Raw genomic sequence first — 288358 nt, forward strand, 5'->3', positions numbered from 1 at the left:
CATGTAGAATGGACACACCTGAAAGCTATATCCAGGAATACACTGTGATATTTGTAACTCATTTTTCTGTTAAAACACGCAGCCAAAATTCTGGCAGCTCACAGAAGGACATCGGTTCCCCTAGTTGAACTCCATGAGATTCCTCTTGGCCCTTCTCCAGTCTGTCTAGGTCCCTCTGAACAGCAGCACAACCATCCAGTGTTTTAGCCACTCCTCCCAGTTTTGTAATGACTGCAGATTTCTGTAGACTGCACTCTGTCTCATCATACAGGTTGTTAATGAAGATGTTAAACAGTACTGGCCCCAGCAGGAAACCCTATGGAGCTCTAGTGTTTTGCCTTCAACTGGGCTGTATGCCGCTGATCACAACCCTCTGGGACTGGCCATTCAGCCAGTTTTCAACCCGCCTCACCATGCACTTAACTAACACATACTTGGCCAGCTTCCCCGTGGGATGTTATCAAACATAATGCAAAAAGCCTCACCAAAGTTGAGATAAACAACATCCACTGCTCTCCCCTCACCCACCAAGCTAAACGTCTCATTGTAGATGGCTATCAGTTAGTAAAGCATGATTTCCCCTTTCTAAATCAACGCTAACTACTTCCAATCGCTGTTTTGACTTCAACATGTGTGGAAACAGTTTCCAGGACTATTTTCTCCATCAACTTCCCAAGTTACAATGGAAACTACAATGAAGTACAAAGAGTACAGCTTTGTATTTTTTAGAATACATTATAAATTGAAAAAGTATCAGTTACACTTGTTAAAAAACATGTAAGATATCAGACCAAAGGTCTGGCTAACCAAAGAACTGGTCTCAGAACATTTCAGCAGTGAATGCCCTTGGAAAATGTATTTAAAAAATTAACAAAAGGCGTAGTAAGGCTTCTCCAGAACACCCTTCCACCCTTCAACAATTTGCAGTTTCGGGACATCCTGTGCCAGAAATGGTGTTTCTGGTAATTCCTCATAATTTTTTTCCCATTAATTTGTCCAATTTTTAAGCCCATGCAAACTCATAACATCTACTCTTGTAGTAAGGAATTCCTCAGCATAACTGCACACTGTGTGGAGGACCACCTTCTATAACCGAAAGAAGTCATCTTATTTGTATCTCATTAAAAATGAGCTATGGCTATATTGGTTGCAAAATGAACCTAAACCTTATCCAATATAACCTAAAGTTATGTTGACTGTGAGCTATAGCCTGCAGCTAGCAGCAGCTATGATTCAGAAAATGCCAGAAAACTGTCAGCTGACAGCGCATTATGGAATGCAGAAGTGATTCATGTGAATCCAGAGGGGAAGCAGTACAAAAACCCGATAGCCAAATGGTACGATGTGGTTGTATTAGCTACCACACTAGCACTCTCTAAACTGGAATCTCAAGGTGGTGCTTTGTATGGATCCTATCTGCTATTGAATTTCTATTGCAGTGCTATTTTCTTTCTGGTTGCCTCTAGCACATGCTCTGGACACTAGACTTCTCTCTACTGTTCCTCAAATTTTAGTACGATTCTGTAAAATCCAAAAGTCAACTATCAAAGAAAAAAAAAAAAAGAAAATAAAAGAAAAAGAGACTGTATCTATTTCAGTAGAGTTATCAAAATTTGGGATGCTTGTGTCTGTTCCAAGCAGCACAGAGAAATGGTTCTACTCATGGTAATTATGAAAAACTCACAATAAAATTCCCAAAGGTGATTTATTTTTAATTCTTATTAAACTGTACAATTTTCTAACAAATTAAAAAGTGCTGCAAACCCTTTTAACATTTATAAATTACTGACCAGAAATGCAAACCACAAGAATAGAGCCTAACCTGTATCTGCCTTCCTCAGTAAAGGTTTCTGTGTCCCTTATGTAGGGGCTCCTTTCCAGGAAATTCCACTTTGGAAGGCCTTTACTAATCAAAGAACAGTAACTACTCTATACTGCTAAACACATATATATAAAAATATATTTAAGATTGTACCCATTTTAGAAGTATTGTTTGTACAGACAATAGCCTTGTCTTCTTCAAATAAATTTGTGTTTACTTTTAAAACTTATTTTATTTTTTACTTTATAGACTGGTGAATCCAGAAATTGTGTATCTGTAAATGGATCCCCACGCCTTAATTTGCTGTAAACAAAAGAAATAAAAGACATCATGTGTGAAAATCACCAAGCACCTATGTAACTATAATTGTAATAATGATGTAATTATAATAATTCCAAATGGTAAATACACTCAATGGAAGTTTGATACACTAAAGGAATTAAAGTTACAGAAAATAAATGTCTGAAATAGCAAGACATAGATAACTACCGTTTTCCAAAATAATGTTAAAAGTAGTCTTTTTATGTGGCCTGTATCATATTAATATCTGAGTAATCGTAACTGATTCCTGTAAGACAAAACTCAAAAATTATTTAAACCAAAAGCTTAACAGCATTAATTTAGGACAGTATACTTGAAAATAAAATATCAATAGGAGACAATAATCTAAAATTTTGAGTGACAGCCACCTTTTTTTCTGTTATTAGTTACTGTCTCTCTCCAGAAATGCACAATCATTGTGGGGTAAGAGGAGAATGTGTCTATATCATAGTAATACAGCATTTTGGCATCCAATACAATTTGTATAAGAAAAATGTAATTCTGATCTCTTTGCATTTCTTTTACAAGCTATCTAGCATAAATAGTTCTGAAAAAACAGTGGTAATGTGAAAATCCACTTCCTACATTACTTTTAGCTCCTATTTATTTTCAGTTGCATTGCTTCAATTAATTGTTTGCTTACTTACAGAGGTACACAAAAATGTTTTGAGGGTATATGAGAACACTGCTAAATTTTTCAGTCTGTGGATTTATTTTCTTTTCCTCTCACAGTTTTATCAGAAAAGGAAGACACTCCTTTTACACTTTTGTCATAAATTAAGTTGCTATAATCCTTTCACTCTCAACACTATTAGGGGGAAATCTTTATACCATCTTTAACTCATTAATATGCATTCTACTAATACACACAACACAGCATAAATTTTCTTTAGATTAATATTATACTTAACAAAAACCCAACACCCAAACAAAAAAAACCCAAACAACTTTGTGGCAAAAACCTCTCAGAATATTTTCAGAAGTTACCAACTTAAAGGTCCATTGGGATTTAGAACTATTCACCTAAATGCAAATGTATTAGTTTTCTTAATAGTAGCTTGGCTTTAAAATTGTATTTTAAATTTTAATAATTATTACACAAATTTATGTCTTGTCTTTTAACAATCTTGGAAATCCCGTGCCACTAAATTAGCAAGAAACACTGAGAGGTAAATAACTAATTATTAAATTAATATATCTTAAACTGAAATTATTTCCTTTATTAGATACAGCTAGTTAAAGCAAAACAACTGAATTCTATAATATTAGTGCACAAATTATCTTGCCACTCGACAATATTACAAGGAAATTAATGTGGTAGAAGTTTACATTTAAATGTAACATGTACAATTATCCACCTCTAAAGGGGTTTATATCATGTTAAACATTAAGAATTCACTATTATTCACTACTAGTATGAAATGTTATATTATATGCTATATTTGAATTTTGAGACTTGAGTACTGTTTGTGTTTTTGGCACTTGGAAAGCCTGCCACGCTAACAGGAAATGTTTTATATCAACACTGAAGTATCTTTGCAAAAGAGATAGTTGAACTGTTTATTTGGGTGGGTGTTTTAATAGCAAATCTTTACTGAGGATAGATAGTTATGTACTCCAACAAACAAACAAAAGCCCTGATTTATGTATACCTACCGGTTTAGATTGGGTTCTTTGTAGCAAACAGTGGCTTTTCCTCGTCTAGTTGGTGCTGCCAAGTTTTCTTCTAAAGCTTTGGGGTATTTAGGTAGGGAAGTGTGAGATCCTGTACTAGTATTTCTCAGATCTTGCAAAGCCTTTCTCCCTGTGAACACCGTAGTTTATATGCCTTATTTAAAATATCTTCTGAATCATTAAGTGAACTTTCAATTCATAATCAGTATTTCTTTATTCAGGTACTTTCTTTCTGCTCCTACTCTAAAGATGCTCAATAAAAAATGGGATGCAGGGGAAGGGCATACATATATAATCTGAATATTCAATCTGTATAACAGTTCTCAAGTACTGCATTTTCCAACTTTATGCCTCCTCTTTGGGCATATGTGCATAAACTGAGCATAGCAAGGTGATTCAGTGAGCTTCCCTCTCTTCAAAACTGCATACCACCAAAGTATTTACAGTGCCTTGTGTTTTGAACCACTGACTGTGTCCAAGCAGAATACTCCATAAAAAAAAGTAACCAGCCTTGGCAGAAGTACTGTTTATGTCAGCTTTCTATAATCCTTTAAAACAAATTCTGAATGCCAGACCAAACAATCAATATTTAATTTGTAGACAAATATTTTGATAACTTGGGAGAAATACTGAAATTATTATTTAACACACATTTCAAAAAGTTCTAAACCGTTAATAGATCATAGTCTTTCTGAAAAGCACTATAATTTAATGCAGACAGCAATCCAAGATGAAATACATAATCTTAATCTGTATTCCTTGTATATTCTTCCAAGAATGTACATTCCTCACTGATACAGGTCAAGTTTTAGAACTACTGCATCCAGATGAGAACATAAGAACATGTAAAATGTAATTTTACAAAGGAACTGAATTTAAAACTCTTACCTTTACTTTTTGAGTTTGAATGCTTTACCTTAGGTCCTCTGTGGCAGCAAAAGGAAGCTATTGATCTCATGAAGGAAATTCACAGGCATATGGGATAAATGATGAATTTTTTGTTGTGTCTGTCTTGAGACTAATAAATTATATCACTTTACATACCTGTCAATTTGCACAGTCTAGCATACACACTCTTAAATCATAGTCAAGCTGATAGTGCTGAGTTACTATTGCCCTGCAGTAGAATTCTGTGCTGAGATCAAGTGAAATGTCTCAGTCGGTAGGACTCAGTTTCATCGTCTTCTGAAATGTGTTGGCAGAGACATAAAGTCAGAGGTTCTTCATTGGATTTCTGCTAACTTTACTTACAAGAGACATATTAAGGTGACTTTGGGCTGCTTGCAACAAGTCCCTTGGAAGACCTAATTTGCTTTAAACGAGAGGGCTCTCCAATCACAAAAAACCTCCTAAGTCTGGCTGCCTCACAAATCAATCTTGATTTGTACTAATTTTAAAGTGAAAGTAAACTGTTATTCTGAGCTTTTCCTAAAGCTTAAGGTTAGAGATCAGGTCAGCTTCCCTTTAAGCAGTAAGAGTTTTGAGACATCTATGACACCGCATTATTTAGGAAAGTTGGATGCCTTTGAGTGTGAATATTTATGTTCACATAGATCTAACTATATAGAGACTTTAATTACAGTAGACTTTCAGGTGTATTTCTTAGTACAGCTCAAGGTAGTGATCAGAGGAGCTGGTATTATCAGAAAAGATGTCATTTCCTTGCTTTCTTTTAATTCAAGGTACAGATTTGGATGTAGGATACAAAACTGAACAGCTTTTTGAACTAAATGGATGAAGATCAAATGATTAGCTTGCTTTTTATGTCAGTAATCTTCGATACTGATCATAAGGGTTTACTGATTTATCATTAAAGCCAATAAAACTATGGGATCCTTTTACTATCTTCCAAAGAAGAAACTGAAAATTAAAAGATGCAAATGCAAATTACCAGGAGTGATACCTCACACAATGGTCTAATTCTGCCAGCATGTCTATTCTGTTGTCATGTAAAAGAGGAGATTTTTTTGGCCATTGTGTCCTAGATTCAAATTAAGCCAAGGCAGTATTTGCTTGATAGTTTGTGATTCAAAGTATTAACTTGAACTAGAAAACTAGTCTAGGTGTTGGGACAGAGACAATGAAGTAAATAGGAACTTGTTGAGAATAAACGTGTTTACAAAATAGATTTCTCATGCTACAAAACTTCAAAGTTACATTCTAAAGCATATTTAAACTGTTGCATAGATGTGTTAGTCATATATTCCTTTAGCTCCTTTACAGTAATTTCATTGTATGATAGAAGACTCTAAACTTATCTTCCAGACTACACTAAAGTTTGATTATTTTCTTAATTTAATGTATCTTCCTCCAAAAAAGAGGTTGTCACATGAAAGTTTGCTCATGGACAGATTCTAGAGAAAACCTGCTCAAAGTACTTTTTTTAGATCTCAGAATTCCTGTTGAATTGCAGTGTTTCTAAAGAAATACAAATGAAATCTTTAAGTCCAGCTATGTTCTCCATTTATGAAAGATCAGTGTAGTTTGCTCTTTTTTTTCTGCTGTAAAAGCTCAAGCTATTGTATCTTTTCTATCCCCAGCTTCATGAATTCCATCACATTCTTTGAAAAACAAATAAACGCTACAACTATAATTGCTCCTCAGAATGTAGACTATTTACATCTGTCCAAATAAATGTCAACTTGAAATGTACTGGAAAGTAACAACGACATTAGTTACAATTAAAAATGATACAGTGACTGATATATGATATAGAAAATGAATAATCTTAGTCATTTTCAGTCTTACCTTTTTCCACTCCTGTTTCATCACTCTAAGCAAGCAATAATAGTAGGATAGTATTAAAAGAAGATACCTTACCACTGTTTCAGGCACACCCGTACACTTACCATGACAAGGTGTCAGAGTCTTTTTGTTAGTCTCTTTAGAAATATGATCCAGTTTTTGTTCTGCTTTTCCAGAATCCAGTGCTTTACGATGATCATTTCCCTCACATATTTCAGAGTTTTTCAGTATAGAGAAGTTCATGGAAGCATCATGGTTATCAAGATCTGGGAGCTTCACATTGGAAAGACCTTCTTGGGAAAAGCTATCTACATTTAGTGGCATACGCTTGGAACACTGGACTGGTAAGAATTTTAAATTTTCTGATTTTTGAACTGTAGACTTTAACTTGCTCATAAGGGAATCTGTTTCATGAGGGACTTCCTCGTTATCCAAAATAGTCTGCCCACCCTGATCAATATGCCTGAAATGATTTTTTTCTGGTGTGGTCTCAGTAATATCAGAACCAAATTTCTGTTTGTGCTTTACCTGATTATCAGGAGAATTACTGAAGTTAAGGGGTTTATGTGCCACTGATGAGGAATCTATTTTCTTTAACATACTACCATTATCACTGACTTGTTCTTTAGCTTGTGGTGTATTCATAGCTATAACATTCTGAGTCACTAAAGCTACCTGCATTTGCCAAGTTTCAGTTATTTTATTTCCATGAATAGTCTCTGCATGAAATGTATCCTTATTTTTTAATTCTTCACTTTTACAAGGTGAGAACTGTGTAAAATTTTCTTTTGGTATTACATATGTTTTCTGGCTAGCCTTTGCCAATGTATGTTTTAATCTGCCTGGTGAAAGATGGCTACTCTTTTTGTCTGCTTTGCAAGTAATTTTATGAATGCTGTCATGTTCAGTTTCTCCACTTTGTTTGTAACTACCTTTTTTGTTGTATTTTATCTTTGTAATATTCTTCTGGTCTTGTTTTCTCTTGTTGTTATGTTGGTGTATCTCTGTTTGAGACCTTTTGGAAATATATTTTCCACACTGCCCATTTTCCTTTCTACAGTACTTTGCTGTGTTCATTTTAGAAGGGTTTTTTAAGGTTTTCCTGTTTATTTTTCGTCTATGTTTCTCATTTGTATGCAGAAAGTCCCACTGTGAAGGCAATATATTAGGAGTATTATGTTGGAATGGTACATTTTCACCATAATAAACTTCTGGTGGGATCTTGTGGATAGATGAGTTTGAGTCTGCTTTTTGTGCTTTGCTTTCCGTGTCTTCAAATGTTTCTGAGAAGGTTTCTTTATTTGTCTTCTGTTTTCCTGTACTTATGAAGGTAACCTTGTATGTCCTCCTAGTATCTTTAGCTTTATGTGGACAGTGTTGTGGTTGATAATATTTGCTGGTATTTAGCAAAATCTGCTTCCCTACAGAATTTCTGGTAGGCAGCTGTTCTGTCTGACTATGGAAAAGTTCAGTTTGTGAGTCAGTAGTTTTTGAAACTTCACTATTGTCAGCCCTACTTTGCCTTTCTTCTGCATAGAAAATTGAACTGACTTCAGTCTTACCTTTAGTTTTCTCTTTATCCTTCTTTGAACATTTTACTTTTCTAAAATTTGCTAATATTTTATCTGAATTGGCATTACTCTTTTTATTTTGGTGTAATTTACCTGTGTGTTTTGCTGTAACTGTGAGTAGTTCGCCTGCATCACTGGCAGTCAGCTCCATATCAGCATCATAAACAGTTTCTTCAGGCTTCATCTTGTCAGTAAAAAGCAGCTTCTTAAAATCTATGATACTTTCATTGCTGAATTTAACAGGTGAAGGAATAACGTGAGCGAAGTCACTTGAACTTTTCTGCAAAACCATGTCGTTGGTGTTGACACTGTTGACACCATGATGAGGCAAATTATTTGAGCTACATTTTTCATCAAAATCTTTTATATTAGGTTGAGTTTTTGACTTAGGAAGTACTGCATGTTTCTTTCTTTCAGTCACTTTTCCACAGAATGGCAATGAACTATTATTACATTGTTTTGTAAGCTCCCCAGACTGTCTTAGAGATTGTGTATTTTTGACAGGAGTCAGGAAGGCATTATTGCAAGTTAGTTCTGTGCATAATTGATTTTCTGTAAAGAGAAAAATTTCAGCAGCTCAGGGAAAGAAACAATGGAGCACAGTTATCAGAATAACATTACTGAAGGCTGGACCAGAAACACGGAAAATTTCAAGCTGCTTTTCTTTTTGTGAATACACACATTCTGTGGTTGGTCCTTAAAAATATAGTTAACTAGAATTAATATCGTATTTTACCAAAGCTGGACTTTTGAAATTGGGTATAACTAAAAAATGTATTTTTCTATAACGACTTCAGTTATTATTTGGTTATCTTATCAAAGCTTTATTCTGTTCAAATTAATTTTGTTACATTTCAGCTGTGTTATTTCAATGACTATTATTCTACAAGTGATTGTCATGACACCTATACTTATGCATGAGCATTCTATTCCTTATTAGTTTATTAGTTTAGAAGTATTGATATACTTTCTGTATCACACATCAAATAATGAAATATTAAATACTAATAATTAGAAAAATTACTATTTTTCATTAGCTCTGAAAAATACATCACCTGTACAGAAATACATCCTACCTTTTAAAAATAGATTTTTGTCAATGGTTGCTTCCACCGGGTCTATTTCAATTAACTTTTGATTATTTGCACCAGAAGGCAATGATAATGCAAACTTGACTTGATCTGAATACATTTCCTTGGACAAAATAGTGGTACACTTATAAGAATTTGGTATTTCACACACAGAAGAGCTATCTTGCTGCTTTGCGTTAGCTGTTGCAATTAAAGGAAGCTTTACTGGCAATTCTGTAGATCTGAGAAGAGGAAATTTTATTGTGAAATTTATTACATTTTATGCCATAACATTCAATTGTTGAAAACATTCCCTTAATAATGTATAAAAGCAGAAAATGAGAACTCAGGTATGAAATCTGGTTCTGTCTTAGGGGCAAATGTATTTTTTACAATAGAGAATCCTGCTTTGTGCTGGTGAGATCCCATGGAGAAGGAAGCAAGCTACGCAAACACAAGTTTTGTCTACCACTCTCTATGTATATAAATTCCAAGTTGCAAATAGATAATTTCTGATTTAGGCAGGAAATTGTTTCTCATTCCCTCAAAATATACTTAGGACAATATATCAAGATTAGTTGTAAAAAAATTCACAGACACTTACCAACTTCCACATTTCATATAACCACCTACCTAGCAGACTGATATGTACTCTTGAACTGGTCAGCAGTAGAGCTACTTGAACCAGCTGACAGAGGAAAAGGACTCTGAAGATTCTTTCAAAAGAAGAACAGTGGGGAAGTAGAAACAGCTGAATATTCTCTTATGTTTTAAGTAGTGTAAATATCCACAGGAAAAAAATCATAAATGGGCAAAAACCAGAAGTACTGATGAAAGGTGCACGATATTCAAACACATACAAAATATTCTGTAGCAAAACTTATCAAAATCTGTAACATAATGCATCGAAGTGTAACATACAGACTTTTAAAATGTAGCTATAACTAATGTAAACTGCATTATACACATAGAAGCACAGAGCAACACTAAGCAACTGTTTAGAACGGACAATAAAAATAATACTGTTTTAAAAAATTAACTGTAATTTTGCCATGACACAAGGACTAACATGGACTACGTTTTCTGGTATAGTTTCCACATGCAAGATATTTATTGTAGCACTAAGTAAGGAAGGCAAGCAGCTTGCTCATTGGCGAAGAATACCACATACTGACATATTGTACTTTTTTTTTTTTAACCACATGAAGTCATCAGGGCTATCAGATATTTAACTTTTAGATACTTCCTAAACAAGATTAAATCATAAATTTTTAGTGCAAGCAACAGCAAAATTTAATTGATTTCACTAGGGTTTCATCCCAAGTTTAAAAGACTTGGGGTAAATGTTTTAAAATGCATAAATGATTGCAACATTGTACTCATTTAGATGCCTTGAAAATATAACCCTGGAAAATGAGTTCAATATGTTAATAGTTCAAAAAAAGTCTTACCTCAGAAAGACTGCTTATTTCTATTGCAGTTAAGAGGTTAGCATTCAAAAACGTTTCTATTTCTATAAGAATTGTATTCTGCATGCAAAAGAAAAAGTAATTAACAAAATATATTTTATGTGGCTTCTGCCTGAAGAAAAGACAAAATATAAAGGTGAATCCATGCTTTAAATTTATTTTTTTTTTACACTCTACTGAGCACAAACTGATTTTTAATACCATCTCACTATAATAGAGATGCTGACACTAAAATAGCTGTGGATAGACATATACACTGATGGACAAAATGGTAAGCACAGAAAAACCCTATGAAAGAAAAATCAAACATAAATAATATGCTATCAGACGATATAACTCACAATCTGAGTTGTATATTTTGAATCACCATTTTAAGATGCAATATTAAGTTTCCAAAATACATAAAAGCTTGGTTGAGTTGATCTAAGTTTGAATGTTATTTGCAGCATACCAAACAGTTCAGTTTTCGACGAAGCAAGATATTATGAAGCTGCAGCTCTTCTACTTCCCTCTGAAGAAAAATCTTCTCATTCTTCAGCTTCTGAGATTTTTCTTTCTCCACACTCAAAGCCACAGCTAATGCTTTATTATTTTGTTTTAAAGATACTTTAAACATAGATGAGTTATCTAAAGGAGACAAAATTATATTATTTTCAATAGCTTTAAATCCAGGCCCTCTCTGCATGAACTATCACTATATAACATTTTTATCTGTAGGTTTTGGTGGAACAATATCGAAGCCTAACACTTTCTGATATAATACTGTTTCTGTTGGCTATCATTCTGATGACTACTTGGTTGGTTTCATGTTCAAGTTAATTTTATGCACAGATTCTGCTCTAGTCTGGATTTTTTAAAATAAGGTTATTTTAAGAAGAAAGCATTTAAAAACTGATAGTATCACAGGCATAAAAATGCTATCAAATTTATAACATACAAATACAGGTTTTACAAATTTAAAAGTTCAAAAATGTTGAGAATAAATGTGAGATTTGACAACAGAAAGAAAACAGTTTTAAATTAGAAATATACCCTCCACCGTCCTAATGTAAACCTGCCTACTCGTATCTGTTACAGAATGTTTTAGGAACTTTTTTCTTCCCCCCTCCCCGCCCTGCCAGTGACACTGCATATTACCAGGATGATTTTTTATGCCTCACATTCATAGTATCCACAGAGTTAACTTGAACTCCAGGTAGAGACAAGTCTGACTATATTCTTTTATAGTACAAAAAGAAGCAAGGTTAGCTCCAATTACATCTCTTCATTGTCTTATGTTATTACTTTCATGTCCTGTAATCCAAAATTTGCAAGGCCTTATTTCTTTGGTTTAGGAAACAGGCAACAACAGCGGAACTTTGTTAATCCAAACGTGATTTAAAATTAAAGTGAATTATTTGTATTATTGCAGTGCAGAGGTTTCTAAAGGGCACCATTATTCACCTGTACTGTTTATTTTTCACTGAAAATTAGTATTTTTGACATAAAGCCACAGTAAGTTCAAGTATATATATACACACACACACACAAAATACATATATACAAACAACAAAAAATTCTTGCCTCACTGATGAGAGAAAGAGAAGCAGAAGTCAACATTCCCTTAACCATGCTGCCTGAATTGGAAAAGTCTGAAATAGCGGTGATTTGCTGCATTTATAGTACCTTTTGCAGAAGAGGATCTGAGATGTTCCATAGTGTTGTTTCTGTCAGAGGCAGAAACAAACCCCAACCATCTACCATGACAAATTATGTTTGAAATTAATCCTGACTTACCGAGAAAACAAAGTACCTTCTGGCAAATGATTAAATCAGCAGAATAATATCTGCAGTTTTCCTTGTTTCAGTGAATAAGTCCATGAAGAATCTTATATAAATCCTATTTTGCAAATGAGACTACTAGATATTTTACTATGGCAACTGTACTTTTCAAAGGTAATTGATTTTACTCATTTTGATACCTCAGTTTTTCGATGCCCCAAATGGGCATGGACATGGATGTTAGAAATGCACCTGAGTACACTCTTTTAAAAAACACTGGCATGCCAAAAAGCAAGCACTGAAAATATTCAGAGAATTAGATAAATAACTTACTTTTATGTGTTTTAACTTACTGACTCTCCTAAAAATGTCAACGTTTCACATTAATATTTTTAACAGGCAACAATGTAGCAAACCACATTACGTACAATTACTATTCCTTTTGCTAAGTGCAGTAGATGGCTTCACTTTTAACAGGACTTACTCAGTAATTTAGTTTTTATTTTAGTTGCTAAAGAAGCATTCCATTTTGCAGCTTGTGATGTTCCATCCCTCCTCTTCATATGCCCTTTAACAGCATTTGAGGCAAAAATGGTCAATGATTTACCAGTTGCTTCTTTATCCATCATCAAAATGAACCTGCACCTTGTCGAGGGGGAATGAGGAAATAATACATAATCTTTCTCACACTTGGTAAAATTACATTTCATTATTGCTTTTCAGGATTTGTAGTTGAGAAAATTGCTTAAGTCTTTACCTTTTTTCAACTGACTCAAACAGGTTAACAAGTCATATTATCACAGAGTGTCAAAACGTTTAACTAATTATCACGAAGACTGAAAGGATCAGATATTTGCTCTTGTCCCCTCCCTCAAGTTATCTATCCAAGTTTACAGTTAAAAGGGAGGAAGAACCCCAAGGCGTTATCGCTTCACAACATGACCAGGCCAGCTTTTGCCTTCTCAGGGCACACTGTAAATCGAAGCATTTAAATAAACCGCGAGACTGGCCCACAGGCACAAAAGGGAGCTGCGTCCCCGCAAGCCGCTTCGGGCCGCCGCGCCTCTCCCGCTCTCCTCACGCCGGCAAGGGGCGGTGCCCGCCCGCGCCCCGCCTCAGGGCGCCCCCGCGCGCCGGCGGCAGGCAGCTTGCGCGCCCCGCGTGGGCGGGGAGAGGGAGGGGGTGTGGCGGGCTGGCCCGGCGGCGGGCGGGAAGCGCGGCGCCGGCTGGCCGTGCCCACTCGCATGCCCTGCGTGTAGAATTGCCGTTTAGAATTAAGCGGCGGGATGACACCTTAACCCAAGGGTTCACGCAAGCAAGAGGAGACAGCCATCTCGGCGGGGACTCGGCGACGGGCCGCGCGTCGTCACTCAGAGGTAACTGCGCAGCCGGGCTGCGGCAGCGGGGCCACCCGCCCCGCCCTGCAGCGGGCGCCTGGCCGCTCGGGGCCCGGCCGGTAGGAAGGCGCGCGGGGCCCGGCCGTTCTCAGGGCCGTGCGGAGCCCCCCGCGTTACAGTGGTTCTCGTGCGCTCCCACAGCCCGTGGCGGGCATTTCCTTCAAAAGCGGGATACGCGTCATTGTTCACCTTCAGTCCACGGCTCCGGTTCTTCAGTGGCGTTCCCGGGTGTTCTACGAAGAGTGGGATGCACATAGCATCTCAACTACGTGTCTTTGCAAAACCATTTCAAATGCCACCCGTTAATAATGCTAAAATTAAAAAAAAAAACAACCCCAAACCAAAAAAAACAAAACCGAATTATATAACCACTTAGCATCAGTCTCAGTACACTGTGAGGGAGGGAGTAAGGAACTACAAGATACTCTGCTTGGCTGCCAGGGAAGGGTTTGAGGTATTCGGCTTTCAGTTTGAAGAGCTCCTTCAGGTTAAAAGCAGAAATCCATGTAATTCCTTCTCAGTGGAAAGCTACATGCCTTTCTGGCTGATCTTTAGCTGTTAGTAATGGATGAAATGATAAACAACGAATAGGCAGTCATCGGGACAGTTATGAAAACTGTATAAATTTAAAACCCAATAGATTATAGCAGGTATGTATGCTGCCCACATACTTAGGACTTGTAAGGGTAGAAGTCTCTGACATCAGAATTTGAGCAAGCCCACTTCTAGTTTGGTTCAGTTAACATTAGGACTGGGAATTGCAAGGAAGTGTTTTAGTCTAATAAAATGCTTTTCCCCAAAATCTGTTCTGATCCCAAAAGCCCTTGCTCTTTAACACTCCCTTCACAGACATTCTTTTTCACTGGCTGTGTGTGCTCCGTCCTACCATTAGTTCAGGTGGACATTGATTCCTAAACTTGATGCAGGAATCAGTATGTTTATGGCAAAGAGCTTTGTGAAAATCTTAAGAGAGTTAATGTTTTAATTTATTTGAAGACTTACAGAGATGTGGAAGGTTGAAATAAAAACCAGCATTAGGGTCCATAATGCAGTAATCATCATGCAAATCTTACCTTTCTGTGTGCTGACATTACAATATGCTACAGAGTAAATCAAAGGAATCACACAGTATCAGTGGCATTCTTTGAAAATGTACCTTTATGAACTTACTATTTTAATCATCTGCTGCAAAAAGCACCTGGAGGGTCTCTCTTTCCTACCTTTTCTTAATTTGTGTGTGATGTGTATACTGACGGTTGGACTTTATGATCTCAAAGGTCTTTTCCAACTTAAATGATTCCATGATACATAGCAGAGTTTCTCAGCATGGCCCTGAAGCTGCAAAACCCTATGATTCTATGCAATCCCCTTAAAATACAGACTTGATCCAGCACAACCTTTGGTAAATTCCCTCTTACAAGGCAACTTGGAAGTGACTGTACCCACTGGAAAACTGCCCAAATAAAGGAGAAAATAACCTTATATAACTTTAAAAAAATAGAATACCAATCCAATAAAACTTACCTCCTTATCCTTTCCAGAAAGCACTGTTTTCCTCCAGATCCAATCATGAGTTTTCATTTCCTCCAGTTTTACAATAGTCCCGAGTCCTGAAAGGGCAGTCACCAATGTGTTTCCATTTAATGTTTGTTGCTACTGTGGGCAATAAGTTTAAAACAAAACACTAAGTATATTGTCTTCCCATCTGTGGTCCTGCTTTCCTTTACACTCCACTGAGGAGCTCCCACTCTGTAACGTTTCACATGCAAAAATCTCCAGTTAATTGCCAGCCAGTGAAAGTGGGGAAGAGCTCAAAGCACTGCCAAGTTTCACAGCCTGTATATCTTAAATATATATTAAGAGCAGAATTCTGGTTTTCAGTTACTGGAATCCTATGACTGGTCTTTAAACTGAATAGAAGTGACAGTGAGGGAGGGAAAGACAGACAGACCTGCTGTAAAAGCCCTCACCATACGGCAAGAGTTGTATTGAATTTGTATCTTACTAGATACCTGCAAATCCATCTCTGGGAAGATCTTGGTTGAGGAATTAATCCCACAGGATCTAGTAAGCCACGAGCTGTGACTAAAGCACTTCTGGTGGGTAGGTCATGTAGACCAGCTTCTGCCACTGTGGATTCTGTGATGTCCAACAAGACTGGAGCTCATAGTATAGTTTTTCCTGAAATTATAGTATAAAGAACACATCTTCCTCTAATCACACCCTTTCTTGCACAAGCTTAAAAAAATTAATTTCTTGATGCCTAGACCCCCTTTGTCAAATCTAACTGAGATTAGTAAATTTAAACACAAAAATAGAGAGGATGAGTGTGTAAGCCTGGCTTCGTTTGGAAACTAGTGAAAAACAAAAAAAATGTCTTTGTTCATTGAGCTTGGAAACATGCAGCTTGAAAGATATAACTGAGTTAATTTGTTAGGTAAATACAGATAAACTCTTTAAATACAATCTAGGCACATTTCTTAGTGTGCAGCGTGCAATTAAGTAACTGGATCTTTACTAGGCTTCAGATAGCAATCAAAACATATGGTTAATATTTGTGTTTTAGTTACCTCTTACTTTATTTTCTAACCATATAATCGGTTTATGCCTTCCAGAAAGTTTGCAGATATCCTGAGTTCTGCCCTACTAATTTTTGCATGCAGCTACTGGTTATTTGTTGTATCACAGCGATAGGTTCTTATGTATGTTACGGCAAAAAATACTACTTTATTAGCTTACAAAGTGGGAACTAGACATGATGTTACAACCTTTTTTAGAGAATACAGCTGGATCTTAGAACCATTTGTCACGAGTACAGAAACTTTGTAATGAGGCTGAGTCAAAAGCATAATGAGAAGCTAATTTATTTCCATTGATTATGCACGCATTTTAGTAAGCAAGGTACTATCTGTCAGACATAAACAATTTAACAGAATACTGTGTCTGCAAGTCTTTGCAAAATGGCTGCATAAGGGTGAAGCCCCTTGCCCACGTTCATCCATGCTATTTTAATGCATTAATAATTTGCTCTGAGTAAGGGAGAGCACATCTGAAGCTTAAAAAAAGCTGTATTTCACTGACAAGCAACAGGAAAGCAAATTAAAACCTAAGATGCCTGCATTCATATGTATTGGCTGGAACTGCAGGCTGCTGCTGACACGCAAGCTGGTCTGCTCGAAGGGACAAGCAGGCACCACCAAGCCGGCCAGAGAACACCAGATGACCCCAGGCTACTTTTTCCTGCCTTTGCCCCCCATTTTAACCAAAGCAGACCTTTGCGTCTTCAGGCCCGGAGCGTGTACCAGCACCACATGTCCCGTGTCAGGGGGCCTGTCGCTGTCGCTTGGTTCCCCCCCTGCCGGGCCCGCGCTGAGCAGGAGGCCCGACACCGCCACCAGGTAACGCGGGGCCGCGGCGGGTTGCAGTGGCTCCAGCTGCGGCATTGCTGAGCCTACAGAAAAAGCTGCTAAATCAAACCCACTCTGAGCAAACCTTTATAGTAAAATAATCATTCAAAAAAACTAGTATCGGGAAATGTTTCTGCCTTACAGCGTTGCCGCGTTTACGCGGGTCAGCCTTACTTCAGAGGCCGCGGACATCGAAGCCATGCCTGAAGGACCCGCTCCGGGGGAGGCTGCGGCAGAGCCGCCGGGGTCCCTGCACCCGGCTGACCGCCGGACCCGCGGGGGTGAAGCCCGGGCGGCCGGCAGTGCCTCCGGAGGCGGCGATGGCGCGGCGCCGCACGGCCACGAGGGGCTGTCCCTGTCCGCGCCTCCCGCCGCCCGGCCGCCATTTTGTGGAGCCGCGGCGGCGCCCCAAGAAGCCCTGTCCGGTCCAGGCGCGGCGAGGCGGCCCCGGCGGCGCAGGTAACGCGGGATGGCGGCCGCCCGCGCTCCCAGCGGGACCCCCGGGCGGGGAGCTGAGCCCCCTTCCCCGGCCGGCTCCTGGAGGGGCGGCGGGGCAGCGCCCCACGGGGGGGGGGGGGGGGGCGCGGCGAGGGTTGTTGCCCGGCCCGGCCCGGCCCTCCCCTCCCCTCCCCTCCCTCAGCAGGCGGCCAGTTCCTCGGCTCGGTGCAGCGAACGGCAGCAGCTGCCCGGGCGAAGGGCGCGCAGTAGGAGTTAATAACCCTCACAGGGCGTGCTCAAAATAAAACAACCCAAACCCCAACCCAACCCAACCTAAAAAAAAAAAAGTTTTGAAGTTTTTCTATAGCTTCTCGTGCCATTTTTTCCTGCCCAGACACTGCCCCCGCCCCCGTCGGGCACTGGAGGCAGGCCCAAGTATGAGTATGTATTGGCAAGGTGAGGGTATTGACGTGACAGCTTCAACGACTCCTTAAAGCAGCCCTAGTTAGGACTGGATATTAAAGAAGCCAAGTTACCGGTACAAAATCTGTGCATTTTTAGTGCTGGGAACTATACTCCAACCAAGATTTCCCAGAACGTCCTTCAGTGCTCTGCTCGCATGTACTGACAGTGTAATTCTGCTCGCCCATTTGTCTTGAAAGAGGAACCTCTGTATTTCCTAGCAAAGTAAAATGCTGTAGATTTTTGTAGTAGAGGTGTAGAATATTTGGCTGTTTGCACTAGTACAACTCCAGAACTATTTTCAAAGCTGATTTACAGCGTCCTGTGACAAACATGTAAGAACTGAGCCAACGCTTAGGTCTTGTATACAGTGTGTTCAGTCTTAACTGGTGTCAGATTTACTATTGTGTCTGTTTCAGGTTTGAATAGCTCGTAATTAACATCATCATTTGCAAATGCAATGGAAGAGGGCAAAATTGAAGACGTGCAGGGTATTCTACGACTTAATGTGCGAGGATGTTTATACACAGCCAGGCGTGAGTCTTTATGCCGCTTTAAGGATTCAATGCTAGCGTCTATGTTTAGTGGACGCTTTCCTCTAAAAGTGGATGAATCAGGTAAATACATTCAAGCTGTAAATACAACACTGCTCAGGGAGCTCTGTGGCAAATACATGCTTTTATATATAGTTATGCATTTTATAGTATATCTCTTTTCCCAGTCTGCTGAGCATCAGTTGGCTGCTTTAATTCCGGGATGTAAACCAATTACGCATGCATGACTTTATATTTACGAGTAATTCATTTGAATTCCACAGACTACTCATGTTTGCAAACATACATGTTTTTACAGTGCTTACCACCTGCCTTGTCCCAGTCCAAACTGTGGCTTTGGAATGTACTGCTTCAGTATGAATATGAAAATAGGTAAAAATGAAGTTGGCAGAATATTTGATATTTTAACTGGGATCCTGTTTATGAACCCCTGTGTTCTCCAAAGGCACCTCGCTCTCTATGGCTCATCACATAAGGAGATGAGAGTCTAATCTTTGTTTCAGAATACTCATTACCCGGTAAAGACTGCATTTTTCACCACCATGGCTAGATGTGAAAGCTTGAATAAAACTATTCATGTGTCAAATTTCACATTTGTTTGTGACTTGGAAATCCTGTCAAAGTGTGGCCAGTTTAAAGACACGATGGATGGAGAATAGTAATTCCTTGTTGTACATTTTGACTGTTTAAAATATCTGAAATGTTTAAAATTCCTGAAATGAAACTTGCTACTGTCTTATCAGTAGTAGTGAACAGCCTATTGTATACAGCTGTGTATCATTTGGTCAGTTTCTACAGCGGTCCTTAAGCCCAGCAGGCAAAGGAGAGACAAAGAAACAAAAAAATACTGCCAAACTTGAGCAATATTCAGGGAGGGTTAGGCTAGGTATGTATTGGAGCTGATGCTACTTCCAACTCCTTTTAAATTGCCTAGATTTAAAATTTAAAAAAATGTCTGCAATAGCAAGAAAAGATGTATCTGCAGGTAGAATTAGAAATGCATCTAGAATTAGACTTTAGCATTTTAAGTGAGTGCAGTACAGCTGAGGTTGTATGCTGGCACAGTCCTATGCAGATTAGGGATTTCACTGAAATTACGAAGAAATGTTTACTGCACTAGTAATTTATCTTGAAATAAAAAGAAAGTTATCTTCAAATAACAAGTATTCCAGGGAAATAAAATACTAGTTTTAAAAGAAGACATAGATCTTAAATAGAGACAGTATACTTACTCCTCCTAAGTAGGTAAAACTAGTACAGAAGTTTTATAAAGGCTTTACTTGATGATTTGGTAGAACGTAAGAAGTCTGTCTTCACTTGCTGGAAGTAGTATTTTAAGTAATTTTATTTATGTTTTCAGGAGCATGTCTAATTGATAGAGATGGAAGCCTGTTTAAATATCTTTTGGATTATCTTCATGGAGAAGTTCGGATTCCTGGAGATGAAAAAATTCGAATTGCGCTGCAGGAGGAAGCCGATTATTTTGGCATCCCTTATCCATACAGTCTGTCTGAACATTTGGCCAATGAAATGGAGACATATTCTTTAAGGTCAAATATAGAGCTTAAAAAGGTCTTGACATTTTTTAAATTTTTAAAGATGTGCTTTCTAATCCACACCATTCATTAGCATCATATACTAAAACTACAGCATATGCAAGCTAGGACTTTCTAATCACCACGCTAAATTATCACTAAATTCAGAATTTTAGGTTAAGAAATCCTAGAGTTGATAATACAGTCATAGTAGTTAAGGTCATCAGCTTCTCCCATAATTGTAATACAGCAGCAGTTTAAATTTGAGTCTGTTTCACATGCAGATTTGCTGTAAAGCTTTCATAGTTGGAACTACATTGTGTTTGGTTTCAGCTTTTACTTGAGATTAGATTTGATCCCTTCAGGATGTTTGGGTTTTTTGTTCAGTTTTATACATTCATCCTAAAACTTTAAAGACAAAATGTACTTTGCCATTTTTTTAGAACAAGAAAGGAGAAAAAAATTAATATTTAAAATCCTAAGGTTTGTCTGTTGTATTGTAACTTAAAAAGCTGATTCTAATTAACTGATTGGAAACTAACTTTTATTAACAGTTTTGGCTGTGTTAGTGCTGACAGTCATCTATATTCTCTTAGTAAGCTATTGTTCCATACATTTCACATTCTCCCTTACTAATTTCCTTTTGGAAAGCATAAAACATTTCCAGGTCTTTCAGTTTCTCTTCATATTAAGGATTTGCCATGCTTTTGAGTATTTGTTGCCTTTCTTTGAACTTCTCTTAGTTTTACAGTATTCTCTGTTAACATCAGATAAGAAATACTACACATATTATTTTTTGTATTTATATCCTATAAACTGTATCCTTGATTTACTTAAAAGAGCTCACCAGTAAACTTAAATATGAAAGCTTATTCAACTAAAAATATTGTATTCTTATTAATGTTCTCTATTTTTTTGTTTATGTTTTTTCTAGGCTTTGTTGGATTTCTGTGATTCTTATGATTTAGTTTGCACCAAGCCTACAGTTTGGGTCCTGCACTATCTCAACACTTCTGGAGCAAGCTGTGAAAGTAAAATTATTGGTGTGTATGCCACGAGAGCTGATGGGACTGATGCAATTTATAAGGAGCTAGGAATGAAAATTCATAGTAGAAGTGTTTACAAAAGGTAAGATGACTGTCAAACACATGAAAGCACTATGAAGTGAGAATGAACACTCACATATTATAGTATTACCTAAATATTATTATACGTAGTGTAACATAGTAGTATTGTATTATACATCGTTGGAAGGAATCAGATTCTTTCCAGCTTTGAAAACAGCTGGCTAATACAGTGGTCACATTAAACAAATGATAAAAACTAAGCATGAAGAACAAGAACTTGAGAGTCCATAAAAAGTGGCCTAGCATGCAGTTGCTGTAAGTTCTCATTAGGTTTTACTTGCTATTTTAAAAATATCTCAATCATTTAGAATTACTTTCTAATGTAAGATGATATTTACACTAAATACAGAAAAAGTTCCAGAAATATTCATGTTGGTTGTGATTCATGCAGTTGTTTTTGCAGTTTCCTAAAACAGCTGAAAGAAATATTTAACACTGAAAAGAACTGAAGATGAACATAAATGGTTTTAATTCTTTAAAGAACATGTAGATCTCTACTACACTATTGATGTATTTTTATGACAGTAATTACAAGTAACTGGTAGACCTGTACTTATGAATGTCTGGAAGCAATTTGCCTTTCTCTTGGTCCCACAGTACAGTGTCAGAAGTGCGGTTCACAGTGTACCTTCTGAAACATGATCAGGATACAGCTTTCAGTGTTTCATTATCTTTATAATTAAGAGGCTTATTTTACTGAAGTTAAGCTGGTAACATTACCGTTTATTCCAAGAGTATTTGGACACATAGTATCAGTTATCTATCCTCCCACTGCATTTTCCCCTTGAATAAATGATTGAGATTTAGAAGAGTAAATATTACACCATTAAACCTGTAATTACTCTTTCAGGAACATTTGTTCTTTCATGGATACCCATTTTTAGCAATAGGTGTTCACATGCATGCAGATCATAGGAGAATGAATATTTAGAACCTCTTACACAAACAAAAATGAAAACTAAGTAACATTTTCCTCTTTAATTTTTGAAACATATACTGTGAAGTCCTTGTAGTTAGGATTTGGTAAAAAGAATGGTAACATATCACCAGTGTTACATTTTTAAGGACTTAGCTGGATTTACCACGTAACTGTTACCTTTAAAACCACATTTCTAGAGAAGCTGGAAATAACCTCCAATACATCTGGAGCTATTACTCAGTAGCTGAGTTGAAAAAGATGATGGATGCTTTCGATGCCTGGGAAGGGAGAGGTAGAGTATTTTTTTCTTTTATTTCAGTAAGGCTACTTTTTTACAGAAAAATGAGAAAAATATTTGCCAATTACTTGTAATAAAAACTGCGTACATTCTCACTCATTCAGTAAGTAACATGTAAAATACCCTATAGTAGTGGCTGTTTGGGAGGGAAAAAAAATCTTAACGGATTCAACAAGGTGACATGAGTTGGTATGAATGAATATATGTAGAGAGAGCCACCACTTGCAGGGGGTGACACCCTGCTAGCACTGGGCAGTCTGGTGGAAGCCCTAGAAACAAGCTGGCTGTAACCAGTGTTCATGTCAGTGTAGTTTCAAAGCTGAAATTCTACATAATAAAATAGATGTGTGTATAAACATAATATTGACTATGTTCTCTTAGCTCATCAATACAATTTCCCTTTGAAATGCAGGTGTCAGCTACTGGAGAGTGCCTCAGGAGCTGATTGAATGTTGGACTCTTGAGGAACGCCCTTTGAAAGGCAGTTTGCGTCATATGCCTCCAGTTCATAAAAGGTATGCTGATTTGCATATGTGGCTTAAAATAAAGCTGAAATACAGTACAATCATTCTTTTCCCTATGATTTCACGTTATTTGAATAGCTATGAATGTTTTTTCTTTTTGCTATTTACAATTTTATAATATGTGTTATAAGCAGAGAACTTATTAGCAGAACTGAACTTGATAGAAACAAATTACCTTTTTTAGGCTGCTGAAGCTATTCTGTTTTACTTCTTCAGCCTTTAAAACATCATTTTAGACTGTGAAGGAGTAATTTCAAGAAGTAGAGAGCAGTATTAGATAAATGGATTGCTAATAAATAAATATAAATGAAAACTTTAAAAGGTTAACTAATTTTCACGTGAGATGCCTTCTTTGTAGAAGGAATTTCTAGAATTTCTTCTTTGCAGTTCTACAGTGGTACTTTTGGCTATACCTCCATTACCTAAAAGAAGCCTTTGCAGGTGAAGAAACTACACCGCTGATCTGAGCCACCCTACAGCCACTTTGCTGCTATTCAGGAGAGGTTCCTGCTGACCTTCAGTGTCCCTGGCCATACTTGTCATTTCAGCAGCAGCCACAGAGTGATATCAGCACAATGATCCAACTGAAAACTCCTATCTCCCCATCCTCCCCCTGCCTTTTTTTTTTTTTTTTGATACTGCATTCTTTGCTTTTCATAGCTGAAGTAGGAAGGACTGTGATTGTTTGATCCCTGGAGTTGCCAGGGGACTCCATAGGCGCTCTTACATAGGTTCTTTTTTTTGGCTATTTTTTACAAGTTTTCTCTTGAAAGATTATCCATAATCATTTGTATTGAAAAGAACTAGAGGGAGAAAGCGGCGATATCTTTCTTCTCTTCTCAGATTACATAGTGTGGAACTTTTGTCTTTACGTGCAGTTTGGTCCTACATTTTTGTAGGCAAAACACATCAGACTAGTATTTGGTGGATTTTGTATCTGACGGAATTTTTAGCATTTTAATACTTTCTTTCTGTAACTCCTCAAGCCTCTTCTCATTGATTTTCCCTTAGCAGTTTGTGCACCATCTCTCTTACAATTTTCAATGTGTAATATTGCTTACACAGGTAGAAGAGACTGATGGTACTATTTCCATAAAGGCAAACCAGATTGCAGTGATGAACAGTTGACAACCACAAATGATAGTGTAACAAGCAAAAATTAAAAGAACTTTGGATTTGTGGATGGCTGTTGCAGATTGTCTATTTTTTAATGTTATAAAAAGAATCCTTTATGTACATAGTTTGTTTCTTCAATTGAAGTTCTTTGTTTTACAGACGATTAATCGACTTTACTGAAGACGACGACTACTTACCATGTAAAGCAGCTCCCAAGCCAATTACATACTCGGGTCCCTCAACAAGTACCCACATCAAAGTCAAGAATTCAGCTTCGTTAAAGGTAGCTGCTTGCAATGCTTCACGTTCTGCAGTGACTCTTAAACGACCCCATAGTGAAAGTCTGACACCGCACAAAGTAGCTTCTGAAACTCTATCTACGACATGCACAAGGGCGTCCAGCAATTTCCAGGTGCCCTGTGGAAGGCAGAGTGCTGGCAATGGGACACCATGTCAAATGATGTTCAAGATTGCAGTGTCTAGGAAGCCCGTAAGCCACCACATAGTAAAGCTGAAGCGAACTCCCCTTTTTCTTGCAACACCATCTCAGCCTCCATCTTCTGTATCTGGTAAAACAAGCGAAAAGGACAGTGCTGCTGTTGAAATTCCTACTCCTTCTATGGCACTAAACAAGAAAGAACCAGCTGTATTAGCAGAGAGTATTGAGCTTAAGAATGATAAAGTGGATGGATAACGTTGGACTCTGCCTCACAGACCGGATAGCTTTGTATCATCTGGTCAAAGAAGAGATCGTCATCTCGTGTGGCTGTTCACTCGAAGATTTGGTAGAAAATTATGATGAAAAAGTTCATAAAAAGCACAGGGAGAAGAGAGAGCACTTAAACCAAGTGTGTTTTCTGCTTTATTTCTAAATACTTTTTAGATGTTGGAGAGGAAGAAAAATGGGTTTAAAAAAACCCCAAACACAGAGCACGTGCAGTCTAATGTTCCAGTATCTCATGTTTGCGCTTCTGTTAGGATGTACTAGTACGCCTGACCCTTTTTAAAGGGAGTACTTGCACAGCATAAAAGACAACCACTTCATCAACTTTAATTAACTCTAGTTAATGTTAATTTCTTACTTTGTATCTTTGAAGTGGGAAAAAATAGGTAACAAGAAGTGTTTTTTGTTAGATACAAGTTTGCGGCAAGTGTCAACATAGCCAGTCCTGTGAAGATTCTGGAAGTTGAAAGCACTTTTTGGGGCTTCTGGTGAGGATAAACCACCATTTTGTTACGAATGGCAATGAAAGGGACCGCCTTTGCTTGCACACAGCAAGAAAATTCAGAAATACAGGAAGGGAAGAAGTATGTCTAGGGAGTAACACGGCATTTTTTTTTCATAGACCTGAGACACACATATACTGCTTTCCTAACATGGTGTGATCTGCCACAGGGGTGGGGCTGCTGCAGGCAGCTGGTGCAGCCTTGGCATTTTGTATCGCACCTCAGGGGTGTCTTCTCCAGCTGCAGGGAGCCCCGTGGGTCTGAGTTACACCTGGCCCTCCTGTGTCCTTCTGCAAGTCCTTTCAAATGAGGAGGGGACAACCTCAACTTCCTTGCAGGAAAGCAGTGCTAACAGAGGTGCCCTGGTTTGAGGAAAGATGAAAGAACCCTGCCTTCCCCCAGAGCAGGATAGAGGACACCTTCTTGTACCACAGTAAATTTTGCATGATGGTACTGAAGAGCTGCTGTGTTTCTACCAGCAGAGGAAAGCCGAATTTGGCTCCACTGATTTTAAAAAGCCCTTTTAGTTGTTCATATTAGTGAATGAAATCTGGCTTTGGTTTGTGCCCTTGGTTGCTTACAGTTGGGTGTTGTTTTTTTTTGTTGGTTTGGCTACTGCTTTTGCTTTTCCAGCACAGTAAATACACCTGTTCTTAAACACTGAGAGGTCCTATCACATTGCCAAAATGCAATGTTCTTAAAATTCCTGAGACTATTGGAATTACAGAAGGGTTCAGATGTTTTATTTTCTAGGTCATTTAGGGGCGATCACATTTTCAGGGTTTTCTCCTAACCACAAGGACTTTAAACATAATTTGCACAAGTAAAAAAATCCCAAGTGTACTAACTTATTTTTAAGGAGACACTTTGTTATGAACAGTAGTCACTGTAAAAGTGTGCAGTACTGTAATTTTCTGCTATTGGTGTGTACGTTGAAAAGCATCTTAACTTTAGAATCTCTAAGCCATTGTTTTTTCTTAAAAAAACCCCTAAAGAGCGACAATCCCAAGGCTCTTCCTATCCCCCCCCCCCCCCCCGCAATGTTTCACTGAGGAAAGGACAAGGCAAAAATTACAGGAAGATGCTAACATAATCTAATTTCCTATTTGAGCATGCAATTCATCATTGGCACTAAGTTTGTGAGATTTGTTTTTCATAATAATCTAACTGGAAAGCGGTTTTTAATACTTACCTTGTGTGCCTTCTACTTCACTATTTATTGAATAGCTGAGCACTCCACTGTGCACCTTGAAATCTTTTTACAATGCGTCTTAAAGCAGATTTCCTTCCTCTTCAACTTTTGATGATTTTAGAAGGCTTCTATAAATGCAGAATCATAGAATCATTTAAGTTGGACAAGACCCTTAAGATCAAGTCCAGCCGGCACTGAAGCTCACGAAGATCATAGAGTTGAGCATCACACTTTGTATGCACACAAGAAAAAAAGCTTTGAAAACAGTCCTACAGGACTTTCAGAGTTTGTACTAGCTCAGTGTTTAATTATTCTGGTAGTACAGAATTTTTCCAGTAACATCCACGTCATTTGCATTACAGTGGCTTTAGTGCGTCTTCTCTTTGTCCTAGATGTACATGCTTGGGGTTAAATGGGAAAAAAACTCCTTTGAATTTCAATGGATGAAACAGTAAAGTGTCTGTGGTGGAGAGGTAGAGCAAGATTATTTTTTGAGGGACTTGGTTTTATTTATTTATTTTTAATTGGATGAGGTGCAGAGATGTCCTTTGAACTTAACCAAGTAGGCATTTTTGCTTTTTTTTTCCTGCCTGTGAATCTTGCTGTGTTTCTCTTAACTGATGGACTCATACTAAGCAGTTTTACGATAGCTGAATAGCATTAACCTTCATGGTGACTTTCACTATAAAAATAGCTTTGCCCCTATCTACCCAAAGCTTTTTAAAATGTGGACGTAAAATAGAATTTCATCTTCTCTCTAGGAAGCCAAACAAATGAAACTTGCCAGTCCAAGGATGAGTCACCCCTTAACCTGGCTAACAGGCTGTTTGTTTTCTGATGCATGGAACAAGGAGCAGAAATTCTGCAAGTCTGAGCTTCCTGCAGATTGAAACTTCCTCAAAACTCTGTGTTCCCAAGTTTCTTGAAAGTCTGCAATTTTCTCAACATTTCCATTGTCTAACTCAATGAACGAAGTACCAGCTGGCACTGCTTTTGTACCGATGAACTGGATACACTGTATGTACACACTAGATAGTTTGTCTGGGGAAACTACTAAAGGTGAGCTACAGTTTTATAGCTGGGAGTAGACACGTGGTCAAGTGGTGTTGACAACGGTTTACTGTGAATCTTGGTAAAATTACCATTCATCATAGATCACGTTCAGAAAAGACCATGTTCAGAAGGTTACTCCAATTTAGAAATCTGATGGATTACGAGTAACTAGCAGCTGCACTCTAAAGGCTGACGTGTATCACCAGTGTAGTTTGATGCATTAAATTTTTTGTCACAAATGCTGTCAATTTTCCAGTTGTTTCTTCTCACTTTCTCACCGCTGCCTTTCCAAACCCTCAATGATACAGGTTAAGGAGACAAGAAAAATGTGATTCCAATTTCTAGAAAATTACTCCTCTGTGATCACACATGGGCTTGTGATACAGAGGGTCTGTTATCACCAAGGTGTGATTCAGAGAGATATAATTCTATCTGTATGATGTCAGCGAGCAGATGTTATTTCATGTGATGGGCACATACTACTGCTGATCCTCGGAGTTTTCATTGGGCTTGTTTTTAGCTGAAGAGCCATGGAAATATCAAAATTACCTCTTTTGTTCTGCTCTGGAAGAGCTGGTAGGGAAATAACTGGAACAGTTTGAAAGAAAAGTACCCTTGGCTAACTGGCTAACATTTAAACTGGCTAACATTAAATCACTTAGATAATAAACATTATGTAGTTCACATCTTACTATGGCTAAAAAGAAATACTATCATTACCCAGGAGCAAGCAGATTTCCTCTTCTTGATTCTTCCCAATCCATGAAGGATAAATTCCTCACATGGTAAGAACAGGAGGCCAGCTGCACCATCAAAAAGTGGAGTGAAGCTGCTGTCCCTTAGCTGTGGTTACAAATTGTCGTTTGAAATAAGTCTGTAAATGCGCTGTGGTAATGCCACCACCCCACCCCCTTAAAAAAAAATAAATAAAAAAATCTAAATTCATTTTGGGCAACAGCTTTTATTAAAAGATGTTAAGCAGCAGGAACAGGTAAGGATGATGTTACAGACCTTTGCTGCTTTCTGAGCTTTTTGGGTATCTCTTCTTAGAGAATTTTCTTCTTGCTAAATAAAAAAATCTGGCCGTTTATAACAGAATTGATCACTCTTGGCTGAAAATTACTTTGCAAATTCATGTCATCACGTGATCAGCCATGTAGCGTGCCCAGAGTTTGTATCAAGGATCTGACCCTTTTCAAATTTGCATGTGAACAGTTCAGTGCAGTTTGTTTTAGTAGTTTGCCACAATAAAACAGCTGTATTGTCACAAATTTCTATTATATCCTCACGTGAGTAGCTGGCAGCGGGACTGGAACTTGAGAGGAATGGATCCGCAGTGCCTCTGCTTCAGTCACAAGTACATTACCAGGACGCACACAGCTGGTTTATAACGCCGTGATGCAGCCCAGGCAGTGACTACGGTGGGGAACAGACTCGCACCAAGAACTGCCATTCCTACAGGCTCGGGCCAGGTGCTCCCCAACAACAACAGGGTCCAGGAAAGCGTTTCAAGATCAGTGTTTCCCTTCCAGAATTACTGGTTTTTCTTCTGGAGTTACATTTTCAAATACATCAAGTGATTTACTTTTAAATTTTTTTCCCCCAAACATGCCTAAATGATGTAGCTTTTGCAAATAGCTTGGCTGAGTTAAGTTACCTTCTCTTTCTAGTTTTCTGGCTCCGTATTTGGTCCTTTATTTTGCCGAGTTCTGCCCCTACCTTTGTTTCATTTTACACAGAAGATAAACTGCTCCAACCTGCTTTAAAATACTGCCCATTAAGGTGTGTTTCCACTTTTGAAAGAGCATACAAAGTGCAGTGGGAATTCCATGTTTGTGTTTGAGCGATGCCAAACAGATGTATTTGCTTTGCAAATCGAGGGTGCTTTTTTATAAAAGACAGCTGGCCTGAAAGTCAAGCCTTGGCCGGCCCTTAATTCCCTCACTGACCCCTGTACAAATCCCTTACATGAAAAGCAGTATCACACATAGCTAGCTCTGTAACTAGAAGATTTAAAAAAAAAAAAAAAAGTTCTGCTGAAGATGGGCCCAAGAGCATCCAATTACTTATAAGTTTTGCGAAGAGTAAAACTCTATTGCGAAGAGGCAAATACAGTTCCAAGCACACAGAGACACAAGAAATGCAAGGTGAAGAGGTACCGTTCCGACAGGCACACGCCAGAGCACAGCCACATAACGTAGTTAGCACTAACCCAGGCTGGGCGTGCCGAGACTGCAGTGGCCCCAGAGGCAGCCTGCTCCCCAGCCCAACCACATCCATGCTGGCATCTCTCGTCAAAAACGTGTTTGTAGCACAGTCTGAATTCAGAGACATGGTGCCTCTCACCTGCTGCTCTGAGGTCTGTCACGTACTGAGCCTCCAGCACATCGAAGGTGAGCTGGTACTGAAGGGCGCGAGGTGGTCCTGTGGTGCTGAGCGACAACTTACGTTGCAGATTTTATTTATTTGCAGAAGCCTCCTTGCGAGAAGCTGACTTACAGAATAACCTTCAATTATCCTGTCAAGTGGAGAAGCTATAAGGAAGGGGTAAACGTCATCACAGGTAAATTAGATTTTCTTCTTTTTAGGAGGGATTACAGGAGACAAATTTCACAAATTACGCAAGGAAAATATAGTAAGATTCCTGTGTAATATCTGCATGGAAATTATCATTATGTCTCTTACGGTGAGGTTACAGGTCAAACTGTAAAGCAGGAGATAAATGTTGAGAAGGTACCCAGCTGATGGGCGTGCAGAACACAAATTCTGGAATTTCGGTTCCATTTTCTCAAAATATTCAGCTTAAAAGTGTGATGGATAATTAACGATGATAGAAACAGTGCTTGTAATGCTAAGGAAGACGATGTTTACCTATGCATATTGACTTGTCTTGCACCACTCTTCCAGATGAAGATGAGTTACTTGTCTTTTAGAAGCAGGTTTTACCAATATTCACATGTGGAAAAATGTATACAGATATCAAGACGAATAAAAATAATCAAAATCACCCATAAGGAATGTGCCTCACTCTACACTTTGGGATTATTTTTCAAGGGCCACAGAAGAAAAGTAAACCAGTCAGTACTAAGGAAGCACACAGTCAGATGAGAGAAATTAGGCAGAGGAAAGTGGTAAAAAGCAACAGCAAACCAAACAATAACCTAGGAATAAACTTTTGAAGACACTTTTAAAGTGTCCTGCTCTTGCTGACCTCGGTCAGAGGTCAGCCTTACTGACCTTTCACACATTTCTGATGCCAACACTAAGGCCACTAGCTCACTTGATGCTAGGCCTGGATTCTTACACCTTCCTATGTTAAGTAATAACTTACATTAAAAGTACGCCCAGGACGGAGGCGGCCCTTGTGGGAAGGTTCTGTTCTGTGCACTTGTGGCGTAAGAATCTAGCTAAAAGCAAAAACCTAGTTCAATCCATACTCAGCTGAAAGCCTCCCACTGATACCAACTGAAACAAGCAAATACAATTTGAATAAGATCACAAAGGTTAGGCACTGCAAGGCCGCAAACACCAGAGTATTTGAGAAATAAATTTTTAATTATTTTGGAAGAAACGGGTTTTCTGAAATACAGAATCAGAACATTAAGACAAAGTAAGATTTTTAATAGAAAATTGAGAAGGATGTAGTATATCTGCTCAAATATGTACCTCCACATTTTGCTGCATGTCGCTGTAACAAATTTATTAGTCATAGCTCTCATTATGGACAGGTGGTTCCTACAGAAAAAATACAGAAAAAGAATTTGAATTCAAGTCTAGAAGACCTGCAACTTTTCGTATGAAAAAAATGAAATAGATCCATATAGTCATAGAAAAGTGACTGATAAGGACGGAGAATAGGGCTGTGTATCTGAATAGCCATGACTATATACATTCCAAATTAAAAAATGAGCATTTTTCCTCAGCCTCATAAAAATACTTTGTCAATGAAAAATACCAGTATGTAATACATTTAATACAATTTATACTTGAATGTAAAGATCTCAGATTATGGAATAATAAGCTAAAATCAAATGTACTACTTTTTCAAATGTTCTTGTATATAACAATACTTTCTGTGTATACAGTGTCCATGCATCTACGCATATACACGCACAGAAGTAAAGAGCTGTATAGAGATTGCTGAAGAATTCTACAAGATTATCTGATTTCATTGCAGACCAGAGCATACAGACTTCCTGGGATCCTTCTAACACAGGCTGCTCTAAAAAAACAATACTGTTGACAGGTGTAACCACGTATCTACAACAGGTTTTTGCTATTATGAATTTAATTGCCAATTTAATTTTCCAATCTAGATTTCATTTTTCTAAGTAGTAAATGCTGCCTTAGTAAGATTCTGTACTGTCATGGCAAAATAACTGTGAACATACTGGGGAAGAAGCCTTGAGAGTATGAATTAATTTTGATAATTAGCAAGTAATAAAGATACCAACAAGTTTTAAGCAGCAACAGATTTAAAATGACTATGTTCTGACTTATTTTCTTCACCAACAAGCATCTCGAGCAAGAAACTAAAATGAAGAGATTAAATTTCTCTGCCTGCCATCACCATGACACTTTAAGCCACCAAAGTCACAGCTGGCACTGAAAGAACAGTGGCATCAGCAGAGACCTCCATCCTTGCAGGACATAAATTGCATTGTGACACCCTGCCAACACTGCCTTGGAAAGGCCTGTGATCTGCAGTGTCTGGCGTATGATGCTTTCGTCGGGTCTTCTCTGAATGTATTGGATTCTCTGTGGTCCTTGTAGCTGTAGACTGCTCTTGATTTTTCATAGCTCCTTTGTTTTTAGATCTGAAGCTGCTATGCTGCTGTCTTCTGTGTTCAGACCTGGAACCACCCTTCACATTATTTTGATCTGCCTCATGACTGGCACCTTGTGACTTCAGGGATCCATTGAGCCGGATGTTTTGGTGCTGTGGGTTGAATCTTCGTCTCTGGCTAGAAGGCCCGTTCTACCCAGAAAGGAATTGGAAAACTGTTAGGTTATCTGAATCCTTCCAACAGGACAAGAAACACAGCTGTCCGAAGGAACAAAAATTGCAGAGTAAGTTTTTCAGTGTAACGAGGAGAGGGAAAACACAAAAACACTAGAGTTTTGACTGTTGCTGGAGCTCTCTGAACTATGAGTAACATGCTACAGCTAAGTAGCCTGGAAATATAGATGGCAGGTTCACCACTGGCACCAAATTAAAAGTCTACCATGATTCAAGAGAACACAGAAAAGGGGATGAAATACTAGACTATCTCAACAGCAGTAGTTAAGAAGCACTGAAGAACTTGATACTGACCAATTTTTTCGAAAATCAAGAAAGTATCTTTCCTAGTAAAGTATTGTGTAAATACTACAGTAAGACTAAGCAGGAAGAACAGAAATTCACATGTAAATTCAAGAATCCACGTTATCACGTTAAGAATCCACATGGTGGGAGAGATGTCTATTATGCTACCTTGCACAGAGGAAGCTTTGATCCTTAGTGGGAAGTGGCTGAATTGCTTTATTTGCATGACTGCCAAGGCAGCTGGTTCCATACACGCACTGACTATGTACTGCTCCTACGTTTCCCTTCGGGCACCTACTTCAGCCCAAAATCCCCGCCGGGACAAACTTCAGACCGACTTCGGTGGCAGCTTTACCTGAACACAACCGTGCAAGGCCATTCTAAGGAGGTCTCATAATGAGGCAGCTGCCAATATCGCACAGTACTGTAAGCTGTATTATACCGCTTCTGAAATATTATGCTTTTAGATCTGGCACAATTCCACTTTCAAAGTCTATCTAATAATCATGCTTCAACAGCACATCAACTGACATTTGTCAAGGAGCAGGAATACATGCTTCTCCGTTGCAGCATGCAGGGTAACTAGCTATTAGCTAATTAGCTATTAGGCAGCCTGTTAACTGCCGCTAGTCATTTCTGAACACCAGACAGCGGTCTTTGCTGGTATGGCATTTCTGCTATTTCCACCTTGTATGTTCACACTGCTTTGAAAATGAAGCTGCAAAACACATACTTGCATATTTTCAAGAGTTATTTATTAAATCTGTGGACTGCAAACTAGTATTTGATTTTGCATTAACAATTTCCAATGCTTCGTATTCTTCTGAAATTTCTGAAATAATTTAGTTTTGTTCAGAACTGATTTCTTACCTGCTTATTTGTTGGGATTCCTTGGGAAGAAGGTTCTGTAGGATTGGAAGAAAGATGACTTTGTACTTTAGCGCTGGCTGTTCTACTATCTGAGTTCTTGACGTGACTAGCGGACTTCTGCATGTGTGTATTTTGTCTGCCAGTTGTTGCATGTGAAGTCATTGAAGACAGCACCAAACTACATGGTGTTCTTGAGGAATAGTTGTTCTTTGGGTGAGAAACTATAAAAAGAGTATTCTGTGTTACCAGTGAAATGATCAGCATCTAAACATAAGGCTGTATTCTCAGCCTGCTTACAGTTAATTTTGGTAGCATCATTCCAGGCCTACTTGAAATAACGAAGTAAGCTAGGTAACTAGGGTTGGAATTAGGCCATCGCCTCTTACTTCTGTGGAACTGCCTCGTCGTGAAGCGCTTCTGGAGGCAGAAGAGCCAGTGTGGTGGAACTGCGCTGAAACTGGAAGAAGCCTGGCAGGTGGATGGGCTTTGGCTGTCCAAGAAAACTTTTCAAAATTTGTGGCACCTATTGGCTGGCTTGTGGGGTTTTAACGAGTCGAGCTGAACACATTTGCTGTCAGGACTGCCCTGCGCGCTGCTGTCCTATCAGTAATGCTCCTAAGCATTTATATTCCTAAGTCCTCAAACAATAAAGGAAGAAACATGGGAAGGAAATGAGTGGTAAGCCCCTAACTCTCTTGGCTGCTTGAGGTCAAAGGATGCCGTGCCTGCAGACACCATAGACTAAATTAAATTCAAATTATTCTTTGATCATGGTAGGCTGCAGAAGCTGATGCTTGCTGTCTATATATGTACTCGCTACAACACAGGTAAGAGCCATGAAAGCTTCCTTAGTATGTCTAAATATTTTTTAAGAAAAGGAAGAAAGGAAAAAAAACCCACTAGTCTAGTGCCTGTTGCTCATTCCTTTCTAAGGAACAAAGGTTCTTCTGTACCATGGATATCTACAAAAAATGGAACTGCGTGCAATGCACTAATCCACTTCATGTGGATCATGGTAGTCAGCACCATTAGGAACTGCTACTGCCCCCCTCAGTACATTCCTGCTCCCAACTTTGTATTTTGCAACCACCTGATTTCTTAACCACTTCCATGTCTGGATGTGAAGTGCACCAAACAAATCCTTGATTTCCTACCTCTCTGCATTTCCACAAATGCTTTGAGCTGCCTGCCTCTGTGCAACGGCCCCTAAGCAGCCTCAAAGACGACTCTGAGGCTACTGAAGTAATGTTCTTGATCTTAATTTGCTGTTCCGATTTTTCTGATTATGGAGTTTTCCCGTTTCTTTCTGGTACAGATGACAAACCAGAGGCTCACTTCAGTGAGACACCTGTTTTATCTAAGAGGTGTTTCTATTTTCCCACTTTTAGTACAGAGAAAGAAGATGCAGAATAATTTTAGCAACTGAACATCATCTGTTAGGTTTTTTGATGCTTTTATTTACTTACACCAATATCAGCTATTTCTCCCACTAGGTATCCTCTTCAGAAAAGCAATGGAGCGATCTGCACAATTAACTGAATTTTCGGTCCTAAGTTCAGTGAGGCCAGCTGCCACTGAATTCTACTGCTCTCTCTTGTCTAAAGTAGACTGCTGCACATGGAAGCCCATATAAAAATCCACGTGCTTGTCATAGAAAAACACATTTTTAACAAAGAAGATGTACAAGGAAGGGGTGTAGCCCATGCTAGACATATGGCATGCTAGACATATGTCAGTCCAATTATTTCTGTTTCTTCCTGTCCTTCACTGTAAGTGTATGCTGCCGACCCTCTCTCATGCTGGAACGTGCCTTCCTCGGCACAAGCTCTGGGGTTTTGGCTATTGCTTTTGTTAAAGGCCTCAAGGCCCGGCATAATCCAGCTGTGAGGGGTATTTGCAGCTCCTAGCAGGGTATGGGCCTCACTGGGGGAGGCTCCAAACAGAAATGTACTTTGCACTGAAGAGCTCTTATCCAAGCCATGCCCACAGCATGCGTTGCTCACCTAAGGTCACTGAGGGCTGACCAGAGCTGAATTCTTCAGCTGGCCAGTGCACTCAGTCATTTGTGAGATGGCACTGCTTCCCTGCCAGTAGCTGTTCCTTTGACTTCACTGACCCGATTTCAGCAGGTCTGCACGAAACTATGCTTACGTAAGATTTTACTGAAATGAGGCATCAATAATTAGAGTGCGGAATTAACTGCAGCGGGATGTAATTTAGGAAAGTAGTTCAATGAGTTTAGAAAGACAGTCTATGGCTGTATCAAGAGCAGCTGTGGTTATATTAGTCGGGACCATCTTTACAGAAATTTTTCTCTCTTAAGCGTCAGGGTCTGTGAGGTGACTGCAAACAATCAGATGCGTTACTGGCAAGCTTACACCTTCCTTCGAAATATCCTGGGTTGGTTTCAATAAGAGACAGGATAAAGTGTTCTACAAAAGCAAGTCTTATGGTCTAATGAATTAAACTGGTTACACCTCAAAGTAGTGTTTAAAAGCTCTTTAGCTGTGCAGTCAGAAGACTGCGCTGGCAGACTGTGTGGTATTTTTTCTCTTTCTAGGAACTCCTTGAAAACATTAATTATTTTTCTTCCCAAAATTGTTTTCTTTCCACCAAGATGCACTAGTTCAGAATTGTGTTAACAGTTCTTATCCTAAAGTGATGGTACTGATGGGATATCATGGGACAGATAATCTTTGGGGCAAAGCATTGTAACATTTACTTTTCTGGGGGGAAAAAAACGCATGACAAAGATGAGGAATAAGCTATCTTGTATTCTGCAACAGGGATGTGATACTTGGAGCAGAAAATGAACTTTAATTTCCAAGCAGAAGGGCAGATTATTTGGAAACAGGAATATTTGGGACTACCATTAGTTCCTGAAAAACCCAGTGAATACTGTTGTAAAGCTTGGGAGTTACTTCCTAGCAGGAGAGATGTGAATTGGTCTTGTATTCTGCTCATGCGGGGAAGCTTCTGATTTACTATTTATTCACAAATTACTGAATTTGAGTGTTCCCCAGAGCTACCTTCTACTTCCACTTGGAAATCCTGTTTAGACCAGAAAACTCCAACTGATCTGAGTAATACCTGGAAATCTCTGACAAAGAGGGCACTGTGCACACGCAGATGGACTGTACAGCATATGTACGGCAAGCCTAATGTGCTGCATGCTGTAAGGCTGACCTGCGTGTGTTCAGCCAGCCTGCTGCACCCGGCTCTACCGGTTGTGTCAGGCCTCCACACACACACTGGCAGCACAAATGCCATTATTTCTGCTGGTGTATCCTGGACAGGTATATGGAACAGTATGTTCCCAGAACTTCAGTGTGAGAAATCACCAGCACTTACTTTCTCCGCAGAGCTGAATTTGGGTCTTCAGCTGTTCTGTATCACAGGAAAATCGGGCAGACCTGCCCAGCTCTTCATCATACTTCCGTTCACTCACAAAGTGCTGCAAAATACAGACACGTTAACAGTGATTTGCATTCTAAGAAAAAGACTATATGGATGGTACAGCAACCAATCAATACTTACCTTAGATGTGCTTTAAGGCTTGCCAAACTTTTGACCCTGCCCTGCACACAGGATCTCTATGCAGAACCAAGTATTTGCCCATCCTGACCAAATTACAGGTCTCTCAGCCCAGTGACGGGTGAATCGTGCCCGCGCCTGGGAAGGGGGTCATTTCATCAGAGTATACACATTTGATCACCGAACCTGAAGCTATCGGCTTTACTTGTTAACCGAGTCTGATAAATGGCACACAAACCGCTAGAACTCTACACTTACGAAGGGATAACTTACACTTCTCTGCTAGCGTCTGTACACTGCTCAGAGGTGCTGTAATACTTTAAGGAGGTATGCTTTCCCCATGGAAAGCTAGTTACCCCTTGGCCCACAGGCAGGAGTGAACAGCCTGGGCATGTTAACCTGACAGCTCGCTCTTGGCATTTATGCAAACAGCTAAAATACCCAAGCAGCCATGAACGCCTGACCTTAATTTCAGCCCTGAGTTCAGACAGTTGTGCTTCAGCCATCTGACTGGCTAGGTCTGTCAGTCTCTTCAGCTCCTCTGCTTTCTTCTGCCGAGCAGTCAGGATTTCCACTGCCAAATACCAACAGTCAACAATTAACAGTAGGAAGGTAGATTGCTCTGTAATTTATTACTCTTTGGGCATTAACAGTGTACATCACATGAGAGACAGACACACACACCTCAGACCCCTGACCTCAACTGGACTTCCAATATGCTGCTTGAACAGCGTATTTAACTGAACTGCCTGATGTTGAAAAAGATCTGGAAATGGGATAGCTGTCAGAAACTCAAAGTTAAACCAGTTTTTCATCATTTAGACAAAGGGGGGCAGAGACATGTTGTTTTGAGTCTTCCAGCGCTTTATCTTCAAGCACAAAATCAGGGAGCCTTCCATGAAGACATGGAAAGAAGCATTACATTGAGTCAACAGCCTGTTTCTGAAGACGTGCTGTAGTTTATTTACACAGGGACATTTCAGTTGCTCTGAAAAAAAGTCTGTTCATATTTAGTTTACGTTAAAGTCACTGGCATTGCAGTTTTGCTTTCAAGGGATATATACACAGCTGCCACTTCTCTAGCAAAGCAGTATTACAAAGGCCAACAACCTTTATGAAAATACTACATATTCACCACTGCCTGTCCGGTGTATTTTATATAAGGAAGGGGTGAATAGTCATGTTCTTACAGGAAAAGATTAATCACGAACCACAAAGCAACGGTCCATTTGCATGCAGGATAATAAGACATTACAATTTTGGTGGAAAATTAAAAGTACGCAACCTACATGGTGACTCAGTGTAAAAGCAGCAACTGATTAACTGGCTGATGGGACTGGCACTTAGGGCAGAGAGGAAAGATAGCATCTAAATGTAAAATGGTAACAATTGTAGTCTTTTGTCTAGAGCTTATGCCTGCAGTCCGGTGGTGAGTGGTAGCTGTTGTAAACTACCCTAAGGCCACAGGCTCCATGACAGCCTCAAAGACTTTGGCTTCTCTGCCTTCTTTTGCCACAAATTCCCAGAGCAGGTTGGTAAGTCACCTAACCAGCTCATACTTTGTAAGGTCATGTTTTAGGTGAGAATTAACAGTATTTCAACAGAGAGTTTGTTTCTCAACCCATTACCATTTAACCAGATGGCACCTTCCTTTGAAAGTATCATAGGAGAGTTTGTGTTGGAAGGGGCCTCTAAAGGCCCCCTAGTCCAGCCCCCCTGCAATGAGCAGGGACACCTTCAACTAGACCATGCCGTGCAGAGCCCCGTCCAACCTGGCCGTCAATGTTTCCAGGGATGGCGCATCGATCACCTCTCTGGGCAACCCGTGCCAGCGTTTCACCAAGCACAAAGGCACAGGGAGAGAGAGCTGTGGCTGTACAGCTGTGTGGCAGCAACCAAGCCACATGGCAGAGAAGTATGTCACACACGGCAGGGAAGGCAGAGGGTGGCTACAGCTCCTTTAGCCCTGTTGGTAAATCTGTGCCTACATCATTACTTATGCTAAGAGCCAGCATTTATTTCTCTAGCTGATATTTTAATTTAATTTCTGTGGAATACGGTCTACAAGTCTGAGAAACTTATCAGATTAAATGAACAGTTTACTACCAGCTTTCCTCTGTCCAATAGTTCTGCCTTATTGCTTATTCTAGGCAATGCTAACATTGTTTCTCCCCAAAGTCAGTTAAGTGACTCCCCTTTGCTGAAGTGACTGCTCAAACCGTATGAGCTCATATCATACTGGCACTTATCTCTGCATGAGATTTTTTTAAACACTGAAATTATCATATTTGGAAGTTTTCCTAGTACTGACAGTAAGAGTATGATTAGTAAAATAGTAAATTAGTAAAATAGATAGAGTAAAATAGTCCTCCAGTGCAGCAAAAAGATGTGAAAATAAATAATAATGTAAATCTTGGTTAGCATGTTACAGTCCTGTAACAACTTCCTGCCTAAAGTTCTGAAAGCACTTTACAAGCCTGCAACAGCCTTGAGAGACAGCAGAAACCGCAGTTAGAGCGCGCTACGGGGGCATCCAGCATCACACGTGGAGCTGGCACGAAGGCAGGGAAGCAGGACCTGCCATGTGCAAATTAAGCACTTTGCAGGCCTGTAGATAAGAATCAGGTTTACTTTCCACAAAAGTTACCACTATACCTGGCCAAGATTAATGAAGGGGCCCTATGATACCATCAGCCCTGGATGGCAGATTTCCAAAATTCGTTTTTGTTTATGCAGTGAGGGCTTAGATCCAGGTCTGCTGATATCAATGGGAATTTAACCATTGGTTTTCATGGGAGCGAGCGCAGGCCCGGTAGCTGATTATGGCTACCTGGTGTCTGCAGGTAACCAAAAAGCTGCTGATATGCTCCCATGCACAGCCCCTCTGCAGAATAACACAGAACTCCAAATCCACGTTTCATGATAGTACTAGAAAAGTTCACATACAAAATGCCAAACACAAACTAACGCCAATCTTTGCTGTAACAACTCATACCTTTTTGTTTCCACACATACATAACTGCAAGTGACTTAGCTAGGAATGGATTTAGATAATGGAATTAGGTTGTGGGTTTTTTTAATACAAATTTAACTGGTATACATTTGTGAGCTAAGTGAGAGTTCTAAATGCAAATGAAGCGTTCAAGAACATTACAAGTATCTGTGACCCTCCTTGGAAGGGCCTTAAATTCACAAATCGATGAAAGGATTGTATGCATACATAGCAGTGGTATTTTCATCTGCCAGGCAAAGTACCACTCTAACAATACTTTGGTTACTCTTCAGTTTTTTGCTTAGCGCTCTCTATTGAAACACATCCCCCTTGATTACTGGGCCATGAATACCGTATCTCAGATGGGGTATAGGACAATGTTATGGTATCTTAATACATGGCTCATCTTGTTTTTTCCTCTCAAACCAGAACATGTACATATACACACCCCCACCCCTTACCTATGCAATAAACAGAGACACCATGAGAGCCTCAAATCAGATCAGCTCCCACAGATTGGTAGGAAACTAGATTCCAGTAAACACCTGGGTTTTTATGTTTTTATTGTTCCAATTCATATGCTTAATCACTATCCCTTAAAGCTATGCAAGGCCACCCAATAACCTATTCCTCTAATAACCTCCAGTATTCTAAGTTGTGTATGTAATAGAAGCAAGCAAACAGTGATTAAGAAATGGAAACGAAGTGATCAACAGTCCGGGGGGGGGGGGGTGGGGGTGGGGGGGTGGGGAGAAGAGTGGTCAAAAACCTCTGATAAGTAAGCAGAACAAATAAATAATTTAAATCTAACTTCATATGAACTTTTGGTTTACCTTAATTTCATAACACTTCAATTTTGAAGCACAATCTTTATAGACAGAAACTACATAGAAACTATCCCAGAACATCAAAGACTTATCTCATTGTATACACCTACAACAAAAGATGCTGGAATGCTGATAACCAAGTTGATGTACCATGTAATCTTCTGCCAAACAAAACAAATGTTTCCATGACTATTCCAAAAGTTCCCTGTGTGCTTGGTTTTTTTTTTTTACTTACTGGCTTCTTCTTTAACTTTATCAATTTCTGCCATTAATGACACTTCTTTGTCTACGATGCTAAAAAAGGAAAAAAAGAAAGAAAAAAACCATAGTTTAATCCATGCTAGAACTCCATCAAAATCAAAGGATATAACTACACAAAGACTTCAGACCTTAGTTACAAACAGTTTTGAAATTAATAAGACTTTAGAAACCTAGACTGAAGAAACAGCTAGGCAAACTGACCACAAAAACTTGGTGATAATCAGTGTATGCTGATCCATGCAAACACCTCTCACAGCCCTGCCCGTGTGCCCGCACAGACGTGGAAGTCACTCTGATTTGCCTCTTTAGCACTGCCTGGGCATGACTAAACAGCCCGTTTCCTAATTAAGCCATATCACCATTGCTGCTACCCAGGTTAATACAGCTTAGCTCTCAGTGCAATTTTAAGAATAACACCAAATTAAAGCCACGTAGAAAGAGATCCTTCTCTTCCTTAAATAGAGATATTCCTGCAAAATTTGTCAGGGTAAACAAGAAAATGGTTTGTGATGTAAATGAGCATTAATGTATCTCCATAATGGAGGTCAGCTTCCTTGCCCCCCTCCCTGTTCTCTCCAGGACTGGGAAGGTGTGGTTCCACTTTTATCTGCCTTCCTAAAGGTCTTGTATGCCTCTCCTTTCACAAATCTCTGGTGCGCAATCCCTGACGGTGCTTTTAAGCTGTCAAAGTGTAAACCGATCAGGTGGGTCTCCTGAGAGCGGGCAGCGGGTCTGCTACGTTGTTCACATCGACCCAGCGACACCGTTCAGTGAAATCACACCACGGCAGGATGCTCTCCAGGGGACAGTGCTCTGGCGTACCACTCCATTTTCCCCTCACTAGATTATTCTTAAGTCACGCTCACGTTTAATAAACACCACCGATGTTAAGCGGTAAGGAAGTGAACTCATAAGTGAGTAAACTCAAGCAGCTGGGGGAAGCAAATTGCAGGAAGTAGGTCAAACACCTGGAGTAAATCCAGGCATGCACTCAAGGGAAGAGTAGAGTTCTCAACCCTGTCAGTAAAATCACCCTTGAACATAAGCTTTTGTACCCAGTGAAGACACCAGGTTATATGTGAACCAGCTTCCACCAGAAGGAAGACGTTACAGAGAACTGAAAACCAACTCACTTGTCTAGAACACCCTCAGCAAGAATGGAAAGGTCCTGCAGCGTTCCGTGGGCAGCAGTCACACACAGCAGACTTACAGAGGAGAGGAGGGCCGACAGGCTGTCAGCTGAAACTGCAAGACGAGGCAGCGGGCAGCACAGGGGACACGTGGCAGGGACACAGCTGAGTCAGCCAGAGATGCACCAGCTAGAATGCGTTCAAGTGCCACACGGCCTTCCTTGACATCTTCCCATAAATTAACCAAGCTCACACAGAAGTTTACAACAGAAGCTCTGCAGAGTCCCACCCTTGGGTTTTACCCATCAACCATGCCACCTTTCAAGAAGAAGAGGCTACTACTACCTTTACGCTGCCAACAAGAGGGACAGAAGCAGGCTGGCTGATGGCAAAGGATGCAGCGAGACACTAAAATTGCAGTGTAACACATTTTTCTGTTTCATACATGTAAACAAGACTAAAAATGTTGGCCTGGCCTGCCAGATCAATTTAGTGTGACTTATGTGCAAGAGGAAATGAAATAGCAGGGCTGCTTATGCTGGAGCAAGTCACTTTAGAAGCACACACTCACAGTGACAGGACGCCCTTGTTCCAGTTGGCCCTCAATGTTCTCCAGGCATAAGCATTAAGTTCGGACTCCAAATAGGCAGGTGATGATTCCAGTTTGCTAATCTAAATAGCCACAGCTTCTCAGAATTAGTCTACTTTCAATTTGCTTTTGTAACTACATCGCACAATAAACTTCCTTGGCTTTCACAGCAGGTAGCTGAAATGAATCTTGTAAGTTCTCCCCTATATCTACCCTCCAGAAAAAAAAATGAGATTTTAATGGTCTTTAGTTTTTTCCCCTGAATTTAAAAGGCCTGCATGTTTTTGCTTTTGCTGTCTCTGCTGCCCTCCCTCGTGTACTAGACGGGTTATACAAACATAAACTTTCGGCCGAAAAAACCATTCAAGCAACAAGCTGCCACCGCCAAAGCTCATCAGAACCATGTTCTGGCCTGGTTCACTACACGACTGTCCTCACCCCATGCCAACAACTGATCCTTGCTAAAACTGCTCATCCCCTAACATTTCATTTTGATGCCAAAGAAAAACACTTTTAATACCAGAATGAGAACAAGGCCGTAACAGTCCTATCATATTTTAGTTATAGCTCATCTGTTACTGAACAGTTTTCCACTCCTAATGTTTTAGTGTGGTCTCTGATGAATTTTTCAGGAAAGTGTTTGCATATTGTAGTAGCAGAGGCCAGGACCTCTGCTGAATTTGATGCAGAACAATCACCTGAGTACCTCCCTTGTAGCTACAAACTAACATTGGGAAAACTAAAGAATAAAACAAGAGAAGTGGTGTTTGGTGCCTTTGTCAATATGAGACTAGTTAATGTGGTATGCTAAGGTTCTTTAACAGACAGATCTTCACAAGGTTGCCCTTCCCAGAAGACAATGTACTTACATCAGCTGAGGACACGGACTGGTTCTCGACAAAAGGCAAGGAACATACTAATTCTCACCTGGAAGTTACAGCCACATTTCTCAGCCTGGAATTCATGAGCTACCGTATGTCGTGGCACAACGGAGCAAGTTAATGTTTCTTTAGAAATGTCATAGGCCAAGCAGCACTAGGAAATACTGTATTTTTGATACTTAGTTTGCATTAAGGGTCAATTATTAAAGAAACGGTAGGGAACAATTTGACTCCTTTCTAGTCGCACGCAGCACTTCAGTGCAAAACTGACCCGTTCCTCCTCCATCAAGAACTTGGCAAAGTTATAAACATTCGAAAATAGCAGAGAAAGCTGGAAAACTGGATTGGAAAAGAAAAAAAATACAAAGAGAAAACTAAATGCTAACAGATACAGAAGGAGAAAGGACAAGACGACTATAGAAAAATCAATGGATCAAATCTCATCTCTTGTTCCTGCTAAGACCCCACTGTTTTTACGCAAAGCTCAGAGAGCCACTTAAGCCAAACAGCTTCTTAACTCATGAGAAGTTTAATTGGTTTTAACATATTTTCTGGAATAAAGCCCTACTCAGCCTCAATAGGACAATCACGATCAGACCACAGCACTAGCATTACTGAGAACCGCTCACAGCTCGGCTCAGCAGTACCTCCTGGGAATACATTTTCTTTCAATGCTTCTTAGCGTCCACTGGACACCAAAACGTTACACCGAGCTGGCACACTCCAGCGTGCAGCCTGCAGCCATTGGTGTGCCATGGGGAACTGGACACTGGGTGCTTTAGGTACTTTCCACACATGTATCACCAGATTTGGGCTCTAGCAGAGCAAGCAACAAAATGCATTTCACATCTAAAGACACCTCAGGGAAAAGTCTGCTAATTCCTCTCTAGTTATGCCCTTTCTCTTGGATCTTCTGTGGACGTTAGGACCCACGGTTAAAACCATAACCATGCTACTTTAGCTGAGGTTCTGGAGAGGTCATACCCTTGTCAATTTTTTCTGATTACTCCCAGCACTAACATTCTATCAGGCTTCAGCCATCCCTTCTCCTTCCCTCCAACATCAGCACTTGAGTACATTCCATATACCTTTTGAGACTCCTGTGACAAACACACAACCAGGCACCACCACTTCCCTCTCCGAATGTACCTGAAACCATGCCCCGATCACCAGCCTGTAGGATCCCCTGCTGTAGTAGTATTTGTCAGTTCTGCCACAGGTGTTCAGTTTTTTATGATACATTTATGATACTCACTGGAGCAAATACTGAGACTCAGAGCCCCTCTCCCATTGACCAGGCTCAAAGACCGATCTCAGTCAAGTGAGTCTCACACTCCATGACTGATGCTGAGGCCAAAAGAGTAACACTACGACCTCATTCTTTTCTGCATCCCTTTGCCACACCTCTCTTCTGAAAGGACTGATTTATTCTTCCCTTATCCCTCGCTTTTTCAGGATCAGGACTGGGGTACCAAACTCTAGCTATCGGCAACGTAACATTGTTCACCACAGGTGAGTGCCTACAGTTTGGAGCACAGGATTCGGCACCATTTGATTTTAATATCCAGATGACATTTTGAGGTGGGGTTCAGGAAGGAAACAATTTTGTTGAAGGAACACAGCAAGCCAGAGGCTCAATGCAGAGGACATGGAAATGGGGCCAGGACGCAGCCAGTGCTTGTGCTGTAAATATATGAGATCCAGCAAGGGCAAGAGGAGCTCTCTATGATTAATTTTGCTGAAGCGATTCTGAAGGCAAGAGCATAAGTGTCCTGCTCCTGGTCAAATGGACAGTACTGGTGCCTTGGACTTACGCAGGCTGCCAGAATTCACGCTGGCGTACAATGGCAAAAGCACTGCAGACGCCAGACTGCAACGAGCTGCTGGCACAGCAATGACGGGGTAAATTATGCTGACAGCTGCCTCATTTCACAGTTTCATACTCAGAACAAATTCTGAATTTGTTCTGTCATTAACAGAAACAAATTAATCTTCCTCTAGTTTACTGCACAAAATTTAGTGCTTGCACAGTGAAAAAGAAAAGATATTCTCAAGTCAGCTGCAATACCTTAAAATCCCACCAAAATGCTTAAAGTTATTAGTGCCTTTTTGGAAAAGCTGCTTCAGATCGCCAGGTGGGCTGATATATAGCTTTACTGGTGAGAATCAGAAGGGTTCCAGATGACCAGAACCTTCTCTTTCCTTCTGCCTCTCCTAGGCATTATGATAAACCTACTGTGCCTGAAGAGATAGGGGAATAAAGGAAATAAAAAGACCAGACCGACAGGGAGGCAAACCTGCTGATGCAACTCACAAAGGTAAGCTGCAGCTGCATGGCACAGAGATTACTGTTAAGAGTGTAATTCAAACTGAGTTCTTTCAAAAACCCTGTTAACCCCCCCAAAACGCCAGCTTTTTTCTTGGAGGTGTTTAATAAGCTTTACCCTCCCCTGAACCAGCTTTATGCATGGTTGGAGAATGAATGTCGTTTTGGAGACCAAGGAGGACAGTCAGCTGTGGCATTCTGAATGACGCAGCAGGGCTCTACATCTGGAAGGGGGAAGGAGCTATTTTTTCACGGGCATCCTCTGGGGTCTGGTTCAGCAGGTGAGATGGTGGAACACTGTGGTACGATTCAATTCCTCTCTTCATAAGGAAGTTAATTGTGGGACACTGCTGGCATTTGACAGCTTAGGCTCCAAAAATACACAGTGCACCATTCTCCAGTAACTTTGTTCTGTCAGCAGGCTTTGAATAGCCCCTTGAAGCTGTGCTGGTTAACAACCTGCTGACAAACTCAAGCAAGTTTTAGGGACTTTAGTACTGTCACTGTCTCTGCTATATCTGAGCTGAGATTACATGCAAATTCACGCGACAGTCCTGTTAAGGTCAGCCCTGGTCTTTTAAAAGTATTATGCCTTATTTCCTGTACACGTTTCCCTCCTCACACAAACACACTTGACCCACAGGTGGGGTGAAAAGACAACTGGTAAGAACCTCTAAGGCAACTGCATATTTCACAAGAGTCCCCTACCTCAGTCCCAAAACCAGAATTGTCCCTGTCAAACTTTCAGCACAAGGAACTAGAATAATGCGATGAGAATATAAATGTAAAGCCCAGTTACCTGATTACAAGTTTTATAGGATTACTGAATAGCCATGCTATATTTTAATTGGAGAAATGATAGTTCCAAGTTTTCTTTGTGCTAGTATACCTGTAGGAAAAGCTGTTGTTACATTACATATTCTGTAATGTCTCAGTAAACCATATCCTTCCAGTATTAGTTCAATAGTATTTAAATGTTCATGTTGCTTGAAGGTTGTTATTTCATCACTGTATTAGCACATGCACAATGTTTACATAGCAAACCAGATTACATGAACTGTCATTCTGACCAGGAATACAGTCTGACAATAAGGAGATAAACGAAAGACAGAACAAACCAATTTCACTGAAATCCTTCCCTCTGCAGTGCACCGTGTACCAGCTGGTAAAAGTAAAAATGCCCAAAGGCTTTTAGTTAGTCAAGTTTATTTTGAGTTATTCCTCATCTACCTCCACTAATACTGTTCTCTTTAGCAGTCAGCTAGCACATCGGGGTCTGGTAAAGCCATCATAATTAAAGGTCTATTTGCATTTTTCTCTTAAAATGCCTTTACAAATAATTAGAAATTTATTGCCTGATCATAAAAACTTGTTCAAACTGAAAACTGACATGGAAAGCTTTTTTCTGACAGAACACTTCTGAATTGTACTTATTTAGAGATGAAGGCATCACCTCAGGATTTAGCAGAGTTTTAACAATTGTGAGTATGAGTTGCACCATGTCTTGTTAGCATCTCTGCATTTTTACATAATTTTGTAAAGTTTTTCATTCCTCTTTGAGTCCCAGTTCTGATCCAACTACTGACGCACCTTAACATCTTACTGGTTATGTATTTTAGACTAAGCACACTCCGACAAGGCAGCAGACTGTGGTCTCTGTTGTTGGGCTCCTGGTACAAAAGAGAGGTAACTTTCCCGAAAGCACCCTGGAAAGTGGACACAAAGAAAGGAGAAGACTCTGGCTCTTAGGTCTAACATCTATTGACATTTTTTGAGATAATTATTCCCTGTATGTGTTTAATAAGTTAGATTTCTCCTTAGTCTGACAACAATGAGATCAGAAAGAATATATTCGCTTTGTGTCCACAGTGACATGTACAAAAGCAACGATCTACCCGCATGGCCCCAAAAAGCATGTGCTTGTGTTTTACTGAGGATGACAAACACACCTATGAATGGCTGGGAGGGAACAGGGGAGACAAGGCCATAAAGTACAAACAACAGGCTAAGAGACAGTGTAATCCACCTTTGCATTTCACCTCCGTAATCTGTCTTCGCAAACTTAGTTAATAAGATACCAGGATGAAGCAAGTATCTGTAGAAGACAAAGGGGTCAGAATTACGTATCTCACTGAAACCTAACCCGCACTCCCAATTTCATAGGCTCCATCAATTCCCTCCACTAATACACGGCGAGGTTAATCCCAGACTGCTGGAGGCTGCAAGAAGAGTGTACACACAAGCCCCTGTCCCAGTGCTGCAGCTCTGCAGGCAAGCAGCCAGCATGAGGCCACACTCCCCAGGCAGCAAGGGCACGGCCCAGGGGCCCCAGTAAAAGCACTGGTCTTTGAAGGTACCCGAAAACCCAGACAAGCCCAAAGAAACCTAAAAACTCAGGAGACCGTTTTTTCTTTCTCTGCCCTGGCAAGGTGATGGGACTGGATTGTGTGAACTGATGGGCAAACAAATACCAGAACAAACTGCAATAGGATGTGAAAATCTGTGCTTCAGAGGCATAAGGACTACTGAAGGTCAGCTGGCGGACAGACAGACAGAAAGCTAATGAGGACTGCCTGGAAATGCAATGAGAAATGGCACAGGAACTCCGTTCAGTGTAAAGCAATACCAGTCCTTTCCAGCCATCTGCCCACGCTCTAAACTACATCACTAACACAAACCAGCAGCTCTTCAGCCGGTGCCACTGATTCTAGGCTACAGGCAACAGAAACCATCATCTTTAAGGTTTGCCATGTAGGGGTCCCAGAAAGGGGATGACCGTGACTGCTCCGCAACTGTGAGCACTGGCAGCATTACTCATCACCCAGCGCTGCTAGTACGGACACAACTATGTTCTTTTAAACAACTTCTTCCCTCATCCAACCACGGCTCTGCTTTGATTCTAACTTCGAAAACAATAGAAAAACTGCTTTACTTCCCCAAACATACAGTACACGCTTTCTAGTTGCTGCCGGAGTGTATTTTAATATATTTTTGAACTGTTAGTATTGCCAAACTCTGTTTTTTCCAGCATTATGTCAGCGTAATTTTTTTTTATCCAGCCCATGGTGGAGCTTTCAAGTGCTTTTTGTTCACTCAAAAACTATTGCCTGTGCTGGTTTTTGTGGTCTCTATAAAGCATTGGACACACCAATGTGTTTGGGATGCAAAGAGCAGAGGAAGCTTGTCTTTCTTTGGTCCAGTCCTGCATGTGGTGTAATTAAACCTGACCCTTCCGATTTTCTACAGCCTATTTTCCATTTGTGGTTGGAAGCAGACCGTATGGGCAAGTAGCAGATGTTTCCTTTTAGTTCTCCGTATGACTGTGGATGCCCAATATGTGAAAATTATTTTTTGGCAAGAAGTGTTATGGGGCACTGTGACTCCTTTTGTGCTCTACACATTTCACTCAAGACTTCCTGGGGCTCTCTTTTTATCCCTAAAGATCATTATTCAGTCTCTTGGTGAAAAAGTGAGAACACAATTATAGCACAAAGGTTTTAAACTTGGCAACACACATTTGAAGCACATTCTAGTGAGACTGGAGTTCACCTAGCTTTTCTGACCTTAAACACTTAAACGCTATTTGGTATTCTTCTTTTCCTTGCCCTACACTACTGTGAGACCCAGCTATGCTCTGACATGTTTTACATCCAAGCAGTAAAGCAGTAAGTGGAGCAGGTTATATTCTCACTCAGACAAAGGTATTCCTAAAAACCATACACCAAAGCTGGATGCAATGAAGAGAAATACTGCCTCAAGGAGTACTGTTACAAGGATCTTCTTCATTAACTTTCAGGTGCACATGCGAGTCTGAGAAATGGTGCCCTTCAGCTAGCTCTGCCCAGTGCTCTCACAGCCTTGAGGAAAGCAATGTCACAGAAAGCCCTGCAAAAGCAGGGGTGACAAGAGCGCTAGGTCTCAGCAGAGCCACAGTCCACATGAGACTGCAAAAGACTTCCTGCAGAGTGGGGCCAAGTGTCCTGCCCGGTTCAGCCCCTGGCCTATAAAATGCTCTGGTGCCTTCTGGCTTGACAAGCACTGTATAAAAAAGCAAGTAGTTATCACTTGTTCTGAGCATGCTGAGAATTACTCTAGTTGGCAGGAACTCCTGGGAGGCTTTAAGAAAGAGACAGTGAGCCCACTGCAGTGCTTTTAAATAAGCATCTTTCTGGGATCGGTTTTTGACCCCATTTCATTAAAAAGCTGCAACCGGAAGCAAGCATTGAATTTTCTCTTCCAAGCATTTACAGGTGTTCACAGCACACCTGCTCCATGCCACCTTTTTTTATATTGTGGGAGGGTGGTATGCACTGTTCGGCCAGATAGATGACTCTGAACGGCAGCACAGTACTGACGGAGCGTGTTTAGCAGCGACTTCCCTTCATCGGTTAGGTGAAGCCATGAAATACTGAGCCAGAAACACTGGCAACTATCACTCAACAGTTTCTGCCGCTAAACAGAAAAGTTCTTGTGAATATTCCTGCTGAAGCTTTCAGGATATCTTAGGCCACATGTGCTACTCATTTACCTCCGCAATAATGGTTTCACATCCTATCTGGAGGTGGGAGAAAGATAGATTATGTTATCTTTGCACTTACTCATCCTTTCTGCGACTGGTAAAACCATTAAAAGAATACAAAAGTTAGAAAGTCCAAAAAATTACCGACTCTTGATATGCAGCTTCGATTCTGACCTTGGCAGTAAATGCAAAAGGACATAAAAAGGGTCTTTTATCCTATTGCCAAAGGAAGAAAAAGAACCCCAAGAGAGACAACAGAAAGTAGTATGTGTTTCAGCATTCAGCTGCAAGGCAAGATTAAAGCTTCTGACTTCATTCAGCTTCAGTAAAACCCCTCAGGTGCTGACAGCCCTGTGTAACAGGAACCGGTTAAGCTCCCATCTAGGTTACAGCACCAAGCCCATTCAAGCATTCCCTGCAGTTCTGACCACAAAGAGCACTTAGTTGGTGTTGCATGTTTCTCCCATGTACTTCTCAACCCATCCACACTCCAGCAGCAACTGGGAGAAGAACTTGCAAAAAGCTCTGGCATCACTATTACAAAGGAGAGCAGCAGATATCATTGTCACGCCCTTGCTTTTGGTTACCACACCGCCTTCTGGGGCAACAGTTTAGCTCAATTGCTTCGTTCTCCCTTGACAGGCAAGTTGACTGTGCCGCAGTGAAATTCCTATGCCCAAGGAGGGTGATAAATATGCAAAAGGCTGTGTGCTCACTTAATTACCTTATCCTCTTGCTACCAGTAGTAATGCTTTGTTCGACTCAAACAAGGAAACTGCCATGTAAACAACACAAAGTAAATCATTCAGCCCAGGAATAAGACGTGGTGACTGTATGAGGTCTGAAGCTGTATGTATCGCTGGTACTGGTGATTTCTACTCAAATCCAATGAAGCTACAGCAGTTGGTAGCAAGGTTTTTTTTTGTAAATGAGGCACTAAAGACAGCTCTTATCATCTTTTCCAGAGTTTAAGCCACAAGGTCATATGAAATATCCCAAAACTGTTTTTAAGTTCAGCAAAGAAGGTGTTAAGTCATGCATTTTACTGTTTAAACCAAATTTACCCTCCATTCATTTGAAGAAAAACTTAAGTATTAGGCATATGGGCTGCCAAAAGCAAAAGTAGCCCAAACTGAGATTTTCATAAACATGTCCTGATGTTATACTGTCCTTGTTGCAATGTTATGCTGCATGCGTTAAATTGCTTCTGTGAGGCCTGAATGTTCAGAGTACAGATCTGCTACATTCTAGAGCTTCTGGCAGACTCTACTCCAATAAATCAGCCACCGAAGCTGGTAGGAGATAAAATTAAATTAAGCCTATTCAAGAGTCTTACAGGCTATTTTTCATTATTTTAAGTCTACTTGGATTTACATAACCTTTTGGGGTCATTTTCACCTATTAAGTAACACATTTTAGCTTTAGGCAAAAATATTTTAGTGTTTTTCAAGCTAAATCATGAATACTTGAAAAATTAAGAATTTAATTTCTGAATTCCTTAATATAGCACCTCCCCCTGCATTCTAGATCACGATAGAGTCCTAAGGCTGTTCCACGACCAGAGGGGCTACCATTTAAAGACTGAATTGACTGTGACTGCCTGCAATCATTATGTATTGTTAACAGTGTTACAGAAAAAAAAAATAGAAAGAAAAAACCCGAGTGAGAACTACACAGCAAATGAGACCCAACTGTGAATTTACTCAGAGAAAAGGTCAGAGCCTTCTTAGCAGAAAGCATAAACATTAGAAAACTTATAAAAAGTCATATGAAAACACCTCCCACAATTACCAAAAAAAGGTGCAAGAGGTTGATGAACTTTACTTGATTTTTCTATGCCAACTGCATAGAATTACTGCATTTTAGTTCGTAACCAAACAGCACTGCACTGGCTCCAGAGCACTCCTGACAACAATGTGCAGTTTAGCACAACCGGTGATCGCAGCCCATGTTCACCGCGGTGCAGAGACAGAAGTTCTCCCAGCTAGACAGTAAGGTACTCCGGCAGCTCAGAGCAACAGAATCTACCACAAAATCAGCTCACTACTGCTTGGACCTTCCGCCTGTACACAAGCAGAGCCCCAGTGGCACTGAAGTCACTTTAGACACATCACAGAAGACAATGAAGTCCAGAGTTAACATAAACTTCTGCCAGTAGTACAGCACTTTCGCAAGATATGCTCATAAAAATACTACCAAATATTGTGGACAAATTAAGGGTGAAAGGTTTTTGTACTCTTCTGTGATTTGTAACCAAATCTTGTACATTTTAAAACAATTTCTTCTCTTTACTGCAACAGTGTATAATACACAGGTTTTATACAGCACCTGTGCTTAACAAAGGCCAAGTAAAACTCAAACCTAGAAAATATTTTTTAATGATAAGTATACACAAAATATGCAACTTACTACTACAGCAATTATTTCTGCTACAAATTTTCAGAGGGCATATTCTGAAGATCAGAAATAACCAAAATTAGAATGGAAAAAAAATTAGAAAAAAGGGAGAGATAAAAGAATGAACTAGAGATGAGAACCAGAAATGAAGTGATAGACTGAAAAGTTGGAAGAAACTATGAAGGCAAGAAAAAAATAAATGGTGGGCTAAGAAGCAAAGATGATGGAAAATGAAGAGACAGTAAAGGACTGGCTGCCAAAGAAGATAAGATCAAAGAAGAGATTTAAAGAAGGTAAGATTTAAAGAGACTTCAGAAAACCCCCTAGATGGGATATTTAGAAGAGCTTTCATTTGCTCAGATATGCCGCCACTGAACTGGATACAAAAGAATTAGGTCAAGATGGATCACTTTGGGCAGGGGGTGTGTGGGAAAACATAGTGAGATTTTTTTCAAAGAACTGTAGTCTTGCCCCCTTTATGTATGTAAACATACAGTTACACATATATTACTTCCTGGCTGGTGAGGAGTTACTTAATGGCACCACATTTTTTTTCTGATTAATCCAAATGATGCAAACAGAGTGTAAGTGACCCCTCCCCACCAATGTCAGTGGCCTAATTAGCCCCTCTGTTCTCAGGTGGTGCTAACAGATCTCTCAGGCTGCAATACCTACCAGCTGTGTAATTCTGCAAAAGCAGCTTTGATCTTCTTCACTGAATTATCCACTTCTTCTTTGATCATCATACGGTATCTGGTTAGAGAAACAGTGCAACGCTGCAAGTCTTTTACTGATTTTTCAATGTTCGGCCCTAAAATATAAAACAAAAATTGCATAGGAGTCAGAAAGCTGGTTTTGGCTTTTCTGAATGAGGGAGCAGGAATAACTCAACATGCTATTTGCCCAGATTAGCATGAAGTGGTTATTTCATGCTTTTCCATAGTCCTTCCATGGTACTCCTCAGTTTCTAGACATGTTTACTCAAATCCATTCCCCAAATCCAATAAATGTTAGACCAGCACTATTATTTCAAATTAGCTATTTAAAATTTCATTTAATATAATGTTAAATAGACCATAGATTGTTCTACTCATTTTGTTATGCTGAAGACAATTCTGCTCTCACTTTACAGCACTTTTTCATGTATGTGCTTTTTTTTTTTTTCCTAGAGGCCTTAGCTGTCTGATCACCCCGGCACACAGCAATCAGCAATCCAATTTACCTCTTTTTTTGACCAAATCTTCTGTCTTTGTTTCAAGCTGAGTTGTAGTACTGGATGATTTAACTGAGGAAGATTTTGACTTTGGCCTGCCTAGGTTACACTGGAGCTGAACCGATAACTGAAGAGACTCACGCTGTTCTACTCCATTCATATTCTTTGGGTTTAATTCCACAGATACTCTCTGGTGTTCTCGTTCTTTGTCTGCAAGAAAACATTAAGGTGGAAAACAGTGAGCTCTAAGATTAAGAAAGATATGAATCCTTAGATTACTGAGTCTGAATTACTTTTGTGTTTATACATGGGAAAAATCAAGTCTTTTTTTCCACCGACACACATTCTACAGAACCCCGGAAAGCAATGACAGAACAGAAACAAAATGGTTTTGGTTATTAAACGCTAATCTAAATACATCTATGTTTCAACAAAGGAAGTCTGCTAAGGAAAGCGTGAGACTTTAATGTCAATATATATATACATTTATAGTCTCACACACAAAAACCATTCATCATTTAATCAGCATTTTAAAAGCACTTATTAAACATTAAACCCGAAATACTTACCTTGCCTGACTACAGATTTCTATCAAAAGCAGCTGCTTCAACAGACCAAACAGGAAACGAAACAATGTCAAAATTAGGCTCCTGGGTTCAACAGCTTAGAAGGATAAGGTAACAACAATGCCTGAGCCTGTTTGGCTGCCACAAGATGACCTGGTTTTCTCTTTCCAAGACTCCAAAGGGATTCAAGATACCAGCATCAGGACAGAGGGACAAGCAGCTAAAGAATGGCTGTGAAAATTGACAGGTAAGGCCAGCTAGCCATTACTGCCACCGTGAATTTTAGTTAAGGAAACCTGCATAGAAAATAATGTATTGTGTTAAATCATTTGTCTAATCTTGGTACTTGCTTTAACCAATGAATGACAGTTTGTTCTGAAGGTTCTTTTTATGTATCACTTTATTCAGCTGATGTTGTGTGGCGCCTGGAGAAAAGGGGTTTACCAGATTAGCATCTGGATTATGCAGCCCACGGAGTGGGATTAACTCTGCTGGGACTGAAGGGTACCACAGCTGGACAGCTCTAGGATACCAGCTAGTGGTTTCTCTGTGCCCTGGCTGGGCACTAGGGTGGGTGTAAAGTACATCTTAGTTTCTATGGCAATCGCATAATGCCAGACGAACAAGGGGGACCATTAGTGCCCATGTTTCTAAAACAGCTTTTGTTTATGGTGAGCCTGCAAACAGAAAAATAACTTACCTAAAACAGTATGTAAGAAAATAGCTAAAAAAGTTAAAGAAACTTGTGTATCTGTGAAAGCAAGAAACACCAGGTACACAGCACTCTGACCAGATCAAAGGTTTAATGCAGATACAGTCACACATAGCCAGGAACTGTTCTGACATAACTGCCATTAACCCTGTGCAACCCTGGCTGCATCTCACGCTAATGCAGATAGCTTTGATTTATAAAGAATGTTCTTTCTACTGTCATTTGAGGCTGGCCTTGCTAAATAACTCCAACAGATAGTTAGAAAGAAGCGGTTTATCAGCTAAGATACAGAGAATGGCCATGCCTATTTGGTTCTGTCCCCAAGATTGGATCTTTTGAAATTTGTTGTTAAAGTGCAAATTTATTTACCGGATTTAATTAGCAGCTTTAGTATACTTGACAAGACAAAAAACCCTGACAGCTTCTTGCCTGAAGAAAGTTATCTAGAACAATGGTTATACTCTAAAAACTTTTAAGTCATCTTGTATCTGCTATATACTTTGACGCCGTTTCCTCCAAAACGACACATGAGCTATTTTGAAACCCAGCAGCAAGATGACCAGCGCAGCCTAGTGAGCAATACCTTAGCATGCTACAACTGAACTTTCAAATCTGATTGAAGACAATCAACACAATTAAAAATAGACTTCAGAAAGTCTGCATCAAATCTCTGAAGACCTGGGCCAGCTAAGAAACATGTATAACAAAATCTAGGGACAAAGTCTCTCTCAAGTACTTGAAAGAGAAGTCAAAGGTTTGGGTAGCTACAGGTAAACCGTTGCAGGGTGCAGTTGTGGTGGCTTGGAACTTAAGCACCAGTCTAATGTGTGACCTCCACTATATTTACTGTCAAGTAGCACCAGATCTGGCAGTAATAGCAGCAGCACCAAAAAAACTTGCTTTGAAATCTGCTGAGCTGCCATCTTTGAAATGAGCAGTTTATCTTTTTGAAACGGCTCATCATTCAAAACCTTTTAAACAAAGTGAACCTCATGGATTCTTTGGCTGAAAGAAGAAAAAAAAAAACCCACCTCCCTTGAGATCTAAACAGGAAGTTTGATGGATTCACTAAAAATCATCCTGCATGAAAAACAGTTCTGAAAAGTAGGAAAGAGATCAGTATCTGACTTGTATCTAGTTTTACCCAAGACCTTGCAGAAGTAATAGCATGGCAAGGCAACATGAGGTATCATTTCAGTGCATTCACGTCCCTTCTTTACAAGGGCACGCACAGAAAGGGTAGCTCTTAAGTCCTTCTGACCCTCTGTTGCCAAGGTCTCTGAGGAGGAGAGTTGGAGAGTTTGTTCTGGTTATCATTTTCAAGTAGTCTGGTTTATTGGTGGCCTTTCCCCTTCAAGATATCGAGAGGGAGAGCCCCTGAACTCATGCGTAGTTAAGTGAAACACTCCTCAAGGCCCCCCGGGATGAGGCAGTTTAGCTTTCCAGGGCCTTAAATTCTGCGCTCCATTTTCTCTAGCAGGTCCTGACTTCCTATAGGAAACCATCAGAGCAGCAAGCACAGACTTCCCACAAAAAGAAAGATGGAAATAGTGGCAAGAAATAAGCAGACCTGAACTAAAGGTAATAGCCACATATGTTCTCCCCTATCACCTTCTAGCATGGGACACGTCATGCAGAAACACCAGCTACACTGCATTGTCCCTTCTGGTCCCTGAAAGCCCGTCCAGGCAGCCAGGATTTTACTGCTCCAAAATCCCAGACTGCGAGCTGGCATAAGCAAAGCTTCAACCCCATGTTCCTCATGGGGAGGTAAGTGTAAAGGACTGTCTGCAGACACCTGACTAGGATGCTTCTAAGCGGTGAGCTGTCTGAAGGTGATGGTAAAATGACTACAGTAACATTAACTTGCTAGGAAAGGAACCAAAACAAACAAGCCAGAGAAGGACAACACAAAGGAGATTACAACACAAGAGGGAGGAAAATGGAACAGGTGCCTTTGGACCCACTTCAGCATTTCAGGCTGCTTTAGAACAGCCTGTGTGACTCGCTGAGGAACTCGAGGGACCCTGATCACCCTTCTCTTCTACTCAGCTCCATGCACTTCAGCACAAATTTAACAACATATACAGAGGTGGCTTTTGACCTTAAGAAAGTAGCTATTATACTGGCTGCAAATACAAGGATTCTAGTGCAACTGAAAAGTGAAGAAACTCCTTCCTTCTCTGTATTGAAGAAATTTCCAGGAACTTATTTTACTATGCAAGGGAAACTTTAATATGAAAGTTGCAGGTCTTCCTTTTGCTCCATTTCCTTTCCTTTTCTGCCTTGTTCTTTTATTTTCTCCCTTTCTCTCCCTGCTTTTGAAACAGGGAAAATATGTCAAAGCTCATTAAAAATTGTAAAGCTATGGTAGTATCTCCTTTGTCACTTATAAAACCAAAGAAAAATTATTTTTGCATAAACTTTTTGCCCTTGGTTATGTACAACTCTACACTGTATCATGTCAGAGAGGGGAAAAAAAAAAAAAAAAAAGGTCAATACCAATACCACAGAAAAAGATCACTAAGAGCATGGGTACTCTTCTTGCACTCAGGTCTGTAACCCCTAGAAAACACCCCGTGCATGGACAATTCAGTTTATGTATCATTATTCATGCACGTATTGTTTCAAAAAAAGCAACTTTAAGAAGTTTGACATGGGAGCTTGAAATATTTATACCACAAATGTTTACATCTTGCACAGTAAGTGGCAAGAATGCTTATAGTATAATGGAAAAACAGAATTTTCTGGCTTATGGCACATTCTATCCAACGTAAGTGGGAGTCTTTAGCAAGGGTGAGAAAAGTATCTCTGATTCTTTGTGAGGCACCGAATTCTCAAGACAGTATTTCTTGATAAATAGTTTGCTATTTGGCTGCTATAGATTTCAGTTTCCATTTATTTGACCAGAGGTTGGCATCACCAAAATCATCCGGAAGCAGCACAAAACTCATTTCAGGACAGTTATCCATTTGGCACATTGCTTTAAAAGGTGGTTTGAAAGCTGTATTTTCAACCATGGAAAAAGGGATTTCAAGGGAAGTTCTTTTAATGCAGTCTTACCTACTACTTAAGACACAGGAAGAATACACTAACAGCAGCAATGATCTAGGGCTGTCAGAAGCCTGACTTGTGAAGAGCTGAAAAAAGATTACCAGTACTGACAGCAATTAAATACGAGCTTTATGAGAGCATACTTTAAGACAAAAGCTTTCACAGAGCTTCTCCCCCAGAGGAGAAGGTTTGTTTTCATGGATGTTGCTACAACCATAACTATGTATGTACTACAACCCAGTGGGGAAGAGCTTTTTTGCATTATTGCCCCCCGGCCCCGAGTTTCAGAATCAGTATGTAGAACCCAGCAGAAACATGCGTATACTAAACAGCTACCAGACTGCCTTCCCTGTCAGGGAAAGCCAGTGGAGATCTACTGTGACTAGCCTAGTCTGGACTAGGCAATAAAGAAATTCCTGTAATATGCCACAAGCTCACAACTGCTCAGATGGCTGTGCTCCAGATGAGGGACTTCATCCCTTTGTCACCATTTTACACTCAAGCCATTCTCTAACCCTGCATTCTTCTCTACTTCCATCTGTAATGCTGTTTTATCAGCTGGGCCCCTAATTGTAGTTTGATCCTCTAGGGGAAAAAAAAAAAAATTTGCAAGGAAACCTACTGCAAGGCAAATTGTGCCCAGATACAGATCTACTTGCATGACTTTAATAGCTATGTGCACCATTTTGCACAAACACCTCTCTCCAGCTTCTCTTTATTATATTTTTATTGCCATGAAGTAGAATATCACAATCTTTATGTAACTGGGGGCTTGACTATCGCCAGTTAAAAAGGTGTCTTGTGTGAGATTAACTGACCTGTGATTTCTGGACAGACCAGCGTGGACTCTACAAATCCTGAGCCTTTGCTCTCAAGAGGAATGGCTTTCAGTTTCAGATTGGCAGAACCACTGCAAGAGTTGTCCTTTGAGCATCCATTCAGATGGCAGTCATATATTCCCTGGGGCTCTTGAGACGCCTTCTCTGGTCCACCATTCTTGTTTTTAGGATCTTTATTGCCCTGGTGCTGTTTAGATTTGCTTCTTGTTCTCCTATTGTTCTAAATGGAGAAATATTGCAAGAACAGAGACATCACTCAGTGCAACTCAGAAACTCAAAATATAATCAGTAAATCCTCCATGCTCTTAAAATGCCATACAAGTGGCATCAGCATAATGCCATTTACAGGCCATGCTGTGCTATACTGCACATTGCACCTGTTCAGCTGAATATATATAACTAGTTTCCAGCAAACCCCAAAGCCCCAAACTGGTTTTCCCCTTCCTTCCACACAAAACACTTGTGTTGGAAAATGGTAACAGAGCCTCTGCTAAGATACTGCTCAAAATGTTTCCAGTCACTTAGGATAATCAGTTCCTAACCACCCAGGGGACATCCACACAGCAACACGGACAAACCCGTAAGGCATCACACTAATCAGGCAGAAAGTGATCACAGAGGACACTGGCTGGTCACTGCCACTGTAGCTCTCCCAGCCATAAAGAGGAGCCTCCACGACAAGCGACTCACAGGGCAGCCTCCTGGTATAGCTCTGGCTTGGAGATACATAAGCATGGAGATCATATCCCAAACACATACTTGAAGTATCAGACTTGATAGTGTCACTAATGCATGACTCCTAGGCGGGCTTTTTTACACCTGGCAGCAAAAACTCTCAGCACTGTAAAGTGGCTATCAGTATCCAGGATGCAAACGGTTATTAAAAGTGTTTCTGCACATGAGCTGTTTCGGGATTTGTTCTGTACTTGTCCAGGGTCTGGCTCTCACACACGTGTATGCACATGTGCCGTCCCAGAAATTCTCTCACAACACTGGGCTAGAGAGATAGCAACAGATGAACAGGATTAAAAATAATACACATTTGCTTTCACGTATTCTGACTACAGGTGTGAATGAAACCACCTGTGTTAACAAAGGCAGACAAAGGACTGGCCAAAAGAGAAGTTCTACATTCAGCTACAGACGGCTAATAAATGGTCTGAATGCTTTGGTCCTCAAGACCATGTTCTTACCTTCTTTTTCCCTGTCATATTCCATTCCTTTAGAACCTGAGCTGCGCTGCCTAAAGAAAGGAAAGATAAAAACATTTCAGCAAAAGTTCAGCTATGAGAAAGAACAAGTGTGTTCAAGAACAGTTTCTAGTTTCCTAGCTGAGCAGCATTTCTGTCTCTTGTGAATTCTCTGGTGTGGAAGAACAAGATGGGTACTGTTGTCTTTCTCCTTTTTAGTTACCTGTTTTATTTGATTACACTGCTTGGCACTACTGCTTTTTATGGCCTTCATCCCACAGTGATGAAGTGGGTGCCTAACTTGTAGTACTAGTGTAAGTCCCAGAAAAAAACTCAGCACTCAAATCTCTTGTCCGAAAAGGGAAGCATCTCAGCACCCCAGTATAAACACTGGGTAAACTAGATAATCCCCCCTGACTCTAGGGCTTCTGAATGTTTTTTAATCTTTTGTTGGCATTTTTATCATATACTTCCTATGCATTGTCTGTCATACTCAGAAGATGTAAGAACATACAAATGAAGACTTAATTAGCACCCAAAAGAGTAATTTTGTGGACTCCTGAAGAAATTCTCTATCACACATACAGAGTAAACCAAGGCCTGGCAGGAAAAAAAAAAAAAAAAAAAAAGGTTCAAATTTATACTGAAAAATTACTACAGTTTTGTATACTTGAAATTCTGTCTGCCAGCCCTAACGAGTTGGTTAGATAAATTTATGGAACACAGCAAGCAGAGCATTGGTCAGACCAGTGCCAGCTGCCATGTGAGAAGAAAACTAACTCTCCTGCATCTAGTTAACATCATTATTTTGTTCTCCTGGACCCTAAAGCTGAAAATAGACGCTCGTGGTAAGCATGCAGTCTACATCATCATCCAAACTACTATGGCAGTACCCACCACAATAACCCTTTTAATTGCGACCACGTGAAAGGTCTTCCTGCTTGAATTAAAGAATCACATTACCATCACTGCATAATTCTAGTAAACGTTCACTTCTTATCCTTTCCAAATGGGTTTCATACTCAGCCATTCTTCCCACATATTTCAGTGAACTCTTGACAATATTAGTATTAAGAAGAAATGCTGTTTTCAGACCACCGTGAGTTGTTAAATTGCATTCAGCCAAAGATGTGTGAGGTTTTCAAATGTACCAGAATTATTTTTCTATCACAATAATCCAGACCCAAGATTATCTGGTGTCACACACATTAGAAGAGATTACATGACTTGCTAGCAGTCCTCAACCTAATTTGTTAAATTGTGAAAACACGTGTACGGAATCCCAAGCTGTATTATCTCCTAGATGGCATGACAATGCAGACAGAAGGCTAAGAAAACTTACGTGTATAACTGTACATGTATCTACATTTAGTTACACATATACACATTTAGGTACATATAAATACAATAGCCTCTCCTAAAGGTATGCCATCTTTTGACAGACACCATGTTTCGGTATGAAGAAATAAACCCAGACATCTTACTGCCCATTTTACTCCATGCTGCTGAAAATAAACGCTTTCATTTGACAGCTTCGTTAACGGCTTTCACAGTATCGTCCAACACTTTTTGTGTTGGCTGGTGTTGTCTTAGCTTCGCTTCCCTCAGCTTCCCTGTGAATACTATGCGTGGTTAAGGGTTGTTTTAGGGATTCACCCAACCAACCCCCACTTCCTCCTGCTGGAAATGTACTAACTGTGCAAGTCCCAAAGCCCTCTTTCAAATCCACCAGTATATTTTCTTGAACACATCTACAAAGCAGCTAAACAGACCTTCTGATTATGCTTAATTATGTAAACACTAACACAGCAAATAGAACATCTGAACCACTATTTTATTTAACTCAAATTTCACACATAGAAGTAAATTCACAATAGAGACATCGCCTATATGCCACTCCAGATATGAAGGAAGATAGGAGATGATTTCAGGAAACTAAATTTAGATGTTTCCTGCTTCAGTGTGCAGCACCTCTGAGAAAAGCACTGAGTGGAGGTGCTCAGCCTTTTCACTCAGTATGGCCCTCCCTGTGTTCTTCGTTGCATGCAGCAATGCATTCTCTGTGATTGTGGTATTGCCATCTTAGCAATTTTTGCCATTCACATGACAAGATACTCAAAGTGCTAGATTCATTCTATCCACAGTGGCAGCTGAACAGACTTGTCGTCTTAAGCTGTTTCCAGACAGCAACAAACGTTTGCTTTTTCAAATGCTCACTTGCAGAGACCTTCTGAGCTAAAGGCACAATGATCATAAATGGATGACATTCAAACAAAGATCATCTGAACTCAGGTCACAACAGCCTACTTTTCTTCAAGACTTTGTTGCACTCCTGCAAGGCTTGCTTTTGCCCTGTTTCTTCCTCACAGCAGATGATGGCCAGCACATGGCTATGGAGCACTTTCTCTTTTGAGGAGCCACTGGAAACAACTCATAGACCACAAACGAGCAATGGTAACTCAAGACAAAATAGACTGAATGAAAATAACTGACTGAATAATCACAGAGCAACCCTCCACTACTTTCCCCAGAACATATAACACAGAAAAACAGAATTTTTGTTAAATATATCATATTTTCCTTTCTCTGTGTGTGTGTGTGCAAACTTCGATTTCCACACGCCTATCAGAACTTGACTGTGCAGAGGCCTGAATCAAGAGGCACCTTACAGATCTGATGGAAGAATTCTGATGCACTTATAAACAGTCCAGTTTGCTTGCATCTGCTTTTTGCATATTGGTAATTCCTAGTACATCATGATATTTTTTGGCTGATACATTTTACTAAATTAATCCAAACAAAACCCGAAACTATTCTGAAGTAGAATAGATATGAAAAAAGCAACCTGGTGAGATGGCCAATCAACGCTACAAGGCATTTTTAAGATATCCAGGGCTTTTGAGACCACTGAACTTCTGGTATCTTTTAAGCAGCCCTGAGCTACAAAGGTTTTGAGAGGAGTTGATCAAGGTATGCTCTTGTTCTTGCAAAGGGTTTCTCACAGACTTTGGTAAAAGCTCAAAATACTTGCCATTATGTATTTATCAGAAAAGTGTTATTTAAATAAAAGTGACCTTTCATTAGAGGTAGTCTCATGATGCAAGATAAAAACTCAGGTCCAGATTTAGAATGGTTTGAACTTTCAATGGAGTCTTGGTTCAGCCATTCTAAATATCAAGGCTATTTGCAGAATTCAGATGGAGGTTTTAATGTCAATGTATGCATCAAGTTTGGGGTTTTAGGGGCCTGGTTATCTGCTGCTTTAGAATTATCTCAAATTCTTACTAGTATCTTCAATATTGAATCGTGTTCTGAATTATTTACTTTAAAGAGCATTAACTCTCATGCAGAATAAAGAAGGTCTGCAACAAGAATGACACCAAAAATTGGCAAAGTTGGGTAGAACAGATAAACAGCCACGTCAAACTCACACTGTGAAGAAGTAAAGATGCAGACAGAAGGATCAATTATAAAAAAACACCACAAAAACCAATGTACTTTCTAAGTGTCACAATCATCTCAAATTCAGCAGAACAACAGAATATATTTTGAGCCACTAGAGACAATGAATAATTTAGCATGCAATTGAATCCCTCGTGCCTTAGTGGAAAAGGTACACTGTACTCACCATCCATGAAAGCTTGAACAGCCTTGTCTACGTTGTTATCAAACTGCTGCAACACCAGAACTATCTCATTATTGCTTTTGTTTGGAACAATTGATCGGATTGCATTGATCTGGAAGGAAAAAAACAAACAACCCAGACAATAATGTATGGGTTTACCATACTCCTTTACACAACAAGGTACCCCTGTGCCAATGCATGTTTGCTATATAAATGCACGTTATACCTGACATGCTCACAAGTATATAACAATGTATCTGTATGAAGAAATACCCATCCACTCCTCACCCAGCCCATAGAAATAACAAAAAGAATTGCTTCAAGAGACTAAATCATGGAACTGGTAGTCAGCAAGCCTGGAACCAAATCCTACCCTCAGTCACAGAAGGAGAACTCGCTTAACTAAACTGACAGAAATTGGCCTTATGCTTCTTCCCCAAATGTTCTATTTGCTGCCAAGCAACTCAATAAGACACATCACCTATACAAACTTTGGGAGTACACTACTTCAACAAGGCTGTTGCATGACCTTGTTATATCAAAGTTATGAGTGGTGGGGTTTTTTTTGACATCTGGAAAACAGTCATACGCATGAAAGCAGTCGCAGGCTAAAAGAAAACAGTATCCTTTTTAAAAGCTTTAGTGGCTGCTCAGCATAATTTCAGCTTGCTCTTCCATATATATGTGACCAGGAAGCTCATGTAACAAAATCCTGAACAAAGGACTTGTGAAGCCAAATGCTTCCTTCAGGAAACTCTCCTGATGGATGAGGTGTTACACCCACAGATGCTCCTGGCATGCCATGCTTCAATGCAAAAATAGCATTTGCTACTGCCACATTGTCTTCAGCACCCATTCATACCAAACAGTAATTCAATCCACTATGTTTTCAGTAAAATATTCCTACTGGAATCATGTTGATGATTTACTTTCTCATGCCCACGTAATATAGCTGAAAGTAAATAGTTACATGAAACTTAATTACTGTATTGTTTTAATGCTGACAAGGTAGTAGGTAGTATCAAAATAAAAATATTTAAACATAATTAGCAAACCTAACAAAAACCTATCATAGTAGTCTGAAAAAACCAAAAGAATCTGTTCCCAGACTAGTTGTTCCAAATCAGCTTTTTGAGCTTCTGCGTCAAGCTATCCAGCATGAATCTGCTATTAAAAACTTGTTATGGCACTGCAAATGTTTATCCGGCATCCTTCTTTGCCCTCTTTCTGTAGGAATACATCCTTGCTTAGAGTGTACTTTATTTATTGCATCACAATGCCATCATGCTAATTTCTGACTGTGAAGCACTACTGGTCTTTTTATTGTACCGTGGAATAAAATTGTGAAAAAATAATAGGTGAGGATAGATCTATTTAAGGGAACCAGGCTGGCTTACATGGTGAGAGCATTTACTTGTCTTAGCTGTTCATTTAGATGCTGAAAACCAATCTTTCTAGGTTCCCTCTATGGAGTCCTCGTCAGTGGAGAAAACGGAAGTTGAATGAGAACACTTAAGTGCTCAGATTTATGATCAAACATCTTATTTTGCTGTAGTACGTTCACCCGACCCCTTGACCACTGCATTTCCCTGTCCCAGACACTAACATAAGCCATGGCTCGCTTCAGGGTCTGTCAGTGCACAGCGCCTGCGGGCTCCAACTCACCATGCCTGCCAGCCTCAGCTTCTGCACCACGGAAGGCTGACACTTGCTTCAGCTAAACGCGCATGGGATCGGACCTCCAGGAGGATGCTTTCCAGATGAGCTCATCTCTTCCACTGTGTAAGGAAGGCCACTTTCTGACTTCAGCACGCCACTTGAGGACACCCCCTTAGTACGATTTACTCTGCTCCTCTACATCACCCTATCACACATCTCTGCAGCATCACGTTTCCCCCAACACATCTCCAGTAGCAAGTCTACCCTTGGACAGCTTAGGCCACAACCGTTGTTTAGAGAGCACCGAGTCGAACTCCTCGTCTGCTTCCCACGGACCCTTTCCAAAGGCCTGCATAATCACGCATCTAACATGGCCGCCCTACGCCCGGGCAAGGCTCGCCCACCAGCACAGGTGCCCCTCTGTCAGAGGCCCGGGCAGGCCAGAGGCTGTCCAGAAAACCTCCGCCTGCCCAGCCGCTCGGCGCCCCCCCAGCCGGCGTGCACGTGTGGGAGGGGGCGGCCGGACAGCCCTCGGGCTCTGCAGGCGCTCCAGGAGAACCGGCCCACCGGCAGGGCGCAGAGAAAGCCCTGGGGAAAGGGGCTTTTTCATCTTCTGACTGCGGGCACTGGCATGCTATTTACTGATAAAGCTGCAGCAAGTGTGAACTGAACGGGGTCTGCAGTGATACCAGTTGGCAAAGAAACGAGGGCAGAGGAGGCCACAAGCTGCAGTCCGTTCCACATTCAGGCCGGAGCTGCGAAACATTTCCACCGTGTGGATTACAACTTCAAATTCTCACCAAAATCTCCCCTCTTCTTTCACAGTCACACGGATCATCTCTCTGCCTACTCAAGATTGTGTAATGTCCTTGTGGCAAGTGCTCACAGGAAAAACAGTAACAGGCAACACCTAGTGTATTCTAACCATCTTTAAATACAAGCACGGGAATTTCACATAGCTTCTAGGTCCTTCTTTGCTATGAAAGGTCTGGAAGCCTCAAGAAGCATCTGGAAACAACAAAGTGAGGCCAAGACCACAGGATGGATTCAGGCAACTTGCCACACACTGCAATTTGGAAACTTCTTAAAGACATTAAGAACGACATCTGTGCGGTGGAGAACACTGACACACAAGAACTCGACCAGACAGACAATATTTTAGACTACAGGATCTACTGAAGATTTTGTCTGCACTGTGTGGTCTTTGTTAAGAAATTTTTGATTAATAGAAAAACCAGAGTTAAAAGCCAAACTGTGCTTCATACAACCAGTACTATGATTAAATACAAAAAGGTTATGGAAACATTCTAGTTGTGGCGATAACCCAAAAAAAGCAAGATGATGATCTTAAGAAGAATGCTCGCCAATACAGAGAAAAGAAATTAAGCATATGACCAACACTATGGACACAGTCCCATTTTAGTTGGACTACATAAAAAAAGTACAATTTAGAGAACATCAACGTACTGCAGAGCTCAACAGTCCTGCCGCCAAACCCCAACAATATCCTTTGTTGCATGTTATACAAAACATACATTTTTTTTTTTATTTTTCCATTTAGAAAATAGAAAAATTAAGAAGTCTCATAAAAAAAAAAGTCCTTCAGGAAAAGAACATCAGATTGCTAAGTAAAACATCCAGGACTTAGGAAATTCCAAATCAGAAGTTGCTTACACTTTCTTAATCTGCCTCACTTGTATATGTATGTTATGACACCCAGGATACCCACAAGCTATTAGTGTTTCTCCTTTCCAGATTTCTGCAGTGACTTAGGTGGGATAAGACAGATGAAAACTAAAATTTGCAACCACTAGGATAAGTCACTACTAAGAAAAAAATTAATAATATAGGTACTGCTCTGTTCAGAAACAACAAAAGCAGATATAAACCCAGAATTCCATCAGAGCAGAAATCCCAGAAGGTTCTGTACTGAGGTAAAATATTTAGTCTTAAAAATGGAATATTCCATTTAGGAATACAATGGAATAACGTTACCATATTTCTTCTGGAATTTCAAAGACAGACTGATCTGTGTGCCAAACATTGTGTCTCCAACATATGTGCCGTTTGACTTTTTCATCCAGAATACACTGGAAATCTTGTACACAGGCAATGAGAAAAATCAGTCATTTCTGGACATCCAGAAATTATTGACAAAAGGCTACAGGTCTTAAATTGTGACCTGGCAATATATCTGGGAGGAGGACAAGGCGTTGTTGAGGGAGACTATGCCATGTGACAGCCTCAGCATAGAAATGCAGATTTCATAGTCCCCAATATCCCATCTCTTAGCCCTTTCACCCTGGTTTCAAAAATACGTGTATATTTCCATGTTCGAAGCTCAGGTCTGTCCCCACGTGCAAAATGCGTCCTATATATTTCTGGAAGGGGGCATAGCAATACAAAAAAAAAAAAAAAAGCCAAATGGAGGGGTAGATAACCTTCCTGACAGTCGAAGTCTAGCAAAAATGCACTTCTACAGATGAAGGTCATAAGAGACTTATCATAGACTGTGATGAACAGAGGCACAGCAAAGCTCCAGAAACGCCTGACAAATACAAGATGACAAGTGGGAGATATCTTAAAGGGGTGGATGAAAGCTGGATCTAGGCAGCCCAGGTATACTGGCACCTCTCTGGTTCACCTGCTAGTTCAGGTGATAAACCAGCCCTTTTGCTAGTACAACTATACATCTCAACTGCTTACAAGTCTCCAGTTGCTTGAGAGAAGTCAATCACTTCCCAGTCCAAAAAAATATACAGAGCACATTTTGATTAAAGGTGTGATAGGGTGATTCCAGGGCAAGAGGCAATTCCCAACTTCATCCCTAAACTTAGAAGTCCTCAAACTTACAAGAACATCCATCTTCTCAATATGTAAACATCAGATTACAAAACTAGAATAATCCAATATAGTAGGACTTCACATTAACAAATTCCTTCTAAAAAACATTTAAGACGCTAAAGGATGAAAAAAAAAAAAAGTCCAAGAGCCAAAGAATCTCCTAACATGCAGTGCTACTGCATTAATACCCAACAGTGTGCAAGAACAAACTCATGGCAGTCTACTGTATTAGATTTATTCCCATGTATGTGGGAGAAACCAGCTCTTTTCCTACTCACTGAAACCTGATCATGGGAATAACATTACCAGACAGACTGCAGGGAAGTCAACTATTTTAACGATTTTGTGATTCACCCTGTCTTCATCTTGTGTAGATTCCCAGTGAACTTCTGTCATCATCTGGATGCTAGACAAGCATTCTGGGACACTAAGAGAATTCAGTAACATACCTTCTAAACCATAGATAACTGGTGTTAATGTCAGCATTGGCTGAGAAGCTGTCACTGACAGCAGTGAAATTCCTGGTAGCCTCACCGGAAAGCACATTCCTTTGTTTACTACCAAGATGACTTGCTTAGACTTTCAGCTTACAAAAGCTACTTTAAAGCGGTCACGGATCTAAAATATAAAGCTGTGATCTTGAAAAAAAGCTGCGTATGCTCAAAAACATGGAAGGCAGAATCCACGTCCACCTCCATTTAAACCCACAATCCAGAGACCTGCCTTGCAAGCATGCATTTAATTCCTGTGGACCTAGCTACTCTTTTGGATAAGGCTACAGTTAGTTCAAAGTTTAAGACTTTTAATCACTTTTCTGAGCTGAAGTCTTAAGTACATACTCAACCTGAAACGCTTGCTCAAACCCTGTTAAAGTTGCTGCAATGTGAGCCAGGTTGTGTCTCGGGACGAGAATTCCACAGTTATGAGGTTGTTTTTATCAGTCTCTTACACAAATTGCTGAGGACTGACCAGAAGTGATATCAAAATTGAAAAAGGTTCTAAGCCCCCTCAGATAAGCTGTTTCTACCTCAAAATAAAATCCCCAAGGTCTGATCAGATCTACTATTTTTTTGAGGATTACTGTTAAACTACGGGCAAGCTCACTTGGGGCAAATTTACAGGAGAGGACACCGAGAGTCTAACCTCTCATGGTACCTTACTTAAGTCCTCACGGAACACCCATTTCATTAGACTTTCCTGATAAATCAAACTCAAAAAGAAATAGAACCTGCCTGGAAGTTGCGACAGAAGACTACCTACTCCACACCCAGAACCAAGCCAACGCTGCTCCGTGTTCCTTTGAGTCTTTTAGGTTCTCTGTCAAGCTTCAAATGGTTCCCAGGCAACTGTTAACAACATGGAATCAATTGCTGCCTGTTTGCTGCTCTACTCCATCTGCTACCCCTTGGCATCATCTCAAAGAGGATGTTTCTGGTGAGTAAGTAACATATCTGGGGCTCAGAAAATTTGTTTATGTATTTTGACACAGTGACAAATTAAACTTCTTTGCTGAAAGCTCACAGCTGTTCTGAAACCCCTGAACTCAGCTGCTCTAGTCTCCTATAAGTAAGTAAATTACTATTACGGTCACTTACTCAGAAATAGTCTTCCTTATGCTTGGATAGGAACACTAACGCAGAACCACCTTCACTTTGTACTAAAGACTAGGGTCAACAGATTTGCTTTAAGTTAGGAATTAAATTAATTCAGAAGAATGGTTATCAATGAATACATGGACATTTTCCTACTTCATTTGTACTCAGTAGCATATCTTTATGTACACATATAGACCATACATACCCCTGCAGCTGAGGCCAGGTGGCAGTGCAGGCCACATTCAGCTAGAGTACACCTCCAGCTGGGGCTGACCCAGATCCTGCAGGAGAAGCAAGGGAAGGAGGGCTGTCTGCAGAACTCTGCTGGTTTCTGTATCTAGGAATTTAGCATTAGCAGACATCCTGGCTACATTAACCAGGAAAAAGCATTTTAAAAACACTTCACGACAGAATTTTTTTAAGGGTTTGAAAACTCCTACGCAAACATATTTCATAAATACAGTTTGGCTTTGCTGCATTAAGAGCCAATTTCTTAAGTTGCAGACATTTTTCCAGAAGCTTTACTAACGGAGTTCATCACAACACACTGAACAAGTGCTGTTAACACCCTGTTTGAGCGTAACACCACCTTTTATCATGTCTTCACCTCTCTTTCCACTACATGACCTGTCTGTCACACCGATACCTTCAGATCATTTATCCCCAATAAACACAAAACAAATTCTACCTGCTGCAGTAAACTACTTTAGGCAATCATCATGGACTTACTACATCACCCCTGTCCCCCAAATCTGCAAACTAATTACATGGAAAAACCAGATATTTCAGAAATCCTGGAAGAACATATTAAAAGGTTTGGCTCAGTAAGAACTGTTCTGCTTGAGTAATGACAGTACTATTTACAGATCTGAACCTACAATATCTTCAGTACAAGTTAAATGGTTCATCAAGTGACACAAGTGCATTCTGATCAACTCTGCTGCTCTTCGGACTAAGTCCACCTATTTCAGCACACAGGCAAGGAACAGCTACAAAGGTCAACTTTAAGGAGACCTAGTGAAATCATCAATTGGAAATTATCTGCTTTTGTAACGTAAGATTTTAAATTTATATACTACTACCATTCCTTCCACTATGAATCCTACTCTTTTTCCTTGCATTCTGACTATCACTTAGGAAAACCACTGTTATGGTGAACTCCCCAAAACACATCTGAATAAAATTTCCTTCTTGCAGTTTATGGAACAAACCTGCCCATCTGCTCCTACAGCTCTGATGTCTGAAACAACAAATCAAAAAGCAAGCCTTTCAGGACAAGTTCAACAGAACTTCACTCCTAACAGAATCCCAAGAGAAGGATTTTAATCTGAATTAAGTACTTTGCTAATTCCACCTGATACCAGATCTTACTTGTTCAAACACGTTTAGACACACATCTTAAAAAAAAAAAAAAAAGAAAAAAGACAGGCAAGCAAGTCCTGAAGCCTGAACAATTCCCGGTATTTCTTTGGATCAAAATCAAAATCACATGCCAGCGCTGAATGGTTATCCTGGGGAGTGCCTGATATTCACCCTTCTCTTGTTAAACTAAGAGGGTCTAATCGTTGCAGGAGACAATATATCGCTTGTATTTCTCACTCCAATTGCTTTTTCTTTGGAGGCCTTGTCATTCAGAATCTCAGCGCTTCTTCTGGTGATGTACTAGGTTAATGCTTGAATACTTCCTTTAATTTTACAGAATTATTTTGGATTTAAGCCAAGGAATTTGGCACATTTTGTTCCTTAGTCCACTGTGTTTATGATCTGAACTATGTGTAACTCTCAAATCTCTGAAAATCCTGATACTAGAAAACAAGTTCTTGGCTATACTGTATTTCCAGGCACAGAGATGAGTATCAGCAGAGGCAAGAGGGTGAATGGCATTGTGGAGGACGACTATAGTAAGAGTCAGGGCAGAAAGCGTTATCGGGAGAGAGGTCCTGATGGTGATCTTCAGCTGTGCAGGTATGGAACGACCCTTGTGGCTGCTGAAATGGAGAACTTGTGTTATTCCAGAAAATCTGTGGGATATATGCATGAAAATATGGTAATCAGAACAGCCCTGGCTCCCCACAAGAGTATCACAGCTGCAGGAGCCTCTGCCAACTATGGAAACTTCCATTAGCCTTCCTGACATCACAGGCTAACATTTATATAAATCTCTTGGAGGGGTGGAGGGAGGCATAAAACAGAATGTTTAACCTATTGACTTTATGAACTATTTTAGCTGAAATGCCAAGAATGAATTACACAAGTATCAGTACCACAGTAGCATTCTCTCATGACTCAAATTAGGGGTAGGGTCTTACAGAGCCCGTGTGTGAGCATAATGCTCAAATTGTCTGCCTCAGCCTCACATCACCTTTAAAACAGTGGTAGAGGTCTTATTTCCGTGAACTAGAAGCCGATCATAGAGAGCACATGGGAAAAGGCCCCATTAAAAACAAACCAAGCAACCAACCAACCCACCCAACACAACATTATGCTAACACTTCACGGGCTCCGTAGCATATTTTTGGCACAGGGAAATAATGCTCAATTTAAGGAGAAACTTGTGTTCTACTTTTGCAGAAGCTTAGCAAAGTGTTTCTGTGCAGATGTACAGCTCGCTTTGGCTTTGTTCAAGTCCTAGCAGGATCAAAGTCTTAAATATATTATGATCTGCAAGCACTGAGGTAGAAGAAAGGGAGAGCTGGGAAGGAGCTGTATTCTGTTCTGTTCTTTTTAACAAGGTCTACTTATATTTGTGTTGATAGCAATGGATTTGTGGAGCTCAGCAAAAGTAATTAGATATATAAATCTTTGTTTTGTTTTCTAAGCAAGGAAGGGATTTGATTTTGACTCTCTTACCAGGGCACTGTAAATAAGTCTGATTTTTCAAACATGCAAATGAAGTCCTTACTTTTTAGCAGTCTATGTGCAAATATAATTAAAGCCAACTCAGCAGGACGTATCTGTTCCACCCTTTCCTCAGATTTCTAGTGCATGACCCAAAGGGTTCTAAAGCTACAGTTGCTTTGGAATTATTCAGTTTGCTGCTGACAGAAAGAGCCACCATACGGTAAACCAAATACAAGGTGTCAAATGGAAGTTCTTGCCACCACAATCTCCTCTTAAAACCAGACAGACTTGTCCAGGTGAAATGGCAAACTGAGCATGCTAGCTTCTCGGCTGATGTATGCAGAGTTCAATAAGCTTATGCTGTTCGGTCACTAAGTCTTTATTTAGTAGGTTATTAGTCTGTGTTTTCCAGAATAAAAGCCAGTAATTTTGCAATAAATTGTTAATTGCTGTTAACCTAATTTTTCTCTTTGGCATAGGGATTTAGTGGCACTGAGTACTGATGGAAGATACAGGAATAAAGAGAGGAACCATTTAAAATGGAGTGTATTGATCTAATTATTTTCCTGCCTTAAAATGCATATGATCATAAACGTCTGACTTTAGATACTCCCAGCAGATACCAGACTTGGAAAAGCAGATATCTACTGTGATTAAATGTCCTGTTGCCATTCTTCATTTCTGAAGCAGCGAAAGACAAACAGATGATTCATAAAGTCCTGCACTTCTAAAACTGATTAAATTAATAATAAAAAAAATCACACTACTCAGTAAATAAAACTTTAACTGGTTTACTGAGCTGCATTTTGAGAGTTACTGTAATTTACCTTCCAGCGCTCCGGCATGAGGGGTTACAATTTGATGACACTCCTTTCTATTGCAAAATCCTTCATGCTACTCAATAGTTAAACCCTGTGCTGTTATTACAGACTAAGGAAGACACTCATCACTGAAATACAGATTTGTGTTGACACACGCCAAGTCCTAAAGATCATCGAGTGATTCAGGAGTTAAAACAAATATGAGGAAAACATACTCAAAGAGCAGGTGGCCAGTGGATATAAAGCAAAAAATTCTACATGCTGTTGAAAGCGAAGACAGAGTAAGCAGCAAAAGACGGACACAACAGTCTGAACAGGAACTCGCTGCCACTTGAACTCCTAAGTATAACCATCACTTGCTATGGTGCTTCCTCAGCAGCTTCATTCATGTATTGGTGGACAGGTAATCTTTGTTCTTTCAGGAAACATCATTAGCAAACTGAAACTTGAGGAAGCCCAGTTTCAGGTTCAGTAGTTCATCAAGTCCTTTATAAACCAAAGGCGATGTCTAAGCCTTTAACAAGTAGTCATGATCAGTTCTAAAAAATATATTACCTGACTGAAAAGTTCATTATTTGTGAACTCAGAAGCAGAACAGCAAGTTAACTAAAAATCTGATGGACTTCTATTTCTTTTCTCTGTCACGCTGTGGTATGTTACATTACATCTTAATTCTCTATCATTTCTTGGGACTTTGCTGAATTGCGAAGTTGTATTTACAGTATCTTGCACATATTCCTCAGGCCAAAGGATTTTTTTTCCCTTGTTATCAGTCAATCTAATTGCAAAACTGAAATTAGGCAAATGTTTTTCCAATGAATATATTTTTCCGTCAGCTCAGGAAAAGAGTTAATCCACGGAATCATACACACATTTTTATTCTTTTCCTTTCTAGTGACTTAAGAGAGCTTAGAGAAGAGAGTATTTCACATGCCTGCTGCCCTGCAGGACGTGTCACATGCCACAGGTAGGTCTTATGATACAACGGCAGATGACTACATTTCTTGGTTTCACAATACCCTCGCTGTTCTGTATTACCCTTGATATTTAATCTTTCTCCTTGCATATCTTTCAAGAAGTGAATGGGCGTAATAAACTTTTCACCAATACCTGGACAAATCTGGGCTCACTGACAGAACTGGATTCTGGCCTGGAACATTTACACACAGTCTTAAAATCTGTATTAGAGAGACACATTGGGCTTAATAAAGCTGTAAATCAAGAAACCTATTAGCCTCTTCTGAACTTCCTAAATGCAAAGCTCCATCTTTCTTTCCAGACATGAAATAGAACAAAAGCTGATTTTATAAAAGACGACAATTCAGGTGAATTCTCAAAATCTTGGCTTCTTTTAAAATACAACCCTATAATGTTATACCCCTAGTCTTCCCACCTCCCTCTCCTTTTTTCCTATTCTTTGACAGATGTCCTGGTTTCCTACTTATGTTGGTGGGGACTATCTATGGGTTAGACTGTCTTCTCACAACCTGCCTGCTGGGAGTCACAAAACATCTCCTGGCCTACCTCGTATTTGTACACTAATTAGCTTTAGGTCCTTTACTGCTCCTGAAAGAGTGATGAGGCTCTAGCACTAGCCAGAATATGGAGAGGACATACTGAAGCACATAGAATACAGTTAAAACCAGAACTACTTACATAGGGTGGGGTGGGGTGTGTGGGCGGGGAAATCTACTCTTTTCAGGATCTGTAATTTTAGGAATTGCCTTTAAGTAGTAAAAGTATGACTTTTTGGTCAGAAAAACTATCTTCTAAAGGGTGTGTTCTTCAAAGGTTGTGTTTTGTACAGCAGCAAACATCACAAAGTGCTATTCCCCACAGCGTCAGTGCATACCAGAATCACAAAGGAGTAAGAGAAGCCTATCTGACAAAACATTGTCTCTTGGCAGAAAAGCAAAAACGTTTTCTCATAAACCAAGATTAATACACTAATCCTATCAATACCTGCCTGTGTACTTTATGCACAGAGTCAATGGATATTAAAGTTAAGTACGTAAACAGTGTTTGAAGGAGCAGGGATGAAATACGTATGCAAATATCATTTTGGTTTGCACTGTACTGTTACTCGGACCTACCTTTTCCTTGATATTTACAGGAGAATTGATTTCTGCCATCTCTCTTCAGGCAAGAATATTGTCTGTGAAAGGAGAAAAAAAACCACAAAAGAGATTCATTTGGAGGTTTTAATCCCAAGCTGGCACAGCTAGATCTATAAACACTAATTGCATGTGCTTACGTATAAGCATTAAAGAAATGTGAGAACACTTAATGCCTTGCACAGCAGTGCTCAATCTTGCCAAAAAGCAAAGCTCGTCCAAATTCCATACTGTCCCATGATTGGTTCTGCAAACACATTTAAAAAATGCCTGATAGTTACAAATCTGGATACAAGGGGTATCAATGCTTCTTCCAGCCATGCCTCTTGGACCCTATTCATTACTGCTTGGTAACTCTGAGGCTTTAAAGCAGAGAAATACCCGAGATGAACTCAGCAGGTCCTGTTTTCTCATTCCAGTGACATCAATTTTTTCCAGAAAATTTGGCTGGAGATTGTGTCTTAAAAAGTAGCTAGATGTGACAGGAAGTTAGGCTGACAAGTGCTGCATGGCTTGGTTTTTTGTTTGTTTTGGGCTTTTTTTTCAAAACTAATTCAGAGGATTTAGCACAAAGCTCCTACTGAAACTAGTGGGGTCCGTACGGCTAAATCTCCCAAGTCTGCTCTGAAAACTTGTGCACATGAATGGAATTTGCATGTGATTAAGAAACCTGCAATATGCTTTCTATTTCCAGTACATGGCTGGGTAAGTGAGAGACACTGTACCACATGATGAAGAGTTAACACAATGGAGGGAGTCTAGTTGCCTAATCCTACTGCCTTAAGATTTCAGTAAGGATCAGGGCTTAATTTTAAAATTAAGTCACACAAAGAATTACAGCAAAGACTAAGTGAAATGGAATAAAACCTTGGTTTGTCCCCAAATTTAACTCTATTAGTTAATTTTAACTGATGAGAAGGTATAGATGTACATAAATGAGAATGAGATCTTAATTCTGTCCAAGTCTCAAGTTGAAACACTTCCTCCTTTTCCCCATTAGAGCCTTTGTTATGTGGACTGATACAAGAGTTCTCATAATCCTTCTAAATCTCTTTTAATGCACTTAAACAATCCTCCCTTAACTCCTACTTTGAAACATAGCACTTCACTGGAGTCCAAACTCCAGAAACTAAGCGCTTTATTACAGTATCCACTGACAGCATTTAAATCTTGTTATTAATTTTCATATGCATCCATTTTCTAATTAAAGAGACAACATTCAAGGAAGCACGTTTTTAAAAATAATGTGACTTTGTTTATGGTAAACGGGGAAGAGACGGTAGGAGGAAGAAAAAGGAATGAATGAGTTTTGATCTGATGAAGACCTGACACTGAATGATGGAAACCCTCAACAATAAGGTGCCAGAAGAAAAAAGTAACCCATTCCATTATCAGTCATTACAAAAATAAAAAAACAAACCGCAACACTTGACATGAGTAAGGTTCCCCCGCCACCTCTATTTTACTATACATGAACAGATACTCGCTATTAAAACTCATACCTTGTATCTGTCATTAGTCAGTGGTTCGACCACTTTGCCAAGACACTGAGCTAGAGCCTCACCAGGTCCAGTAAAACTTCTTCCTGGCAATGGGGCCACTGTCACTCTGAATGCCTTACTGTCTGCTGGTATCTCAGAGCAGAAGGTTCCCTTCCCTGCCCCTCCTTAAATAAGGATGAAAGAGATCAATCAAATTAGTTTCTGTCAAACCCACCCAAGTGCTAAAAGCAGAGTAAAAAATGTCTGGACAGAGCAGGCAGCAAGATCATACAGAACATAAGCTCGGGGCAAATCCATTTCCAGTATTTAGTGTGTTCCAACAGCTAAAGGAAAACACTGAGAAATGACTGTAGTCCCTGTATAACATTTTTTTAATGTACTTCTTGTCTTTTGCTGTCAGCTATTTCTCATGCCGAACAGGCACAGAACATGAGATATAGGTCATCAAATTTCCCATGCAGACTGGAAAACTTGGCTCTAAAATTACTCTTTAAGTCTTCATCTCTCTTACTGCTTTTCAGAAAAGCATGCCTTCTACCCAGTGACATAAAAACCATTCTGGATTGATACTATTGTCTACTTAAAAATACATTAAGGAATAATTTCACTAGTTCACCCTTATATCTACTATCTAGCAGCTTTTGTTATGTTACAGACAACTGACGGAAGCCTGCCCTCTCACATGCCAATTTAAACATGCTTAATCTGATCCAACATCTTAAAACAACATTAACAAAAAAATAGGAAAAAATCTGTTCTAGAGGAACCAACACACAGCACAGAAACAAGTACAATAAGGATTATAGCTAACAAACCCTTCTAGCCTTAGAAGTCTATTAATCTATAAAACCAAGAAATAATGGGAAAATATCTGTAACCTGAAATCTTCAGGTTCTGCTTTTTCAGCATGTATTCTACTAATTTTGTGCCCAAAAAACTGCATCTTGTATGAAGCAAATTAATCCCAATAATTGTACTTTGTGAAAGCCCCACACCTCCCAATTTATGCTGCTTCATAGCTAAATAATTCTTCAAATTTAAATTAAATTTGCTGATTAAATCCTACTACAGCACTTCACAAAATTTACTCTTTGTAGCAACACCCTGACTCCATTAAAAACCAGACATAAAAACTTCATACAACACCTTGCCAGATTTGACTTGCCTCTTCTTTGCTGCACGCTCCAGGTATTGCTATGATTACAGCCTTCCACTGATGACTGTGGTGCTGATTCAGCTAACTTGCAACTGCAAGCCATTTCAAGAAGACTTGGCAAGCCACACAAAACATACCCTCAGTTTCTCTCTTTCATCTCCCCCCCCCCCCCCCCCCTTTTTAAGATCAAGATCTAAGAGGACACCAGCTTTTATAAATGGACTCATTCCTCTACACTTCAAAATCTTCATTAATATGAATATTACACCTGTCAAAATGAAGATGCTAGAAACAGAGCTGAAGCCTTTTTTATTCACTTTCTCCAAGGACAGATAATTGAAATAACCTGCATAAAACACATGCTCATTTATATAACTCCATCCAGCACTGCTTGTTACATAAAATACAAATGATATGTTAAAAGGAAAATGTCAGTGTAGCACTAATATTAAAAAATATCTTTTATGGCTATACTTAATAGCTAATCAATTCAATTTTCTCATTTTAGCACAGACTGATTTATTGAATTTGCTGGTATTTTTCCTCTGATGATCTTTTAATCTCTATATTGAACAATTACTTCATTTCTAATCCTGCGACAAAGGATTATAGCACACGAATAATTTTATGAACGAAATAGTCCCATGAAAGTTTAGAAGCTTTAGCTCCAGGCTTGAATCTCAATTAGCTACTGTGTTCTCATCCTGAACTCTTCAGGGAAGCTTCTTTCTGCCTGAGCTGTGGAATATCAGAGTACAGCCCACAACTGAGCCCTAAAGCCCCCTAAATCCAGGGGAGAACAGTGCTTTGCATGTCACTACCAGCTTGCCCACAAAAGAAAGTTTGGAGAAAGATCTTCTGCAGAAGATTTTCTGCAGTGGCTAAGGTTAAGTTAACATACACACTAAACTTACAATGAACAAAACATACTGCGTATCAGAGGTTCTCAGCTTGAATGTCAGCTTACATGCTTTGTCTTTCTCCACATCTCTTGCTTGTAATGTGTGCTCTTGAAATGTCACTGCATGTTATAATAACAAAAGTTCCACAAAAACGGAATGGAAGAAAAAACCCACCTCCTACAGAATCCCTTATATAAACAGGTCATCAATTTCTGATAGCAATTTCCAAATGCATTACCTGAATAGATCACTCTCCATTGCTTGTTACATCCTGACCTCAAATACTGACAGAAGGCTGTTACTTCTATACGTATTACACACGTCCAAATGAGACATTTTACTTGCCCTGTGAAACGAAGCATTCAAAGGAATACTGCAGAGAAGACTGGATTAAGTTTGGCAGAGCCTTACTTTTCCTCCCTACAAAACGAAGCAATTCCTATTGCCCTGCACAGGTTTAAGCCAACATGAAACTGAACACAGGCAGCTAAGGTGCTGGCGCATGCTGTCCTACTGACCTCACTTGCAAGCAGCCAGCTCCTGCAGGGCGGACAGTTAGGAACAGCCTTTAACCACCACAGCAAAATATGACAGAGCTCACCTGTCACAGCCTTAAGTAAGTGGCTGCTTGCCCAGCCTTTACAGAAGTTTCCTTTCTGCCTTCCAGCAGCTCTGAAAAACCACTGCTGCTGTATTCAGCTTCCAAGGACAACCTGCCGTCTTTCCACTAGTAGCACTTTGGGAAGTGTTCAGCTCACAGCTTCCAGCTACACATGCCTTCAAGTAAAGCTGACAAACACTCCATTTTATACAACACCTTGCATGGGTGGGACTGCCCTCATCTCAAGCATCAGAGCACAAGACCAAGCCTATGCCCTGCCCCTACTGCAAAACCTGGCAATTACCACCTGGCACACTCAAATTTCAGGCACAGAGACAATATCAGAAAAAGAAGAAACAAGCTCCCCTCCAACAAAACAAAAATCTCCTTGCAAATACACAGAGAGGGGAAGAGAACATAAATGTTGCCAGAAAGACACAATCTGTGAAAATGCGGTGGTGATAAGCTCTGTCAGAGCAAAGACGATGGTGTGTGACACCCGTTCCACCATTTCTGACACCTAAAGAAACAACTTACCTTTGGCAATGGGGAATAGAAAATTGCCCACAAAACAGCAGAGTAATCCAGTGTTGGAAGGGTTTCCTATCCATCTGTAGGTTTAAGGATGAGTAGTTTCCTACACTCCAAAAATCATTTATTTCCTCGTCTGCCCACTGCAGCTGCTTCCTTTTATAATGCTCCCCCCAGCCCCCACCTCAGCACAACAGCAATCCCAGGTCTAACTGACTTGACCCTTGCCAATGCCTCTCTTATCCCTGTCTGCTTCTGCAGTCATCTGCTGCTGCTCCTTGTGCTAACCACCCAGCCCTTCCTTTCACCATGCTAATTTCTTTCAAATATCCCATCGGTAACTTTGAAAAAGTTTCACACAGCAACCCCAAAAAGCCATCTACCAAGGTACTTTTGGGTTGTACATAATCAGTCACTGAGTAAGCTTTCACTGTTAACAGAGCAACTGGAGTTTATGATTTCATCCCTTTGAATATATTCATAAAGTAGATCAATGCTGAAATGCAGGTTATTTTATTTAAATGAAGGACCATTTACTCATTTCCAAGCAGTTCAGTCAAAATACCCCAGCTCCAAAAAGCAAGCATGCAAGCTAAGGGCTGAACAAAGCAATCACAATTTTAGAGCCAACTTCACAAAATATGATGTAAATGCTAAGCATCTATGCTGGTTTTGGCTGGGACACAGTTCTTTTTCTTTGTAGCAGCTAGCATGGGCTAAGTTTTGGATTTGGGTTAAAAACAGTATTGGTAACACAGGGATGTTTTAGTTACTGCCGCGTAGTGCTTGCAGAGAGCCAAGGGCTTTTCTGCTTCTCACCCCATCCCACCAGTGAGCATGCTGGGGGGCACAGGGAGTTAGTTGGGGGGGGTGGGGGGGCACAGGGAGTTAGTCGGGGGGTGGGCGGACACTGCCAGGACAGCTGGCCCCAACTGGCCAAAGGGATATTCCAGACCACAGAACGCCATGCTCAGCACAGGAGCTGGGGGAAGGAGGAGGAAGGGGGGACGCTCCGAGTGACGGCGTTTGTCTTCCCAAGCCACGGGCGTGACGGAGCCCTGCTGTGCTGGGGATGGCTGAGCACCTGCCTGCCCGTGGGGAGTGGGCAACGAATTCCGCGTTTTGCTTTGCTGGCGCGCGCGGCTTTCGCTTTACCTGTTAAACTGTCTTCATCTCAGCCCAGGAGTTCCCTCGCTCTGACCCCTCCGATCCTCTCCCCCGCCCCACCAAGGGGGGATGAGCGAGCGGCTGCGTGGGGCTTGGCTGTGGCCGGGGTTAGACCAGGACAGAATCTACTGAGATTGTAGCAGCCTGCACTATGCTTTCATCTTCTACACTTCTGCTTCCTCTACAGAATCACATCTCATTTTTAAATGGGACTCCTATCTATCCACTTGTATTATATTACACTGTCTTGCCTGCAGACTTCCACAGGCCCTAGGTAATGACAAAACCAGCAGAATCAGAGACACATGGCCTTTGTTTCGCATTTGACCTTAACTTTCATTATGAAGAGATGCTACCAGAGAACTGCAGATAAAGGCTAGGATGAACACACCTTTTGTGATGCAGTTTTAAGTTAACATTACTGTATCAGAAAGACTGACAGAACTGCAAGAATGCAATTCCAAAATTCAGGTATTTCAGAAAGGAATTCTTCTGGTCTTTACTCAGGTTTTATTTAAATAGCAGAAGAAAAAATTACCTCATTAGGTCAAAGGCCAAACATTAGTGTGTATTTCATTATTAGTTACAAAAATGAAGCACAAAGCCCTGCCAGTGTGGTTGCAAAACTACTAGAGATAGTGTAAGATTTAGACACTTGTCTTGACTACTTTGAAATTAGCAACAGGTATGATTTTCTATTTGCTGTAGCCTAGTGTCTAAAGATAATATAATACTTAAAAAATAAATGCATAAGCACAGTCATTATCAAGAGCATCTAAGCCATTAACCAGTGTTATCCCAGCTGTCCTTTTAGCCTTCTGTGTCATCTTAGTAAAAACAACGTAAAGTGTGATTAATATAGAACCACTATTTTTCCAGTACTGCTTTATGCCTTTCTAAAGATCGTATCCAGAAAGGGTACACACCATCATTTTGTATCCCCTGGTTTTCAGAAGTTTGAGATTAGTCCCTTCAGCTAGTCAAGTACCTCTGGGCAAGTTTGATGATCTGAGGCCTTTATTATCCTTTTCTTTAAATGCATGCAACAAACATACATTAAGTGAGTGCACACACATTCCCGAATATTCCTCATTTGCAGAGCCAAGTCCCACTGCCATCCCCTGGTCACGCCTGTCTCAACCACAGAACGTGGCTGTTGCCTCTGCGTTCCCCTTCTGCTCAGCTCATGCAGTCTGGTTCCCCGACAGTCACCACGCTCAGTCTGAAAAGCTACTGGCTGCAGCGCCTGACACAGGATGCAGGAAATAAAACGTCTCACTGATTCCACATGTGGGTCTGGATTCCTATAGAAAAGAGGCTTATGCTTCCCCATTGTTTATCACCTCCTCCCTGAGGATTTCTGAAATGACTGAAACAACAATCTGAGAAAGAAGCAGATGTCTTGGAGATCTACAGCCTTGCAGGCTGCTTGCTTGAAAACAGGCAGTAAGGCATAGAAGTTCAGAAAACACACAATGGCAGATCAGGAACTTAGTCATGTTATTTAACGCTATAAAGTCCATACCTGAGACACCATGGACCCATCCGCTACAAAGAGAAAAGGGACAGAGGTGAGAGTGGGACATGAGAGGAAGGACAGCCCCTAGCACCTGGGTCACCATACCTTGAAGCCTGTCTCCCGTCCTCAGATATCTGCCATGTGTAGGAGTGGTTCTGAGCAGGTATCACAGGAACACTGCTACGTCCAAGCATATCACAACAAGATGGTTAGGCACCAGTAAGTCCTGTTCCTCATTCTGATTTGCTCTTTGATCCAGTGCTCTCCTCTTCCTAAGCACAGATGGTGCTATTAATATAACCCAGAGACAGCCTGTGCTGCTCGCCTGTCAGCTAGCTCACTTCCCTCCCAGTCCCAGGGCATAAGCGAAGCCAGACCTGTAGGCTCCACAGGCATCTGTGCTTTCACGCTGGGAAGAGCACACTGTGGCGTGTAATAGATCCTCAGATCCTCCAGGCAGCTGGTGCTGCAGCCCCTGCTATAAGACAGTCCTGCAGAAGTACGTTCCAGCTTTATCAAGGTCAGTTTGAGAGCAGGTCAGAAGAAAGCTACTTGACCAGCACCTTTCCCAAACTCCATTAATATTTTATCCAGTTTACAAGCATTCAACAATATAACCATATCTTTTGATATGGACATCACAAAAGATTCTGGCTGTACCTCCTATCACTGGTCCACAGACAACACCACACCCTTGCTATTACAGCAAACGCTCCTTGCAAACCCTCTTGCTGTAGCCTTTAAACGCTGGGTCTGCCCTATCCAGGCTAAGCTCTTCTTTAACACATGGTTCAGTGTGGCTTCCCCAAGAGATCAGTGAGCGTCACTGTACTAGCTGATGTTCACTCATGCCAAGTGACTGACACCATGTGATAGTTCCTGCCAGAGTTCCCATCCCAGACGTGTGAGTTCAAGAATCTGCTAACTTTGTAGAATATACCTTGGGCTGAGAAGAATCCCAAACAGTTGCTTGTATTTAGGTCATTAACACCACCCTGCATGTGAGCAATGGAGACCAATTTTAAAAATGCCCTAAGAAAGTACAGAGAAAGGCCAGCTCTGCATTAATTACAGCAAATTACTGGAATGAAGAATCAGGCCATGGAAGGGGACACATGCGAGTCCTCTGTAGAGCAATGTATGCATGTTGCAACAGATGGGTACCAGTACAAAGTAGATATTCTGTAACTGCTGATTTATATATACATATACACACATATATAGGCAGGCACATACACATATCCAGAAACGCTACTTCCACTAAGTTGTTCTGCAACAACCTGCGAGCCAAGGTATAAATATGCACCCATTTTTTTACTGCCTGTTAAAGATTCATCACAGCATCATTAGGTTTCACTAGAAAACACATTAACTTCCCCTGTCCAGCAACGCTCTTATTGGAATAAAGTTGGTTTACTTCTAATGATATATACATGTATTCCACAGCAATACACATACATTCTTACACCAGCAGTCACCTTCTGTACTTAACACAGTTAGTAAACAATTATTTGCTTCCATGAAATATGATCACTACTCCTTCCTTTGATGGCTACTGGGCTTCCATCCATAAAAAGATCTTGGATTCACTACCTCACATTCTGCACCTGTGCATTAAAAATACACACAGTACAAATATCCAGACTAATTTCATATGGCCTATTATGACCCGTTTACTGAGTACAGGATGGTAGTTAACTACTCTAGGGTGGCAAGGAGCTTAGGATGAGTGATCAGTTAAGAATGATGAGAGATGAGAGAATCAGTTAAGAGCCAGCAAAGGCATTTCCCCACTCCAAAGGTCCAAAGGCAAGAATCCCAGCACCACTCCATGAATATTACAACTGCCAGTGGCTGCTCAGGATGAAGTAGCAGCTTGCTTGGCTCCCAGTGCTCTCCACTTTAGGGACTGCACCCAGGGGCTCCATAACCTTCCCATTCTGCCACAGAATCACTGCTCAGAACCTAGAGCCTATGTTCTGCTGGCTGGCATCCTAGAGGAACAGCTGAAGAGCATCACTGAGTCCGCATAAACTGAAGATCTCCGAAATTCCTGGGTTTACTACATATATCTCACTAGTAGATCTGAGCCCAATTCAGAATAGCTGGATTCAGCTACACGGCCAGTAATGCAGTCCTCTCTGATATGCAGGAGGAAGGGATGAGGGATCTGGAAATAAAAGTCTAGATGGAGAAAACTCGTTTTTCACAGCAATGCCTGCCAAAATAAACATTAGCATCTTGCTCCTCCTCAAGCACCTGAAGGAATCTTGCCAAAACATACTGATAGAGAACCGTGAAATATAAAATACAACCTACTCAAATTCTGCATTTGCATGACCTCCCTGCAAAACAAAAAAAAGGTTAACTTTCAGTTTTTACAAACTAGGTATTAATCCTCTAAGTCATTCTTGCCAAGGGCTTGAGTCTTTAAAAGTCATTTACATTGGCTCCTACTTCTGCTCAGAATGGCATGCCAAGAGTCAGTGTCAGTTGATTTGCTTTGAGGTTGCCCAGATGTGAACTGCCAGAAGAGCACAGCATGGGAATACAAAGAGCAACGTATGTAATGTAGCAGTGTACCCCAATCGCAGTAGTTTCTCTGAACTGTAAGAGCAGAGGCACAAAAGTGAATGTCAGAAGGTATTTAAGTTCACACTTGTTTCAGTTGTTAAGAAACAAGATTTTCACAAGGAATCAAGCTTCTACCAGAAGACTGGTACAGTGTAATTTGTTAATAGTAAATTCTCACAATCATGGAATAAATTTCAATTTCAAAGAAAGTCCCAGAGCTACTCACATTTCAGCCTTCTTTCTATTGAGTGTTCTAACTCCACACCGCCTTTCCTTCTTGCTCAAACATCTTGGAAGAACCAGTTTTCTTTTGCTAGATGTGCAGGGCTCATTCTCAGCAAATACAAGCTGGAGCAACTCCTTTGAATTCAAGGAGCTATGCAGACTTGAACCAGCTGCTTGCTGGTCCCACAGGCCATACAGCAGAGCCCCCCCGCCACTGGCTGCAGACCTAGAGAAGGAGCCTCTGGGCAGTGGCATTTGAAGTACTTGATTTAAATGTGCCACAGTAGTCTGAACCTTCCAAAACTGAACACTGAAATTAAATGCAGCCTTTCATTTTCTAAGACCAAGTCACCACACCTAGGTCTTTTGAAGGAGATACAAGCTTTTCCCTGAACAGTATTTTAAATTATTTTTACATATATTTGTACACACACAGAGAAAAAATGTTATGTACAAAACTCTAAAAAATGCTTACAAGTTCCTCTATTAAAATGACCTAATGTATACCCACTATAAACAGACACAGGCCCAGCGGTACTCCCATGCTAACAGTACCCACAGAGTCACACACTACACTAGAAGCAATACCACTGACATTTTGGTATTCCCAGATATACAACAAACGCTAGCCTTCCTCTCCTCCCCCATGGAAAATGTTGATTTTCTATGTCAACAAAAGGTATTCTTGGAAACAACAACAAAAGCATATGAATAACTTACCTGTAATTACTTATTGTTCATACAGTCCTTCAGCCCAATTGCTATTACACTTTAAAATAAGTGGCTGTTACAGTATTTACTGGACTTAGAAATGCACTTTTTTTAGAGGAAAAAAACCCCAAGAAACAGGTTATTCTTCTCAGCTGAAACCCACGCTACCCAGGTACATCAAAATTAATTGTAAAAGTACAGTCAATCAGTGCAGATTGAGTACTGCTAAAAATATGGAAAGGCACCTCAAGCAGCCTCCCCTCCCACGCCCACCCCAACAGTCAAGAGCAAATGCCAGAGAACTTTGCTGCTTCTGAAGATCAATAGCATATGAAGTTTTGGCTGACATGCACAAACTGAGGTCCTTGTTTAGCCAGGCATATAAGGGGCTTTTTAAAAAAACTACAGATTTCTTTACTTGACAAGGGGAACCCTGATAAAGCAAGCTGTCTGACTAGCCATGGAAATGAACACAACATGTGGACAGCACATAGAGTAATTTTATCAACAGAATAAAAATCAGGTATTTTGTTCAACTGTTGAGGAACATTTTGAAAAAAATACATGTATGCTTTATTTTGAAGGTACTTTTCTCAGAAACAGGTATAATCAGTTACACTGTGCAGCACATATATATACTCGAGCATTTCTCAGCTCATCTCTTTTTGCCTGTTCACTAGAGGCAACCTTTGGCATCCCAGAATCCATGAACTGATAAAAACTACAGCACACGACAGACCTTTACTTTGCACCTGTCTGGAATTTCTGCAAAGGGATATTTAACACAGCTTTGTAGGATAAAGTAACATACCATCCGCTCCATGGAACCTAGTGTTCAAGAGCGTCAAATTAAGATCTCATTTGCAGTTACCAGCAAGGCTCTACCTGTTGAAATTGTCAGTGTCCTAAAGGACGCCATACCCACTTTTCTTGAGCAAGCACGGATACCTATGTGTTTCAGATTAAGTGCTGTATTGGGTTTGCATGGCAAGGATTTGGCAGCTGGGCAGCTACAGGGGTGACTTCCATGAGAAGCTGCCAGAAGCTTCCCCCATGTCCAACAGAGCCAATGCCAGCTGGCTCCAAGATGGACCTGCCACTGGCCCAGGCCGAGCTCATCAGCAACGGTGGCAGCACCTTTGGGATAATTTAAGAAGGGGGAAAAAAGCTGAGCAACAGCAATTGCAGCTGGGAGAGAGGAGTGAGAATATGTGAGAGGAACAGCCCTGCAGACCCCCAGGCCAGTGCAGAAGGAGGGCAAGGAGGGGCTCCAGGCACTGGACCAGAGATTCCCTGGCAGCCCATGGTGAAGACCATGGCAAGGCATGCTGTGCCCCGCAGCCCATGGAGGTTACAAGTGGAGCAGATCCCCACCCGCAGCCGGTGGAGGACCCCACATCGGAGCAGGGGGATGCCCAAAGGAGGTCGCTGGAGCCGGCTCCTGGCAGGGCCTGTGGCCCCGTGGAAGGGACCCACGCTGGAGCAGTTAGTGAAGAACTGTAGCCCACGGGGAGGGCTCACATCGGAGCAGTTCATGGAGGACTGTGTCCCGTGGGAGGGATCCCACGCTGGAGCCGGGGGAGAGTGCGAGGAGTCCTCCCACTGAGGAGGAAGGAGCAACTGAGACACCGTGTGAGGAGCTGACCACAGCCCCCGTTCCCCATCCCCCTGTGCCACCCAGCGGGAGGAGGTAGAGAAGATCGGGAACAAAGTGAAGCCTGGGAAGAAGGGGGAGACGGGAGGAAGGTGTTTTAAAATCTAGTGTTTATTTGTCATTATCCTACTCCGATTTGATTGGTAATAAATTAAGCCAATTTCACCAAGCTGAGTCTGCTTTGCCTGTGATGCTAATTGCTGGGTGACCTCCTCATCCTCATCTTCACCCATGAGCCTTTCACTGTGTTTTGTCTCCCCCTGATGAGGGCAGTGACAGAGCGGGCACCTGGCATCCAGCCAGGGTCAGCCCACAAGTACACAGAAAAGCATGTTTTTATGGGAACTTTAAAATTGTCCCAACTGCTAAATCTCTCTTCCCACTGCTGTTAAGTAGCAACATTACAATAGCACTTACAAATCCCTATATATTGCATGCACGCACTATCGAAGGAACGGTGCCAGTTAACAGTTACCACAGTAAGCAAGCCAAATTCTCAGTATCTTAATTTGCTCTAACCATCCTGTATGCATTAAGAACTGGCAGAGAATAAACCGTGCTGGCTAGCAATTTTCCAATCAAACAAGGGTTTTGTTGGGGTAGGTGGAGTTACCTCATTGTAACTGAAACTTCTCACACATCTGCTGAACAAAGCTTCTCCAAAAAACCTAATTTAATTCCCTGTGAGCCAGTTATCCTTCCCCAGAGAGCCCAAATCACAGCAAAACTTGGGATGAGCAAAGTTCAACTTACCAAACAGGAAGTTGCTGTGGACTGTGCAGTGACAGAAGAGCTGACCACAGTATTTACTGTCCCTAAGGTCCTGCATCCGTCATGCCTTTCCTTCACTCCTCCAGAGCCACGCCAAGCAAAGGCAAAGGTGATCCCTGAGCAGCCAGTCTTTTTTTAAGCGTCTGACTATATTTTCATGAAACCACACACAAAATTGTTATCTTCACACACAAAGAGCAGTTCTGGCAACCACTCATACCAATTTCTTATTGCAGACAAAACCATGCAGTCAGAACTGCCACTAATTCACATCTCCAATTTCACCACATACCGCACACACAGGGCTGGGTCTGCAGGTAACGGATGTGAGCTGCAACGAGAATCTGTGGTTAACAAAAGCTCTATCACTGACATCCACAGAAGCAAGGATTTTGGCTGAAGAGAGCTAGCTCTACAGTTGTTCAATATTTGGACTGTCCTCTCCAACAAATGGGGGTGGGGGTAGGGAGGGTGGGTGCAGGGAGCAGGGAAGAGACCCATATATGAGAAGCAATTTACACAGGGTGAGATTGAGCTCAACTGGCTGTCTTCCTTCAATATGCAAAGTTCTCAACAATATTGACACTGATAAGTTGTTCCAAGAGCTGAACATTATCCATCATTATTTTTTCAGGGGTTCCACTCATTAACTGAAACCAGACAGTCTAGCCACCTTGCTCACAATCAGAGCACAGCACACAGGGAATGCTTTGGGTCTTTTTAAACTGCCCGAACTGTGTAGTTGGAAGACAAAATACAAGAGCACTTTCATTGTTTTTTCCCCAAATATACCCTGCTTTTGGACTGGGCGCAAATTACTGCCTTGGCCCTCCATTCTAGCAGAACATACACTCCATCCTACTGCCCTCGGAGAAGGTGTTTGTTCGTTTGCTGCTAAGGATAAAGATATCTGAATTGCTCCAACCTACTCCAAGTGCACACTCCACAAAGAACAAAAGCACAAGCTATCGCTGGTAAAGAAAAACTTGCTCGGACCATGAACCTTTACAGCACGAACCATTTCAGAACATACTGGAGGGAGGCAATTCCGTCCTGCCTTCACTTTAGGTTGCTTTTTTATTAATACATTCGCTCTTCCCCATCATTCAAAGTAGTGCTTCAGTATTGAAAAGCCATGAGAAATTGCATTCAGTGTCTTTTATGAAGACACTGAAGTTTCAGTTTTGCTGTGCTTACCATGTGAACAACCAGACCCCAAGTCCTCTCTCTTCATGGAACTGGATAGCATCAACTGACAAACACAGTAAAAGGTTTGAAGATGGCCATCTCAAACTCTTACATTCAGACCGATCCCACTGCTACACATTCACCAAAGCCTTTGTGATGCTTTTCACCACCAGGAACAAATACTCATCCATCTTCATGTTAACAGAAGTGGAATAAAGAAGGGCCAACAGTAACAGAGCAGTCAGAACATCCTAAACATTTTAAAGAATCTCTTCAAGAACTCAAGAGTCTCCTTTAACCTTGATTATCTCCGCAGGAAATTCTGTGAAAGCTCAACCTGCCTTCATTTCAGACTTCGATATTGATCAAAATGATCAGTGAAATCTAATCCAAATTATTTTTTGAGCTCTTTGTGTCACTCAGCTGCCAGTTATTTTTCATTGAAAGTATATATGATCAATGATAACGCACTGCAGGGAAGAGGAGGGAACAGGGACACTAAAGTAATGCACTAACTTTTTTTTTCCAGAAGTGAACTAAAATTTCATTCCTACTTCAGATATTTTCTTTTTATTTTTCAATTTCCTAGGGTAATCACATAATTTTAATTCTTCGTGTTTTAATTTTGAAAGCATTTTATCTGTCCAGTCTCATGATAAATCCAGGCAATTCTGTCTCAGAAGACTTGCAGAGCTGAGCATTTTAAGGACAAAACTACGTATTTATACAGGGAGTAACAAGATGTATCTACAGGTAATTACAGAACTACCCATTTTGAGATAATCTGCCCAGTGTGAACATCAGACCTTTCTTCAGAATTGGTCTTGTAGGACAGTCAGCTTGAACATGCAGCCCCTAGTCAGAAAAGCACTTAAGCGCTACTGAATTCCATGAAAGAAATGTTTTGAGACATTTATCAGAGAAAAATGAGCTACAGCACATACATAGGGTCTTTTGGAACTGCTTCAGATGTGCCCATGTTACTGAAGACATGAACTGATAATGAAGACATCACATCTGCACATAAAAGAAAACATTTTCAATCAAGACAATGCCATTCTTAAGACCTTACAAAGGGATTTTGTTGTCCTAAAAATTCTTTTTTTTAGTACAACATTAAGAAGTAAGCAAACGTACTGGGTCTGGCTGGGATGGCAGCACATACGGTGCTGTGTTTCAGATCTGTGGCAACTGCAGCGCTGATAACAGGCGGGTGTTTTGGCTGCTGCTGCACGGCACCTGCACAGTGCCAAGGCTGCCTGCTTCCCACTGCACCCGCAGCCCGGTGGCCGAGGGGGGGCGAGAGGCTGGGGGGGGCACAGCTGGGAGACCTGACCCAGGCGGGCCAAGGGATATTCCATGCCACGTACGCTCACGCTCAGCAATAAACACTGGGCTAGAGGAAGACAGAGACGACGTTTTTTGTTGCCAGGGTGGCGGTTTGGAGACTGGCTGAGCATCGGTTTGCCTGTGGGAGGTGGTGTGCCATCTCCTTTGCTTCGCTCTTTTTTTTCTCTCCTGGGCCCTGCCTTTTCTTCTCCCAGTAAACTGTTCTTCTGTCAAAACTCATGACTTCTCTTCATTCTGCCCTTCCTGTTTTCCCCCTGCTGCAGGGAGCTGGTGAGGGGAGCGAGCGAGCAGCTGTGTGGGTGCCTGGCTGCTGGGCCAGGTAAACCCACCACAGCAAGTCATACAGAAAACCCATTCCAGACTAGTGTACACAAGACATTCTGATGTGGAAGAGCAAGTATAGCTGAAAACCTACCACCTTTTCCCTGAAATCACTGAATGCCAGCACTGCTCTTCTGAGAAATCCCTGTCTGTGTAACATTGCTGACAAGGGTGGAGGTGCTTCCAAGGTATCTTGCTCTCCAGGCAGGCCATCTGCTTCTGACAGCTCAAGGTCTGGTCAGGAACTGACCCAATAATTCGCTTAGTTGTAGTAAATAAGAGCTTGTAGCCAGACAAGTCATATTTCATCATGTATTTGGCCACACTTGAGATCAGCAGATGTGCAAGAACCACTCTGGGCATCCATATTTTTTTTTCTTTTTTCCTTTAAGTCACACAGCTCATCACTACTGAGTTTAGCATGCTAAACTATCAAGTAACAGATTGATTTTGTTCAGCTGCTCCTTGTAAGCCCTCCCCACCACCAAAAGCTTTGGAATTTTGCCATACAGCAACTCTGTAAAACAAGTTACAAGCAAAAAGAAAATCCTTAAGAAAAAGCGTAACAGCCCTCCACTAAAGAAATGGGGCGTGGGCAGCAAAATAACACGCAAATGACCCTGAGCATTTCACAAGCCTCAATACATAATCTAGTTATTGTCCCGACACCCATGTTCAAGTGCAGAAGTATTATCTCATTTTAGAGATTTCCATTTGAGGCATTAAGTGATTCATTGAAGATTTCTCAGCAAGCTATTCATAGGGAACACAGTCCAGACCTCCTAAACTGCAAGTAAACTGGAGAACCTTAAGACATTTTTAAAAAACTGTCATCCCTGTTAGAATTACACACAATGACAGGGTTATTAGCGCACTTCTTATGCTTAGAACAGACTGAGTTTATGATTTCATAACATGCTGGACAGAAAGAAACAGCCTACTGTCAGACACAACAGCACAAGGAATTATTTGATATATTTAAACAAGTATTTTCTTCAAAACAAGTGACAAAAACCACCAGGTTCACACACCTCTGAACTGAGGCAACTGCAGAGACCCCATTTCCCAGTTCTGTAGTCTCTAGTTTTAGCTAATATTTTATTTATTTTTTTTCACTATGAAGCTGCCCTTTCCCACCATCCTCTGAACATCACCTTGGACTATATAGTGTGAGATGATTTCAGAACACCGGTTCAGCAGAACTTTCAGTTGCAAACCACAATATAGTGGTTCAAACTACTAAAAAAACAGATGAGAAGAAGCAGTAGGACAATGTAAGATGACATTACCAACTTGAATGACAAAGAAAGTAGATGAAGGGAAGAAATTAATCTGGAGTAGTGAAAGATAAGACTGTAGACAAAACAGGAACCAAACAGCTTCAGAGATGTTCAAACAGGCTGCACTGTCCTGGTGAAAGCAGCCCCTAAAGTTCCTGGCTTCTTGTTCCTGCACTGACAGACCTATAAATGAAGTACCTTCCTATTTGTTATCTGTCATATACACGTGCCATGTGAAAGTAGGCTTACTTACCCACCAACCTGTGTTTTTGTAAAAAGTCAAAGCTACATAGTAAGGAATTTATAAAGTACCATTTTGCCAATTGTTACATTTGTCTTTTTTTTTTTTTTCCCCCCTTCCTTCCCCTGTGATCATTGTGGTATGTGTCACTATGATCAGCTTTAGCAGGATAAGCTCAAGAAACCTGATGAACTCACTTGTAAAGTATAGGCTGAAAGCGTAACCTACAAGTTTCTGAACTTACCCAGTCACAATGGTTAGCAAGGAGAGACATAAAAGGTATCTTACCACCGTGAATGACTCCAGTTTCTGTTCTTGTTTTTCTATCTTCTCCAAAAGACTGTATCTCCCGCAAAAAACAGCTGTAAGTTAGAACATGATTAGTTAATTTACTCTTGATTTACTATACTGCTTTCTCCTTACAGGAGACTTTTGCGAAAAAACACCCCTCATTCCCTTACTTACCCTGCTCAACACATGGGGGGTGCTGACAGATGCTCTTACCAGTTTTTACAGGACTTACCTTCACTGCCATGCAAGCTTAGGCAATTACCTAAACCTTGTTGTTAGCACCATTCCTGACCACACATACAATTCTTCCAGCTATAACAAACCCATTTTTAAAACCAACATGTATTTTAAACTCAAACCAGCCAGCACATCGCAATGTGCAGAAAGATAAACCTAAGTGATGCAAACCGTTCTATCCATTAATGCAAGAGGGCCATAGGTGCAAGTTACAGTAAGTCACCAGTTACTAAACAAATCCCCCTGAGCCACACCAGCACAGTTTCAGTGTGGTCATTCTCCAACAAGCAACATTATTATCTCAAGAATACCAACTCAGCTGAAACAGAGGCAAGCCCAAAGAGTGACACCAGCACTCTGCCCACAATACAAGGCCTTTGCTGACGTGCCTATAAATTTCAGGGGAATTATCCCCAAAGTTGAAGACATACAACCACATGGATAGCTGAGTGCCTGTTTATGCCCATAGACAGATGAATGGAGACTGATTTCCCGATTTCATTAACAGGAGGGAACAAAACCAGAAATAGTTAAGTTTTGCACTCTCTTCTGTAGTTGCAAGGAGAAGGCAGTCATGAACTGGTCTACGATTTAACCACGCATGCCAGACAGGAATTAACCCTTTCTAGTTGCTACTTAAGTGAGTTACATGCTGGTCCCTGTTTGCCTTGGAGTAAGATCTGTTCAGCAGTCCCTCAGCTAACCCTAGAAGTACAATGTGACATTTCTGAACATCCTGACTGCTGAAACCAGCCTCCACCAAGCCACTATGACTTCACTGTCTTTGCAGACTTACTTTTCCTTCTGCATTACAAAATACTCACACTGTAATAGACTAGAAGTGCGTGACTGCTGCCCCATTTCATCCATCTTACCCTTGAAACTACAGATTTTGCCAAAGCCAAAGTGAAGTTCTGAAGTGCAAAAGCCCTGTCAGAGTCACAGGTTTTATTTTAAAGCAAAGCAGAAAGCTCTTAAACGCTTCTGCATCTGAACCTGCCAGATGTTCCCTGAAGCACTTCACCTAGCAAAGGCTCCCAAAACAAAGGCTCTCACAGATTAGGTCCCAAAGTCCATTGCAATCTGAACACGCTTCTGCATGGCTTGCTGAGTCACAGTTATGTTCAAAATCAAAAGACTGAAGCAATGTAAAATGTGATGCTTCAATGAAGAAATACAATTACTTATACATGTCACAGTGTTAAAGAGCATTTCTGGGTGTTGGAATCGACATAACAGGCACAGATCTGCAAGATGAATAGAGGGGCCAGAAACCCAGTGAGGGAAGCGCACCCACTTCCTTGCCTTTGGGCATAATGCTCTAACCAAGAGTTCAGGAACAGGCCTGCGCTACGGTCCTACCAGTATTCTGTTCTTCTGTGCAAGCAAGGGCACAACTTGGCTATTTGCTCCCTTCAAGGAGACACAAGCAAGGGATGAGAGTGAGGGAGCTACTGCACATCCCTTTTGTCTAGCGAGCACCTGAACTGAGACCAAGAAAGACAGCAACATTTGTGATAGTGCATTTTCTGTAGGTGGTGGTTTTAGGATTTAAACAGAACAAATCAGATCATGCACATTATTGTACTGAGGCATCCTAGTGATTCTGCTTTTCTCCTGTGTAACATGCCACCTGCTAAACCCCAGTTTTGATCACCTTCAACCCGAGTTGTGGGGGAGATTCCTCTTCAACTTCAGTGGAAAATTAAAATCTGAAGAATCAAATGGTAAGACTTTTACAACTTAATTTTTTCTTTCCCCTGCTCAGTGAGTTCTTTTGACAATCCTTGCCCTTTTGAACTTCATGAAATATTGAAGACCAAAGTGACAAGTAATCTCAGAATCCCATACCTCGATGTGGTCTCAGGTATGAAATGCAGTCACTGGTATGAAATTATTAAAGTTCAAATTGTAATTCTTGTACTTTAAGGGCTACTACTATTAAAGGCTATTTTAAAAGACAAAGGAACACAAGCAAAAAAGTAAAAAGTTTTTGGTTTGCATCACTGTAAAGTAAAAAAGCAGATAACCAAGACAGCTATGTACCATATGTAAAGGAAAGAAAAAAGTTTTATTGGATGTTGTAAAGGTTTCTTCTTTCCAAACGATACCACTTCTGTCAAGTCTGATCAAATGAGATGTAATACCTTGAAAAAAATATAAGTAGATTCTTATGGGACATCTCTCCATAATTTGATTACCTTCCTAACTCAACATTTTGTCCTTAGTCAATGGTCCATGGCATATCAAAGAAAACATTATGCAGGAAACAGTGACCCAAGGGAGGAGAAAGGAAATTAAGAGTGAAGGTACAACACTTAAAAGGAAGTGTTTTTCATTTCTGTATTATCAAAGAATACTGTTGCTTACTGTCCACAAATGTTTAAGGTAATTTCACATCATAATGAAAGGTCAATTCTTAAAAGTGATTTTTACTTTCAAACAAAAAAGACCCTGAAATAGGAAAGCACGCTGTGACTCTGCAGGTAGTATAGACTTTAAAAACAGTGGCCCGTAACCCTCTGTGGTAGATCTATGGCCAATGAAGGCCATGTGTGTGGAGATGACATGAAACACCCTCTCGGAACCTTCAACCCATTGTCCCCCACTGCAGGGTACAAAGAGAAAAGAAGCAGGGCTTCAGATAGCACATCATCAAACCTCACATCAAACAGAGCTCAGTGACAAACAACCACACCAAAACTAACGTAAGCCAAAAAAAGCAGCAGGAATCAGTGCTCATCACAGCTCTACAGCCTTGGAGAACATACAAATAAACCAAGCACTTAAATCCCTCCCCATCTTGAACTCTGATCTTTTTAACAGTTCCCTAATCCTAGTATTAATGACACACAATGCATACATGCACCAGAACCACATACTAAGATTAAATCCAGATCACAACAGCTATTCATAGAGATATGGGCCTGTTCTGGTTTTGGCTGGGATAGAGTTAATTTTCTTCTCAGCTGCTGCCCTGCTGCGTTTGGATTTGGTGTGAGAATGCTGGTAACACACTGCTGGTTTCAGTTGTTGCTGGGCAATGTTTACACTAAGCCAAGGGCTCCTCAGCTTCTCAGGCCCTGCCAGCGAGAGGGCTGGGGGGCACAGGGAGTTAGTTGGGGGGGTGCGGGGGCACAGGGAGTTAGTCAGGGGGTGGGCGGACACTGCCAGGACAGCTGGCCCCAACTGGCCAAAGGGATATTCCAGACCACAGAACGCCATGCTCAGCACAGGAGCTGGGGGAAGGAGGAGGAAGGGGGGACGCTCCGAGTGACGGCGTTTGTCTTCCCAAGCCACGGGCGTGACGGAGCCCTGCTGTGCTGGGGATGGCTGAGCACCTGCCTGCCCGTGGGGAGTGGGCAACGAATTCCGCGTTTTGCTTTGCTGGCGCGCGCGGCTTTCGCTTTACCTGTTAAACTGTCTTCATCTCAGCCCAGGAGTTCCCTCGCTCTGACCCCTCCGATCCTCTCCCCTGCCCCACCAAGGGGGGATGAGCGAGCGGCTGCGTGGGGCTTGGCTGTGACCGGGGTTAGACCAGGACAAGGCCTTAATGAAGAATCAAAGCATACCATGAGCTGTAGAACACTGGACAGGAGTCCTCATCCTATGTGAATCTTCTTTACTCTTTCAAAGAGTAAAGCAAACTCTTTGACCAATTCTCTTCTGATGCCTAGCCCCATCCCCAACCTTAAACCTGAGGTTCCACAATATATCTGTCATGCAGAAGGGCTCAAAAACCTAAACACTGCACTCTGCTAATTCCACTGTAGACCTATAAGCCTTCTGGATCCTGACGGTAAACATACCCTTCAATCCCTCTGTTCCCGAGTATGTATCCTAAAACTGTATTTTGGACTGTGTTTAAGTATAGCCCAGCAACAAAGATTAGCACTGAAATTAACTGAAAGTTATTTGACTGTGTCTAAATCGGCTCTTACCTTTGTGGGAGCCAGCAGTAAAATAAATCCCCCTAGTCCCAAATCAAAACCCCAATGTAAAACCCAGCTATCTCCAACACAACTCCAAATTTAAGCAGAACCCATGAGATCCTGCCTGCAGTAGCCTGTATACAAGCAGAGAAATATTGCAGGGCTGAGCATTAAACTGAACTCAACCCTATGTATTCACAAGCTCAACAAAAGACTTCTGAAGTCTTCCACTGCTGCCTACAGTTCTGCTAGCTTGCAGGGTCCAATGCTCACGTTTAACTCTTAATGACTCTACCTGTCACTTCTACATTTAATGTTAAGAATAGTTTTGTCTGGGGTTGTAGGGTTTTTGTTGTTGTTGTTTTGGGAGTTTTGGGGTTTTTTTTCTTCAAAAATTAAAAGCTAGGTTTATTGCTGGAACCAGAGGCACGTCAAGTTGGGATGAATGCTGGTAACACAAGGATACAATGGACTATGGTTTGTTTTCATGCACAGATATTTCTCCGATGAAGCCACTGAGAACATCTAGTGCAAGAAGCAAGCTGAGAGAAGGCAGGGAATCTTCTGTCAAACGCTGACATGACCAAGTGCAAAGGCTATTTGGAGTCTGCTGGTAAGCACACAAAAGCGAGACTCTATTGAGAGTTTTGGCACTTTTTTTTTGGACTTTATTATTATTATTATTATTTTGGCCTAGCTACTGAGTCAATCACATTTCCCTACCTGCCAATGAAGTTATTTAGCACATGGAAAGTAAACCTCCGTATCTTTAACATTTAGCCAAGCCTTAAGACATTTAGCCTCAACCTTACGCCTAACACAGACGTAAGCTCCAATGTAGTAAAAGTAAGGGGTGCTCCCTGTCTGTCACTGCTACACCAACAGTCGCAAGGTTCCTGTTTTGCATCTCAATATTCAGCCAATTAATAACAGCATCCTCCAAAGCTGATCTTTACCTGCCTTTACAACACCATGATGTTCCTTTCTGTGAACTGCAGTTTCTAACTTCAGCCAGGGAATGCAGTGTTAAGCATACTCAGCAGGAATCCAGCCTTCAGAGGACAATTCATATTGACATTTACAACACGCACTGCTTATTACAACAAAAGATGCATATGATTATAAAGCAGCATAAGCTCCCTGACTGAAACCATCCTCAATCTGATATTTGCCAAAGATTTTATAGCAAAAAGGATCTGTTAACTTTAGGATTGAGAAAAAACTAAATAAAAGCTTCAGGACTGGATCACCTCTCATCCTATGCCAGATTTCTGTCTGGTGACACAAGTGGGATAGTAATACTACAGTAGGGCAAAGGAGAGAATCCATGTTCAACACTGGTACAGGAGGGAATTACAGTAAATGAACAGCAGCAGCAATGAGGAAGAAAACATGTACATGCCGTGTGGTCTTGTCAAAGAGAAAAATTGTCCTTTAAGGCTTTCATAGCAGAGAGCCAGCATTGCAATCAGACATACAACTGGCACCACTTCAGTTTCAGCCAGCATGAAATAGCACGGTTTAAAAAAACCAACCAACTCTGGTGTTTACTATGATCTACGTGTCTTATAGGACTGGAATATCCAGTCCTTCTAGCCTACGAAGCTCTCCCTGGTTGTGGGAACTTTGGTGTGAGCTAGAGTACCAACATGGGCCTCAGACTCTTCATTGACACGTTTTTTTTTAAACAAGTCCACATGCAGAGTCTGCAAGCACCTTTATTCTAACAGTGATCTGCCATTATTTAAGCCTGTTATTCCCCCTAACTTAGTGACAGCTGACGTTCTTCTCTCAAAGCTTTAAGGGCCTAATCCAATTCCTACTGACAGAGCTGGAACAGACCTGTAACACAGACACACGTGAGCCATATGGTACCTCACTGGATGAGAAATCCCTCTTACAAGTCCACCATCAGAAGAACTGGACCTACTGGAAACCCAAAATGGTTAGAGGACTGAGTTGTGGGCCCCACTAATGCACTAGCTCTCAGACAATGAGCACAAGGCAATGCTTAGAAGTTCTACTTCCTACAAGAATTGCTGTCTGCTACCTACACTTTCCATGCTTTTGATAGATGGGGGATAGTTTTTTCCACAGCTGGGAATGTTTTACTTGGATACGTTTATTTTTCCTCAACCTCTGGCTGACTCACAGATACCTCCATTTATTTTAGCTTTCTGCACTCTCAGAAACAGCAAGCAGGTTTCTGTAACCAACTCTAGGTACACTGTTAGTGACCCTAGTGGATTTATGGAGAGCTCTCTGTTCACCAGTGTTCACTCATGTTCCCTGAGAAGCCTTCTTTTGGGAATTAACTTCATTAAAAGAAACTTATGCACCCATGCTACACTCAAGTTCTCAGAGGGTCTGTATATTTCGCCAAGATTAGCTAATTTGATTTAAGATGAGAATTTTCCCCGAAACACATAAGCCTGCATGCCAAAAGTATTCTCCCAAGGGCACGAAAGGACTTGTGAAGCTACATTCGGAAATATTCACAAAATTACATGAGATGCTCAGCCAAATGGTTATGAGAGTTCTCCATTATTTTCATTACTAAAGAAAATATTCCCTACCACATTCCAAGCTAAGCTTTGCGCACTTTGCCCTGCCCTGAACTGAGGATGCACATGAAGTATATCTGAAGCGGCAATATCCCAGCTCAAGTTAGCAAGACTGCCCGACAACACAAGCCATTATTTGTTTTTCCTTGTTCCAGTCAGGAATCCAGCTTCTGAACTTCCAGAGTCTGTGCAGAATCCTAGAAGTACCCCAATATACTGAACAAACATACCTAAAATAGAAAGCCTTTGTGAGTAGCCAAGTGGAATACTTGAGGGAAAAAATGATCATTAGAGAAGCTGTAGAGGATTTACAATTCTGTTTTGTTTGGATCTGTACAGTAGCCTAGCCCATAAATAGAAACCAGGGTTTTTTACATTTGCTTTGCTTTAGAGAGTTGTGGGAATGATGGTAACCAAGCAACACCACAAAGCTGGAAAGCCCTGCTTAAGGCAACTGCCCATACCCCGATGGGCCAGGATACATGCAGTGCCTAGAGGAGCTATGGGATCTCCAACTTTGTACACTTCAGGGGCTACAAGATTCTAAAAAGAACAAGAAAAAGATTCTGTATGATCTGTGGACTCTCCATGCCTTTTTGTGAAAACTGCCTCCTCACTGAACTGAATTCTCCTGCCAGCTGGAGTCCACTGTGAGCTTTACTCACCATTTTTGCACACTGAAAGGTCAATCTACCAGGAAAGCTTCCTCTTACTGAGGTTGGGAAATGCAAAAATACTGTGTCTCAGACAGCATGTTAACAAGTCAAAATAACCTCCACAGTTTTATTAGAAAATTCACTGCAGACCCATGCGAATTTGAGTATGTCAGTTTGCACAGAACATTACCTTATAATTATTCTAAAAGACAATCATAGAAAGTACAACTAAGTTCCAAAAAATATCCAGCGTCATTTTCTGGGCAAAACCTATCCTCCCATTCACCTATAGCAAATCAGAACAATGAAGCATCGTACAGCTGCTATAATTAATGACAGCCGAAATACCTTATTTTAAATTCAAGTGCAATCACCACTATTTTCAAACTGGCACATCCTCCATGTAATCTGTCTTCAGCCTCCCAACAGAAGGACAGAAGCTTCTGAAGGAAGCAGTACTTGGTATTTTGCAAACTTAAGCAAAATCAGTTTGTGCCCTCACTGTCAAATGGTTCTTCTTCAGCCTTGTACAGCAATTTTTTAAACTGCTCCAAAACCAAAACAGACATTTTCTTAGTAACAAAGCCAATATGTATATATGCATTTCAAGATATAATCATCTTCTGAGAAAGAAATATGTAAATGATGCTTTTAAAAAAAGTTTAAATTATTTGCTTATCCGAACAAGCAGTAGGCAGAGAAAATATGTCTGAACGCATATGGTTTTAACTGAGTGAGGGATTATTTTAGGAGACAAAGGGTATCTGCTGAACAATCAATGCGTGGCAGATAATGCATCAAGGCTGCAGATGCAGGTTTATGCTGCAGTTTAGCAGACAACCCTACAGTGGCTTAATATCACAGGTAAGACAGCGAGGTCAGTACCAAAAGCAACATACTATAGCTGTAGCAGACATGCAGTTAACACAGAACACAGACACTGAAACCTACGGGGTGCACTGAGCAGCTCAATCCAGGAACAGGTTTACAACTTTTCCTGATACCAATACCCAGCTGATACTGGGTTTTACTGTGCATTACCCAGTATCAGAGACAACAACAAATAAGAATTAAAATCTCCAAGAAGCACCAACTAGAGACCACCTCTAAAGATGTCCCCTCCTAGTTACACTGGGACACAGAGAAAAGGGGGCTTCAGGGGACTTAAGTCTACTGCCAGCCTCACTGTGCTTATGAAAAAACATCACACCCTAAATGTGAAAAGCAAAACTTTTCCTCAGCACTAGGTCACATCATAACAACCGGGTTGAGCCTGCCTTTATAACAACGTAAGTGGACATGAAGTCCAAAGAAGACACCAGCACCTCCTGGGGATCCTTACTGGAAAGTAGCCCAGCAGAGGAATGTACACTCTGCTCACCCATTGGAGCAGGGAGTACATCCTGCTCAGAGCGCAACCACTCTGCTCAGAATCTAGTACTGCAGCAGCAATGGGATCCTCAAGTCCGATTCCACCTCGCTCCATCTTAGCTGGCCTGATCTCTAGAAAGGAAGAGGACTGAGAACTCCCAGCTAGCTATCCTTTAAGCAGTTTCACACTCTTCTGTCCTTCCTGGCACTCTTACAAGAGCTGAACACAACTACGAAGCATGTTTTATAATATAGAGCTCCTGCAATTAAATATATTCCTTTATATATAAAACTCCAATCTTTATTTCTCTCCATTTAGAATGGGGAAATACCCTCTTTTCTTGTTGCATACAAATTCTAAGAATGGGATTGTCCTGGTTTCAGCTGGAACAGAGTCAGTTTTCTCCTTAGTAGCTAGCACAGTGCTGTGTTCTGGCTCCGATGTGGGAACGATGCTGGTAACACACTGCTGGTTTCAGTTCTTGCTGGGCGATGTTTTACTAAGTCAAGGACTTTCCAGCTTCTTGGGCCCTGCCAGCGAGAGGGCTGGGGGGGCACAGGAAATTGGGAGGGGGCACAGCCAGCACGGGTGACCCAAGCTAGCCAAAGGGGTATTCCATACCGTATGGTGGCACGCTGAGTATATAAACTGGGGGAAGAAGGAGGAAGGGGGGGACATTTGGCATTACGGCGTTTGTCTTCCCGAGTAACCGTTATGCGATGGAGCCCTGCTGTCCTGGGGGTGGCTGAACACCTGCCTGCCCATGGGGAGTAGCGAATGAATTCCTTGTTCTGCTTTGCTTGCATGCGCGGCTTTTGCTTTACCTATTAAACTGTTCTTATCTCAACCCTGGAGTTTTACATTTCTTTCCGATTCTCCTCCCCATCCCTCTGGGTGAGGGGGAGTGAGCGAGCGGCTGCGTGGGGCTTGGTTGACAGCCGTGGTATCATAATGAACAAAAATGAATAATGGAATCAATTTACAAATGTAAATATAACTCCATCCTCCTTTGAAGTTTTAATAGGAAGGAGGAGCAAAATTACTCAGGGGATCTTGGTCAGACTTAGTCATGAGTGTAAATGAGATCTCATTCCCATGTGGTATTTCACATCACAAAGGAAAGCATGCAGAGCTCTCACAGCCCTGAGACAGAAGGTTCCATGAAACACTAATTTGTATGTCAAAGCAGCCTCTTCATGGGAATAACATACAAGTAATAAAACAACTCCCAAAGTTTTGAAGTGAAGCAAACTTCTCACGCTGGAACTTACTGCTGCTCTGACCATTTAAAATATTTTGGTCCAGGCTTCAGCTGAAATGCTTGTGCCAGTCTCTGAGTTATGAAGCAATGTGGCAAAAATAAAGCCAAAATATGGTTTGGTTTTCTTTTATGCTAATGAGGTTGAATAAAAGCGTGTTCTGGTGCAAGTCTGGAATGCCTTCACTGAACCCAGATACACTCTATGCTAAAGGAAACCAGAGTTTGCCTCAGTTTGTTGGCACAGCACCCTCTGTATGGATCTTTTATTCAGAATTCCTGTCTGTATTTACTTTCATAGGAACAAACGTATTTACTGCTGCCACTGAGCCTCAGCAACTGACTTACGACTTGGCCTCTCTGCTCCAAGTCCTTTGATACACCAAAAGTAAAGTTTGTTCCAGTAATATCCGCTCACCCACAAGACATAGTCTGCATAGTTTATGGTACACTAAAAAAAGGAACATGTTACATTTCAGTGACAAAGTTGCATGGAAAACATTACTCACACACAAGGCAGCCAAGCTACCATCTCCAACCCAACCTTTGCTTTGAGACTTCTGTTTGGTTTAGTTTTGCAAACCTCACAGTACATTGATGTTATTTATTTTTCCATTTTATTTCCTAAGATTTTTGCTACTTACGTAGAAGGGACAAGGGACACAAAAATAAATATGGCTACAACCTACCCATCTCATTTGCAAGGTCTCATGACTTTCACAGATGGACCTTCATGGTATAGGCTTTGCTCACATCACCAATGAAATCAACATCATCCTTTTAACTCCAGTCCTCAGTATGAACTGCAGATTTCACATGTCAGCAAATACCTTAAAATCCACATCTGCAGATTTCAAACACACACACTGCCTGACCACCTTGTGTTCACCTTCATCATCAATATGTTAAAAATTAAAATTCATTTCAGCCACCTCAGTGCATCAGTACACCTCTTCTCCTAGTGAATTACTGAAGTCTGTGAACTTGGGAAGCCATACAAGCAACTCCTGGTGCACGTTCAGGATTACAGCACATTGTAAAAGCTGGCCATTAAAAGCAGAATTACGAAGTTACAAAATACAAGTGGAACTATTACATCTTTTCATGTCTTGTATATAATGAAATGCCCCACTTAACACAAATCATTCTAACTGAATTATCAGTATTCAAACCAGCCTGAAGCACGGCCAAAAATCCACTGCTGTCACTACTCATGAGCATTTCCTGCCAGCAGGATCCAATGAGGGAGCTGACAAACCCAAAGGGCTGAGACCCCCTAAATCAGAAATGGTGTGTTAGACGCATACCACTATGCATGCAGAATTGACTGGAGGCATGACATGATTTCCAGGAATAAGCTTAGAAGGAAAAAAAAAGTAAAAAGGAAATAAAAAATGAAGACTTTTAAAATTTTAATCTAAATTTCTATTTAGACTTTCAAAACATTATATGCTGTAATTACTCTGGCAGTCACATCTCCCCCAAAGAGAAAGTAAAAGGAGATGAATAGAAACATGTTGGGGGGTTTTTCTAAGATTTTTTTTTTAATGCATTACAAACACTTTTTATATGGTTAAAACATTTTGTATGTCGGGGTGTCAGGTGGGCAATAATTATTTTAATCTTTCTTATTTTAAAAATGGTAGCAGATAAAACCAAAACAGCCACTCCATATCAGAGGCCAATTTTTTACCCATTTCCCTACAATCACCATCAGAACTTATAGCATAAACAGTCTTCTGACACAACTGATCTGTCCATCCACACGCCCAAAAATAAACATGCTGCAAATGCAAAAAAGAGATGTGAACTACCATAGAACACAGTATGTAACATCAGCCTGCTAAGGAACAAACACAAACCCACTGAAACTGCCTCCCTTCAGCGTTAATTAAGTAAGATCACAGAAATTTAAGGAAAACCTTCAAACCTTAGGTATGTCTAAATATATCAATATATATTTTATTTTTTATTTTATATCAATATTTTATATTATTACATAAAATAAAAGTAACATTTAAAAAAAATACTTTAAAAGCCTGAAGACAGAACTAGATAATGAAGACTGGTACCAGAATACAAAGTCCAGTAGTTTACCAGAAATACCATTAGCTGGTCCTTCTCGGACGCCTGGCATTTAAGAAAGGGAAGAATTCTGGAAACAGCCTCTCCTGCAGATACTACTTTGACCTAAATTTGACTACTACTATCATGGGAGGGTAAGGGATAGAGCCGTTGGAGGAGGGAGAGCGGAAGAGGCAAACAGAACTCCAAACAATGAATCAAATAATAATTCAAAGCCCCAGCAAAGGAGCTGGGATGAGGGAGGTCATGGAGTCAGAGCTGGGCAGGACCTGCAATCAAAGATGCTTAAGAAGTATTATTTAAAGCAACAGAGAAGAGCACTGTTCAGTCATGCATTGTTTCATGTAAGAGACAAATTTAGAAACTGGCAAATCAATTCCTGCACAACTAGAACGGGAATCCCACAGAATTAATGCCACAAGAGAAATTATGAAACTAACATTTATCAGCAAGACAGACAAGTTCCCAGAGGTAGAGGTGTTGCTTTGGCCCTACTCTCTATGTACATATTGCATGTGAAATGGAATCGCAGAGCCATTTTTGTAACAGCTCTGATAGATGCACTCTCTGTATGAGCGTTTTTCTTTCAGTGGCCTGTCATTTCTGTGAAGAGAGGTTCAACACACCTCAGCTCGTTATATTTCTCACAGAGGAACACTCACACCTGTCAGCAATCACATGAATATCATCACATGGCTGTTAATACATAATGGTTAGGACCTTATTAGCAGATCTCTCTGCTTCTCCTTTCAAGGAATTATGAGAACTCAATTTACTCCACACGACTTCAAGCCAAATCTTTTATACAAATTATCGGCCTTGATTCATTAGCCACTTGGAGGCAAAAGTTAACAGCCTCTAATTTTTCTCATATTTTATTTTAAATAACAACAAAGTCCTACATTCCCATCAAAAGCAAATAAAACTCCTAGATGGCTCCAGGTTTCAGCTTATACTCTGAAAATGGAAATAGCATTCCAAACAATCTGGGCAGAGAGCTAGAAACAGGCAAAGGTTGGGCCCCACTCCTCCTATTCAGCTGATCCTCATGCAGGATCAAGCTGTAAGAAGGTAAGTCTGGTAGACTCCTTCCAGGAAGAAGCTACATGAAAACATTTAAATATTTAAAACAGTCACATAAAAAAAGTATATGGTCAGACCAGAGCAAAGTGTGCTATCTTTATCTCTTTATGTATGACAAGACAGATCACACACACAGACTTCCTTGTATCATACATGCTGAAAATCTTACGTAGTTCAGATTGCGCTGACTATGAGTGGCTGATACTATCCCATCCCATTACTGCCATCTGACTGCTCTTTGGACATTACTTTTAACTACATGCAGTTTATTTGTATATTCTGTGTGTTGTGGGGGGATTTTTTTGTTTTTGTGTTTTTTTGGGGGAGGGGGGAATGTTTTAGGGTGAGGGTTTTTTTGTGTTGTTTTTTTTAAAAAAAAACAAAACACAGGTACATTTCTATATTTGCATTAACACAGAGGGATACCAATTTATGGCCTGTCTCTTAAGGAGTCCATCTGCTGTTCAAAAGCCTGTGTATCCCTGTATTTTCCACTTCAATTAACACAGATTCCTTCCCAAAGCTCTTTTCTGCGGCTGGTACCGCAATCTGAACATGTCCAAAAATGTCACACAACAGCCCCTGAGTTTCCTCCCAGAAAAATTCTAACTTAGAAAAAGGCAAACCCTTTCACAGAGTCTGGTACCAAATTTGTTCAAAGACAAAATCCATCAAAACAAGCACTCCCAGCACCGCACCCCCCACAGCAGGGCAGCTGCCGCCAGCCCCAGCAGTGCCCAGTGCCTGCCGCAGCTTTACAGGAGCCTGGCTCCCACAGACATCTGGCAAAGGGCCTTCACCACACGCCCACCTTACAGCCCAGCATTTCAGAATGAATTGTCCTTGCCCAGGTCATTTGGCACTGCAGAAAAACAGCCCCTGCTATCACGCTGCTTGGCCATTTTGCTCTATTAAACCACTTCTAAAGAGCTGGGCTCTGACTCCACAGGCAGCTCAGCGAGGGTGCAGAGCCTGGTAGGCCGAGTTCAGCCCAGAACAAGCACTGTAGCATCACACAAAGTGTCATTTTTTGTCATAAGTAACAGCAATCTTGAGGTTTTTCTTTTTTTCCTTTTTTTTTTTCTTAATTTACAGAAAAGGAACCTTTAGTATCAGACTAAGCCACTCTCCGAAAGAAGAAGATATTCACTTAAAATAGTGAGTGACAGTTTAAAGTTGTGCTAGTCAGTTTAATTAATGATTACATTTACATTGCTTCATTCCTTTAATATGATGCAACAAGGGTAATGACTAACCTTTTTGCAGTTTAATAGACCTTCCAACTACAAGATAATCCCTTTTCCATTTAACAAGCCCCTTGTTACAGTTTAATAAATCTAGTTTTGCTCTTCAGCAATTCTTTTTAAAGTGCTTTGGAAGGTACCACCATTCACCTACAGCCTGATTTTCAGAGGACCTGACTGCACAAAATTCCAATCAAAACTTTCTGCACTCAATACCTCTGAGAATCCAACACCAGAAGGCAACTGGAAGTTTTCAACCTTTCTCATCTACAGGGTAAGGGGCAAAATAATCAGTCAGGTACAGTGTAACTTTAGAAAAGGGAACTGCATATTAAAATGCTACTAACATGGGAACCTCAACTCACCCCATTAGTGTAGAGAAAGGCAACCATCATTCTTTGTCAAGTGATGGCAGCACAGCGGATGAATTTACGCACATGACCATCTGTTGCCAGATTAGACAACTTTCCAGTCTGCCAAATGCCTGTTCTTTTTCAGAACTTCCCTGGGTTTGTAGGCTTACTCTCTCTACTACAAACCAGAACACATTATAGAGTCCCCTTCATCCTAAAACACTGTGGACTGTGAGCCCTCCCACAGAACTGCCAGAAGTTTTGAGACTGAGCACTGCTTAAACACAGGGCCATGGGAGCCAAAGGCAGCCCACTGCTGCAGCCTGCTCCACAGTTGCTTATCACGCCATGTTCTTGGCTAAGGACATGGAACCAAACTCCTATTCACATTGCAAGTGCTGCAAAACTTCCAATACACTTAGAGCTCCGACAAGACCTTGGCTTGAAATACCTCTTCCACAGAAAATAATCCGCAAAGGACCTAGACCGCACCTATTTCAGACATGCAAAGAGCTTGTGTCCCTCATGACAGGAAAAAATTGTGAGTTTACTGGCCATGCTGTGATCCAGACCCAATAGCACACCATTAGAACCATCTCATATCAAAAAGCCCAGTAAACAACGTAAACAATAACTAGACAAAAAAAAAAAAAAGGAGGCTATATAAAGATCATAAGGCAAGATACCGATTTTACATCGGCATCCAGAAGGACAGCTCCACTGATGTTGAGGATTTCCTGTCTTCAGCATGCACCAGAAACATTGTGACATTTTCCATAGTTCCCTTTCACTCACAGGTAAACACTAGAGAGCCAGAGATCTTCTGATGTAAAGCTGATTGCCTGCTCAGCTCGAGGTTTCCCCAATACATCACTGTCTGGATATTTGTCTTCTTTTGAGATAAAATGATAATAATCACATTTTAAAAAGTCAGTGCAGCTACTGCAATTGACTCTATGCCAACCACATTCTCTAGTCTTCCACAAAACTTTCCAATCTACCAGCAACTTGGTAAAGAATCAGCCTGTGTAGGTCAACAAGACACAAGAGCACAGATATTAAAGACAGGTGTGTGGTTTTAGCAACAGATAATAAAGGGAGAACTGTTTTTACTGAGTGAGAAGGAAACGATAAAGGGCCAAACTCTGTACTTGTGGATTTCAGTGAGCATAAGCCCCAAGAGAATCTGGCTCTAAATCAGTAATGCAGGAACTGCTGCAAGCCCACCGTTTCCATCAGATCCTTAACCAAATGGCCAAACTGGAGGAAAACCCATCAGGGCCAGGGAAGCCCTGGTCTCGTACTACCATCACACAGAAAAAATATTCCCTGTAGTTCCTCCCTTTTGCCCTCAGCTCACAAGCTTCCATTCCCATCTGAGTATCTAAACAGACATGGCCAAAAACTTTGTGCCTTCTGACTGCCAGAGCTCCTCCTGGCCCCGGGATCTTCCCCAGCCTTCCTCCCTCACCCCCTCACCAGGGCTTCCTCCAGCCACCTTCCCTGCTCTTGTCACCACTACAAGCCTCCAGGCACTCCTACACAGCAGCCGCTCTGGTTAATCCACATTTGCCTCGCTGCAGACCTCTCTGGGGCACCGCTGGCAGGTACACCTCTTGCCCTACTCGTGCTACAGCTGTGTGCGTTTGATAGTACACCTGATCTTCCAACTCCCTTCTGCTGGTCTTTCCTTGTGTTTCAGACCCGGCTGCCTCTGTTGGCCAGATCAATCATCCAATCCTTTCTGGCTCCCACTGTGTTTGTACACAACGTAATTTCGCTGTCTTGGGAGGAAGAAACCCTCAAGTTCTTCAAGATTTTTAATGAGAAGTAAGTTTCCTCCTTTCACTCTAGTAACAAAGTGGCTGCAGTACACGGGAAGCCTCAGGAGCTGCAGGAATGGATGGAGAAGCCTCTCTCCACCCAAGCACTGTGCAAGCAGCCCATCTCCGCACCACCCCTCTCTTCATCAGCTCCAGAGCGAGGAGCACAAGCTCCAATCCTAACACCAAAACACAACTTCATGCCAGCAGCTTAACAAACCAGCCAACTCAAAACAGTTTCTAGACAGCACTAAGTTATTATTGGAAAACAGACTTACAAAATTAGGCAACATTTCATTCAGACTGAGTCCTAAAGATCACTAAATCAAATGCTTCATAGGCTAGTATTACTGCACAAGACTGTTATTCCCTCTATCAACACAGCAAGAAGTCCCACAGCAATGACATCTTGGGACTTATAGGTTTTTCCACCACTAGTATAAACCACAGTCTCTGAATACATTCCCACTCAGAAGCACCACCACCCCCAGGCTGCACATGCAAGGCTTTTATTGCATTTAATTTTACACAGAGAACCAGACCCAGTACCGTAATTTTAATACTAAAAGCGGACAGTTTAAGCGTAGTGCAGCAGTGGAAACCTCAACCTGGATGCGTGTAGGACAGCACATACTCAATGCTGGTTTTAAACATTACTAAGAAAGCAATTCAGTCCGAAACGACCATTTAAGTACATGCTTGAGCTTGAAGTCGTCTGGAGCCCAAATATTCTTTCTTGGCAGTGGCACTTCAACCAGTAAGAGAGCCTGAAGTCCTGACCTGTCACCCCACTAGCTGTCAGCATGCATCAGCCTTCAGCAACAGTAAATGCCCCGCGCCATGGAGAGCACTCAGATGGACACTCCAGTGCTGAACCTTCAGGGCAAGCTCCGCACAGGTTTCTAACACCACCAATCAGGATCCTGAAGAGCTACCATCATTCTGAAACATGTCATAGCACAAACACCATCTTTCGGTGCTATTCCAATAAGATTCAGGCAAACACCATTAATCTTTGCATGGGTTTTGTGTAAGGCTGGGACAACAAACACCAGGCTACCTGCCCTGCATGTCAGGTGTTTGTTTTGAAATGCTGCCGGGCAGGTTGGCCTTAGCAGCATGAAGGGGTAACAACTCAGCAAGGCTCTACTGCCAACACAAGAATGGTAGCAGCTTCTTCAAAACTGACTCAAAACACACCCACAACTTTCGAGGATAGTCATCTCCCAGGAAGTCATACTCACAAGCCCACTCAGCCATGCACAGCACAAACAGGTAACATTGCTCAATGCCACTCAGAACGTAAAACAGCATCAACCCTCTTGGAAGCACAGTTCATGGAAACACCAGCCTTAAGTAACCACTTAAAAAAAAAAATAAAATAGAACAGACCTTCAGTCAGTGAACATCAAATACCACCGCAGCGGGGTTTACACAGGCCAAAATCTGTCCCCAACTCTGAGCAGCAGCACACTGGTATTTACAAACAGGTGAGGCTTCTTTGCCATTTGAACTCTTTACCTTTTCAAGGCTCAGGAGATCAGATTCATGAATACTTTAAACACTGAACACAGTACACAGCCATAGGCATTTTTTTCAGTCAGCAAACCCCTAGACAGAGTACTGAAAAGTCTATTATGAAGGCCAGTCACTATCCTCTTCTTGAATGACCACATGAAAATCTGGGACTGTTGCACAATGGATTGAAAGAGCCTTTTGTCTGAAGGAAAAGGACAAGGAGTCACAAAGTATTGCAGATTCATTTCTAACTCATGTTTTTTGAAGAAATTGTATAGCTTCAGCTAAGAGCAAACCAAGAAGACAGCAGGCTTTGAAAAATGTTATGCCACAACCCTTTCCCACTATGTACACACAGAGCATATTTTTAGATTAGTCTCTTTTGTATTACAAAAAGATGGGCAGGCATTCTGTATTATTGTTGTTTTACAAGAGAAGTTTAAAACACATGCAGAGTTTTGACTTTATTCCAAAACCTTAATTAGGGTCTGCAGCACTATTTGTCTTGTCCAAACAGAAAATCATCTGAAGCTTTTTTGGTACAAGATCTAGTAAAAGTATAATTGTACTGGGACAAGAAGTGAAAGCATTGTCACTGGTGCTTAATAATCACCGATTGAGCAAATTTGCCATCACCCATAAAGTATATGATGGCCTATTCCACAAAGACTTTTTTTTTTATATACTGAGAAACCAGCAACTGACTCTTTAAAGTTTGAGGTCTGTTTCTGAAGTATCTCAAAAAAAAAAAAAAAAGGGCCGATTACATCTGCTGATAACTTCTCAAAAGTAAGAAATGCTTTACTTCTCCATCCACCCCAATCGAATTTTCAGTTCTCAGATTTTACATACAGGCAGCGCGCACACCCCAAATGGGATTTGCACACATGATTTCATTACAGAGTTTCTAAGCAATCTTCACACGGACAAATTTTCAGCAGGAAAGACAGTGGGAGCTAATAAGCAAAACCAGATTTCTTCTAATCCATATCCAGAACTAAGGAATTACTGCACGTCCACTCAGAAACAAAAGTCATGGCCATCAGATTTCCCTTCTTCACCAGTCTGTTCTACCCAGGTACTGTGAAACTTAACAGTCAAAAAATGTCAGTTTTCACCTTCCAGATTCTTGCTGCATCCCAGAATTTATATTCCTTGTGTGCCCACAACCCCTCCTGAAATCAAGCAACATATTTTGCACACACCATTGGTCAAGGTGTCAGTTGGATTTAGCTCTTCCAACCACCCTATGAAATTGTACCAGGCAAGGAGCTGGCCTTCGGCATGTTACAAGACAGCTCTACCGGGTCCAAAATCTCTGCTGCTGGAATCATGCATGGCATCACCTGCAGACATATATTGGAAGTAAAAGTCCTGCCATGCCAAATATAACCCCAAGGTAACTACAGAGCCCATCATCTCACACTCTGTAAAACATGGGTTTATAGTCCTCAGGACTGCAAAGAGGAACTTCCAAATGCGAAGCAGAGGCAAAGCAACGCTGCACCATCTTCTTGACGCTCAAGATGCTTAGAAGCAAACGGGGCAACGAGATGTGAACCGCACAGCCCCCTGCTGATGCCAGGGAAGTTCAGGGCCAAATACTTTGGTATAATAATGCTACAGAGTGTTCCTTTCAAACAACTATTAGCAGAGGAACCTGCCCAGTCTAAAATAAAAGGCACTCCACTATCAAAGTTAACTATTTCACTACAGTTCATTTTTTTTTACACAAAGGCGAAAACGGCAAGAAAGCTAGTGAAGCATCTAAGGAGGGAAGAAAACATGGAGGACAGAGGAGACAGTAGCACCAGCCATATTTTCCCAGAATAACATGGACAATAAAATCCTTAATATTAAATAAGAGTCAACTACAATTAACAGTAAGTTATTTTTCTTCCCTTGATCTTTGAGCAAAGCCTCACTGCCCCTGGGTCTTCTGCTCCAAATTGTACACAGCTTTACTTTTATCCTCTGGTGCACAGTGAAAAGCGGAGTTCGACCTTTCCTTCAGATTTGTAAAGCACCACACCAGATTGTTTTGAGGGAAAAAAAAAAAATGAGGATTTTTTTTTTTTTGTCATCTGCATGACTAGCATTACTTAACAGTGTCCAAAGGCCTCCAAGACATGGGCCCTGAAAAAATACTAGGAAATACAGGCCCTAGAATGACAACATAGGCAATGTGTGTAGTCAAAAAGAAACTCATATATAACAGCTTGGGGTAATTAATACCAAATACAGGTCAACTACAACTGCAGATGGGCACAGCTTTAGCACTTCCACCATTGCTAGAAGTCAAAGAAAATACAAAAGAGACCGCAGGGCATTAGGATCTTGTTGTGCTTTCTATTAAAAATAGGCCCAAACTGATTTCAGTTCCAGACAGGTTATTTCCTTAAAACCTGGGAAACGGCACGAAGGTGACCTGACATTGCCTCATTTCCACTTCTTTGAGCAAGCACTGGATAAGAATAATTGATCTAGATTCAGAACCAAACCTCCCTCAAGACAGAAAGTACTCAGAAATGCCTGTGTTCAATTTTTAGGCTCGTTACTGTTATGTCAGACAAAAAAGCAACTCTCAAGCACATGTTGCTTCTCAGGCCTCTGCCTGGGCATAAGGACTGTGGAAACAGACCCTTCACTTAAGGATAACCCTCAGAACATTTTGAAGGGTACTCAATTTATTTAATCTTAATCATAATACTTTTTTCTTACACAGTACATTTCCCAGAGCTGTGACCTTACCTCCATAGGTATTTATACAGCACCTGACACAGTACAAGGCTTATCTTGATTGGTGTCTCATTACATTTAACAGATCCTGCTGTGTTCCTAAAGGGCCAAACTCCTTCAGCTCCCACAACACAGCTAGTTGGAGAACACTCGCAGTCTAGTGGCAGCATTCAGCTCCAGCAGGCTGTGATGGTGCCTCATAAAATTCATCAACTTGTTCTGACCTGGAAATCGTTCTGCATTTACAGGGTTTGACTGCATTCACAGAAACAACTGTGGCAAGGGCACAGTGTCCTGCTCCCAGCAGACTCTAGTTAGCGGCATTCAACACGTTACTGCCCTGCATTTCTTTCATGGCCAGTGCAAATACACTCCTAGTTAACCCTGACATTCTGCATGCAGCAGTCTTTTCTACTTTCTGAGTAGAAAGCTTTTACTTTACCTTTCTTGAATGATCACATTCTGGAAAATGTGTTAAGAACACATCAGGAACTCAAAGAAACAGAAGACAGACGCTTTAGACTGGTAATTCAAGTTTATAAGTTAACGGAAAAGAATTCCTGTGGAAAATCGTTAGTTGCCTTGTAGCACAATTTCAAGCTGGAAACAACCAAATCGGTCCAGGGGAATGTGACCTGGAATGAAGCAGATGGGTTTACCTGTGGTGCCTCTTGGCTCTCCTAAAGAAAATAAATCTGGTAGCGCAAGCGATTCACATCTCAGGATGATAAGGCTAAGGGTGGGGAAGAAGCTTGCACTATTCATTTACAGCCCAACAAAGGAAGCATTGCATTCTGACAGAGAATAAAAGAAAATTGCCAGCTGCCACTGCTTATCAACGAATTCCACACCTAATGATTAAGTTTTTCATCCACAGCAGAAAAAAGGACGACAAACGTTAAAAAAACCACCAAAGCAACCAAAAACCGCACCAAACCCAAACCAAGCCTACCTCCCGGGCGGTCTTTTACCTTGGTGCAGATAAAAGCCCAGCCTCAGCCGGCTGTGTTCGTGCGGAGAGGGCAGCCGGGGCACGGCGCCCCCGCCCCGCCGCGCAGCAGTACGCTCGCGCCGGTCACCGCGCTTCGCGGCACGGCAGGGGCCAGGGCCGCCGTCCCGCCACCGCCGCGCGCCCGGGGACGGGGGGGGGGGAGGGGGGAGCCCGCTCGCTCCCCGCCCGCCGGCCACTCCCCGCCTGCCCGCCCGCTCCCTACGCGCCGCTCGCTCCCCGCCCGCCGGCCGCTCCCCGTTGGCGGCCCGGGCTGTTACCGGCTAGCCCAGCGCAGCCCCGCTCCGGCTCCGGCGGCGCCCGCGCGCTGCCGGGGCGGCGGGAATAGGGCGAGCCGCGGCCAGCGGCTCCCGCTGCTGGCAGAGCCGGTCCCGGCGCACGCTGGGCCGCCCGCGCACCGCCGCGGGGCAGGGGGCCGCCTGCCTCCGCCCGCAGACGGGGGCCGGCGCCGGGACCCAAGCCGCGGGAGCAGCGGCGAGGCGAGGCGCCGCGCGCCACCACAGGAGCCTGCCCCGCTCCCCGCCGCCCGCGGGCGGGAAAGTCGCGGCGGGCCGCCCCCGGACCCGGGCACGGCGGCGCCTCACCTGGTGGCCGCAGCGAGCCGAGCCGCGCCACGGCAGAGGCCGGGAGGAGGCTCCGGGGCGCGGCGGCCGGCGCCGAGGGCGCGGCTTGTAGCGGCGCCGCCCGCGAGCGGGGACACGCCTCGCGCTCCTCCCCTGCACGCGCGCGCCGCCCCGGGCCCGCGTCGGCAGCGGCCGCCCGCGCCCCGCCCGCGGCAGGCGAGAGGGTGCCCCGCGCCGGGGGTGCCGCGGCGACGGGCGGCACGGGGCTCACCTGCGCGCGGGCCTACCCCCCGCGGCGGGGCCGGGGCCGGGCCGGGGCATCGCGGCCTGCGCGCTCCGGCGGCCGCCGCCTTTACCGGGCACCTGCCCGCCCCGGGGCGCCGCCCGGCCGGGCCCTCCCGAGCCGCGGAGCGAGCTGCGGCAGCTAGCGCACCGCCCGTCGCCCCACGCCTCGCCTCTCCGCCGGCCGCACCAGCCGCTGGCGCGGGGGCCTGGGACCCACCGCCGCCCCCCGGACGCCCGCGCCTCGGCTCCCAGAGCAGCCCCCCCCCACCCCGTCAGGCACGACGGGGAGGCGGCGCGCGGTCCTCTCCGCCGCCAGCCACGGCTGCCCGCGCCGCGGCGTGGCAACGCTCCCCGCTCCGACCTGCGGCGGGCCCGTACGCACGGCAGCGACCGGGCGGGCCGCGCCCCGGGCCGGCGGCGGGGCGGCCGCAGCCACCGCCGTGCCCGCCGCCACCAAAGCCGGGGGCGCCGGTGGGATACGCAGCCTTACGGCCGGGCCGCGGGCTCGGAACCGGCGCTGCAGCTGGCGGCGTGCCCGCAGAGCTGCCCGCGTCGGCAGTACGCTCGGCGTGCCCGGGCTTGTGCGCCGCCCTGCACCCCCGGCGGGCGGGCTGGAGCCCACGGCAGCGGCGCCATACGGTCACGGAACAAGGGTGCCGGTGTGAGCCGTGGGCCTGAGACCCATCGAAGGAACACGTGGAAACACGTGGGGTGAAAGGCTCTGACGGCCTTACAAATTGTATTCGGGTGGGGGAGGGCAGGGAGAACGAGAACGTGGGGAAAAGAAGAATGAAGAAGGATCCTGCTGGTTAGCTCACGCACGAACTGTATGTGCTCAGCCAAAGGTCACTCCTTATATTTTCTCTTTAATTTCAGTGGCGGTAGACGGTATATGAAGAACAATCTAAAAATAAGAATGGCCAGAAATAGATTAGGTTTTTGTGTGACAGTGTAGTGGGAAGAAAAGCCTGAGCTGCAACTTCATTTGGTGTCTTTTTAAAAAGTAGTGACTTGGAGAAAGTTAATTAAGATGCATGGTAAACTTACTTAGAAAAGTTAAACAAAAATTAAGTGGTCTACGCGTTACATACTTTCTAATATAGGTTTTGCACCCTGTGTACACTGAAGTTAATTCCTGGGGTTTTTTTCACCCACCACTGTTGGCAAGAAACGGTGTATTTGGACAGTCTTGAGGGTGAACTGGCTGGGTACTAAACACAAGTGAGGAATACACAGAGTACTGGGCTGAGCTGCGAACAGAGAAGGCCTAGCAGTTTTGGGAAGCCTGCAGGTGCACGCAAAAGCCAACACAAGGAAACTGCCATCCACAGCAACTGAAAGGCAGAGGCTGGAATGGGAGCGCAGGCGGGATCGCCCGCGTTCTGCAGCAGGGACCGTGAATGGCTGCCTCAGGCTAACCTTCGGGAAACAGGAGCCCCTCATACAGACACTAATGCAACATCTGCCAACTTTTTTCTGTGGAATAAAGGGCCAATACCCAGAAGCTGATCTCCAGTCAAGGTGCCACAGATTCTACATCAGTGTTGAAGGAGTTTTAGCATTACTTCACCAGCTTTTTAATTTTTGCAACAAATGTGCAAATCTGCATTGACTTGCAGTATATTTGGCTGTATGCTGAGTCTACATGTTCAAAAGAGGACAGTAGCTGCCCTGAGTTTAGTTCCCATCCCCTGTTTATGCCAAATAGCAGTATGAATCTTACGAACACACGTTGCACTGTTTTGTTCCTCTGTAGAGGTTATTCTTTGATAAAGGTAACAGGATAACCAACAGCAATTAAACATCCCAGCTGGAACCTTTGGATTATATTAGAAGTGAGATGGTCTGGTCAGAGCACTGACTTTGGATTTTGCATTAAATCCTCAGTTCGCAGTATTTCCTATACAACTGTGGTCATATTTCTGATGTGGCCCAGACAGCTCATTTAATTTCTCTGGGCCTCAGTTTCCCATTTGCAAAGGAAGAAAGGAATCTCCAAATCTCAGTGTATATGACAAAAATTATGAGACTGTACAGTTACACCTGGACTATGTAGTAACTTAGGCAGTAAAGGTGCCTTAATGATTTCCTGCTCTCTTGGAGCCTCCTTGTCTCCATCCTGGCACTCTTAATCTGTTACTCTACTCAGTTTGTGAAGCTTCCCTGCAGACCAGACCCCTGAAATGGTCTGGACTAAAAATACTGCCCTCCTTTTCTTTACAGATTTTTAAACTGAGATCCAGTTGATATATTGAAGCTCTGGCAGCTGGGTGACCCGTCACGAAAAGGACCTTGAAAAGTGACGTGTTATACTCTGACATCAGATAACGAGCTGCAGTAATCCAGAGCGATGTTGCAACACAACCTTTGTAAATTCATTGTTTCTGGAGGGGAAGAGCACGCTGTCACATGCAATAGGGGTTTGTATCTTGTGCCACTTGATTACTGTGAGGGCTGGGGATGGAACAAGAACCAACCGAACGCAAAGGTAATAAAATATATGCCCCTGTAACTGCTCTGTCTCCTTGCTTCTTCAAACACCTGCTGCTCCCATGAGACTGACAGGCTCTAGAGCTTCAGTTGCATCAGCAACACCATGTCCTGGGCTGCTTCTCAGCAGTCAGCTTCACAGACTACCCGAAGCAGATCACTGCCATTTTTCCTGGCTTACAGATGAGAGACGGCAGCACAGAAAGAAATAGTGCAGAGAACTTCCCAGCTGCAGAAATAAGACAGTTTTCTGAGTCCTGCCCAAGGCACTAGCTACAAAGTCTCACCTCCTCCTATTTGGTGAGGGCCATTGCCCCACCAGAGGGATTGGGTGCCATGTACAGCAACGGGACTGGAGACAACGGAGCAGGGAGGAGAGGGGTCTGGAGGGGAGCTGAGGTGTGTCTCTCTAAGCATGTTATTTGTTTGTTGGTTTCAATACCAGGATCAGTGATTGAAAGTTTGTCAATTGGCAACCCTGGCACAGAACTGTTTCTGGCTAGCAACAGGGAGAAATTGACTCAACACAGAAATCTGGAAATAAACTGGTACAGTCACAGTGGGCTGGCAACAGATCTGAGGATGAAGATACAGAAAAAGGCAAATTACATAGCTCACATTGTACAGCAGTTGCTAATCTGGGGCATAAACGGAACACAGCTCTTTTGAGCCAGGAGAAGGACTAATAATAACATTTTATCCTGGCTTTTGTTAAGGACAGTCAAAAACTGCAATGTTAATGGAAAGAAGTTCAAAGAGAGGCACCAGAAGTGATTAACAGGGATATGTCTTCAGGAGACAGATGTTTACATGCTCGGCTTAGGAGAATGCTGCCAAGCACGGAAAAGACAGAAGGTCCTTCCAAGGGACCTGTGTGGAGTCATAACGAGCATTATATAGAGTATCAACATGGAAAGATGGAAAAGAAGATTCATGATAACTATAAAAAATTCTGACAGTCAGTCACAATGGAGCAGACACCTAGAGAGGCTACATGTTACAACCTGCATATTATCAGCAGGAAGTTGTATTCAACATTCAGAAAACTTTTAGAAATAGAAAAGCTCCTGCATTTGCATGTGTGATCCCAAGCAAAAAAACCCAAGGAAGACAGCTTTTTTTGGCTCTCAAAGCTACAGGTCAAATTCAGAAAGGATAATTCACAACCCACACATAATTTAATGGCCATTATGTTTGCTCAGACAAGGTCTGAATTTGATTAAACGGTTACGAGCATGAGCCTATATACTCTCTCTATATATATAAAAAACTGTTTTGCAATGAAATTATTTATATCAAAGACAATTTCAACTGCTGCTCTGAGATCTCACATTTGGTTAAAAATACAATGTCCTCACATGACTGTGATAGTCAAAGTACAATATTCTAAGAAATATTTTTATTTTTACTTTTTTTAAGATTGGCAAACAGGACGGTTAAAACCTTCACAGAAACACACAGTTGAAAGAAGAGCATGAGCATTTTCTGATTCCAGAAGCAATGCAGCTGTATCTTGTGCTGTCTAACATTTCAAAGTGAGTGGACTTGCGCAGAGAGTGGTAAACACTTAAGAATGACTGAAGTTCAAAAACAAAAAGAAACCTTGAGCTCGCTCTTGTAGTAATGGGAAAGAAGTGAGGGAAAGCTTGGCAAAAATCAGCATAATAGTAGGCTTATTGTTGAATCTGAAAGCTTCATTTTCCAACAGTGTCCCTTTTCTGGGAAGCTGCACAACCACTCTGAAAGCACTTTCTATAGAGATGATAAATCTATGGTGGAGATTTATGCACATTCACATTAAGTCAGGAAATCACTAATGAAAAGGATAATTATATAGAGAGACAAAAACCTAGAAGAAAAATTACCAAAAGCCCCCAAAACAAACACAGCTAACAATACACCGCGATATATCAGGTCCTGGGATTCTGACGCTGACTTTGGCAACTATTCTTGCCCAAGCAACATACAGGGTGAGCAACCTCATCCTGTTCCTCACTGTGGTTCCCAGGGCTCCAGAGGGGCACTCTGTGCAGCAGCACATTCTGGGCTGTAGCACAGCGGGTGAACAAATGAGGCTTAATATCTTTGGTCCTCCCATCTTAGGTGTTTCTTTTTGCACAAGCCATTAATTCATCAATACGCAGAAAGGCATAGGAAGAAAAAATATTCTATACTTCTACATGGGATGGTTTGAGACCACAGCCTTCCTGCTCCTGTGGGGGCATCCAAAAAGGAGGAGAAAGATACAGAGACACCAGCCAACCCCCAAAAAAGGCTGTAGTTGGCTGGAAGAGTTTCTGACAATGACTTGCAGGTCCAGGCTGCTGAAGCTGTTTTAATTTAATGTCCAGGGCTGTTGAAGCTGTGTTAGTGCTCGTCTTTTGACGACTCTCACTATGCATTCAGGGTGCTGGTGTGTGCTCTGCGCTAAAGAAACAGCTGCAGAGGTACCTCCCGTAGTCAGCAGCAGTGGCAGACTTCTGCTCTGTAGCTGGACTAGACCTTGGGCTGAAGAGCGTAGTCTCACTGTTTAGCTTTAGGCATCCAGCCCGGGTGCCTAAGCCAGCAGCCTGGGTCCCTAGGTTGTCAGGGAAGCTGTTGGTGTCCCTCTGACTCTACGGGAGCCTTTAGCCCCATCATCACCGGAGTTATGCGCCTGAAATTAGACTGTGAAAAACCCCGTTGCAGGGGTGACAGTCACAGTGGTACTTGTTACTTTACTGCAGCACCTGCCCATAAGGAAAACTGCGCTCAGCAGCCCGGAGACACTCTGCCACTGTCCGCCTCCAGCAGCTTACTGCTTTGTGTCCACCCCCAAAATTCCAGCAACGAAAGAACAGGGAACATCCATTAGCTGCTAGCACTAGCAGATTGCTGTCCTCGGTCTGGACTCAATACTGTGAGCAGAAAATATGATGGTCCATAAGCTAGATAAGAGCTTTTGGACCGTAAGCTAGATAAGAACTTTTGGACATTAGTCTCCATTTTATAACCAACAGTCCAATCTTTCCAGGCACACACAAGTGAGGTGCTGTAAGAGCTGGCTCTTTTGACACAGAGGTCACTTCTCCCCTTTCGGCTTTACAAGATGTACAGCCAACTCAGAGTGTTGATGGTAAAGCAAAGGCGCTGACTGAACAAAGTATAGTGAAAAGGCCCTTCTCTTTCACATTACTGCAGCTCTAAAACATGCAAACACAGTACTGCATCATAGTCCAGTGAGCAAACTACTCCAGCTTTGCAGATATGGCATAAAAATGCTGCAAGTCTGTAAGAATCTAATTTGTGCACCATGATTTTTTAATTAATTAACTTACTAAATCTTGTCCCACTTCTCTCAAGTGGATTCAGTCCTAGTGCCTGATTAATCTCATGTGGGAGCTAAGGACAGATGCAGATGACAAAACTTGACATCTAAAAGATGCAGATCTGCTTCCAAGTTTTTCAGTGCAAGATGATCCATAGTAGAAACTATTTACAACCCTTTCTCCAACATCGCTGGACAAAAAAAAAAAAAAAGTTCCACAAAAAGTGTGGCAATTCCAGTTTCTACATAAGAGTTCTGTCCTAGGCAGTGACAAAACTCATACTTCAGCCCTTGCCCTCTTCTCCTTTCTACTAACAAGAATAATTTACAACAGTTTGAAGTTTTTTCCACAGGGGCTGGGTGAGTTTATAGATGGTAATCTAGTTTTATGTTACTAGTAAGCCAGGCTCAATTCAAACAATAGTCTTGAGGTAAAAAGCACCATACCCTTTACTAATCACACAAATCAAGGCAATTTCCCTTAAACACTGAATCTGATACCAAAGTATTCCACTGCCATTTGGAAATGTATCAGAGTTTAACTAACACACTGGTGTAAAGAACAAATGTGTGTAACTGGGAACAATGCAAAGTAAGGACTACGCTCAAGGGCTGGCTTTGCATATGGACATTTCTCTGGTCTCCTTCACATCAAAAAAAGTTGCCTGCATAAGAAGGTCACAGCCAGAAGGAAAAACAGAAGAGCACAAAGATTCAGTGCTCTGGAGTGTGCTTTCAAAATCTGGAATTCAGCATGAAACTTCTCTGGGAAGTAATGTAAATAGTGGAATTGGCACATTTAAGTTATGATTTAACTACCGGAGTCAGGAGTTTGGCAGTTGAGTTTAGTGTTCTTGATACAGTGACATATCTGACAGTATTTGAAGAAATGGCTGGCCAACAGGCAGAAACATGTAATCAAGTTGGAAAAAACAATAAACACAATGATTACAGCTTTAGTGTTGTTACCAGCACACAGGGAATTAAAGGAAAGTAGTCAAAAATAGGTAATAATGACAGGAAAAACTAAAAGGCATCAAAAAACCAAGGGGTAACAAGGTTTGATCAATCAGCAGTGTGCTTTAGAAGTACAATGATGGTAACAGAAAATATGCCAGCAGTGTGATTCAGAAATCACCAAGGTAACTTAAGGTTTAATTCGGAATGATGCCAAGCACAGATTTGGTTTGTCTATGAAAAGACTCAAGTAAAGCTTAGTGTGGTAGAATCCAAATTCCTCAAAAGCAAAAGGAGAGTGTCCCCATGCCACCTCTTTTTAACAGGCAGAGAAAGTGCTTCACCCATGGCTGCACAGGAGGGCTGTGTGAGAACTGACAACTGAACAGAGCCCTCCAGCAGGACCCTACCTTATGGTAGCTGCTGAAAGTTACCCTAAAATTAAACCTGCTTCCAATAGCACTCTGGTTAAAACAAGAACAAAATCTGTCTAGGTGCAATTACTTAATTTAATGAACAAACAGAGCTTGCTACTTTCAAAGACCAGTGAGGACAGATAAGAGAAAACAGAGCTGACATTAAAAGAACAGAAGACAAAAGTGAAAAGGGGAAATACATACATATATATGTATATATATACACACATATACTACTAAAAAAAAAAACCCAGCTTTGGGGTCATCCTTTATACAAGTGCCCTACTCCATGTAACAGGATTCAGACAACAGTTCTGTAGTCACAGTCCCCAAATCTTCCAGGATGTAATGAACATGGCCCATTTGTGACCTATTTTATTATATAAGAATATCATTAGTAATTAAAATGCTTAGACTGGCTTCAAAATTTTCTGTGAAAGATATCATTATTCTACGCCAGAGCACTTCTCCCTGAAGGATATGTAAGGAGTTAACTCACATAGATGCATATTGTTACTTACCAGCACTTCACTGCCATTACCATGACAGCAAGGCAAAGACCATTTTGTTCTGCCCCATTCCTCCCTCAGTAGAACTGCCAGTTGACTTCCAAATTCAGAATCTTAACAGAAGATAATGTTTGAGGCCAGATTTTGCATTGGTCCTAAAGGCTCAATCTGATACGAAATCTGATGAAAAGGAAAGGCGGAACAAAAGGCTGTCCTTCTCATAAGGCTAATGGAATGCTAAGTGGCTGATTACACTGTTCCCAGCACAACATGTATAAAAAGATAAACAAAACTCAGAGCAAACATTTGCTGGGGTGAAATATGCCAAAAAACTACCTGTAACTTCTCCTGTTGCTCACAGACAAGCGCAGGGATCAGCGTGTTTTGCTGCTGCCCACAGGACGTGTCTGTCTGTCTGACAAGAAAGAGCATGGTACTGTGAAATGACAGTAGGTTCAGCAGGGAAGTGTGTAAAACAGTAAGTGGAGTGCACCGAAGGAGTAGTGAGGAACACGTAACATGCCAGCCGTCATTATACTTCTGATCCGCATATCCAATAGATTATAAATATTAATATGACAACTGGTGCAGGAGGCGGCTGCTAGGGCATCAGGATTGCATTTTCTGATTATACTCTGACACTCTGCACAGGGTTCATGTCTAACAAATAAAGAGCAGAGAGAGAGAACGCTACAGACAAATAATGTAAGGAGTACAACCACCTCCTAGCTCGTTCAGGCTCTACCTGGCTCTACCAAAGCTGCATGAGTAAAACTACTGACACAAGTTCTCCCACCATTCCTGGATAGAAAAAGATAGGAGGGGGAAGAGAAGTCAGGAGAGCAAGGCTCATGAAACAGAACTCCAGCACAAACAGGCTGGAAAAAACTGGAAGGGAAGGATGAGAAGACAGAGAGGATGCAGGGGAAGCAGAATGCAGCAGGCCTGTCCTGGAAAAGAGGTTCACTCTGGGGGTGTGAGTATCATGAAAGATCCAGATGGTGTCTACTCAACAGTGTAGTTTGCTTCTATAGCTTGGAGGACACAGTCACCTGGACAACCTGTTCCCTCTTGTAAAACTTGTTATGTCATGCGAGTCTATCCTGCTGAGCTGACCACAAAACAACAATGTACCTAACTGTTCCCCCCATTATGTCATGACCACTATATAAGCTGTATTTTGTCTACAGCAAAGTAAGAGTTAATTTCCCCACAGCAACAGAGGCAGACAGAGAGAGTCTGAGAAAGAAAGGGGTAAAGGAGAGAGAGTGAGGCTGCAACAGTTATGCCATTTGATTCCCAGCTTTAAATAAACTCTTTGAAGTAGAATGGATTTTTTTTATGTCATAAAAGCTGCTTTTCAGTATGCATCATTGTTTATGGCTTCAAAAATTACTCCACTTGAACTCTGAACTTGATATTCAGCATTGAAAGAAATAGTGGAACATTCCTGTGCATACCCCACCATTCTCACAGCTCCCATGCCCACCCAACACTTACTAGCTGCAGCAGTAATAAGTGTTACATGAACAGCTGACATTGTTTTTTGCAGGCACAGTTCAGAAACATTACCTTGATCCCTACAAACCACGAGCTGAATGGCATAGCTCCACAATTGGAAAGTCTGAATTAACTACAGAAAAAAATAATGTACCATCTTTGTGAACTTCACTTGTCAAAAAGGTCTTCAGGAGCCGCATAAGGGAATATACCATGTGAACAAATAAACACTGTAGATGCTGAGCCAGGTTTCAAAGCACTCTCTTCTCTTCTGTCACCCTGCACCTCATGAAATTACACTGTAAATATCAAGCAGAAGTGCAAATGACTTTCTAAACTGAGAGTAAGTTTGCACTTACCTGAGGAAGTCTGGCAACTTGGCCAATCAAATTCACTTAATCTATTTATTTGTTAAAAACAGGAAGTTGAAGAAGAGGAGGTGTGCCTAACGGAGCTGTCAACATGGTGGGTAACGTCTACAGAGAACAATGGGAGAACCTCATTGTTATTTTCCACTGTGCGGATCTTGTTTCAGTATTTAAAGGGTTCACCCTTGCCACCTGTGGGATCTCCAGGACTTTGTAGATTTGACAGCACTTAAATCTATGACAGAATTCCCCAAGTTTTATCTTCCCCATGAGAAATAAAAAGGTCTGTGTTTACTGTATACATCAATGGATGATGAAGGGGACCTCACTGAATGCCTGCTGTGTATTTGTGTTTCTGTAAGTAACAGCTGTAAATTAAGGACTGAAAACTTGACTACATGTAATACCAAACCCTAAGTCCCAGAAGTACTGAGCTGTAACAGAACAGGCTAGGAAGCAGTTGTTAATTTTATGTAAAGGAACAGCTGCACTTCCAGGAGCAAAGCCCCAAGCAACAAAAGGCGATGAAGAAAAGACAAGCCTATACATGTTTCCTCTAAAATGGCTCTATGAAGGGAAGAAACCACCAGATTTAGAATAAAATCTAAGGTAGGACTTAAAGGTACAGTAAAATGCAGTTCTGGTACTCGTTCCAAGGATACCAACAACTGGCTACAATCCCCTTATCAAAGTGTTGCTATTAACAAGACAGAAAGTTACATGGTGGTCAAGTAAGATGAAATGCTGGCCCTCAGCCAAAAGTGGGTTCAGGAAGATATCATTTGTCATGCTCAGCATTCATTGCTGTCGCAAAGCTGCTCTGAGATCAAAATCCTGATTCTAATCCATCAAACCAATAACTACAGCGAGTCGAATGGCTGAGCAATTGTGATGACACAGCCGGCTGCAGGGATGGTGCTAGGAATTAGTATGTGAACCTGCTATCAGCATGTAGAAAGCTTTAGACAAAGGGAAAAGCAGCATGGTAACTGCTAATAAACACAACACAGGAATGGTATCTAAAGGGTCATCAAAAACAAACCCAGTCATGTCGTGCTGATTTCTGAAGCAGAAATGTTGACGCCTGTTGCTCACAATTTAAATGAGGCGTGCCCACACATCTTTTTACCTGGTATGGGCAGAAAAACTCGGCTCTCTTCCCAGCTGACATCAGTCCAGGTCCACACTGAGCAATGTGCGTGCCTTTCCTGTCTCTGCCCCTGGTGCCTTCATGGGAACCAGCCTCCCGCAGCCACAGTGCCAGGGGATGTGCAGGGTGGGAGCGTCGGCAGAAGGAATCAGCGTGCTGGGCAAGTCTAACTAACCTGAAATGGCCTTAGCAGGTGGGCAGGAAGAATACCACTGTCACGCAAAACTGCCTCTGCCTGGGGCCATCGCTAGCACTTTGGCCGTGTCCTGCCTATCAGACAGGGTGTGAGCGAGCTGTGCCGGCTGTCTATGCAAAAGCAGGCTGTCACTTCTGCCTCCATGACAGCAGGATCAAGCTGACATTCAGGGAGACCAACCAAGCCCTGCTCAGCTTGCTCTGGTATGTCACCTCAGAGAAGCCTCCAATGTGACCAAAATTCAGCAACAGTGTCCCCTGCTTGGGTTCGTGCTTCCTACTGCCTTTGTCACTCTGACCCTTCACCTCCCGTCCATGGGATTCTTGGCTTTAGTGTGCATTTTTTTTCATCTAAATATAGCATCTCTTCAGCCGTTTTGTCTCTCTACTATAACCTTGGCTGCCTTTAATGGATCCTGCATGAAATTAGGCCTAGTTTGCATTCTAATCAACTTTGGCGACTTATGCTTTTAATTAGTCCTTAATATTCCTCCAGCCTGTGTGGATGCTGCATTATGAAGAACCCTTTCTACATGTCATTGTGGTTTCAACTTGAGGGAAAAATATATTTCCCAAATAGTATGGATACAAGGAATATATGTGATTTATCATAAACCACTATGATTTTATTCTCTCCAGCTGGAGCAGCAGACGTGTTAATAATGTTTTTCCAATTGAAAAAGCACCACGTGATTTATTATTTGATGAGGAACAGGAGTCCGACAAGGCCCCTACTTGGATACAACCTCTACGGGATTCTCAACATATTGTAAATTGCTGGATTGAGCAACTCCTCTCCAAAACCACAGTGGGCCTCTGACTGCCTTGCATGCAAAGAATTAACAGGTTAATTGACCAAATCATGCTCACTTCAATAGTCCCTTTGTGTTCAAGATCTGACCCACAGAAGAGCTCTGAAAGTTTAGAGCACAGTGTAAGTGGTAAGTATAACCAGGTCACATTTTGAGGTTCAGAATCAGTTGTTACTTAAAGTTTATTCAGGCAGACTTCCATTAAAGTAGAATACTGAATCAAAAACTCAGTAAAGGATCTCCAAATTTTGCCCATTATTAATCATTTGATGTATCCATTAAATGTAATGTTCTCTGACATTTTTTACTTTTGCCTGAATAAATGTCATTCCATATAAAAGACATTCAACTGTCACTTAAAAAATGTGATTTCTTCCTGGCCGACCTGCTCATCTGATAGTTGAATGAACCAAGAAGTTTCCATGAGGGCTCTTGAAACAATCTTTCATTACAGTTATATTTATTGCCAGTTTCTGACTGCTTGTATTTAATAATAATTTGAATGATCACTCAAGAAATGAGGTCTGGAAAAACACGTATCCCAAGAATATTAACTGCACATAAACCAGCAACTTTTTTTAAGACATCAAGTTTTTTTCCCATCGTATCAGACATATGGTACCGAAATTCAATATACTTGCAAGTGGTTCAGAGCAGTGGGAGATCTCTTCATACTGGTAAGAGCAGTTCTCTCAGAATTTCACATCTCCTGCAAAATATGTTTTGTTAAAGCATTTGTTTCCCACTTGATATTTGGAAAAGGAGAGTTAAGAGGTAAGCAGGGCAGTAAAATTTTGAACCTATCATCTAAAACATGAAAACAATACAGGAAAACCCATGGGCCACCAGGATTTCATCTTCTGTGCACTGGCAACCTGGCAGTTCGCAACACCAGAACTAAAAGTATATTTGTCAGCCTCATAGTTTTCAGATATTATTTGCTTGGTAAAGTAAAGCATGCTAATTTCTAGAATTTAAAGATGAAGAGACTCACCTCCTGTCAGTTGAGGAAGTGATATTTCAGCCAAAGAGCACTTGAACTTCTCAGCATCAGTGCTACAGGGTCAGATCACAGGTCTGATCTCAGCGTTGCATCTCTCAGAGTCAGTCAGCAGCTGATGCTTAAGAAAGAGCATGACAAGACAGAAAGTGCACAGTGTGGCTTCTCCACTGAACTTTCCCAGCTTCCAGAAAGATGCATCTCGGGCACCTTTCTTCTGGCATGGTGGGAGTTATCAGGATCAAGAACTCAATCTTGCAGGGTTTGAACACAGGAAATGCTGAGCAGCACTGGAGTGTGTCACCTTTGATGGGTGACGACTCCCAAAGTCCAAATAGTTGCCTGGATCAAGGCCAGGCTCCTCAGCCCTTTGCAGAACTGAAAGATTACAGTTTGACAGACACTGGGAGGAGGAGGAGGAGGTCATTTTCTCAGTCTTGGCTGGTTTTGCGCTGAGGCTGCCACAGTTTGAAAGAAGGCAAGCCTAAATTGTGTTATGTTCTCAGTGTTTACAAAAGCCGTCTTTACTCCAAGGTATATTCTGGAGTAACATTGGGCCAGACTCCAGAGATCTTACTCATTCTACTTCTGCAGACTTCAAAGAACTTTAACAAGATTTTATGCAAGCATTATAATATTTCAGCCTAAGGTAACTGAAGCTCACAAGGAAAACTTACTTTCTGTTCGATTGTAGGAAAGGAAATAACCCAGCTTCTTAGATGGAACCTAACCCCTGTGAAGGCAACTGACTTCAGTAAGGGAGAATTTTATCCCCAGTTCCTGAACACACTAAACATATAATAATTTCTGAATAATTATCTCTTGCATTGTTTCTTGGTATGCAGGTTTGAGAGACCAAAAGAAGTCTGCGATTCAGAGCTTTCTGCAAACAAGAAAATACATGTTTTTAAAGCTATCAGTGAAATGAATCAGAAAAATATTGCCCAGAGTGTGAGATAAAAGAAGGGGAGAAATACTTTTCTATACTTTTCTATATTAACGTAAAATATGTAAACACAGAATGAAAGAGAAAAAAAAAGAAGTTACGACTATTACATACTCAAATTCCAGGGAAAGAGCCAAATGTAGCAGGTTTGGCTTTTCCTCATAGACAGAGCAGAAATATTTCATAATTATTTGCAATATATACGAAAAATAGACAACTTATAAAGCCAAATTATGTAAATCAAATACAGAGCTGCTCTCAGCAAGCTCACTGTTACCCACAGATTTCAGTGAAAGCAACTTGTACCAGTGTAAAGTTACCTCCATTTACAAAATCCTTGTCCTGACAATCTTTTCTTTTGCTTTACAAAAGCTGACAGTTTTGCCATTTGCACAAAGTAGGAACATTTCCTGTTTGCTGCATAGGAACGGAAGCAAGAAATCATGTAAGTGCCAGTCAGCTCTCCTATCTGAAACACTGGGAAAATACATTACAATAACTCAGCACAGTCTAGACAAGCTCAGCACTGTCTACCTCAAACACTGTGATCCAGGCACATCCAAAAGCATGAGATTGTCTTTGAACCGTAACATCTTTAAAAACCTTTCAGGTTTTTTGAGTCTTTGCTGTGATTCAAACACTCCCATGATGAATAATTTTTTCTACTAGTTTAGAAAACTCAGGAGCAACATTTCACCAGATCATATGCTGCCAAGGAGCTAGAACCTGAAGAAAAACATACTACATTGCAAAAATCAAAATAAAATCATGAGAGTGAACAGTCATTCATTTCAGGAAAAACTCAACTGAACGGGGCTGGGGCGGGGGGGGGGAAGCTTCCCTAACCTTAGCATCCAGAACATTAAGAAAATTAGAAAACTAGAAGTTTCATATTCTTGTTATTACTTGAACATTGACAAGCTTAAGATTCAGCTTTCCACAAGAGCAAAGATGGGAATAATCTCACCTGTACCGTAGCGTTAAAAGCCACAGCAGTATGACGAAAGAGATGGGAGGCAGAAGGGACTCCCACAACAGTCCCAGTCTATCCTGGCAGCTGTATCTGTTCAACACTGCTGAGGAGAGTTCCTCAGCCTCTTTGAATACTTTGGCATTTCAAAGCCTGTATAGTCAGAAGATGTTTCCTTGTATCAAACTTGTTTTCCTTGCTGTAAATTAAACTAATTTCCCCATGTCTGGTAGAAGTACGACTTATCACTGTTCTTCTGATAACAAGTTTTGTATTTTAGTTTCTATCCTCACTTAGCTTTTTCTTTTTTATACTGGAGTCCCTTTCCCTCACTTTGTCTCATAAGCTGTATTTTCTTAGCTTTCATTGTTATCCCAGCTTCCCCAGGCTCAGGTTCTTTGTACAGTTCTCACAAAACCTGGTCACCTACTTTATATACACCCCCAAAAGTATGTGTATAAACAGTACCACACAGCAAATCAATCAAAAAAGAATACATTACAGTTCAATATATTTATATTAAATTGTCAGTCAACAGTCTCATCACTGCCAAGAGGTGCACGATCCCTCCACAATGATCGTTGCCTCGTCCTGTGGTATTTTTTCCAATTACATTTGGCATAGGCACTTTATTGATGTCTATTCTGTAATGCATCTTCCACATCTAAGACAAGATAGAAAAACCCACTCATAATATCACTAGCAGCTTTGAATTTTAAACATTTCAGAGTTACTGGAATGTTTTATTTTCCTATAAAGGTGATGAAATTTGGAACAAATGTAAACGTGTTCTCCTCAGAGAGAAGTCCTGAGCCACGGATGCCAAGGAAAGGAAAAGAGATCAAAAGACTTCCTTTCCACAGATCCAACAAGTATTTGCAATATCTTCCAACTAATGCAGGTGAAGGGGGTGAATTGTATGACTCACTTCAGTCCCTGTGAAAACAAAGGTTTTTAACCTTAAGACATGAAAAGAAAGGCAGAAAAGCTGTAGGGGAGATTGTAACTGACTGAGAAGCAAGAATCAGCCATTTATTCGGGGGCCAGGAGGAACATCTGAAGCTGGCCAAGGAGACCTTGGCACCATAATAGGTATGAGTGGGTCAATGCAAGGTCGGGGTTGTTCCCACAGGCAAATAAGGGTTAGAAAGGTTCCTTAGCACGGCGACTTAGCGAGTGAAATTGGTGTCCGGCTGCTCAAACAAAGAACCTGAATTAATTGCTGTGCAAAGATGACAATGGATGTGGGCTTTCAATTTTAATAAAGACATTGGGAAACCGAAGGAGTTAAGGGTGTTCCAGTCGTGGGGAAATATGACAGCAAAGGCTAAAGTTTCTCACAAACACCCCAAGAAAAACACAAAAGTATATGCAAACACACAGTGACACAAGGTCTAGAGCTAGATACTATATACAGCAATTTGATTAAAAACCAGACACACCTTGTCTGCTAGTAAACTGTAATGGGGATACAGCACTGCCCCAGAATCTCATAATAATGGTCTTGACCGTTGGCATGGAGTGAACACGTTCTCTGGACCTGCAAGTCCATGATGTGCCAAGACAGGGGCAGATGTCTGTCTTAATGGAGATCAACTGGAGCTATTGGGTGCACAAGCAATCATAAATAAGATTTAAAAGACATTTAGGGACCAAATAAAACAAAGAAGGCTAGGTTACTAGTTTTTCTAGTTACATGGCCATAAATGAATAGTCTTAAAGAACCAGTGAAGAGCTAACATATGTACCAAGAACAAAGCCAGGCTAAGGAAAACAGATTTTCTGGTAACGTAAGAAAATATAGGTCCCAGTGTGCTATTGGTAAACAGAATAGAAATAACAACATGACAAGTGAATAGGCCAAGGAGCTGCAGCAGCAACGAAATGTGGTGATCACCTAAGGAAAACTAAGTATTCAATATCTCCACAGTGAGAAAATGATCCCAAAGCAAAAACAAAATCGGAGTATGTAAACTAGATTATACAAAGGTCAACTGAAAAAATGTAGTACGAGTTGCGGTTGTGCTGGGCCTGGCTGGGATGGAGTTAACTTTCTTCATGGCAGCACATACGGTGCTGTGTTTCAGATCTGTGGCAACTGCAGCGCTGATAACAGGCGGGTGTTTTGGCTGCTGCTGCACGGCACCTGCACAGTGCCAAGGCTGCCTGCTTCCCACTGCACCCGCAGCCCGGTGGCCGAGGGGGGGCGAGAGGCTGGGGGGGGCACAGCTGGGAGACCTGACCCAGGCGGGCCAAGGGATATTCCATGCCACGTACGCTCACGCTCAGCAATAAACACTGGGCTAGAGGAAGACAGAGACGACGTTTTTTGTTGCCAGGGTGGCGGTTTGGAGACTGGCTGAGCATCGGTTTGCCTGTGGGAGGTGGTGTGCCATCTCCTTTGCTTCGCTCTTTTTTTTCTCTCCTGGGCCCTGCCTTTTCTTCTCCCAGTAAACTGTTCTTCTGTCAAAACTCATGACTTCTCTTCATTCTGCCCTTCCTGTTTTCCCCCTGCTGCGGGGAGCTGGTGAGGGGAGCGAGCGAGCAGCTGTGTGGGTGCCTGGCTGCTGACTGGGGTCAGATGCTGGTTATAAGATAAGGCACTTTATTTGGTATTGTGCTTTAAGAGAGCTCACCTGGCATTAAACATAAATAAATAAATAAGTCTATTGCAGTGTTTGCATTTACTCCAACTACTCAGACTTGCAACCACTATCACAGGCGGAACAGAACCTGCCTGTATTTTCCTCACCCAGTTCAAGAATCTTTTAACATTCAATACTGCAGAGTTTTTGGAGCACTTTACCTACACATATGCCTATTATAAAAGCCTAAGACATAAATGAACAAACCAAATTATTCTCCAGTTATTTAATTCTCCAGAAAATTAATGAAAATATCACCCATGTCGAAGGAAATTACAAATATGGAAAGACTAATAAAATATCTCATCAACTAAGCTCATGTCCTTGAAATGCAAGCAATAGAGTTCTTTACCATGACCCAGTCGGAGGAATAACATTTATAGCGTGACATGGGCCGCAGCCATCAGGGGCATTTTATTTAGTGCTCAGAAGGAAGAAAGAAGAGTGTTTATTCTTTAAACAGATAAATATTTGGCTATAAAAAGGGAAAGCAAGCAAGCCGGTGTGGAAGAATTAAGAAGGGGGGAAAAGGTACCTCAGATAAACCCTTTAAATGGTAGGGGGCTGAGAAGCAATGCATCTGTTTCACCATTTTTTTGTATACAATACTTTCCAAAAAATCCAAGTGAAAAGATATAACATCACAGATTTCATTTCAGCAACTGACTTCAAGCCAGTAATGCTGGGCACCCTGGGCCAGCCTCCAGCTGCTTGCTGAATGCAGCGGACGGAGGCTGGTGGTCAGTTCTGCAGTGCATCAGAAAGCCCATTTCACACTCAGATCGTACGTCGCCAGCTCCTGAAGAACAAACAAGAGTTCTCCCATTCCTACTTTGGTTAGCTGAGCAGCTGGTTGCACCGGAGACCTGATAAAAATGCAATTTCTTACATCCTGCAGCTGGAGGGTTTAGGAGTATATAACCTAATCTTAAAAAGCTTATGTAACGATTGATTTTGCCATCTACATTCTAATGATTTTTAAATCCCGTTAATCTCTGGGACTTAAAGTGATGGACCTCACTGCCAAAGGTCACTATATATTACACAAAAGCATATTTATTTCAACCAGTTTAAAATATCTGTATTTCAGTCTCCTCAGATAACTATAGTTCTATTCTTTTATTTTAGAGAATAGGCAAATTCTAAAAATAATATTTAAAAACCCAATATCATGCTGAATTCCTTGGCACAGGAAGAAATCCTGGGTATTACACTAGACTCTGTCCAGAGAAATAGGAAAGTGTTTGCATTTGCAACTCCGTGCTCTGTTCTGGCACACTGGATCTGAGTTTCATTTCCAAGAAAGTTAAACTGCAGAGCTGACAGACTGTCTGTGCCTGAGTCTTATCCTGATTTACCCTTTTTAAGCCGTTCATTATTTCTGCAGAATGCAAAGGCAAATATACAAGTGAAGTCTAATCCATCCATTCCTCAAACATCAATTTCAATGCAACAGAAGTTCTAATTGAATTAGTGATGGCCGCCTAAGTAGCCTAATGGGCACAGGTTAGAAATAACTCATACTTGTGCTAAATAAAACCGAGCTTCTAGCTTGGCATTGATGAATTTTCCAGGGAAACAAGGTTTATTTGGTTTGTGATTTCTGATACAGAGCAGGCGCTACACTGTCCATTTTTGACACAATGGTGGAACTCGAACTACTACCCCTTACTTTCAAAGTTTCCCCTCACCTGGCTTGCCTGGCAATGTTATAGAGGTTTTCTCTTCTGGTTTTGTTGAATTATCAGCCAAACTGCAGAAGCATTTTTCTAAAACAAAGCTCTACTAAAAGTTAGCTTCTCTAGCAAAACTCATTTGTGCTTATATCATCTTTCCTTGCAAACCTCTATATAAATATTAGACAGAGACAATTACTGTCCATATGTTTACTGTGATTCAAGAACACAGTGAAGAACAGGACCTGGGAATCCTTGCTTGCTGTCAAAATTAGACATTTTTAGAGAATGGAGTCAGTCCTTTCACTTGAATGCATATGTGTTACATCGAAATCCAGGACATATATATTTAATAGTGAGATTGTGTAAGAGAAAAGATTTTATTTTATTTTTAAATACATAGGAGTGGTAACAGATTTGATTAGGAGAGGACGCTAGAGATAATGGTTTCTTGGCTTCTGGCTGGGTCAACATACCACAGGAGTGTGTGTGCTTACTTTTCCACCATGACCAATGAAAGGGTCACAGGCATGAGATTTAACCACATCTTCTCCCAGAGATCCTCCACTAATCATGATTATAAATTCATGAGTTCATGATAAGCGTCTTTTTGTTCAGTCAGATTTTTTCTCCTCCTTGTTGAATTAAAGCATAATTACTTGCATTATGCCACTTCTGACAGTGTAAGATGATTAGCTTGTGAAGCATTGATTAGTTTGGGGCTGTTTTAGTAGAAAATTATGAATTATAATGGAATGTGCAGATAAGCTTGGAGAGGTACTTATGATATGAACCAAATTAATTTAATATATAAATATATATATAATTCAAAATGAGAATACTTCATAATTGCAGTCTATTATAGATAGAAAGATTATGGATGAATATAGACATGAAAGATTATGTTACTCTCATATCCAAGCAACTCACATAATTTCATAACTAGTATATCTTTCTATTTCCTGGTACAGCAACTTTGTGTCACAAAGGGTCCCTCCCTCCTCCCGCACACTCCAACTCCTAGTGATGAACTCACTGTGTACCTGGCTGATGGGAGAACACCATAATGTTTGTGAACACTTTGGCAGAACTGCTTACCGGTAGGCTAATTTATGGCATGCACACCGTGCATGTCAATGCAGACCAAACTCAAACCAGAAAATTTTGCATTCCATATCTGGCTGCTATGCTCACTGAACCACTGGTGCTTGCAGGCCAGGGCACAATGGGTGGGCTAACCATAGCTCAGTGGGATATTTTCTGCAAGTCCTATTGGGTAATGAGACTTTGGAACAGAAAAACAGAGTCATAGCAAATGATTTTAGTGCCTTTTCAGCAAGGTTTTGACTGTATTGCAGTACTTCAATTTGTATTTGTGGGATGTTGGTTCTGCCTCTGCTGCAACATGGCATGTAATGCGCAGGTGGAAAAAAAGCACCAACTTACTTTCAGCCCGACACCATGAAATTGCTCTAGATTACTTCCAAGTGATTCAGCAAAAGTAAGTAGTTCAAAAATATTCCTTGGGCAAGACAGACTAAACCCCAGTGAAATTTGTCCATGAACAATTGCAAGGAAGGAATCAGCTTTGGAAGAAGTCATAGGACTCTTCACCTGGCTGAGGACTACTGCTGGAAGGCCCAATATTGCTGCTACATCATTACAGCCAAGAGCAGAATCCCTTTGCCTACGCAGAGCTGCTTCCTTTGATGACAGAATCAGAAGTACCTTTCTTTGACTGCCGAACAAACTATCCATTGCTCACTGTTTCTCAAATTCCCACCCCACTCTTGCTTCAGGTATCAGACTCAGATTCGCAGGGTGCAATTTACAGTAGTGTAAGATGCTTGGTACTTCTTGTGGCATTACATGTTATTTCATGTGAATGTGAAATGACTTTACACCATGAGTAATGCTGGTAAAACAAGAATACACAATACCTGAATGACTTGCTGCTCCATAATTCCCACAGCACAGACTGAAGCTATTCACAGTGTAATGCCAGCGCAGTAAAACTGCTAAGAAGGAGGGGGTGACAGAAGAACATACATACACAAGATAAAAGCAGGGTCTCTTCAATTAGAAAAATGTATTTTCTTATTATTCTTAAAATTAGTAACACCAAAGCCCAAATGGCTATGTAAAACATCACCAAACTGCAGCTCTGATGCTACTGGCCAGATCCTACACTGCATTGATGGATTGCATTAGTATGGAGAAGCACGTAGGAAAGCTTATGATCTCTCTACAGCATAAACACACAAATAGTGCAGGATCCCTACACAGTCAAGGGAGATGCCAGGAAATGTACCACTGACCTCCAGCTTACAAATGAAAGCCAGTGCAGGGATGGACTGCTGCTAACACCACCGCTCCCAGCATCGTTCTGTCCATCTGTCCATCTGTCCATCTGTCCACGTTCTGGACAATCCACCTCTGTGAATCCTATGCAGATTCTTTACTCCTATCACCTCTTTTCTATAAACCTCAAGTTTGAGCAAGTGGAAGTATTAAGCAGCTGTCCTACGATGTGAGAGGAGTGAACTGAACTGAACTTAGGGAGTTACACTGACTAAAAGGGCCCAGCTCCTGTTTTCTCTGAAAGTTAAGCACTCATTTTTCTGCATGGCCTGGAAGATTAGTATGCTGGGTATGTAGAAATCCTACTAACACAAGTAGGAGAGTTCAGTTCTCAGCACCTTCCTTCACAGAGTAGCCCAGATATGAATACCATAATCTATTGCTAAGTACCCATTCTAGAAGACAAGGATCTATTTTTTTCCAGTGAAGCTGAAATTAATTTTACAGGATGTGATCCAACATTTTTTGCACGAGCCTACTCCCCTTAATAAACTGAATTACATGCTTTTGCTATTAGTATTAGGAGAAAAAAATACAATATCCTCTGAGAGAGAGTGTCAACTTGTGCAAAAGAATGCAGATGCACTGATGGTTTTGGAATGTGGTAGATTTACAGCAGCTGAACAACTGACTAGCCTCCAGCAAAACTGTTGCAAAGGTCACAGATAAACATATCAAAACCAGTACCAAACAATGCCTGCATCTCTGTTTTGAGCTGCATTCCTCATAGCTGCTAAACTCACAGTAATCTACATTGTATTATGTAGCACAGATTATTACGAGTCTAGTGACTATGTACACACATACGGTGTAACCTTGGTTACATTACTGCTAAATCAGCCTTTTAGCTGGGTCTAAGATTAGATTACAAACTGCAGTTGAAAAATGTGTCATGAGATGGCTGGTTTACATTTACAGAAATCAGATTTGTCTTAACAGCCTTTTCCAACTATAGGTCATGATGTGGAATTGGAATGTTACACTTCTGAAGTGTTCTTCATCCATTTTTATTCTTTTTCACTAACAACATTTGTGAATTTCTTCTTTAAATTTGACAGCAGATAAATTATCTTTAAAATTGCCATACTTTCCAAGCACATGAATCGCACTTTTCCTATAGAAAATGTTCAGTAATTTCAAATGACTATGTAGCATTATGCATCAGAAATCAATGTGTAACCTGAGGTTCTTCCTTTTCCCCCTCATGTGTAAAACAATGAAGTCAGCTTTCAGCTTTATTGGAAAAATCTACTACTCCATTAGCATGTCAGTAAGAAAATTAATGTGTTGATCATCTATAAATTTAAGTTAGTTACTTTGGGCCTCATACAAATCATGCTACTGAACTGAGTGGACTTTGGATCACACCGTAAGCTTTCTTTAGTTTTCTACTGACTTAAAGTTATTTTCTAGTTCACACAAAATCTTCTGCATTTTTAAATGCCTTTGAGTATATTGCGTACAGAAACTAAAAGGATTGATTGCAGCATCATACTGCATACAGTTGTGAAGGAGATTTTATAGAGTAATGCAATCACATGATAACTAGTTAAGTCAGCCTCTCTCTGTCAGCACAATTATTCCCATTTCAAAGCATAAATTCCTTCTATGTTCTTATAACCTCAAATGGATTCCTGCTAAATGCCTTCCTCTTTTACTTCCCTAAATGGGCACATATTTTTCTTGCTACACTCACTGTCATAATATTCACAGCAGAGTGAGGGAAGTGTTTTGGGTTTTTTTAGTATTTGGTTTGAAATCCTCCTTGAAATTCCCTAAAAAACAGCGAAGGAACACTTCTCCCAAGCACCATATCCCGAGCAGAAGAAAAGTCTTGGGGTCAGAGGAAGAACGGTTCAGGCTTGATGGGCCTAATTTTTCAATGAATACCCTTATGGCCAGAGCAAGAGCCAAGAGCTCTGAAGGACCATCAACCTATCTTACTTAGTCACAAGGAATTCTGTGTGATGGACAACTTAAAATAAACGCACCAGAGAAAAGCACAATGCATATATCAGAAGGGCAAAATAACCAAGTATCTTACAGAGTCCTACAGCACAGACCTGCAGCAGCAGCTTTGGTAGAGATTATTCACCTTGGAATTCAATACTTTGGGCCTTGGTATGTAAAAGAGCCCTTTGTCCTTCAGCAAGTTTTGAGGGTTATCTGAAGGACACATTCTTCTCTGCTATTTTTAAGAATCCTATGCTAGTTACACATCCTGTTCTCAGTTCTTTAGAAGAAGCAAAGATAGTCTTAGTTCAGTCTGTTCACAGCTACCCCAACAGAGGACAGACAGTGCACACCACCTACCAATCTTTGAACAGTTTTCAGTTCAGCAATGGGCTCCTCTGTGCTTATTGTTAAAGGAGATTGTCAATCAAAGGCAGCATTCTTAAGTCTTACCAGTTACTCCAACTCTATTTTAACTGATCATCCTCTGTCCTTACGTGTCATTTCACCATCAACAGCACAACCCTTCAATCCAGAGGAAGATTAGTACTCAAAGGACATCAGTGTGTTAATTTCTCTTCAGTACGTTCCATCAGTGAGCTAGTTTGCCTGTCTACCACACAATACCTGGTCAGGGAAACCATGACAAATGCAGCCCCATAGCTTCAAAGCACACATAAAGCCATCTAAGTAAATACAGATATGATACGATAAACATTTAGCAGGAAATGTACATTACTGCCAGGGTACATGGTCCTAGTGAGGCGCATTGCCAAATGTGTATGGATAATTTTTTGCACACTTACGTGGTCATTGAGATGCTGTATATACCCTTGCAACAACATCCATATACTTGGCATATCTCAACATATATATATCTTTTACAAGCCTTGGAAAACCAGAAATAGAAAATTAATTACTGACATGTACTAGGTCTCCTATTCGCTCCTGTAACCCTCATTCCTTATCCTTAAAGATGAAATCATGGACTGTTGATAACAAAACAAGAAGAGTTCACATGGCACTACTGTGATGTAAGCAGCAAGGTCTGCATGTGCAGACCATTTGTGAATTACTAGAAGAGGAACCAGACATTTCAGAAGCTTTCCCAAGAAGCACAGGGATCCTGGAGTCGCACGGTTTGTGTCCCGTGAGCGTTACATAATGCATGGAGCACGCCAGTGTTGGGATGCAGGTCAGGCTCTGAGAAATCAACACCAAATTTTTGTTGAATGCAGGCAAAGATCATGACGGGCTATTTTCTGCCCATGTTTAGTCCATGTTACTCCTTTGCAGTGTTTCACAGCTTATTTTCCTCCACATCTCTGCTCAGCATCTTATCCATAACCTGATGTTTTTCTGCACAGTCCCTCACACATCCTGCAATTTAAACTAAAAGCTGCAGCAATCACTCTAGCAAATTTTTACAGAAAAGAAACTTCTGCCACGTCCCTGGAACCACACTAGAGTGACAGCTGGATAGCTGGAAATGTCATGTGCTCCTCAGCCTTTGGAACAGAGCTGTCAACTGGACCTCAGAAGCCACTTACCGGCGTGACTCACTCTGATTTGAAAGTCATGCCTCCTTTGGCAGGAAGACACAAAGCCCATTCAGCTAAGTACTGAGGTTATCTTAAGGCACTAAAGACTTCTTAACAAGAAGACCATCAAAAGTCTCTGACTTTTTCTTCAAAAACCACCAACTAAGCAGGATTTTACAAAGTCATTCCTACCCTGTTCAGAAACACTGGTGCTAGATGTGCTTCAGTTAGGCTGTACCAGGGGAGCTCATGTCAATCTATCTGTCTTTTCAAATGTTTACAACAGGGTTTCAGTTTTATCAGTTAGCCAAGTCCTGACTGGGCAGAAACTTCAAACAAGTTACCCATTTATTTGCTTGACACCCACAAAACTTGGTAAAACATTTAAAAATAAAAAACCCACAGGTTTTTTTCTTCCTTTTTCCTTGTATACTCAACTTTTGAAGCTAAGTGTGCTGGTCTGTTTTCAGTTATTTAAAAAACCCCATTGTACACAGTACAGTATCAGACCCGTTGTGGTTTATATATGTGAACATACGTGACCGCATTCTTTCTCTTTAAGTAAACAGTGAGCAGCTGTGTAGTCAGTGACCTTTTGGTAAAAAAAAAAAATCACCATTGGAAAAAATTAGTAGATGGCTTTATGCAATTGTAGCTACAATTCATTATGTCAAAGATGGAAAATAAAGAAAAGAGCACAGCAGCCTATCAGACCCTGCTGAGGCAAACACATGAGAATTATCACACATACATTTACGCTCCTAAAATAATCTGAGTGCTTAGCTTCTGTGAGTGTAGGTGGTAAATTCAAATTAAGGCTGAATCCCTGGACAAAGTCCATCTCTGATGTAACTCGCTGGAGGCCTCTGAAACTGTCAGAGCCAACTAAGCAGAGTGGTCTGACGGCACAGACGGAGGATGTTGGTTCTGCGGGCAGGTGCAGACAGTGCTAGGCAAACAGCACCTCTGCCTACGGATGAGAGAACGCCAGCATGAAATGAAGACAGGCTTTGAGTACCTGTATGTTGAAAAATATGTAACTATCTCCCAGTCCCTGCAAGATATTAGAGCATCAAATAAGCAGAATAAGCAACAGCTGCAGACAGTAGCTTGCAGCCTCAAATCCAAATTTCTTTCTGCAACAAGATTTAAATGAGAAGGTGAGTGATCTCTCAGTGAAGTCTTTGCCAGATCTTCTGCTGTCTTGCCTGGAGTTACAACTTCACCCATCAAGAGGAATGAATATATTTATCAAATGTTAATTCCACCATTTTGTCTCAATGCCCACCAAAAAAAGGGAACATTATGAGGTACTTTATTATTTTTTCATAAAGAGGCTTCAGAAAGATTACGTATTTTATAGCATACCACTTGATCTCCATATACTCCACAGCAATGTAGTACTTGTAACAGAGAGGTTATCTGGGCATACATTCAGTAACACCTCTGCGTCTACGAGATCTTTGTAACCCCTTTTATCCAGGAGAAAACTAAAACGTCAAAAGCCACGTGAATGACAGGTTAAGTATGAGGACAGTTTAACTAGCACAGAAAGGCTAAACAGAGTGTCCTGGTTTCAGCTGGAACAGAGTCAGTTTTCTCCTTAGTAGCTAGCACAGTGCTGTGTTCTGGCTCCGATGTGGGAACGATGCTGGTAACACACTGCTGGTTTCAGTTCTTGCTGGGCGATGTTTTACTAAGTCAAGGACTTTCCAGCTTCTTGGGCCCTGCCAGCGAGAGGGCTGGGGGGGCACAGGAAATTGGGAGGGGGCACAGCCAGCACGGGTGACCCAAGCTAGCCAAAGGGGTATTCCATACCGTATGGTGGCACGCTGAGTATATAAACTGGGGGAAGAAGGAGGAAGGGGGGGACATTTGGCATTACGGCGTTTGTCTTCCCGAGTAACCGTTATGCGATGGAGCCCTGCTGTCCTGGGGGTGGCTGAACACCTGCCTGCCCATGGGGAGTAGCGAATGAATTCCTTGTTCTGCTTTGCTTGCATGCGCGGCTTTTGCTTTACCTATTAAACTGTTCTTATCTCAACCCTGGAGTTTTACATTTCTTTCCGATTCTCCTCCCCATCCCTCTGGGTGAGGGGGAGTGAGCGAGCGGCTGCGTGGGGCTTGGTTGACAGCTGCGGTTAAACCATGACATGTGAATCCAGGACACTGGCCAAGCTATTTGCTGTTGTAGAACCTACCAGACCACTGAAATTTACTGTTTTCATCAGACAATATGTGTAAGAAAACCAAGCTGCCACTGCCAAATAGGAATGGATAAGGAATGGCAGATGTTACGCAGCCAAGGCACTGCAGGGACACTGTCATCATGGCTAGCAATAACGGCAGCCCCGTCCAGACCTCTGGTTTCTGTTGTGTTGGGTGCTGTGCTTTCAAGGGCTCAATGGGCAAGGATGAAAAAAGCATGAGAAGAAAACATACGAGACCCCTAAAGCGATTTGCCTTCAGTTAGGCATCAAACGACAGACATGGGGATAGGATCTATGTCTCTGGCCTCCCAAAACACTGTCCTCTCCAGCCTGCCTTTTTCTTTCCTTGAAGGAGGTTGTTAACTTTTTCCTCTTCCATATATTTCTAAAGTGGAACGAAACCAGACAGTCAACAAGTAAAATTCTCAAGACTCCTGAAGTGAAGAAGGATGCTAAGCCCTTGCCAAGGGTCTAGCTGCCTGCATAAGGAAGTTGCACATAAACTGAGAACAAATTTTCACATTTCCTTTGAAACTACAGAGGAGTAAGCTTGTGTCCCTGCCTGTCCCATCCCATTCCATCTCCCTCCCACTAAGCACACAAAGTACATGCCCTTCTGGGGAAAAAGCACATTGAAAATCCACCCTTCAGCTTGTATTGCTCATTTCTCTGCACAGAAAAATTAGGTTTAAATTAAGCTGACAGTCACAAAAGAAAAAAAAAAGCTGTTGGAAATTTTGCCAGGATGTGTAAGCAAGCCAGGTAATACCACATCCAAAGGTTCTCATACTTCATTGGTGATAAAAGTAACACCCCCACCCCCGCCACAGAAAGTCAAATGGTTGGAGCCAGTTTTCAGCCAGCTGACACTCTCATCCAAGGAAAATGCTTTGATAGAGAAAACAGCTGCTAACATGGATTTCTACAGTGTTCATTGGACCAAGAACACTGTCAACAGCCATGAGCAAAAGGACTGTCCTGGAAGCAAAATTATATCGCTCCTCCTTTTGCCTTCATGCTTTTCTTGCAAACGTGGAGAATCAGTGGAGATCCACAGTTCTTGCAATGGCACTGCAGACGCCAGCTCGCAGGACGGCTCCAGCTTCTGCCACATTTTTAAGTTTTCCACCCAGGTAACAGGCATTCCATCCTCCAGTTTCTGCCTTCTGGCTTGCCTACAGTGTAAGTCCCCACAGGCTCCTCCTGTCTCATGTACCACTGGCTCACTTCTTGCCCAGTGCCACATGTAGATCTATAAAGTAGCAGCTCTGCTGCAAGCAATCCTTGTGACCGCAGTCTTCACAGCACCGCTTGGCACATCAGCCTTTGTTTTAGAGGCAGCTCCCACAGATGGCTCTGGACCTGGGCAGCCTCTGACAGACACTTTGTACAATTTGCCATCAAGCTTGCTCCTGTCAGCTCTAAAACTCAGCTGCACCTGTGCACTGCAGCTCAGCAATCCACTGAGGTCCACAGAAAAAAACAGTATACTGTTCTTAATTACCACACATATCCCTACCTTCTCGAAGAGATGAAGAGTCTGTTAAGATGTCATTAGATTCCATCAAGAGCTTACCACAAGGATAACACCATTGGCTTAAGAAATCTCTGAGCTGCAAACTGATGAAGGTTGGGAGAATACACAGGGAAGCCGTGTTTGCCCTGCCTCGTTCACCTTGTTCTCCTACTGTACTCTACTGTGATGGGTCACTGAAGGGTTTCACTGGAAGGGGAAGAGTGAGCAACCCACGGGCTGCAGCCCAGCTCCACAGTGCTGTTCAATAGCAAGTCCTCAAGCAAAGACCTATCGGATATGAAACAGGCAAGAACAGACATGACAACCTTAGCCAAGAGGCCAGTAAGAATAATGGGCTGGATGAACATTTGGTAAGACCCAGCACTAACACAAAAACTCTTTGGTTTTACTCCAAGGCCTTTGGACCTTCCCTGTTAGCTAGCAGATTAGGTGACGTATTCCTTTCTATTTGCAGTGTTTGTGACTTTGTTTCCTACCGAAGCTTTGCTGTCTCAAAGCAGTTCTGGGTCTGGAACTGCAGCAAGTAAATTTTATCCAGAGGGCTAAAACCCACCCCAGCTCTTTCGCCAAGCAGCCAGTGTCAGCTGCAGTTGTCCATCCTCTCTTGACTCCCTATTCTTGCAGAGTATCACTGCAGCAAGACAAAAAGCCTACTGCTTCTTGCCAACACTTCATGAACAAATTACTCCGTAACTTTCATTAATTACTCAAATCCATCTCAGTTTTGCTTTCATGCTCTGTCAGTTTTTTTCACTTAAGGTAAAATTCACCCTGCATTTGTAGTTATTTACTTGACCTTTAGAAGAGAGACACTTTTCAGATGTGCATGCTGGCTGATACTCTTTCTAAAAATCACTAATCTCTCAGCCTGGGCAGATATCTGATATCCCCATTCATACAGATTTTCTATGAACAGTGAACAGGGGGTGAGGCATTTGACTCTGCATCTTTTCCTTTTCAATTGTTATTTGGATTGCTTTTGGCAGAATCCCTTAATAATGTGAATGTGTCAGATATGAAAAGCTAAAATTAAAAAGAAAAAAAAGTAAAGCTTTCAAATAAGCTACAAGCACGTTAAATACAGTGCTGTCAACTTTAAAGGTCAGACTCTAGTTTTGTGAGAATTTCCTCAACGCAATAGGGACCGCATATGGAAACACTGTTTTCTGTTGTACGCCTTTAACTTCCGGGTGCAGAAATCCTTTCTGTCCCATGCAACTGACACACCTCAAAACACAGCAGAAGAAATATCACAAATGCAAAATAAATAACAAAGCAATCAATTGGCATTTGCGAGAAGGTAATCTTCATGCTAAACAAAGGAGTAAGTTACACCCTGTAGACATGACCGTGTTAGCAATCACTGAAATCCAGGACAGGAACACAAACCAACGCTCCAGTTCACTAGCCACCAGACAATACTTTCAAAACTGTCAACAGCCAGAATTTTAAGTAGATAAAGAGGCATATAAGTATGCATGGGATTTTTCAAAAACACAAACAAGCTCAATCCCCATGGAAGTCCACAGGGAGTAAGCACCAAATGGGATTTTCAAACGCAATGAGGGAACTTGCCTATCATTTCAAAGTGCCTCTTTATCTTTCAAGCTTCAGTAAACTCCCTTGTGAAACAGTTTTTCAGAAGTGACTTTGGGTGAATGGCGAAGTACTTCTCAGTTACAGTGCGCTGTGAAAACTGAAGTTAGTCACCACAGGGATAGAGGAACTGATGATAACTGCTTCACAGTGGGACTTGGACAAGTTAGGATGCCGACATGTCCCCTGAACCAGATCCTTAGCTGATGTAAATTAGCACCAATTGGACCTTTCCAAGGTCTGGTTTTAAATGTGTAAATCTAAAAGAATGGAACCCAAAAGGCACACAATTTAGAATCCACACCCTAATAATGATTTTATGTAATGTCAGGCTTGAGGGATCCACATTCCTCTTAGTACCTACTGAAGGAGAAAGTAGAAACTACTGTTCCTCTCAGTGTTCAGCCAGCAACAGCTTCTGCTGCAAATTAATCTTCAAGCTTGATACTACCCTAAGCACTTGGCTTTGAACTGATTTGTAGGCTGCTGTGTGTTGTCCACATGCTTAAAACAGCACGTAGCTTATGTATTCCTGCATATAAAGAAGATGCATACATGTTAAAACCAAAAAAATTTCAAGGAGAAAACAGCAAGCCACTACTTTGTGATGGATTTATCAGTTCCTTACTTGAGCATATTGCTCTTAGCAAAGAGTATCTTTGCGTATGTGTGCGGGCGCTTGTATATAAGCATATATGCAAGTATTCCCTATGTAGGAGATGCCAGCCATTGGTCATATGGCCAGCACCTTTGTAGAAATCAAAAGGAATTTTCCCATAGATGTATTTCTTCCTCTCCTACTCCCACCCTAAACTGAACTGCCTTAAACCCTCATTGTACAGCTACTATATGCAATGTAAATAAAACATTTCAGGTGCCTGAACTAACTATAGAATTTAAAGCTCACCCTGAATCTGAAACTTTCTCACATGAAAAAAACCACCCTGAAGGCTTACACAATGCCCAGCCCTGATTCATGCTGCAGAGAGTTAATGTTTCTCTGGGCGACACTAGCACCGGGCCAGTGCACCCTCCACCTCACCCGATCAAGCCTTTCCCCCGGTTTTACTGAGGCTCAGTTCCTGCTCACATAAATGGAGATTCCTTACAACTATTAATAGGAGTGAGCTCTATATTACAATAGCACCTATGAGGACATACTGTGCCAGCTGCTATACACATAACAAGGAGACAGCTTTGCCTGGAAAAATGGATAATCCTTACAAAACCACCAAAACAACAAATCTACGAAAATGATCGGCCTCCTGAACACCTAGATGTATCTGAGGCTCAGAAAGATGAAGTAAAAGTTAGCCAAAATCACACAGGAAGGTTTATCAAAACCAGAACTGGCTATTCCTTGCCAAGAATGCTCACATCACAACCGCACAAGCTGAGCAATTACTTGTGCTGCTTGGCTGTGTTGAAAATGCCCTAATATATTCACCTCAAGGTGAATATATAAGAAGTCCCAAAAGATGCTGCTCTGTTCGCTCAAACAGTAGTCTCTCACTAATTAAGATCAGATAAAATTTCAGTGCCAGTCTAGAAATCAAAGCAAATATAGAAATAAGTAAATAAATTAAACCACCACCATCACCCTCTTACCATCTTTGGAAAATATTTTCTTAAAAAGAATGATTTACCAAATACAGTAACTTAACACAAATATCTTCTCTCCAGTCCAGCTTCACCAGTTGCTCCAAGTCCTCATTGGTTACATGCAACAGGGGATGACTCCTTCACTCACAGACATCCCAGCTCCTAGTCTTTAACTGAGTCACAGGGAAGCTAAGTGTCCTGAACAAGCTGAAATGACCATGTGTTCAGTCAGAATCCAGGACATTTTCTGGAAATTTTTAAGATCACAAAATAACTGAAACTTTTTTTTTGGTGGCGTTTTTTTTTTTGTTGTTTGGGGTTTTTTTGGTAAGCATGCTGCTATTACAAGATTTTGAGTCAGCAGCAACATGTGCGTATTTCTCAGGGAGTATTTTTTCCAGTGATTTAATGTCTGAATGAATCCCTCATGAGACAAAAACGTGTCATTAACATTCAGCCCAAGCAAAAGAGCAGCTTTGAGTGTCCACACACATTTGCATCGCTCCAGTCACAGTTCACTACCTTGAGTACTTATTCCACCAGATTGTTTGGTCCTGGTAAGCACTGCTTGACTGCTTGTTGACAAGCATGTAGCTGCTGTATTACAGAACCCCAGAAAGCATTCACAGGCTATCTTTGAAAAAATCTCTTTTGTATAAGATCACAAACCAGGTCGGCACAGTAAGGTACAGAACTTTGGACTCTACACAGTCTTTCAATAAACCAGAAAAGTGCTTCGAAGATGGAAAAAAGTGAATTCTCAAGAACTTCCCAAACAGAGAAGGTAGCTATGCAGCCCAGAAGGTGATTTGCAATGAAATTCTCCTTACAAACACCTAACATCTGTGTCTTACATACATGGCACTGCTGCATCTTTCCAAACAAGAATGTTCAACTGAGAGACATTTTCGTGAAGCCAAGCTTGATTTGTCAATTTTTCCTACAGGCCAAGCTAATTTTGTTCCCATCCAACTGCAGCTGAGAGCTGTTCTGCATTGAGTGCAGATCCTCCCAGACACCTCCCAGTGCTCTCCCCCAAAATGTCAATAGCATGCAAATGAATTCCACATGCAAATGAGCAGCTCAGTGAATGGTGACAAAAACATCCTGTTATTCCAGTTCCGTGACTCAATAAAACCAAGGCAGCCTCACTACATATATGTTACCTTTTATCTAAACCCTCTGTTAAACATTTAGAACAACGCACACATATTTGATTATGTCCTGGTCTATGAGCTGACTTACTGGAAACCTGGGATTTATTATTCTGTTTGGTGGCAGGTGAAAGTGGCAAAATCCAGTTCCTAAAGGCAATAAAATATTGCTGTATGGGTACTGATGACTCAGTTTCTTCTCCCTGTATAAAAACCTGAAGGAGCTTTGAATGACTTTATATCAGGAATATTGGATATATATTGGATATGTTGGAATAGGGAATCTTCCTCTCCCCTGCTTGCTATGCATTTGAGTACTCATGGCTCCAGTAATCTCAACAGCCTTCCCCTACAGATCCACACTCACAGCTCAGGAGAGGCCTACCTCATTCCCCCCCCCACCTCTTTCCATGTCAAGAGACCTGCAGCATGGAAGATCAGTCATAGTCCATATATAAAGTGATCCTCCACAAAGCTTTAAATACTTTGTGATGTATCACACCATAATCTAACACATTGTTGTTTAGTTGTACCAAAAACATACTGTACATTAGAGGCAAGAATAGCAATCTCAGAACCATATCTTGCTTAACAGTTTTAACTTCCACTGGATAAATGTGAAGAAGTTGTATCAAGAGAGGACAGACCCATAATTTTTTAAAGGAAGTTTCCATCAACCCCAAAACTATGAAAATCTCCAAATATGAAACTACTTTGCATAAGAGTTTGAAAAACTACTGGCAATTTGTAGCCAGATTCTATTACAGAAACTTTACAGATTCTCCTTTAGAATAAGTACACATCGTCCTTTAACATAGTGGTTTTACAGCTCTCAGCAGTTTAATTATATAGATTCTCAGTATCCATTTCACTAGTGGCTCATTTCACAAAGTTGTACCACAGTACACTGCAAAATTTCAGATAACTTGCGTAAGCCCATGAAACAAAAAATTTTCTCCTGTCATCAAGTTCTTGCAGGAAACAGCAACTTGTTGGGTGACCCGTTAAAAGCATCTTGTACCCTAACAATACCGTTGGTTTCAATAGGGTGTCAGATACATCACACATACCAACAGTTCACAACAGGAAAATAAACAGCACTTAAACCTGAATCACTTTAGCCATAATAAAAATTGTTGAACTCTACCATTACCACTACCAGAACTTCTTTTAACTACTTGATTAAGTCCCATCAACCATTACATCACTCATTTCAAAGAACAGTTTGCAAGGGCAAAATTTTGCTTTTCCATCTGACTCAACAATAATTACTAAAACTTTAATAATTTTTTAGATGCTAATGTCACCTGTTTAAAACAACCAACATTTGCCAGGTAACAGAGACAACACAGTTCATCGTGCTGCTGCGGAAGTGGGGCACAAACTTAGTACTAAGGCAATCTCAGGCAGTTCCACCTATCTTAAGCTTCAAGAACAACAGTTCCTGAATTTAAGACATTTGTATGCAAATGTCATGCTAAGATCTCACAAATCACTGGACTTCAGCTCACCCTTCTCATGAAAATTAATAAAACCCACACTGCATACACCAATGCTATACTAAGAACTGGGAACGTGCAGATAAAAATGTTGGTTCAAAAAGCATCAGTCTGATTTAATTTTTGCATTCATAAGTAAGATGTCATGGTCCCAGGATGCACCTGCGTAATACTCTCCAGAAAAAGCCAACACTGAGGCTGATGAGATTTAATTTCAAGAAATCCCCAGTCATCATTGCCAAGGAGTTTCAGGAAATGTCAGTATTGATTTCATGATAACTGAGTTTATGGATCAAAAGGATTTTGCTTCCTTTAACCATTAACTTTTACAAACTAATTGGGTAATTTCAACCTAAGCGCAAATCCACTGCAGCCACGGTATCTAGCCAGAGTCCCATACCAGGGGCAGGCTTTAAGTAAGGAAGGCTGTCCCTTCCCTCTCGGCTCCTGTCACACGGGACACATACTGCTAGGACATTTGGGGGACATGCTACAATGGCAATACACAGCTCTTTTGTGCCTGGATCCGTGTCAACCAGTGCAGTTACACCAGGGAAGCCATCTGCTGGTTGGAGCCCTGTGGTAGTGGGCCCACCACAGCTGCAAGATACCCAGTTCCTTCCCTCCCCGAGGAGACTGTGAGTATCTGCAATCAGATTCACCTGGCTCAAGTCTCATCAGGAGCCAAGCACCCTCCTCTTCAAAAGAGCTGCCCAGCTGGTAATGGTCTCAGGGACAAGTCTGAATTACGCCAGCGTGCCAGGGTGTGTTAAAGCAATCAACTCCACGCAGTGCAGCACAGAAGCAAAGCCTCTTCCCGGGGTACATGCAGAGCCCTGCTGCAGACAGAGTGCTGACGCTGTGCATCGGTGGGGAAAACGCACTGCAGAGTGAGACTGAAAGCACTGCGTGACCCTGGAAGAGCCTAGAGTCCCTGGGGAGACACACAGCAGGAGCACACCTCCCACAGGGCCCGCAGCAGTGTGTATCTGGAACTCTAAATACAATCTAATGTGAAGACATTATAATACATTTCTTATTTACAGCTCCCAGGAACTTGTTTGTATCTCTGAAATCTCACGGGTCTGTTCTTCTATCAGCCTTGCAGAATGACTAGGAACACTTTCCTAAATTACTAGAAAACCAGTAGGAGCAAGCCAAGCTAAAAGAGGTTTTTGATACAGACCACTGGTTAATCATTTGCTCATTAAATGAAACATGTAAACAAAGCTTCATAGCACAGATGTTTCTTAGGGAACATTTATCAGCTCTTGAATGTTTGTCATCTGAAAAGTTCTTTTATTCTTCCAAATCCTATCTTGGTGATAGTTTTGCTACGTTCGGCTCCAGCTATATGATCTTGTAGTGTAAAGCAGCAGTGGTGGTTATGCAACAGAAGGAAATTAAGAGCAGGTTCAAAGGCAGATATAAATCTGTTACAAGCTTTGTCAAAAAGACGCATGTCTTGACAGATGCTGTGAGTGGAGTGGTAATTACATATTGAGCTGAGATAATTGCTCAGTAAGCCTGTGTGAAGTGACCTGGTGATCCCAATTGCACAAGGTCTTAACAAGCAACTTCCTTTCTATTACTACCCTACAGAGAGGAACGGATGATGGACTTGGACTCACTGTGGTTACTGTACTTTGATGCGTCTCTGTAAATTCATTGCCTGACTTCTAGCAGCAATTCTGCTTCTTCTGCCACTTAAAAAGACCCACACTTACTGACTTTAGGAATACTGCATTTAAAGAAATAAATGTTTAGACATAATGGTCATGACTGCAGATGAATTTTTAAATTCTTTTCAGTTTAGTGGCCGAACTGCAAATGTTCATATATGAGTGAGGAAGACATTTAGTAGTGGCCTATCAAGGGGATAGCTTAAAAATATCCCACCAAATATTCAGGATCGAATAAATAAATTTTAGTTCATCAAAGATAAGCTTAAAATAACAAATAGTTGTCATTGATGCAAAAAGTTGGAAAGTGCTCTCTAAAATGTTAACTATATAGTTAAACTTAAAACTCTTCAGCCTGCCCTAGCAATGACTGCAAGGTTAAGGTCCTTTTCAGTTACAATGCTGACTGTGCCAGTACAACCGATGCTTCCTGTCAACAACTAGCTCTGCTAGTGCTTCACTCGATTTCTGTGTTTCCAGCAAGTGTTGGCTTATAGGTTTTACTCCTTCTCATTCGTGCCATTGCCCCTGTATCAGGCCAGCACAGATCCTTCCAAATTAGCTCAGAGCATTAACATTCCAGAATCTTCATCTTTTGCACAAAACCCATGCATGGTATTTTCTTCTGTGAGCTTGCAGAGGTAGTTTGAAGAGGTTTTTCCTGTTTGACATGGCATGTTTGTATCAAGACTTTAAGATCTCCACTACCCGCTTCAATTTTTCCTATTTTCCACTTCCAGTTTCCAAATACGCTCTTGGAATTGTCACCAGAAGGGAGGATCGAGGAAAAAAAAAAGCATAACTCAGTGCTGAGCTCACCTTACCATATGTGAAATTGCAACTAGAAGCCAAGGCATTTTTTTTTCATCTAATCTATTGCAGAAGATGCCAGAAAACGGAGGAACCAAGGACTTTGCAGGTAGTGGGCCAGTATGTGAGCAGCTGTCAGCAAAAGCATTGGAAAGACTGGATCAGGGTCTAAGGGTTTTAAATCTGAAGCTGGAAGGGTCTTGCCGCAAGGAGAAAAATCTGGTTCATGCTACCACATAATCAACTCTATTTCAACGCTGTCACCTTTTTTAACTACTCCAATGTAAACTGTCTCTTGAGACAATGTTTGATGCCTGTTGACAAAAGCTTTGGTAAACTGAGACTATTTAAAGGCACAGAATACAGAGCTCTGTGTGTGTGTTTACCCATCAGATCACTCAACAGACTTAACAATGATCACGGGCATTTCTACATGACTTGTATGGGTCCTATAATTTGGGGGGAAATAGAGCTTGGCTATCCCTTCTTTTACAGCTCTTTATTCAGCAATACTTTTTGTCATGTTATTCTGTTTGCATAAGGGGACAGAAAATCACAAAGCTATGGCACCAACCAGCAAGTAAAATTATGCACATGTACATGTCTGCACGACCCAGACCTTACGTTACACCTAGAAAAAAATATAACAGATTCCTGAACAATGGGTTAGATTCTCACAGGGCAAAAATTGGTGCAGCTCTTTATCAGAAGAGCTTGTAAGATGTTCCTTTATGCTGTTGACTCTCTAGGTAATGTTAATGCAATTTAAGATGAGTTACAAGGATTCCAAAAGAGTCAATCAGCTTTGATATTGTATTTTTGGCAATTTATGGGAGTATGACAAGGTTGCAGCCTGCTATGATAAATAATTAAAATGAGTGAAGAGGCAGCACTATGAGTATGAACAAGTGAACTGTCTATTAGAGCTATACCCAATTCCTGAAATGAGGGCATGTTTTTGCTCAGTTGAACAGGGGAACTGGAAGGCAACAAGCAGAAAAGGCAGGTAACAGCCTAATAACAACCCAGCAAACAACAAAAGAGCGTAGCTCAGCCGCTAGCTGTGAGTTACACAGCTGTACCACCTGCATTTCACAGAGCAAGATCCTAGAGGTGAAAATCACACTGAACCTACTGAAAGGTCCTGCTGGAAAAACAGGGAGTTAAGTTGCCAGCAAATGCTCCTGAGGAAGACCCTAAAGGATTATCCTCAGCCAGAGGCTGGTTAGGGACCTCAGGCCCACATGGGTCAGACAAGACGAAGCCACTGAAGACACACACAACGGGCAACAGTCTGTGTGACACATGGCATGAATGTTCCTCTCGTGCTGAGAAAGCCTCAGCTCTCCTGCTTGTTTTTTTCATCTTTTTCTTCTCTACTTTCTTTTCTCCATCTATATAGCTAACTTTCATGTGAGCTAGAGTAGGTATTTGGGAAATCTAGCTTGGGATTACAGACACTTCTCACCTGAAGACCATCACATGCTCCGCAAATTGGTCTTTCACAGCTAAATCCTGTGATACAGTCCTCATCTGAAACTGTCCGGCTTTAGCTTCCGAATGGTAGATCCTACATATCACCCTCTGCTCAACTGAGAACTACTAGAAGTATTTTCCCCAATTACATATTTGTTAGTACAAGGCAAGTTCTTTCTAAACCAAGACTGAAATGAAGTTGTAAACCCCTCACCCAAAAGCTCTTCCTAGTTCTTCAGTAATTTTTTCTTTCTACATGTGTTCCAGATGTCCAACAGACTTTTGAACACATGTAAACCAAAGACCCAGACAAGTTACAGGTTTCCTACAACAAACATGATGTTCCTTGCTCACATGTACAACAATCACTCTACTTCACCAAGCTGCAGAATCACACTGGGAATGCATACACAGCTGCCCATTTAGACAGCCCCTCAGTCCCTTCCAGCGTTACTTCACGCAGGCTCTACCTGGGCACTTCGGCCAGCGTAACAGACCCTGCATTCCACTGTATGATCTCCTTCTCCCCGAGTAAACCATACAGGACAGGATAACACCTGTCCAGTACTATCCTGATCCTTGCCAAATGCAAGAAAACTCAACCATAAAATTATTCTAGATAAGTATTTTTCAAAAACTTCCTATTTTCACCTTTGACTACAACAGGTAAGTTTTGAGACAGAAGAATGACTTCCAAGCCCTTCCTTGCAATGCTTACACATGATAACTGAAAAGCTCTAGTCCTATATTCAGAAGACCACAAAGCACAACTAGCCCTTTTCTGTCAAGCCACTGAGTGGAACACACAGCTGCTTGGTACACAGGAAAACTCTCCAGATCTTGCAGATCACCTTTCTTTTGCACAGACAAAATTTAACTGCTCCTAAAATCCTGTTGCCAACACAGTGGAACAAAGTGCATGAGCAGGATTTGTTACCTCTGTGCTGAGATTATCCAGTCCAGCCTCCTGTGGTCTCTGTGAAGGTACTTGTCAGGGGCTGGTGTAATCAGCTCCCTATTTGCTCCACCAGTTGGACAGACTTTCACCACAGCTTCTACTGTAAATGTACAGGTTCCGGGCAGCTGCTCCGCCATTTGCACCACAGACATCCGGTATCACCCACAACACTCCCACCACACCTACAGTCTACTCCCACTAGCTACCAAGTTGCTAATGAGAAGGTGAGAGTCACAGAAAGAAAGGTAAATTAAGAGATCCATTTGCAGATATATCCTCCCTAGAGACTGTGCAGCATCAATGATCTCTTTTCCTACCTAGAATCTTTTTCCTAACCAGGTGGCCCAAAGAGCCCATCTCAGCCTTGATGCCAGGCGTGTCCTGTGTGTACTGTACCAGCTCTGGGCAGGTTCAGTATGCTCTGGGCAGATGCTCAGGCAGGGAAGATCCTTGTATGCCTTTCAGGTCCCAGCACTTGATGTCAGAAATCCCTTATCATGAACCAGCTGGCAGAAAAAACATGGACAACAAAGATGTTCCAGCTTAGCATTGGAAAAGAGCATTTCAGCCCCAGCTCTTCCTGAAGGGGTCTCCAGAGCTAGTGCCCTGGGAGTGCGCTGTTAAAGCCTGACCACAGAGCGTATGAATGGCTTTCATTTCTCATTTTAAACTGCCACAGGTCTTTTTTTTTCCTCGAGATATGGAGGGCCCAAGACACTCTGGTACCACTGTATCTAATTGTCTTTACCTTAGATTTCACTTGTAATGGGCAATGCCAAAGTGCCTCTTGTCTTCCAGCAACAATTCAGTTATCCCGTACTGAGTCAGATGACACGGCAACAGGCTCACAGTATTGTCTATACAGAGGTGGCCTTTGGGGACACATTCCTGCTCATGCACAAAAAGCAGAAACCTGGTGTTTCACTTCTGTGGGAACCAGCAGGCTACATTCAGATCCCTCCATCATCTTTCTTGTCCCTATGTCCTGCTCCCAGTCTAGCTTCCAGGGCTCCTTCCACATTGCTCTAAATGTATGTGCTGGACTGAGGTTTTAAATATCTCAATGTCTTTCTTTTCCCCAACCCCTCCCCAAAATTTCAGAGAACTCATTCCCACCTGCCTCACCACATAGCTTTTTGCTTCTTGATAGAGAAGCTGTGCATTTCAAGAGGGTCAACTCAAGATCTGCAGATCTAACACAACTTGTACTTCATTTCAGCAGTCACCTTCACCCCTTTCTATCTGTGCTAGTGCGGGTGGGTGAACTCTCAGGGTTTACACGGGGAGCTGGAGGCAGGCAGGAAAGCAGGACCCTCCACCCCTTTCCAAGGGCTGAAGGACCTGGACTAGCCGAGAACCAGCCGCACAACCACATTACCTACCTGCTGTTACCCCCCAAAAAAATAATAAAAGGACAGAAGCCTTCCACGTGGAAAAATGAGAGCTGGGATTCACTTAATAGAAAGATGTAAATAAAAAGCACTACCAGAAAACCCATGTGCTGGCTGCTGCTAACACCTGCCAGCACCACTGTGATAACATTTGTTTCACACATGTCCTGGCTTGGCAGGCACCTGATTTACATTTTCACACTTTGTATCAGCTTTCTACACACTTGTTCTCTAGCATATTGTTCATACATCAGATATCACTGTCATCTCATTTTTCAGTGCTAAGTGACATAACTAGGTTATTGCAAAGGACAAGTCTCTTGCTCTGAAGTACACCTGCATCAAAACACAATAACCTTGAGGTAAAATATGAATGACATAGCACTTTTATTTTTAAAAGCCATTAACCTGTTAACAACTATGAGCCTATTTCATTTCCATATTTCTCCCCACCGCACTATAATAATGAACTCTGCTTGTTTAATTAAAAATGGTAACAAGTAACTATGACTCCACTTGTTGCAGCAGAATCGCACTCATTTCTAGCAGTCCTAGATTTGGCCCAGAAGCCACTGTCCCATTCTCACTTGTCCCATTTTCTGAGGTGCCAAGGTAGGACGGACCTGTACCAGAACCCTCTCTTTTTAATAAATGACCTTACAGTGAGCTGGCCTCCAATGACAATAAATGGCCATAATTATTCTTCCAAGGCATGTGTTTGCTCACCCTGAAGGATGACACAGTGCTAAGAATGCTTTATACCATTTGTAACTATGTAGGCAAGAATGATGGACTGATGAGCAGGCAACGATACTCACGGCTAGTCTCGTAGCTGAAGTTAACTTTGCTTTTCTGTGACCACTGCAGATTTATCACCGAAGGAGTGCCATTAAACACTTATGGTCTTCGGCTTATTTACAGACACTGAAAAGTATTATTTAATTGCAGTATGGCAGAGGCATTAAGTCAGGTAACATATATAATATGAGTCCACACTCCTCATAGAAGGGAGGATCTAAACATACAAAAGGTAAAAGGGAACAGCATTCAAGAAGCACAATGATCCATCCATGGTAAGTCCATTGCAGAGTTTGTAACAGCACCTAGGTATTTATTTTGGTTTTCTGTTCCTGTTCTGCCACGTGAATCCGTGTTTTTCTCCAGAACATATACTACAGACAGGCAGGAATGTTAAGATTTTCTAGAAGCATCTACCCAGTGCTAAAAAAGGGCATTCCACGGTAAGATTTAAACCATACATGAGACAGAAACAACTAAGTCACTATGATTGATAATGCAAGACAAGAAATACTAGCAACTGCTATGCACAATCCCTTTCTTAACGTGCAGCTCTTAACAAAGGAGGCTCCACATCTGTATGTGGGGCGGTCAGTGCAACGGCGCAGAGACACAGCAGGTCACAGCAGCAGCTATACACCTTGAGTGTAAGAACCCTGACAACCCCCATATACAGAGACATGGAAAAGACTATTGAATAACATCCAGATGGACTCCCAGAGAACGATATAGGCAGGCAACTTGGAAAGGTCTTCAATTTTATGAATTTCGGCAGATCAGCTAGTTACTGGGCACACACAGACACATCAGCAGGCAGCAAACAACTCCTTGGCTCCACAGGCTAGCGATCTGAGCTTTAGAGAAGACTATGAGCCACCAGCTCTTGGGGAGAGGCTGTCACTGACCACTGAAAACAATGCCCCTCCACCAGCAGGATGGATACTCCTGTCAGTGTTAGCAGGGAAATTTTTCTCACATGTTTCTGCCTTGCCTTGTGAATCAGGTTATTCTCATATTAAACAGGTCTGAAGTTCAGAGCTGGCATGAGGAACAGCCCAGAAGGTTTAAACATTTGTGTGGAGTTTGTAGCAGGGGTTTACTCTTTCAGCTTTCCTATCCAAGGTCATAGCTGCGTTTGTAGAAGAAGCAGAATAACCTCATCTATGAGAAAAACCATCGAGATCTTCCTTGTACCATTTTCACAAGTGATTGTACTCACTGCAGGTATCTTTAAAACAGCATGCAGTTATACCTCAATCATTAGCCCACTTGTTTTGTTACAGCAACAGAGCTCTAGGAATGTCAGTGTTGGTACGGCCAAGAGAAAAAGGAGATGAGTACATTAGTGGGACACACAAATGGGAAGAGAATTCACCTCAAGAGAGAAGAGGGCAGAAAAGCCTGAGTCCGTCAGAGTCTGTTCCCTCCAGAGGGACCAGAAGTGCAGAACAGAAACTGGATGATACTTTACAGGCCTCACTATAGGGAAGAAATCCATATGTGCCCTGCTAGGATGGTGTATATTAGTGGATTAAACACAGCTGATAAGTTAATACTTTACATCTTCCTCTATGATGCTGAGACCAACAGACTGTCACTTGTATATAACCGATAGCAAAGCCTGCAACTTCTGGTAACAGTAGGGAAGTTCTGAAAATATCTTGGCTGGGGAGGCAATGGAGTTATGTGAGAATAAAAAAGGCAAATGACTACAAACCATGATATAAGCATGTAGCAGCCCACCATGAGGTGGGAGGCATGGCCTGTCATATTCCAAAGTTCTCTTGGAGCCCTGTTTTCCACCGAGTCTGTGTAACAGGATACGGACCTATTTACACAACAAACACACAGGTCTCTTCTATATACCACCACATGTATCCCAGAATGCAGGCTTCAGACGGACAAAGAGATTGACCTGACTCAGTCACTGAATTGGTATGAGCGCGCTAATTTGACAAGCTGGGTGACAAAGCTTAGCCCTCGGCTACAAAGCATCTCCTGACAGCTCAACGAGTTCTTTCTGGTTTGGGTTAATCAGCTGGTTCCCAAAGGAAATGGGACTGTAACAGTCACAATACGGGAGTAATTTTCTGTGCATGTAGGCTCATGTCCTGTGCGACTTATACGCTTATTAGCAAATTTCCAACAAAGTTGTCAGAGGAATGGGCAGTTCAGAAATAATTAAGAGAAAACAGATAGTTAGAAAGAGGACACTATCTCCAGCATCTGGTTGAGGGAATGGCTTTTGTTAGACATCAGAGAACATAGTTGGAAGGTTACTCCTATAAATTTTGCAACTGTAAAAAAGTCAAAGTTTGCGTAAGTCATGAAGCAGAAATCTATAGAAACCAGATTTGTTAATTCATTTGCTCATTTTGTCCTGAAGAAAGAGAGAACTTCAAAGCTTTACTCAATGGGATACTATTTCCACACCGATTTACCAGCAAAACACAAATCCTATTACTGTACCACATCACATGTAAAACATGGGACTAAATGCTTCTGTAAGTGACTGAATGGTAAGCAACAAACCCAGCCTTTTGCTTAAGAAGCTAAGAGGTTACTTCGGTATAAACAATGGGGCAGATAAAAGATTATTTAAGCATTCTTGGCGCCAGCTTCCTTTCTCCCTTGAATTCTTATTTTAATTCAGTTTTCACTTTAACCATGCCCTTCACCTTTATAGAATTTCATTGAATTAATATAGGAGGAAGTATTTTCTTTGCTGTCCGTGGCAATGAAACACATTGCCTTTGCTTGCTCTGAGATATGGGTGAATCACTAACAGAAGAGCTTGCTGCCAGCATGACAGTTGGTACCACTGTTGGTGTAACTAGAATCACGTTCCATAAACGTGTGACCCTGAGATCATATAAAGACATCTAATTATAACAGAGGGCTGTGTGTTTTATAGAAATAATAAAACTCTACAGGCAAGAGGAAAACAGCAGCATTTGATGAAGGGCTGGGTAGAGGTTATTTTGCTAAGTTTCACCTGATACTGTGCATTTTCAGTGCTGAAAGTGCCATGCACCCTTCAGACTGGCATTAGGCGCCTCAAGCCTGGCTGAGAACATGTCAGAGCCCTGCCGGCCTTCTGCCCGACTGAGGTGCTCAGGGTGTTGTGGAACAAGCAATCTGCCCCTTGAAGCACAAGGGCAGAGTCGTTATTCTACAGTCTTATTTACATAACATTTTTCATTTGATTTCAGGGTTATAAAAAGATCTTGAGGAAGGGCTTTCAAGTCTCAAGCTATAGTTTATGGATCTGATGCACACTTCACTGTCATTCTTCTCGTGTCAGGGGTAAAGCTTACAGATGATGCAGAAAAGCAAAAATATTGTGCTTTCTCCTGATACTTGTACATCGCCATTCTCCTCTAAGTCAGAAGGTGCCAGCCACAACCCCGGGCCTGCAAAGCCACCCTGGAGAATTTCCTGTGAGGAAAGGGTGCCTGCCTTGGTGGGTCCTGACTGAATACAAAGATATTGCCTTTGCAGAATCTGTGTTCCGTACTTAACAAGATGAAACAGGACATGCAGTAATGCAGGTCACTAAACAAAAAGGCTTTTTTCACCCAAGTTTATGCCAGCTTGAGAAAGGATGTGAGCTGTTACGTGTTTCCACTGGGCAGATTTGAATCAAACATGTTAGCTTTCCTTTTCCAAACACCTGACAAATCCAACGTGACCACATATTGCACACTTTGCCAATTAAACTCCTCTAAGGTTATCTCATGAATCAGCTGCTTTGTCAAAAAGACTGCTTTGATGCTGATAAAGGACGGAGCACAGATAGGTAGCTGTTCATGCAATGGCTCAGCTGCGACTAAAAATACTTAATGCCCTCTGTTGTTTACCAAAATGTTTATTTCCCTTTGCCTATCTGAACTGTTAATGTGGAAAGTAAATTTCAAAAAACAGTAGGATTTTTTTGTCATTTTTATTGCTTATCTGAAAACTGAGCTATCTAATCACTACACAAGAGGAGTATTTTTACAAACTGTAGAAGGAAGCATAGGGAATCAGCTCTGTTTTCCTTTGAAACTACTCATCCTTATAAATATAAACAATGGTATGTTTATATACTTTTTCTGCTACCTGACCTATGGCTAGACCATGCTATGTTACAAATGCAGCCACATAAGCAAAATTGGTCTGATCTAACGTGAATGGAAAACCTCACCTGTAAATCCAGCCATCCATGGCTCTGGGAACTCTTTCCATTACTAGCACCTTAGCACAGGATTGAATAGATGCGGCTTTCAGGTAAGATACTGTATTCTGCACTAACATAAACATACTCAAAGTACTTGGTTTTGCTTATTGGAATGAAAAGGATACAGAATTGCAAAGGGAATCAGGCTACAGGGCTTTTTTGCTGTGGGTACCAAAATTACGTCAAGTAACATGAAAGACTACCCTGCACTGAAAGGCGTTTATATCACCTGACCGGTGTCTAGCATCAGGGAGGAGAAGCATATACGAGGGCCAAGTCAGAGCAGAAACCTCCTCCACAGAATACAAACCATTGTCACCGAGGAAGAGGAATTTACAAGGTTAGGTGGATGTCCACGAGTACCATTCGGTGAGTCTGTGCAAAGACGCCCATGCTTCTGAATACACCAGACCTGAAACAGTACCTCTTAGTTGCACTGCTAACCCAACTGCTACCTGTACAAACAAGAGACAAGCGCCTACCTGAGTGAGGACTTTCAGTCTGACTAACAAAAAGGAAGTGGAGAGAAAGGTGAATGGATCCTTGAAAGCACTACAGCAAGTACCAATCAAACTATTATTGAAGCTCACACAAGAGCTCTCTCTTCAGAGACAGTTCAAAAGAGAGACAAGATATCATGAGCATCTAATACTAGCAAGGTGCACTGCTAGGTCAAGAGCAAGTAACCTATCAATGCTGCATTAGGACACTCTGTCGTAGAACTCACTCTGGCATACCAAGTGTCCGCACTGGGGAGAAAACACCTGCCCTGGACAACAACAGCCCAACATAGGAAAGAGTCATGCTGAGGAGGCAGCTAAGTGTAACCCTGTTGTGCCCACAGCTGATATAGCCAGGCACATGCTGAAGGGAGCAGGAGTCATAAGCAGATCAACAAACACAAAGGAAAACAACATTTTAAAATGCTTTTACTGATTTTTAGGCCCATGCTTTTTACCTGGTGTCTGTGCCCAGTTTTATTTGCTGTGGCTAAGCTGGTACAGAGTGTCTCAGTCGTGTGTCTGAGCCTTAACTGTATTCCAGCTTCAACCCTGAAGCAATGATGATACTACTTCCACTGTAAATGCCAAGAAAGTGGTAAATAACACTTGGTTTAGTTTTAGAAAATCTAGGTTCATTTTGTATTGCTCAAGTGACAGATAATAACAAAAAAAAAGATAATATTTTAATTTAGAAAGAAACAGTACAGACTGAAAAGGATACACGTTATTCTAGGTTCTATTTGCACAATACAATTTCTTTGGCTCCATCTATGAAGGTAGAATAAAATAAAATTTAAAAAAACCCTCATGACACACAGGCTTTATTTTGCTGACTAGCATTAGACACATGAGCCTCTATCTCCAGTTCTCCATTACAGCTACGGACAAATGGCAAACAGAATCAATTAAAGAAAAAAATGCAGCCATTATTCTGCTTTAACCAGGGATTTCATTAGTTTGCACAGAACGGATGTTTACTTAAATAACAGTGGAGCAACAGTTAGAAGCTAACTGGGAAAGAAAGCTTGATATTTTTAAAGATGAGAAAAATTACAAATTTGACAGTAGTTATAGTTCACTGTCTCAACAGTAAAATATATAAAGCTTCCTGTCAAATGATTTCTATCCAGCATGAGTTTAACTGACACCACTAATTATGATATTTTAGCCTCAGTGTAAGAGTTTTTGTAGAAATAACATTATCATCCTATTAAAAGATTTTTTAAAAATAAGATACCTCAACCTAATTATCTTAGCATCATACAAACTCTATTATAATAAGTATTAACCTTTTTGCTTCCTTCAGAAATTACAATCAACATCCAACCTGCAGATTAATCTCTTAAATTAATGTTTCCTGGTCAAAGCACCATGCTTTTTCATTTATGGGTTGCAGTTAATTGAAATTCTTCCTTGCCTGCTATGCAGATAATTATCTAAAACAGATTTCACCACCAGAGTACACATGTTCCTTCTGTTATATGGTAAACTGCACCATCATTATTTGCCTCATCATAGAGTTCAGACGTCCCAAACAATGCTCTGCTTTTCATCTGCTAGGTGCTGTATGAACACAGTTATCTTAGCAGTTCAGTATCAACAAAGCCATGTTCACGTTTAAGTGCTCTGTTGCTTAGAACTAAGCACATGTACACACACATCCACACAAAGTATTGAACGAGAAGCAGTAGAGTCAGTCCTTATTGTTAGAGGCAAGAGGGGCATAAAGATGAAACCATTTTATCCAAGATCATGTAAAATTTTAGGAGAAGGAGCAGAAACTGAATTCAGAAGCTTCTGATTCACAACTAGCTCACTTTCACGCTGTTATATTACATACACACCACAATCCAGACTAAGAAAACCTTAAATGGAGTTGTGATAACAGAGGTAGGGTTTCTTAATTGCACAGTCAAAAAAGGGAGAGAAAAATACAGTCCTAGTTTCCAGAATACAATTTAAATACTTTCTCTCTAGAGAAATTAAAAGATGGGGAAGACAGACAAGCTGCAAATAACAACCTGGTAAGAACCTGCTGCCTTTATATACAGCCTTTTTGCGTATATGATTACAGAGAGGCAAGTAACTGAATCATCCCTTTCACATCAGTGGTGCACACAGTGCAGTAAACCAAGATTCTGAAAGAAGCTCCCATGGGTGTATTGAAGCAACTACTTGAAATAGCTATTTTCACATCTTCCTGAAGAAGCACAGAGGTGAATTACAAAGCACAAGGAATAACCTTCCTGAAAATCAAAAAAGCTTGCATTTTAAGGACTTTGAGGAAAAATAACACAAACCTTTCATGTATAAAGTCATTCAAAAAATTAAATGGAAAAGCTCATCTGGGATAAATCTACTGCCCCATTCACACAAAGCAGGACAAAAGCAGCAGGATTTGTTTCCACTGGAGCGGGATTCTGGTGGGAAGTGAAACTCAAACAAGGAAATATTAATCTGGTCTTTTGGGGGAGTTTAGAGCAGTATAAATCAGAGATGGAAAGTGATCAGGACTGAAACAGATGCTGATGAGTTACTGAAGGGGTTCAGATTTGACTACATGTACTAAACCAGGCTGCACCTTTATCTTCATGAAGCAGTCCACATATACTAGTGCACAGTTCATCAAGATTTCTGCCTTCTTCGATCAGCTTAGGGAATTTTTCTCAAAATGTCTCTCAATTTTCCACTATTCTCCAGTAACATTACGGCCTCAAGAAATGGGTCTACCAAGGAGATGAGATCTCTGCTTGTTCATTACTCCCATTGCCACTGCTACTTGTAAACACACCCTTTCATGCAAGACAGAGCTTTCTTCATTACCATCTGCCTTCTCTCCATCTTCTTTCCTGGCTTCTGTACCACCTACCAGTCTGCAACTCATGTGATATCAGTGTGCAGAAAGTTACAGTTTGTAGTGATTTATAATCACAGGAAATTTTGAAAATTATATTTTTTGTCAATTTTTGTCAATTGGCGCAGCAGATGAACAGTTTTTTGTCAAGAAATTCTTAAGTAATTGGACTGCTGTAGTTAAACCATGTCCTCACTTACTTGTGACAGTTTATCTGTCAATAAATGTTCAATAATGAAGTTATTCCCCATTTGTCCAGAGCTAAACTGGCCACAGCTATTTTAAGTACTTTATGTTCAAGTGTTGAAATATTATGATGTAGTGCTGCAAGATAGAAGTTACTGATCTATAGTCCTAAATACGCCAATCCGAAGGACTTTTTGTGTGGAGATTTATATAACTAATAACAGATTGTTCTCGTATTTTTATTTCTGTAAGCCTCGGTGCTGTTGCCAATTCATAAAGAAGCTTCAATGTCTGTTCATGCTGAAAGACATTAAGACATAAGGGCAAGAAAATATTCACTGAAGTTTAAGTTCAATGATATGCCATGTGAAATATATACCAAAATGCATAAGCTGTAAATGCACTACATTAAATATTCCAGGAAGCTTTACTGGTTATGCTTGTTTAACTTTTATATATATGTGTGCATATAAACATACATACATACACACACACACACACACACACACACACATTTCCCCAAAAAGAAACTTCAGAGCCGTGGCAGTATTATCATAAAACCATTCAGATACTGCACATACCTCATTCTTTGGCCTGATTGCTATCACATGAACTTTGAAAAAAGCAGGCTCCTGTTTCTAATTAGTAAGGACATAAAAGTGTTTATGTAGAAGGAGAATCTAGAGAGTTTATTATGCAGAGTCCTGTTTGGAACCAATGTGGTTTTGTTGTGTATGTTAAAACTGACACAGCCAAGTTTGGTTACAGTCCGGTAGAGCATCTGCAACTCATTTATGTACTTTCAAATGCCACAACGATAAATACATACAGTTTTGTGACAATCTGAGAGTTACGTCTGAAAATGAATGAAGAGAAAGCATTCCAAAAGGAGTAAGACTATTTATGAAACCAAGATGGAACTGCTTAGACTGAATTTGGGGAATGCTGAGAATGGAGAGAAGAGGAAGATGTTTAAAATACACTTCTAAGGACTTGAGTGGAACTTGGTTTTTGCTCTCCTTATCCTATAGGAAATTACTCCTGCCATTTGCTTACTGGTGATATGCTTCATTTATATTGTGCAGGCATAGCTGCCTGCCCATGGAAGCACATTCAGGCGGATGGGAAATGGAAATGAGTTTGTTGATCACACAGCTGCCATCACTGTCTTCTCACAATTCTCCAAGGGAAAGCTCATTTTGGGTAGACATTCATTCCAGCATAGATCTCATCTACTCATGACCAAACTTCTGACTCAAGCCTGAGCTACAGGCTTATACCCTCTCGCACATGGACAGGACTCCTTCTCAGATGTTAATTTTAATCACAAGAATTAGCCTCACTAGCAATCCTAAAACAATCACCTCAGAGTAGGTATTGTTTAGACTTACCCAAGGGAGTCCTTATTGTCTGTTTTGTTTTGAAGTTAAGCATCTCTTTCTCTTGCTTTGGATCTCCTTCAAGGAGAAAGAAAACCGTCCAAAGCTGGATCTGCATTCATACTCTCACTATGGCCAAATCCAATGAACAGTCCTGGTGGTAGAATTGCAGTATAAGGTCTTAGGGTGCCAGTGACCTCTAACCTGCTTTATCCAGTCATACAAGCTCTAAAGAAGGACCTAAAACTCATACTTAGAAGGAATGTGTTTGGACAGTCGGAATTATGCACTTCTTCACTATTGCTGTCAGCCTCTTTACATTTTTTCTTTCTTTTTTTTTTTTTTTTATGACCAGAAAAATTGCTCTAGATATTCAGCGTTTATCAAAAGCCAGTAACAGCCCCCTCTGAAACATGGAAAAATGCGTATACTTGGATGGAAAATTTTAATTTGGCAGGCTATAAGTTATATGGCTTCCAACTTCCACATCAACAGGGACCATAAGCTAACTCCTCATGGGTGACGTCTTGTCAGGAAAGTCATGTGATCGCTGTATAGTTTCTACTTAGTCAATAGTTATCAACATACTTTTAGGTCTGGATTTACACAGCCTACTCTATTCAGCTCAAAGCATTTCCTATCAAGTCCAGAGGAGAAATGTTCCAGTCAACCATAGCCAGACATGCAGCCCATAGGTGGGCAGCAAATGTACCTTCAAACCAGCCTCAGACCTGCTCTAATTTACAGTGGAAGAAGTAGGAATGGGGCAAAGCTAGTTAAAAAAACTGACTGGCTTGAGAATTATGTGAGCAAAATTAGCTGTGACTTCTTGCCACAAGTTCTTCTGCAATCACAGCCCGGAGGCCTGGGTATAAAGTCCCAGTACAACCATGATGGGTGGGCTGTACTGCCTTCTTTCAAGAGACTGGAAAAGAGAAGGCATCCTTTTTGTTTTGTCTGCTCTCTCACTTCATCAATGGCCATATTTCACTATAAATAGGATGCCACAGTGAGTGTGAATATATGTCCAGCTATGGACATTTATCTCCTTAGAGCAGATCTAAACCTATCTGGGCAGAGCTTGCTGAAATGCTGATGGGAAAAAGGATGTCTGAAACAACAACAACAAAAAAAGAGCAAAATCAACAGCAATAAAGAAGGCTGAAGCTGCACAGGTGAGCAAGGGTATGTGATCTGAGTTAATGTCCTCCTCATTGTTCTGCATGTTAAAAACCTGATCAATAACAAACAGCAAACATCAGCTCTGTAGCTCAAGCCATGTTATCTCCATGGTTTATATTCTGAAAAATGAAGTATTTATGTTTTGTGCAAAGTAAATGTATGCCTCCACGATGGTAAATTAATTACAGCCCATACATTGGGTACTATCACTTTCTGCTTAAGTGCCTTCACGGTGGATTAACCTAAGCCGTTTTACTTTGCATTTGTGATAGGCTAGGCACACGCTGGTTTAATTTGTATTTCTGATATGCAGGGCCCTGACATAACCTAAATGCACATTCAAAGAATTTTATTTACTACCATGCAGCAAAAGCACTTTGTAGGATTGGAGTGAAAGGTGCAGGGAGAAAGCAATGCCAACACAGGTTGCTTTGGCAAGAAGAGGACACATCACAGCACAGACCTTAGTCTCATTCTTCCTAGCTTACTCTCGTATGACTTCATTGCTTCCCACGGTGCTACTTGTGATTTTTGCAGGTATAAGCAGGAGTAGAAAAAGGTGCAGATTGCCTGGCAACAGTCTGGTGAGGAGTGAAAAAAATAAACGTGGACCAGCACCACTGGGAGGAGCTATGATCCATCTTGAAAAAGAGGTGGCCATGAGTGGAAGAGAGAGAGTTTTGAGGGTCCTTAAAACATGACGTGTGACAAAGAAGTTTGCAAACAGCTGGCTTTGTACATACTTAGCCCACACAATGTTGAAGCAGTACTGTCAAACCACTTATTCTGCAAAACAACAAAGTTTTGGGCACATGCCCATGTAACAGAATACAGGGATGAGTCAATCATAAACCTAGAGGTGCTCAGTGAACTAAACAACCGAAGAGTTCACATGTTAGCGAACACTGAGAAACACACCCAAAAATCATCTATAACTGTGTTATCTTTGTAGGACTTCTGATAGAAATACTTTTTATTCTGTTCACTCCTCTTCTCTGTAATTGCAGGTTTGGTAGGAATCTAAATGCCTTGGCTGAGAAAAAGAAAAGGGTACAGCAACTGAAATGGCAAAACCCGATCATCATTATCACCCATGCCTGGTATAGAGAGTATTGCAGCAAAATACAGGCTTCAGTTGAAAAAAGCTCAACCAGCAAGTTATTGCCTGCTTTTAAAAGTGTGTTTCTGGGCTCCAAAATCATAATTTTGTCCAGTACAGAAAATTATGCCTTGGGAGTGTGTGTGTGTTTGCCACTTGCGTTGACATTCCAAAGTCAGGAAATCGACTTTGTAACTGGCTAGTTAGTCAGAATCTATGACTTCTGCTACAGTAGCTACCCATCTTTGTCTGGTTTTATGTGCTGTGTAGTCTATCGAGATTCAGCCAAGTACATGCTTTTGTCTGGCAACTCCAATGAGAACAGGGTTGGAAGACAAAAAGGAAAAGACAGGATCTTGATTTTTTGAACAACTCTTTGTTTGATGGGACACATCGAACAAGTGTCCCAATCATACCCAGTCTACTGACACCATGACCAAAACATCTGTGCTTCCATGAAGGCACACAAATATATCTCAAGAAGACAGGCTCACTCTCGCACTACCATCAAATTGCAGCAAGCAGTGAAAAGACAACGATATCACGGAAGTACCAACCAAGCAATGTTTATGCTGAAGTTAGGCACACGTTAAAGATCTGGAACAATGTCTTGTTGGTATTACTGAAAAAAACCAAACCTAGTTTAAGAGAGTCCTATAAGGTTAGGAGACGAACCCTTAGGCAGTGCCAGGGAATACATGTGATTACTCAGGTAACTTTCAGCTCAACATTCAAAGCCATCCCCTCAGTGTCCTGAATGCCTCTGGGACCAAGATGATTAGTTCTGGGAGCACATTTGCCAAATCACTTGGCACAGGTTGTACCATAGCTGCTCTCTGAACAAAGTTTTGGCAGTGACACTGGGATATGCCCATGCAGCACTGTCCAGTGCTCTGCAGCATGACTGGAGCCAGCCAGGCTTCCTGCAGCTGCCACAACCATGCCAGCCAGCCCGCCTAACTTGCAGCGTTCTTCAGAGTACAGGCACTACAAACAGGATGGCCAGAACCATATCTAGAACATCTGTACTTCCCCCTTGCAGGGGTGCAGGTGTTTCCATCTTCATAATGTGCTCCACCACTAGTCTCGAGCTCCCACTACTAACCCCTGTTTTGTTTAACTGCTTATAACAGAGATCAGAAAGGAAAAATTCCTTGTAGGGAGGATTAGTAATTTAGTGAAAGCCTGCACGGACAAAAAAAAAAAAAATCTGCCATAAAATAAAGCATGACCTGGAGTTTTCAAAGGACTAGCAAGGTTTGAGAGAAAACAGGTACTCCCAAGCTATCACTGCCCTTTGCAGGGATCCAGCTCTGTGGAAAAATGCAATGTTCTGACTTGTGAATCTAATCCAATTTATTTTTTTTTAACTAGGCTGCTGTCCAAAGCAATATATTAAAGAACTTCCTTGATTCACATTTATTTTCCCATTTTAGCTTTCTGGAAATGGACTCTGCTGACCACATTTTTTGTTTGGGTTATTCACCATTTCCAAAAGTAATGAATTGTTACTCATTTGAGGGGTGGAGTGGCAACTTTAAAGCATGACTCCTCACAATACTGAATTTATTTTTCATTTGCAACTGATCAAATTCTGCAAGTAGAGTGTGGAAATTTGCAGATATGACTAAGTCAATCAACCACTCATGTGAACCTGGAAACCTCAGAATTTTATTTTTTAAATGCTGTTCCCAGCTGCAATGCATGCAGTTTTTAATGTGTTACAGGACATTGCATTAGAAGTATGCAGATTTCAGCCAGAAGCTTTTTAGTATGCTATTGCAGACAGTGCATCTCACACCTCCCTGTCCCTCTCCCTCTTGGATTAGGCATATTTCCTGAATGATCATTAGGCACATATAACTAATCTCAGTCACCACCTATTGAGAAATGAAAGAATTAAGCTAGTTGATATTCACAGATCACTTCATAAATCAGACCCGTCTCAAAGGCATCGCTCGCTGCAGCTCAGCTACCATTCCCACGAGGAGGGTAATAAATACTATGTTTGCACTGCAAGTTTTGTCAAGATGAGATAAGATGATTATGTAGTGCGAGAGACTGTTCTGATCTACCTGATGCCGTCAAAATTCCTCTGCCTCCAAGACAGAAACAAAGAGTTACCACAACCATAAAGAAAAACTACAGCAGCAGTAGTTATAGAGGCTTGAAGATCCCTTCGAAGGTCCCGAACTCCTCACAACGCAGCTGGCAGCACAGCTGCCATCACCAGCACTGCCCCATGCCCAGACCCACTTGGTGAGCCAGCACTGCTCTTCAGACGGAATGGTGGTGGCCACCAGGTACCGCCTACAGACAGCCTAGCTTCTCTGCACTACACTACACACAGACAAGCGGTGTATGACAAGGGAATTAGAGCTTCATAAACTGTATGCTTTTGTGTCAAACGGGCAAAGGAAGAGCTTCCTTTGCACTTAAAGAAACAGGAAAATTTTGATGTTATTAACTTACTAGAGTTAACTACGCTTTCAATAGCAAACTATTTTCTAGCTTCTTCTAAAACACAGAAAAAAAAACCCAAACCAAACAAGAACAAGAAAGCCCTCTTCTTCAGAATAACATTGCATGATTCTGTATTTTTAGATTAAAGAGGCACACTGGCAGAGCTATAAAATACATAAACACAGTCATAAGAAACTAGTTTGCTTGTACCTCTAAACCCTTCTCTGGGTTTTAAAATGGAGGACTTCTTCCTTGTTTTGAGCACATTTCCTCTGGATTTCATGAGGTGAGGGCTTCCTGCTGCTTGAGAAGGTTCCCTTTACAGAATGCTGAACAATGAGTTTGGAAAAGTTTTGATTGATAATAGCTTACATATGGTGTTACAGAAAAGGAGTCTATTTTAAGTGTCCTTCTTCTCTGAAAAGGCATTTTAAAGAGCCATCATGTGCTCTAAACTTGCTGGCAACACATCGAACCCCATCTTAGAGCCTGCCTCTGGAACTGCTCCCTGGCCTGTGATGGAAACATACTAGTCCACCATAACCCTTACTAACACTCAAAAGAGTGGTGGAAGTACATTTTATTTCCTACGCTTGTGAGGTTTTAAGAATATGGCAGGACTGGCATGTAACACGCAATTCAGAAGGATTCCTAGAAAACATTTGTACACTGTTGTCAGGTACATGGATCCAGAGCAATAGATGAATGCATCTTCCACATAAATTCAAAGAAAGGGAAAAGACACTTGGTTATGGTTCAAGCCTACTCTCCTCCCTAGTGTTCTGACTTTTTAAAATTTGATTATCATACATTATTACAAGGAAATACGAGTTTTAGTTAAGGAGATGTTTTGAAATGTATTTGACCAAATATCAGGGAAAAGAAAGTGCATGAAAACTTTTTATTAAGATGAGTCTTCAGGTCTTTCTCCCTTTTCATCAAGATCTAATCGCAAAACATAACATTAGAGCACATTGTCATCCAAACATAATCATACATGTTGGCTTTCAGATAAGAAGTTCGTATTTCTGACCATTATCAAGGATTCCAGGAATTATTCTTTCAGCAAATAACAGGCAGGAAGGACACAGTGACCTTGCAACACTTGAACCTGCATTGATAGCAGTTTGCCAGCTTAAATTTTGCCTACGATTTCCACAATTACACAGCATTTCCTTTTCTAAACAGTTACATTGCTTTATAAAACTGTTTCTGATTATTCACAGAAGGGTGAAATAATCCCCATCAACTTTAGTGATTACAAAAATTTCCAAGATAAAAGTAAGATTATCCTTATCAAATTCTGTAAGAAAATAAGTATTAGTTAGTAGCCATTCATAAATGTTTTTCTAAATGTCTACAGCTCTGACAAGTCACTTGGAACAAAACAAAAAAAACATGCAGAAGGTGGGGCTCTTTTTCTTATGAATTCCCTCTGAATTCACTGCGTTTTCTATCAATACATTATCAACATTGTTCATGTACAAAACCATTTGTTCATGGTAACAAGAGCACTAAAAATTATCTGTCATCTGTGACAAGTCACTTGAGAAAGCAGATGAGTGTTTCTGTTCCTGTTTTCTGAGTATAAAGTTTTGTGTAATGGGAGCAATATAAAGGACTTTAAAGCGGCTGGTGTGGGAAGGGAACAATGGAACAACTTACCTTCCTTCAACCATAGATCAGGTTCTTAATTGTCACATAATGATCAGCAGATATATGCATACAAAGAATTAAACTTTAAAGTATTATCAGAGTAAAATTTTTCCTCCATGTAAGTGTATGCTGATAAGTGAGAAAACAAGTGTTTTCATCAGCTTTACTTACCCCACAAGGCTTTTGCTGTCATCAACAAACATCAGAGGTTCAGAAGATGATTCTCCATCAGAAGATGATGGAGAAAGATGGTGGTTATCAAAATTGCAAACTGTTACCTGGTTTTGGTTAAACTACTTCAGAGCTTGCATACTTTTTCCTAGCATCAGCTTGAATTAACTACAGGCTAATTCCATAAATACACAAGGCCAAAGTTATCTCTAAGGTACAGCAAAGATTATTTCAATCTAAATTAAAACCACCTGAATTTTAATGCAAACTAATGAAAAAGTCATGTGTACATCCATTCATCCAAAGTTCAATATTTTTGAAATTTCAAGACAGTATTGGTGCCTTCTGCCTGATTCAAAGAAATGTTTTATTATGGAAGTTAACTTCACTGAGCTCGTAATGCAAATAAGTAAATGAACAAAACAACTTAGCATTGGACAGTTCATAATGTTAGTATCATTGTTGACATCTATATTAGAGACAATTGTGCTCCTCAGTCTTTTAAGCAACGGGTGACTTCATACAGCATTCATAGCATTAGCTTGTACTGGTAAAATGAAAAGCATTAGTTTAGGCAAAAACCTTGGCAGAAGGACGGACTTCAGCTTTACATCATAATCCTATGTAATAGATCATGACATTACAAAGGGCAAATACCTCAGTGTCTTACTGACAGGTCTTGCCATTTTAGAGGTATTTTTACACTGTGATATTTTCCTCATCCTTGTGAGAGCTCTTCCTTGCCCCTCAGTAAAACTTCCCTTTTCCCTTCTGAGCAAGAATGCAAGTAGAACCTTTTAGACATGTGGCACAATGTATTTTGCCAATTCAGGGAATATCAAGGAGCCCACACACAAACTCCTTTTCCCTGCTACTTCCAGCTCCAGGAACAATGTTTACTAGAAAGGCAATTCGTTTCCCTGGAAGAAAACAGGGAGTGGATAAATGCTACCACCAGGGAGCATTTAATATTCTTCATAAACAGTCAATTCAAGTCAGCGCATGCAGACTCAGAGAATGCAACTGCGATGCCAAGGAAAAACATATGCTTTCTATACAGAAACAATAAAAACTTTCCAAAACTGTCTTTCAAGATTCTCTTTCTTCTTCAGCCTGAGCCAATGCAGTCTAACCACAGGGAGTCATTTGGGAGAATCATGCAAAAATGTCTGCCTCAACTGATGCTGCATTGTTCCTTGCAGCATTCTGAAGCAGTTTCCTTTTCAGCAAGTTACGCTCAGTACATCCTGCGCTCCATTTATTTTTCCAGCGAAGGTTCCCTAACACAAGCGAGTTTGTCTGAAAGACTGTTGCTCCATTCCTTGTCTCTGCTGCCTCTCCACGTGAAATACCATCACTTCAGCGAGAAGAGATACACTACATCTGTTCTGACTCCCTTTATTACAAACTAGACAAACGGGTGGCCTGCCTGGAAGGGGTCAGAAGAGAGTCTGGGTCTTGCGTAGCTTGAAACTTTGCATCTCAAACCCCAGGACTGCAACTGACCGATAGCTTCAAATCAACACTCCCATCCACTGTTTCTCTGCAACATTCTTCCCCTAAGCATCTTAAACGGCTAATGCTAAAATTAGCATCCAGAAAAAAATTGTCTCTCTCTTGTATAAAAAAAGAGAGTAGCTTTTATTGCTTTTAAAGGAATAAAGATAAGACAGTAAGATGGCTTTTGAAGAGAAACAACAGACTTACCAACGGGAAGTTCAATTGTAACTAAAACAGTGACACACAGACCTCTGCATAGGATTGTTTACTTACTCAGGCATGCTTTACAGTCATCAAGCAAGCCCCTTCCAGCCAGGTAACAGGCAAGCTGAGGGTTAGGATTTTATTCTCAAAAATTTCCTGTATTACTTCAGAATCCTTGTTAATTCCTCCCACCTTCCACAGATATGCATAAATGTATATACACACATGACTCGAGGTGACCCACACAGATTTTAATTCTAGGGCAGGAACTAAAACGGTCAAGAGGTTTTTCTGTTCATTGAAAAAAAAGCCATCCAGTTTCATTGTGTAGCCTACTTTTTCATCTAGTGAGAAGTAAATTCCAGAACGGCTGCAAAAATGGTCTGTAATCTTCTAGATAGGGGAATACAAACCAGGTAATTTAAGTACAAAGGCATCCTTTTTTTTCATTTGCACATACATCAAACATTCTGAGGAACAGTATGCCATACAAGAAAATCCTTCTGCACTCTGAGCTTTCTACCAGAAAAAGTAATTGTCAGGTGCTGATCTTGCATATAGCCAAGGGATTATTATGAATTCTGGCCTCATGGAAAATGTAGTTTTAGAAAGTAGTAGGGAGTTTTGTTAACAGTTTTATATATATATATATTATTATTATTATTTATGTATTTATTTTGAAGGGGAATACTGAGAGACTGTCTGTGCCCAGTGCATTCAAATTCTCCTGGGCTGGGAGGATTAGAAATGCTTTCCCTTCCTAAAGAGGACTGAAGAAAGCACACAGAGTAAACTTCTGGTACTTTAAATCCCCCTTAACCAGAAAAAGTGGAAAAGCTTAAGCCTCCGGCGACAACAGCTAACAGAATTGCATTTAGGTGGCTTTGACTTACAAAGCAGAGTTTGGGCAAGAATGCCACCACCTCCTTAAAGTAAGGTATATGCCACTTAGGGAAAGGAAAAGAGAATCTCAAATGCCACCACACAGATAACAAGATCTAAAGCCCTTTTTTTATTTTCACAGGCAGGGCTGGTGAACTAGCTCATGCTTGTATATCATCTCCACCTGCAAACATGAGTAAGCGCTGTTATCAGCTCCTGTCTCACATAGATCCTAAACCTCCACCTCCTAGCATAGAACTGGGGACACTGGATCTGGAGGATACACAGTCCTAGACTTCAATGTCAGAGAAAAGCTTCAAAAAAAAAAAGCCTTTAATGAGCGTACAAGTTTAGAAAGCCAGAATAAAACAAACCAAAAGCAGTCAGATCTCAGAGCTTAGTTTGTTTTACAAATAAATTTTACAAATATTAAGCCACTACCATCATTTAGGACTGCTTGTGATCAGCAATACTGGATCAGAACAACAATAACAAAAAATTAAGGGGAAGATCAGTATGTTATACCAGGATGCCAACAACTATGCAGGTGATGGTCTGATGTAACAAGATTCACTCAGGGACAGTGGGCTGCCCAAGCACCGGTTCAGCTGCAGAGACCAGGCTGCACCAGGAAGAACTGCTGCTAAAAGGTGGCACAACCCTGCAACCCAGCACTGCAGGGCAGATTACATGCGCAGATGGAATACAAATGATTTCTCATGCTTCCACAAGGCACTTGACTGCTGGACCAGTCCAATATCTGAGCAAAGAACCCAATGACTTCTGAGCAGTCTGTACTCCTTTGGGAGCCCAGTCTTGCACAGTTTTGTTTGTTTGTTTGTTTTAATTAAAAATGGCAAAGAAGTAACAGAGAGAACAGGTAGCCAAGGAGGGGAAAGGAGAGGAGTAAACCTTCCTTTGCCTGCAATTAAATTGTTTGCAGTGTGGAGCACTTCAGAGCATTACGCTGACTGCTGCCACATGAGGATCCTGGGGAGAAGCAGCACATGCTGCAGCAGTACTCAATTCATGAAGGTGCGCATGATGAGTTTTTAATCACCACTGGCTATTGTCTCTTTTCCCTAAGAAGCACAGCTGTTAACCAGAGAACTACATAAAGCAGGAAGTACCTTCCACTTTCCTTTTCTAGTGTTTCAGGAACAGTAAATGAGACTGGGTCAGGAGCTTATAAATAAGATGAAGCTTTAAGGTAAGCTAACAAACACAGGAGAGAGCTTGCAAGAGAATGAGCACTGTTTCTTCTATTTTGGCAAGTAGTGCAGTTCACAATTTGATTGCTGAACCAAAATACTCTGTGTTGCACTGTAATTCAAGCTCTGCCTCTTTTCATCAATGTCCGGCACATGCCTTCCCCCCAGCCTCCCATCCTGACTGCCAGGAAGGTCTAACTTTTGGCCCTCTGCCTATCCCAGAGGACTATTAAATAGGAAAGAGAATTATAATGTAAAAAAATAAGCCACTGATACTTAAGTCTTAAATCAATATTAGAACAGGAAGCTTTCGTCTGGTATATGGGTCAGGGAAGTATTTGAAGCACAAACACTGGGCAATTTGATTCATGGAGAGGGCTGGCTCAGAGAGCACTGCTGCTCTCAGGAAAACAGCATACAGCTGCTCTGGGCAGCCAGGCTGTCCACCACGTAACACCACAGAGGCTATTTTTCTGCTCCAAGACCATGCTAGGGTAGAACAGGTCTGGTTTCATGCAGCTTTGGACTGCACTCACAGTGAAGAGAGGAAAGTCATTGTTCCTGCTCTGTGACAAAGCAACATGCACAGTAAGATTCAAGAACACGTTCCAAGTAGTTCTTTAGAAGACTTACCAAACTGGGAAACTGAGGATCAGATTTATAAAAGGAATCTAAAACTGGAATTATAAAGTCTGCAATGTGACCAGGCACTCTGGTCAAAATTCTGGGGAAAAAAAGAAAAAAACACCCCAAAACAAAACCCAAAATAAAAAAATGAAACCAAACAAAAAAACCCCAACCAACCAACAAACCAAAATTTCTAGAAATTCACAAAATATAAAAGGCAAGAGTAAAACTATGCAATCCATGGTACTTATACAGAATATTTGGTAGGACTGGGGCTAGCACACTCAGCAGCACCTTACATTGCTGAGTGCCCAGGCCCCTTGGTGAACGGCAGCCTATTCTGAAGCACGCTGAAATCAAAGGGAGTCATTTATAGGACTGAATAGGTTTTGAGTCATGTCTTATGTGAGCTGACTTCAGCAATGCAACTGCCTAATACCATGCACTGAGTCATTGAAAATCCCTAGGTACTCAGGCCTTTGGAAAGACAGAGCCGTCAGGCTTTAAAAGCACATGCTAACGGCAGCACAGATACTGGAGACAGACTGTGACTCGACAGAAACTGCACTAGGCTAAGCCTGGAGAACAGTGCTCCCTTGCTGGCTCAGCAAGTGAACCTGGGTACTCAAGACCTCCTCCACCCCCTCCCCATTTCCATCTGTGAATGAACATATTAAATAAAATGCTCTGAAAGCTGCATGTAAAATGGGTTTTTCATTTCTCAGCGATTTAGAAAGACCGGTTACAATGGTTGGCTTATAGAGCACACATACATTAACATTTCTGTATGTGTACAACACCTTTTTAAGGGTGATATATAACTTAGGTTTCTGTACCTTATCCTCATTACAAATGCACTGAGGGATTAGTGCCTTACATATGCTGTTATATCACTGGTCGTGAGCTGGTTAAACAGACATATATTCAGGAAAATATCAAGCAGTGTAGCAAGCATAAACAACAGTTGTTACTCAGGATTTCATTACACCTGAGAACTAAACATGAGGAAGGTGAGCAAAATGGAAACAATAAACAGCAGGATTATTTTCCCAGTGTGTCATATATTTATATATGCCTTCTGACCCCTCTGAAGTGTTTATGCTTTATGCCACGTGGGGACTTCCTTTGGTGCTTTTATTTAAAAAAATTGCTTAAAGGTGCCCACACACAGCTCCACAGTGCATGGTTTAAAAATTCTGGAAGACCCATCCCAGTACAACAGTAGTAGTCACGCAGCAGCTTGCACACTGTCTGAAGAAGTTCCATGCAGCACAGTCCACTCTTGCCTGGGACGACAAATTCAAAATATGAAGAATTACAAATCCATATCGCTCCTCAGTACTCTCTTCTCAGGGACAATACTCCTCTATTCCCAAAGTGACCTTCCTTCCACATTTACTTGGTGTTGCTCTCATCTGCATTGGTGGAAATCACCACTAAGAATACTAGGATGGTATAAGGTGTTGAGAGTAATGGGATGGGAATTCTAAAAAGCTATTTAAACAAGTGATTAATAACTGTGCTACATTTAAATCCCCTGAACACATACAGTGTTTCCTATTAAGGACCTCTGATCCACATTTAGGGCCACACATTCAAATATCCACTGAAAATACAATCTTTCTGGACGATTTCTAGGGGGAAGAAAAAAAACAGAAGAGGAGAAAGCATGGAAAACAGACACTGAAACTCAAAAACAGAGCTGTTTCACAAAGGAGCATAAGAAACTCATCTAAATTAAGCTGTTACAGCAGACTGCAGGACTAACGCGCAAATGTTTGATGCATACCAGAGAACCTTGAATAAGAAAAGGCATGTGAATAAAATATGACTCAATAAAATAATTCACGCTGAAATGACGGGATTTTAATGATGTGCAACTTCAGCCCTGTGAATATGAAGCAGAAAGCACCTCAGGCATTTAGGGCCCTGATGACAGAATTACAAATTTATTCAGTGATTTACTTTATGCAAGATTATGCTGGATGCAGCACTTGGCAAAAAAAACAAACCAAAAACCCCACAACACACAAAACCCAACAAACAAACAAAAAATAACCCAAACAAAACCCACAGAGACCAGCTTATCAAGATGTGGTCTTCATCAATAATCAGCCCTACCAGTTTAAGAACACCTGAAGTGACAGCACCAAGCCACTTCCTTCAGATACCCGTGCGCTCCAAATCGCTGTGGAGTCAGTAAAGGCATGCTGCAATAGTGCTGTCAAGACTACACAAAGAAGTGCAACAGAAATGCAGGCAAGGAAAACGGAAATATGTGAAAGTGTGTATATGGATTTCAAAACACTTTTTTTCAGGACTAACTTGGGAACATGGAGAACTGACGCATGTGGGAGAGGGATGTGTATCTGCATAAAAGCTCCAAAATAGTTCCCAAATCATGCAGGAAGAAAGCAAGAATGGTAAAACAATTACATATGGTGCTGTTCACAAAGAAAACAGGAAATATAGTTCACTAGAGAGAAATACAGAAGACTACTAAAACAGGCAGCCTGTTGTGAATGCAAACAAGAAATTAACAGATGAGAAAGCAATTCAAAACTCCCCCACAACGGCTCTTACAATCCACAAAGCCCAGCAAACCAGCTAAGGAGCAAGCAAGCAACACTAGATATCTAACTGAATCCTCTTTGCTTTGCAGCTCATTCTACACCTAAATTGTACAGGGAGAATTCTTTAAGTAGATGTCTAGTGAAAGTTCAAGAAAAATTTTAGCAATAAAGAAAGATCACGTAAATGTAAGTTACAGGAGCACTGACTTAGTAAAACTACACAGAAGCAAAAGAAAACAATTAGGACTTTTGTGCTCAAACAATTGGCTGGATTACTGCTTGAATGAACACAGAAATTTTGCATATCAAATAAACCCTATTGAGAGTTAGGATATCCATTTACATAAGAATATGACTAGAGACCTGTGCAGAAGTGGGCATGCACTGTGATGTTGGACTCTACTCAATTTTCAGAATCACTTGCATCCAGACAGGCCTTGAATTCCAGTGACACAGATACGCCTGTCCCAGCAGAAACATGCAGACAAGCAGCAAGATAAGAGCTCATGAAAATCTGAGGACAGGAAGCTATTGCTGGCCTTGGCCTTCCTCTGGCATTTTTTGAATGTCTGAATCAGCAAACTTTTTTTTTTTTTTTAAAGTAGCTTTGGGCATAATCTTTGAAACAGATTTTTTTCCAGGTTTTTTTTTTTTTTCTGGACATAGGATGAAAGGAATAAACATAAAGAAAGCATAAGCAAAGAGAAAAAACGGAAGAGCATACTGAATATAGCAGAAAGACCAGGAACACATAGGGTGAAAAACCAAGTGAAAAGATACTATATACTATATGTATATATAGTAGTATATATATATAAAGATATATATACTACTATAGGTATATATTACTATATTATATATAGTATTATATATATTATATATTATATACTTAATAATATATATTACTATATATTACTATAGGCAATGTGTCATTGGACAACAAAAAACAAAACCAATAAAAGCAACCCAAAACCCCAAAAAATCCCAACCAAACACTGAAATAAATCCTTACTGGTCACACACAGGGTCAGAAATAATGCTAGGGAGAAATCTCAAGTACTCCTTGCTCCTATGCTTAACAGTGGAAACGAGATCCTGCAAACCAAGCTTGAGAGTACATAAATAGAAGTATGAAATTAGAGGAAATTATTCCAACACCAAGTAAATACAGAAGGCTTACCTGCAGTGGTGTGCTTGGCTCTGGTTAGGGTATTAGAGACACCAAGGTATTAAAGAAAAGGCAAGCAAATGACTCTATGACTGCAATGAGATTAATGCATCCGCGAATGAGTACCACCAGTTAACTTCCTGAATTAGCCGCTGTACAGATGCAAGGTTAGGAAAGAAAGGGGTTGTGTGAAAGTAAATAATTAGAAAAGCAAGATGACTATTTGACTGCAGGCTTAATCTATCAGTCTCATGAGAAGGCACTGACTGCAAAGACAAGTAACCTGAGGTCTTGCAAATTAAGGCTTCAGCAGATGTGCCTTCACATTTTAAAGCTTTCTCAAGACTTCCCTCACAACTGAGGCAAATCAATAAATGCTCTAGATTTAGTTTCTTACTGATAATACAGATTATCCTACTTTTTTAATACAAATTCAATAAAAAATCTATTGCCTATTTAGGCTACCAACAGGCTAGCGGAAAGGAGAATTTCTTGTAGGATTCTGAGGTGGGCTCCTGACAAGAGCAACTATAACACTGAAATTTCTGAGAAAAATGAATACTCATCTATCTTTTTGCAGAGATGAGCAACATCCAGTCAGTAGAGAATACATCCAGTCAGAACACTGATTTTCTCACAATGTTTTTATTTTACTGAGTTTTTCGAAACTTACTTCCATTTCAGGGCAGTTACAGCCGCTGCTCTAGAGTCACAATACATACAGCTTCCTCTTCTATATGAATCTTGCACTACCATCCACCTTTGATCCCCTTCCTCTCTCTACTTCTGCTATTATAATTTCACAGATTTTGCCAGAAGGAGCCACTAGATCACTTAAGCAGATCTCCAGTATGACGCAGGCACTAACTTCCACCCAGCTACCCCTGCTGAAACCCATATACCTCGGTGAAACAAAAGCAAGACATTCAACTGTATACTGCAGGAGACCCTGCAGCATGAGCTGTACCCAGGGACACTGTACTAGCAGAAAACTGGGCAAAAAACACGCATATGATTCCATCAGGAAATGACAGCCTCCACTGCAGAGAAAGACAGTAAACCTTACCAAAATAGCATTCAAAAAAACATTTTTTCCAACCCTGAATCTGAAAGTAGAATATGAAACACATAAGAATGACTGGCCAGATAAAGAATCCACTTTTCCCTTAGACGTCTATGCTCTCTCTCAGCAATCAAACGCTTTCTTCAGCTCTGATGAACGGCTGGTGTCTAGGAGAGAATAAAAAACAAAATACAAACAAACCAAAGCCATCACAGAATAATGTAAATGATAACAGAAAAAGCCCTCCTTTACTCACTACTCAAGGCTACCTAAGATTTTTATTGTCATTACTGTTTTAATGTAACTGAAGGTTGATATAAATTCAGACTCAAAATATGATCTGTCAATTTGCTTCTGAAACTTTAAAGTAGATAAAAATCTATAATCCAAGCCACAGTGAGTGCACCATCTTTACAAGTACTTGTACAAATATTTTACTATCCTCTTAGACAGAGGGCTGGAACCTTATAGCAAGAGTGAAGTCACACAATTTAATTGTCACCAGTGGGTTGCACCATGCTTTCCTAGGCAGAGATTGAACCACAACAGCAGGAATGATGCCTTATGAAAGCACTTCTCAGCAGAAGTCCATACAAAATCCTAACCTATACCAACAACCAGTGCACACTGCACCCAGAGGATCAGTAATTTCTCTCTTGTTCTACCTTATGCAAAATACCTCTTATCTCAGAGAAAAAGAAAGGTGACTTAATGACATTAATTACAAAAACATAGGGAACAGGCTACCAGCTCAGAAGGCTGTGCTATAGGGGGCTGAGCCTGAGGTAGACCTAAGGGACAGTCACCCCATTTGTAATTAAAAAGGACAAAGTGCCTAACTAAGCTCATGACAGATTTTAATAATATATGTACTTTGAACATACAAGAAATGAGAGATTTCAGGCAGCTGCCAATCCAGAGTAGATCACTTCATGATTTAATGTCCACCCCAATCTAGCCAGCAGTGATTAGATGTTCATCTGTCTAATGGTCAGTGCCTTGCATGACATGAGTTATGGACTACACAAATTCATTGTCATTAACTTGCTCTTCACTTTATATTGCAGTCCCTCAACCCTGTTCCCTCTGAAAGTATATTAAAAAATCCCCCACATCATTATTTATATTCATCAGCTCTCAGTTTACACAACAATAAACACATTATAAAAGAGTAACACCACAAGTAACAACCTTGTTTGTTGTTCTGCAGATAAGAAGCACAAAGGTCCTCAGTGTAACGCCACCAAGCACAGAACCAATGTTCTGACAGACCCCTGAACTTTCACAAGGCCACTCACTTAATCTAATTGCGCCACTGAAACTTCAGTTTCCAGACGTGGCAGCTGGTACTTGAGTTATGGATGCTGCACTTGCCAAGTGGTTCCAGAAAGTTCAGAAGAGAGAGATTATCAAGGCATTTCTTCTTCTCCCCTTTTTTCATTCTAGATTTCTAGGGATGTGCCAGCTGCTAATTAGTGTAAGGCAGATATAGCCTGTAGGTGCTCTGATTTTCCACAGCTTTATCTGGGCAGCCTCTTCCATACTGCCCCAATCAGACAGTGAAACCTCTGCAAACTTAAGGCTGGACTTCAGCTCTAACCTTGGAAACTCAGATCCTTCCCTCATACACGAATCAGTCAAAGTACAGCTTGCTATGTAAAAGGTTACTGTCAACTGCTAAACATAATTTAGAGGAACATTCAAGTCACCGCTTGTTTCCCTAAGCATGCCAAATCTCCCATGTCCTTAAGGCAAAGGGCTGCATCATTGGTGAGATGCCATCTCCTCTGCCAGGTGTGACAGTAGCAAACTGGGGATAGATTTCCAGTGCGAAAAAGGCAGGTTTGTCCATGTGGACAATCTCGTCCTGACAGCCTGACACTGCAGTGATCTGACCTTGCCTACACATGCACTTTACTTGGCCTGTCCTGCTCCTTTCCCTCATAGATCCTGAGCACTACAGTACTGAGCTCACTATCAAAAGCCTTGTTCTCTGACAGCAGAGGGAGAAAATGGCACACAAGAGAAACTTCAGCATGTCTAATTTTAGCTTGCCTCTATTCCTGACAGAATAACTTCAAAGGCAGCAAAAAAGTTGCAGTCTGCTCCCATTAAAGTTTCCCCATCAACTTTAATAGCAGGTACCTTGTATTAGGAAAAGCACACATCACTGAATTCAGACAAAATACATGTAAGAGACAAAGCTGTGACAAAGGGGTGTTTTCAACAGTGCTGTACATGTACATAGCGATTTCCTTAACCTCCATCCTATTTGGCAGGACTGTAAAAACCCAAAAGAACAGCACATCAGAAATGGGGGGGGGGGGGGGGGGGGGGGGGGAAGGTAAAAGACAAGGAAGGAAACCCTTGTGACTTACTGCTGTCAGTATTCACTGTGCAACTCCATTTGGCCCAGCTGCCTTTCCCAGCTGTGCAGGCAGTGCCTGCTTTTTTTAACAGCTAAGTACCTCTTCCTACGCCCACACATGCTCCAATGCTTAGAGATCAACAATCACATCCATGTATGAGGGAGAAATGAAACTGAAAAACTTCCCACTACACACACTTGCATTCCATCTCATATAAGCTAGGAGCCATCATGTGACTACAGCCAGCAAGGCATCTCAAAGGCTCCCCACCTGCAGCCAATGAAGCACATGGGGCAGAAAATAAGCTTTAACCACAACTGTGAAGTTTTGAAGAAGTACAATCGTTACTGTGACAAACAATATGACTTTTACTACTAAACAGCTTTCCAGCCGTAAGATCTGAAAATAGTTAACTAAATATAACCTGAAGTAAAGGTAAGGTCAAGCTTGAACATGCCTTAAAAACTGGAGAAAGTTGAACTCGGCTCCCGAATTAATCAGACAATGCTGGGACAGGAGGGAAAGGAACCACCATCAACATGATAAACATACTTCAAAAATGTGATATAAAACTAAGGTTTGCTACTGTCAGACATGAAGGTGCCTGTGTGAATTCACTTGTACAACTCACCTTTCCCATATTAAGAATGCTGTTAAATTGCCACTTTAACATGGGTAGGCACCAAAAAGAGAACACAAGACACCATCATTGACTCAGGATGAAAGACAGTAAGAATATCAAGACTTTTTAGTAAGACAAGTCTAAACGACTTGAAGAGCACTTGAACGAGAATCAATGCTTCTACCATGTTATTCTTTATCCCTCGTACGCTCTTATTGACAGCCACAATAGCTTTGTGACCGAGGCCATCTACTGGTGAGTGGGGTGTGCAAATTAATGGAGTTTTTGTTGGCCAGCTTTAATTAGTGCTTGTCAAGATTTAGACGCGGGCATTGACATTGTGCCAAGCAGCTGTCAGTAATGCGTAAACATGACCACAGCTTCGGATGAACAAATAAGGCTTCCCAAACTCCACATGAACCTACAGAAACATGATTTCATGCGAGAAGGATGCGGTACTTTGAATCTCCACCCCCTGTTCACACATAGTCCGGACACTCTGTGATCTCAGTGTTCTGTGTAAAATGAATCAGAAATGTCGGCGTTGCTAATAGAGGTATGAGTTTTACCCTAAAAACCACTACCAAACTTGGTAACATTGTTTTCAAGAATTACCAGGGCCTGAATTAAGAAGTCTGCAGGCTAAAACTGCAAATATTTCAGATGGGTACGCATGGTGATTTGCAGGCTGTACACCATGATTACTATTGTACTTGCCCCCCTAGCTTAAAGCAACAGAAATGAAAACCAGGCAAGGAGATGGAAGGGAAATAAAGAACACCTAAATCCTTAGACACTGTGATTTCTAAGGTGCTCGAGACAAACCAGCAAGAGAATTTGGGAGCACCAGCATTCTGTGACACAGTTCCTCACATCATTCCACTGTTCCCTGTTCAGCATCATTATTCCAAAATCATGAAGATGTTTCTAATGAAACACTTTTAGTTCTTTTTTAACATTCTGTAACACTCAAGTTAGTATTATGATTTTTAGGGTAAGGTGTGTCAACGGCAGCACTGGAAATCCCTGAATTGCAAGACGATATTCTCCTCCATCTTTGTCTTAGATCAAGATGAAGCAACTGTAACCCTTTATTCATCCTTTTTGCCACGAGAATTTGGGACAACCTTGACAGTATATAGAAATTTATTCCCTAGGAGCTGGCCTGAAGACACTAAATACATTTATCTTAGGTAATAAGAGGTTTGGGTACATACTTCTGGCTGGCAACGTAGAAACCAGAAGTTCCTGTTTTGCCTGAACAAGTGACATGAAGAAAAGCATTTCCACAACAGAAAACATGGACGCCGTAAGATGGCAAATGTCCTTCACCGACACTCACTTCAGCCTGATTAATTGCTATGATGAACAGAATTGTGACACAAAATTTATGGATGGTAGGTAAAAAGGAGTCAAAGCATCCTGTAAACTTCAGCATCCTCTTCTTTAAGATGTACATTTGTCCATTTTCCTTCCATGTTGGGTTTGGGGTTGTTTTGTGGGTCTTTTTTTTTGGTGGTGGTGGTGGTTTTTTTCTGAAGCTAATATTAGACTGTAAATCCAGTTCAATTACACCAGTTTTATTCACTGCGGAAGCAAACCACATTCCAGTACAGTAAGCTTAGTAATTTATGTGCTTTTCCAATTTATTTATGGTGCAATAAGGCAATGGGTAGTTTTGCATCTGATGGAGACTTGTAGTCTCCAGGATCATTTTAAAGATGAAGAACAGAGGGGTAAAAACCCCAAACATCCAACAGCTGCCCTCCCTTCAACCACAAGTCAAACACAACTTTGAAAGAATAGAATAGTGGATGTAAATTTCCAATTACATCTTTTTCCCCAGCAAAACTGTGTTATCAATTTGGAGCAGGTTCATATCAGATCATAATTTTACAGTGAACAAAAAAAATTTTTTTTTATTCATTACTAGTCATAAGGGTCTACTCTGCCTTTGCTTCCAGAAGTGGAGCACTAACTAGTAAAAAGGTAATCCCTCACCAGTCGTGACAGACTCCCATTTTGATATATCAAATCAAATGTAAAAAGACACTAATAAAGTAACCCAAATTAAAGATTAAGATATACCAGCATTTCTAGATAGACCTCTGTTACTTAAATGTGAAAGCAGACACTCCTGAATATAAAGATGGCTTCACTGGCTTTTGTCTTCTTTTGCTCCATAATAATGCCTTCTTTTAGAAGTATGCATCTGCACACTTCACTAGTGTTCTGCTTGTTTCTCCTGTTACTATGTCAAATACATCTGACTGCAGTTTCTTGCAGCACATCATTCAGTGGCCAAACCGGACATGCTACCATTTAGCATCGCTCCAGCAAATGGCCCACAGAATAATAAACATTTTTTTGCTTTGCCTCAAAGTTTTCCAGATTGACTGTACACAAAATGGCTACATATAATTTTAAATACAGAATTTTGTTTCTCTTTTGAAGACAAGATGCTCTGTCATCGCTAAACTTTGTGATTTGTCGTCTGGACAAACTCCCCATTATAAGGCCAGGTTGCTGCTGCTGTTAAGGCAGAAAAAAACCCCATAATTATTCTGACAATTTTTGTCATAAAAAACTTGATAAACTTTAAACATTCGTCTCATTAAATCACTGCATCAAAAGAGCTGAACTACAGAAAATTTAATTTATACCTTTCAATAACAACTACTGTGAACCACAGTAATTATACTATACACTTTCAAAACACTGCACAGATCTCTGTAACATGCCCACATAGGAAGTTAGCTTTATCTTTAAAGTTGAGATAGGGGATAAAAAAAACAACTTCCTGCAGATCTGCATATAAAAAACCTTAAGCTACTTACACCAGGACTCCCATGTTCCAGAAACAGAGGTAACCTGAAAATTGGGAAATTGGTCAGTTGCAAGATCTAATTTTAATGGCTTACTCATTTCTTCAGCAAGCATTCCAAACAGAGGACTTGATTTAGCTTCACTGTCAGGTCCTCTTTTAAATTTATGTTTTTGACCGATCTTTCTTTCACAAACCTCTAAACTTGGAATTGCCTGTATGTTATTAAATTTAAAGGAATGTTGGGTTTATTTTTCAAAATATATCTATATCTTTGATCCATTTTCCCAGTGCAATGCTAAAAGTTTCTTCTTACTCCAATTCTGTACCAAACACTGATAATGGCTCTAACTTTCTTAATCTCAAATATATTCAAAAGCAAGATTACCTCAAAATGAACTGCTGAGGCTAGACAATCTAAGAAGTCCATCTACCTCTATTTCATCTTGCATATTATTCAGTTATACATTGTATAGTCCCCAGGGAAAAAAGAAACACAGGAAAATACCTCAGAAGGGCCACCAGCCATGAAAGTGTTGTTTATCCTCAAGTAGTACCATTCCTTCTCAGAATTTAAGAAGTCAACATACCCATAATACTGGCCTGCATGAAACTGTGCTGTGTAAATGCCTTGGATGAGCATTAGTATCAATTAAACTTGTACTAGCCTGTTCCAGGGGAAAGGCTTTATTGTAATGCTGCAGCATACTGTAAGTTTCAAAAACAATTTTGGGAAATCAAATATATAAAATTCATCCCTCTTTTGGAGAAGGCAGAAGGGGGGGGGCAGGGGAAGACCAAAAAAGCACCTGGTATTTGTTACATCGGAACATTTACAATGACACATAAAAAGACTGTAAAAGGTATTTATTCTAATAGCCTTGGATGTTCAATCCGTGTAATTGTCCAGTCTGGTTTTGCTCCTTCTGTAAATTCCCTTTGGAACCTGAAAAAAGAAAGCAAGTGAAGAGTTGTTAAAATTTACTTGATCTCTAAAGAGCTACTAATACCAACAAGAAATCATGAAGAAATTTTTTCAGTTCAAAGCTATTCTTGTAAAGGCTCCTTATACTCTGATGCTTATGCCCCCAAATGGAGGATCAAAATTAATTCTATAGTGTAGTGAGAAACACAGTGCACTGACTTCACACTCTTCCGGTTCAGATCCCACAGACAGGATCAAGCAGCAACAGTGAAGACTCTCACTGCACTCGGTTTTCATAGCATTAACTATGAATATAGCTTTGTGGCAGATCTTCATCTCTAAATAAAGGGTTTCATTTAATGGCACGGTAACTGCATTGTAAAGGGAAATCACATGCTATGCATTCTACCGGAACATTTTCAGTTTTACTGAACTATACTTTCAAACTGAACATATCTTCAGAAATACATCAAACATAAAGCTAACAGTAGTACTGAACCTCCCTGAAAGAAAATTCTACAGTTGTTGGTAAGAAAATGAAAACATCCACCCTCAATTTCAAAGGGTCTTCCTCTTCCTTTTGTAGTCATTAATGCCTTCCTCCCTGAGCAAGTCAGTTTTGACTGCTTGTCATCCAAAGGTAAGTTTAAGCTTCAGGCTGGATATTCATGCTCACAAGTAACCTGCACGTTGCGGACAAGACCAGTATAATCTCATGGCTTTGGAATTACATGCAGATCCACTCCTGGAAACTGTCTTCTCCAGATACCCAAATACTTGTGATGAGGCTTCCAAGGCCCATAGTATCTCTGCCCATTTGCATTTAGGTTAGCACAGTAAATAGCAGAAGGGATGTATACTTGCAAAGATCTCTCTGCTGGGGATTAGGAAGATACTTAGGGCTTTAAAGGGAGGCTCCTGAAGTTAACGGAGCCTCAGAAGCCTCCAACTCTAAGGAAAACGCTGAATTCAGCTAATGGACGGATCCACAAAAATTCATCCAGGCAAAAAGCACTCGTGTCCTCAGAGTTCTTCCTTTGTTTCAGAGCTCCTCTTCAACTAGACCCCATAACTTCTCCATTTCAAATGTGGATGTAGAAATCATTGATTATATTGTATTTCTCACACAAAAATCCTCACTTCTCCTAACTTCTGAGAATGTTATTTTCAGTACATTTTGTCAAATGTGCAGGTATTTCTGCACTGCTCTGACATCCATACACTAACACAGACATTATTTACAAGAATCCCTATGGAAATCTATCTACCTAACATATGCTTTGAGGGCTTGGATCAGAGTGGTGCAAATTATCCAAACACCAGGTGATGCTTGCTTTGTTCTGCCCTTCTGCAGAAAGCATTTGGCTAAATGATTTCCTCTTTCATGAGCTACTTTTTCAGCTAACTGGCTTTTGTGCAGGCAGTGACATCACCACACTTAACTGCTTGGCTTCACTGCATTGCTGCCAGCTGTCCTACAAAAAAATGGGAAACAAGAACTGATATTGGCCTTTTTCCTTAAAGCTGCAGGAGCAGTATAGGGAGGGGTCAGAAACCTCATTCAGTGCTCCAACTATTGCTCTTCCTGATAGAGAAAGAATTCCCATTAATGTCAACACAGAAGCAAGGCAATAACATAATGTCTTTAAGGGGTATTTAAAAAAATGTGGCCCTAGTATCAAAACTGGAAAGCTAGAAGAGAACTAATTTAGAATAAGGTAAATTAAAACATACACAGTTCTGCACTGTCACAGTGTGAAAACTTTCAGTTCCCCAAATCGCTTTCCACACAGCTAGCCCACATATGTGCAGGAAAAATAAAAGGGACAAGAAACTCACTCATAGTTTGCTGTTAGAAGATGTCTTTTTTCTTTTGTGCTTTCATCTCCAAACACAATCTGGAAAACTTTTGCTTCACCCGGTAATTGCTCAGGTAGGTTAGCACCATTCAGATACCAGAAACACATCAGGATGCTGACGAACTTTCTTCCTGTTGGAAATAAATCAAAGCTTAAGGCAGATCTCATTTTTCTCATTGGTCAAATACTCCTATTTGCTACCTAGTGTGTCTTCTAGTGAGACCCTGGAAGAGCAGCTGACTTCAGCCATAAAGAATGCATGATAGAATAATGAGTGATAAAGCTATTTAAAGCCATATTCATGCTGTTTAGCGACAATAAAAATACACTCTGTAGAAAGCTATGTATTTTATCGTGAGTGTTGCGTGACACTGTATGTAGTCAAACCGTATGAAAAAAAGCTGGTTACCACAAGGTCCAAAGCCAACTACTGATACTACAAAAGTATGCAGAGTAGCTGAAACTCAGGAGCAATCTAAGAGAAAAAAATAATAAATCCCTATCTCCCAAAACAGCAAAAAAGCTCACCGGGTCTAACAATTTGAAATGCTCACTAGAAGACCCATGATTAGACTACAAATCATCTCAACTGTGTATGACAGTGAACTGAGCATGTAATGCTGGTATTCAACCAAAAGAAAAACCTGTTTAAGCTCACCACCAGCTTAAAAAAATAATAATCAAGTAACAAAGTATACTCCATGAAAACAGAATAGAAGTGAAGATAGTAAAACTGATTTCATTATCCAGCCTTTGTTATTCTTCTCAGAAGATGTATTTTCATTGCTGAAGCAAACAGCTTTCTCCGTACAGTCAAATAATTGTTGTTGAGTGGTCTGAGATTGCTAAGGACTAACAACGTAAAAATCCGAAACTACAGAAGAGGAGGACTGAGCAAAACCTAAACAAAAGTCAAAACTGTACCTTGACTTATTAACAATAATATCTCAATTTCTGGTTTAAAAGGAAGTCAAGGAATTACATATAGATGAACTATTAGCAGAAAAACAAGGAATGAGAAACAGTACTCAAAAACACATCTGTATGGAGAATGCCTGTTTAGTAGCAAAATCAGGAAATAAGACTGCCCATTGCTGAAACGTTTTAGGATTCTAAACATACCATCATCATCATAGTAAATGCGAACATCTCCTTCTGTTGTGTACATGATTGCATCAATGTCAGCTGCTAAAGCATCCCTGTGGTTGTCTGGGAGCAAAGAAATCTTTTCCTTCAGCACCTGAAGTACCTAAATTCAGAAACAGTCACTTAGTTTCTCATTAGGAAACTGAAGTAACAATCTTTTCTACTGCATTAACAAAATCAGCTATATAGCTAAAACATTTGTATAACATATACAACAGCAGGAGTGAAAAAGCATTGGGAAGCTTGGGCACTCCCAAACCTCAATTCAGCAATATTAAAGAAGATCCATTTACTGTTCAAACCAATGAAAACCAAGTATTTTAAAAAATGTTTAGAAAAGGTACTGTCAAAACAATAGTTACAAAGCAAGGCATGTAAGCCCAGAAAGCACAAGTTAAGCTTGCTTCTACAGTCGTACTTACCCTGCCTTCTCACTGCTGATGTCTTGCTACCTGTATATTCCTTAGCTTTTGATTCAACTGTTTCTTAGTTACCTTTCACACATTTCTTGAAAATCAGTTCCATTACCACTAAGTTTATCTTTGCCATTTTGTGATCCACATTCCCATTTGAAAAAGTTTAAACATTTGCAAATCAGAAAAGACCGAAAAAATCATTGCTCTGGGACTTAGGTTCTGTACTGCACCCACATCCATAGCATTTGAGCATCCTAAGACATACACAGCTCTGTCAAGAAGGGTATGGTGCGTGAACTGAACAGGAAGCGCCACCTCAACACCACATGAGAAAAGACACATCACAAGCAAGGATGAAGCTGTGCAGCACTGATTTTTAGGACACACTCAGTTTTTAGCCTAACTTGGATTGCCATTTTTAAGTAACAAACAGACCCAGAGGTCACATGGAAGCAAGAGGCAATCTTCACTAGAACACACTGGTTTCTAGTACATCTTGCAGGTATAAAATTCACTAGCCAAAGCAACAAGAAAGCCATGTGGTATCACAGCCTCATCCAATACATGCTCTGGCTACATGAGGTCTCTGGACCAATGTTAACCCCATCACCTGAAGAATTTTAAGATGAGCAGAGGAGGAGGAGACGCTCTTTCAAAACAACTACAAGAAACAAACTCACATTTTATTGCTATCTCCACTCAGAGAGAGAAGCCAAGATTGTCCAGTGGGGATGCACTAGAACAGCAGCAAAATTTTTGCTGCAAAGGCATGGGTGGCAATAGAGCTGGCCAAGCTGACATCCAGTAACAAGGCAGACATAGACCTGAAGTATCTCCTCATCTTGACTCTGATGGACCTGCTACCTCCATCCCCTGGGAATGCCAATACAACTTCAGCAATTAAAAATTCATAAAAACCAGAACACACAGCACCGATGTTTAACTAGCCAGGTCAGCCATATCCCTGAGACCATGACACAGGACTGAGACCTTCCAGCTGACACCAGTAACTGGCTGTATGATCTGCTCAGGGGTGGGAATGTATTAGAGCATCAGGGATGAGCACAAACCAGTTCCTTTTTTCATCTGAATTCTGGTGCACAGATCAAAATGTGTCAGCTAGTGCCCACACCAAGAGAGGCATGCAATTCTGCCTGCCATCCAGAACCCACTGCCTTTCGATCATTTCTGGTACACCAGCTACCTTTTTAGCAACTGGTCCTTATGTCCAATGGCAAGAATATGATTTTATGGTTTTTTTTAATACAGGAACTTTAAATGAAGTTTCATGCTTTGAAATGAAAAACAAAAAAGCTGCAGGATGAGCAGCTGCCCTGTTCGGTGTTATGCTGTTTTTCCCACTAAGCCAAACTGGCAGTATATGTAGATAATGACAGGATGAATGTATTTTACATCATAATGGAAAATCAATTGCTAGAATAAGGATGGAAACCATTTACCTCTGCTGATACAAGTTCATCCAGCAGGTCAAGTTTACGCTGAGACAACAGTTTTGAAACAACAGAAAAGGCCTAAAAAAAAAAGAGAGAGAGAAATACATGAACAAATAACACTAAATCAGCTTTTTTTTTTTTCAGACGAATCCATCATGGTGTGACAAGCTACTGAAATATTCCATGATTTAAGATTTCAATGTTTTCAGAGTGTATCACCATTGGAATGGAAACTCTCCAGCATTAAAAACATCCATGCACTGATAAGAATGTAAGGTTTCTTTTCAGTCTCTCATTTAAAGCATCAAACCTTTTGATAACAAGCAATTGAATGCATAGCTTACCTAAAAAAAAAAATTACTGCTATACGAGCTGTTTCTTTTACTGTTTTTGATAATTCAGTTTATATTTTTCCACATAAATATTTTGTTCTACTGCTCCTTTTCCCAGCTCATCTCCTGTTTTCAGGCAAAGCAGAAGCTCTAGTTTTACAAAATTTCTTTCTAAATCTGGCTTAGTTTCTAAACTTCAGGAAACTCGGCTCCCCTTCTCCCCTCAATTTTGCAAGTGCATTTATACAATAATGCCTCTAGGTGTTCAAATAGCGTGCCTGTGAAATGGGGAGTGTTCAGGGCTCGACAGCGAACCAAAATAACACGGCAAAGCAAAACGGACGGTTCTGCACGCATGGCGACCCACTCGGTGTAGGGGTTTTATCTCTTGAGCTGATCTGAAGCGGTTTAACATTCTGCCCGCTACCACCTGGTGCGTCCTTCAGACTTGTTTGGTTTTTAACGTTAAATTCGGTAACTGCAGTTTCAGAGCAGGTAACCCTGTAATTTTTCTGCGATCAGCTGTGAGCTCACCCCCTCTTTGACACACTCCGGCCTGTCGGGATTCATAGATCGTACGCGCCAGCCCCGCGCCCGCCCAGCTTTCACCTCAGGAAAACCAGCTGCGGGGAGGCGCGTTTTCCCGCCAACGCACTTGGGGCACCTCCCCCGCCCCGGCGGGGATGGCGGCACCAGCCCACCTTAACTCGGGAACCGGGGAAAAGCAGCTGAGGAACGCGCACCCCTGGCTGCTCTCCCGGCCCGCTCGGCAGGGGGCCGGAGCCCGCGGTCCTCCCCCGGTCGGCGCAGGGCAGGCGGCTGGCCCGCCGCGGGGCTGGGGGCGGGAAGCGCGGACCCCTCAGGGCGCGGGGAGCCGTTCCGCAGCCAGCTCGCCCGCCGCGCCGACCCCCCTCGCGCCCCAAGGCCCGGCGGGTCAAGCGCCGCCGGCCGCTCGGCTCTCACCTGCTTGGCCCCCCGCGTGAACTCCTCGATGCTGAACTCCTGGTCGAAGTACAGGCGGATGAGCAGGTAGTAGAAGCGGGTGCGGAGCCAGGCGAAGGGGCTGGTGATCCTCACCACCACCACCCGCCGCGCTGGGCCCTCGGGCCCCGGGCCCGGCCCGGCGGTGCTGGCGAAGCGGGCGGCGGGTCGGAGCGGGCGGGGCCCGACCGGCAGCAGCACCGAGGCGGCGGCGGGCAGCGGCGGCGGGACCCGGGCCGCCCCCGGCGCTGCCAGAGCGCGGGCGAGCCAGCGGCCGCAGCCCAGAGCCGCGCGTAGCGCCATGGCGGCCACTGGCGCCCGCCCCGTCCCGCCGCGGCTACGGTCCCGCGGGAAACGGGGCCTACGCCGCTCGTTCCCTCACGGTGGGGCGGGCGCGGGGGCTCGGCGGCCTGCGGCGGCGGGCGCGCCGGCCCAGAGGAGCGCGGGGGCAGCGTCCTGGCGGTGGGGGGAGCCGCCAGCCCGGGGCCGCGCTCGGCAGGGGGAGCGGGAACGCTGCTGCACCAGCTGCGCTTTCCGGCGGGCGGGGGCGCCGTGGCGGCCATGGAGGCGCGGGGGTCGGCCGTGGCGGTGCCGGTGGCGCGGCTGGCCGAGGCGGCGCGGGAGCAGTTCCTGCGGGACCTCTATCCCCGGGTAGGGCCGGGGGGGCGGCGGTGCGAGCGGGTCCCGGCTGGAGCGGGGCTGCAGGGGAAGGCCGGGCCCCCGGGCCGTGCCGGGCGGGCTCGGGCCTCCCCTGCGCGCGGGAGCGAGTGCCAGCTGCCCGCGAACGCGCCCCGCGCTGCCGGCAGGCCCTGGCCCGCGGCTGGGCTGAGGGGCCTGGCTGTGGCTGCCGCCGCGGCTCCCCTTTTCATTCGCGGCTCCGGTCCGGAGCAGAAGCGCCTTTACGCTGCTCTGGGCGGGCGGGCGCTGGGTCCGACCCGATGGCGGCCGCGTACGTGGAGCGGCCTCAGTGCAGGCGCAGGGAGGTCCTGCCGTGGGGCGCCGACTGCCCCCGGGCCGGCTGGCGGCGGGGCCGGGCCGCATGCCCGCACCCCCCGCCGCATGCCCGCACCCCGCCCTCGGCCCCGGCCCGGAGCCTGCTCCCCACGGGCCCCGCCGTCCCCCGGCCACCGCCCACGGGCGCCGCCGGCCGCCGTCCCACGGGCCGGACTTGCGGTTCGCACTGCGGTTGGTGGCCGGCGCAGCCGGTGTGACTGTGTAGCGGGCCCCGGCACTCTGCTGACTTGTTTGCATGTACTTGGTCTGAAAAACTAACTATGGGGTTTTCTTCCACTGGATGCTGTGATCATTTCACAGTTTAATTACATATTTTGGGGTTGGTTTTTTTTCTGCCTAGAGAAAGCCGACAGTGCTGAAAGGTGTGGACCTGGGTGCTTGCACAACGAAATGGACAGTAGATTACTTGAGCCAAGCCGAAGGATCTAAACAAGTAAAGATTCATGTTTCTGCAGTGCCCCAGATGGATTTCCTCAGTAAGAACTTTGTGTATAGGTACTTCATGCCAAGGCTTATTCTATTTTAAAGGCACCTGCTTATAACTTTCAGACATACAGTGCATCTGTTTGAAGCTGAGGGTGGGAATATGAAGATGCTATGTGAAAAATGTAGATTACGTAGCAAAGCACTGTGCTTGATTTCCCCCTCTTTGCATTCCACAAATATCTCAACACCCTGAATAAACACTCCAAGGGTGAAAGGAGGGGCCAAACAGGGCCTCAAAAGTGAGACAGCGTGAAGAAGCGTTATAGAGATATTTTCACCGAGCACTCTTGTAGGAATCCGGAGCGTGGCATTTGCTGGCATTAATTAAAAAAAGCAATCCAAACCCCCTTTATACTAGTTGATACGCTGTTTTGTTCTAGTGCTGTTCTGTTCCATGTTATTGAACAATGCTAATTTCTGACCATGTGTGTGAACCTCTGTATGATGGCCTGTGGCCAGCATGCTACTCCTCTCTAGGAGGGATGTTACTAATTAAAACAAGGCTCCTTCCTAAGTTAGCATGTGCAGTTCTCAAAATGTTCAAACTACTGGATACTGCACGTTTCACCAGGTCTTTAATCTTGATGTGGGTCACATAAACTCTTGATCTCTTTCTGAAGTTCCTTTCGTGTAGCTGCCAGAATGTTTCTTGAGAGTTCATCTAATCTCAGTCGTAGTGTTCTTCAAAGGTAAATGCCTTTATTTTAGTTACAGTTTGCTTTCCCTAAGTGGAAGCATGATGTGTTCAGTCTGTTAAACTTCTAAGCAGGCAGAAGCATATGCTCTTATGTGTAAACAAGCTACAAGTCTCTAAGTGGAGCCTGTTGTTCATGGGAAAATCCACCTTATAATCATATTATATTCCACTTGTTGCATAATGAACTTTTGAGGTCATACTTGAATGACTTTGTCTTATCTCCATGTTTTCTTTTTCCTGCTCTATTTTGTTTCTTTTCATAATATCTCTTTAATATGTGAGTTCCCATAGAGCTGATCCAGCGTGCTAGTTTTAGCAGGTTTGTAGACAGTCATGTGGAGGTGCTCTGGTGGCACTTCATTAGAGCAGGTGTTAGTATAGCTTTGACCCTCTCCACAGCAAGCCCCTTATTCTAACATGAAGGGAGAATAAGTAGAACTGAAAAAATAGAAACACTGAGGACTTGACATGAAGTCCCATGAGTTTCAACTGGTGCCTCTGAGTAGTACTGCAGTCCTGTTGTAAGTTGCATGCTCCTACCCTTGTCTTTATGTTGGTTCTGGAACTCATTCAGCTGTGTGGTGATGTGCTGCAGAAATCTGAATGTTTTTCTGCTGTTTTAGCTTTGCAAGCAGGTTCACCGTGAGGTCAGATGAGCGCCAGTGCTAGCATAAGGGAGGAGATGGGATGATTAGGGTAGGCAGCAGGGGCAGAGCTGTGGCAGCGCCAGCATGTGTCAGTTTAAGCTCTCGAGGAGCTGTGCCCTCACTTTCTCCTCAGTAGCAAATGTAAATAAGCATGATACAACAGTTCATCTTATTGAAGTTGGACTCAATTAAAGGGCTGGGTTTTGCTTCGTTGGTTTTAGATTGGCTTCACAGGTGGTGGTGTTTGACTGTTACAAGCAAGCCTAAAATGTTTAAAGAAGTGGTCTAAGTACTGTCAGATGTAGGTCACGTTCTGGTATAAGGGATAACAGGATCATGCAAAATCTTGCTTGAGGATAGCTTCTTCTTAACCCTGGATATGTGGTGGTTGCTCTGAAATTTGATGTTTACTTGCAATATATTTGTTATCCGGTGATACTTCATTTGAGATGGTGAATTGAATGAACATGACATTGACTCCATAACATAATATTTTTAACAACGAATACATGTCCTGTTACACTTGTGCTTGGTTTTCCATTCAGCCATCAACTGATGCCAAAATCTGTAATCTTTACAGAAAGCTCCCATTACTTAAATAAATGTGCCACACTTTCATTGACTTCAGAGGTCCAGGCTATAATGCCCAGTGATTCTTTTTGAATCTTCTGAAGTTGTTTAACAAATTCAAGGAAAACTATAAAATAACACTTGAAAACACCAAGATTCCTGTGTTTTTCTCAGCTGAGGTAGAATATATTTTAAAAGATATAAAATCAGGTAACAAATAAATTTTACAGATCTACAAATGAAGATAGGTATCTGTGTTCATGCACAAATTTATAGCAAAAAATGCATAGGCACAAACATACGTATATCACCTGCAATAATTTTCTGGCTGCTGAGCTTTCTGCACATTTATAAATATGTACTGTAAACAAGCCTAAAAATGACACACTGTTAGAGAAATAGTCTAAGCAAGTATTGTTGGGCATTGGCTGCAGTTTGAGTCTTAACTTGACCATGAAGTAATTTCTCGCGCTGTGACTCAAACCATTCAGACCTCTTAAGCTCAAGAAGGAATCTTATCAAAGTGCATGAAGAGCTAACAGAGGGGTAAAGAAGATGGAGCCACACTCTATTTGGTGGTTCACAGTGACAGGACAAGAAGCAACGGGCACAAGCTTAAATACAGGAAATTCTAACTGTTTAATCCACACACACACTTCTACCGTGAGGGTGGTCAAACAATGGAACAGGCTGCCCAGAGAGGATGGAGTCTCCATCCATACAAAGCCCAGCTGGATGCTGTCCTAGTTGACGCTGCTCTTGGCAAGGGGGTTGGACTGGAGGATCTCCAAAGGTGCCTACCAGCCTCAGCAATTATATGATTCTGTTTGGGTATACACTGGAACAATTTATGAAAGCAGAGAGGTTTGTAAGTGTAGGATTTCTATCTCTGTAGAACTCTTCAAACATCTACGGCAAACACTGATTAGTCACCATGTTAAATGAATATTAAAAAAAAAATAATAGAGCAGTGTATTGCATCTTCAGTTATACTAGCATAGTAAGGGAGCTTATGATTTTAAACCTGCCGTTTAGACCATGTGTCGTTACATTGATTCACTCTATAAATTTAAATATTTGTATTTCAGAACTCTGCCTTTTGATGTATTTGTACGAAGAGCAGCTGAAGTCAAACACAAGGAGTACTTCCTTTCTGAGGTAGCTTCCTAAGTGTTAAGGTTTCTTCTGTTGGTTATTTTGCCAGTATATGGAGGGGAAGATGATGATTTGTAATTTAAAATTTTGCTCTGGTAAAGCACTTGATCTGAGGCTTAGCTGTTTTGTGTAGCTTTGGAGCTGAGGGGAAAAAAGTGGGGAGAAGTAATTGTTCTTGGAAGTTGGTTTTTTGTGTGCATGGTGTGGTTCACTTTAGTCATCCTGTTTCTGTTAACCAAAACTGCCTACATGAGCAAAAATTTCAGCATAAAATTTAGAAATCAAACCTTGCTTTAGAATACTTAAAGGGGGTTATAAGAAAGATGGGGATGGACTTTTTAGTAGGGCCTGTAGCAATAGGACAAGAGGTAGTGGTTTTAAACTAAAAGTGGGTAGATTTAGGTTAGACATAAGGAAGAAATTATTCACAGTGAGGGCGGCGAGGCGCTGGCACAGGCTGCCCAGAGCAGCTGTGGGTGCCCCGTCCCTGGGAGGGTTCAAGGCCAGGCTGGACGGGGCTGGGAGCACCCTGCTCTAGTGGAAGGTCTCCCTGCCCAGGGCAGGGGGGTGGGACTAGGTGGTCTTCAAGGTCCCTTCTGACCCAAATGGCTCGATGGTTTTATCTGTGATCATTAATGTGTTTTGCAAAAAAGTGTCATGAAGCTATTTCAGGGTTTGGTTACACGTGCTATCAAAATACAACACAGATTTATTGTGATACAATTTGTGAGTAGCAAACATGTGGCTATCTTTATGAATCAGTGTTCAAACCAGGGATTTTTCAGGTTATCATGATTAGGAAGTAAATGGTTTTGAATGCAGACCTGCTTTTTACCTTTAATGCTACGTAGGGTGCTGTAAGTTTTGAAGACAATTGAAATAGCTTCCTGCATCAGTTTTGTGAAGAACTTAAATGACAATCTGCATTTGCTTTCAATCTGTTCCAGCAACGGTGAAGCAGCTGACAAGCCTCGCTCCGTAGTGTTAGTTTAACATACTTCTCTCGGTTCTGGAGATGAACAGCAGGGAGCAGTAGAGTAAAGGCAGTGTAACAGCAGCTGATTCTGTAAATGCCATCTATTCGTATGTATTTTAATGAAGCCCTGCATTAGATGAAGGAAAAAATACAGGCTCTTTGTTTAAGTGTGTTTTTAATTCTTCTTAAAAATACCCAAACAAACCAATCAAAACAGTTCTCGTTTTGTGCCGCCCTCAGGATGAGAAGTACTACTTGCGATCAGTGGGTGAAGATGCTAGGAAGGTGAGTTACTTGAGATTGCAAATGTTCTAACATTGTCAAGTTGCAGTTCAGGAATATTTTTAAAAGCCTGTCATCATCTGCTGGCGGTGTACTACAGGCATACAACTTGTTTATGGTCATTTAGCCTGTGCATCTGACTAGATTTAGGTCAGCATATTTAAAACTAAGTGTCTAAAGTAGTTGCTGTTACACGAGGGCTTGGCTGATCACTGAAGAGTACATTACTCAGCTCCCATTCTTTAGCTTTCATTGTAAACTAATGATGATGATCTCTTGCTCCTTCAGTGGGATATGTAGCTGCTCTGCTTCAAAGCAGCTCTGGCTGTTCTTATTAATATCGTTGACAAAGTCAGTGCTGAAAGGGTAATGATCAAAAAGCATTGCTATTTTCAGCTGTTCACCAATGCTGAAATTCTGGCCCTGTGAAATTCCCACCATGAGTGGTGGGAAATGATAGTGAAGTACTCCCTTTATTGAATGTGCATATATGGTTCTCTCTGAGAGTTACATCCTTTTTGTTTCAGGATATTGCAGATATCAGAAAGCAGTTTCCTGTTTTGGCAGAAGATATTCACATTCCAGAGTATTTTGAGAAGGAACAATTTTTCTCTAGCATCTTCCGCATCAGCTCAGCTGGATTACAGTTATGGACACATTACGATGTAGGTAACATGTTTAGCATAAAATGTTGCTTATTATTGAGATATTAAGATGCCAATATCTGACAAAGATCAGTTAATGACAGACTTCATATACTTTGGAATAGTGAAATGAATCACATTTGCTGGTACAGTGAATGTTAAATAGATGTGTTGTGTGGGCATAATATCTTACTGGTTTTGTGTCTAGTTCCATGCTTGTAAGATTAAATGATGTTTGATTCTCTCACACAAACCCCTTTTGGTTTTTTTTACTGATTTGCGTTCCAGTTAAAAATCTGAAATACGGTAACTTTCAACACTTTCATCTTCAACATTACTTGCATTTTTTTATTCTGATGGCCGTATTTTTGGTAATTGTACAATGATCATGATGGTCTGTTGCTGCAGTGTGGTAGATTCCAAATAAGATTGTCTTCTAACGTTATGGTGTAATTCTGAATAAATTTATTTTTAAGAAAAATAGGTTTTTGCATTATAATGAGGAAAAAGAATCCTTCATGAATAAAGTCAGCAAAATGAGGCCAGGGTAACACTGAAAAAGAAAAGTAATGCCAAATGTATTTTGTATTATATTTTGCTGGTTTATGTGTCTGAAGTGTGGTATGTCTTTGTGTTTTAACATGGAAGAACTTGATTCCTTTTTCAGGAAAACAATAAAGTTGTTGGAAAGCAGTATGTGCTATATTTCCAGCTATACTGTTTGTCAAGAATGTGCAGCTAAGGGGGTAAAGTAGCTCATGTTCTTGAGTTTTATAGATTAACTAGGTGTGGAAGCTCTTTTAGCTAATTCTTAACATGTGAAGGTTTTAATAATGCCCTCTTTAATCTGATGATATTTTAGATTGGTTGCAGCCTATGTATTAATTCTTAACTCTTGGCTGACACTTCTCTCACTGTGCTTATTCCAGGTAATGGATAACTTCTTAATCCAAGTAACAGGGAAAAAACGAGTTGTTTTGTATAGTCCTCGAGATGCACCCTATTTATATTTATCAGGTATGCATGTCATATATGTGTAGTTCAGAGCTGGATGATCGTGGTTGCCTTCCCAGCTCACAAAATCACTTGACAGACAGCTTGATGTAAGAGAAGTCATTTGGTCCCTTAACTGGTTCTGTTTTGCCTTAGCCACAGCTAATCATTTTAGCGGGGCAGGTTAGGAGGTGTGCCAAGGAGCACAGCAGCTTTGCCTGGTTCTGTTTGCAGCACCTAACTGTGTAGGAGTAGCATTCTCTCTGGACTCAGAATGGTGTTTTCGATGTCAGGGGAAGTGTCTTTTAATGTTATTAAGGCTGTGGTTACAGGAGCAGTACAGGCAACAGGAGAGAGCATGTCTTTTCAGTAAGTGAGGAGTGCCAGCTTTTAGAAGAATTACAGAACAATAAACCAGTATTAAATTTGATTCGGTAACTGCCATTTCCAGCAATGTGATAATGCTTTGTTACTGTTGGAAGCGTAGGGACGTTTTATTCATTACTATTGAAAACCTTCCTAGGTACTAAGTCAGAGGTGCTGGATGTGGATAACCCAGACTTACAGAAATACCCACTTTTTGTGAAGGCCAGGCGCTATGAATGTGTTCTGGAAGCAGGAGACGTGTTGTTTATTCCAGGTAAGTAACAGTTCCTGACCACCTTGTGTTTTTAAAGTTTTCTTTGCAAATTTATCATTTCCGGGGATGGTAAGAGGTGACTAAAGCATTTCTGTGTTAAAAGTAGGAGCATCTAAAGACATTGGCAAAACTTGTGTGCTTCTTCCAACTGTACTAATTAGCCTAATAAAAGGTGTTATGTCTACAAATCTTTACTTCCCTCAAGATTATACCTTGTGCTTCTGAATTTGTGTCTTAATAGATCAGCATTTTAAACTCATCTCATGAAATCTGAAATTACTTCAGTGACCTGAGTTTCCTAATGACAGAATTGGAGCGAAGCACTGTTTCTGTTCTTCTGTAGCTCTGGCACTTAAGAACTGAGGCATGAGATTTGATGAGAGTTATGGATGGTGGAGTTATCGGACCTTCTAGAACTTTATAATTGCCTTTGGGGAATGGAAAGACAAATCCTAATAATTTTTTTGCACAAGCAGAAAATATTAAAGCTGCTTCCTAGGCTGAGATGACAAAATTTTGGTGATCAGGGAAAGGCATGTGAATTACTCCTGTTTTTAACTAATCCTACTTGTTACTAATTTTTTATTTTAAGTTGTCATGAGCTTGTGGCAGATACTTATTCTGCAGCTTTTCATATTACCTGGGCAGTATAAATAGGCCAGTGAACAAGAGGGCAGTTGGTTTTTAGGAAGTTTTGAAATAGATTCTTAGCCTTGGATGCATTACTTAATTTTGCACTTGCCATTTGTGTTGTTTTCTATAGAACAGCCTTTTGGTCACAGTTAGTGAAAGGCGTGTCACACTTGCTAATGGCAGCACACCTAATTTCTGGTTTGTTCTGTGCAGTACAGGTACTAGTTTGCCTTTGCCAGTAGGTGTGCTGGTCCAGACTCAGCACTCTCTTCTTAAGAATGACTGGGGAGTGTAGGGATTTTTGAGAGTAGAGAATGTGCTAGCTTTGTCAGCCTTCTGGAATGCATAACACTGAAAAAAGGAGATGTTCTTTGAGAAATGTGTGTGGTTATTCTGGAGAAGGTAGAAGCAGCCCCTTTTCCTAACCTGAAGGAAACATCTTGTTTGTTTCTTAGAAAAAGCTTTTCTATATCTTCAGCACATACAAGCAAATAAGCTGCTATAAACACGGCATTCGGTCTTTTAGCTTAAAATTGAAATAGGGTAAATACACCATATTAAACTTATTTTTTACATGTACTTGAGGAGGCAGAAATGTCTTTGCTCCCTTACCACAACTATGATGATTCAATTGAAAAGCCTCATGACTTCACTATGAAAAGATTGGCAACTTGGATTGTCTGTTGCTGGTGATTTACATCAACGCTTGGACAATGCGTGCAAGGTTAGGGACTAAATCTGTGAAAACAGATCTCTGTGTTCAGAGTAGAGATGAGTGAGGTGAATGGGGAGGATGTCTGCATGTGCCTATTGTTTGCTTATGTTTCAGTATCTCTTTAAACTTCAGCAGTTGTTACTTTTCTGTGAAGTTACGGATTGACGTAAACATCTTGAAGAACTTCTGAAGTCTGGCACAGTGCAATATGTTTGGGGGAGAATATTTATAACTAAACAAAACATACAGTAGTTGTGGCTCTTCTTCAACTAGATTTGGTTTGGGCGATTCTGACACTTGTTAGGAGTCACGTGGACGTTTCAGATAGAATGTCTAAAATGAAAATTACTTATTTCTACAGCTCTGTGGTTCCACAGTGTAATTTCTGAAGAATTTGGAGTGGCAGTGAATGTCTTTTGGAAGCACCTTCCTGCTGAGTCCTATGATAAGAGTGACGCTTACGGAAATAAAGATCCCATGGCAGCCTCTAGAGCTTTACAGATCTTGGACAGGGCCTTGAAAACGCTTGAAGAGCTACCTGAAGAATATAGGGATTTTTATGCTCGGAGAATGGTGTTACGCATCCAAGAAAAAGCCTACAGGAATGACTGCGGATAAAGTAACACATTGTAATTCGGCAGGCTCCTGTGAAAGTAGAAAGTTGTATGTGAATATGGAAACTGTCCATGTGTACATACATACGCTTTCTGTAAGACTTGTAAACTTTGTTACAGATCAATGTTTATCAATATAGCTTTTATCTTGTAGGTTTTGTTCTTGTTGTTCTTCCTGTGCAGTGAGTGTGCCATCTGCGTTGATGCAGGGATGGTCTCTCCCACGCCAAGGTGTGCATTTGCAGTGCCTGTACGTACAACTCTCCTCTTTGGAGTGTTCTACTTCACTGTTCCGAACAGAAGTTTCGGTATCTGGGCTGGGCTGACAACATGTACGCTTACTGCACATCTTCCTGAACACTGCCTCGTTTACTGAAGTTTCAGGAAGCCACAGCAGTCTCTGAGGAGGCCCCAGAAAGCCACTATGGTGGTGGTGGTTTCTCCTGGAGTAAGTAATAGCCTGGTAATGGGGGGGTGGGGTGTGTCTGCTCCCTGTGGTGGTGACACGGAGGGTGGGCAAGGTGGAGCTTAGAGCCATGCGGCAGATGTACCCCTGCCTGGGCTGCGTAACATGTGAGGCAGCAAAAGCAAACCTTGTGCCAGGGCAGCGCTGCTGTTCCTGCAGCTGTGAAATGCTTGCAACTCGTGCCCACAAATCCATCCAGCTACAGTCCCAGATGCTGAAGTTCATCCTTCGGGAGTAGATGTAGGCTCTGTTTGGAGCAGTGTTTGAGGCTTTATGATTTTGAGTGCTAATGCTACTGCGTGAAAGGGGGTTGCATTGTGCCTTTTGGGCTGGAGCCTTTTGTACAGGTGTTGTAGGTGGTCACCTTTCAGCAGGTTGCAGTGCTTACAGAGGCCTTGTGAAATAAAGACGGGCACCTTGCAGGAAAGACAGGTGGTCCCTGTCCCTTGGAAATCCCTCCAATGTTACTACTTGTGCTGCTTGGGGAATGCAGTGTTTATCTGACTTAGGTCAGTCTGTTACTTCTAGTGGTATCTTTTGAGGCCTGTAACTTGTTGAAAGTTCTTAGACTAAATAGATATGTGGTGTTATTAGAGTGCTGGAAAATCCTTCTCCAGAAGAGCAGACGATTGCAATACTGTGCAGATTATTCTTCTAAACCTGTTCTTCTTGGCAGTTCATCGCAGTAAAAATAGTCTGCTACCATGTGAGTGGGCACCCGGCCACCTCAGTGAATAGGGATGAATGGAGCCAGCCAAGCGATTCTGATGAGCATCATTGTACGTTCCGAGGGCAGAATTTAAATTTGGGATCACAAATAGGTCTCCCAAAATTTTTGTTCAAAAACGAACAAGGATTGCTTGTGCATGCTCCTGAGGCAGGCTCCCGGTCTCTGTTCGGCTGGGGAAGCCTCTTGGCTTTGTTGGCCTGGCCACACTGAGGCCCCAACTGAACTTGGAGGCGCACAGTTGTGCGCTGTGGGAGCGGGGACTGAATGGAGAGGCTCGGGGTGCCTGCAGGGTTAGCCAGAGCTGCCTCCAGCGTTGTGCCTGCACGGCTGTCGCTTTTAACCAGCCACCAGCAGCTTCCCAGCACGCTAGTGCAGAGCAGTGCTGTGCTCATCCCTCATTCTGCTGTTTCTCGATGCTCTGTCCCCAGGAGAGGTGCCAGCTTGGTGCTCTCAGGCCCTCTCCACACTATGCATGGGAAACTCGGTGGAGCACAGTTGGTGTCTGAGTGACCCAGCTGTGCCTCAGCCAGTAAGAGGTGCCTGCTGTGCTGCCTGCTGTGCTTCAGAGGGAGGGCAAAGTAAAAGGAGGAAAATCCTGTGGGCCAAAGACATGCACTGCTGTGCCACCCAATGGTGCTACTAAGATTTTCAATAGTACTTGTTTCACAGTATGTGTGTGAAAAGCATAAACAAGATCTGTCAAGCCATGAGTATTCAGAATGCCATTTTGAATATTTTGTAAGGGAGGCTTTTAAACTATTAACCTAAAGACCTTAGGGCAAAGGAGACCCTTGCATCCCTCTGGTGCAGTCACTGGTGCTGAGGCAGCCCAGCAGGAAAGCTGCAGCCGTTCACTGGTTTAGGCTGGCATGAAGGCTGGCTGGGAAGCATGTACCTGGTTGGGAAGAGTCATGCCGAGCTAAACCTGAGCCAAGTGCTACAGCAAGTGTAGCTATTTCCTCTTCACTCTACCAACTTTAAATTGAAGCCTTTATTTTATTTTTTATGTGCCAGCAAATGAGCTGTATCTCACCCTGGTCTGCTGGTGGATAACCCAGCCCTGCTCGTGCTTCCCTCCCAGTGCTCTGTGAGAAATCTCTGGATCGAGAGCGGTTGGGGTTCTCCCCTCCCCATGACCCCTCTGGTTTTCCCCTTCTCAGACTGTCAGCAGACCCCACCAGCTGCAACATAAGTGCACATCCAAGGAAGATCAACAAAAACTACTCTGTGTGGATCAGTGGGAAGACCAGCACAGTAGCTGTTCTGTCTGCGCCACCCTGTTTTCACTTTGAACCAGTTTCTTCAATTTCTTATTTAATAGCTTCTATAAAACAGCTGTTCTGAAATGCAATAAAAGAAGGAACCGAGCAGTTTAAAAATGTCTTTTCTTAATGTGAGCATAATGTGACTAGTGATAAAAATCTTGATGCTACTGCATTAAAAAAAAAAAAAACACAAACCAACAAAAACAACCAACTAAACTAACTCGGTGCTTTCTAACCACTATGCTACATGCAATAAAGTGATGAGTGACTGGTGAAAGCATTAAAGAAGTTCCAGCTAACATAGCACAAGAATACATGTAGCCACACTTAAAAACCTATTACTGACCTAATGCAAAGAATTAGAGCCACTGACAATTGGTGGAACTTTGGCCTTTGGAGACCTAAAGCCAAATGGGATCATGCCACAATGAACAGATGAAGTTGTGGTAACAGATATTAGAAAAATAAACACTGACCATCTTAAGCATTCAAAACAGCCTGTTCAAACAGCACATTCAACAGAGGAGTTAGGTGATGCAGACTGCCCAGGACTGAAAGATGACTTAAGCTACTTAAATACAGGCAGTACTGAAATCAGCAGTTTAAACCTGGCCTACACCAAAATTTGAATTGCACTAAAAATTTAGTGACTGAGGCTTTTAAAATATAAGTCCATTGCACATCAACACCTGGAAAGAATTATTTCTTCTTGGTCATATGAAATATAAAGGACAACAAATAATTTTGGAAGACAAATGTTTTATACATTTTTCTTAATGTGGTTGCTGTGGAAAGAATCAAATGAAAAAACTGATGCCAAAATATTGCCTTGTCAAGCTCTTAAACAGGTCATTAAAAACTTTGCCTAGCATGTATGTGCTCAAGATGTGATGTAGCCAACTTGGGAACATGTTTCTCTCCAGGAGCTACATGGGGTCTGGGTTCCTAATACAAGTGTCAAGTTCAGTGCCTAATACAAAAGGGTTTGGCTTGATCATGAAGGATCAGAAACATGTCTGTGATCCTTTTTAAATCTGTAGGGAGAAACTTACTTGTCTTGTTCAGGCTGTTAGTCCCACAACAGCACTACTGACTTAAGATGAGGATGATTTTACCATGGCAGAGGTTATAGTACATACGATGTGGTCCCAGCATGCATGAGTTCACGGCTTCAAAAAAAATCCCTGTACAGGTTTCATTCTTCTTTCCTCTAGCCAAAATATATCTTCCCAAACCTGAGAAATGTAGATGTTTCCATGTAGACAAGGCAGGTGTTGAAGATACATGTTCTGAGACACTGAGTTTTACAAAGGATTTTTTGTAAGTTAGTATGACTCAACAACCAAAGATGGCCAAAGAAGGGCAGATGAAATTTTATTTTTTTGGACAGTTAGCCAAGTGTGCAGTAAAGGCGGCACAGTAAGATTTCCCATTTTGCTTTGGGTCAGACCCTGGGAGTGGGGATAGATTCTGACTCTGCATGTGGTAACTGCTGAGAGCAATGGTCCCTTTTAAGTGGCGATTCCCAAGAGCAACAGAAGCAGATTACTTCCTTTCCAATTGTTCAGATCTGTTCCTAGTCAACATTTTTAAGAGCAGATTGAAAACATTAAAAGAACTGCTCAACCATGTAAAAGGCGCAGTGCCGCGTGCGAGGCTATGTTCACACACAAAAGCTCCGAAGCAATTGCTTGCAATAATAATGCAGATCACAGTAACCGATGATTTTTGCTGTGAAAACGCTTATACTTCAGCTGTCAAGCAGTACATTAATCGCTTAACTTCCATCACACAGATCAATGTATTCCTTACACTGGGGAACAGGGAAGCAGGGCCACGCAGCAAGCCTGCAAGGGACGCAACGGCTTCATCCAGCACCCAGGCGCAGAGCATTGCTGAGGGGTAAACTGTCGTGGGAGATGCGCGGAGCCCTGTTTCGCACTTCAGCACAGCTGTGTCTTCCCTTTCTTCTGTCTTGCAGCAGTGCTTTCTTTAGAAACAGCTCAGCTCCGTCAGTGCCAAGTACAACAAAGGAAATTAACATCTATGACTGAAAGCGCTCTCTGAAAGCTCACTGAGAGAGGGAAAATTTATTCTGAACCCTGAAGTAGTGGCATTCTGCCCCTTTTCAAGTACATGAGATGTTTATACACATGAAGAAAACCCAGATAATTTATTTTCGCCCTTTTGTTCTACCAGATGCTTTCCTGGTCATTTGCTTGAGTAGAATTTGGCACTTCTCAAGTCACTTGGAAACATGCAATGAAGCCCTAAAGACAGGAAACGATGACAAAACCATCACTACCTTACAATCCACACTACACTATATGCAAAATGACTCCTTGAATCAGTTTTCCATGGTTTCCACAGTGATGTGGAACAGTTAATCCCATGCAAGTGTTTTTTGTCAGCAAGAGGAGTGAATTATGCTGTTAATATTGACGAAATGAATTTAGTCAGGAAGAGTATGTCTGGCGCTGGGAGAAGCAGTCTCTGACACATAGGTGTTTTACGACCTTGCATTACTGGCTTTATGACTTCATGTTATTTTATTGGAGTTAAAAACAGTCACCTTGCATCTGAACAGAGTAAAGAGATCAGTAAGACCAACAGAGTGCCAGCTTTGGTCTTAGGGTCTCCATCAGCAATATTTAAACACGTCTAAATTTTCATCAGGTTATGAATGTAAGTACACGTTTTGTTCTTTACCATCCTCACAAAAATGAAATGAGATTTCAATACAAGACTGAAAAGATTCTGAAGAAGTAACTCCAAAGGTGATTTGATGGGGCTGTCTCCTGAGATTGCAGTCCGAGACATCTGCCTTTGCTTCTGTATTGCACAGGAATACAGACACGCAATTCCTCTTTGTGGATTCTAGTAGGCAGGGATATACCTAAAAATGTGGCTGACAACAGAGCACACACATCCCAAAATTTTTACTTTTCTTTAACTTCTCTCTTACATTAACTGATTAAGACGCTGTGTCATTTAAAATAAGCATTCAGGGTAAATGGATGGGTATACTTTGACCTCAGTGCTTCAACTTGAGAACAACAAACACTGTTTACCTGCAGCGATGAAGTCATTGTTGGCTTAGGAAAGACAGCGTTGTAAGAGGTAAGAAAAAACAGGTGACCTTTTCTTTCTGCAAATAGCTCAAAAAGAACCTGTTGGGAAAACGTGAACGCATCATTGTTCACAATCACTTTTACCCATGAATATCCACAGTTGTGACATCCTAACTCCTGAACTGATTTAACAGTCATTAAAATAATTTCTATGACTATTTAAATACACAGTACTCCCATGAGCTATCTCTATCAGCAATAATGTTAATTTAGAAAGACAGATCAGCTCACCACAAAGCGTTCATGCTAACATAAGGCAGGTGGCAGGATGTTATCGACGGGAGGACAGAAGAGATTGCTCCTTCCTGCAACATGTTAAGACTTGGATCCTTAATCACCTTTCAAAATTAAGGGCCAACGAGGATTTATGCAGTGGCATTTACAGAGATGCAAATAAATTAGATCTAGAGGGAAAAGGCTGCCAAAGTTTCTAACATTTCAGATGCACACAAAATAAAATCATTTAAGTCACACGGAATCTGGACAATTTCACAGAATCCAGCCTTGTCTTAAAGGAATTTAACAGGCACAGCTTCTCAAATCTGATGAACGCCTTGCCTACTGTACAAGGAACAAGCATGTGATATAAAGAATACCAGCTATTACGTACTAGGTCGTGCTAAGGACTCTGCAATGTTGCTCTCTCCAAAACCAGACACGTCTTGAACTAAACCACCGTAAGCATGAGAATCACTTAACTTTTAGGCATTTACATCCAAGCTTATTAAAAGCTGCCTTTACAGTTGAAAAACAGGTGTATACAAACTGTGACCCATTTAATCCTAATATAGAAACATTCACACCTGTGGGTACTTCACGCCAGCTCTCCCAGGCATGCGAGATGGCAGTAAACTGATGCTGACACAAATACAAAGCCTCATTGAAGAAAAGCTTTCAAATAAATCTGTTGGTTTTTTTTTAAACTAGGCCTCCACAAACACCTGATAAAGCTTAATCCATAAAACTTAACTGCACATTCCTAATTTAATGGTTTTACATTCACATCGGAATGGTTTCACCCATTAGAAATGGTTTATTTTCTACATTGTTTGCAAGTTATTTTTAGCATGCATTGCAGTGAATAACAGAGGCACATTCCACCAGACTACTACAACTGTTTAGAGACTGAAAAACAACCAGTCAGTTTTCCCTCCACGACACGAGGTCTCACAAGATTAGTTTTGCAACAAAGTGCTTATATAGCAACACCTGAGCCTATTTAATTTAACAGTTATTGTAAGCAGCCTCCATCAAACAGATTAATATTATCTTCATATGATAGCCACCCAGAAACTTCTGAAGACAATGTCAATATTTTAATAGCTGTTTCCAAAAGCTTACAACAACCTACTGCTGCTGTTTTGGCTGGCACAAAATTGTTTAGAAACTGGGTCTATGATCTGCGCAGTTATTGGGGAGTTTCAGCATACCCAAGTTAGCCCAGTCAGTCTGAAACTGAGAGGGAGCAAGACCAGTGGTGTGTTCTGGGTTTTTTGTTGGTGTTTTGTTTGGGGTTTTTTAATTACTTTGTAAGTGGATAATTAAAGATACTTCAAGCAATATGCAGGCTTTCTATTAAAGCCACTTTGTTAGGTGACCCATATTTCCTTTACAGAAAAAAAGTCCTCACATATTGAAAGGACCAAAAAAGGGAAATAGCCTTCTTGGAACACACACACAAGCTGTTATAAGCCCATTAAAAAGGCAATCAATAAATAGGGTTAAACAACATCTCCAAGAAAGACCTTAAAGAAAAAATAAAAGCAGATGGAACTAGATTATTTTATAAAATGATAAAGAGTTGGCTTGCATGTTGCACTTTTCTCCATCTATTAAAATAAGTTACTTCCCCCTTTTGCTTAACTAGGTACATTAATCTAATTGTTATTAGTGATAAGAGTTCACCTTCACATTGTAAGGTACTCACGGTATGCATACATTCTGAGTATTAGGAAAATTTTAACAGTTCAACACACTTTTCTCATTCTTCAGTGATCACCACCATGTGCGCAACCTCTGCAAGAGTTGTGAAAACACCATCTCCAGTGAAACTTCTAGGTTTTAATGATGCCAATGGAAGAAAGATGATCTAGGACTTTCCTTCCACAGTGTAAGTGTCACAGGAAGCAAGAAGCAGGGGGAAGATGTTGCTAAGACATCAAACATAGGAACAAAGTTGAATAAAATGCCTTTTTTCAGAACTGAGCCATATGTAATCTTTGCAGCGTTTTGCTAGCTTGTTTTTGTATGCCTATACTTCCAGGAAATCCAGAACCATTGTAAGCTACTGGTTCACTGTTAATAGCTGCAGTTGTCTTTTTAAGAGTTATTCTAAGGTGTATTTGTAGATAAATGAAAAGTTACTTACAACAGTAGAAAAGTTCCACTAATACCCTTATCTGTCCACTTTTCAGTAATTCTAAAGAACATTCAGGTTTGGGGCCTGAAGTTGATTACATCTTTCGCATTTAATTGGGGGGGTGTATGTCTGTATGAAACATTAGCCTCGGAAAATAGATTTTTGGGTGGCTCTAGAAGCAACTACTGCAATACATTTAAAGGAAACAATAGTTTTAAATTAAAACAGAAGCATTTTGAAACAGCTACAGTCAACACAGTCTAAAGTTTTTTACGCAACTTGCAATACATTACATACTTATGGTTTGACTTAGATCAACATCAATGCAGCAATTAGCTAGAAAAACCTCACCAGTCCAAGGCAGGGATAAAAGACACTTCTTAACTGGAAAATCCAGGTATTACCGCTGGTCCTCCTTATAGAAGTTTATCAAAGCAATAGCAAAATATGTTGAAACAGCAATAAGCTACACCCTCATCAACATTCTTGGTCACTTAAGATAGCTATGTCAAAATTTTCAAGCCCCCAGGTGAAATAGTATTCACTAGCAGATACTACATAATGAATCAATGAAACCCTATAGCAACAAAAAAGGCAAGGTGCACATAAGGAAGAAAAATGGATTGGCACTATTATACCAAAGGTAAATATTTGTGACTTTGTTTCAATTAGGAGACATGTTACAAAACTGGAAGATTCAACTAACTAACTAAAACAGTTTTCACCAAAATAGATAACTAAGATTGTTCTAACAATCATCAGTTTCCATAAGCCAAAATAACCTCCTAACCTTATGTCTGTTACTGACAAATTCCAAAGCTTTTAGCCCTGGAAGCTACTAAATTGAAGTATCCAGACATCTAAAAGTCCTGAGTACTCTGAACTCCCGTTAAAGGTAGTATATGACATCAGACATCCAGGACTAAAAATTTTGCCAACCACTTGAGAACAAATGTTCACATTTAACAAAGAATCACGTATAGGATAGTTCTTCGTAACACTTTTTTTCCAGGAATAAAATGGCAACATCTCTTGTAGGTATGGGGTCCACAATCCTCCCATTTTAGGCTATGGAAATGTATATATAGTATCTATTAGCAATGCAGGACTGACTTAGTATTCTCTTCAGAAAGCAGCTGCTCAAAGCTGTAAATCTAGAAGACAACATTTACAGTATTATAAGTGCTTTTACAGTGAATATACTGTTCGGATGCATACAGTCTCAAAATACTTCATGAACTCTGAAATGGTTATCTAAGGAGGGAACGTCATCAGCAAAATGTAGTTGATCATTTATTTCCACACCAAATTCTTCAAGTATCTGTACAAATTTCTCATGCTCTCTCCCAATCCAGGACCTCATTGTGTCAAACACTTGGTACGGGGTGACATGAGCGTGAACTTCAATTCCTGTCTCTGCAAGTTCTTTCAGCACTTCAGGGTAAGTAACCCAAGTATTGCTTCCTCCTGAGTGACCACCATCCAGCCAGTAAATCGCTTTTATGGTTTTTAAGAAGGCATCTGTATTCTTGTCTTTTTTAGCTTCCTTCAGCTCATAAAGCAGCTGGTTCAAAACCACACAACCTTTACTGAAGCCGATCAAAGTAAACGACACTGCAGCTACAGCAGACGGTATAATGAAGTTCATAGCAGAATTATTAGAGCATTCACAATCACTCTCTCTCTCTGTGGATGAGCAGCCATTTGTTGTAGGAACAGAACGTGGCTGTGATTTACAAGCAGCTATTTTTGCATCCTTGCTGACACCATGCACGCTTTTCTGGGACAGCAGAATATTCTGAGAGAGTCTGAATGCATTAACTAGCAATGCATGGAGATGCTTGAAAGCTCCAAAGTGAGTGCTGTGCTCTGGCGCTCCAAACATGTTGCTCGCCACAAAGTTGTCGTAACAACTGAATTTGTGCAGGTGCATTCGAGAACATTTTACAACCCAAATAAAGCTATTAGGGAACCTGCGAGCAAGTATGGTAGCAACATTTTCAAAACTCCAGTGCTCCCACTGAAAGTTTTCTGGGTGGCAAGACATGATGTCGTGATAGTTCTGAAAAATAATAATTAAAAAAAAAAACAAACATAGAAAAGGTGCATTACTACATTGTGAAAAGGCTTCAGCTCTGTCTACTGTACTTATAAGGATGGGCTGTAACTAAGAGGCTTCCAGAACAAGACATTGAAGAAACTGGCATATTTTTATTTACTTATCCTACGTTAATATTTTTATCACACACTTTTAATACCTCCAAAATTAACACAATAAAAGTAAACACACGGAAGTATTCATGATTTTTGTTGGCTTCTCACTCCAAAAGTATTGTTCAACTTAGTATGGCAAAGAACGCTTAATTTTACTGCAGATACTGATTTTTAAATTTTATTTTTACTTATTATTACAAACCAACAACAAACTGAAAACTCTGTAATAAGTTTTCTGTCTTTTATGCAGAAAAAAACCGCATTCCCTCCCACTCGGCCGCCGGGAGCCTTCGCGCCCCTTGTTCGGGCCCCCAGGGAGCGCAGATGGGGGAGGTACCGCAAGCCGGGCCGACCCGCACCCCGGATCCAGAGCGGCCGAGACCGCCGCAGCCCCGCCACCCGGCTACGGCTGGACCGAGCCGCGCCCGGGACGGGCACTCAGGGGCTGCTCGGCCCGCCCCGGCGCCCCCGGTGACAGCGCACGGTGCCCCGCGCCCCACCGCAAAACCCGGGCCCGCGCTCCGGAGCCGCCTCCCACCCGCCCGGCCGCGCCGACGGGCCCCAGGAGCGGCCGCTCGCCCCCGGTTCGAGTCCCGCCGCCGCCCGGCACCTCGGCCCCGGCAGCGGGCTGCCCCGCTCCCGCCGCGACCGCTCGGCAGCCCCGGGCGGCCGGCGATGCCTCCCCCGGGCAGGGGGCTGCGGCTCGGCCCGCGGCCAGCCCGCTCCCTCAGCCGCTCCCACCCGCCATTGCTCGTCGCCCTCGGCCGCCCGCCGCCGCACCTGCACGTCCCCCGGGAAGTAGACGACGTGATGCTGTGGCGGGGCCGCGTCGTGCAGGGCCGGCGGCAGCAGCAGCAGGAGCTCGTTGGCGCGGTGCGGCTCCGCGCCCGGTACCTCCGGCAGCCGCAGCCACGGCGGGCTCAGCCGCGCTGAGGAGAAGCCCGCGCCGCCACCGCCCGCAGGCCCCGCGGCGCAGGCGGCCGGCGCCCCGCAGAGGCTCATGCTCCTGCCCAGGCAGCGCGCGGCAGGGCCGGCGAGCCCCCGCAGCAGCAAGGCGGCGGCCGGCGGGCAGCGCCCGCTCATGGGAGCGCCGTGTCCGCAGCCCCGGCGGCCGCCTCAGCCCGGCCTCCCGCCCGGCCCGGCCGCGGCACCGCGCCTGCGCGCCCCCACCCCGCCCCCGCCGCCGCCGCCGGGCTCTCGCGGGCGGGGCCACACGCGCCGAACGCGGCGGTGACGTCACCGAAGCCTTCAAAAGGAGCGTGGCGGGAAGCGCAGAGCTGTGAGGCGGTTCTCGGGGCGCTGGGATTAGGCGGGCGGGACCGCCTACACCCCTCCGGAGCCTCTGTCGTCGCTTTCCTTGACGCCCCTGGAGCCCCTGTCGTTGCCTCCCACCCCCTGCTCGGGTACCGGCGTCCTGCCGGCCGGACCCGGTGCTGGGCGGCTCCTGGTGCCGGTGGGCCCTGCTCCCCTCAGGCCGTGTGGTGCCTCGGTGAGCCCGCGCCGCCGCCCGCCCTGCCCCCCCGGCCTACCCTGCCGGGATAAAGCTGGGGTGGCCGGTGCCCGGCCGGTGTCCTGCCCCGTCGGGAGAGCAATGCTGGGCCGACCCGCCCCGAAGGAGGCGAAGCCGGCGCCGGGGTAGGTGCCTCTGAGCTCGGCGGTGGCCGCAGGGGGCCTCCCACCGCGGGGCACAGCCCCGCCGCCTTCAGCTGGAGCACAATCGCAGTGCCGTGGGCTGCCTTGCAATCTCAGATGGAAGAGTTCTGTGGGTTCATTTATTTCCTGGAGGTGTTGGGTGTATTTTAAAAAAAGTTAGATATACTTTTTCCGCTTTGGTTCTACTAGTGCTACTGCACTTGAAGGAAAGCTTTCACCTGTGCCATTGTGAGAAACTGCATGGCAAGCAAAGTGAGGAAGCAGAGCCTTTCCTTCATTCTTAAGTGTTCCTGGTGGGTTTGTTGAAAACTTTTCATTTATTCATCCCTTTGTTCTATTTTCATAGTCCAGTACAAAATGCTTGTATGCAAACTTGGAAAATTGCCAGATATCAAATCTGATTCTCGCTAGTTGAGTCGGTTGTGCAAGAAAGCAGAGTTAACTGAACAGGGATTGTGTAATCCAGTCATGTGTGTCAAAGCATTGACTGGATTCTTGTTGGTCAATGCAACCAATGAAAAGGCAATATGGTCATTTTAAGATTAGCAGTGTAGCAAGCTAGTAACACGCGGAGTAGAGTGGCTTATCTTCTAAGTACAAATTCTAACCTGTGTGTGTCTGTGCAGCCTGCTTATGGAGATTATTTGAGCAATGATGTGTTCACAGTCTGCTTAGCACACTTGTATTTTTCATGGGTCTGTCTTTGGGCTCGAGCCAGAGCAAGCACAACAGTTGTGTTACTTCCCTATTCTAAAGCTTATACAAAGGCTCTTCCAGAAAGCAGACCTGCACCTTGTCATTGAGGGTCAAGATAAGAGCTCAGAAGATTAGTGTGTTGTGTTACATACTTTGAGATTTTTTTTTTATTATGTGAACAACATGTATTTTTTCTTGCAGAAACTGGGACAAGGTTGATGCCTGGTCTTCCCGATGAGGAGGGTAAGATGTTTTAAAGGGTATTTTTTCCACTTTGTGTGTTTTTAGGGATAATGGGAGTTAATGAAAAATTCTCAGTGATTTCTGTCTGTCATAGACGATGTTTAAGTTGCTGGGGTTTAAGCTTAACATTACTCTTTCTTGTATGAAAAAATATCTTTGATATGGTTAAAGCTTTTTTCTGAAAGACTGAAGAAAATACATAATCCAGCTTTTGGTGACCAGAAGATGGTGCTGTGCAGTATGCTTTGAAAAATGCTTATCAGAAAAGCCATCTGATCATAATTGCTGTCTTGGGAATGTGACATTAGAAGCGCATTTCAGCAATGCGTTCTTGTGTTTAGCAGCTGATTAATATAGGCAGCATTTCTAATCCATTTACAGTAGAGCTAGTGGTCACTTCCAAATCTTTGGAACTGCAGTTCCTCTGGGAATTCCTGCCTGTGCTCCCAGGAGTGTAAAACTGAGCAATTTGGAACCATGGAGTGGCTGAGGCCGGAAGATGCCTCCGGACCAACCCATCTGCTCAAAACAGGGTCAGCTGGGGTAGGTTGCTCAGGAACATGTCTAGCTGGGCTTTTGATTAGCCTGTTCCAGTGCTCCATCACCCTCACAGGAAGAAAGGTGCTTTATTGATGGTTAAACACTTCCTTGTATTTCAGCTTGTCCCCATTGCTTCATGTCCTGTTGCTGGACACCACTGAGAATAGTTGAGCTCTGTCATCCTTACTTACCTCATCAGGTGTTCATATACATTGATTAGGCCCCATGAGCTTTCTCTTCTCTAGGCTAAACAGTCCCAGCTTCCAATGTCTCCTTGTATAACAGATGCTCCTGTTTAATTGCATTGCCAGCTTGTCACTGGGCTTGTTCCAGTATGTCCATGTCCCTTGTAGTGGAAAGCGCAGCACCGGATGTGGCACTACAGCACTGGTGATGCCACATGAGTAGAGGGGAAGCACCACCTCCCTTGAACTGCTTGCTGGTAAAGCTTTTTCTAAACACAGCCCAGGATGCTGTTGGCTGCCTTTGCGACAAGGACACATTGCATGTTGTCTTGTATGTTTGTTTATCACTTACGGTTATCCCTTTCCTGTAGCATGCATCATCTAGGAAATCTCAACATTTAATCTGTTTTGCACAGCCATCAAGATAACTGTGTGAATGAAGAGACAGGACGTAGCTTGATGCAAGCAAATGTCGATTTATTGTACACAATCACGAGTTTATATATGTTTTCAGAAGCTGCGCACTTTAAACAGATTGGTTCTTTAAGCTAAGCATTGCATACTAGGCAATCCCTGATTGGTGGTTAACTACAAACAAAGGACACTTTAAATAAGTTTTTACAGTCATCAATTAACAGCAACGTGTTACTTATCCTTGGTGCCATCTGTTCCTCATTCCCTTATCTTATCTCGGCATGACTCATCCTGTTGATTGTTATCTGTTCACATTCCTTGTTCTCCCAGGGTTTGTGGCCTACAAGCTCGAGCACATTCCTTTCAGCTAACTGATTGTTACTTATGGTCCTGATTTCCAGGCCCCCTCCTGCAGATAACTGATTCCAAATACCTGCTTAGAAGAACCACAGAATAAGTTGGGTATAAGAATTTACAATACTTTCTCATGAAACTTCAGGCTGTGTTTGATGAAAAAGGGTAAAAAGGGATGCCCGAATAAGCACTTAAAGCTAGGTGCATAAACTAGTAGTTTGATTTTTCTGAAAAAAAAATTAAAATTTAACATGCTAACTATATGTATTAGAAATCACACTATGAATGTCCAGATCTGTCTGTCACATACTCAGAAAGATACTTCGCTTGAGTGTCTGGAGGAGCAGTAGTAAAGGTAGATAATAAAGACACCAAGTAAACGTTTGCTAGTGTGGGACTCTTTTTGTTGGGAGTGCAACTTTCTGTGCCTGGGGCCAGCTACAAATGTTCAGGTGTTCACTTTGGAATTTCCCCAAGCAAATGCTTGTTCTCCTAGTTTGAGGTTTTTGGGGTACAGTCACAGAATGTTGTCTAGATTTTAATCTGTGACCGTGCCCTAAGGCTATAATCTTAGTGGAAACTTTCACAATGCCTCTGCTAATGAAGCAAAACTATTAAGGGAAAAAAAAAACCTCTAGCTTTTGCATACAACTGTTCATTTCAGTTCATGCAAGCAGACTTTCTTAATCCAATTTTCAGCAGTTTTGGTCCATGCTGACACTAAAACTTTTAATTAGAAGGGCTAATGAAACCTTGTCACTTCTGTTCCCTATTAGGTACTGTGCTAAAGAAATACTGGGTAGGACCTGCTAAATATATAAACATAAGAAAAAACACAACTGGTCTGCTTTCCTCATATGAAGTGGATAATTGAAAAAAATTGCCCACAAAAGTGTGGAACAATTTAATGCCTATGCCCTGAAAATCTAGTTACTTGCACCTTGATAAGATTTGCTTACACACACAGAGCACACTCTGTTATGATTAATGATATCTGATGAAGGTAGTAAGGATCCATCTAAGAAGTGTTTAGAATGAAAGTTTCCATTTTAGTAATTATTTTTGAGAAAGTGAATAATCACTATCAGTAGAATAAAAAAAAAAATCAGTGCTCTTATCTTCTTGTTGCCTATATTCCCTCCTCTTTTTTTTTTTTTTTCCCCTCTCCTTCTCCACATGAGAGATTAGCTTGCCCACGAGGGTTTACAGACATTATTAACATTGTAGTGAGAGTTATTTGTCGTAACCAAAGGTGATGCTGGTACTTCTGCCCAGAAATCCTTATACAGTGTGTTCATGATGCCACTGTCCCCAGTTAATTAAAGCTAGTATATTAAGGTAGTGTACAGGCTTTCATCTTCATCCCAAATGCTACAGGAGCCTTCTGGGAGAGCATGAAAATTAGTCCATATCTTAGCCAGAGTTCAGATACACACAATTACCAAAATAATGAAGTGGGCTGTCTTTTGGTTATAGGAACTTCCTATGGTATATATAATGTGGTTTTTCCAATTAAAATAAAGCACCAACCCATCCTTACTTTCAAGAAGATGAAGATAAATCTTCCATGGCACACTATGAACTTTAATGGTAGAGTGATTGCTCTGCTTCTAATCTTTGTCATGTGGCTCTTGCAATATGTAAGCAGATTCAGTAAACCTGTCTGATTCAGTCTTTACAAATATCACCCGATGTAGGCATGAAATATGGTATTTTGAGGGGCCTTTGTTAGCCTTCATGTTTGTCCTGTTCTCTGTGAAGCCTCATTTCTCCATTCTTCTATTATTATTTACAAGTTCTTGCTTGCTGTGCTGTCATTGTAAAAGGAAAGACCTTTTCTTTTTACATTCGGCTCTTACCACATCTACTCTCCATCCCCTGCATCAGCCCTCGCCGTTTTCATATACTGCATCAGTTGTAAGCCAGCTGCCTGTCCTGCATGCCTGTACCGTGCAGTCTGCTGCTCACTTTTGCTGGCTACTCTGTTGGTCAGGGAGGTGGAGTGCACAGTGTTTTTTCATGACTCTGCAGAAGTCTACTCATGTATCTTAGGGAGTCTGGCAGGAGGAATATGTATCATGGTTGATTAGCAGTGGTGAAAGACACGCATATCAAAATTAATTCCTCTGGTGAGAACTAATGGCTTATTCGCCACTTCAGTCCCTCTGAGTTCCTGTATAGGCCTTTGTGGCTGCTTGCAGAGTGGTTAAGTAGTTTTATCTATCAGAGGCAACTATCTCTGCAGCTTCCAAGTAGAAAGGGTACCACTGCAAAGTAATCTTTATTACAATCAAAGCACTTCTTTTTCTGGAATTGACTGTGTTTCATTGCCTTTATAGCTTGCATGCTAATCCCATGCTTTCACTCACAGTGCACACAAACAGCACAGAATATAATTCTGGTTGTATGTATTTTCAGACCAAGAAAATATATTATAGTTTGTTTTAATCATACTATTTAAATTAAAGAATTTTGATAGATGCTTCACCAACATTCTAGGTGGAGAATAACTGGCGATGTGACAATAACATCTTTTGCCAAGTTTCTTATATATGTGAATTTCTGTCTGTTCATATGTAGCAACTGTAGTATTTCATGGTACTTACAGTGATCTTCAGGAAAACATGCTTTCTGCTCAAATAATGTGCGGTGTGCATATATACGTATTTGCATATCTGTGTAGTATTATATTTTATATTTGGTATCCTTTTAAACATTTTTTCAGCTGCATATGCATTCAAATTGCTAGTTTGCATTTTGACAGAGGATTGGAATAGCTGTGAAAACACCTCTTAAATCCTGATACGAGACTCCTTTGCAGTTGATATGCAGCTGTGTCTTTCACTGTTGAGAGAAAGTGCCAGGCCTGGCTCATCATTCTTTCAGGTATAGTAACACTTAAAGGACTGAGCTACCTGTCTCTGGTGAAGCATGCACAGAGAAATTCCCAGCGGCTACAAAGTGATGAATGGCTAGGTCTTGACTCATAGTTTTATTAGCTTATTAGTGGCAACAGTTCAAGTGAAATTACAGCTATTATGCTCCATTATAAGTACTAAACAATTTACTTCTGCTGAAATTCCTACTGACAGCTCTGCCTGCCAGCATCCATCTTTTGTGTGTGTATGGATATTCAGGAGAGCATAGGGGAGAATAAAGTACTCTCTGGGCAATTTACTGAGTTGTATGAAAGTGAGAATAAAAGCTTTTCAGCATGAAAAATAAATCCATGTTCTTTTTCTGTCAGCTGTGCAGAGAAGCTACTAAAATAACAGGATATGTGATCTTATTTCTGGTTTTCTCATTGCTGAAAAGAATAGGGTATATAAAGAATTCAAAATTACTGTTACAGTTTAAAACACCTTTTTCTCTTGTGCTCTTTTTCTGTGGAAGCTGCTTTTGTTTGCAGTCTGTCTACCTGTCAGTGTTCCGGTGTCCCTATTGACTGCTTTAAATGAAGAGTAGGAGTTGCAGAGCAAATAATCTGGGAGTACTGGGAAAACTGCTCAATGAATGGGTTAGGATGACTGAAATGAATGCCCCTACTGAAGGAAAGTTGGGGAGAATTCAGTCTTTGCAAAACATGTTTGAGAGCAATAGGCTGAAAATCCAGTATGTGTTGGCTCTGTGTACTGGAGCCAGCATGTGCTGTCTCTGTCCTGGTCTGGTTCACAGAGGATGCAGTGGGTAGGAAGGGCTGGAATTACTTCAATAGAAGAGTTAAGAACAAAGGACACGAGTGCACAAAAAAAAGCTTTGATAGTTCTGCTGTTTCTGGAACACATAGTTAAATGACAAGTAAAGTTTTGGTGCTTTGCAGTTTGTCTCAGCATATAAGAAAAACTTGTGGCTTAAGGAAGCTCTATGCTATCTGGTATAAATCAGTATGAATGGGGAATCTGTTGGGAATTTAAAAGAATACGCAGTGGTCCAGGAAGTGGAATAGAAGGGGATTTTCTTGCTTTGGAAAAAAAAAAAAATGGACCAAAGCTGAGCCCCCTAACTGTTTCTGCAGTCTGAGGTTTGTCTGGCAGTGAAATTATGAAATTCTGGCTTCTGCGTGCTTGTATCCTAATTTCCCTTCTTCCTCATTCTTTCCTTAGAATATTCGGGCTTTGTGCATGGGTACTGTAATATATTCAACATGAGACTAACTTCTGACATGCCATTTATTAACTTTGATTGCTGCATGCACAAAAATGAGGTCAGAATTTGGTCTCAAACAGTATCTTTGCACCATGGGTTTCTGGAATTTATACCACATCCTCTGCTCTAGTTTTTCTTTCCAAGAGTGGTTTGAGACACTGCTTACATAGTATATTACACAAACGGGAAGTAGGTCCTCAGCATGTTTGGAGTACTGCAAAAGCTCAGGTTACTGTGCTAGTTCATTTGTTTATGGGATGCTCATGTAAAAAGGTGTTACTCAAGTGGAATATGCTTATATGAAATGAGGGACAGACACAGCTGCATGGCTTCCAGTGGATACAGGTTCTTTATCTTCTAGTAATATTCTCTGATAGTTATTGACAGTGGGAGGTATGCAACAGGCAACATTTGTCAATTTACAGTATTGGGCATCAAAAGGCAATTCTTCATTCCTTTTAATGCAAATAATCCTGTTGCAGTCAGTGCATAAAGTGGATGAGCAATATCCCTTTAATTTGCAATTTCAGCACATGTAATATAGATACTGTAAATAAAGGTATCTCTATCTTAAATCATTATCATTCAAAGTATTTTAAGTGCATGCTTCTGTTGAGCTTTACCAAAGGACTTGTCTGTAAGTGCAGGTAGAAAGTTGGATATATACTTGAGTGATACGGAGAATTGAGGTTTTGGCTATTTGCTGCATACTTGAAAACTTGAATTTTTATCTTCCTCTAGGGCAGAAATACAGTCAAGTAGCAATGGTAAATACTTCTCCAGATTATGCCTATAATAGTCTGTTTTAATCAAAGCAAATCCTGTTGAAATGTTAGGTAAGAAGATCTGTTAAAACACCTTTTAACACTTGTCCCAAAAGAAACTTCTGTCTGACTAGAGGAAAGATGGGGTTTATTTCCCACTTGTCTGATGTATCTGCCACTGGTTTTCACTTTTTCCATTTGCAGGGCTTTGCTATTTCAAGTACCAGCTGTTCTGTAGTGAATTCAAATTTATTGATGATAGGTTTCTTTTTTTCTTATCTTTCTTGGACACTTTTGACATTGCCCATAGATTTTCAGACCTGACTAGAGATTTACTGAATAAATCAGGAGTTAAGAGTCCATCCTGTGGTAATTTTGTGTTAAATGCATGTTTTTTATCGAAGTGGGATACCACTTAATCATAACATTAAACTTGATGGAAGATGTTTGCATGAATGGTGAGATTTGCACATCTACCAGAAGGTAGCTATCTGATTCATACCTAGGGTTTGAGTGTGAAAAGACAGTCGTCTACTAAAAAGACAATGCTGTATCAGGTGATACTATTCTGCCAGGAATTTTACTTAGATAATGGAAATAACTGTAAGCATAAGAATGCTTGCATCTTATGAGAGTGATACTTTCATAAAGTTAGAAAAAAAGTTTTAAGGTTATATAGGCATTATTTAAATATTCAATAGACTGATGTTTTACCAGGGTCTTTACGGTCTCAACATAAAAACAGCTCTTCTATTCAAAAAGAGCCAGAACTTTTTTCTTACATTAAATTAGACACATGCAGAACAGTGACATAACTTTTCAGATGCATATGACTTTTTAATTAGGTCAAATATTAAAAGTGCATAAAGCCAATTAGTGGCATTATGGTTTCTACTTGTGGCAAATGTGTTTATTACGGAGATAGTATAAAACTTTTGCCTTTACTATCCATTTCTTCTTGTTTAAGTACTTGAGATTTGCAGGTCACACAAGTGTGGTTTTTGTCATACCAACTCAGAGTCGTTTGATAAATTCTTCGGTTTGATAGACAAATAAGACTTGCCTTTTTTCCTTAAAGGCATAGTTTTGATACTTGACATGCATAAACATGGGACGTTGATAATAAAGCAGTATGTGCAAGTCAAGAACCATCAAATATTAACATTGTAACTTATAAATATCAAAATAAACTGTTACTGAGTTTTGTTCAATACCAAACCCAGCAGCATAAAATGTTAATTGTTCTGGAAAGGTTTTATTTCCCTCCAATTTTTTTTTGAGTAAATTTCTTAGTATGTGATAGGCTTTCTTAAAATAAACACATTTCTAAGAGTTGTAAGACCTTGTAAATATCTTAAAATCTCTTATCTGAGATGAGGTTGGAGAAAAAAAAATCAAGTTATTGATGTGTTTTCTAGATGTGAATTCATGTGGAATCCATTGTTTTGAGTTAAAAAGCTTCTTTCCCCTTTCCTAGTCCTTTACAAACTCTGTATTATCTCACTTTTATGTTGGAATTATTCTCTTTTGTGGAGCAACTAGACCTTTCCTTCAAATAAGTTACTGAACTCACTACCCAAATATCCAGTTAAGAGCACCATTTTGCAAAGCAGTGGTTTCAAATGAGTTAAAATCACTACAGTAAAAGTCGGACCATTTCTGCCATCTTTGTCTGTTGAGAGTTCTTAGTCCTCAGTCAAGAAAACTGAGGTAAGACATTCTGGTGTCTGCTAGAACTTAAACTTGGTTACTGAAATAGTGTTGAAGCATCACTGGAGTAATGTACCATTTTAGCATTGAGATTCTGACATTTTACTGGTCTGATATATTTTTGCTTGATTAGGCTTATATGGTTAAATCTAAAAGCTGTCTTCTGTAAAATAAAGAAATTGAATTTTGTCTTTTATCCTTTCTTCCTTCCCTTTTTTTTTTTGTTTTGTTTTTCTTTTCTCTTCTTTTTTTTTTTAAGTAGCTGAGCATCTGACTTTTGTCCTGGAAACTAGTATGTTTCTTGCGGAGGCTGGCAAATGAAATCTCTTTCAAAGAAAGTAGCTGTTTTTTAAGAAAGGATTTCAATGTACTGGCACTCTAACCTGTTGTAGCAGTTCTGTCTTCCCAATGATAAGGTCCAAGAGGTAGGAAGTGCAGCGCTTTATTCACTGAAGAAAAATGTACAAATTCAGTGCAGTCAGCAGTGTTTGCTCTTGGCCTAATGTGAAGTCAAAAGTCTGTGGAGTTACTCCCACTGAATTCAGTGAAGCTTTTGAGCATGCTTGCTGAAAGACTTAGAATTCCTTCTCTAAGATTGTTAGTCAGACAGTGAGAGCAAGTGATGAGGTCCATTGGTCTTCATAAATAAAACAATTTAGGGCTTGACTTCATAGCAAGATCTAAACAGATTATGCTGACAGCCATTAAAAGATACAGGAGAGAGAGACTTGGCTTCTAGAAGGAAGGTGAGGTGACTACATGGTCTGAGTTATGAGAAATAACTTAATAGCTGTTGAGGCATGATGGAAAAGGGAACAGAATCTTGCGTAGGTTTCATATGAGAGCATACAGGTGTCATGTCCTTTACAAGTAAATATGCGTAGAATTGAAAATTCATGTTAAAGACTGGCATTTTTTTTTTCTCAGCCAGCAGCTCCTGAGAAGAAAACACTAAGAGAAGCTTCTCTAAGCATTTATTTTCCCAATGGTCATGTACAAATATGCAGAGACTGTTGACTAAACCATCACTGTTGGTTTTGGTTTTATTTTAAATTTCTATGTGAGTCTGCTAATGCATAATTTCATCCTGAGTGTTTTATGGAAAATACAGATATTTTTACTCTATTAGGGAAAAAATATCTGTTGTACAAGGAATATCGCTTAGAAATCATAAAGAAGGTTCTTTCTATATTAAAATGTAACAAAAGCAAACTTTTGTCTGCAACAGATTTAATTAACTGTCATTAGAACTTTAGATGAGGGACAAACAAGTAAAACTAGTAGGGTTCTGTATTTCCAGATCTGAAGTATTCAATGAATGTATGTTAAACTGGTGTGATTTAATACTTCACATCTAGCATTTGCAAAGGAACCTGAAGGAACATAATTTTTTCATTCCATAACAAACACAAGTAAACTTTTGATGAAATTGAGTAGCTAAGGAAATGACAAGTGAATTTATACAGTCTGTATTCACAGAAGGACAATAAGAAGTCAGGCAGTATCACTTTATCAGAGGATGAAACTTAATAAAATAGCTTTCGTGTTTAGGATTCCAAAATGTTATAAATGAAAGTAAACAATGAGCAAGATGACAGAATAGCTTTTTTTATGAGGTCCTGTTATAAACTTGAGTTACAGTTTCACTGTGAGTGAAGTTAAAATCAGTAAAGTTTAATACTGCAGTGGATTCCATAGGATAGTTCTGGTTTAGTTCTGTGCACCTGCAGGAAGGTTGAAAACACCCAGGACGTCTTGTATTTGTGGAAGAGGAGGCTGGCCAGCTGGAAAGCCACTTTGCAAAAAGAAAAAAAAAAAAAGCACCATGGGTCCTGGTGGACATCAAGCTGACCATGAGCCAGCAGTGCACCATCATGGCAAACACCAGTGACACCTCTGGCTGTGCTAGGAAGAGTGTTGAAAGCAGGTTGAGGGAGGTGGTCCTTTCCCCTACACTCAGCACTGGTGATGCCACATCTGCAGTGATGTGTCCAGTTCTGCACTTTCCACTACAAGGGATGTGGGCATACCAGAGCAAGTCCAATAAAAAGCTGGCAACATGGCTGAGACAGGAACATCTGTCATACAAAGACAGGTTGAGAGAGCTGGGACTGTTTAGCCTAGAAAGGAGAAAGCTCAGGGGGATATTATCAATGTGTACAAACACCTGATGAAGTGACTAAATAGGACGAAGCCAGATTCTTCTCAGTGATGTCCATTGACAGGACAAGAGGCAATGAACACAGTCTGAAGTACAGGAAGCTATGTTTAAATATAAGGAAAACCTTGTTTCCACTGGGGGTGATGGAACACTGGAACAGGTTGCCTAGAGAGGCTGTGGCATCTCTGTACTTGGGGATGTTCAGAAGTCCAATTAGACATGGTCAGCCCAAGCTGACCCTGCTTTGAGCAGGTGGGTTGGTCTAGGTGTCTCCTGAGGTCTCTTCCAACTTTAGCCATTCTATGATTCTCTGATTTGTCCCAAGCAAACACATGCGAAAGCTGAGACAAGAAACACGCTGCAGGCTATGTTGACCTGAAGCTAAATCTGCCTGTGTTACAAAACTTTTCTAATCCTCTTACTCATTGATCTAAGGGCTTATAATGATACAAGGATGCTGCTTTGTTCTGTTAGGAGTTCCATAGCCAGACTTCACTCAGCTGCATCTGGAAGGAAAGTCCATCATCAGAATAGCTGGTGACATTCACAAGTGTCTCTAGCTGCTATAGTCCTGCCCATTTGTGTTTTTCTGAAAAGTAAAAAACAATCAAAACCCACACAAGCCCCTAAAAAAACTTAATTGATTGCAGATCCAACAGAGCCTCTTTGCTTTTCAAGAGGAATTTGGTGCCATCTTGTGAAGTTTTGTTTTTGTTAAATCTAACGGTGGAAGCAATGTGACTGATAGCAATATGAATAGACAAATTTTGGGCAGGATGCATTGCCAGCAGTGGCTGCCAGAAACCACCACACAGCAAGAAGATGACAGGATGGGTATTTCTGGATCATGGGTTTCCCAAATCCTCTGGTTCAGCTGTGTTCAGTCGTGTATGTCCTTAAAAAATGGGAGCAATAGTCACCAGAATGTTTCTGTGTGCATGCCTTGCAAAAAAAGACTAATTGGTAGGACTGGTTTTACACAGCTTTAGCAAACACTACAGAATGTCTCAATAGGAAAAGACAAGGAAACAAATTCACATTGTCTTTCTTTAGCCACTTACAATAAGCAGCTAAATTCCATGCGTAGTCAGTGAAAGGACACACCTTCAGATGTTGATTTAGAGCCAGAGATCAATTTAGGAGGCTGTCTCTCATGTCAGTTTAGTGTGCGCTGCTTCTCTAAACTGCCAGCGGTGTTCATGGCATCCCTTACTGAAATTGAGAAGCCCCAATTCTGACCTATTTTTAAAGATGTAAATTCTTACACCCAAATTAATAAATGAGCCATTAATGCAGCTAGACTCCTCAGCCCATTTAGTGCCAATTTATTTAACCTGAAAAATGTTCAGGGAAAATAAGCAAAAGTTGTACCAAGCTATCTTTGTCCCTTTAAAGTATATGCAAATCCTTGTTTTATGTAAGAATATATCCTCTCAGAAATTTAGATTTTATTGAGAATGGCAGTGTTTGGATCCATTTTAAGAAAAGTTATATGTGAATAACTTGGAGAGAAGAATACATGGTTTTCTTCTGTAATCACTGCTTTCAATTTTCTTAATGCACTTTTCACTGTTTTGTCTGAATACATTTTAATTTTTGTTCCTCCAGACAGGATCCTGCCACAAGCATTTTTAAATCAGACATTAATAGCACAGTTCACAGTTGTTACTGCCAGTGCTCAAACACAAATACTGCTTTTGTGTTTGGAGGAAAAAGCAAACATCAGACCTTAATTATGTGCATTTGTGCTTTCTTCTGTGCTTAAACAATCTGGCATAAGGAGTTGACATCACCATCAGTTAACTGTAGGTCTTCAACTGTCAGGATCGCCAGCTGTTTGGTTTGCATTGGTGAGGTGTTTGTCCCAATTTTTTTTTTTTGGCTTGTAGTTTTTAGGTGGCAGGATTGTCAGGCAAATGTGAAGCTTTGCATGATCACTTTATCCATAAGAAATATACTAGGAGAGGCTTTTGTATTGAATGCTTAACTAAAATGAGTCTGTTTGCAGACTGTTTGCAAACAGTATTTTGGGTTTCATTATTGGATTTGGCATGATTGAACAGACTAAGCATTAGAGGAGAGATCAGAATTATGGAATTCTGTCTTCATTAAGGTCACCTGCACTATTAAATCTTCTTGTGTTCCTGTTTCTGAACAGACAATTGATGAGTGGCTCGTCAGCTTTTTGGAGCATGGGTTGAGTTTCAGTCTGCCTGTCACAATAGGACTGTCCTCTTGACTATTTTAGGCAAATTTCTAGTGATAAGCTTTAAAACTTGAAAGACCTGTATAGGTCATTCAGGCTTTGGATTGCTGGTCAGTTGTGGAAAGCTATTACTGTGATTTATCATCCTCTGATGGATCACTAGAATTGCATTGCAATTATCTGTTTGATTTTGTAAGGTATGGGAGATGCTGAACTTCATCATGAGTCAACTCATATAAAGACATTTATTCTTTGCAAAGGACTACATATGAAATTTCTTTGTATGCTAAAAAAGATAAGAAAGGTTGCAAAGAAAATTCTTTTACTTGTCACGGAGCTTGGTCAGATCTCACTTGCAGAAACAAGAACTGAATTTGGCCTGTAATGAGTTAAGTGTCAAGGAGTGCTCAGAGAACATTCAGCAAGTGCTCTGATGGAATAACTGCTCAGAGTAAAAGAAAAATCAGCTAAACTTAAGAATGACTGTATGCCATGCAGAACCACAGGCCTTTATCAATAGAATTGTGGCAAGTAAACCAGGAATGTTGTTACCTGATATTCCAAGTATTTGCAAATTGTACCACTGAACAAATTAAAACCTCATTGTACTACTTTTGGGTCTATATAAATACCTTCCACTTCTTATTTTAAAACTCTGGTTGTCTAACATACTAGCATTTTGGTTTAGATTGGTATTGTAAACAGTTTTAATGATTTTTAATTGTTTTGTATTCTATTTAACTGAGAATGAGTCTGATAGAGCTGGCAGTGAACAGCAGATTTAGCTTTTATTTTTTGTTACTTGTCCCTGTTTTCATTTAAATGGGTGTTAGCATTTCATCTTTCAGTTAAAAGTTTGATTATAATCTAGAAACTTGTTGATGTGTTGACTAAAAGGAGTGTTAAAAGCAAGATATTTTCTTTTTGTTTGCAGTTAGGAAAGTTTTGTTAAATGTGCTGTTGTGCCAAAGCCATAGAAATAGTTGCTTTTTCTGCAGTGTGAAGTTGAGTCCAACAGACTGATCTTTGAGATCTTCATTGAGCAACAAACATTGGTGGCTTGGAGAGGTAAATGCTCATTAACTGTCGTTGAAAGTTTTGGAGATGGATCAAAACAGAATCCATGTTAAAGATTCTTTCTAAAACACAATGTTGCATCACTTTGTTGTTGATCTTGACTGGAGAAAAGTATATACCAATTATTATGTCAAAGGAATTTGGGTAGATCTATTTTATACTCCATTTTCAAGTAGTGGAAAGAAGTTTAGTATTTATGAAATCAGCTGATTTTTTTCTTGCTCTTTCATGCAGAAAACTCACAGGAAGACCAAGAAGCCCATGTTTGGAAGATGAATTATTATTTAGATGTTACTTTATAGTGTGACAAGGAAGCTGATACGTGTGTATAAAAGGGGATGAATGAAATATATGTTGTCTGTTTTCAATAAATGCCTTTCTCTGTACAAGCCAAGTTCCTTTATTTTAGCACACTGAAATGAAAGAATAGAGAAATATCAAAGTAAAAGGAAATTGAGTGTGTATATATTGGATATTTGTGATTAAGTAGTCACCTGGAGACAATGATCTTTAAGAAATTAAGATAAACTGAACTTAAAATAATACTAATGGGACAAGTGGAGTCTAGGAACTCTTACCTGAGTCAGATGGCATGACAGCAGGATAGGTTTGGGAAAGCTGGAACCCAATCTTACTTTTTTTTATAAATATGAATGAACATGTAGAAGGAGTGAGGATTTTTGTTCTAACAAATATGTTTTTCTAATGATTATAGGTATTGGAGCCAGCTCATATGTAACGAGGTGCAGTGTCACTATGGACACCCAAGACTTAACTACATGAAGAGAAACAGCAAGTGCTATCCAAGACAGCGGTACAAGTGGTTTGAAGGGTCTGCGGATGATTGCTTTTCCTCACAATGTGAAAATTGAACTAACTTGTGGTTTGGAAAGCTTTAAAGGTAAGACAATACGCTGACTTTGCATGAAGACTGAATATATTTAATACTGTGTTTTTGAGAATATTTCTTGTATGTTTGTCCTTAATCATCAGAGGCATGCTTTAAAGAATTGGCCTGTGACCATAGAAAGAAGACTGCTAGGATGGCACTAGTTGGAATCACTCCAGAGGACTGTAAGCATTGTACATCATGTGTGTTAATAAGGCACTGGATAATTTTGGAAGAGAGGAAGCAGTATCTGTATTATTTTATAAGATGTATATATGGATAATCATATATCTTAAACATATGTATTTTAAATCTCAGCATTGGAAAATGTTGCTGAATTCAGTTGGTGAAGTATATGAATTTAAATAATACTAACTTGCTGTGTTTGGGGAAGCGTGAATGAACAGTCATTCTGGATGAATCTGGAATCATTCAATGTTAATGACTGTGTTTTGTTCCGATGATTTAATTAGGGAATGGTGTCATATATTACCATGGAATGTCAGGATTTATCTGCCCCTGTGTGGTGATGTTTTGGCTTCAGTAACAAGACCATAGTCCTCTTTGGAATGGCTTTGAAGGCATGAGATGAAAATATTCAAAGATGAATAAAATTAATATATCCTTTTTAGAAATACACACAGTGAAGTTAACTGACCTTTTCAAGATATATTAGCAAAGTATTTCAGTAGTCAAGAGCATTTAAATTTCCTTATTCCCAACCCCTCTTGTAACCTCGTTTTTTCCAGATCAGTCCACAGAATGGTGCTTTCAACAGTGACTGAGGCAGTCAACAGAACTGAAATACTGTGTATATATTTTTCCTACAATGAGGTTGCTTCCTGTAAGTAACTTACCTCTTCAGGATTTTCTGTTTTGGGGTTTTCTAGATGAGAGGAAGAGAAAGGGAGTGAAGGAGATAAATAGGGAGGCAAGTTAAATCAGAAAGAAACCCAACATTTCTTACTGGTACTTCTACTTCAGAAGGAAATGGACATCACTATAAATTAACAAAATGAAAATGTATGTATATTAAAAGGAGATTTTTGTTTTCCTGCCACGAATAAAATGTCTTGACTAACAATAACTGATTTCGTGTCTTCAAATTTGGGTCAGTGGTCAGCAAGAGTTCATATGACAGCTTTGTAAGAAATTTATAACTTCTTCTGGCTATCTAAAGCAAGAGTTCATAATGTTGAACCTACTTCAGGTATGCTCATTTGATAATTTACTTTGTGAGATGTAAGATTGTCAGTCAGTGCATTAAATCAATCCATGCTTTTTGGAGATACTTTTGACCTTTTTTTACAGTTTTTGTAGCAGTGCCGATTTCTCTGTTGCACAGCAAATTCAAGTTGCTGTGTAAAAATTAAGCTTCACATTCTGTATGAGTATCTGTGGAAGTAGGACGTGTATGATCTGAAGTTCTTTCAAAAATCATGCTTGCCTAGAATTACATGTAAGAATATAGTTGCTATATTCTTGAACTATGAACTATGAACAGAACTATGCTATGTTGCTGTCATTAGCTATTGCAGGGGATCCTACAGAATGTACTGATGAACAAAAAAATCATTATAAATAATACTGTTTAGTGGTTTTCTAAGCTAGAGAGGGATTAAAGCAAATCGGACAAACTGGATGCAGTATTAGCAAGGATACAATGACCCAGATTGCATTTTCTGTTGAAATACTGTTGCAGATTGCATGGTTAACTTTAGATTGATTGAATTTGCAGGTGAGTTTGCCACTGCTTCCAGTAGGACTAAAATTTTAGCTACAGTATGCAGCACTGCTGGGAATTTCTGCTGACTACCCTTTGAAAAACTGACTTTTATGCTTTGTAGTAGTAATACTGTAGATGGCTTTAATCTCTTTTGGTTGTGAATGTTTAATTTTATTTATTGGTTTACTTGTTATGTCTATTTTGATATTAAATACATCCCTTCTTTTGAACTGCTTCTCAGCAAACTGAGCAGACCAAATAAACACCGTGTAGAACTAGCCCTTGTTATAGCCATGTTAATAAAACATCCCGACATATTTTGGGATCCAGCAAAGTTAATGCACCCCACAGCAGAACCATCAGAATTCTTGATCCTACACATGCTGATCCAGTGTGATGTACCTCATCCAGAGCACTCTAATTCTTTACTGTTTCACAATGGTTGGTCTTTACCTGCTTTATTCCTGTTTCTGTGCCACAGGTGCTGACTTTTTTTTTAAACTCCTCCCTGTCAGGTGGTTTGAAATAATTAGGCCAAAATAAGATCCATGTTTCCTAATCTGGTTTTGGCTTCCAGTTTGCTGCTGCTTTGTCAGATCTGATGCAAGTATTTTTCATGAAGTCATTCTATTTAAGTATAATCATTACTTGGATATTTGCTACTGGAAACTGAGATAGCCACTGTGGAACAAGCCACATAAAAAGAGGTTTTCATGACAGATTAGTAGACCAAGATTTTTAAAGCTCAGGAGTGATCTTGAGTGCTTAACTAGCATTAATTGAGGAGCTTGATTTCCTAACACCACTCTATTATCTGGTAACTCAAACACTCCATATAGCATGATATGATTATTCCAAAATTAAGCCATGAAAAAGCATTAGAAACATTTGAAAGATACGGTTGTAAAATGGATCTAAGTTATGGAATCTAAGTTTTACTTCAGAATTCAAAATCCATTAAGACAAACATAATCTCAGGACAAATAAACCTTTTGGTGAGATCATGCTTTCTAGAAAAGCACTGCCTTCAACAATGTTATGCAGCTTCATGTACTTCGTGGTTTTCTTCTCCATCCATATGTTTAATAGTTCTCCACTGCCAGACAAGCTAACACAGATGAATAAAGGCTGATATATGCTTTTTGATAGCTTTGGATGAAGTGAGTGAAAAGCAGCATAATTCATATGAACAGTTTACAGGGAGACTGAGCGTTGTCATAGCTGTTACCACTCAGCTGATCTCAAGAGTTGTATCACCATAACTTCAAGGCCTGGATGCATTTTGTGTCAGACTTTTTTATCCTAGAAATAATGTACAGCATAGTTGAGTTCTTCTCAGAAGAAATGAAATTAAGGTGAGGGGAAGAGCAGAGGAGCTTTTTCTGTGTATTAAATTAGTGATGTATGACTCCTAAATTTCTAATATAATTTGTTAAAGTGCTGGTCCCTTCTGATAATGCTGGATTTTCTGGAGCTTTTTTTCGTGCACAAAAAATGCCCCGTTGTTTTTGTTAATCTTTCAGTTTAAGACTTATAGGATGGATCTCTGTATTTGCCATTAACCCATTCTAAAACTAACCTGACCAGGAGCATAATTTGTTACTGTGATCTCCTGAACACTTGAGCTTTTCAGCCCCTTCAGCAAGAGAAGCAGAGCCTAGCTTTTTCTTTATTATTCCCTAGCTAATCAAATATACAAAGAAATATAAAGTAAGCTATTACACCCACCCCCAAGTGTATGCTGGTAACCTCTCCAGTACTTTTCAGAGTACCCTGGCCGGTATGGTTTTCTCACAAGCTGCACTGTCAGAGTTCAGGTCACCAATAATTGCTTTTGCTTTTGCAGTTTCTACTGCAGGATGTGGTTCCATAGCAATATATAATAGTTAAAGCTGGTATGCTGCTGTGCTCCTGTTTCCATGTCTTTACCCTTTCCTGACTGGTCCTGACCTTTGTGTGATTAGGGCCTGAGTTTATTCTGGTCAAGATTAATCACTCTTCTGTTGGCTAATTTTCTCTGAAGTACTTCTCCATTAGAGCAGAGTGAGCATGTTGCTCAGGATGGAGAAACGTGTGGGGCAGCAGCAGCTACAGTTCAGATGAGACTGAACTGCTATGGGAGACTATGGGAACTCTCCCTGATGACAACACACTAAAATTATAACCATGGGAGAAACTATTCCCTTTCTGTTGCAGCATGGTATGGCTCAAACTTTTAAAGTTTTGTAATGGCATCTTTCATTTTCACTTTCATTTCACTATTAAATTTGTAATGAGCAGTTAGGGTTTCCCAAATTCTGCTGAATGAAGAGTAAAAAGAACAGTACACAAGATACGCAGATGGCAAGGTTGAAATTTGGAGCAAGCGATTTAGCTTTCCCTCTCTTCCCACATTGTGAGCAACTTACTATTTTCTCCAGCTTATTCAGAACTATTAATCAAATATCTGTGGGCATTTGTCTGTGGTATGTATTCTGCACATAAGTGATTGACTGCATACATTTGACAACTCAATTTCTGAGCTGATATTTTTGATTGGATGTTTAGGTCACATGATGTGCTGCTTTGACTTGATGACCTTCATTTCTTTTGATTAGTTTCCTCAATGAATGTTTGGTTCTCAAATTATCTGCAAATAATTCTTTGGTTTCTCATCACTTTTGCTATAAATTAGAGTACTGCTAAGTATCTATAAACAGTGGCTATGAGCTGAGAGAGACACAGAAATCTGAGTGAATATTGGTGGGTGGAAAAATGAAACACTCTTAAGGTGTGTCTCCATCCATCTGAATTTGAAAGATCATGCAGGTCAGTAAGCTTGGAGCAGGACATCATATTTGTGCCATTCTAGAATATCTGCTCTGGTTATAACAAAATAATTGGTATTTGATAATATTTATATTTAGAGGAGGATATTGGTGCTTTTAAATATAAATGTTTCCAGAGGAGAGCAGCATTTTTTGTCCTTATGGAGCATGCTTTAGAGCTGCAATGGATTTTTATGCAAGCACTCTGTCTTTCTCTCCTGAATTCTTTCCTGTCCATGGAAGATCATTGGAATAATTTAATCTGAATCTCTCATCTTAATACTGATTTAAGATTAAAATGTCAGTGTTGTGGCATATGGTTCAAATCTTGCTATTATGCAGCCTGTTACGTACATGCTATTTGCATCTTCAAATCTGCCACTGCAGAGCTGGCTGCAAAAATACCAAGCTTAGATATGAAAGGTGAGGAATGTCTTTGGCTTTTCTTGAGTTCCATTGGAGCTAACAGCATTCATGCTTTTGTAGAGTGCTGCAGGGTGAGCAGTGCCATGCAAATAACTGTTCATTCTGTGGCTAGTTGAAAGTCATCATTATTTCATCAGCTTCATAGCCTTTGAAGTCTAAAAATTTTCAGTTAAGTATCTGATAACAATGACTGGCTTTTAAAAAAAATGAAATCTTTTTTTATATGCAGCTTTACACGCTAGGTCAGTGGAGTAAATAATTTTCTAAATAGGAAGAAGTGCCAAAGTGCACGGTATTCTGGGGGAGCCATAACTGCAAGCCTGAACTTTCAGCTGTCCATTGCACTCTCAAATTAGACTGATGTTTCAATTTTATTCAAGCACAGATGGGTACATTCTGGCACTTTTATGTCTGAGCAGGAGAGGATGGGAAGTCCTCATCCCATGATGACCCTCCCAATGCAATCTGGTCATACAAGCAATTTCTGGTGCGTGGCTCCATTGAATGATGGGTTGCCTTAGGGCATGGGAAAGTGCCGCAGACTTTTATTTTCTACCATAGCAGTACAAAAACAAACACTCATTTTCCTATGGTGTTTGAATTTGATTGAAATTTTACTGTGTTTTGATATTGAACTGTGTGTTTGTGGCAGTACTTGCAGGGCTAATGTGCCCTAAAGCAGAAAACCTTGTGGTTGAAAGGCTTATTGTTTATTCCACAATTCAGCATTTCTCCTTTTTCTTCAGGAAAGGTTTATTTGTATCTTATCAGTATGGGATGAGATGCACCCAGCTTTGCAACCCTAACTATTACTGTGATTACTAAATTTGAGGTTGGTTTGTGGAGTGAGGAAGAAACAGTTGAAGGGTGCAGCCCTGCACTTTCTGAAATCATTAGAATATTTCATACTGGCTAGACCAAGAGTTGGAGCAGAATCACAGAGGTCAAAGGAAATAATCTTAATTAAACATGGGCTTTTATTTGCTGTTGTCACAGCAAATTGTTTACCACACTGCACTGAAAACAGTGCTTTAGCATTGTGGAAGAAATCATGGTTTTAAGGAACAAGAGGAATGCCAGTTGCATTTATATTCTACGTGCTGGTTGCTTTTAATACTGTAGTCTGTGAGGCTAGTGCATCTAACCTGAACCACAGAAATTAAAATTTTTTTCTAAAGAAGCAGCAGTGGAAGAACAATATATGTCCAGCTTAAACATCTTATTTTAACTCTGAATTGAAGTGAGAAGGCTTGGTTATAATAAATTTTGTGTTTAGGCACTCCTTTTATTGTTACTCAGTTTAAGGGTTCTTCAGCCTTTCTCTGCTGAATCCTTTCTTTTCTCTTGTAGATATTTAAATCTCATCCACACATCATACACTGTGATGGAAATTGTCATTGTAGATGTAATTCCAATGTTACAGTGGTGCGACTCAACTGACTTCTGACTTACAGGTTTGTAAAGTGAGGTGAGACCTGGGTCACTACTTGGTGTTGTTTCTCAATATGCTGTGATGCTTCAGTAAAGATATTGCCGGTAGCCCTCCAGCATCTCTATGGAGGGAGGTGCAGCTAGTTACCCTCTCCTTGTTCTTCCGTCCTGTTTGCAGGTAACATTTGATAATAGCATCTGAGAAACAGTAGAATTTACTTGTAAGGGCTTTTTTTGGTTTTGTGATCTCAGTTGTATCTTACAAAAAGATGCTGGTAGCAGGGGTCTTTGAGTTAGTCTTTTAGTACAGTACGTTGCGTGGTTCTGGGAAGTGGAGGAATAGGTGAGCCTTTAGAACAGAAACTTCGTATTACAGATTTTTTTGTTGAAATAATTTCCCCAAATTATTCTTAATGGAAAATGTCTTTAAAGCTTCCAGTAAAAGAGATTTTTTTCTTTTAAAAAAGACTCTCCTCTACAATTACAATAAATCCTTTTTTGTGTTTTACTTAAAACTGGAGCCTATCCTGCCCCATGGATGTGGGTTTCACGTCAAATTCCACGTTCTAGGAGTAAGCATTTAGAATTAGAGAAGATCAGCCAGGACTCACTGATAATTGTTTTCTTTATCTTGAACTTTGGCTTCTGTTTTGTCACCTGTGTTTCACTGGTGTCATTGAATTGACTCCAATGCCTCCTCATTTATCTCTGGGCAAACGAATGTTGGCTCAGACTTTGTGTTATTTTTAAGTATGTTAGACTTCACTAAGATAATGAAAATCAGGGTCTGCACCTCTTCATCTGCTGATTCTCTGTGTTTTTTTCTAGAACTAAGTAGTGCTGAGGACTTGCCAGGGCGTAGGAAGATGAAGTAGTGTGTAACTATGCTTGCAACAACAGACTCTTGTCTGTTTTGTCAGTCACTTTATAAATTGGTTTATAGAGGAACCCTAATTACTTTCAGCTTTTCAATATTTTGCAAGTCTAGAAAATGCAGCGTGTCATTCCGGAGTTTCAGCATTTATGGAGCTGTTGCTTTTTTCACGGCTACATTAGAGGGCGGCAGCTGGCCACTGATGTGTGAATGGCGCGGGCTTAGCCTATAGCATTATCCTTTTGCTGCCGTCTTGCCACCTGGTGGCAGAGTGTGGAAGGCTGCAGCGTGTGGAAAGCAGACTTCGTGCTTTTAGAGAAAGCCTCTTATGCTTAGGCTGAGCACAGTGGACCAAGTCCTGCCTGTTTCCCAACAAATCTAGGCTCTTTATGTCTCCAAGTCAATCACTTTATTTTAAATACCACCAGAATTTTCAGAGGGGTCCAAAGGACTTAAGCTTTCAGCTTGAAAAAAAAAAAGTGCTTTCCTAGCTCCTTTTCTTGATACCAGCTTAAAATGATTTTATGCTCTTGTGTTTCAGAGGGTTATGTCTGACTCTCCTTTTGCTGAAGTAAACAGTAAAACTTACATTGACTTATGGTTTTCTGCTATCTAATAACTTTAATGTTGTGTTATAAAATGGACACATTAAATCTTTTCTGCTAATTTTTTTTAAACAGCTACCACACAGTAGCAGCGGAAACACCCTGAACAGTTTCTTCAAATTGAAATGGAAAACAGCTCTGGTGTGTTGGATATTACATGGTGAGTTTGCAAAGTTCTGTGTTTTTTTTAATGGCAGCCACCGTAATTTTAAAATTCCCATAACTGTTTCTAAATTACTTTTAAAATGCAGCCCTTGGTTCACCCTCCGTTCTTTAGAATATACTAGTGAATCAGTGCCTTCAAAGTTAATGAATAAAAGCTACTTAGACAGCTGGGACAGGAATTCTCTAACTCTAGGACAACTGTTCCAGGGACTCTTGAGACATTTCTTAAAAACTTCATGTTTGTAATATTTTGTTCTTTTGCTTTTTTCTGAATTTTCTTATTACAGGATCCTATTTTTCTGTAATTTCTGGCTGGGGGAAATGAGGTATATTCTCGGGTTTTGGAAAGCTATTTGGTATGCTGCTGCTTGACTAATGCAAGGCTTATTCCTTCCCTAATTATGCCATTACTAAGGCAGTTACAGTATATGTTTTAATGACTACCAGTACTAAATATATGCTTTGCTTATCTGATGCAATTTAAAAATAAAGCATAACACAACTCTCCCATGTTTTTGTAAGTAAGATTGTATTCATTGAAATTTATGGTATAATACACAAAAACCCAAAAGTTCAACTTGTATGTATAAATATAAAGCATATGGGTATGCATACAAACATTCAAACATACCTCCTTCAGTGAAAACTATTACTTCATCATATGCTCAGAAATGCTGCCTTCAGTTAATGCTGTTTTGGTGTTGGTTCTGTTATGATGCTTAATTTGTAATGAAATTAAAATGTAGCTCTTTATTCTTGGACTGTTTCACACTGAATTCCTCAAACTGTGCAAGGGAGACGTTAGGTTTGCATTAGTGTTATTTTTCAGATCATGCACATTTTGCAGTCACTGAGGGTTCAAAACCCATGACAGTTTAAGATGGCTATTTAAGTTGTAGGCCTGAGAACTTTTCTATTTTTAATGCTTGGCTTTTGAAGAAGATGATGCTAATATAACTTGAGTTATTGAATGGAACATGGGGAACTGCTCATGATGAAGTAGGTGTCACTGAGGTAACCTTGGCAGTAGGACTGATGGAATTCATGCCAGTTAATCAGTCTGAGTATATGAATTGGAATCCCCAGTTGGGCTCTGAAACCTGGACATGAACTTTGTATAATTATTGTGTCAGAGATATCAGATAACTGGATAACAATTATCAGATAGACAGGTTTTCTATTTACCAGCAATGACTTCCAGAAGGGCATTCCTTCTTCCAAAGCATATAGTCAAGCTGTTAATCTGTTACGTTTGTTTAAGCAAGGCTACAGTGCCTTCTCAAAGTACTTAAAAACATCTTCAGCTTGCAAACTGACTTTGTAATTCCACAAACTGCTTAAGCTGACAAGAAGCAATGCTGCTGCTCAAAGAGGTGATTATACTCTCATTCCAACCATTTCACTCCCAGTTCTTCTATACCAACTCAGCTGTTTATGCACATGGTAAATCAGTTCAGAGTGAGCTATCTTTGAGAAACACTGAACTGGTTGATCCTGGTATAAAAGAAGCTAGAGAAATAAGGGCTTATAGCAGGAATGATGAGTTGATTTCATTGTCATGTGAAGACAGTAGTATCGCCGATTCTTAAATAATTGTGTAATCAACAACCTCCTAAGGACATGGCATGATGATAAAACAGTACTAATACTGCTCTTCAGGAGACATTTACTTAATTAATCACCTCAAAATAAGTTTTCAGTAAGTGTGCACAATAGGTGACCATTCAGTTTAAAGCTGTAACTTCTTAATTTTGGTATGGTAAGTCAGTGCCTGTGGACGGCATATGTGAAGTTCTGTTGCAGTAATCATCCAATTACTCCTCACTAGCAAAATCAAATTTTTCTTGAACTCCCAACTCACAAAAGCAAATATGAGTTCTGTTTTCCTTTTTATTTGCTGGGGGGAGGGGGCGAAGACAAACATTCGTTCTACAACTGCAAGCATTGTGGATTGTAGTTTCATTGCTCATGTTTTCCCAATATCCTTCTAACTAATGAAAACTCTGGTGTCGTACCTGATGTATCAAAGATCTAGCAACAAAATTGCCTAGGTCAGTGGAACCCACTGAACTGAATACTTGCCAAGGGAATAGCTCTGCTGTTAATTTTCATTGTGATTGGCTGAAGAATATTGACTTTTTTCATGCCAATAGCAACTGCTAACTGTGCTCTTTATGGGTGACACTGCAGCAAACCTCCATCTCTGAGTATGTCTGCAACACTCTTGCAAGTCAGTCCAGTTACATCCTGGAGTAAATTTCCAAAGGGAGCTGAGATGAAAGCTTGCTCATTATTGGGCTGAATCCCAAAGAATAAAGAAAATGTTAGCTTGCACAGAGATGGAGAATAGTTATAGGAAGGTTAAAACACCATTGTAGAAAACTAAGACTTCTGTTTACTGGAATTGCTGTGATCTAATTACCATTTTGCAAGAGAAAACTAGTAGTTTTGGTGACAAAATAGTTAGAAACTGAATAGTAGTCTGAAAAGAAATAATGACTAGCATAGATTGAGAAGGTAGGGTAAGAACCCTTTTCTCATTTCTCATATCAAAAAGAAGTCTGTGTTTAGTGTTGCTTTTAAAATTTATAAAAGCAAATTTGTAAGTAATCCATGGAATTCTGTTACAAGGTACTGAATGACTTGAATCAGAACAATTTGAGGCTGTTTTGTGGCTATGGGAATTACTGTTCCATTTCCATAGGGAGGGGTACAAGGGAAAGAGATTCCTAGTTTTCAGGGCATGAACAGAATCTATAGGTCTTAGATTTCACTATAATCACCTTTTCCTGATGTACTTTGAATTCTGTCTGCTACTAGACATAATTGCCAGTCCCAAACTTGTTTGAGTTACTCCTATGACAGTTATACATCTAAGCATCTTATTTCCATATGCCATTTCAACACAATCAAACACAACCTTTATGTCAATGCAAGTAATTAAAATAGTCTATAAAACTATACTTTTCTCATTTGACAATTAAAATTTTTCTTTATATATAATTATATATATTCTGGTATATGTATAATTATAACCAGTTAAATAATCTGGTTTGATGCAACCCCATTCCTTCATAATTATGTACGTGTGTGTATATACACTTCTAAATATTTATTAAATATATTTGTATGTGTATATAGTATATATTTTTATATATTTGTGGGTATATATACTTACATGTTATTTATGGCTCATTTAGCATAGCAAAGCGGAAAATAAGCAAGGAACTAGAGATGGAATAAATGCCAAAGCAAAAAAAATTATTTAATCTGAAAGAAAATGTTGGTAAAGAGCAGAAAGACATAAGTAAGTTCTGTCAGGAGCTTAGTAGAAAGCTCCAAACCATCATTAGAGTGAGGCTTTAGAATGACGTTGTTAGAGTAGTGGGGGTAAGAAGACGCTGCTAGTTTTAGTTCAGAACTTGACAAATTTGAGTGTATAGGATTAAATCAGCTGTAGATTGAACCTGTAACCTAGGGGTCCTCTTCTCAGTCCCATATCCCTAAATGAATAGTTTCAAGTGCTACAATATGATGCCAATGTAGTAGAAAATCCACGTTATATATGATAACGCTCTTAAATGTGTTAATACAACACATTAAATGACCGTTTCTCTTTAAATTTTAGTGTTCAGCATATTTGTTTTGATAGTGTGAGAGAACTACTAGAACCACTCTGTAGAACTGCTTTGCAAGTTGCCATAGCAATTAAATCATAGAGTTCTATGGTATTCCTTTCTTGAGTCTTAATTCTGTCGTATGATTTTTAAAACAACAAGCCAATATTTCATATTTTATCCTCATTTTTCTGGCTAGTTAGAGAAGAGATCCAAATCTTGAATTCATGTTCCTTGCCTTAACTGTGTTAAAATATATAAATTGTTTTAATTTACTCATAGTTTGGATTCTTTCTTTTTGCTTAGATTGCTCATGTACATTGTAGGCAGCACAGAGCAGAGTTAATGATTTCAAAAGATCTCTGAACTTGGGGATCTGTTCTTCTGTTCTAAACGTTGTCCCTCTATATGGCTCCATTTGGCAACACTTCTAAGCTGTATTTCTACTTAAAAATTATAATTGATGGGTTGATGGGTCTTCCCTACCACCACCACCCCCACCCCCCCGGTATGCTGTTGATCCTTACAATTATGAACTGAGGCAGAACTTAATAAGGAAGCTTTGCTTAGACTCTTTGCTTGCTGTAGCTTTTCCCAAGAGGCCATAAATTAGCACACAATAAAAGGTAACTGCTCTCCTGGAGTGTTTTCAAATCAGCCAAGAAAGACTGAGGAGTGGTAACTGCCATGTGAAACAGGGGGAGGTGAAACACCAAGGACTGTATTCAGTGTTTCTGCTATAGACCAAGGTGAAGGAAGGCTTTCCTGGACATTTCAAGCTACTTTCTATCCTGGGTCATTGCATCCTTGTTCATGGACACGTGGAGTCCTCTGTTGATGTGGAAAGATTCATTGTGGTATGAATGGGACGCAAGCTATGCCAACTGAACGTGGCCCAAAGAGACTGAAGGGGGAGCTGGTGGAAATCCAGACGGGTTTTTTTGCTCTGGGGGAAAATCCACAAGAACTTCAGGAAGCTTCAGAAAGTTGTTCTGGTTGGGAGAAAAATGTAGAAATCCTAAAACTTCCCACAGAAAGGAAGTCCCCAGAAAGCGACTTTAGAAAATTAACATTCTTGAAAGCTCTGAAAATATAATTTGTTTTTCTGTTGTTACTGAAATGGAGCAGGCAGCTGCTCTCAACACCCAGGAGACATCCTGTGAAATCTCATTACATAAACAGGTCCCTGTAGTAAAACTATGAATCTGAAGATCCCATTCTTGTTAGGTGAGCTGACAGGGTGGCCAGTGTTACAGCAGAACTTTGTTGAACAGGCAGTAATGTTTCATGGAAACTTTTTATCAATCAGTATTTTCCAATGCAAAACCATTCAATAAGAAAATTTCCAGCTATAATTAATTCCTAGTTGTAATTAGAACATCTCCTAAAGGCCATTCACAAAGACTGTGTCAGGGTTGAAAACTGAATCAAAACTTTCTTTGGATCCTTGCCTTATTGACAAGACTAACTCCAGACTGCTGGAGATCAGTAAATACTGCTTCCTTCTGCATGAGTAAGGTGATTAGTGATGATTTTTGCTAGAAAATGTGTTTAATAAAGCCTTCTCAATCTTGTGTGGCAGAAAACAATACTACGTTTTTCTAGCAATTTACTTTGTATTAGGTTTTACTTATCAGTCACCTATGAATGGTCCACAGAACCTGAATGGGTTGTTCTGTTTCATATTCCATACATTTGTGTTGAAAGATTGTATCTTTTTAGACAACAGAGCTCTAATCTGGTTTTATAATCTACTGTCTATTAGCTATAGCTGGATATCTTCTGTAAAGTAAAAAATACTTCATGGTCTGAATTTTGATTCAGAAATATTTCTTCCTATTGAAGCCAGAGCCTGATGAAGGCTTCCATGTCATATGTCGGATCTACATGTGTATTTGGAATGGGTCAAGTGGCACTTCCTCTTGTTTCCTTGCTGATTGACATAACCCTGTATATTCTGGCATGTCTGTGGACCCCTTTGTGGCTGTGGAACAATGGCTGCACTTTGTGCTGCATTCCTGAGCCAGTCAGAAATAACCTTTTTTTTTTCCTGTTATGAATCTTGGGAGCTTGAGCTGTGTGGTTTCTGAAACAACTACTTCCAGGTGGACTTCTAGGTGTGAGCCTTTGCTGATCAATATCAGTAGGGCCAGATCCCCAGAGCCTGTCTTGGAGTAAGAAAGCTGTGGTCCTAAGTAGTGTTTTTGTTTCCTGGATGGTCCTCTTAAGAAGGAGTAATTTGGGCAAACCTCAAATCCTAAACAAGATAGTATTGTATGCCCTCCCACTGCTCGAGAAAACAGGTAGGGAAGGGCACATTATTGCTTTTGGAGGGTCTTGCAAGGCCTTCAGCTCAAATTGGGATTCTTGGAGACTAACGTATAGAAGCAAAAGTCTAGTTTAGGTCTGGTGGATCTTTGCAAGGTTAATAATTACTGATCTTGAATGAAAACCTTTAATATACTCCTGTTTCTAAACTTGTTTGTTGTTGCTTTTCTGGAGTTAATTGATTCTTGCCTTTAGAAGTTACCTGCAGTGCATACTCATAGTGTTGTTCTAGAGGTTTATAATACAGATGTTGAACATTGTAAATATCAAAGTGATATAAAAAGAAATAATCAGGGAACAATTTCAAGAGAACTGTATGTACATTTCTGTAGCAAGAATCAGATGTGTAGAATAAATCCTGTTTTTATTGATGGCATTTGGGAGAGAGATGTGCTCCAGCTGGAAGCATAGGACTAGTCATCTCAACAAGTCACGTCTTAAAATACTTGCTTTACAGGCACCTACTTTTCTTCTCCTTTTCTAGCATTAAAGGTTCTCTTGATCAGTACAAACAAGGGGCAGTTCAGCTACTGCAATTTTTGAAGAATAAAAGCTGCTCTTTTCTATCAAAATGAGGAAACTTCCTTATGGCAGTGCCAGAGAGAGGAATTCCTTTCTGAAACGTGGGAAGTGGCAGTCACCAGCTCCAAAATAGTGCTTGTAGCCAGTGGCCTCTCTTTTTGCCATGCATCTCTGAAATGCCTGTTTCTGACCTCCTTGAAAGAGAGGCTCAACAGCTATGCCCAGCTCTATCTAGGCAGAGCAGGTATTGCAGCCCCTGCTGTGGCAGGCCTTCAGCCAAGATGTGGAGCAGAGAAACTGGTCTCTAACTGTGGAATACCCCATTGGAAGAAACCAGAATATCTAGTTACAGATGTCTTAGTTCTATCCCTTCCCAAAACAGCATTGTCTTTTAATGAAATCACTCTACTGAACATAGAAAAAGTTCTTTGCCTAAACTTTATTTTAGGGAGGGTCTTAGGTGGCTGAAGAGCCCAGATAACATTTTGCATCTGAACACTGCCTATTGTACATGTAGGACATACACTATGTGTACATGTTTATACATATATAGACTTAATATGTGTGTCTATATATGCACATGCGTACACATAAAGACTCATATAAATCATGTGTGTGCACTTAGGAATCTTCCCAATCTGTTTTCCCAGGCTTTTTCTGGGAAGGAGTGGGAACTGGGTAGGATTCTGAGACTGATGGCTTGGAGGAGCCATCTGTTGGCTCTGATCCAGTTTGTAAACACTTTTGTATTGTTGCTGTGCCAAATGTAAAACATGTGTTAAGAAAGTGACAATCAGTGCATTTACAGTAAGGGCATTCTTATGCATAAACCCTGCTTACTGTTTAATTTTGAAGCAAAAGGTGGTGTGGTCACCCAGTATCATTTTGTTAATCCAAATGAGAAACCATGTACTCCTCCATTTATGCAAACTGTCAAAGTGCAGCTGATACTATAGTACAAAGCTGATGGATCTGAAGCATTTTATACTGACTGAAGATCTATCTTGTGATCTCAGAACAGTTTGGTGTCATGCCAAATGCTTGGGTTCTTTGCTTAGAAAGCTTTTTGTGCATAGATACAAGTTTGAAGAAATGTCTCAAATGTAATAATCTTATGTTCTGAGGTACTAACTCCTAAATCACTAAGAAGCATCCAGAACTACTTATATGCTTACATTATTTTATTTGTATTCAAATTATGTAGTTTATAGAAGGAGCTGGGTATAATATGCTACTCTCTCCCCTTTAGCACTGTACAGAGAATGTCAATAGTGCCTTGGAAGTGATAATAAACACTTAATTACTTCCATAAAACTCTTCCATTGACAGTGCAGAGAGGAAAAAATACTCCAGAAAAAGGAGAAAAAAAAAAAGCATATTGATATAATATCCTTTCGGAGGTACGTGCAAGTCCTGCTTTCCAGAGCAAAGGAGTTTGTGAACAACAGGAATTGGCTTCCTTGTGTACAGCTGTACAAACCCTCATTCAGCTACCACCTCAATAAACTTTTCCTTCAGGATCGTGAAGCTCGTGTTTTTTGAGACTACACTTCACTTCAGGGCTCGCCCTTTTTCTCCTTTTGTGCTTTGCTTGTCCCATACCTTTATTTGCAATTCCACCTACACAATTCAAATTTCTGACCAACTCTTGCTCAACAGAGTGCTGAAGTTTGAAAAATAAATTTTGAAAACAATCTTCATTTTGCAAAGAAGCATTACAGTTTTATAGCATGAGGGCAGCAGTCTTAACTTCAGCACTGTTGTGCATCACCCATGACAGCAATGTGTTTTTGCAGGAGTTTCTCAATAATGGTGCAACAGTGGAATGGGAGGCTTCTTTTTGAGGGATTTGTCTGGAGTCGTGTTAGTCTGCGATGCACTTCCACATATGAAGCCAGACTTGCTTTAGGAGGAAGACTGCTTGAGTCTCTTGTGATTTGAGGCCTGATCCAAAGCCACTTAGGTTGAAGAAGTAACACTCCTGTTGTCTGCAGTAGGCTCTGGCTCAGATACTTAAGTGTCTTGTAAGGGTTGGCAACCTGATGCAAATTCTTAATTTGGGACATCTGGTTTTAATGTTTCTTAAAATCTCCTTGGTCCTTCCTTTATGCTACTGTAACTAATTTAAGTTGTGCTTTTCAATACACATTTGTAGCATAATTTTTCGAACTGGAAGCTTAACATCAAGCCAGTGTTGCATTCTTCCATGCACAAGAACCAGAAATATTAAGCGTTTTTAAGGCTCTTTTTGTGTTACTGCATAGTTCAGTAATGAGAAGACAAAAATAATTTTTGCAAGCTAAATATCTTCTGGGATTTGTGTTCAGTGTTAGAATAATTAAGTAGAATTGAATTACTGGGAAACAGAAACCTCTGTTCTTTAAAATCTATATTGACAATATGATATTAATTAAAAGAAGAAAACCCCTGACTGCTTACTGGAGGAGAAGCTTTGTCTTTGAGATTTCATTTGTTGGGGGGTGGGGGTGGGGAGCCACAACCCAGAACACTATAATGCTGCATATAGCTGAAGATAGGATCAAGTGGTGTGAACATTATGTGCTTAAGTCTTCCATGGGAATATTCAGATGTAGAAAACTACAGAACTTTTTGCAGACTAGAGGCTATTCTTTTGGACATCTGATTCACTAGTTAATAGTTGTGTTTTGTCTGTGGTAGACTAGTCAAATCCGAAGTCATTTAAACACAGATGTTTCACTGACTCTACAGTGAGTGTCATTTCAGATTAATTTAGTTTTTGCAAACTTCATTGTGACTATTCTTCACATTAGTTTGATGTCCCTTCTGTAACTTGGTTTGCTGGCTAGAGGTTGCTGTCCCAAGCCAGTGTTCAAGGCCGCCCTTGCCATCAAAGCTGCTGGAGGCCATCTACAAATACATCACCACAAACCAGGCTTGCTCAGAAATGCCTGTACTTGAAACAAAGTTAACCCAGCTGACTTCCATTGTAACAGGGAAACTTCTGTAGCAGCTCTGCTGCTGTAGCGGAGGGGGAAATGAGAGAGAGTAAGAACAAGTGGAGAGGACTGAATGGTATTAAACCGCTCCACTGGCACAGCTGTTAGGGCACACAGAGGCTTGTGCTTCAAAATACAGCAGCAGAAGGCCAGCGGATGCTAAGTCACTTTGGAAAATGTCTAATTGATCAGAAGGACTTTAGCACCAGACTGGCCTCAAGTTTTAAACGTTTGTAAAAGAAAATGGTGACGACATCAACGAATCTGGCAACACTTTGGCACTGGATGTTGCTGAATGCAGGCAGTAATCTTGCTGAACTGGATACTGTGGTGATTTAACGGTGGAGTCTGTCAATTTTTCTGCTCCACGGTGACTTTAGTTCCATCCTTCATAGCTATTTGCTCTCATTACCTCAGATATCTAAATAAGGAAATAAAAACTTGATATGTATGTTCCTCCTAGTTGCCAGTGTGATCTTTCCATGCCACCCCTGAATGCTGTGCCTTGCAGGGTGTGTTACCGTGGCTGCTCCCAGTGCTGAGCAAGCTGTAGAATCAGTGATGGTACCGTATAGACAGCAGTGCCTTCAGCACCATGTGCCTCTGAAGTGCCTGCTCGTTAGTCTGGAACTGTCGTCTTCATCAAATAGCTATTTAACTGTGATTAACAGCCACTACTTGAGATACGCTGTTCAACTGTATCCTATTGGACTTGTGACAAGCACTGTAACTATTTATACTGGATTAGCAAATCCATAGCAAAGCTGTCATGGCTGATTTAATAATTTTTCTCCCAGTGAAGCTTGTGCTGTTTTCGGTGAATGGAATCAGGTGTTTAATGATGTGGAATCTAGAAATGAGTAATTTGTAAGACAAGTGACCTTGGATTGCTAAAACACCATGGGCTGTACAGTCTGCTTATGCTATCGGAACACTAGATGGTTTTGTAGTGGTGAACTCTACATGATTGATTCACATGCTTGGAAGTCTTATTGTGTTTAATCTCCTGAGCAGAGTGAGGAGAGAATAAAATTTATACAAATGGTGATGTACTCACAGCTGGTATTGAGGAGAGGCTGAAGCAGTATCAATGGGCTGATCTGACAGTAGCTTCAGAAAGTGATTAAGTGGTTGGTTGTTCTGCTGCCAGATAGCAGATACAAATAAATATGACTTTTCTAAAGGCTGTAATTTTCATTGCAAAAAGATATTATTTCTGTTTGTATTATTAAAAAAGGACACACCTGATCATTCTCCATTACAGTATTTTGTGCCAGTCTTGCAAAGCTAAAGGACTTTCAAAATAAATAATTGCTGTTTTCTGTGAATTCTGAAGAGTGATGGACACTGTGGGGCTTACCATCTGTGTGATAAAGGGGAATTTTCAAAGTTGGCTGGGAGATGGGAAGAACACTGTAGGAAACCTACTTCCATTGTCTGGTGTGACATAGTACTCAGGTCACACCGTCCATCAGGTTCTGGCCTCTCCTAGTGGCTTACCTTTCTGGTTGCTGTTTGCTTTTTCAATTGTAACTTCAGCTTGTGACCTGCTTCTCTTCCATTCTTTCATGTTGCAAGTAGGAAAACATCAACAGGTGAGATCCTCACACAATCTATGCTCTTGGACACAAGTGCTATAATCATAAAGTGGTTTATGAAATCTAAGCTAATAATCTGTGAAAAGGACTGGACTTAACAGTTCTCCTTCCACACATGTGGGTTATGTAAAGGTTAACAGTGATCAAGACCCATAGAACTTTTTCCTATGGAGTAAAGCATTCAGCATCTCAGTATTTCTTGGTTGAAAGTGGCTTCAGAACTGTCAGAAACAAATACCTAAATAAATGTCCTTATAAGTCACTTTGATATAGGTTTATTCACTTTTGATATATTATAAATAATGCAAATTTAATGTCCATCTGGACAGTAGGTTTTTGCCAACTGCTACGAGACCAGCTGCAAAATTCACTAACTACAAGCTATGCAGCTGCCATGTGCAGTCAGTGCCAAGAAGGAGCATACTGCTAATGCTACTTCAAGTGCTTGGGCTGGTATGCTGTACTGGAAAACAGATTAACAAGGAGTGAGACATCAAGCAGGGAAAGTAAGGGCTTATGTATGGGCATGCACCTTTGTTTTAAGAAGGTTGCTTGGAGAGAGAAGCCAACTGAGATCTAATCACCTTTGCTTGCAGTGGCCCTCATGATTCTTGTCACGTGAACTTGTTTCCTGTTGTAATGTGTCCACAATTTGTGGCATATTGTAGTGGTAAGAGCTACGCAAATGCATAAGATCTCTACATATCTATGATTTTGATGCCTCCTGGCTGCTTTTGGTTTTCACTTTGTTTAGTCTTCCCTGGCTTGTAGGCTGCTCATGTGAATGAAATGGTAAACATCCTTCCCTAGGCAGAGCTCCCTGACAACGTCTTCTGACTGTTTTGGATCCACTTGGCACTCTTAAATATTGGGGATATCCCCCATTTCCTTGAGCAACTGGTCTGCTTTGTCACTCAGGATTTTGAGCTCTTCCCAACTGCTCAGTATTTTGGAATGCATGTCCCAGTGGACCTGAAGTTGCTGATGAGGAGCCTAGGGCTAATGCTCTGTAAATTGAAACCGAGAGCTCATAGCAAAGTCAATTGAAACTCTGATGACAGGGGAAAATACAAGGTCTAAATTGGAGATGGATCCAAGATTATTGCAAGGGTTTTTTTCATTAAGAGGGTGTTCTTTACCTTCAGGGAGAGATCCATGCTTTTTGGCCATTGATATTTATTAAATTGGCTAATATATTTAGATCTCGCCAGACACAAAGCCTATGCTTTGGACACCCATTGTATGTATTAGCTATATAAAGCAATGCTCAGTTACAAAAGAAATACAGCTTTCTAATAAAGAGTTCAACTGGTCAAATGTAGTTACCTGAAATTGAAAGCATCTTATACTCAGCCATGTTCTCCAGCTGCTTTAAGGTTCAGGACTGCCAGATTTTCAGCTGGCAATAATTGATGTCAGCTTTTTGACTGAATTGGATCTATGCAGGTTAACATGAGTGGAGAAACCAGGTGTTACTTTGTTTTCTTGGCATGTGTGTGTGAGTGATTAGGTGCTGCTCTGTTCATGTTGTTCAGCAACCCTAGCACTGCACTTGGGAGTTTTCAAGAGCAGGAGGAGCAAGCATCTTGATGATTTAGTTTGTCCTCTTCCAGACCACAGCACATGGTGGGGAATTAGTCTTCTCTGCTACAGAAAATAGCATCATAGTGCCTTAGTGAGGAGGCATGCATAAATGTATGTACTTATTTATGAAATGTGTAACTAGACTCTTCAGCAATAAATGTTTTAAAATGTCCTGATTCTGGGACGTTGGTATGTTATTGGTGAGTGATTCGGAATTTTTCTTGATGGCAGTCACACTATGCTTCATAAAAACGGGGTTTTTATGAAGGGAACTAGGCTAGTCTAGCAGGCAGCTCTGGACACGTCAGGTTTTGTGTTAAGCCCTCAGTTGTAGTGGCCTGGCTTTTCATATGCTGGCTACAGAGGCTACCCTGAATCCTAGACTTTGGGAAGTACAAATGTTACTGTTCATGGCTTGGCCTTATTTTCACTTTGCTTTCAAAGGCTGTTAATATGTCATCATGTAAACTTTTTGCTTTTCCACAGTACTTCTAATCCAATGATTTTCAGTTTTATGCAGGAAATTTGCTGTATAATGAATCTGGTTTTATTAATTTTAATACAACTCTTATAGCAGGAGTTGAATCCTGAATGTTTTTAATTGCATGAAATACTTCATTTCACTTTGATAGCAGATTTCACCCAGAGAGCTCAGGTGTTACACGTTGTCAGTTGAGAATCAGCTGTATAGCACAAATATGACTTGACCAATGCACAAAGCAAGGAGGAACTATGGGAATAGTTCTGCTGTGTCAGTGCTGCTGCCCTTGGGTTTGAAGTTTAGGATGTGCTTGCCCGCTGTACTGAATGAGAGCCCATTCTGTCTGGCTGTAGTGTGCTGGCTTTTCATTTGTGTAAGCTCAGTGAGATGATATAAGGCATTATCTGGATAATACAAAACATGCATAGCAAAATGGAAACAACAAACAGAAGGGAACTCTAGATACTTAAACCAGTATGGTGCAGAGGTATTAAGTCACAGGATAATCTAGATTGAAAGGGACCTCTGATGGTCTCCTGATTGAAACCCTGCTGAAAGCAAGGCTGGCCTCAAAGATAAGCTCAGCTTCAAAGTTGCATCAGATTGCTCAGGGTCACAGTAACAGAGTTCTGAGTAACTCCAAGGCTGGAGATGCCACAGCCTCTCCTGCAAGCCTGAAGACACTCATTGGATTCTTGCCTGTTACAGGAGTCTGAAATGACACTTTATTTTGACTGTAAATATATTGAGCAGAATAAATTGGGAAATGCGACCCTGTTAGGTTTCTAGTCCTGGTCACCACTGTGGTGTGCCCAGACAATCCCATCCCAGGTTACAGTAATAAACATTTCCAGGTGGTAAGCAGGAATGGATCTATGTTGAAAGTGATGGCTGTATTGCATCAGATCTGTTCAAAAGCTCTTTGTCATGTACAGAATCTTCTTCACAAGGGTTTGAATTGTGAGAATTACTGATTTGAAGTTGATTATCTCTGTACTCTAAGTTCATCTTAGAACAATTAAATGCTAATGTTGTTCCAAAATTATGATTTCTTCTAATGAAGAGAAGGATAAGAAAAAGAGAGTTTAGCCTCCTAGGCGTTTATGCAAGCCCAGGCAGCACAGCAATGAAACTTGTCTTTTCCCAGCCCCTAACTTAGTATTTCTGGGGTTACCCTGCTGTGCTCAGGATGTCCTATTCTGGGGGGAGACATGCTGAAGTGAAAGGATTGGGAATAGAAGAGCTATGAGGCAGTCAGAGCTGAAAGGCAGTGCAAAAGTTTACCAGATTTTGGAACTTCTGCATGTCTGGCACTTCCCTGCTAGCCCTGCTCTGTCCTCGGCTGAGGTCCAAATGCACTTAAGGTTGCTTTTCAGGGCAGCCTCTGTAAGGATGATCTGTTCCTTAGCTTGTGGCTGATTCACTCAATAGATGCTGTGGTGACAGATTCCATATTTAGTCTGAAAGAAAGAGCTATTAAAGATTACCTTTCTTTTAGGGATTGTCAGCATAGTCTTGTGTTCATCTGTGTGTTCCCATTGGAAGCTTTTGTCCCAAGTGTCTTTGGAGGTGGACTGTCATTAGTTTGGGAACAGGGCCTAGAAAAACTGCAAAATACTGAGTTACTTAGTGCCATTCATCTTTTTCTAAAAGAAAGAATTACAAATAGTGGTTTCAAGTTGCTGTTTTACAAATGTTCCTGGAGAGGAGAATTCTACCAGTTAATGAATCAGCTCAAGCTGCTAAAACTCTTAGTGACATCCCAAACATTTACATCATTTCAGCAAAAGCAAATCTTTCATTAACTCACTGTGAATGTAGGTGCAATGCTTCTTTATGTAAGTAAAAAAAGGAAAGTGGGAAAATTTTCATTATACAAAGGAAATTCTACAGTTTCAGATGAGCATAGGTTACCTGCAATACTTATTCTATTTACTCACCACTGTAACATAAGCAACTCTGGGGAGAATGTTACTTTCTAATCAAGACGTTATAAAATTTTGATTCTTCTATTATAATTATTTTGAGTCAAGTAAAAACACTTTATAGAAAATCAGCAGAAGTCTTTCAAAACTGAACTCAACCTGGAAGTATTTTTCCCAAGTCCTAGCTGTTAAAGCTGGCTGCTCTTAAAGATTCGGAACTTCAGCTGCCCCCAGTTTTATGGCTTTCTTGTTTAGCTGACCAGTGTATATGGAGAATGAAATGTGCTTTGGGCTCGTCATTCAACTAGTTTGTTTACCACAAGTCCAGTGTCAAAACTACTAAACCCCAGGATCTGTGCGTGCTGAGATTCTATAAAACCTCCACATTTATGATAGACTCATCCAGCCCTCACAACTGAACTTCCCCAGATGCATTGAGCTTGGCCCAGTTTCTATTAAAATCCATTTTGTGAGAACAGGTGCTAACATCAGCTTGTTACTAGGTAAGACTAATGAATTGGAGACACCCATCATGATGATGGGGGGGTGTTGAAGTCCAGTAATGGATTTTGATGGCCAGAATGTGCCATTATGGCTTCTAATATGCAGCCTGAAGGACTTTATTGCAGCTGTAAAATGGGACTTTTAAAATATGAAGCATGTTTCTAAAAACTTACGATTAGCCAAAGATTGCTTTTGAAGAAAATACTGCGATATGAAGTAGCTAATTGAGCAATATAAGCCATAAACACCTCAGGGAAACTCTTAAAGGATGCTTTTAAAGCTGATTTTAGAAATCTGCTGGGCTTTTTAAAAAGTGTTCCTGCCTCTAGCAACACTTTCAAAAGCTGACAGGCAGTGAGGAGATTGGAGACAGACCTTTGCTGCCATGAAAGGAAGTGGTAAATTCCCATTGACTCCCACTGCCAGTCTACTTTCATAAAAACAAGGAGGTAGAGAGAAGAACTGACACACACTAGTGGAGTGGGGGATAGCTTCTGAGGCCTCGGGAGGCTTCCATTTTATGACTCTGTAAAAGTTCTTTTCACATGGGCTAGGGTGGGGTGCGAGTTGGGGAGAAAGCATGTATTGTTTTCCACTGCTCATTGTTGGATCTAGGTCTATATGGCAACAGGAACAAAGATGATCTTGAGACTAATATATACATTTGAGGAGACGTTGGCTTTGGTACAGTGTTGATGAAACTGGCTCTTCACCGCTGTAGGGCCAAGGCTTCACCTCTAGTTCATGAGTGTTTGTACCTTTTGTCAACTTGCTTAATCTCTGCCTGCATCACCTGCAAAATGGAACAATATTTATGTAGTTCTCAGAAACTAGTTGTGGTTGCAACATTCTTTGGAATCAGTAGGTTGAAGATGATATATTGTTTCCATTGGGGAGCTTTTGTCAAACTTCAAATGGACTGTGAATTAAATCAGTGAATTCTAAAGCTGCTCAAGATTACCTACTCTTTTCCTCAGCCTTTCTGTTCGTCGCAGTATATTGCAAAAATGAACCAAAGTTGTTAATATGTACGTGTTATTAGAATATTTCAAAGTTGACTTCACACCACCTAAGAAATGTTTGCTGAAATTCTGCAGCTTTGATTTTGTGTTTTTATTACAGTAAAGTTTATTACTTCTATATATTACTCCTTAATTACAGTAGGATTTCAAAGTGGGGTTTTTTTAAAACTACTTTCCAGTTCCCTTGAGTTCTGTTAGCAGTGAATGAACATTTTTGGACAAATTTTATTCCTTTTTCATGTAATAGATGAATAATAACACTTTAAAATGAAGTTATTTTTATGATACTGAAATACGTTGGACAAAAACATATTTTGAAAATGCTGACCAGCGTTGCTCTTTTAATAGAAAATCCTGTTCAGTGTAGTGTCCCAAAGTGGATACTTGAACCTGACTTCTTTTCAGGTGGTTGGTGTAGTTCCTCATGTGGACTTTTAAGATCATGACTTTCCCTGGTGAAGCAATTAATCTGATGATGATTGTGATTGCTCTTAAGGTTGAGATCTGTAAATTGCCCAGTTTGAATTTTTCCAGTCGTTGTTTAATACAGGAAGGCAAGGATGGTCTCTACAGAAATCATTATTCACACTCTGACAGCCGCTGTGGACATATTCAGAACATAAATAGAAGTTATTGAAGCTGCTGTGATATGCTGGCTCTGGTGCAGTGGTTAAATAATTCACCATCAGATTAAAGAGCTGATTTGACAGACTTGAGCAGCTATAGGGAATTGGCTGAGATATTGCCAGTGTAATTTTACCTGTATAGTAGGATTAATTATAAATCCCAATCAGGCTCCCTTTGGGGACAATGAAAATTTCAAATGAGCCAAAATTGAGGCTAGAGATTTGGCTGGAGATTTCCAATACTACTTAAAAGTATTTGAGAATTCAGATCCCACTGCGATGAATAGAAACGGGGCATCGAACACTGTAGGTGGCTCACAAATCACAGTCCTGAATTTTTACAGTGATCTTTCAGTCCAACTGAGACACACAGTAGGAGGTATAAAGAAAATAAACAGGGGCTCTGACCTGAGTCTGGCATCTTTGTAAAGACAGGCTATTCCGGAACACATGTGCAAAGTTGCAGGCACATCCTCATACTCTGCCTAATGAGTCAGCCTATTTGACTTCCAGTGATGTACTGTCTTTATTACAAAATTACTGATTGGGCAAGGAGCTTTAATATATTAATAATCAGTGCCTTAGGCCAGGTATCAGGTGGCTTTTATTATGACAGCCTGTGTGGTCCCACATTTAAGTCCATGGATATAGAAGTGGAGAAACCGCTGTCACCTTCGTTTATTTTTTTATATCAGATACCTGAACAATCATCTTTCAGATCTCTGGCCCATCTCTTTTGCTAAGCAGTTCTCTTTCTTATTTGTTGAAATAATGCAGAAATTTCTGGCCAGAGACTGTTAACTATTTGCGTGTGGACAATCCTGTTGTTAGCATAAAGAAATTGTGATCATTCTGTCTTTTTTTTTTTTTTAATCAGTGTAATAAACCACCCACAAGCAATTCAACACTGTTTGATTTTAGTGTCTGTTAGCACTGGAAATGGACTTCAAGGATTACATCAATTAGCACTATGTATATCATGATGAATTTATAGCCTGAAGGAAGCAGATAATGCCTCATCTTAAAATAATATTTAATTAGAAAAAAACAGAACACAAAATTAGAAGTAATGTTGCATTTTTAAAATAATGCAGAACAGCAGAAAGTGCTGGCATATTTGACTACGTTGCTCAAGAACCAATTGTGTGATGTGGGGCCAACAAGGGGCATTAAAATGTTTACCATGATGATAGTTTAGTACTAGTGAAATAAGAGCATGTTTTTAACAAGACTGTTTTCCTTGTTTATCTTTACCCATACACTTGCATGAGAATCTCATTTCTCCTTGAGAAGAGTCTAGTTCTCCAAGTAAACTGAATTAATCTTGAAAATGCACATGAAAGGTACAAAACAGGAAGACTGATAAAAGGAAACCCAGATTTATTACTGTTACACGTCTCTTGATTTGGTTGGTTTGGTTCATGATCTTTTAATTTTTGGCATAGGCAGTGCAGTACTCCCTGATGCTTGGTATCTTTCTTGAGCTGTACATGCACTGTTAATTCACACTAGACCCTGGAAAAAAATTAGCGCCTTCATAGGTAGAAAACTGAGAGAAACTAAATGACTTGCTGAAGTGTTGGTACCCAGAGGAGCAGAACTTGGTGCCCTGATCAGAATTTCAGCTCTCCCAGGCCCAAGGTTCTTGTTCTTTAGTAGCAGGTCAACTTTTCTCTCCTGTCTCTCATCTCATATTCAGATTTCAGGTAGTTTGCTTTTCTCCTCCCTGGGCTTGTTTTTTCCCTTCTTTGTGACATAAGGAGGTCCCTTGAAATACCTCTTAGCCTAAAAAGAGTATCAAGATGTCTTTAAACACAGGGAGGTATTTATAGCTTTCAAAACATATTTGAAAGAATAAAAAGTTAATCTTCTATGTCTTTAACCTTGTTGCCAGAAGTGCTGAGCTTTCTGGTGACTTCAGCTGGCTTTGGTGTGAATTGGCACTCTCAAACCAGGCTCATTTCTTTGAATACTTAAACAGGGTGCCTAGGTACAAAATTCAAACTTGAAAGTGTTGGCTTTAATTGTCGGGGGGGGTGGGTGGGGGTGGTGCGGAGAAAAACGTGAGGAATGCTTCTGGTTCCCTGGAGTGTTAGGGGCTAGCCACTGCAGTGATTTCCTTTTCAACAGCCAGGGTAAGTTCTGGGTTAATTTAAGTTTCTTCTTCACATGTCTACTTCTTCTGCTGACTCCTTGCATCCACTCCAATTTTTCGTGGCAGTGCCAGAATGTGCCAGGGAATTCAGCACCAGATGTGCCTCTAAACTGCTCTGCTCACTCTGCTGTTACATTCCTTCACAGAGAAACCACATTTGGAACATTTACTTGCCCTAACTCTTCAAGCTCCACTTCAGATGCACACACAGAAGTGCCCTTTGGGGGACCGTGGTAGGGTTTGCACCTCTTTATATTGATCTAAACACTTTTTGATAGAAATAACGGTCAAAGATCAGTACAACTTGAAAGATAATCTAGGCTGTGTATTAAAAGGCATTAGTATCTTGTCAGCATAAAAGCTTATTTCCAGATGATCATAATTAGTTTATTTAAACAACATGTTTCATAGCTTTTACATTGTCATTTCACTTTGATTACCAGGAATTAACTTTGAAATAACCAATGTTACCACAGGTATAAGTTCTGACTGGTCTGGGCAGGCATTTGGTCATGTGAACTGCACTTAGCTGTGTTTTTACTGCCCTAAAAATACAGTCTTCTAATGCTGGCAGTCTAGAGGTCTGCTCCTTCAAGTGCTCGCTGTGAAGAAACTGCTCCAAAGAGATTAGTAAGCATTGGGGTTCTGTGGGATCGGTGAGGCTGAGCCCACCAAAAAGAAAACCTTGTGTGCTTTATGATTAGCTCCCATGCTAATGTGGCCCAGGGTGTAACAAACTTCGTGGGTTTGGCATATTATCAGTTCGTTTGAGTGTGAAACTCAAAGCAAACCTTGGAGGGTGTGAACACAGATGTGAACCAAACCCACCAAAACCAGAAAAAAGTTTGTACAACCCCATGAGAGATGAAACTAATTTTTTTGTACTGCTCGTGTCTGAAAGAGAAATGCATTAAGAAATAAAAACTTGGTAGTACCATCTTAGTGAAGAATGATACAGACATTAAAAATTACTTCTAAAAATGTGAGATCTGTTTTGAATGGTTAGCACGACCACTAAGGAAGGAATAGAGTCAAGCTTGGGGCCAGGGAAGGAACCTCCACCATTTTGAGTGAGGTACACTCACATTATGATTCAGATTTGGACTGGGGTGCTGCAGTTTGATTTCTTGCACTGAATGAATGAGAAACTCAATTTCTGCATGTTTCAAAGGTTGACATTCTAACCAGAAACTGGATTGACTCTTCGACTGTAGGTCCCTCAATTAACAAGAGTCCATTTCCATTGGATGGCCTCAATTTCTTTTTCTTTTTTTTAAGAAGGGAATGTTCTAGTCCCCTCTTCCTTCTCTTCTTCATTCATCTCCCTTATTCATTAGTAATTTGCATTTATCAAACATTCAAACATATTTAGGACCAGATTGCAAGCTGCAGTGGAGGTGGATGTGAACTGGTTGCATGGACAGTAAGCACACTCATGCGGCTTCATTGTCCACAGCACAAGGCTCACTAATATGCCCGTACTGATTTAATTGTGAAAAATATTATTCAATGGCTGGTTTCATTTCTTTCTAAGATAAGTTTAATAAATGCATTGGGGCAAGAGAGAAGAGCTCCAGCAAAGATTATAGTAACTGCTGACCACAATTAGGGGAAAAAAGGATAGTCCCTGCCCCGAAAGGCTTAGTCAGTGTAGAAACTGCAGTGTGTGGGCAGGAAAGCACAATACAGACAGTACTGAGCGCAGATACCTTGTAGGTGTTACAGCAGAGTATACAGAGTGAAGTGGAAGAGAACAGTGGAATAGTTTTACATTTACCTCCTGTCATATGTGAAAGGCCATGTGGGCTAAAGCACAAGGAGGTTTTTCCGGAAGCAGAACAAGTGGGTAATGAATGCTTGCATTGCAAAATCGGGGGCAGAAAGCTGTTGTCATGACAGAATATGAGATGTTAAAAACAGAGTAAGACTTTGTCCTTGAAGGCCTTGAAATAAAGATAGCATCTTACCCAAGTCCTTTCTAATAAAAGCCAATGAAAGCTGAAGGGCTGTGTGGTGTTAAAAATGAAAGTCTTTTTGTCTTATTTGATGGTTGCTGTGTAACTCAATGGCCTGCTTTCTCAGTGTCCTGAAATTTCTGGGAAGTGAATGTCATAAACCAATATATTCAGAAGAGGGCAGCATCAACCTAAACAACAAGCGGGGAAAACATTTAATTTAAGGATTTCAATCTAAATGGAGGAGACTCCAAAAGGTAACACAAACACAATTAAGTTTGTTAAAACCGCAATCTAGTTTGTATTCTGACATTAAGACAAAGAGAGTCTATAATCCAGAATTACAGGAGCATTATGGTGTCTCTGCAATGACGCTATCATATTTGTTTTGTTATCTTCTGATAGTAACACATTCCTCAGAGCAGTGGTTAATGCACCTTAGTTATGGTTATGACACCTACAGCCCTCTAATTACAAGTATATTTTGAAACAAAAATGGAAACCAAATGAAAAAATGACCAAAATTCTGTGCATTCTGTGACTGAAATGTTACTCAAATCTTCATCTAGCTGACCGTGACTAATAATACTCCATGGGATGAGCTAAATTCTGTTCCTGTTGAATGGACCTATATGAGATTTTACCCATTTTACCACAGGAGTGGACTTTAACAAAGTACTTGCAAATATGCACAAGTCCCACTGACGTTAGTGATGCTTATATATATGCTGAAGTCTTTTGCTGAGAGAGGAACTGCAAAAGGAAGTCCAAATCATTAGGTTGTCAGTATAGCAAAACCGTCAGCCTGCGTAGTGGCAATAAGTGATCTAGGAAAAAAAAAGTGCAGAAACTTTTCTTGTAAGAGTTAAACAACTGTATTCTGAATCGGAACACAAGGAGATAAAAATGTACATTGCAAACACTATTGTTCTCCTGCTGACTGCATTTTTTTAAAGTGACTGGATAACGGCAGCTATTTTTCCTGGATGTATTTTGAGTTCTTTAGCTGTGGAAAGTGCATCATATTTCACTTGATTCCTTTCTTAAAGGCTAAAGAACTGGAACATGTAAGCTGTTCCCGTTTGTGAATCTCAAGGTGGACTATTTAACCTTGAATTATGTGTCAAAATCCTTTTTCAGCATAAATACTGCATATATATGTTTAATGAATAAGACCCTAACGGTCTGTAAAGAACCTAAGTTCATATACTCTGTTAAATATGATCTTCACAGGCTAATTAGTTAGAAATTTCATCCTTGCTTACAGTATACGCTATTTTATGGTCAGTAACAGTAAAATCTATGTAAACTGTGCTCTTTATTAATACAAATTATGTGCTTCTGGCTTTCAAATAAGGAAGCGGGTTACTTCTTTTTCTCTTGTGACTTGGACTGCTGGCATAGTAAAATCCAAGCAATTAATGGTACGGATAGATCACTTCATGTGGGATAAGAAAGCTGTACAGATAACTTTGCTTTCTGTAAAAATAAGGACACTAGTACTGTGAAGAGCACTTAGATCAGCAATGTCCAACGTCAGAGACTTCAGGGAGGTCTCTGGGGATCAATGTTGAATAACATGACTTTCCCCTGTGTGTTACAGGTTTGGATCCAACCAAGGTTAGTACTAACTAGAACTGGTTGTTAGCTACTTGTTGGATAGCTTCTGTCTGGTTTTTAGTGGGTAACGCATGTACCTCTAAAACCTCCTCTGCAAACGGCACTGTTGGCCTTGCTGAGCCACTGAAATGGAGTGATCCTGATGTGCACCGCCCCACGCAGCCCTGCAGGGGCCTCTCCGGGTTAGCATTTGGAACAAAGCGGTGGCGTGAATGATCTCTGTGGAGCTGGCAATGTACGTAATTGTTCTGCCAACGCACACAGACGTGATCATCCTTTCTGTGCCAGTCCAGGACCTCCCCAGATAATGTATACTTTGGGAATTTATATAAACGATCAACTCCTTTTAACTTTTCAGCTAACAGGTTTTTCAGTTTAAGCCAGCAGAAAATACCAGTGACCTTATGTTTGTACCCCTTACTTCCCCACAGAGTGACTTTACTGAAAAAAAATGGCCACTTTTCCTAGAGTGACACGTTTACTGTGTACAGTAACAGGCATGTATGTTGTATACAAAGACCCACAAACACATGGCAGAGAACAAATGTATTAAATAAATGTCTCTTGTGATAGTGGTCTCTTCCTTAGCCGCACTTTATAAACAGATGCTGAAAATGTTTTAATAATTTAGTTAGAAAAATCAATCTAGTAGTTCCTGTGGCTATGAATAAGAATTTAGACTGCCTCTGTACTTTATAAATGTAGTTGTTGTAGCACCAAAGGAAGACTTTGGACTGGATGAAGAATAACTGCTTTTTTGCAAAGAGCATGTCATATTGGCCCTGTCTAAAGAAAGCAGAATTTTCAACTGGTTACGGATATGGCTTTGCTTAAAATAGTAAGGCTAGCACACAGTGCATCTCCCTTCTCCCTCCGAAGATGTTTCCTGAGCACCAAACATGGTTCTTGGATATGTGGACATGAGCCAATACCCAGCTGCAAACCAATCACTTCAGCACTTAGAAATGGAGCTGTTAGGTATGGGAGACTTCTCTCTCTCCTGTGTATTCCATTCTTCCATTTTCTTTTTTTATCAAGTACAAAGTATATTTAGAAGGACACCAGTTCAGGAAACTTTTCCTACTTTTTTCTGCCCTGTAGCAGTTCCTCTGAAATACCTATGCTGAATTAACTTCATGGGTCACAATTATTGCTGAGTTAGGAATCTCGGGAAGTAAAAATGATGAGGTAACCTTTTCCGTGAGTGCTTTTCCCTAAGCAGCTTTGCAGTCCTTGGAACATCTGTGGATATTTTTTTGCGTTACTTCTTCACTAGACTGTACAATGGCCTGTCCAAGGCAGAGCTGGCTCACGTAGAAATAAATAGTTCATGCCTGTGTGCAAGGGCAGTGCCTAGGCATGAAGCCAGGTGGGTTTTTTTCAGAGTTTAGATCAGATTTTTGTCTGATCAATTCTCAAACAGGCATCAGGTGTATCCAGGTCCTGTGAATATGAGTGAAAGGGCCCTATGTGGTGGATGGATGTATGATGTTCTGCTGGTGAACGGCAATATTGTGTCCATCACATGCTCTTGTGTATCAATTTTTCTTCCTCTAGAACAACCTTCTTCTGATCATTCACATTTTTAGATGCACTCAGGGAAATAGTATTTATTCTCTCGAACTCCTATGGCTTTTCTGATCCCTTAACTTCACAGGTCCCTAGACTTATTCAAGTTCTTCCCCAGGCCATGGGACCCAAGTACTGAAGTCCTGCTGTATTCCATATGCTACTAGAGCCACCTAGTTTAGAGGATCTAGAATCATTATACAGGCATAGTCGGAACACAGCTTTTTTCAAAATACAAGCTTGGAATGGGTCATTAACCAATCTCATTTTATGCTCCTCAGTTTTAAAGGAAAGCTGCTGCTTCTGAAAATGTGTTTCCAAAAGTAAATCACTTCTTGTCTAAAGAGGCAAAGGGAGGTGTTCAGAGCACAGAGCTGAACTTCCGTCCACGATAGAAATTGTCTCAGTGTGCTGTGAGCTTGAGTGGGTGCTTTTGTTGCTGAACATGAAAGCAAAATCATATTGCTACTTGGATGATAGATTTCCCTCACTAGGCAGCCACCATCTTTTTTACAAGAAAATCTCAACCATTAGTATGTATGCAAACTGCTTATGGTTGGCTGGTTGGCTTTTAGCAGAGATGCCACAAAGAAGAAATGAGACATATATTGGATTGAGGTAAGCAGTCTCTGGTACTGCAACTGTATTACTAACTTATGTTTAATTGCTCAGCATTTATGAGGTTCATAGTTTATTGTCTTTCTTGCCACATAATAGGCTGGGCAAGTTAAAAAAGCTCCAAGTTTCAAAGGCTAGAGTTTTGGGTGCCTGCCAGCACTGATCTGTTTAACAAACAGGCAGCAGGGTGCTTATTAGTAAGTTGTGGTTTGCAAACCATGAAGCCTGTGGGGCCAGATGCACTGATCAAATAGTGAATCTATAGATCAGTACGCCCATTAGATGAAACAGTGGAGCACCACTGAGTATAAATATATTTTTCATAGGCTTCAATTAGGCCACCATAAATGACTTGTAACTCTTTCTGTTGACCCAGCAGTCTAAATATTAAACATTAGTATAAGCAACATTTGTTCCAAATTGCTTCTCTTAGAATTTCCCAATGACTTATAATTATATAGTACTTGGTAGTAAAAGAACAAGTGCCAAATTGCTCTTATTATTTCTATTTATTTCAGTGTAACAAATAGTGCTTACTCACAACTCAAAGGTGCTTATATATTATTAATAAAAGCACAACAAAAACTGGCAGTGAATCAACCACTGCGTAAGACCAGCTGATTAGCTGGTCTGAATTGGCATGGTTCTATGGAAGCCAAGACGAGTCTGTCAGTTCCCTGAAGTCACTGGGGCTATGAAAATTTCTAGTTGTTAAGGATCCATCGAAAGGACTCTGCAAATGACATTTCACCCCTTTAATTTTCCAGCTTCAGTTGGAACAAATGAAGCAGCAGTCAAGGAAACTTCAGTCATGGAGTTTAGAGGAGCAGATTTTACTTTTTTAATTAGTTGAACTCTGAGGATTGATTTTTTTCTCAGTTGTTTCAGCCTGTGAATCACTTGTGCATTTTTTTGTGATGACTGCTGCTGAAAGTAGTTGATTTTCATGCTGTGCCTCACCGCTCAAGTCATGTGGCAAGGTTCTGTCTTCCTGACTGTGTACCTGCTGAACCCATGGCACTTCCATGACTTGAGCACTACCAGTCCTGCTCCTTTCTTCCAATGTTCTTGGAACGCAGTTTTGCTCTTAAACATTTGCAAGGAGAAAGTGAAGGACGTTGTAATGCCACTAAACCATGACCTTTTCCAGGCAAAAATCTGTGAATTCTTTTTGTAGTGAGTACCCAATTCTGGTTTCAGTGGCCTCCTCCAGGCAAGAGTAGAAATGAAAGACCTGAAAGTGTATTTTGAAGTTCAATCCAAGATTATTTACATTAAAAAGAAGAAAAAGAGATCAATTTTTGCAGCTGGGAATCTTTTGTTGAAAATGCTCAGAAGCATAGGACACCACCAAAGTACTCTCTTCTCGGTCTCTTTCCACTCTGTTGTCAGCATCTCTGCTTTGTTTTCCTTCTGTTGAGTAACTCAGGGTTGCCCCGAATTTTGAATTTAAAAAAGACCACAAAAGAAAATGATGGCAGTATTCTTTCAATGATTGTCTCAAGCTTTGCCTGGTTGTTGGCAAAACAAAGTCTTCCTGATCTGTGCTTTCCATGTCAACAACATGGTGTGCTGCACCGGTTTGTAAAGGAGTCACTACAAACAGTATTACCAGAAAGACATTTAGTTTCAAGTCTTTGCACGCTACCAGCGAAATACATATTCACATAATATAGACAGTTATTGACTTTGCAACTTCTCAGTTTGAATTTATTTAAAAGTCTACAATGACCTTAGTGGCATGCAGCTTTACTTCAGAAGTTCCACACTGACGTGCTAAGAAAAGTGGCATGTTTAAAATTCAGTGTGTCCTTACATTGCTTAGGTTAGTGCAAAATGGGCCTTTGCACTAGTGGAAGTGAGAGCATGTTCAGTCCCAATGTCACCAGCTCAGCGAAATTTTTAAAAAGTTAGGTTGACATTTTCAGAATGTGTGATTTACTTGGATGTTTCTTACCCTTCAATTACGAGTCTACTTTAAGTCATATCATCTAAGGGCTACATTAGTTCTTTTTAGGTAGGATACGAGAGTCTATTGTTCTGAGACTAAATTAGGACTAGGGGCCAGATTAATAAATAATATGATGCACTTTCCAGAATTCTTAAATGTCACTAGTCAAGTATACATCTGTGAGGTTTATTAGCCTCATTATTCCTGTGCAGAACTGACATCTAAGAGCACAAACAGGAACAAAAACTAACTGAAAAAGAGTCTAATGCTAATGCAGAAAACCTACATACTGTTGAATATAGGGCAATCCAAAACCCAGGAATCTATATTACAAGGATCTTTATTTTTCAAGCTCTAGCAGTCCAGGGAAATGCAATTACTGCGTGACCCTTATATTAAGTTGATCCTTAAATTAAGGTATTTTAGTTACCATTTTCTCGTTTTGAGGGCCAAGGACTATAACCCAGTCAAAGCAGCCACTCACTTCTCCATGTGTGTAAGCACTGATAACCCTGTTCCCCAGTCCAATTTACAAGAAATCTGTTTTCAAAGCCTGTGAGGTTTCAGATGCATTGGGTGGGAGAAAGGTAAGGGCCAATAGGCCTTACTGTGTTGACGTCCTTTTCTGCAGTATTCCCAGAAAGAACTGGAGGAAACAGCTTCCTCTTTTTTTTGCCATGTCAGAGGATGTCTGTAGCTGGAGGAACTCTTCCTGCTTGTACAGCTGGAATAATAGGAAGAAATCCTTACAGAACAGCTCTGCAGGAGTTAGTGCTTTCCAGTGACCCCGGCCCACTGTAAGGTGTTCTAAATACAAAGCAGTAATAGTTTTTTCTTTGCCAGAATGTCTCTTCGGAATGAACAAGAGAACATCAATCCCACACCTCTTCATGCTGATCTCAATACCTCTGGCTGTGGCCTGCAGTTAGTCTGGTCTGGGAAAACCTCAGGTGCAGTAAGGAAGGAAGGGATGCAGTATATAGCTCAATGCATAGTCTTTCTCCCATCTGAGGTCTTGTTTGCATGACCCCACACCAGACAAGGGCCAGAACTATTTAGATTGCTCAGACAGAAGAGTCTTACACTCTAGTACAATTTGCCATAGTGTGTGTTAACCCAGACCGGCTAAGCCAAGTTAATTACCTTGATTTAAAATGCCAGAGAAAAAAGGCATCTTGTATTTGGACTCGGGATACTACTTGCTATGAACTCTGGGTTCCTCAATTATCTGTTACTTTAACTGATAAACTCAGTTAAAATCTTAGTTGTCTGGTTTTGCTGCTATTATAGCCTTAGGTAGGGAGTTCCAGCAACCCAAGACAAGAACACTTTTCTTTTTTCTCTTTTTTTTTTCTTTTTTTTCCCCCCTCTGCTTGGACGTATCATTTGAACCTCATTTGCTAAGGGGTAAGTGTTTGCAGCTCCCAAGGGTTTTTGCTGAGTTGGGAGATGCTCAGGACTTCTGAACTTCGAATCTTTAATGATGCATGGGAAAACCAAAAAAAATATTGACACTCTAAGAATGCCACATGCTGCATGTCTGTAGAGAAAGAAAGATGAAAACTCTTTTCTTCTACTAAACCAGTGGATTATAGATAATACCGTGAAACTGGACCAATGTTTTAATGAAAATAAGTCTTCTTTTTTGAATTCACGCCATCTTGCTTTGCCTCAAATGCTCTGTTTGGCTGAAGTTCAGCAGGGGTATTAGGAACTGCTGCTAGCTGAATGCAGAACAAACTCTCACAGCCAAAATTAAGAACAGTGCTGTCTTCTGCAGGGTTTTTAAAACCTAATTAAAGTAAATACTTTTGACTGATTAAAAGGCACACACCATTTTAAGATAAAAGTTTATTATAGTTAAAAAAGGAAGCTCTGTAATTTAAAATGGAAAGTTTATGAAGCTTCAGGATAAACCTCAGCTAGGAAAAATAACAGGTTTCAGATGTTCCAAATATCATACGTTAACCCCAAATGATCGTTCTATAACACCAGTTTCCTTAGTCCACGGTGGTCAGAATTAGAACACCCACTCTGCTTAAAGGCACAATGCTCACTACCATCAGCCATTAATCACCCTGTTCCAGTCCTATACCAGGGCTCCAAACTTCACATTTTAAAAAGGGAATGATGGTGTATCTATCCCAATTAGATATGATTTCACCATGTCAGGGCCTGCTTTGAGCAGGAGGTTGGACTAGAGACCTCCTGAGGTCCTTTCCAAAACGCATGATCCTAGGTTTCTAATAAAATGAAGGACTGGTAGAACAGTAATGAGACCAAACAGCTAGGAAATGGTGTGTTTTGTAAGGTTCTTAGTATCCCAAGTAATGTCTGTGTATGACAGAGAAAGGGAGAGAATATTCAAATGTTATTTACTTAAGAGTAGCTGTTATTTAATCTACAGAGTCAGATTTATTTGGATAGTTACTATAATTAAATTGCAACTGACTACTAGAAACATATTGAAAGTTAACAACTATGTAATAAACTTTCTAAGCAACAATTAAGTGTGTTGAGGAGACAAGTGTACAAATCTTTTAAAGGTGCTAATCAGAAAGGAGACAGGAAAAATAATATCAGAAAGCTGTATAGTTAGAAGTAAGGGATTCAGTTGTAAAAATCAGCTTTTGTTTTGTCCTTTTGGGAGCACCCCCTGGTAGTACACGATAAAAGACAGTGCAGGAGGCTATAATGGTAGGACCTGCAACTCACTGTTTGAGGCTTTCAGTGTGCTGCAATGGAAGTCTCCCACAATGTGTCCACTGGGGTCTATTTGCTGTAAGCAAAAGGTAGTAGTTAGCAGAAACTTTCTATCAGGTAGCCTACTCAAGGTATTTCCTGGTTCAGAATTTACTCCCTCAGCTTAGACCACTAGCGCCTGGCATTTTTAAGGCTGCAGCAAAGTGCAAAGCCCATTTCCCTTATTTTTTTCCCCCTCAAATGTATACTGCTTGAGCAAAACCTGCCTCTCTGCTTTTAGCATCATGCCTGCTATTTTATTAGGTCTGAGCTATTATGTTTCTACAAGTGATATTCAATGAAAAGCTCTAACGAGATCTTCTTGTATAGCCATTTGGCTTGTTTACCTTACCTTGCTTGGGGAAGATCTGGCAAGATATTACATAGTTTGTTGCCCTTTCTGTGTACTGCTGGGATAACGTTTCTCTGCCTAGCTCAGTTCTTATTTGGAAATGATGTTTCTGTATGCTCTTATGGTTGCCACAGGTGGTTTTTTCTCTCCCTTTGAAGCTCAGAAAAATTACCTAGACTAAGAAAAGCTTTTTCAGGAGTGGGACTTTATGAATGACATGTCATTTTTCAGCACCTTTTTTGTACTCACTTTTATTGCCCTTCATCACTGGTCATTCCACTCACTATGCCTATCTTAATCCTGTGACTCGTTGTCATTGGGCATTGTACTTAGTGTGGTGAGGGACATCCTGGTGGTAGTGAGCATCTGTAGGATTTGGCCTTCAACACGTGATGTCCTTGTGGTTGCAATGTTGTCAATCTATCTTTTGCTTCACACACTGTACTGTTTTTATAAGCAGTAATCCAGAACAACCCTTCGCAGCTACAGAATTCAGTAATACATTGTCAGCAATCAATTACAGAAACACACAATATTTAAACACACTATTTGTGTCATTATTAAAGTACAATAAATTCTCTTGCTCAGAGGATAGTAATAGCAGATCCAGTTTTTATAAAAGATACGTTAAATCCCCATAGCCCAATCAAAACAGCCTGTTTTCTGTCATTATCCCTCTGTTAAAAGCTTCCTCTGCTCTTTTGAGTGAGCTTTCATTCTTCCTTAGAGAATGCCTCAATTTTTAAATCATTACAGTGGATTCATGTCAGTCATATTTTATATATGCTTTTCCATAAGAAAGTTCTTCACCTCCTAAGTCTTGACTGATATGTAGCTGTCTCTGCTTCTTTCTAGTCCAGTCACTGCATTCCTGCTGTGTTTCTTTCTGTTGCAGTCCTTAGAAAATATGCTGTAAAATCACAGCCTTGAAGAAAGGGTACGCACTGGGCTGATACAAACTTCATTTCAAGATCAGACCTCAGTCACCTGAAATTTCTTATTCAGGCTTTTAAATAAATGAACCTAACCTGTTTATGGGCGTACTGCTTTAAACAATTAGTTAGGTAAGATCTTTAAGCCAGCATATCCTGACCTCCCAAATGAACATTATGATCCATGCCCCCTCTTTGCCAGCCATCACAAGCATTTATTAAATGTGGGTATTAAAACACTTTCTAGGATGAGGGACTTAGATGATGAACCCCGGAGATGGTATAACATGATTCTCAACCAACTCCCATAACCTGAGTAAGTTATCTATTAGAAGTATAGCCAAACACTAATATTTCTTGGCTAAAACCAATGATTAGTTTGAGCTTTTTCAAATATATGCTAATACAAATAGCTGCTATAAAGACACTTCTGTGATTATCAGACCAGTCAACCCATCATTTAGCATTGGAAATTTTCCCAGTTTAGGGAAAAAAAAAAGAAATTGATCTTCTTATAAAGCAAATGAGCAAGTAGGCTATCAGATGCTTTTTAATACTTCTATGGCTTATTTGTTTTACAAATTATTCTTTATTCTTTTTCTTATATTTTCCAGCTATTTGATCATGGGAAGATGTGTTGTATCATTGCTAGCATACATAGCGGATGGTATAGTGAAGGCTATTGCTATGTAAATAAATCTGTATAAATGACTGAAAAAAGGATTATCAGCTTTGATTTCAAGTAGATTAATTCCTAATCAGTAAGAGAACCCTGGAAACTTGTCTCGTGCACTTTCATTTCATGACTGGCATTTTTATTTGTATTTGAAGGTTACACATAGTATAGGTAAAGATTTCGTCCCCTGCTTTGTTGCCAAACTAGCAATATTATGGCCTCCTGTTCTCTCTCAGCATGAAGGTGACATTGGTATCACAATTTGGAGGTACCTGTCAGAAGAAATGACACTGAGGGACCTTTTATTTTATTTTTATTTATTTTATTTTATTGTGCTGTCCTCAGTTAAAGAGAGGTCTTTGAAAAACTGCCTTATTGTCACTCAGCTGCATTTCTCAAGAGGCAAAGTTCAAATAATTTTAACAACCGTAGTATGCTCCAGTGTGAGGCTGTACATAAGCATGTTCAGAACAACTTGTAGGTTAGATAAAAGTTGGAAGCAGCTTTCCATCTCTCCCCATTTCACAAGAAAACAGAAGTTCATGTGGAAGCACTCTGCAGCTCATAAAATGTGATCATGTTCCTGTTCAGTAGTTATCACTACAAATTTTTGTAGGCTGCTTGTTTTAATTCTAAAATCAGCATCTTCATTTTTTGTCCTCAAAAGAAGTCGAACTTCTCTGTCTCTTGAAAACTCTCTCTTGAAAATTGCAAGCATTTCTTTCTTACCGATCTTTCTTTCAAGAGTAGCTGCTATGCTTTCATAGTACTCAAGTGCCTAAGAACTAGAGGAAAACTATCTCTAGCTAACCAATCTCTAGCTAGCCTCCTTTAAGGGACCTAGTCAGATCATTCCCACAACTGCTTGCTTAGCAGACAGCTTAGCTGTGTGGAGTCATCTGTCTGTAGTTTAATGAAAATGTGAGGAATAGAGGTTTCTTGCAAATTGTTTTTAGAAAGCCAGTATTGTTTGATGAAAAGTTAGCATAACCATTATAAATGTCTCCACTCATTGTTAAGTTAATTTCCTAAACTGCTCATCTTGTTAATGGTAACTTCTGTGTTTATAGATGTTGGCACTATCTACAACGTTTCTTTTAAAGTATGTCATGTAGATTAAAGTAGATGCATGTAGCAGTCAGTTCTAATCAGCAGATGCCACATCAGGGTGTCAGGTGTCATTTATGATTTCCTTAAGGATCATGAAATTTTGGTGCTTTGACACTACATTGAGTCTTGATGAAGCAGCCTAATAAATAAGATACAAGCAAATAAATCAGATATAAAAACATCAACAGTCATGAAAACAGAACTTTTCTAGGTTTATTTTAATATTTGCTTGAGATGGGCTGGATTGGCTTTTCAGACTATAACAACTGTAGCGTTGTTCAGGAATTATCTTTCTGAGCAGTTGTGCATCATTTATGCTGAATTAACTAATGAAGTATAATTTTCTCTGCATGTAATTTTGTATAATATGATAAAAAGCACAGTTTAAAAAAATTGGCACATGCATCATGTTTTCAGGGACGCAGTGTAGTTTTAACAGCACTTTGTGACCTGCTGTGAATTAGTGTGTGTCTGAATGGGACTGAGGACTGTTGTATCCATGGGATCTCAAAACACTCTGCAGTACAGCACATATTTTGAAGTAACTGGATATAAACTCGGAACAGAACACTAATCAATAAGCTTTTGAAGTGCTCAGCTTTATCCACTTGACTCCTGCATCTCTCTAGGTCTTAAGCACAAGGAGGTTTATTGATTTCTTGCTAACAGCTTTGACACAGTTTGTGTTACCAGTAGTGCTTGCTGTGTTCAAGGTGGACATCGAGGTATTTGTCTACAGCAGACTGAATGGAAAAGCATAGTGGCTCACTTCTCCACCTTACAGATTCATAAAGAGAGCTTAGGTTAAGGAAAGACTCTCAAAGTCTTTCTTCCTTTGTTCTGGATTCCTGGTGGCTTTTATACTAGGGACAGAAAAGGTGCTATTTCCATCTCAGGAAGAGGTCCCAGGCAACCTGCTCTGTTGGCCTTGCTTTGAGAAGCAGTGTTGGACTAGGTGATGTCCAGAGGTGCCTTCCAACATCACCTATTCTGTCATTCCTTACCAAGGAGTAGGACTGATCAGTCAAGAAGTACTTTGAATAAGCACTTGTCAGGCTCTTGAGACATACAGTCAGAGACCAGTTTACTGCCTGCAGCCCTCAGCAGTACCAGTAGCAACAGTGAGCCAAGACCCTTCTGTGCTTGATTCATTGCCACAGAAAGCTCCAAGTATATGTAGTTATGTAGACCAGGGTCTGCAGGATATCATGAGAGGCTTGCTTTTTTTGGCTGGTTTTATGAAAGAAATTTATTTCCTTTTATTATAAATCAGTGGGTTTATTTCTAGAGTTTATTTATTAAAAAAAAAAAAAAAAAAAAAAAAGATTACCATAAAATAGGTCAGAGGAGGAAAGAGGGAGATTCCTAACTCTGAAAGGAAAATATGAAAGGCCAGGCCATAAGCTAGTTATTTGTGGTTTTCTATTAATATGGGCATGATATTCTACAGCACCCATTATACGTCTTACACGTACCCCATTGGTTTGGAGAGCAGGACTATTGCCCTAAATATTAAGACTGGAGGAACTATGCTTTAGTGTAAGTTTGGAACCGTTTTTAACTTGTTGGGTAGATTAGCCATTATGCAGTAGATTTGGAACCCTTCCAGTGACACCATCAGAGAGCTTCCTAAGAGTAAATGACATGTTCATTGCTGAAATGAAATGGTGTTACATCTGGAACTGTGGCAATAACTGCAGTGAAGTTGCACGGGTCTTCTAGTTATGAATCCCATTTTTTAGGGACTCCAAAGTTTGAGAGACTTCTACTTTGAAAATGTTATGTTCTGCCATAGCAGACCTAAGCACAAAGGTGGATATATAAAAAATTTGAACAAAAGTACTTCCATCACATTTGTGGAGAGAGAGAAGGAATATATTGCATAAGACAGAAATGACTGGAAGACTTTAAGTAATTTACAGGAACCTGATACCCTCAATTCCAGAGGAGGGGAAATATGAACTCGATGGTGATGAGGGCAATCCTAAGGGGTGATAGATGAATGTTATTTACAAGGGTTTTTTTCTACATAGTCCTCTGTTTGCTCTCTAGGATTACTTCATAACTATCTGTTTCACCCCCAAACACTTGCAACTTCCATACTTTTGTTAATAAGATTTTAATACTAGAGGGATGTGATCTATTCCAGACCAACTCCTCTTTGTGTTTCCAAACAGAATGACATAGCAGGAAAGGGACTACATGAGTGAAAGGGTATCCAGCTTGGCATATAGAGTTGTGCTGGTGATTTTCATTTAAATAGGAGTTGGTTAGCTGACCTTAGAAAATAACCATAAGTTTATATCTGTGGAAGTCTAAGGAGCCTGCCTTAAATACTGGTAACCACTGTTGGCTGATCAGTGATTGTTTCTTGTGAGCCTGGGAGCTTGCAAAGTTCAAAAAGTGTATAGCTACGTCCTGGAAGTTCTTTGAAGCAGGTTACTGTTTTCTTCTGTACCTGTGCAAAGCCTAGCACAACAGTGACCCCATACTTTGGGATCCTCAGTGACATGGCTGTACAAATGCGTAGTTGACAACAGCCGGTTTGCTTGCATTTGAAGTCAGCAATTCAGACTGAGTGCCTGGGATGTTAGTATATATAGCACATGTGTGTCTGAGGGAAAGTACAGGGCCGGCAGGACAGAAAGGTGTTCATACTGCATTTGCAAATAGTATTTGAATGATCTTGGGTATGAAGGCGTAAGCAGAATGAGCAAAGGCATATATTCAGACTTCTGATGCAAACATGAGTGAACCTCACCTGTACTTTTTGCATGTCATAGCAATTGGATTTTCCTTCTGCATATGTTCATAATTCATTCAGAGGAGTAGTCCTTAACTGTGCTGCTGTTGAAAACTTTAGGGATTTTTTTTAAGGAAAGCACATAGTTATAAGGCTGTGGTTGAAATCTTACTAAATACTAGTATATGGCTGTTTATCTGGGTGGAAAGAGAACTGAGAGTACAGCCTGTTTGTTCTCACTGGAAACCCTCAGAAATCCAGGATCAAAATTTCATCGCCTTGGGCCTGTGGGCAGCCAATGGACCTGTGCTAGCATGGAGGTCTGACCACGAACATCCATGTACAGCAGCAGTTCTTGGGGGCGGTGGTTTTTAACTGAATGGTTTTGTACTGCTTTGGTGTTGCTGGACCTAGATGGTCACTGCTCCCTGTCTCTGCTTACGGGGAAGGAGAAAGTTACTGTGGTTGTAAAATAAGGCAATTCCATGGTTAGGGTTCGCTTGCTGTATAAAGCGAGCCATTGGTAGCAGTGGGTATCGACCACCGGTGCAGCTACAAACAGTGTAGCTTTGGCAAGAACAAACCTCGTTCAGCCTCATTCCCACCATTCTGTCAGTAAGGATTTTATTATAGGTCAGTGCTTATGCTTATCAACCTTTGATCCGCGGGCCCTTGGTGGTCTTTAAAAGTGTGAAAAAGCCCTGTGCGTCTACCTTTTCCCCAAAGAAAGAGAACGCTGGAAAAGAGAGGTAAAGGAGTGAAGCCTTTCAAATTTGTGTTGGTTTGTAAACAGGGTAACTTTGCACAAGATGACGCTTGTTCTTCCACCACACCGCCCCAGGAGTTAAAAAATATTTCTGAATTTTGAGAAACCCTGCACTAGAGTTTGCTAGTATTCAAATAGCCTTTTCCAGCTGCAGATGCTTTGCAGGAGAGATGGTATTTTACAAGAGGTGTACATATGCCAGGAAGCACAGGGACTGATGTGACCAAGACCACCTCACAGCTCAGCAGGGGAGAGAGATTGCCCAGTGCTTGCCACTAAAACACCCTGTTTCTCCAAAGAGGATCTGATAGTGCTTTGTCTCTTGACTGATCACTCAGTAGCCTTCTAATCTCTCCAGAGACTGGACAGAGGAAGAAATTGCAGTTGTCTGCCTGTCTTCACAAACAAACCAATTCCTTACACTCACTATGCCCTTCGCCCTGGTGTGGAGGGGCCACTAAGGGCAATTCAGTCCCCGTTGTGTGTTTGACTTTTGGTTTCTCAGATGAGGCTGCCAAAGCAGAGAACGGTTAATGCCAATTACAGTTAATGCCCATTACAGTTAATGCCAATTACAGTCGTGGCTCTTGTGTGAAGAACATTAGTCCAGTAAGAGCTGTCCTAGGACCACCAAGCTGTTTTACAGAAGCCAGCAAACAAGCCACCCAATGGAAATCGTTTTCAGCCTTGAAAGTACAGCGACTTGCCAGTCTTTGGAAAAAGCCCTGCTAATGCAGACTTTCTTTGTGTGTTGAAACCAAGACATTCCTTTCAAGACCTTGGTGATGTCTCTACCTTGATTTTTTTTTCCCTTACAGTGCAATGCTGTTTTTTCACAAGTGCTTTAAAATCATCTTCTAAATATGGTTTAATTGCGTATGTGCTTGAGGCTTTGATGAACAGAACAGATTCTGAAGTGACTTTTCCTGTTAACACAAAGTTACATGTAACCAAGGGGCTGTGCCAGAGTGTACTCTGTGAAAGCCTCTGTGCCAGGTAGGTTCACATTTCGCTAGGGTAGCATTAATTTCTTTTCACTCCTCAGTTTACATTTCCAAACGTATCAGTACACAAGTACTGGAGGATTAATTTTACATTTTTTGAAGAGGTTAGCATTGTTCACGATAATGCACAGCCTTTGTTATAATTACAGCAAGTCATGGGAAGGTTCAACTATTTCATTAGCTGACTGAAAACAACAAAGTCTAAAGTTTCATTGAAATCAGATGTAATGCTTGCATTCCAAGATCAGTTGGAAACCAATAGGAATAATCTAAGCCATAATATCCCAACTAAAGCTGAGCGGTTCTAATCACATTGGGGATCATACTGCAGCATGATCCCAGACTCTGGGTGTGATCTCCAGGAGATGTGGAGAGCTAAGGCAAGACGATGTGTGCTTTGCTTATGAAAGCATGTATGTGGGGCTCTTTCCTGCAACCAAGTACTAGCTTAAGCAGCTGACTTGGGTACCTTGGTTGTATTTTTCTCACAACTTAAGCTGTCACAAATGGCAGCTGGAGTTCATGACAGATTCGCTGAAGATGCACCAGCAGTTTGTGGGCTCCTTGGTTTGGAGAGTGCAGAGCTGATTCAGGGATTCCCTCTCCAATTAATTTTTCCAGGAAGTAATTGTGGCAGTGTATAGAAGTGAAATACAGCATCCTGATGATTACTAATGGTCATATTTGCCTTTTCATTTCTTCTTGCTGAAAGAAACCAAGTTGGGCAACTCCTCACCCAGAAAATAAACAATAAGGTTTGATCATAGGTACTTTATGTTTAAAAGTCTGGAACTCAGTAGCAGCTCCTGATGATAAAGAAAGGGGACAAGGAAGATCTGACTGCTGTCAGGAAGACAAAGTCACTTCTCAGCAGCAGTGCTGAGTGCTAAGCTCGTAGCTCCCCTTGCTGGACAGGGAGTCATACCCTTCACACTAGTGTAGGCAAAAGGCGTACACAGCTGAAGGGTTATGATGGACTCTTCCAACTGCATTTCTTTTGCATCAATTTCTACTAAACTGCAGCAAGAAATGTGGTTAGGGGTTAAGCCAAAACATGTAAACAGACAACTTTTAACAGGTTCCCACATGTAACAGAAGAGAGAGCTGCAGTTTCCCCATCCTTATAGTCCAGGCAATAGATTCTTGTGCTGCTTTATTCTCCCTTACAGATGGTTTGGCCTGTGGAAAGGCAAGATTTTAAAATAAAGGAAGCAGAAGGATTTGGTTTGTTCCTTATACCAGCCTGAAAGGCAAGGCTATAATTGTGAAATGAATAAAACAATTACACATAATCTAAGAGAAAAAAAATTGAACCCTTTAAATGTTTTGTTCGGGGTTTTTTTAGTATTTATTTAACTTCAGTAGCTAACATAGTGGAGGAAAGAAGCCTTTGTTAGGGAGTGGACAACTGTGTCTGTTAAGTTGTAAAATCTCTCATTCTACATGTTCCAAGGAAATCCCAGGAAACAGGGAAGTCAGATCACCATAACATGCTTAAAATTAAAAGCCATTCTGATAGGAAACACAACAGCCACAGCAACAACATAATGACATTTGAAACACAAGAAAAATCAAGAAACTAATGATCAGCTTGTAGCTCTCCCTTTTGAAAGGTGTGCTATGATTGAAGGATTTGGCCATACTGTCTGTTCTGTATCAGCAAGCCTGAAATGCTGAAGCAACAGAGGTTAATACAATTCACAGTCCATTGGCTTTATCTAGATCGAAAGCTCAGTGGAAAACCTACTGAAATCAAGAGGAAAAATTCCCATAGATGGCAGTGGCTTGAATCAGATGCAAAATCACTTGGGGTCTTTCTTCCCAAAACTTTGGAGCTGGAATCTTGCCTTTTCGTTACCTCCTGCGAGGAAGTGGAATGGAACACAATAGAACAAGTTGTGTCTGAACTTCAGCCAGACAGTACACCTCCCTTTGGATGGGTATGAAGGAGGCTGTAAATGAAGAAGAGGTAGTACAGACAAAAGCAATCTTTCCAGTAGTAGCAAATAATGTGCGAAGATAGCAAAGAGTGAGAGCTCAGCTTGAGGAGCTTGAGAGACAGTTCAGTGAAGCAACAACATTTTTGTGAGCTGCTGAACAGGAGATTTCTTAAACTGCAGAAGTCTGAATCCCAAGGGAACTTTGACGTGCTGGTGCAAAAGTGATTTGTTAGGAAGTGAACCTGTGATAAAGGCACCTACATAGTGAAGGAGGCCTGACTGGGTTCGAAGAGAGCTCAGAATATAAAAGCGATGTAATGTAACCTGTGTTTTGATTCAAGAACCCTCTCATGGAAAGAGCTGAAGTAATTAAACTTCACAAAGCATTACAGCCTTAGTTGTGTCTTGGTGGTACTTTTCATCACACAAAATGATATTCAACCCAGAACTAAAACATTAAATCAGAGGATATGAAATTAAAAGTAAGAAGCAGAAAACATGACTTTTGACTAAATGAATTGGCTGTAAAAACTGGGGTGAAAATGTGGTATAAAATTATCAAAGCTCTCTTTGCAATTTTTTCAGCACTTTCTCAGCCACAAATATGCTTTCCCCCACACAAGACAGTAACTGTCTTTCTTTGTAGACCTATCATTAAGTACAGCAGAATGCCAAGTGAATATCAAAGTTCTGAATGCAAACTATTAGTGTTTTCTTCCTTCCTTCCTTCCTTTGGAAAAAAATTTGAGAGGTTTATTTAAATTATGCATTTTTAACAGATTCAGATTGCAAAATAATATGTTCTACACACATATAAAAATGAAGATGCTGAGAATTTCTTTCAATAAGATCTTTTTAAAAGATCTGTTCTTTTCTATGGAGCGTCCATTGGAGACCTTTGGGAAGGTTATTTTCAGCAGACAGGTGGCAGTCTGCTTTCTAATTCCACTTTGCCTGACTGGCCTGGCTGAACTTTCTTACTGACCAGTAGTGACTGGTTCATACATGAAAGCATAGTAATGCACAGTGTTGAAGCAGTGGTAGTTGACTGAGAGCAAGTATTGCACTGTACAGCTGAGGTGTGGCTCAGTCTCTGCAACTTTAGAGCCCTGTTAAGTTTCTTCTTCATAATTAGATCGTTGCAAGCAGCAACTCAGTCTAGGTATGAGGCCTGCATTGCAAGAAATGTGAGTTAAGTCTGCGTGGCACAACACAGCATTGTGTAGCTATAGTGAGCTTAGCTCTGAGGGCCCAGAGTCTACTCCTGTGAGCTGCAAATACAGACCCCTAGCGCTGTGCGACAGAGGAGGCTCAGGAATGCAGGCTGGTGGCAAGGTAGCCCCAGGCAGGCATGCTGAGAAGTCTGTGCAGCCAGCACCACCCTCCTCCTGTGCTATTGACTTGTACTATTTAGTTTGTTTGCAGTCAGAGAAAATAGCAGATACAGGTATCTTCTTTCCACACTAGATGTAAACCCTAATGCTGGAGATGTACTGGAAGTTCTTCACAAAGGTTATATGAGATATATATATATATGATACACGATACAGTGCTCAAGAAGAGGATTCGCTGGATTCATGGCCGGTTTCTCAGTGTTGCTGTGCCTAGCTCTGGCCTCTAGGAATTGACCTGCCAATGGGTGATTCATTATCTCTTAAGCCAACTGCAAAGTTTTGTAAAATACGATGTGTTTCAAATAGTGTCTGCTTCTGTCTTATCTTTAGGCTCTTTCTGTTACCTTTTATTAATGTACTGTTCTATTGGACCTGAAAAATCTAGCTGCTTTATTTACTGACCCATGCACAGTTCCAGCCAGTTACACAATGAACTGCCTTGCTAGAGAGTAACCATTTGAGGGTCTGGGGGGGCGGGGGGTGGTGGGGTGGTGGTGTTTATGTGCCAGCTCTCATCTGGTATATTTTAGAAGAGGATTAATCACTTCCCAGTTTTGTTGAACCTGAAACAAGACTTTCTGACTAAAATGCACATAACTTAATTTTCCTGTGGCTGGCTACAAAAACCACCAAGAAATCATGCCATCCAGCGAGGATACTTTAATTGGGTTTTAGGGAGAAAGAGGCTCAGTTTGGCAGAGAGTCATGGGGTAGTGGAAATATTCATACCGAAATAATAGAGAACCATTTTTTTCTATACCCTATACCCCTTATGTGGTAAGCTTATTTTCATTTGCAGAAGCTTGGACTCTCTTGCAGGGGTCTCCTTGTTCTGAGGGAAGGTAGAGTTAGTTGGCAACAGTCAGAATCTTGCTTTTTCAGTTTCATGTTGCTTGTAAGGGGAGCAGAGGCAACAGCACAGATTCAGCGCTGGAGTGAAGTTATTTGATTATGAAAATTAGGTATAGAAAAGAGAAAATCTTTGTCTGCATGTGGGAGTAGAACACACACAACATGTCAAAACGCTCAGGGGAAAAGGACATTTTCCCACAGATTAGTTGCTGGAGCCTTGCATGTTCACTGCAGTCATTATCAGTAGATGAGGAAAATTAGAGCTAGTCTGAATATGCCGTTAGCTGCGGTAATCCATCTCCAGTTCAACCTCCTCCATGGAGGTGCATGAGCCTGCATGGTAAGTCACACACATCAAGAGGCAGATTAAGAAGTTGACTCCCACCTCACATTTTCTTGTAGTTGGGATGTTTTTCTCTCACAGGCAGGCAGTGCAGAGCCACAGCCTTTTCTGAGGCGTATACCCATGGGCAAAGCGCCGTTAGACAGCAGACCGCTGAAACCCACCATCCCACGTGTGTTTCACATAGTGTCGTGGAGCAGGAGGGAGGCTGCCAAGCCATCTAATGCCTGAGGTTGGAGCCGAATATCAGACTCTGTAATCAAAGCGTATTTGCTAGTACTAATACAGTGACCTCTTCTTTGTTACATAAACTAATGTGTCAAATGCAGTAATCAGCTCAACAGAACATGGCACTTTCTTGTGTTAGAAAAGAATTCACTTCCTTTCTAAAGAGGAATTAGAAATCTGTTCTTGTTAAGAACCGTCTTCAATCCCACAGGTAAATAATAGTCTTAGCTGTGTATTTCAGATCTCCTCTTGTCCCACTGCTCTTGGGATGCAATGAGGAAAAACATGTAAGAAGCATTGAAACAATCTCTCACTCCTGAAATGCTGAACTTGAGGCAGAAATTACTGCTGAAATGTGCTCAAATATTCGTTATGCCATAAAGCACTGACAAGCCACTGACAGCTCTCAGACAGCAAGCTCTTCACCAATGAAGGGCCAAGAAGCTTCTAAGAGTAGAGTTGTCCAAGTTTCCTGTCAGAAGATTTTTAAACCTAGTATCTTCTGTTTTTTCTTAATCAGAATTTTCAGTTTCTGTTAAATGTTTCTTTTTTACCAGAGAGATGTGGTTTTAAGGAGAAGAAAAAAAAAAAAAAAGAATCCGTGTTTTTCTAAAATGAGTATGTAATATCAAAAACTTTTTACAGGAAAAAAGGAAAATAAATTGAGGGCTGGGCTTTGGTTTCCCCTAAAAAATAGCCGTGAAAATAATGAGAAAACTGTTTCTTTAAGCAACATGAAGGATATTTTCCATATTTGAACTTTTCCTGTTACTCTGTGCTGAGAGCAAGTCTATTCAGCTACGCATATGAAAATGAAAGTGCCTTCCAAGCAAATAATAAATAGTTTGTATATCTGGATGAAAGCTCATTCACAAAACAGCATTTTAAAAATGAAACTTCAATTGAACGCTTTTTCATAATGTACCTGCTTCCATAAAACCCCAATAACACATGGTTAGCTTGGTTTCCATTTCTTAAAATGCTGGGACATTTGTGTTTTAGTGTTCCTGGCTTTATGGACATGGAATTCTGACTCAAGCAAAGTATTAAATAAAGGCTTTATGCATTTAGTGTAGTGTCAAGGGCAAATACTGGCATTTAAAGCTAGCATTTTCCAGACTGCCAGCCAAACCTTGTTTAGGATGTCTGGCTGTAGTCACATAAATGGCCAGGGTTTTCTGACCCTTTTGTTGTCACAGGTTGCCTTCTCTCACAGACTCTTCAGCTTGTTACATCAGTGTGAACATTAATTTAAAAAAATCTAATATTTTAAATAATTTCCTTGGTTTATCCAAGTTGGAATTTAGATATCTGAAATTGATTCGCAGTGTGATATATATATTGTGCAGTTCTGAGTGTCACAAGGTTTATGCCTAATCTGAAGTGCGTGAAGAAACTTAAATCAGTTTAAAATGTTTCAGATAGGCCACCACAAAACTGAAACACTAAAATCACTTCATACACTTCCCATGTCAAACTTTGCCTCGATCTGCTATGACTTACCTTTGAGGAGTCCAGCTGGAACGAAAAGGTAAAAGCTGTGCTCATTACCCAATGCAGTATAGCGTGACAGCCAAAGTGCACATTCCAAACATAGATGAACTCCTATTGCTCAGGATAATCATGGATGAAACAGGGACAGATAAAGAGAGCACATCACGAGAAGTGAGCCCAAACCACACAGACATGTTAAGAACTGTATGTATGTATGTAAATGCTATTCCTCCTGTGTGTTCCATCAGCGATGAGGGCTTTGCTAGCTTTCACAGTGGTGATCTCTTTCCAGAAGTCCTGAATGTGGAGAGAAGGACTCTCTTGTGAATGTCTGCATGCTGATCACTGCATCAGTATCAACTCAAATTCCTGCTTTTAATATATTTGGTGTTCACAGATGATAGTACCTTCAAACAACCCAAGCAGATCATGAGCCTAATATAAGATGCATGTCTAGATCTCCCCTCTTTCCTGGAACAATGCAGTGTGTTCTGAGTGGTCATGTCTCCTCCATTCTTCTGGAAGTCCCATCAGACTCCCATCTACTCTCTGCCTTTGCCTAGGTTATCTGAGATGCAGATATACATGTGAAAGTATGGTAAATAATTTTTTCTTATCACATGAAAAATTGTACTTCTACATAGAAATAAGAACATAAATTTCTGTGGGATGTGAACAGCTCATGCTTGCTATGTTTCTGCCTGAGTATCTGGACAAGGTTGACTGTATTTCAAGGATGCAATAGATGATACTTGGAAAAAAAATGGTTACAGCATTTTTAATACCCAAGGATCTCAGCACAGTATATGAGTGCGAATATACAGCACTTTGCTTGCTTACTGCACTTTTCCCAAAGTGCTGTAAGACCTGTTCCTTTGCTAAGAATAACATCAGTGTTATTGTAGATTGAAACCAACATTTCAGAAAATGATTACTTATTATATGATATGTAATGAACATAATTCTCAAATGCCTTGATGTAGAACCTTCGTATGTGGCTTCCTTACTGTGTTAGGACAAAACCTCGCCTTACCACATTGCAAAGATGAGCAGGAGAGAGTACTGTGTGGCTGCCTCGTCACCTAAAGGGTGATGATTACCACCACTGGAAAGAGGTGAGGAAGCATCTCTGCTGCAATAGCAGAAGCATGAGTTTGCTCATCAAATGCCTTCTGCAGCTGGTCCCTGGGGGAGGTAAGTGTGGTCACCTCCCAAGTTTGCTAGTACTGGCACATCTGCTTTGAGAGTGGCAAATTAAAACATCTGCATGGAGTGGAGACTGCTGCCGCCAGGGCACATGGCCTGCATGTGAAGCTGTGGTCTTCTCAGGATCTCAGAGCATTCTTCACAGGGCGCTACCATGAGCCAGCCCTCTTTAGGACTGATGCAAGCAGGAGTTACCAATCCCTGCCAGACAGTTAAAAGGCTACAGAAAAATAAAAACTTCTGTGGGTTCCTGGAAAGTTTTCAGCATCGCCCCTAGCTGGTCTGACAAACCTCCAGTTGCTTCCTGGGAGGAATGGCAGTGTTCTCCTAGCATCCAGTCTGCCTCTGCATTTGTAAACTTGTGCTAGAGCCACCAGCTGAATATGAGGCCTCTAAAAAGTGCCAAAAGCCATGATTAAAAAAAAAAGCCATTTGTGGCAGATACCACAGCCTCCTCTTGGAATGCATGAGACACTTGTGGTATCAATTCAGTGCTACAAAAGTACTGTAACACCTGGAAAACATCCCTGTCTATTCCTTGCTGGAAATGTGTTTAGTATCAAATTAAATGTTCATGACAGTTCACCACAAGTTATTATATGTTATTTGCTGCCACTGCCACACTGCAAAAGCCTCACTGATGGCAGAGTAATAGGAATTCATAGCATTTGATACAAAGAGTCTTTCAGAAGAAAGACACGCAAAGACCTTTAGCTTAAAATTATTTAATTCCTGTCATTCCCTTAAACAGATATGTGACACTATTTAATCCATCATCCCTTACCAAATCATTCTCGCTGCTCAGCTGTGGAATTTTAGGGTATTAAGAAGCTTGTGAGGCAGGGGTGTTGATTGCCAAGTCAGCAGAAACTTTAGAAGTCTATGTCAAAACTAAGATTGTTTGACATGCAGGACAAAAATATTTGCAGTTGTATAATGATGAGAAGGCTTTGGCTTTTGTTTTTTAGTTTGCTTTTTAAGTAGTTACGGGATAGCAGTCGATGTCCTGTTTTGCAAGGCACTAATATTAAAGGACATTTTGATGTGGAGAGGAAACTGCAGTGTTTCTTGGGCTGAAACACTAGAGGTTGTTGCTTCATGATGATGAGCAAAAAGTAACAAAAACTGTAGCAATCAGACTCCTGGGGTGGAGGTCTCAGACATACGTGGTTCACAAATGAGCATGTACTGCTCTGAACTGTAGGTAGCACATTGCTTGTCATTGTATGTGCACTGCATGTCTATGACTCATGCATTCCCATGTCTGCATGGCTGTCCTCTGGTAGGTGGAAACTGGGGCTAACTGAACCAATACGTGCCAGTTCCTTGATTAGATTGGCTAGCCTGGAGGTTTTTAATAAGCAGCATGCAGGTCTTTTTCAGTAGGCTAAGCCATGAGGATTCTTAGTGGCTGACATGTCACCACTGGGAAGGCTTGCAGCTAGTCTGGCAGTGGCACAAGAAACTGCTCTTGGAAATTTTGGCCTGCTTTGTTCAATTTTAAAATGGGTGCTTCTTATTCATTGTAAACTGTTAAGAAATTATCTACCCTGGTAAGTACTACTGTATGAGTTCCAGCACTACTTGTAACAGCAATGCAGACCTAACGCATATTCCAGGTGACTCACATATTCCCAGGGAGAGATGTTCTGGGAGAGGGAAATGAGGAGGAGTAGTTGTTATCCTGTCTGTTTTCATTGTTTCAAACAATGCTACCTTTAGGTATGCGATTAGTGGAATTGTGCTGCTCTT

At 41.0% G+C, this 288358-nt stretch overlaps 6 protein-coding genes across 32 annotated transcripts; 2 read left to right on the forward strand and 4 right to left on the reverse strand.

Moving 5' to 3' along the window:
• Positions 1 to 814: 814 nt before the first annotated feature.
• On the reverse strand, positions 815 to 18550 carry SGO2 (shugoshin 2). Of its 14 annotated transcripts, XM_027807119.2 has the most exons (7): positions 15843 to 17120; positions 15355 to 15486; positions 12918 to 13078; positions 11124 to 11299; positions 10655 to 10732; positions 9837 to 9919; positions 8421 to 8685 (listed from the first exon to the last, which is right to left on the reverse strand). In XM_027807119.2, the coding sequence occupies exons 2-7, from the start codon at positions 15399 to 15401 to the stop codon at positions 8652 to 8654; spliced, it is 579 nt and encodes a 192-aa protein (XP_027662920.2). In that variant the 5' UTR covers positions 15402 to 15486; positions 15843 to 17120; the 3' UTR covers positions 8421 to 8651. The 14 variants fall into 14 exon arrangements, with proteins under 14 accessions (XP_055574003.1, XP_055574007.1, XP_055574013.1 ...); XM_055718028.1 differs by adding exons at positions 14020 to 14141; positions 17412 to 18550 and having other exon boundaries at positions 815 to 8685; positions 9837 to 13078; positions 15355 to 16011; XM_055718032.1 differs by adding an exon at positions 14020 to 14141 and having other exon boundaries at positions 815 to 8685; positions 9837 to 13078; positions 15355 to 16011; positions 17104 to 17228.
• Positions 13627 to 27926, forward strand: KCTD18 (potassium channel tetramerization domain containing 18). 3 transcript variants are annotated; one of them, XM_027807114.2, is made up of 7 exons: positions 13627 to 13809; positions 18557 to 18754; positions 20052 to 20263; positions 21161 to 21354; positions 22470 to 22564; positions 22983 to 23085; positions 24370 to 27926. In XM_027807114.2, the coding sequence occupies exons 2-7, from the start codon at positions 18598 to 18600 to the stop codon at positions 24902 to 24904; spliced, it is 1296 nt and encodes a 431-aa protein (XP_027662915.1). In that variant the 5' UTR covers positions 13627 to 13809; positions 18557 to 18597; the 3' UTR covers positions 24905 to 27926. The 3 variants fall into 3 exon arrangements, with proteins under 3 accessions (XP_027662915.1, XP_027662916.1, XP_027662917.1); XM_027807115.2 differs by lacking the exon at positions 13627 to 13809 and adding an exon at positions 17132 to 17228; XM_027807116.2 differs by lacking the exon at positions 13627 to 13809 and adding an exon at positions 18990 to 19063 and having other exon boundaries at positions 18634 to 18754.
• Positions 27927 to 31216: 3290 nt separating this feature from the next.
• On the reverse strand, positions 31217 to 182508 carry SPATS2L (spermatogenesis associated serine rich 2 like). Of its 11 annotated transcripts, none has more exons than XM_055718043.1 (14): positions 116828 to 116923; positions 94368 to 94441; positions 77889 to 78052; positions 76366 to 76427; positions 64516 to 64624; positions 60891 to 60940; positions 59677 to 59917; positions 54536 to 54736; positions 53989 to 54124; positions 41446 to 41504; positions 37856 to 37965; positions 37209 to 37311; positions 33858 to 34078; positions 31217 to 32660 (listed from the first exon to the last, which is right to left on the reverse strand). In XM_055718043.1, exons 4-14 carry the CDS (start codon positions 76402 to 76404, stop codon positions 32262 to 32264), a joined length of 1668 nt encoding a protein of 555 aa, XP_055574018.1. In that variant the 5' UTR covers positions 76405 to 76427; positions 77889 to 78052; positions 94368 to 94441; positions 116828 to 116923; the 3' UTR covers positions 31217 to 32261. The 11 variants fall into 11 exon arrangements, with proteins under 11 accessions (XP_055574018.1, XP_027662911.2, XP_055574016.1 ...); XM_027807110.2 differs by lacking the exon at positions 116828 to 116923 and adding an exon at positions 116187 to 116339; XM_055718041.1 differs by lacking the exons at positions 77889 to 78052; positions 116828 to 116923 and adding an exon at positions 182490 to 182508.
• A 7699-nt stretch (positions 182509 to 190207) lies between these two features.
• MAIP1 (matrix AAA peptidase interacting protein 1) lies at positions 190208 to 196771 on the reverse strand. Its single transcript, XM_055718051.1, has 5 exons — positions 196451 to 196771; positions 195162 to 195233; positions 193262 to 193388; positions 192120 to 192270; positions 190208 to 190301 (listed from the first exon to the last, which is right to left on the reverse strand). Exons 1-5 carry the CDS (start codon positions 196769 to 196771, stop codon positions 190223 to 190225), a joined length of 750 nt encoding a protein of 249 aa, XP_055574026.1. The 3' UTR covers positions 190208 to 190222.
• Positions 196770 to 206687, forward strand: TYW5 (tRNA-yW synthesizing protein 5). Of its 2 annotated transcripts, XM_055718050.1 has the most exons (8): positions 196970 to 197119; positions 197823 to 197977; positions 200971 to 201040; positions 202254 to 202298; positions 202823 to 202960; positions 203869 to 203956; positions 204456 to 204572; positions 206282 to 206687. In XM_055718050.1, exons 1-8 carry the CDS (start codon positions 197030 to 197032, stop codon positions 206536 to 206538), a joined length of 960 nt encoding a protein of 319 aa, XP_055574025.1. In that variant the 5' UTR covers positions 196970 to 197029; the 3' UTR covers positions 206539 to 206687. The 2 variants fall into 2 exon arrangements, with proteins under 2 accessions (XP_055574024.1, XP_055574025.1); XM_055718049.1 differs by lacking the exon at positions 197823 to 197977 and having other exon boundaries at positions 196770 to 197119.
• Positions 206688 to 210344: 3657 nt separating this feature from the next.
• Positions 210345 to 217848, reverse strand: C8H2orf69 (chromosome 8 C2orf69 homolog). The gene is made up of 2 exons (XM_055718048.1): positions 217480 to 217848; positions 210345 to 216547 (listed from the first exon to the last, which is right to left on the reverse strand). Exons 1-2 carry the CDS (start codon positions 217780 to 217782, stop codon positions 215708 to 215710), a joined length of 1143 nt encoding a protein of 380 aa, XP_055574023.1. The 5' UTR covers positions 217783 to 217848; the 3' UTR covers positions 210345 to 215707.
• Between the last annotated feature and the right edge of the window lie 70510 nt (positions 217849 to 288358).

Source organism: Falco cherrug, chromosome 8 (genome assembly GCF_023634085.1).
Source record: "Falco cherrug isolate bFalChe1 chromosome 8, bFalChe1.pri, whole genome shotgun sequence".
NCBI classification, from domain to species: Eukaryota; Metazoa; Chordata; class Aves; order Falconiformes; family Falconidae; genus Falco; species Falco cherrug.

Excerpts from the sequence above, each read along its gene's own strand:
- SGO2 (XM_055718028.1), bottom strand. The coding sequence starts at position 8,425 with ATGGTTTTGCAGAAAAGTTCAAGTGACTTCGCTCACGTTATTCCTTCA.
- KCTD18 (XM_027807114.2), top strand. The coding sequence starts at position 18,598 with ATGGAAGAGGGCAAAATTGAAGACGTGCAGGGTATTCTACGACTTAAT. Across the intron at positions 20,264-21,160 it reads CAAATATAGAGCTTAAAAAG|GCTTTGTTGGATTTCTGTGA; the intron begins GTCTTGACATTT and ends TGTTTTTTCTAG. Across the intron at positions 21,355-22,469 it reads AGTAGAAGTGTTTACAAAAG|AGAAGCTGGAAATAACCTCC; the intron begins GTAAGATGACTG and ends CCACATTTCTAG.
- SPATS2L (XM_055718041.1), bottom strand. The coding sequence starts at position 76,404 with ATGGCAGAAATCAATTCTCCTGTAAATATCAAGGAAAAG. Across the intron at positions 54,737-59,676 it reads GGTCTGTCCAGAAATCACAG|ACAAAGAACGAGAACACCAG; the intron begins GTCAGTTAATCT and ends GTTTTCTTGCAG. Across the intron at positions 37,966-41,445 it reads TAAAGTTAAAGAAGAAGCCA|TGGAAATCCTGACTGCTCGG; the intron begins GTAAGTAAAAAA and ends GGTATTTGGCAG.
- TYW5 (XM_055718049.1), top strand. The coding sequence starts at position 196,770 with ATGGCGGCCACTGGCGCCCGCCCCGTCCCGCCGCGGCTACGGTCCCGC. Across the intron at positions 202,961-203,868 it reads AGTTATGGACACATTACGAT|GTAATGGATAACTTCTTAAT; the intron begins GTAGGTAACATG and ends TGCTTATTCCAG. Across the intron at positions 204,573-206,281 it reads AGACGTGTTGTTTATTCCAG|CTCTGTGGTTCCACAGTGTA; the intron begins GTAAGTAACAGT and ends TTATTTCTACAG.
- MAIP1 (XM_055718051.1), bottom strand. The coding sequence starts at position 196,771 with ATGGCGCTACGCGCGGCTCTGGGCTGCGGCCGCTGGCTCGCCCGCGCT. Across the intron at positions 193,389-195,161 it reads ATGAACTTGTATCAGCAGAG|GTACTTCAGGTGCTGAAGGA; the intron begins GTAAATGGTTTC and ends TTCTGAATTTAG. Across the intron at positions 190,302-192,119 it reads CTTCTAACAGCAAACTATGA|GTTCCAAAGGGAATTTACAG; the intron begins GTGAGTTTCTTG and ends TTCTTTTTTCAG.
- C8H2orf69 (XM_055718048.1), bottom strand. The coding sequence starts at position 217,782 with ATGAGCGGGCGCTGCCCGCCGGCCGCCGCCTTGCTGCTGCGGGGGCTC. Across the intron at positions 216,548-217,479 it reads ACTTCCCGGGGGACGTGCAG|AACTATCACGACATCATGTC; the intron begins GTGCGGCGGCGG and ends ATTATTTTTCAG.